Below are 288,358 nucleotides of genomic sequence, written 5' to 3' on the forward strand. Positions count from 1 at the left end.
TGTTAGGAACTGAATGGTCTGTTCACCTCTTTGGAGCTGAGGTGGTGGCCTAGGAGGCTGTCCTGGCCTAGTGCCAGGATAGATGTTTTTCCAGAGCAGCTGGTGAGATGGCCCCAAACAAAGACTTTCTTTCCCTCTAACAAATGCCATTGTGAGTGTAGCTTGGCTGGATGGGAGTGATTTGTGCTAGGTTGGAATAATATTCCTCAACAGTCTGATCTTTAGCTTTCCAGGCTGCCGCTTGCTGCTCTTTAGTTAAATGCTGTTCACGGACACAATATGCTGCTTCAAAGTTTCCCCTGGGAATCTTGTTGACAATCTTTACTCAAACGCTTCAACAGTGTTGCCTTCAAGCTTTCTTTAGCTCACTGAAAAATTCCTGCAAAACCTTGGGTTGAAGGTGACTGAATCCTGGAGACTTTTCAAAATGGGTATTGGCCTACTCTAATCATAGACTCTCAGAGTTGGAGTGAATGGTTAATGATTACTTGGTCTAACTGGCTTTATGTTTCAAGTGAGAAAACTCAAGTCCAGAGAGAAGTGTATTTGCCCAGACTCATATAATCTGTTAGGGATAAATCAGGTCCTCAAATTCTGGGATCCTGAATCCTTGACTGGTCTTGACACAGACAGTCTATGTAGAAAACCCTTGTCCTCTGCTACTTAACTGCATTCTTGTCAATTCCAGTACTTTGACTTCCTACCAGACAGAGCAAATGTGGAGATGTTTATGACCCATTTAAACTGACCACAAGACTCATTCTATTCATAGCAGGATATGTTTTCAGTTGGTTTTCTAGTTTCATTTCATGTTTATTGAAACAACTTGCTCATGTAACTCTATGGAAATTGTGGCCCCCATGCACCAATCCTAGAACCAGTTATAGAAGCAGAGTTTAAATAAGCTAGGAGAGGATGAAATGGAATTTGCTTTTTTCTCATCTTTCTTTTTTTTAAATATTTATTTATTTGTTCGACAGAGACAGTCAGAAATTGAGAGCGATGGGGGTGACAGAAAGGGAGATAGCCACCTGCAGCACTATTTCACCACTTGTGAAGCTTTCCTCCTGCAGGTCGGGACCGGGGGCTTGAACCTGGGTCCTTGCACACTATAACATGTGCACTAAACCAGATGCGCCACCACCTGGCCCCTTTTCTCATCCTTCTTAAAAGAAGGCTGTCATGTCTAACCCAATGGCAGTTAATGTGTATGTACATACATATATGTGTATAAGTCTAGTACATATACTCATACATACATACCATACAATTTACCCATTTGATGTGTAAAATTCAGAGACTTATAATATCATTACAGAATTGTATAACCATCAATCTCCACAATCCATTTTAGTACATTCTCACACCCAGTTATCTCACTACTCTTCTGCCACCCCAACACAGCCTCTACAACCACTTAATGCCTCTATAGATTCTGGACATTTCATGTGAATGGAAGCACATTCAATATATTTTATAATGCAGTCTGTCCTATTGTTCTCAGTCCTGCAGACATGTGTTGATAGCAATGTATACATTTAATCCTCTGTAAGGTAACTCATTTGAGATTTTTGTGTCTCATTTAAATTCAATTTCTCTGTTCACCTTTATTTGATCTAATGGAACTTCATCTGGACCTAGAAGAATGGGTGGGATTTTGGTCAGAAAAAGGGATGAGCAGGGCATTTTAAGAGAGGAGTGTTTGTTGATCAGCTGGCAGACCAGTGTGCTCAGAGGAAAAGATTGTACAAAGGAGTTGAAGGATAAGTGTAGAAAGGTGTTCTTGGTCTCAGGGTTTGTGGTCCAAATTGCCTATCCAAGTCAATCCAAGGTAAAATTCTTCAAAAATTAAGACATATATAGTCACTTTATATATTTTTATGTAATATTTTACTTGTTTTGGGAAACCTCAAGCCACTTTTTGATTTTACATAATGCAGGAAAATAGTGTAGTTCTTTGACTGGTTTTCAGGTTCTTTCCAGGTAATAATTTCTGAGATTTTTTTAATTTTCATGAGTAGATTAGAATTAAGGTCATATGGTCAATTTCAAAGTTGGTAGTTCAAAATTGATGGTCTCTTGTTACACAATTTAGATTGCTTCTAGGAATCCTACTGCTTAAAATCCTGATGCCATGCATTCTCTCTCACTTCTGCATTTTGTGTTTATCTCTGGTTTATCAAGTTGAGAAACTCTCCCCAGCTTTCAAGCTATAGACCAAGTTTCCTGGAAGAGAGAGTCCATGCCCAACTTGTCTCTACATATTTATCTCCTACTTAGCATAGGGATAAATGAATACGTGTGTGAGTGTAAGGATCCAAGTCTATGTAAGCACAGGTATATTGGCACCAAAATGAAGGATTCTGGGAAAGGAGGGAAATAGAAGGAATGTAGGGGTTCTGGGGCCCTGGTGCATAATGATAGAAAGTGACCTATATAGGGGGAGAAAGTGACTTGTAGACATTTATTGTGGGAGGAAATGAAGGCTTCTACCTCTGTGTTAACAGCTGTATTAACTATTAACTCCCTAATAAAGTTGAGGGGGGAAAAGGACGGGGCATAGTTTTTGTGCCAATAAGTGGTGCATTTGAATGCAAACATCAGATAAATGTTGTATGCTTTACATTGGGTTCTAGTTCTCCCCCGCCAAGAGAAATGGATCAGTCCAGTTAGTTTCGCAGGCCCACTTGGCCCCGCCCGAAGGAACCCCGCCAGAGTTCCAGAGTGACAGAGTTGGAGAGTTCCAAAGTTCCAGAGTAAGAGAGAGTTCCTGAGTTCCAAAGTAAGAGAGGGTTCCTGAGTTCCAGAGTAAGAGAGAGTGCTTGCACTGCCGCAAAGAGACAGCAGAGTTCTGTTTGGTGATTAGTTTGGTTTAGTTTATGAATCGTTGTTCCTGAATAAAGAAATACAGCTTCCCTGCCCAGCCGTACGTCTCTGGTCGTCTCTGTTACCCGTCCGTGAAGCTAGCCCGGCCAGCTGGAGCCATCCGAATTTAAACAACAAATGGCGCCCACGTGGACCTGACCTGCGCATCTCTCAGATAAGTAAAGACAATTTGGCTACCTATGCACTATGGCCTTCTCTTCTGCTTGTGAATAGATCTCCAAAGGCCTCTGCTCTTTCTTCACGAGACTGTTTTGCTGTTTCTGGAACATTTATCTCTGGACCACTCTGTGGTTTCCACTCGCTCGGGCGAACTCAGAACAGCCAGCGGGAATAGCCAGCGGACGGGAGGCAAGGCGCGGAGCTGCTGTTTCCACCTGGTTAAACAGCCAGCCAGCAGGCTGTGCCCAGACAACCCCGCGCACCGTGCCTGCAGCCCTGCAGCCCGCAGGAGGCCGACGCCAGCACACAAGAGCCCCAAGAGCCCGACGCCAGCACGCAGGAGGCTGACGCCAGCACACAGGAGCCCGATGCCAGCACACAGGAGCCTGATGCCAGCATGCTGGAACCCGATACCAACATGCTGGAGCCCTATACCAACATGCTGGAGCCCGATTCCACCACGCAGGAGCCCGATGCCAGCACACAGGCCATCCCACAGGAGCCAGCTCTCCACTGCATGGTGCAGGGCACTGGATGCGTGATCCCTCCATGCTGCTCGGCCACTGCAAGCAGGGCAGCAGACATGGCAGGGCCATGGGGCAGGGCCGCGGCGGCCTATCATGGCCGCCACCCCTGGGCACCTAGGCCCACGCCTTCTACAAAACTGGCCCTCCTGCCCTCTTGCTATGAATTCTGGAACGATCCCGGACCTCCCGGACCCCCGGGCTCCCTGCCAAAACTGGGCACACGAGATCTCCAGCCGCTGGTCCGGTCTAAAGGCAGACAAGTTGGAGTACACAGAGATTTGTGCAGAGATCGCAACCTGCAATTCCTAGAAGTGAAGCTGCGCGGGAAGCCACCTCCGGATGGTGAACCCCCCCTCCCCCAACAACTAAGACAGTACATATCTAAATTCGTGTTTAAAATGACATGTCTTCGTAACAAAGGTTTCTCTCCTTGTGTATTAATGACCATGTTTATGTGTATGTTTAAAGTTTGGTAAACAGTAACTTTAAGGCTAAATTCTTACTAGACAAAGTTAAATGAAAAAAGTTTTCAATGTAATTCTCATAAAGATAAAATTAACTTACATTTAAAGTCTGAGGTAAAAATTAGTTAACAATCAATATATTTTAACTAAGTTGGTTTAAACAAAAGGTTAAATAGACTTGTTGATATGTAAAACTCTCCATTACCTTCTCTATTAGAAATGGTAGATCGCACAATGGCTATGCTAATTATTCTCATGCCTGAGGTTTCCTTTCCTGTACAACTAGGGTGTGACTCCATTTGAATGGGTGTAACAAAAGGTTAAAAGACGTTGTTGCTATGTAAAAGTCTCAAATTCCTTCTCTATTAGAAATATGCTAATAACAAGTTTTGTTTCATAGTAAGTAAATTGCAGCCAGCTGCCTTTGGGACTCTAGGCCGTTCCCCGCCCCCATGCAAATGCCCGTCAAGGCAAGTACGCCCCCCAGAGGCAAGAAATTTTTTTTTAAACTGATAAAGTTTTGCCCACAGAGGCAAAAAATGGCCAGCCCCCTCAGGCCTTCCCTTGGCAGCACACTGGTTCTTGTTACTTGCTTACATGTTTCTCCATGTTTGTGCCAGTTTCTTTTTTAAAAATGCCTGTATGATATATGTTTCTGTTCACCCCACTCCCTTGATACTGTAGCCATTTAGTTAAAAGAAAAGGAGGAATTGTTGTATGCTTTACATTGGGTTCTAGTTCTCCCCCGCCAAGAGAAATGGATCAGTCCAGTTAGTTTCGTGGGCCCACTTGGCCCCGCCTGAAGGAACCCCGCCAGAGTTCCAGAGTGACAGAGTTGGAGAGTTCCAAAGTTCCAGAGTAAGAGAGAGTTCCTGAGTTCCAGACTAAGAGAGTGTTCCTGAGTTCCAGAGTAAGAGAGAGTGCTTGCACCGCCGCAAAGAGACAGCAGAGTTCTGTTTGGTGATTAGTTTGGTTTAGTTTATGAATCGTTGTTCCTGAATAAAGAAATACAGCTTCCCTGCCCAGCCGTACGTCTCTGGTCATTTCTGTTACCCGTCCGTGAAGCTAGCCCGGCCAGCTGGAGCCTCTGAAAATTTTAACAACAGTGGGAGGAAATGAAGGCTTCTACCTCTGTGTTAACAGCTGTATTAACTATTAACTCCCTAATAAAGTTGAGGGGGGAAAAGGACGGGGCATAGTTTTTGTGCCAATAAGTGGTGCATTTGAATGCAAACATCAGATAAATACGATGAACAGTGGGTTAAGCATGTATAGGTTTGCTTTCCTCACATATCAAAAGTTTGAAGACTTCCAGTTATAGCACTGGTTCAGGGGCCCAGTCTTCTTCTTCTTCTAGCATTTGCCCTTCTTCCGTAGCCAGTCAACAGCATCAGGTTGAGCCTGATGTAAAGTTTCGAGACCTCCTTTGAATCTGGAGAGGTGGCAGTCGTTGACTATGTGGGTCATAGTCTGTCTGTAGCCGCAGGGGCAGTTCGGGTCGTCTCTGGCTCCCCAGCGATGGAACATAGTGGCGCACCGGCCATGGCCTGTTCGATAGCGATTGAGGAGGGCCCAGTCATAATGTGCTAGGTCAAAGCCAGGTTGACGCTTGCAGGGGTCTGTGATGAGGTGTTTGTTCTTTACCTCAGCTGACTGCCAACTCTGTTTCCAAGAGACTGGAACAGAGAAGTTCAGTGTAGGAGTAGGAGACAAGATTGGATGACGAGACATCAAGTGTTGGACAGGGTGGGCGAAGATATCCGTGTATATTGGCAGGTCCGGTAGAGCGTAGACATGGGAAATGAACTTAGATGATGCCGCATCCTGACAAATATCTGGCGGGGCAATGTTGCTAAGAACTGGCAGCAATGGAACGGATGGTTCCAGAAATTATCCTCATGGAGGAGTATAATTTGGAATCGACCAAGTGGACATGGGAGCTACGGAACCATAGTGGGACACAGTATTCTGCAGTGGAATAGCATAATGCCAGAGATGATGATCGTAGTGTGGAAGCGCTCGCGCCCCATGAGGAGCTGGCCAGTCTTGCAATGATGTTATTCCTCACGCCCACCTTTGCTGCAGTTTTTATGAGATGTTCGTGAAATGACAGGGTGCGATCGAGAATAATGCCAAGATAGACTGGCTGGGCTTCATGCCGGATTCTTGTACCGCCAAGCTGCACATTAAGCTCACGTGAGGCCGAGGCATGGTGTAGATGGAAAACAGATGATACCGTTTTTGCAGTGCTAGGGATTAGTCACCATTTTTTACAGTAATCAGATATCAGAGACATGTCTTTCGTGAGTGTTTCCTCGAGGATGTCGAACTTGGATGCCTGAGTTGCACAGCAGATGTCATCGGCATAGATGAACTTCCTTGAAGAAGTTTCTGGAAGGTCATTGATGTAAATATTAAATAGTGTAGGAGCCAGAACAGAGCCCTGGGGGAGGCCACTTGAAACAAGTCTCCATCTGCTAGACTTGTCACCCAGATGCACCCGGAGTCTTCTGTTTTGGAGAAGAAACGATATAGTGTTGGCCACCCATGGAGGCAGGCATCTTGAGATCTTGACTAGAAGACCTTGGTGCCAGACCGTGTCATAGGCTGCTGTGAGATCAACAAAGACAGCACCCGTCTTTAAATTCTTCTGGAATCCATTTTCAATGTAAGTTGAGAGGGCCAGGGCTTGTTCGCAGGTAGATCTTCCTGGGCGGAAACCAGCTTGGGCGGGTGATAGGAATTTCTCTGTAAGAGGAGAAATACGTGACAGAAGCAGCCTCTCAAGGAGTTTGTAACACACGGAGAGGAGAGAAATTGGTCTATAGCTGGCGGCCAGTGTTGGGCCTTTCTTTGGTTTCAAAACTGCTATTATCTTGGCACGACGCCAAATTTTGGGCATAGATTCAGATTCCAAGATGTGGGACAGGAATGTAGTGAGCCACTTCTTTGCCACGGGGCCCAAGTTAAGAATGAGTTCTGGGGTGATGTTATCATAGCCAGCAGCCATTCCCGGTTTAACCCTCTTCAAAGCATCTTCCAGTTCAGACAGTGTAAAGGGAGAGAGTTTTGGAGATGGACAAGATAACCTGAAGTGGGATGACCACTCATGGGAAATTTCTCTTTTCCAGACTGGGTCGATCTTAGCACGTCCAACTTGAGTTAGGTGACTGGCCACTGAGTTTGGAGATACGGGAGGATGGGAGATGGGAGATGGTTGGCTACCGGCACCCAGACTATGAAGAAGCTTCCAGGCCTTCCTACTTGAGTGGGTGAAGTTCAGACTTTCCGTGAGTTGTTGCCAGCGGGCTTGGCGTGCTGCATCCAGGGAGGCAATGAGATGGTCGGCCACATCTGGGTCGCCCGACTCATCGTACTGCTTTAGTAGTTGTTCGCATTCAGCATCAAGACAAGGCGTATAGTTAGCACGTCTCCCACGAGGAATGGCTTGGGAAGCTGCTTTGAAGATGGCTTGGTGGAAGTGCCTGTAGGAATCTTCAGAGGGGATAGAGTTAATTGGAATTGCAGGAATAGATTTGTTGATAAGATCACTGAACAGACGCCAGTTTTCTTTCCGAAAGTTCCATCTTAGTTTCTCCGAGCACAGAATCAGTGGGAGCTGGAGACCAGTGTAGTCATCAAAGACTTCATCTTAACATTACCAGTACATACCAGGTAAGCTAAGTGGACAAAAGAGAGCAGTGCCAGCTATACAGTGGTCTTCTGAGGATATCTCATTGGCTCAGATGGGAAATGCCATTTCTCATTTGGGGTACGTTACTGCCTGAGCACGATTTTGTTTCTTTTGTCAAGGAAGAAAGATGGGATGGGTACTAGCTGGCAACCAAAGGCTGTCAAAAGATGAGGCAGTTAATAAAACTTTGATGGTTTGCTGTAAGTGAAGGTATTAAGAGTAAGGATCCTGGTTTGAGTCCCCAGCTCCCCACCTGCAGGGGAGTTGCTTCACAGTCGGTGAAGCAGGTCTGCAGTGTCTATATTTCTCTCCCTCTCTCTGTCTTCCCCATCTCTCTCCACTTCTCTCTGTCCTATCTAACAATGACGGCCTCAATAACAACAACAATAATAACTACAACAATAATAAAAAAAACAAGGGCAACAAAAGGGAAAATTAAAAAAAAAAGAAAAAAAAGTTGCTTACCTGTGCTTGAGGACCTGGGTTTGAGTCCCTGGTCCCCACCTGCAGAAGGGAAGCATCATGAGCATTGAAGTAGGCCTGCAGGTATCTTTCCCTCTCTCTTTCTACTACCCCCTCCCTTCTCAATTTCTCTCTGTCCTAAGCAATGTAAAAGAAAAGAAAGAATAAAAAAGAGTTACTTACTGATGTATACTTTTGTCATCACTTTCTTCAAAGCCAAAGACAATGTGCTTCGTCCTCTCTACAAGATACTCAACTTAAGGGGCTGGGTAGTGGCTCACTGGATTAAGCACACATAGTATGAAACACAAGGATCCCAGTTCCAGCCCCAAGCTCCTCATCTGCAGGGGGCTCACTTCACAAGAGGAGAAGCAGGTCTGCAGGTATATATCTTTCTCTCTCCCTCTCTATCTTCCCCTCCCCTCTCAATTTCTCTCTGTCCTATCCAATAAAATGGAAAAAATGATTGCCAGAGGCTGTGGATTCATAGTGCAGGCACTGAGCCCCAGTAATAAACCCGGAGGAAAAAACAAAGATACTCAACTTATAGCACGTTATGGGATATGCTCAGAAGTTTTCTTTTTTTTCTTTTTGGCCTGGGAGGTGGTTCAGTAGATAAGGTGTTAGATTCTCAAGCAGGAGGTCCTGAAGTTGATCCCTGATATCACCTGCGCCAAAGTGATGTTCTGGTTCCCTTTCCCTTTCATAAACAAATTTAATCTTTAAAAAGTTTTCTTTTTTCAGCTTTTGATCACCCTTCCATCCCAGGGGTGATGCTGTGGTTTAACGTTGAGATACTCCAGATGGGAGCTTTCAGGAATCAGTGGGAGGTAACTGACATCTCTCCCCCGGTTGTGCTCTGAGGTCATGAGAGTTATTTCCTGGAGCTATTGGTGGGAAGTGGCTGTGCATCAGGTGGTTTAGAAGAACAATTGCTTCTGTACCAGGAAGACATGGACTCTGTCTCACTACTGCCTATATCTTTCTGCTTGCCAGGGTCTTAGGGTCAACACTCTGAAAACATCTTGTGTGGTGCATTATTCGATATACCTTCCCTCACCCTGTGTGCTGGAGAAGATAAGGGAAAGAGTCCTTTGATGTCTTCAGAGAGGGTATCTTAGAATTGAATGAATATGTGAATCATTTGGGGTGATGTCAAAATGCATTCTGCTTCTACTGGTCTGGGCTGGGGGCAGAGATTTTGCATTCCTAGCAAACATCCTGGTGAGGCTGATGCCACTGATCCAGGGAGTACATTTCAGTAGCAAAAACTTAGAGCTGTCATCTAGTATGACGTCTGCTAGCCATGTGCAACTATTGCATGCATTGCCTTTTCTTTGGTTTCTATGGAATAATTCCATAGGTACATCAAAAACTCTCAGTTTCAAGTAATAGGAACTCAGCTCAGAAGACTTTTGTTTTAGAGTCATTTTTTTTTACTTGTGGTAAATAAATAGTGGTTTGCAAGACTGTAAGATCATAGGGTATAGTTCCACCTTGCACCCACCAGCAAAGTTCTGGGCCCTCTCAATAATAACCACCACAGTTCTCACAAAGTCTTAGAAATTGTTTGTTTACTTCTTTAAAAAAAATTTTTTTTTGTAGGTTCACGTGTTTCAGTTCTCTGATTCTACAAATAAATGAAACTTTCTGGTAGTTTTCTTTCACCTCTTTACTAATTTAGCTAAGAATAATCACCTCCAGTTCCGCCCATTTTGTCCCAAAGGATATGATATATATATTTGGTTGCAGAGTAGTATCTTTTTTTCAAAAAAGGTATTATTATTATTATTATGTCTCCAGGGTTATTGCTGGGGCTCGGTGCCTGCACTATGAATCCACTGCTCCTGGTGACGTTTTTCCCATTTTGTTGTCCTTGTTGTTATCCTTGTTGTTGTTATTATTGTTGTTGTCATTGCTTTTGTTGGATAGGGCAGAGAGAAATGGAGAGAGGAGGGGAGACAGAGAGGGGGAGAGAAAGATAGACACCTGAAGATCTGCTTCAATGCTTGTGAAACAACTCCCCTGTGGGCAGGGAGCCGGGGGCTTGATGCAAAGTAGTATTCTATGGAGTCTGTGTCCCATGACTTCTTTATCCAGCCATCTGCTGATGAGCATGTAGGCAGCTTCCACTCTTTGGTTATTGTGAATAATGCAGTTCTGAACAGAGTCAACTCAGATGGTTGTTAGCTTGAGTAAGATGGTGAAATATGTTGGCTTTCATAAATGTGTACAGGCACTGGCTTTGGAAATGACAGAATCCAGGGGGAAAAATGATGCTACTGTTGCTGTTGTCATTTTACCGAAATACTGCTGAACTTTGGCTTCTAGTGGTACTGGAGATTAAATTTGAGGCTTTTGGTGCCTCTAACCACTATGCTAACTCTCCAGTCTGATATCATCACTATTGTTGTGGACTTCACCACTTATGATCATCTTTTCCTCCTTTTCCTTTCAATTGCTCCTCTGCCTTTCCCCTCTTCATTTTATTGGATAAGACAGAGAAATTGAGAGAGGAGGGGGATAGAGAGGGGGAGAGACAGAGAGACACCTGAAGCCCTGCTTCACTGCTTGTGAAGTGATCCTCCTGCAGGTGGGGGTGTGAGGCCTCAAACTGGCATCTTTGCATAGGTCCTTGTGCTTTGTACTATGTGTGCTTAACCCAGTGTGCCATCACCTGAGTCCCTCTGCCTTTCTCTTTTCCTTTCCTTTCCTTTCCTTTCCTTTCCTTTCCTTTCCTTTCCTTTCCTTTCCTTTCCTTTCCTTTCCTTTCCTTTCTTTTTTTCTTTTCTTTCCCTTTCCCTTTCCTTTCCTTTCCTTTCCTTTCCTTTCCTTTCCTTTTCTTCTCTTCTCTTTTCTTTTCACCTCACTTCTTCTACCTACAGACTGGCTTCCTCTCTCTGGCAGGGGCGATGATTCCTGGAAGCTTTAAGTGAATTTTATCATACTTTCTCAGTGGGAAGGGAGCTCTTTGTCTCAGCATTTGGTTACTCAGTATTGTTTATTCTCAGTATTTGCACCATACTCTACCTGGCTCTGTGAAGAGAGGGCTGCAGTGTCATGGGACTTCCCTTAGAGGTAGGGAGATTCATGTATCAGATGAATGGAAGGAGAGATGAGTAAATCCTGCATGGAGAGATGATAGCGCATCTGTCTCTTTCCTTCTCTGTCTCTATCCAATAATAAAAATAAATAAATGAATAAGATATTTAAAAAAAAAAAAGAAAGAAAGATGACAGCACTAAGAGACACTGGGGAGACAAAACCCAGCTGTCTGGTATGTTACTACTTCCACTGCTCTGTCCTACTTCACTGCTCATCCAGTCCCCTTGAGGCCCTTTCTTCTAGTTTTATGCCACTCTCCAGTTGTTCCCAGTGGAAAAAAAAACAGCTTGAGATATTTCACTGGATGGTAAAGAGAACAATCACCTTCCTTTTGGGGCCTCATGCATGTGAGATTTCACAGCTCTGGGATGATTTTTCATTCAGTGAGAGAGAGAGTGAGAGATAGGGAGAGAGACATCACAACACTAGAGTTTCCTCCAGTGCCATACTGCCTTCTGCTTTCTGCACGGTACTGGTGCTTGAGCCTGGCAAGACACATGTTCTACCCCACAGGCACTGTTCCCAGCCTTCCCTTCAGATTTCCACTGCAATCAATTATCAGGACATTCTTTCTGGTGCAGAAAGTAAAACCCCAAGATTCACAGTTCTGGCTAGGTTGCCCTCCTTTTTTTTTTTTTTTTTTTTCAGGCGTTTAATATCCCTCACTGCCTAGCTTGAAGGCAATTGCCTGAGAGCAGCAAGTGAAACTGCAAAGGTGGTAACTAGTAGGAGGGGCAGGAACAGCCAGTCCAGGGAGGAGCTAAAGTGGGGGTTAGCTCTGGTGCTCATTAATGGGCTGGAAAGACTGGACATGACAGGACAGGACAGGACGGGGGTCTGGAAGGCCCAGTGCTGGGAGCTCAGACAAGAAAGGCAGTGTAGGCAAGGGCAGGAAATGAGTCAGTGGTAGCTTTGTTATGCATTTTTTTTTTTAAAAATAAGAAGAATAGGGAGCTGGCTGCTAGAGCAGGTCTGCAGGTTTCTCTTGCTCTATCTCTCCCCCCCCTTTTTTTTTGCCTCCAGGGTTATTGCTGGGGCTCGGTGCCTGCACTATGAAGCTACTGCTTCTGGAGGACTTTTTCCTCATTTTGTTGCCCTTTTTGGTCATTATTATTACTGTTGCCATTGCTATTGTTGTTATATAGGGCAGAGAGAAGTCGAGACAGTAAGGAAGACAGAGATGGGGAGAAAAAGATAGACACCTACAGACCTGCTTCACTGCTTATGAAGTGATGCCCCTGCAGGTGGGGAGCTGGGGGTTCAAACCCTTATCTTTACCCTGGTCCTTGTGCTTCCCGCCATGTGCGTTTAACCTGCTGCACTACTGACTGGCATCCCCCATTCTCAATTTTTGTCTAATTAAATAAAAATAGAAAGAAAGAAAAAAAATGAAAAAATTGTTACCAGGAGCAATAGGTTGGTAGTGCTGGCACTGAGCACCAGTGATAATCCTGGTTGCGTTAAAATAAAGAAAGAAAGAAAGGAAGGAAGGAAGAAAAAAGGAAAGGAAGGAAGGAAGGAAAGAAAGAAGGAAGGGAATAAGGAAGGAAAAGAAAAATATATGTAGGTATGAAGGTATGCAGCTCTCAGCTTTAGGGGAGGAACTAGGGCTCTAAAAATATTATCTAATACAATCGCTGAGGGAGCAGGATTTGAGATGGTACCAGCTTACAGAGACTTGTAAATGCAGGAGTAGCACTCACATTCCTTTGCCTCCATAAGCTTTGCACCCTTCAGGGCTTTGCTTATCTTCCTAAGTCCTTGGCCCACAAATGGGGAGTCTTGAAGGCAGGTGACATGAAACAGAGACCAACTGTTCCTGAGATGGTTAGGGTGGGTTGTGCTAGAGAAGAACTCATACAGCTCCAAAAAAGAAAAAGAATAGCACAATAAAAAAGTGGGCAGAAGATATGAATAGACAGTTCTCTAGAGAACATGTGGTCCACAGACATATGCAGAAATGCTCCATTTCACTCATCATTAGAGAAATGTAAATCTAGATTCCATCTCACACCTGTGAGAATGGGCTCCATCAATAAAACGAGAAAGTAAATGTTGGAGAGGATATGGAGAGAGAAACTCTACTACACTACTGTTGGGGAGTGTAGCCCATTGGAGAAGCCATTATGTAGAATAGTATGGAGAAACCTTAAACATATACAAATAGAAATACCTTATCATCCAGCAATTCTACTCCTTGGCATTTATGTCAAAGGTGTAATATCCCTAATTTGAAGGGATATATGTACCCACATGTTTATAGCGGCTTTATTCACAACAGCAAAAACTTGGAAACAGCCAAACTGTTCTTCAATAAATGACTGGGTAAAAAAGTTATAAGACGTACACTCAATAAAAGAGGGATGGTATTGTGTCCTTTGGGGTAAAGTGAGTGAAATTGGGGAAGATGATGTTTAGTGAAGCAAGTAAGGAGGTGAAAGACAACTACAGAATGCCTTCATTCATATGTGGAAGATAGAGAATTGAACATACAAAATGTGAAAAAAAAAGTCAGCCTACATCTAAGACTGTGGGAGAACTATAGTGGTTATCTATGGGGGTGAGGGTGGGGACACAGACTTTTGGTTATGGAAGTAGTGAAAAAAAAAAAGACTATACTGTAAACCATTACTCAATAAAGCTCTCATGCCTGAGGCTCTAAAGTCCCAGGTTCAACCCCCAGCACCACCATAAACCAGAGCTGAGCAGTGGGGGGTGGGGAGGGGAAAAAGGTACCACTGAGCAGAAGTGTCCTTGGGTCTGAATTCTGCTGCAAATTGGGAGCAGTGGAGGGGCCCATGGGCAGAGGATAAGAAAGAGTGAAGGAGGTTTGGGGGAAGAAAACGGGGCACGTAACTCCAAGGCAACTGGACACACTGGCTGTTGCAGTGCTGCAGGTTTTCTCTGCCAACAACCAGAATCCTCTTGAAACACAACTGTGTTTGACCTTAGTGTTAATGGGGAGGGGAAGGGAACTCAGCCTAATTTCTGTAATTTTAATTAGGGGCAATCTATCTATGCATTATGCAGCCAGGAATAATAATAGCAACTCTGGGAATTTGTTATGTGCTAGGTACTGTTTTACACTTCTCACACAAGACTTGTTATAGTAATAGCCACAATGTGGAGCTCCAGTGGTGCAATCGGTTAGCGCGCGGTGCTTATACAGTAATAGCCACAATGTAAGAGAGGCACAATTACTGCTTATTTTACAGACGAGTGACATGGGGCACAGGACCTGAGCAAGGTCACACTGCTAGGAAGAAACAGAGCTGGGATTTGACCAAAGGCAATGTGACTGCTGAGTTTGATTTTTTTTTAATCTCCAATAAAATGAAAAAAAAAAGTTTGGAGTAAATTTCTACATTTAAAAAAGGTTTTTTTTTTGGTTTGTTTTTTTTTTCCTCCAGAGTTATTGCTAGGGCTCAGTGCCAGCCCTATGAATCCACTGTTCCTGGTGGCCATATATTTTTTTCCACTAGTTAGGACAGAGAGAAATTGAAAGTGGAGGGGAAGATAGAGAAGGATAAAGACAGATAGCAGCAGACCTGCTTCACTGCTTGTGAAGTGACCCTCCCCCCCCCCCCCCGCAGGTGGGGAGCAGGGGGTTTGAACTGGGGTCCTTGCAATTTGTACTATGTGCAAACCTGGTGCACCAGTGCCTGAGCCCTGAAGTTTTAAAAAAAATTATTAATTATTTTATTTGATAGGATAGACAGTGAAAGGAAAGTAGGATAGGGAGACACCTGCAGCACTGCTTTCTTACTTGTGAAGCTGTCCACCTTCAGGTGGGGAACATGGCCTTGAACCCTGGTACTTGAGCATGGTAACACCTGTATCTAAACCAGGTATGCCACTGCCTGGCTCCAGTTTTATATAGGTTAATGAGAGAGATACACAGAGATGAGAAAGACAAAAGCACCTCTCAGCTCTGGCATATGGTGATGCTGGGGATTGAACCTGGGACCACAAGTCTCAGGCATGAAAGTTGCTTTGCATAACCATTATGCTGTCTCCTCAGGCCTTCTTATTTTATTTTATTTTATTTTATTTTATTTTATTTTATTTTTTGCCTCCAGTCACTGGGACACTATGAACCCACCACTTTCAATGGCCTTTTTTTTTCTTCCTCAATAGGACAGAGAGAAACTGAGAGCGGAGGGTAGATAGGGAGAGGGAGAGAAAAATTGTTACCTGTAGACATGCTTCACCATTTGGGAAGTGACCTCTCCTGCAGGTGGGGAGCAGAGGGCTCTAATCAGGACCCTTGAGCAGGTCCTTGTGCTTCGTACTATGTGTGCTTAACCCAGTGCACCACCACCCCACTCCCTATTTTTTTTTTTAACCAGAGCTTTGGTTTATGGTAGTGCTAGGGATTGAATGTGGGGACTCAGAGCCTCAGATTATGAAAGTCTGTTATATAAACCAGTGTGAGATCTTCCTAGTTCTGGAGGAAGTTCTAACTATAAGGACTCTTGGTTGAAAGTCCCAGAAAACTGACTCAAATCAGCTCATGTACCTGAGAAGGGTGGAGGTAGATTCAATTTGGGAATACCTGATTCTACTATCTGGCTGAATTTGTTCTGCTCTTGATGTCTACTCTCCTTTTTTGCCTTTGAGGTACAGTGACTCTTACAGCTGTGGCTTTTAGGAATTTGAAATGGGAGGCAGCTGATTTGGAACCCTTAAGCTGTGTCCTGCATGGGGGGGGGGGACAAGGGAGGGTCAGGCAGCAATGAAGAATGAAAACAGAGGAAAAGGTTATAAAAATGTTTAGTTTTTGCTTTATTGAGTTAAAACAAATGAGCAACAAGTTAGAAAAGTTTCATTTTCCAAACTTCCTAGCATTTTATGTATGCAGTGTACTCAAATGAGGGTAGTAAGGAGGGGGAAAAATTGCAAGCAGTTCATATCACAACATTTACACTAGATATGTCTCTTGTTTTTTGTTTGTTTGTTTTTGTTTTGTTTTCCTCCTTCTTCTTTAAAAGTTAGGACTAATTGGAAAAAAGTGCACTCAGAAATCTAAAATTGGCCCTAAACAAACACACAAAACCAAAAACCAAATAATTTCAATTCATGGTGAGGCCTCAAGCTGAAATTTTGTCAAATAACCACTCTTAGAAAAGGCAGGAACAGAAATCAAAAACACATCTGTTCAGTGTTTGGACCATCTAGATAGGAAGATCTCTTCTTGCTTCAATTTCACAAAATCCATGATAACACTAAGCAACACAGGGGCACTTTCTGCTGGGATCTTAAAAGGTGTGTAGAGGGGAGAGACAGCTGCTACCAGTCAGTCCTCTTGGCACTGGCTGGGTCCGAGGTCTGACAGAAAAGGCCAGGCAGTTGAGAGCCCAGACCTCCCTCTTTGGCAGCTCTCAAAAGCTGATGCCTGTCTAGATGAGGACCCCACAGGTGACTGAGAGAAGAACTACAAATGGATTTGATTTGGAAGGTTTGCTTTCTGTAAGCCCTTTTCTAGTTTAAACAGATGTCCCCATTTCAGCCCTTCCCAAGCAGAAATCTCTACCAAATGTCAAACTATCTTTTAAAATAAATTCTTCCTTACCTAGAATCCAGTAGATATAGTGGCACTAATACTAATATTCCCCCTGCCCTGCTCTAGCATAATTAAAAAAAACAAAAACAAAAACTCTGAATAAACAACAACCAAAAAAAAAAAAAAAGGAGAAAAAGAGAAAAGCATATGTGATCAGCCCTCCCTCTTGGAAAAAAACCTTACAATGGTAGTGCTGGAAAAGGAAGTTGCCATCCATTAAAAAGGTAACAAAATTCCTACATCAATACAAATCAGTTCCAGTATAGCAAGAGGCAGGGGCTAGGGCAGAGGAGCAAAGTATTTACAAGGACCCATTGAAAAATGCAGTAGTAGGACTTTGGCACTAGGAACAATTCCCACCCGGTCTTCTGGGTTCCTGAACCCTGCAGGCACACATGATCTGAGAAGTTCCACTTGGAGTCTCTGGCCAGGGTGGCCCGTAGCCGGGGAAGGAAGTTCTCTTCTTCAAGGTACAGCATCTTCTATATCAGCACAGCAGTTCTGACAACATCCCTAGAAGGACAATTTGAGAGATGAGAGGCAACAAACTTCTTTATTTTCATTAAAGATAGGAATTGAGAGATTGGCGTACAGTTCTGCCACTTGGTGGTACCACAGGTTGAATTTGGGACTTTTGGGGCCTCAGGCATGCAAGTTGGATGCACTACTATTGTACTATCTTTCCAACAACTAACCTATTTTTTTTTTTCCAAATGTGGTACTGACAAATGAATTTGGAGCATCTTGTAAATGCAATGATCACCACTGAGCAGTTTCCCCAACGTACTTCTTTTCTATTCTTTTTTTTTTGAGAAAGGAGAGATACCACAGTACCACACTACTATCCATGGAACTCTCTACAGCGCTGCTTATGGTGTTCCCATGTAGTGTGTGGGTTTGAACCCATGGCCTTGTGTTTGATAAGACACATAGTCTTCTGGGTGAGCTATCTCCTGATGCCAACAAGTAGTTTGTTCCTCTCTTCCTCCCTTTCTTCTTGCCTTTTTTTTTTTTTTGCTTTTCTTAATTTTTCTTTTGGATAATGGGTGTGTCAAAAAGATAAAGAAGAATAGAGACAGAGAGAGACAGAGAGAGAGAGAGAATAGAGAGAGAGAGAAAGAGAGAAAGAGAGATAGCTGCAACACTTCTACCCTTAGATATGATCCAAGGTCTTCAATCTGGTAAGAGTTTTCTTTCATTTTATCTGGGGGGGGGGTGTCAGTGGTTTACAGTACAGTTGTTGACACATGGGTACAGTTTTTCATCTGCCTATGATAGGTGTCTGCAGAACACTCACTCTGAATTTAAATCCCTTTCCATCTCTATACACCAGCACCCCCAAAGTCCTCTTCAGCCCCTCTTACCCTCCGTCCCCAGAGTCTTTTGCTTTGGTGCAGTACAACTCACCTAATCCAAGGAGATACATTCTTATGGAAATGAACACACAATTTTCCAATCATGTATATATTAGTAAAGGAAAAAAAAAGACACTGAATAGGACACTCAAAAAACCAAAATTCAGGACAAATAGGAAACAAATGAAAACAAACAAAAAATCCCAAATAAAAGAAAAGAAGACAAAAATCACACCCCCCTCCATTTTTGCAGAGACCTCAGATGTCTGTGGATGGCTCTGGGCCCTGGAAGCACCTTCAGAACCAGTGAGCTTCAATTCTGCTTTGACCTTTCCAGAGCGTGTAGCAGCGGGCAGGCCTCAGGTTGAGGTGGTTGGCAGCACTCTTTCTCTCTTCTACTTAGCTGTTTGGATTTCAATTTATCTGTTACCTTTCAGAAAAGTCTTCCTAACTTGAGTCATGCCAAATTCCTCTAGTCTATATTCTAGCACCCTGAACCTAGCACTGTGGTGACTCTTACTCTTTGTTGGACTAAAGCTTCACGCCCTTAGGCTGCAATCCATGAGGGCAAGAATGTGCTGGTGGCCACTGCTTTCCAGAGCCTGGCCTGCAGCTGCATTCCCAAATACTTGATGGATAAATAAGTCATGCCATTTATTCCTAATGTCTCTAGACTAATTACTTCCTATTCTTTCTTTTTTACATTTTTATTTATAAAATATTTCATATTCGGGAGTCGGGCTGTAGCACAGCGGGTTAAGCACAGGTGGCGCAAAGCACAAGGACCGGCATAAGGATCCCGGTTCGAACCCCGGCTCCCCACCTGTAGGGGAGTCGCTTCACAGGCGGTGAAGCAGGTCTGCAGGTGTCTATCTTTCTCTCCTCCTCTCTGTCTTCCCCTCCTCTCTCCATTTCTCTCTGTCCTATCCAACAACGACAACAACAATAATAACTACAACAATAAAACAACAAGAGCAACAAAAGGGAATAAATAAATAAATATTTAAAAAAATTTAAAAAAATTTCATATTCTTTTAAAAACATATTTTTTATTGCTGCCAGGGTTACCACTAGGGCTCTACACCTGCACAATGAATTCACTACTCTGAGCAGCCTTTTTTTTTTTTTTTTTTGCTTTTTCTTTTAAGTTTTGATAGGACAGAGAGAAATTGAGAAAGGAGGAAGAGATATCAAGGAAGAGAAGGAGAAACATGTGTAGCCTTGCTTAACTACTTGTGAGATCACACCCCGCCCCCGCAGGTCAGGATCATGAGGTCTGTAGGGTCCTTGACATGGAATATGTGCACCACTGCCTGTCCCCCTAATTACTTCATATTCTTGGGGCATGTGTCCTTCTTCTGAGAAACTGAGGGGGTTAGATTTTGTGGTTCCAAGTTGCTCCAAGCAGCTCAGAGCATAGTGAGAAGCTCCAGAATGAGGTAAAGGGAAGAGATAACAACAGATCCTGGACTTAAAATTCTCAAGTAGTTGTTGCTTTTTTTTTTTTTTTTTTTTTTTTTCCCCTAATACACTGTTGTTGACTCAGGCACTGGGGCTTCAGAAATTAATGGAATAGGGAGTCGGGTGGTAGTGCAAGCGGGTTAAGTGCAGGTGGCGCAAAGCGCAAGGACCAGCAGAAGGATCCTGGTTCGAGACCCCGGCTCCCCACCTGCAGGGGAGTCGGTTCACAAGCAGTGAAGCAGGTCTGCAGGTGTCTATCTTTCTCTCCCCCTCTCTGTCTTCCCCTCCTCTCTCCATTTCTCTCTGTCCTACCCAACAAAAACAATATCAATCATAACTACAACAGTAAAACAACAAGGGCAACAAAAGGGAATACATAATAAATAAATAAATAAATAAATAAATATAAAAAGAAATTAATGGAATATAATCCTCTTTTCCAAGGATTTGAATTAATTAATAATTGTAAGTTAAAAAATATATATATATTACCAGAGCACTGCTCAGCTTTGGTTTATTGTGGTTGAGGGATTGAACCCAAGACCTTGGATCCTCAGGCATGAGAGTCTGTTTACATAACCATTATGCTGTCTTCCCTACCTGAGAATACTTTTCTAACATTTCACAAAGCTTAATACTTGGCATCTTCATATTTAAATCCAGCAAACATAACTGACTCAGAAGAGCTTTTATCTGCTGTGAAAAGAAGTTAGCTCCCTCTCATGGTTTGATGACCTTGATTTCTGGTTATGTTAAATCTCTTTTGGTTCTTTAATTTCACTGTTTTATTTTTTCTTTCTAGTTTTTGGACCTTGACTATCTCTCCTACTAAAAGTATTCTTTTGTTTGAACACTTGGCTAACTCATCATGTCAATCACATGTCCCTTCCTCCAGGGAGCCATCACTGACCCCTCCACCCCAAACCTGGCTGACCCTGAAATGTGCTCTTCCATACAGACACGTCTCTATCATGACGGTCTGGTAATCCATGAGAATTATTTCATCTCTCTTTGTCCTTACTAAGCTCTGTGTGAAGGGAAGCTCTGCCATTTATTTCTTTCAACATGTTATCTTTGTGGTCCAGCCTAGGCATTGGTACACCATGGATGTTGCAAATGTATTTGTTGAGTAGAACTGAATCTTACTGTCTACTTGGGTGATAGGAGAAAAAGCAAGTACATAGTACATAAAAAAAAACAAAAACAAAACAAGTACATAGGAAAAGGCCAAGGACAGAAGCCAGGACAATTTGAGAGATTTCAGATAGATTCTGATTGGGGGTGGGGTGAGGCTGGGGGTGGGAAGGACGACAAAAACCTCAAACACTCCACTCCTCCTTCTCTACCCTCTCTTCCCTTCCCCCTTCCTCCTCCTCCTCCCTCCTCCTCCTCCTCCTCCCCCCCCCCCTCCTCCTCCTCCTCCTCCGGGTTATTGCTGGGACTCAGTGCCTGCATGACCAATCAATAACTCCCTGTGGCCATTCTTTCCTTTCTTCTTTTCTTTCTTTTTTTTATTTGATAGAACAGAGAGAAATTGAGAAGGGAGGAGAACACGGATAGGGGAAAGAGAGATACTTATAGCTTACAAAGCTTGTGAAGCTTCCTCCTTGTATGTGGGTTTGAACCTAGGTCCTTACACAGTGTGCTCAACTGGGTAAGCCACTGCCCAGCTTCTTAATTCACTGATTTTCTTTTCTTTCTTTTTTAAAAAATATATTTATTTATTTATTAATGAGAAAGACAGGAGGAGAGAGAGAAAGATCCAGCAGCCATCACTCTGGTACATGTGCTGCCAGGGATTGAACTTGGGACCTCCTGCTTGAGAGTCCAATGCTTTATCCACTGTGCCACCTCCTGGACCACCACTGCTTTCCTCTCCTCTCCTCTCCTCTCCTCTCCTCTCCTCTCCTCTCCTCTCCTCTCCTCTCCTCTCCTCCCCTCCCCTCCCCTCCCCTCCCCTCCCCTCCCCTCCCCTCCCCTCCCCTCCCCTCCCCTCTCCTTTCCTTTCCTCTGCTTTTCTCTTATTTTCTTTGTTGGGGGGATTAATGGTTTACAGTCAACAGTAAAATGCAGTAGTTTGTACTTGTATAACGTCTCTCAGTTTTCCACATAACAATTCAACCCCCTCTAGGTCTCCTCTGCCATCATGTTCCAGGACCAGACCCCCCAACCACCACACACACACATCCCAGAGTTTTTTACTTTGGTGCAAGATACCAAACCCAGTCCAAGTTATGCTTAGTATTTTCTCTTCTGTTCTTATTTTTCAAGTTCTGTCTACGAGTGCGACCATCCTCTTTCTGGCTTATCTCACTTAATATTGATTCCTTCAAGCTCCATCCAAGATGGGGTGAAGAAGCTATTCTTGGGACCAGGTGGTGGTGCACCTAGTTAAGTTCACACACAATAGTGTACAAGGACCTGGGCTCAAGCCCCTGGTTCCTACCAGGGAAAAAGCTTCACAAGTGGTGAAGCAGGGCTACAGGTGTCTCTCTGTCTCTATCCATCTCTATCTCCTCCTCCCCTCACTTCCTCTCTGTCTCTATCCAATAATAAATAAATAAATTAAAATAAATAAAAACATTAAAAAAGAAGCTATACTTAATAGCTGGGTAGTATTCCATTAATACACTGCATTTCTACAAAGGAGATATGGGCTGAATTGGTAGGGTCATATGAAAAGACAGGAAGTGATGAAGAGGAAGATGAAAATAAGGTAGTCAGATGGATGTAGGAGGTTAACTGGTGACCTCAGTCATTGATTCCTTCCAGGTATCTTCCCCCCTCCCCTCTAAGCTGCATGCCCACCCACAGCCCATTACCATTTCCATCTGAAGAGCACTGGATGGCAGCCTGTGATTGGCTGCTTATTAAACTGCTCTTCAAATAGCTGATGGAGATGGCTAAAACAAGGCTTATGGAGAACTTCTCCCTCCCCCCCCAGAGGAAGTTTATTTTTGAATAAACAGTAAGATAGACCAGGGAGAACAGGCAGAATTTATTTACTATTTTTAATTTGATACCAAGAAATTAAGAGGGAAGAGGACTTAGAGAGAGAGAGAAAGAGAGACACTGCAGCCCGGTTTCACAACTTGTGGAGCTTTCTACTTCTAGGTGGGGACCCGCGTCTTAAACCTGGGTCTTTGGACATGGTAACATGTATTGCCACCTGACCCCCACCCCAACAGAGAATTAAAATTGCCAGGTGTCTTAATTTATTCCAGAATAAATGAATTAGTGAATGATATGACCAGCAAAAGCTGTCCAAAGTCACTCAAAAAGAGATATGATAATTTTCAGGATTCTCTTTGGGATTCTATCAGTCATCCCAGGGTGGGGGTTCTTCTTTCTTTCTATTATATTTGATAGGACAAAGAGAAATTGAGAAGGAAGGGGAAATTAGAGGGGGAAAGACAGACAGACACATGTAGACTGTTTCACCACTCATGAAGCATCTTCCTCCTGTAAGTAGGGAGTAGGTCTCAAATCTGGATCCTTGAACATGGCAATGTATGTGTTCAAGTGGGTATGCCACACCACCCCTAAGGTTCTCTTAATATTTTATTTTTTTTTTTTTAATACTAGGGCACAGCTCATTTCTGGGTTATGGTGGTGCTAGAGATTAACCTTTGGTGCCTCAGGCATGAAAATCATTTTGCATAACGATTATGTGTCTTCTTATCTTCCATCCTGGAGGGTCTTACACTTATTTCATTATTATTTTGTTTTATATTTTGGTCATATTTATGTCTTTACCTCTCTGAATTGACTGTTTTGGATAGCAAAACATAGCGAAGGCAAAACCAAAAATTAAAAAAACAACAACAAAACAGCACTGAAACTTTCTCCAGTGCAGAGGCAACCTGACTAGAAGCTGGGTCTTGCACATGACAAAACACTATCCAAGTGAATTATTTTGCAAGCCCGATTTCATTAATTTAAAAGATGGCATGGTGTGGGGACCTGTGTGGCTTTCTTTGAAAGTAACCTCCAGAGAAGGCAAGCTAGAAAGACTGAACTTCCTCCCTCATCCAAGCTGCCCTGGGGGGCATTTCAGCTTTGGTCAAAAGACCCTCTCCTCTCCCTCCCTCTCTCTGTTGCCATTCCTCTTTTCTGAACTTACCAACAAACAAGCCACTGGGCTTCAGGCTCTGATGTGCACAGACCTCATGTGAAGCACAAGCACCCAGGGTTTGGGTGGTAAATTCCATTATGTGGCTGACAAGGCCATTTGTAACCATGGTAACCTCCTTTCCCAGGCTTTTGTGGTTCCACTGGCCTATTTTACAGGGGTTTGGGGACCCAACCAGCACAGACACCAGATGGGTTACTTTAGGAGACACAGGGGGCACCTTCCTTAGGCAACGACAAGGCAAATGCCAAGTACTTTCAAAACTTACTAGGTTCAAAGAAACAACTCCAAATCTCTACTCAAAAAACTTGAGTATATGGTGGCACAGCGGGTTAAGTGCACATGGTGCAAAGTGCAAGAACCGGTGTATGGATCCCGGTTTGAGCCCCCAGCTCTCCACACCCGCTGGGGATTTGCTTCACAGGCAGTGAATCAGGTCTGCAGGTATCTTATCTTTCTCTCCCCCTCTCTGTCTTCCCCTCCTCTCTCCATTTCTCTCTGTCCTATCCAATAACAATGAGAGCAATAACAACAACAAGGGCAACTAAAAGGAAAAAAACAATAAAAAAATGGGAAAAAACCCTTGAATATTTATTCTTAAAAAAAAAATCTAAAAAGGAAAGAAAAAGAGAGAAAAGGAAAAAGACACATTCTTTTCAAGTTTGTTTTTCTACCAGCTAACACAAAACAGGCAGAAGATGAACTGTGACAAATGCAAAAAACAAACAACAAAAAAAAGAACTGTAGAGTGGATGGTATCTAAAGGCTGGTGTTCAAACACACCACAGACAACGGCACTGTCACCATCAGCAGAGCCATGCAATTACAAGCACAGCTCATCTTATAAACTTCAGTTCTTATCATGCTGCACCAATATGGTGCCTATTACAAATGGAAGTTTTGTGGTGACCCTCATTGAGCAAGTCTATCTGCTTCACTATAACATATGTTCACTTGTGTCTCTGGGTTACATTTAATGAGGGCATACATACTGCTTTTTAGACATTAGATTATTTAATTTTTAAATGTAGTTAATTTATTTTAATGAGAGAGCTATAGATAGATAATGAGAGCTCTGTTCAGCTCTGGTTTATAATGGTTCTGGGGTATTAAACCTGGGACCTCAGAGCCTTAGGCATGAAAGTCTTTTTTTTTAAAAATATTTTCTTTTCTTTTCTTTATTTTGGATAGGACAGAGAGAAATCAAGAGGGGCAGGAGAGACAGAGAGAAGGAAAGAAAGACAACTATAGCACTGCTTCACAACTCATGAACTTTACTCTCTGTAGGTGGGGAGTAGGGACTTGAACCTTGGTCCTTGCAGATGGTAACATAAGCACTTAACCAGATACACTACTTCCTGGCTCCCCACATGGAAATCTTTTGTATAACCATTATGCTATACCACCAGCCCTTAGACATATGTCATTGTAAAATTAATAGGCTACATAGGCTACAGTCTACAGTACAGTGCAAACATAACTTTTACGCACCAGAAAATAAGAAAAAAAATGTGTGACTTGCTTTATTTAAATATTTGCTTTACTGCATAGTCTGGAACCAAACTGGAAAATCCAATCCCACATGTACCTATAAGGTCTAATTTAAAATCTGCCAGTCTCTATTTTTCTGCCAACACCCCCCCCCCAATTCATCTGTGTTAATATCTATATGCCCTACAACCCATCAAGTCTGGCAACTACAATAAAGAGAACCAACATTACCCCCCCCCCAACACACACACACATACACACACACACCCTCCTTCAGGGAATGGGGTGGCTGGAATTACCTGTCTAAGCTTGGCTAGTCTCAGCAGGGGCACTCTCGGAGTCTGAGTCGGCCAGTTCTGCTGAGCCTGCAACTGGGTTATGACTCCAGCTGTCTAAGAGAGCATCATCCTCTCCGACTGTTACCTCCACCCAATCCACAACACCAGATTCCTCGTTCTCGTCGCTCCCCTGGCCATCCTGGCTGTTGCTCTCTGACCTATCTGAGGCGGCCTCTGAGGACTTCACTGGTAAACAGTCTTGCACTTGCTCACTGCTTGCTTTCACCTTGGGTACCAGCTTCTCCAAGTCCTCTTCACAGAGCTTGTTGGGGTCCTTGAAATGCTGTGGACCTACCTCGCTCCCGTTCTTTGGGCTCTCAGTGATGACAACTTTTGTTGCTTTCCTTGCAATGGCATTGTAGCCATGGTCATTCACTATCAGCTTATGCTGGTACTGCTCCATCCACTTTAAGGTTCCAGTTTTTAGTAAACATCTGTTCTCTTTGAACCAGCGTACAATCTCAGTCCGGACCAGGCCGGTCTTGGTTGCTAACTGGTCATACTCTTGGGGAGTGGGCCATTGGGTTCTTGCAAATGTACTTCTCAGGAGATGAAGCTGTTCTTGACTTTTTGTAATTGCTGGTGAAGAGCTGGGCAGAGAACTGGCTAACTGGGCACTGGAGAGCTGGTCGAGTTGAGACAGAGCACCGTTGGGGGCCACCACTTCTTGACCTTTCTTGCCAGATCCCATGGAATCCAGGACTGCTTGTTCCATGCTGTCCCGCAATTTCCGCCTCTCTGAGAACCATGAGTCGATCTCTCTTCTGCTCAGCTTGGTCTCCATCCTTAGCTGATCTAGTTCTGCTTGGGTGGGGAAAGAACTTTTCAAAAAGCTGTCTTCCAGGATTTTAACCTGACCCTGTGTTTTCTCTTTGAACTTCTGTGGGGCAAAGTCTGGGTAGGCGTGGTACGTGCGGCTGTGTTGGGAGGTGGCCAGGGCTAGCTGGTCTTTGGCAAGGGATTCACTGGTGATGTGGACGATGCCTCTTTGACACCGATACCTGTGGTCACTGAACCACTTCTTGATGTCACCCCTGGCAAGGCCAGTCACCTCGATCAGTCGATAGACCTCAGCATCATCAGGGAATTGGCTCTGGAGAAAGCTTGCCTTGAGATGTGCTATTTGCTCTTTCGTCTTTTTGCGGTCGCTGGGAGATGGCAGTGGAGGGTTGACCATCTTAGACGTGGGCTCTGACACTTGAGCAACATGAGAGCGCTTGGGCTCTGGGGCAGCTTGGGGGGTCACTAATGGCCTCTTCTGGCCATGGTTGGTCACTCCAGCCATAGCAAGGGTGATGGGGGAGCAAGAGACAGTGGTTGATCCACTTGTCACTTGAGTCAGCACCAGGCTGGTCTGGCCAAGGATCTGGCAGGGTAGAGCTGTCTGGAGGATGGGCTGCGACATCTTTGTGGGTGTCAGTTGGGCAGGCAGCACAGTGATGGTTGGGGGTACTGACTGGATAGTGCCATTGAACATCTTTTTCCGGGCCTCCTCCACTTCCTCGGGGGACCAGCTGATGCCATGTTTTAGGCGCTGGGTGGCAAACCAGATTCTGATGTGCTCTTCTGGGTGTTTGGAGGCAGCGGTGAGCCAGGACAACTCAGCCTGGGTGGGATAAGGGAATTTGTTAAAGGAGTTGATCATGGTGGCGTTTGTGTCCAGTGCAGAGTTGTATTTGGTAGTATTTAGAGGGACGGGGACCTTGGGGACAAGGTTAATATTTGGTGGGAGCTGGACAGAAGGTGTGACGTGTCCTAATGTGTCCTGGAGGAGATCTACGCTTCCAAGTCTCGAGAGAATCTCAGCGGCATCTGTCACCAGGTGGGCAGTCCCATCCACCTGGCTCTCTGGGGTGGCCTCCTCAGGCTTTTTGGCCACCTTCTTGGCATCAGCTTTTGGCTTCCCTGGCTTCATGATGGGGGTTTTACTCACTGAGATGCCAGGATCACTGTCACCACCCCCAGGGCCACTGGTGGTGATGGTCACAATGTGGTTAGTGGCGTCGATGGACTGCTCTAAGACTGTTTGGTTATTGCGCTTGATTAACTTGAGCTTGAAGTTGGTCTCCCCGGGGTGGAACTTGGAGTTGTGGTCAGACAAGGAGTCATACTTTTTGGTTGTGAAGTTGCATTCAGCACACACATAGAGGGGGTTGAGGATGACATTGGGATGCTGCATGTCAACGTGCTCTGTGAACTCGTTTAGATTTTGTGTGGAGTAGGGGCAGTATTTGCATTCATAACCCCCTTGGAGTTTTTTGGATTGGTTTTCCCCAGTAGGTTTCACCTCTATCACTTCATTTTCTTTGGAAGAGTTTTCAGGTTCCGGTGCCCAACAGTCCTTGGCTGTGTTGGGCTGTGGCACACTGGTTCTTTTTTCTTTGGCCCTGTCTCCTTCCTCAGGTACATCTTGCTCTACTACTTGTGGTGTCCGAACCATGCACGGCGTTGTAGATTTTCTTTTGCTTGCCATGCTGCCTGTCAGTGTACAATGGCTTGTTGGGGGTGGGGGATGGGAGGTGGGCTGCAAAAGCGCTGTGAAACTTCTGGAACAAATACAATAAAAGGCTTTTGGCTTTCTCTCCCCTTCCAAATGGCTTTGGCTTCCCTTGAATGCTGAAGTCTAGTGTTGGAGTTTCCAGAGTGATTTCAGCACAGCAAACTACGACTGCTCAATGACTAAACACAAGAGGCAGCATCATATCTGTGGGGGAAGAACAAAGAGATAGGGTCAGTGATTCTTTGTAAAAAAAAAAACAAAAAACTAGTATTTCTTTATGATTTTCTCCCATAACCCATGCCAACTGATACCCAAAGCAAACACCTAAGTGATCACAGGCACAGGAGAGTGGGTATTTACAAAAGTGAATGAGCACATTCTTTTACAGGCTCTTCTGCTGGGAAGGAAACAGACCCCAATGAGAACACAGGTCACTCACTCACATTTAGAGACAAGCACATACAGCAAAGCAACCTAGGTAGCAAGCTCTTCTTCTCCTTCTCCTTCTCCTTCTCCTTCTCCTTCTCCTTCTCCTTCTCCTTCTCCTTCTTCTTCATCTTTTTTTATTTTTATAAAAAGGAAACACTGACAGAACCATAGGATAAGAGGGATACAACTCCACACAATTACTACCATCAAAACTCCGTATCCCATCTCCTCCCTTGATAGCTTTTCTGTTCTTTAACCCTCTGGGAGTATGGATCCAAGGTCCTTGTGGGATGCAGAAGGTTGAAAGTCTGGCTTCTGTAATTGCTTCCCTGTTGAACATGGGCATTGGCAGGTTGATCCATACTCCCAGCCTATCTCTCTCTGTCCCTAGAGGGGCAGGGCTCTGGGGAATCGGGGCTCAAGGACACATTGTTGGGGTTGTCTGCCAAGGGAAGTCCAGTTGGCATCATGCTAGTGTCTGGAACCTAGTGGCTAAAAGAAGATTTTAACATATAAAGCCTTCTTTAGTGGTGGGTGAGATGGTGGAGAGAGTGGTGATGATAAAATTCTGCTGGGAGTGAAAGCTATTTTTGTTGGTGAGACATCAGAAGCAAGCTGCTTATCTGGGGCTAGTAAGCAGAATTTGCATGGACATCAGACAATGGATAATTACAAAAGTAAACTCACCAAAGAAAACCCAGAGCATACAACAAGGTAGTAAGAGGGAAATGACCCAAGTATTCCAGCTCCCACACATCCTTCATTTCACTATACCAGTTCTCATTTTCATAAATGTCAAGCAATATGATGATTTAAAAAATGGCAGCATGGAGAAGAAGGATCAATGCCCATCAATGGATGACTAGATAAACGAGTTCAGGAATATACCCTCACGAAAATCCTATTCTGCAGTTAGAAGATGATGTTGTGCCCTCGGGGACAAAATAGATAGGCCTGGAGGTGATTATGCTTTGTAAAGTAAGTAAGGAGATGAACGATAGCCACTGGGTGGTTTCACTTACTTGTGGAATATAAATAACTGAAATATATGCAAAGACAAAGGAAGTAGCCAAAGTGTCTGAGACTCTTGTGAGAACTGTGGCTGTTATGGTGGGGTGAGGCACAGCACTTTGGTGGTAGATGCAGTGTGGGAGTATGCCCTGTAATCTTACAATCTCATAATCCATAGCTATATCACTAATAACGATTATATATGAAGTAAAAAAAAAAGTGGCAGCAAGCTAGGGCCATAGGACCAGTGGTAGCATAACAACCTGAAGGTCCTAGAAGTCCCAGGTTCCATCTTCAGCATCATCTTATATAAGCCAAAGCTCAGCAGTGGTATGGTTAAAAAAATGGCAGCATGATATTACATTGTAGGGATAAACCACACAGTGGTTATCTAGCTGTTTGACTTTTGTTGGACATTTAAATTGTTTCCAAGTTTTGGAAAGTCTTTATTAGCTGAGCTATTTCCCTTGCCTGTCTCCAAGTTTTGGCTTTTAACAACAAACATAGTAGATAACACTTCAAGTTTTAATTTCCTATATCTACTTTTGGATAACTGCTTAGAAACAGAAACACTGGGCCAAGAATATTAGCAATTAAATTTCTCTTGATGCAGATGGGGATGGACAAGTCTTTGCATTAATTGTCATTTTTCTCTGGTTGTAAATGAGATTATCTGCCTCCTTGCCTACCTATATTAAATACTATTCAAAAGCTTTGTCAACTAGATAGAAGGAAACATTTATAATATGCTTTTGTGCTTTTCTTGGTTAATAAAGTTGAGCTATTTTCAAAGCTTCACCCACCATTTATATTCTTACTCTGTGAGTTATCTATTTATGACATTTGTCCAGTAGTTTTATGATTAATATTCAATAATTCTTTCTTTTTTTTTTAATATTTATTTTATTTATTCCCTTTTGTTGCCCTTGTTGTTTTATTGTTGTAGTTATTATTGTTGTTGTCGTTGTTGGATAGGACAGAGAGAAATGGAGAGAGGAGGGGAAGACAGAGAGGGGGAGAGAAAGACAGACACCTGCAGACCTGCTTCACCGCCTGTGAAGCGACTCCCCTGCAGGTGGGGAGCCGGGGTTCGAACCGGGATCCTTATGCCGGTCCTTGTGCTTTGCGCCACCTGCGCTTAACCCGCTGCGCTACAGCCCGACTCCCTCAATAATTCTTTCTAAAGTAAGACTATTACTACTTTACTTGGCGCAAAGTTTTTCTAGTTTTATCATTTACCTTTTAGATTTGCACAAGGTGTTTTCATCTATCTATCTATCTATCTATCTATACACACATATATGATTTTATTTATTTATTTATTTATTAGTTTATTTTTTTAACAGAGCATTGCACAGCTCTGGCTTATGGAGACTCAGGGGACTGAACCTGGGACTTTGGAGCCTCAGGCATATATGTATTTTAATCTTTAGGTAGCAGACATCAATCTTTTTATTGTGGCTTTTTTCTATGACTATTCCATTTGGAAAAATTTCCTGTCTAGCTGAAACATGTTGTTCTATGTTTTCATAGAATATTTAGCTTTATAGTTTATATTTAGCTCATTTTGATTTGAATCACTCTTGGGTTAAGCTATAAGACACAACTCCAACAACTTTTCTTGAAAGTTATCAGTTATCTCAAGAGCTGATACTGTCTTTTCACTGTTCATTAATTTCTGAAACCACCTCTGTTGTGCACTAAATTTTTGTGTATTTGAGAGTTGTTTCTGGGCTATTTCCTGGTTCTTGCCTAGCTACTAAACTCAATTCCTTCCTTCCTTTTCTTGTAGATTAGCACATGCTTTAATATTTGGTAGAGTATATTCCTCCGTATCACTCTTCCTTTACATTTTTATTTTTATTTTATTATTATTTTTTAAGGTTTAATACCTTTATTTATTGGATAGATGCAGCCAGAAATCAAGGGGGTAGGGAGAAATAGGAGAAAGAGAGACACCTGTAGCACTGCTTCACCACTTGCAAAGCTTTCCCCCTGCAGATGGGGGCTGGGGGCTTGAACCCGGGTCCTTGTGCACTGTAACACATGTGCTCAACCAGGTGCACCACCACCCAGGCCCCCTTCTTTTACATTTTTAAAAGTTCTGGATTACTTTGATCACTTATTCATAAAAGTTAATTCTCAGAAATCAATGTTCTCTGCCAAATGAATTCTATTAGAATGTTTATTGAAATTGCATTAAAATATTAATTTGGGACTATGGGAACAATTTTTCTTATTAGGAGGTAGAATAAGATAAATAATTCCAAACGGAGAGGCTAATGAGCTAGTTCATTTAATCACCTGACATGTGGGCTGGCGGAGAAGTTGCTCTTTCACGGCTAATTGAGGAGGGAAAAATGTTTTGAAATAAGAATAGCTGATGTCAAAAAGAAAAAAAGAATATCTGATGTCAGAGAGAGAAGAATGAATGACATATTACCCCCTACTCTTCCCATTGCCCTGGGTTTGAATCCTGTAAAGAGTGGACTTTACAGCACAGAAATGAAGGAATTATCATCATAACCAACTCTATGGGGTGCTGGGCCCAGACCCATCTGTCCAGGAATCCAGGTGACAAACCTCAACAGCACAGGGAAAGAAGCATCATCTCCTTGTGAGCCCAGAAACTGGTCACTTGAAGGCTATCACACTGGCATTTTGTGCCAGGAAACATTTTCAGCAGTGAGTGGGGGGGGGGTCTTTCTGGGACACTGGTAGGGACAAGGATATGGGCAGAGAAGAGCAAGGAAGAACCATGTTCTGTGCTGACCATGCCAGGATTGATGTCTAAATCAACAATGAACAAACTTTTGATCTTGTTCCGCAAACATGCATCACACCCTCCAGAATACTGTTTCTTCATGGAAGTGTCCACTATTGCCCTCCAGAGCCCAAAGCAGCTTAGCATCACGTCACACAGTTAACCCATTAGCAACTCTGTGGACCCAGTTTTCAAAATAAGCCTACTACCAGCCCCTTTCTCACCACTTCCACCCTTCTCTTGTGTAAGCTACACAAATCTAAGGTACTTTTCCATAGGTCTACTCCTTCCTTCCTCTCAGAGGAGTATTTACAGATAGGAGCTAGTTCTTGCAACCTTTCTGCATGAGGCTTCCACTCTTTGCTTCTCGTCATGGTGAATACCAGGTCAGGTGATAGCTGGTAAGCCTTGGGATGTTCTGGCCCATGTTCTGGCTTTTCCCCTGCCCTTCACACCCTGGAAGCTGGAACAGGTGTATTGCCCCACTACTGGGCCTCTAACAGTCTCACCACCACATTCTAGTCTTTCCTAACTACCATCATAACTTAAAATAATGGCTCCCCCAGTCATTTTCTATTTCCTCCTCTCACTTTGCTTTCTTCAGAGTGCTTTTCAATAGATAGCATCATCCTTATGTATTTTTGTGATTAAAGGAGGGACAGGAGCCAGTAGACAGCTCACTGGGTAGGGCAGGGCACACAAATGATGATTTGCAAGGATCTGGGTTTAAGCCCCTGGTCCCCATGTGGGAGCACCTGCACAGAGGAAGCTTCACAAGCAATGGAGCTATATTATAGTGTTTCCCCTTCTCTGTTTATCTCTCTCTGTCCTTCACCTATTATTATCATTATTGTTTTAAATTTAATTTATTATTTTTTTATTGGGAAGTTAAAGGCTTACAGTAAAGTTGTGGGCACATTCATCTCACCATGGTAGATGTCTACAAAACACTCTCACTCCAAAATTAAGTCCATAATTATATACCAGGACCTGAAAGCATCTCCTCCTCCACCTTCTCCCTGTCCTCCTTCCCCAGAATCCTTTTAGTACAATGCATCAAACCAATTCAAGTTTTACTTTATGTCCCCCCTTCTGTTCTTCTTTTTAAAATTTCTTTCTTGGGGAATTAATGTTTTACATTCAACAGTAAATACAATAGTTTGTACATGCATAACATTTCTCAGTTTTCCACATAACAATACAATCCCCACTAGGTCCTCTGTCATCCTTTTTGGATCTGTACTCCCCCCCCCCACCCACCCCAGAGTCTTTTACTTTGGTGCAATACACCATTTAATGATTTCTTATTAGTGATTTAATATTGATTTACAAAACTGTAAGATAACAGGGATATAGTTCCATATGATTTCTACCACCAGAGTTCTGTGTCCCCATTCCCTCTATTGGAAACTGCAGTAGTTCTCTCAAAGTCACTAATATGGGCTGATTCTATATCAATCAATCTATCTATCTATCTGCCTATTTGAATTTTTATCTTCAAGACAAGCTTTACTGCGCACTATAGTTCTAAATGTCAACTCCACAGCAGCAGAAACTTTTCACTCTGGTTTTTGCAGAGTCTAGCATAGTACCTAACCCACCATAGGCTCCCTACAAATATTGGCCAGCACTAGTTTCCACAATTGGTAGAGGCCAGGCTTGAACCTGGACCAAATGCCTAGAAACACAGACACACTATCCAGGTGAGCTATCTTGCTAGCCCAAGAAAGACACCTTTAAAGAGTTCTCTCTAGTCTCCAACTTTGTCCTTTTAAGTAAATGTTGAAGAATCTTCACTTTCCATCTGGAACTCTCTCTCATTCACTTTGGATTTCCTTCTTAGTGACAGGTAACACTGATAGAAAATTTAGAATAGTCCAAGAGTCAAGCATTTTAATTATGTGGAATATAGATAATTGATTCACATGAACTTGCAAAGACACACACACACACACACACACACACACATACACACATACACACACATACACACATACACACACATACACACACGCATACACACACATACACACACACATACACACACACACACACAAACTCAAAGAAAGAACTATGGTAGGGAAGGGGGGTGGGACAGGGCAGAACTTTGGTGGTGGGTACAGTATGGAACTATACCCCTGTAATCTTACAAGTTTGTAAATTACTATTAAATCTCAATAAATAAATAAATAAATAAATAAATCCTATGAGGACTAGAGAGGTTCAGGAGCTTGGTCAAGGTCACATAGCCAAGAATGACAGAGTTGAGATACACACAGGATATCCCACATGGGGGCACATTGCTTGGGAATCTTGCTAAATCAGCAAGTCTGCATTTCTACCAAGTTCCAGATGAGGAAGTTGCTGCAAAAGTGGACCATGCATGGACCAACGTAGCACTATAAACCTCTCCCAACGTAGCACTATAAACCTCAGGTAAGCACTTGCCCACTGCTATCTCCTTATTCTCCCTCCTCCCACTCTCATCTCCAGAGACAGGGTGGTAGCGTTTCCTGACCTTCCCCTGCAAGTGGCCTGTGGTCCTCAGGGGAAAAAGAAAATAGGTCAAAACTTTAGACCAGTCTCTGGAAATTTTTCTCAAAGGGACTGACATTCTGTCAGATAGGAGAAATGTCTGAGCTCTTGACTTCCTTAGGGAAGGTTTGGGGGAGGTGAAATCATTCTGCAGAGGCCCCCTGTGTCTGGGGAATCTGGCTGAAGGCATTCAGTGAAGGCCAAGTCAAGAAGCCTAGACTGGATGTACAAATGTGCCTATCTCCCAAGGAATTATACCTTTAGGCTTTGGAGAGGACGCCACTTCTCATTTCAGAGCCTTTCACTGTGGCTGTTGGAGAAAATAACAGGATGTCTCGTGGAGTTTTCAAAGGAAGCATCTTGTCAAAACATCAAAGCCAAAAGGATGCTTTTAGCTTTGCCAGGTCTTTTGACAGAGCTCTTAACAGATTTTGCCTTAGTTCATCAAGGGGGAGAGAGAGAGAGAGAGAGAGAGAGAGAGAGATATCAACTATTCTTTTATGTTTAAAGTCACATTCTTATCACACCACTTCTCCTTGCTCACCCCTCAAAGGAATTCTGATGAGTCAGTATGTTGTGGCAGTGGTGGCTGGTGTGGGGAAGATAGGGAATAGGGTTCAGGGGTCCTGGGTTTTGCTCTAAGCTCAGTTACCCAGTTCTCTCATCTGTTTCTACCATCATATCCACCCCCCCATTCATTAAATAGGAATTGTTTTTTTCCAAGATCACTGGTGACTAAAAGTTAACTCCAAAGTTTTCTGATTTTTCCCCATTCTACCTTGAATCAGATATGAATTCTGAGGGTGTGTTTACAATGCGGCTTTCAAATCATCAGACACCATTTGGGGTGCTCTGCAAAAATATGCACTCCTGAGCCTTCATTCAGACTCATTAAACCCATGCCCATCTAGGGACAAGCAGCCACATGACAGAGGAGCAGCCATGTTTGGTGGCATGAAGACCTGACCTGGCCTCTACTAATTCAGGGGTGACTGGGCCAAGGTCACATCTACCATTAAGACAAGAAATATTCCCATCTGCTTTAATTTTTTTATTTTAATAAGGGAGACACAGAAAGATAGAGAAACCCCAGAATACTCTGTCTTATGGTGGTATGGGGAAATTGAAGCTGGGACTTAGGAGCCTTAGGCATGAAAGTCTCTTTGCATGACCATTATGCTATCTCCCTCATCTTCCTATGGTTTTATCAATATTTTCTATTTTATAAATAAATCAAATAAATAAATAAATAAAGCTGTGTCTGTATTTAATTTTGATTGTCCATTTGCTCAAATAGACCAGTTTTGCTGATCTAGGTAATTGGAGGCAGGGTGATGAAGCAGTAAGATGCCATGTACTTTTTTTTTTTTTAAGTTTCTTTAAATAAATTTTTATTATCTTTATTTATTGGATAGAGATAGCCAGAAACCAAGAGGGTAGGGAGAGATAGAGAGGGAGAGAGAAAGAGAGACACCTGTAGCCTTGCTTTACCACTTGCAAAGCTTTGCCCCTGTAGGTGGGGACCAGGGGCACCACCAGCAGCCCCCACACCCCCCACTCATGTATAGCTTATTAGTCCCACAATGCCAACATATGGTGATAGTCTTCACTTTATAGATGGGGAAACCTAAGCTGAGAGGATAAATTTATAGGGGGCTGGTGGTGGTGCACCTGGTTGAGTGCATATGTTACGATGCACTGGATATTCTTCCCATTTTGTTGCCTGTGTTACTTTTGTCATTATTATTATTGTCATTGCTGTTGTTGTTTCATAAGACAGAAATTGAGAGAGGAGGGGAGACAGGGGGAGAGAAAGATAGACACCTGCAGACCTGTTTTACCACTTGTGAAGTTACCCCCTTGCAGGTGGGGAGTAAGGGGCTGGAACTGGGATCCTTAGGCTGGTCCTTGCACTTCGCACCATGTGTGCTTAACCAGCTGTGCTACCACTTGACCTTAAGAACTGTACTTTTTAAAGGAATGTTCTTTTAAAAAATATTTATTTATTTGATTGGATAGTCAGAAATTAAGAGGAGAAGGGGAGAAAGGGAGGGAGGGAGAGATACTTGCAACACTGCTTCACCACTAACAAAGCTTCTCCCCTGCCCCCTGTAAGTGAGGATTGGTATTCTGAACATAGGTCCTTGGAGTAAGGTTTTAATCAAATTGTAATGTCTTTTCCACTTACTACTCTGAGAAAATTCCTTGTTAGGCATAAGAAAGCTGGTCTGGTCTCTAGCCAAAAATGTTGCAAGAGTTGTCAGAGGATAAAGTGAACTTTGTGGCTGTGGTTATTATTTTTAAGAGTACTTACTTATGGATTTATCTATTTTAGAGAGTCACAGAGAGGCAGAGGGAGACCATAGCACCAAAACTGATTCCAGTACTGTGGGGGTCGCGCTTCAGTATGGGTCATGCATGTGGCAAAGCAGTGCACTATACAAGCAACCTATTTTGTTGACTTCACCGTGGCTGCTTTATGTGGCCTATGACATTAGTGTTACCATGCAGTCAGGGACACAGGGCTATGAGATGAGGCTGGATGCCCTACTGACAGTGGGCATAAGTGGTGAGTTGAGACAGGAAGTTAGTATTTGGGGCAAACAATGCCAGCTATGGCTGAGAAGGCAGTTCTATCTTAGATCCAAATGAGCCCAGAATCTACTCACTTACTCAGAAACACTGAAGTACAAAGCTTGGAAACTTTAAGCTTTCAACAGGTGAAGACTTAAGACTTCACCTTTGGGAGTCAAACGGTAGCTCAGCACATGGCGCAAAAGCGTAAGGACTGGCGGAAGGATCCTGTTTCGAGCCCCCCGGCTCCTCACCTGCAAGGGAGTTGCTTCAGAGGCAGTGAAGCAGGTCTGCAGGTGTCTTTCTCTCCCCCTATCAGTCTTCCCCTCCTCTCTCCATTTCTCTCTGTCCTATCCAACAACAATATCAGTAACAACAATAAGAACTACAATAATAAAATAACAAGGGCAACAAAAGGGAATAAATAAATAAATATTAAAAAAAGAAAAAAAAAGACTTCACCTTTAGCTGATCAGCTTCTTCATCTGGTGTGTGTGTGTGTGTGTGTGTGTGTGTGTGTGTGTGTGTGTGCTATCACCTGGGCTTCCTTTTCAAAGAGAGAAAGACAGAGAAGGAAAAACACCACAGCACAGAAGTTTCTCCCAGTGCTGTGAAGGCAGGAGCTTGACCTTGTGTCATGTGTACAGTAACATAGGTGCCTTTCCAGGTGGGTTGTATTGCTGACCTCTCTGTCATTCTTACTATTAATGTCCAACTGTTTGGTGGAAGTGGGTGTAGGCTGAATCCTGCCACTGTTACTTACTAACAGAGGAATCCAACTTTATCTATAGCCAGGATGCCACCCCAGAGATCCCCAAATCACACGGACCCTGGAGATACCAAACTAATTCACCACTGCCAGCTTCAGTTCTTGTAACTATTAAATGGGTGAGTTGTCCCTTGTGTGACTGAACTGAATGAGAAACTTGAAACCTGGCAAGTTCTGATTCCCTACAATGTGGTTTATGTTAGGAGACTGATGAGGTGTGTTGAAAAGTTACATTCAGACTCATCCTTCTGCCCTTCCCCCTTCCCTGCCATTTCACCTCACAGCTGCCAACCCCCCAAACTTACTGTACTCACATATCTCACCTGAGTCATGCTCTTCTGAGGTTCCCTAACTCATCTTTTATTCATGCCCATAGAATTTTCTATGACAACTCTATGACATATTTTTAATTCCCTCAACTGTGTCTCCTTCTTTTAGCAGAAAGTTTGGCCTTATGTTCTCTGAGATCAAGGTCACCTTTCTTCCCCTCTCCATACTTATCACTTTTCTCCCTGATTTTAGTTCCCTCCTACAGACTCCAGCCCAGGATGCACAGATTCATTGAACTCCTCCCCTGGCTCACCTTCTGTCTGACTTGGTGGCACACACCACAGGCTGCCATTTCCTTGTAAAAATAAACAAAGCAAACATGAAAAGCAGCACCACTTTCCCCTAGACTTCTTGATTCCTCTGTCACCTATACGTTATCACGCAAACTCTTGCTTTTCATGGCAGAGATGAAGGGCTCTAGTGCCTAAGTGAGAGCAACCTGACATTCAGGTCCAGTTCTTTCATTCAACACTGTGTGAGATTTGACCTGTGACATCAATATTATGAAGCCTCGGCCTTTCTATTTGTTATATAAGGAGGAGAATGGGATCCATGTCAAAGGGTATCCAGTGAGCTAATCTGAATGCAGTGTTTGGCTCTGGGCCCTAAACATAACAGGCGCTGAGCTCACCACACAGGGTACCTGTTGTAAAAACTGTGTAACTATCTAATGTCTCAAAAGGAAGTCTGATATACCTGCTGTTCACCCCTTTCATTACTGTACTGCCTGTCCCTCACCTCTGTGTACCTGCTCTCTCTAATCTCATAGGCTCTATTCTCCCTGTTTGGTGATACACATGGCACTGATTTCATCTGACAATCTCCCTCAAATTGCCTCCTTTTGCCTTCTCTGGGTGGAGTTCCCAGTTGTTCTCCTGCAGTTCCACCTTTGCTTCCTTTCCCATTATTCTGCTTGTGCTGGTCTTGCCTCTCTCTCATCCTGCTGTCCCCCCCATCCACCTTGCTCATCTCACTCATCCTGAAGGCCTCGCTCATCCTTGTAGACAGGAATCTACCAAGACATTCTTTTTTTTAATTTAATTTTTTTATTGTCTCCAGGGTTATCACTGGAGTTTGGTGCCAGTACTGCAAATCCACTGCTCATGGAAGCCATGTTATCCATTTTTTATTGGGTAGGATAGAGAGAAATTGAGAGAGGAGGGGGAAGAGACAGAGAGACATCTGCTTCACCTCCTGTGAAGCTTTCCCCCTGTAGGTGGGGAGCAGGAGCTCAAACTGGATTCTTGCTCAGGTCCTTGCACTTTGTATTATGTCACTTAACCCCCCAACCCCCACCACCCCAAGACAGCTTTTTCAGCACCAATTGCTCTTTCTAGCACCAACTGCACACACATTCTGTTGTGGTGGGAAGTGAGGGTGGGAGGCTTGACCTGTAACTGGACAGAGGATGGAGTGGGTACTCTCCTCTAAAAGTACATTAAAAAAAAATATGAAGCTTAAGACTGGCCAGATTTCTTACCTGAGAAGGTGCCTGTTTTGCCATGTATGCAACCTGCATTTGAGCCAGTCCTCTACTGCACTGTACTGTGGTGTCTTTCCCTCTCTCCCTGCCTTTTTTGTCTTTTGCTTTCTACCTGTAAAAGTTGACCCAGGGGCAGGGGTAAACAGTATAATGGTTATGCAAAGAGAATCTCATGTCTGAGATTCCAATGTCCTAGGTTCAATCCCCTATACCACCATAAGCCGTAGCTGAGCAGGGATCTGGTAAAAAAAAAAAAAAAAAGTTAACCCAGATCAATGAAGCTCTGGCAGTGACAAAAATACTCCATTAAAACATCAAGCTGATTCATGAAAACTAAGGACAATAATATGTGAATAAAAATAAATGGATGATCCATTCTCACTTAGTTGGATGACAGATTCTATACAGATATTCCTACCTTGAAGTACAACTGAAGGTGAAATTTGGTAGAGGCTGAACTGGATGAGTTTAGATGCTTTTCTAAGTAAATATTCTGTGCATCTATGATTATTGCCATCAGGTTTATGCACACATCACCAGCCTCACAAACCTGATTATTCAATAAAGCTCCTCATCTCAAATAAAGTACCACTATCTACTCAGTTATTCAGGTGAGGATTCTCCACTCTTCCCCACACTATAGTTTATCATGCAGAGGACCTCTCATCTTTGCTTCTGTAATGCCTCCGAATTCTTCATTCCTCTGCTCTGAGTGCTCCTCATGGGTTCTTTTGACAGCTGCAATAACTCCTTCTATTTTAGCCTGGCCCCTGGGCTTCCCCTGTCTGTGGCAGGTCTGTTCACAGCCTTCCCCTTCTCTCCTGGGAGGTTACAACAGTCAGGTAATTCTAGACAACCCCTATTCATTGTTGGCCCACTACTTCTTTTAGCAAAAATGACGTGACTTTATCCTGACCACTCAGAGGCTCATGGGCTAGGAAGACAGCATAATGCTTATGCAAAAGGACGCTTACAGGTAAGGCTCTAAAGTTTAATCCTCAGCACCAACATAAACCCAGAGCTCTGGTCTCAGTCTCTCAGTCTCTCTCTCTGTATCTCTCCCATTAAAAAAAAAAAAGAATTGGAGCAGAACCCAAGTGGAGCAGTAAGATCCAGTGAGGTTCTACTCTGGGGCTTTTGCTGGATCCACAAAGACAAAAAAATGTCCACCATTTCTGGTGTAGTTGATGAAGGGCCTGGATGTATTCTCTGATGTTCTAGTTGACTATCTGATGCCTGGCTGCTGAGTTGAGAGATGCAGAGTGAGTTTTGATAACCCACTACTGAATGCTCTGTGCCTGAAGTCCAACCCAGTATGGATTCCTTCCTTATGTCATTTTTCTTAAGCTAGTTTGATGCCATTTTATGTCACCTGAAAACATCCTGGCCGACAGAGTTTCAGCCAACCTCTTCACTGCTCCCCTTTATTTCAAAAACAGCAATTCTCAGCTGTTTTCTCCTCACAATAGAAAAGCTAGATGACACAGCCATTGCAACATTCTCTCCAGGTGACCTGCATATATATATGTATTTGGGAGAACGCTGGTTATATGATTCTGTAACATTCCTTCTCTTAAAGAATCTCAGAATGCAAACAGAAGTGCCAATCTTATAGGAATAACTTTGAGTCCTTGTTGGGCAAGAAAAACAAGTCATTCACAAACTTCAATCCTTTTTATTTTTAGAAACAGACTTCTTGCTGCTACATGCCTCAGAGCTGATGCCATGGCAAACATCATGTTTCTAAACATGGATCTGACTGTATCATCCTTGTGTTTACAACCTCCCTTAGTGCTCTGGAGTTAGCTCTGAGAGGTGTTTCTCACCACTGACTTCCATCTCCATGCCCTGCTCTTATCCTCAAACATTCCAGGTATTTTATAAAGGAAACACAACAGAAAACCTCCTTCCTCTCTGTCTCTCTTTTATTTTTTATTTACTTATTTTAATTTATTGCTGGGTAGAGACAGGAAGAAATTGAAGGTAGGAGGAGATAGAGATGGAGAGAGACAGAGAGTCGCCTGTAGCCCTAGTTCACCAAATGTGAAACTTTTCCCTGCACCTGGGTCCTTGCGCACTGTAGTGTGAGTGCTTAACCAGGTGTGCCACTGCCCAGCCCCCTTCTCATTCTTTTATTTTCTACTTTCTCTCTTTTTGTTGTTGTTGTTGGAACTTCACCTTTCCGGGCTACCTTTTTTAGATAGAGAGAGGGAAAGACACCATAGCAGTGAATCTTCTCCCAGGTTAGGGGAAGGGGGTGACTATTTCAAACATGAATTGCATGTATGACAAAGCAGTCATTTTTTTCCAGGAGAGTTATTTTGCTATTCCCTAGAAGACCCATTTTTTAGATATAAAAATATGGAATTTGGACAAGAGAGTATACCTTATACATATGCTTGTCCATCCACCCAGCCATCTATCCTTAAGTGTCTGCTATGTCCATAGGTTTAGAGTTTCAGGAAATAACACATAAGGTGATTGCTTGAAAGGTGTCTATGATCTATTAGGGAGAAAGAGAAAATAAATATAAAACAAAGAATTTAGAGTGCTCTGCAGAGAATTTTAGGAAAATGATGTAATGGGGACTAAAGAACTACTTTCAAAGAAATAATCTGTAAATGTCCCATTTGAGGAAAGGGTGTCTAAATTGAGATCTACACAACAGAAAAGAGTAACATTTGTATAACAATGAATATCAAGGAAAGCAGAGGAGACTTGTGGATTATTTGTGCTAGTCTATGCTCACTGGCAAGCAATTTTCAAATCATATTTCCATGCTTAGGACAATCCAAGAACAGATGAACATGAACCAGCAAATGCTCAATGAAAAGTCATGATGTTTAAGATGAAGCAGTAGCAGCTCAACCATGACATATTAAAAAGCAGGAAGAGGGAGTCAGGCGGTAGCGCAGTGGGTTAAAAAGCAGAAAGAGTGTGGCAAAGGAGAGGCTAACTTGATCTGGTGATAGGCTTGAGGGAGCTCATGACTCTAGGTCTGTGCCAAGATTGCCAGGATACTGTCTTTTTGTGTGTTTACCTGGGTTTCAAATTACACATACATTGCATTGTAACTTCTCCACTTCCCCACCCCCTTTTAAAATTTTTTATTATCTTTGTTTATTTATTGGATAGAAATAACCATAAATTGAGGGGAAGAGGGAAACAGAGAGGGAGAGAGATAGAGAGACACCTGCAGCCCTGCTTCACCACTCATGAAGATTTCCTCCTGCAGATGGGGACTAGGGGCTTGAACACGGATCCTTATGCATTGTAACATGTGCACTCAACCAGGTGTGCCACCACCTGGCCCACAGCTCAACTAGGAGCAACACTACCTGGCTCATCTCCATTTTTTCTTTTTTATCTGAGTAACAGACATTTTTTTTTTTTTTAAAGCAAGTTGGTTAAGCTATATTTTGGCTCGAGCAGCTGCTGTGGAGCCACAGGAATGACTGCCCTGCCATGGCTGAAAGCGACAGGGACACAGTGATGGTGCTACACAAGAAGGGCCCCACAGCTGCTCGGGCCAAGTCCAAACAGGCCATCTTAGCAGCTCAGAGGCAAGGAGAAGAAGTGGAGACTTGTAAGAAATATGCCACTGCTTTGCAATATAACTAAAATAGCCCTACTATGTATAACATGGAGACCCCCAAATCTTCATCTGCACTATTCTAGCCTTTAGGTTCATGATTAGTCAACAATTTACTTGGCTTTATATGTTAATTCTCTTTTCAGCCACCAGGTTCCGATGCTACCATGATGCCAACTGGACTTCCCTGGACAGACAACTCCAACAATGTGTCCTAGAGCTCTGATTCCCCAGAGCTCTGCCCCACTAGGGAGAGAGAGCGACAGGCTGGGAGTATGGATAGACCTGCCAATGCCCATGTTCAGCAGGGAAGCAATTATAGAAGCCAGACCTTCCATCTTTTGCACCTCATAATGACCTTGGGCCCATACTCCCAGAGGGATAAAGAATAGGAAAGCTATCAGGAGATGGGATGTGATATGGAGTTCTGGTGGTGGGAATGGTGTGGAGTTGTACCCCTTTTATCCTATGGTTTTGTCAGTGTTTCCTTTTTATAAATAAAGATTAAAAACAAGAGAGAGAGAGAGAGAGAGAGAGAGAGAGGGAGGGAGAGAGAGAAAGAGAAGAGAGAGAGAGAAGAGAGAGAGAGAAAAAAAAAAAGAAATAGGCCACCAGTCAGAACAAACAGCATTTGATCACTAAGAACACAGCCATGCTGGACTGGGAGACTGAGAAACTGTGCCATGACTGGATGATCCTGGAGGTGGGCAAGGTGACCAGAAGGGCCAACAGAGCATGAGGCTGACACAGAAGGACTTGGTGACAAATATCAATGAAAAGCCACAGGTCATTGCAGACTATCAGAGTGGGTGGGCCATTCTCAATAACCAGGCTATCGGCAAAATCGAATGAGCTATTGGCCTCAAGCTCTGGGGGAAGGACATTGGGAAGCTGACTGAGAAGGGACCAAGGGCAAAATGAACACAAAGCCTCGAAATCAGTGTGTTCCAACTGGTGTTGTCTGACTGGTTGCCCTTGACCACCACCATAAGCATGGGTCTCTTCACCTGGCCAAGCCGAACATGGGGCATTAGCCCCACCTGGGGACCACTTCCCCACTTGTACTTGCTGTCAAACAAACAAAACTAAACCTTGAAGAAAATAAAAGGATGTATTACAAAGCAAAGTGGCTTCACTATTTTTATAGGTAAGTCCCGCTGTCATTATCTTCTCCAGGGCAAAGCATCGTTTTTCTGGGTAGAAAGAATAAAAGTGGCTATCATCAGGTATAGGCACATACACCCTGACCCCATAACCACAGAAAACCAGGGCTGGGATGAAGATGATGTATTTCTGGAAGTGGAATAAAATCTTGCAAAGACACAAAGAAAAAGAAATCAATCCTGGTTTTATACATCACATGCATAAAAAAATAAGGTGCTATCAAATGTTTAAGAATGGGTCTGCTCGGATTTACAATCCATCAAATTCTGCTATCAAAACATTCAGAGAGTGTGACATGCAGGCATTTATCATATTGACAATCCCCAGTGTAACCTTTTTATTTCTGCCCTTGTGGTGATTTGGGTATACTCCTCCCTGGAGTCAGGAGGGAAGAGAGATTTCTTTCTAGCCACAGGTGAGGGGGAAACAGGGCTTTCAGCAGTCACATAGATTCTGCTTGCCTGACTCACTCTTTTTTTTTTCTTTCTCATTTTTAATTAATTTATTTATAAAATGGAAACACTGGCAAGACCATAGCATAAGAGGGGTATAATTCCTACTATCAGAACTTCATATTCCATTCCCTCCCCTGACAGCTTCCCTATTCTTTAACCTTCTGGGAGTATGGACCCAGGATCATTATGGGATGCAGAAGGTGGAAGGTCTGGCTTCTCTAATTGCTTCCCCACTGAACATGGGCATTGACAGGTCTATCCATACTCCCAGTCTCTCTCTCTCTTTCCCGAGGGGATATTCTACCCTCAACTCTTCCTGCCAGCACTCCAGCCCATCCTTTGCATCTCTAAGATTATAGCCTTTTCCTTACATTTCTACCTTACAGAGACTTCCCTTGTAGCCAAAGTCTTGGGTAAAGGCTGAAGGTTTAGGTTTACTCTTGCTCTCTGACAGAATGTCCTCCACAAGACCGTTCACGCAAGCTAGTTAACTTCTAGATAAAACCACATAGATTTAAACCACAGTTGGGAATCCACTTACACATTTTATAAGCACATTCTTTTAACCAGAGCACTGCTCAGCTCTGGCTTATTATGGTGCCAGGTATAGGATCTGCGACCTCTGGTGTATCAAACATGAAAATCATTTGTGTGGGGGATTGGGAAGTGGTGCACTGGGTTAAGCACACATAGCATGAAGTGCAAGAACCAGCTAAGGATCCTAGTTTGAGCCCCCCAGCACCTATATACAGGGGGAGTTGTTTTTCAAGTGATGAATCAGGTCTGCAGGTGTCTATCTTCCTCTCCCTCTCTATCTTTCCCTCTTCTCTCAGTTTCTCTCTATCCTATCAAAGAAAAAACTGAAAAAATGACCACAGGAGCAGTGGAGTCATAGTGCAGGCATTGAACTCCAGTGATAACCCTGGAGGTAAAAAAAAAAAAAAAAAAAAGAAAAGAAAATGGGTTGTGTAAACTGCTATGCTATTTCCCCAGCCCAACTTCTGTATTTTCTTTTCTTTTTTTTTGCACGCAGTATAGTAAGGTGTACCCTCAAAGACATTCAGTTCAGAAACCATGGCTCCTGTAAACGTGTTGTTATATGGAAATTAGAACTTTAATGATAAGACTAATGTAAATATATTATCTAGCTGGACTCTGAGATGATTATAAGTGTATTTATTTTTATAGTGAAAGAAGAGAATTTGCTTACGGAGGAGGAGAAGGCCACACAATTATGGAAGCAAAGACTGGCATGATGTGTTCTGAAAATGGAAGAAGGAACCACAAGCCAAGGAATACAGGTGGCCATTGGAAGTAGAAAAATGGAAAGGAATGGATTCCCCAAAGCCTTCAGAAGAAACTGGCTCTGATAACACTCAGACTTTATTTAGTATTTAGCCCTGTGATTCTGACCTCTGGAACTTGTATGTCTGTGCTACTTTTTGTCACTGTGTTCTTAGGGATTTGTTAGAGCAACCTATAGGACACTAACACAGTGGGTGGGCCAAGCTGGGTTTTCAGCTCTCACTCCAAGCTACCTCTTAGTCAAGCTTCCCCTTCAGCTGGTCTTGGCAAAGTTGAGCTGTCCTCTCGGGAATGAGTAGTGAGTTGGAACCCCAGCCCTGCTGGGCTTTGATTCCTAACAAGATCTGCTGTCTTTGCTTTCCATAACATCTCTAGTTAGGATGTCCAGCTCTGCTCTACATGTTAAAATGGTAGGTTTTTAGAGAGATATGTCAACATACAAATCCACACACTAGCACAGCGTGCTCACTACCTACCCACTGCTGTGCTCTGTATCTGAATCATTATACTATCTAGGGGCTCCTACAATCACTTCCTGCCTGCTCCCTCAGTTTCCTGTTTGTGTCTCCCTCAGCCCTCAATTCACTAGTTCTCTAGGAAGATCTTCTTAAAATGTTTTAAAAAATATTTGTCTATTTATTTATTGGATAGAGGCAGAGAAAAATTAAGGAGGAAGGGAGAGAGAGAAGAGGGATACCAGCAGCACCACTTCACTGCTTGTGAAGCTTTCCCCCTACAGATGAGGACTAGGTGCTTGAACTTGGGTCCTTGTGCCTAAAAATATATTTTTAAAATTTTTAAAAAATTATCTTTATTTATTTATTGGATAGAGACAGCCAGAAATCAAGAGGGTGGGGAGAAATAGAAAGGGCCCTCCCTGTAATAGAGAGACACATGCAACCCTTCTTCACTACTCATGAAGCTTTCCCCCAGCAGGTGGGGACTGGGGGCTCGAATCTGGGTCCCTGCGCTTTGTAACATGTACACTCAACCAAGTGTGCCACCACTCCCTGCCTTAAAACATTTCTTAAAACTGAAGTAATAATGCATTCTGTAATTTTCAAATGTGCACTATTATACATCAACATCTGTATATACTACATATATAGCCACTGGAGGTCCAATATGCTCCTTCACCATATAGTTTATATTTTCCTCTTCATTCCTTACCCACTTCTATTCTGGCAACCACTGATTTGGCCTTGGATAAGTTCATTTTTGTTTTATTTAGCTCATTTGCTTTCTTTTTTTTTTTTTTTTTTTTTTTGCACAACTGCATATGAGTGAAATCATATGATGTTTACCTTTTTCTTACTGTCTTTACTTATTTCACTAAGTACAAGATCCTTTAGGTCCATTCAAGTTGTTGCAAATGGCAGGAACTCATCTTAATTTTTTTTAAAGCTGTTTTTTCTTTTCTTTTTTTTTTTTTTACCAGGAAGATCTTTTCAAGTTGAAAAGCCCATCTACTTAAATAACTTGATTGTCCAAACCATACCACACAGCAATTCCATCAAGATTTTGGGGGTAGGAGTGAGGCTTGAGGATGTGTGAAAGTTTCTCAGGTGAAAACAAGAGAACTGCATGGGGCACTCATGTCACAGTCAGTAAGGACTAGTTGCACCTCAAGTTTAAAGTTTGTACTTTGGGAAGAGAAAAGTCTTACCCTGAGCCTTTAGAGTAAACTGTCTTGAAGGTGGTCTATTACGTTTTACTTCTCCTCTGCCAGGGCGAGAGTGGCAGGGAGGATCAAATTAAAATGATGGTGCAAAACTACCTTCCTTCCTCCCTTCTCTTGCCTCTCCTTTTCCTCCCTCTGCCCCTTCCCTCCTTCCAGCTTTCAAAGATCCTGTAAGAGATGCATGTCCTGGGAGGGGCCTCTAAACAGTGACAGGTTTCTCTCTGGATCCAAGGTTAATGGAGCCAAAGTGTGAGCTTGAACCCCTCCAAAACAACTCGAGGTGCATGGCTGCCACATAGACAGCTCTGGACTCTGGGGCTGCAGGCATAGAGTTGCTTGCATGGGAATACCTGCAGCCAACTAGACAGCTTTGGTCAGGCAAGATGAAAGCTAATATTTCTGGACAGTTAAGGGCCACAGATTGCAAACCTGAATCTAGTTCTGTTCTGCCCAGCTTGCTTTACTATGGAGGAAGCTGAGGCTTAGAGAGGCTTCATGGCCCATGCAAAGACACACAGTTCAGGGGCTTTTGATAGGTGGTGCATGGCAATTCATTAGCAAGGCATGCTCTGCTCAGACTTGAAATAGCCCTCAGAGCTGAGTGGTCTCTTAGGATAATACTAAGGACCCAGTCTGGGCTAAAATGGCAAAGGTGATGGCTGTCCTTACTGATCTTGGTGGAAAGATGGGGGTCTGGGTTGCAGGAGTAATGGCCACCCACTTCTTTTCTCTCTCCTAGTGCATGGATCTGGCAGTCTCCCCACCCCCAGCACATACAGAATACAATGGGAAAGTGGGAGGGAAAGATTTTTTTCATTGTCTATGTACTTAGAAGTAAGCTGGCAATTGTCCATCAATTATTAGTTCTGTAGTTTGAGAAAAGAGCAGGGGTCAGGGCTATGTTAATCACTTAAGATATCTGAGTAGTAATTTGAGCAAGGGCTACATATACTTATAAAATAGATCACATATTTTCTTCTTATAATGCATTTAATTAATTTATTTTTTATTGTGTAGAGATAGAAATTGAGAGGGAATAAGGAGAGGGACACACACACACACACGATGGTGCAAAATTATTTACCTTCTTTCCTCCTTCTCCTGCTTCTCCTCTTCCTCCCTCTCTGGCCCTTCCCTCCTTCTAGCTTTTAAAGATCTTGTAAGAGATGCATGTCCTGGGAGAGACCACAAAATGGTGACAGGCTTCTCTCTGGATCCAAGGTTAATGGATAAAGGAATGGAGCAAGGAGTATATATATCTATAAAATGTATTATATATATTTTTAAACGTATTTTTTATTTTTTTGTTTAGAGATAGAGAGAAATTGAGAGGGAATAAGGAGAGGGACACACACACACACACACACACACACACACACACACACACACACCTACACCTGCAGCTCTGCTTCACTGATCATGAAGCTTTTCCCCTGCAGGAACCTGGGTTCTTGTACATTGCAACATGTGTACTCAACCAGGTGTGCCACTGCCCAGCTCCTTATTATCTATCTATCTATCTATCTATCTATCTATCTATCTATATATATATATATATATTTTTTTTTTTTACAGAAAACAAAATAATGCACAGTGGGTATTTTCTTCAGACATGAGGGCCAGGCCTTTCTGAATCTTTATCTTTTTCCAGAGTAATTTCCAGCTACAGTCATGACCCTGTGTATGGGAAAGCTCAGGCAAAATATAAAGAGACATATGGATATCAAGAAGCAAGTCCTCCAGGCTATGAAGAATGAGGTTACTTCCTCAAGGACTGAATTCATTCAGATTTCTGGCTTTCAGAACCAAGAGGACATAAAAATTTCTTCTTCTTCCTCACTAGAATTCTGGGTTGCCACGTAAGAAGTATGACTACCTTGAAGCTGCTTCTTTGTGACAAAGCCTAGCCTTCCTTTGTGGAGGGAGAGATACTTGGCCAGCTACCAGGCTATTCTTTTTAAATGGAATTATACCTTTATTATACTATAATTTTATAAATAAGTATCAACTCACTAATAAAAACCAAAAAATTAAATTAAAAATTAAGCCAATGAAAGTACATTGTATCAAAAGTATACAACACATACTAAGAGTTTAATGGTGTAAGTATTTGTTTATCTCAATGGTCACATTATACATTGCTTGCTGGGTGGAATTGGGCCTATTTATTTTCATAAAGCACATAGACCAATAATAATCATCTAGGTATGTGACACACGGAACTTCATACTTTTTTCAGTTTGATTGGTAAAATACATAAAGTATTATTATTATTTTATATTTTTAAATTTATTTAATAGGTGTATAGATTAACATAGTTCCCACCACCATATCATGAAGTAGAGCTGAGTCTCCTCACTGGTAGAAGAGAAAACACCAAGCAGAACCTGGACTGGAGTTGGTGTATTGCACCAAAGTAAAAGACTCTGGGGTGGGTTGGGGGGAAGAGTACAGGTCCTGAAAAAGGATGACAGAGGACCTAGTGGGTGCTGTATTGTTATGTGGAAAACTGAGAAATGTTATGCATGTATAAACTATTGTATTTACTGTTGAATGTAAAACACTAATCCCCCAGTAAAGGAAAAAATAAATTTAAAAAATTGAGAGGTACAACAGATTTCTGCTTGAAACTCCTGTTTTGTAAAGCTTGTTATGCAATAATAATTATAAGCAGATCAGAGAAGACCAGAGATGTTGATCAAGAGTGTGAGAAGTTATGCTACACTTGGACTTCAAGATCTATATGTGATGTTATGAGTGAATGATGCTGCAATGGGCCTGAGGCTGAGGTGGGAACTACACTCTTTGGAACCACCTGGCCTATTCTGTTGGTAGGATAAAAGAGCAGAGATAAGTGCCCCTTATGGGGTTGGTGGTAGACCACGAGGCAGACTGAAAATGTTGACAAGAAAGTGAAAGAATCTCTACTGTACAACATCTCTACGAATAGCTCCATGTTGGGCTCCATTTGGGCCCCATGCTAGGTATCCATTTGTTACAGCTAAAGTCCACAGACCATCAAAAGCAGATGCTGCACAAATACAGAAGCTGCAGCTCAGAGACACTGAAAAACATATTTAAGAACCACAATTCATCCAGGGCAGAGTTTAAATCCAGGCTTCAAGTCTTTAATGCTTACTTAAAAACACACAACGTGGGGATATGAACCCATGACCTTGAACATATGTGATGGCACTGAGCAACCCCAGCCTATTTTTTCTTCAGTTGTTTGGAGACAAAGAGGAGAGAGATACAACATTACTGTTCTACCACTTGTGCAGCTCCAATGCATTCCATGGTGCTCTCATGTAGGCCTTATGCACATGAAATTTTGTGCTCTACCAGGAGAGTTATCTGGGTCCAAATGTTGATTTTTTTTTTCTTTTTTAAAGGAACCCAATAGGGTCAAAGTTGGAATGAGTAACTGACGCAGGAAATGGGGTAGAGCAAACAAGAGGAAGATCTTTGAAAGAAATCAAGTAGAATTCCTGTTATCCAAAATTACTTATTGAACAGTCCACCATGCCATTTATTTGACCAACATGGAGGTTCCAGCCACCAATCTAGAAATTTTAAACAGTCCCTCCAAGTTTCCTAGGAGCAATAGCTAGGGAAATTCTCTGCCAAAAGTTATCTGCAGCACTGAGAGACCAACAATATGCAAGCCCTAACGTCTGCTGGCTTGGTATGTGGATATATTTGGTGGTAGAACAGTTTTTCTTCCAGTTTCATAACACTTAAAAAGAATTTTGCTTGTCCTATTTTTTTCGTTTTCTTTCTTCTCCCACTCTATCCCACAAACTTGCAAGTGATTTTGCCATTCTTTCCATAGCAACACACTAAGATACTGACTCTGCTTTGTTGGGGGAAGTCTAAGCAGGAGCTGGGAGGAAAGAGAGGAAAATGCAGGTTTGCTTTGGGAAGAAAGTGCTAAAGCTTCAACAACTCAAGTAAAGGCAAAAAAGGGGCAGGTTTGAGTGTTTTTGTTCACAGTGGGTCACGAGTCTGGCAGACTCCCAAGATGAGTTAATTTTTTCTTTTACATTTATTTATTTATTTTCCTTTTTGTTGCCCTGGTTGTTTAACATTGTTGTGGTTACTGATGTCGTTGTTGTTGGACAGGACAGAGAGAAATGGCGAGAGGAAGGGAAGACAGAGAGGGGGAAGAGAAAGATAGACACCTGCAGACCTGCTTCACCAGTTTGTGAAGTGACTTCCCTGAAGGTGGGGAGCTGGGGGCTTGAACCAGGATCCTTATGCTGGTCCTTGCACTTTGAGTCACATGAGCTTAACCCGCTTTGCTACCGCCTGACTCCCGATGAGTTAATTTTTAAAAAAATATTTATTTATTTGGTAGGACAGAGAAATTGAGAGAAAGGAGATATAAAGAGAAGGAAAGACACTTGTAGGTGGGACTGGGGGCTTGAAGTTGAGTCCTCTCACAATGGACTGTTTGCACTCAACTAGGTGCTCCACCACCCAGTTCCCAGATCAGTTTCTTAGGAGCTGCATGACCTTGGGCAGGCCATAAGCCCCAGAGTTCCATCTTTCCTTGGTAAAACGGGGTCAGCTTCACCCCTGAGGGTTGTCACCATTATTAAATGCATTAATATATGTAGATACATTTTGTAAGTTAGAAGATGCAGCTCGACTAGTGCTTACTACCATCCTTTCATCTTTGAGGATTATCTTCATTCTTAAATTCAATAGTTGAAGCCAACACATGATCTCAAAAAAAAAAGGAAAGCACATCAGCTATGTACTGAGTACTTCTTAAATACACTTGGAATGAAATAAATGTTATGCTTTCCTGCACATGTGGTAGAGAATAGGGAGAAGCACTGCCTAGCTCAGTGCAATCAAGACTATTGATTGCATGCTGCACACTAGCCATGAATCCAGCTTGTAGCTATATCAAATGAAAAATATGAAGAAATCTAGGATGTACACCTTGAGAAATTAATTGTCCAAGTAGGGCAAGATAAGCAGTAGATGTAAAAATGATAAGGGGACAGAGAACTTGGTGAAAGGGAGATGAGTATTTATCACTCAAATGGTGGTGGGAGAAAGTTTTTCCTGACTAAGTGGGAACACGGTGGAACCTCCAAGGACAAGATACAATAGATGACACAAAATGAGGAAGAGGGATGTCCCCAAAGGGACAGTAGTTTGAGTTAGGGATGGTGAACTATGGTCTGTCTCCTGCTCCTGTACAGCTCTACTGGGACATGCGCAATTGTGCCCAGCTGTGCTTTTACTCTCCAACAGCAGAGTTGGTAGCTATGACCAAGAACTTCTAGACAGCACAACCTACAACATTTATTCATTTCAACTTCATAGCCCTCCATAGGAAAGGGGGGCTGACCCCTGATATAGACCATAGAACAAGGCACAAACTTTGGTGTCTGAGAATTAGGTGAGAAAGGATTTTGGCTTAAGAGAGGAAGGGATGAGAGGCAAGGAGAAAAGCAGACAAGTATGCGAGTGCTGAGAACAGAAAATAGGTAGATTCTCCAGGTCCCTTAAGCCAGGACTGAAGTGTGTGTGTCTGTGTGTTTTGCTGCCAGTGCTTGCATTTCTCCATAGTCCCTGGCAGCCTCCTTTTACTTTCTTTTGCTATTTGCAGCACTGTTCCACTGCTTGTGAAAAGCTTCCTTTCTGCTGATGGGGGCTGGACACTTGAACCAGGCCCTTAAGCATGGTAAAGAGTATGCTCTGCTGGGGGAACCACCATCTGCTGCCAGCTAGCTGCCAGGATTGACCTTCTTATTGCCAAATAAGCACTGCTGAATCTGTTAGGGAGGCAGAGGTTCTGATAGGGCCTAATGTTTGCAGTCCTTCACCAGGAGAGCTGCCTTTATTGGCAACACAGCAGGCTGAAGGTGAAGGTTCCTCTTACTAGCATCCACCCATACCACAAGTGGCTTTGTCTCTTTCACAAAATGTGACCTGCAGCAGAGAAAGAGAGAGAGGGGAGGTGGTGTTGGGAGACAGGAAGGGGCTCCAAAAACAGTGAGTGCTGACAGAGGATAAAAGGTATTAGTCAAGGGGCCAGGTGGTAGTGCAGAGGGTAAAGCGCACATGGCACAAAGTGCAAGGACAAGCATAAGGATCCTGATTCAAGCCCCCGGCTCCCCACCTGCGGGGGGGGGGGGAGTTTGCTTCACAAGTGGTGAAGCAGGTCTGCAGGTGTCTTTCTCTCTCCCTCTCTGTCTTCCTCTCCTCTCTTGATTTCTCTCTGTCCTATCCAACAACAATGACAGTAATAATGACTACAACGATAAACAACAAGGGCAACAGAAGGGGAAAAAAGGCATTAAGACCTTAGCTTTCTTCTTTGCTCTCCCATTCATTTTAAAGTTCTTGAGTGAGCTTGATCCCTCATTCGCCAATTAAGGTCCTGTGTTCTTGAATTTAGGTCTCATCCCATGTTGAGTCCTCCTTCTGCCAGACATCTGCCTGGCATATATATGATTGCCTAACAAAAATGTTGTTTGAACAATCTGAAACGACAGTGGTGGGGACAGCCCAGCTTCTAACTTGGAAACTGCAATTTTCATATTTCTGACTATTAATCTATAAAGTGGCGATGGTAAAGGTACTCATTCCATGGGACTATGAGAATTAAATAAGCTTAAGCAGAGGTATTTACAACAGTGCCTAAGTGAAGGGAGAGCTTTAGTAGGTGTCAGCAATGAGTTTCATTATTACAGTCTAGATGAGTTCAGACTATATCCCAAGAGTCATCAGAGGTAAAGGACAGGTGGGAGAATTTCAGATGAAGAGATCCAGAGGGCCTTTAGAATAGTGATGTGGTTTGTGGCACTTTACATTGTGTTGAGAGGAATCTTAGTAGTCTCATCAGGCAGTGTACAGTGTCTAGTCTGGACAGGGAAAGAAGAGTGGTAGCATGCATGCCTTCTCCCCAACCTCAGTTTGTTTTTAAGGCTTCAGACACATTAGGGCACATGTGGAATTGTCAGGCCAGGCCTGTTTATACTTCCTTTGAATCTGAAGGTTTGTTTTCAAGGTAAATATCTTTCAGGAAGCCACATAGCCTGGCTCAGAAACACAGGCACAGTCACTTGAAGCAAATGCAGTTCTGAATGTGACTTGCTACATGATCCAGCAGGTCAGTCTTTGGCCCAAATCCCAAGGATCCATGCTGGATTCTGAGAGGAGAGTACAAGGAAACATTAACAAGATTCTCTCGTCATTGTAGTGGTATCACCTTTCTGTGCCAACTTGATCAGATAGAGAGAGGCAAAGACAGAAACATACTCATACACACACACACACACACACACACACAGAGAGAGAGAGAGAGAGAGAGAGAGAGAGAGAGAGACCACACAGCACCAAAGCTTCCCTGTGATGGGGCCAGGCTCAGATTTGAGTCCCAGGTAATGGCAAAGCAGGTGCTCTATATAGGTGAGTATTCTGCCAGTTCCGACAGGTATATCAACACAAATCTATGTGTGCAACAACATCCCTAGAACCCAACAGTGTAATATAACATGTGAGGTGGGACTGAAGGGGGATTCTTCAAATCACAGCAGGTCCTCTGTTTGGGTACAGTTGGGGTGGGGAGTTCTGTGGAGGCTTGAACACTCTAACTGACACTGTATGGTCTCCAGAGGGACAAACTATAGGAGGTCCAGGTATAGTAGGGGCAGGAGGTGGCTTAACAATGACTCCTAGAATAAAGGAAGTCCATATTTCCTGAAGACTTCACAAATAGTTTGGAGGCCCCATCACAGTGGGTGGGGAAAAAGCCTTCTGCATCATGGCCCAGATTTTAGCATGAGGCTAAAAGTCCAGAGAAACACAGGTCAGTCATAATGCTGTGAGGGTTAAGCATTCCCAGCACACAGAGCACCAGAAATGCATAGAGAGTGGAGGTGCAGGAAGGTTTTTATAAAAACAAGAGTTGAGCCAGCTAAAGTTGTGGACAGGAATATGGAAAAGGAAGAATGAGGGGAGATGCATAATCAAGGACATAGAGGTAGGACAAATAATGCTGGATGAGGGAAGGAAGGATGAAACTGTGGGGTGGACAGAGGTCAGGAGACAGTAGTGGCAGAGGAAGTTAGAAGGGGTGAGGAGTGGGGACAGTAGGTCTGATGGAACAAGGACTCTGCTTTATTTATTTATTTAGCCACTAGCGATATTACTGAGGCTCAGTACCTACATGACCTCACTGTTCCTGGTCACCATTTTTCCTTATAGATAGTGAGAGACAGAGATAGAGAGAGAAGAAGAGACAAATCAGCACTGCTCCATCCATTGGCAAAGCTTCTCCCACAGGCATTCCCATCTGGTGGCTCTGGGCTTGAACCAGGGTCCTCATGCATGGTAAAGTGTGGTCTACTGGCTGAACCATCTGTTGAGGACTGAATCCCCAGACCCTAAGCCAGCAGCCAGTACAGAGTGGGTGCTCCATTACAAATGCTTAATGATAGGATGGACAGATGTTGGGGGGGGGGTTTGAGAGGAATTGAACTTTAGCAGAGGGTGGAAGCTCCTCTTTCATTGAGACCAACATGGGAAGGAAACCCCATCTGGGCTCTGGAAGAAGAGGGGAACCTGAAAAGCAAGATCAGGAGCCAATTCAGCAACGAACGAAGGGTGTACACAGACACACAAAGCAAAAGGATTAGAGGTGTATTATGTTTTCAGTAGGGAGCCTTGAAAAAAGTACTACTAGGCTTAAAAGAAAAAAGAAAAGGCACTGATGCCCCTCTGCACTGGATTGAAGTGGAAGGCACAAAGCACAAAGGATGATTAGAGCATTCCCAGGATGCAATGCAACTTCCTCCAGGCACCAAGGGGGAAGCACCCCTCTTAACCTGCTCTTCTGTGCTTCCTTCCCAGCCTCCACTGCTCAAAGAGACATGGTTGGAAGACATGCAAGCTAGGTCACCCTGCCCAGTGGGGATACGGCCACGAATGAGCCTCCTCTCCTTGTTCTTGCCTTATCGTCTGTCTGTGGAGCCTTGCTGAGAAGGAGGAAAACAGGGCCAAAGCTGAGATGAAAGTGTCTGTAATCGCATAAAAGAGCCAGGCGTGTGCTCAGAAAGGCACAGAAGAGCCATCACCTGCCATTTGCACTTCAAGGCAGGTGATTTGAAACCCAGCAAGGTAAGAGGATGATCTGCTTTTTCCCTGAAAGTGCTGGGGGCTTGGGGAGTGCTGGTCCCAGGGATCATGGTCTGCTGGTCGTCAAATCATGGACTGCAGGAGGTCAAGTAGGGGGAAAAGGTGAACCACCAAAACCTTGGGCTGAAACCTGCATCTGGAAACACAACAGACTTAAAAATTTATTGCTCCCTCTCCTTGTCTGATATGGTATTTGCTCATCATTTTCTTTTAGATCACTGTGCAGTATAGAAAAGTACCCACTACTGCAAACAAGTCCCTGCCTTCACAGGATAAGACTCCATCGGGATTGGGAAAAGAACAAACTTGCTTTGCATGAGACCCTAATAGAGTTGAGCCTCTCCTTTTATTTGCTCTCCTGATAAATCTTTTGACTCTGTGAGAACCCATTGCCTACACTGAGTCCTATTAATCTCCCATAACTGGAAGTGGGGGGGGGAGCATTTTCTTGTAGTGTAAAACCAAGAAAGCAAAAGGGTTGGGGGGGGGGAAGATGGATTTTCAAGTAAAATCCTCAAGTGATCCATTCAGGACCTTTAACAAATTTTGTAGAACTGATGTTCAATTTTCCACAAATGAGGAAACTCTCAAATGTGAGGAATTCTCCAAGTGTGAGGAAAACAAATTGTGATCCAGGGAGATAGCATAGCAATAATGTAAAAGACTCTCATGTGTGGGGCTCTCAGGTCCCAGTTTCAATCCCCAGCATCACCAATAAGCCAGAAATAAGCAGTGGTCTGGTAAAAAATAAAAACAAAACAATAACAACAAAAAAAATACCTGTGTTTTGTGGGTGTGTAATACGGGGGGGACTGGGGGTTGGAAGGGACCCCTGAGAGCAAAGTCAAGGGGGAATTGCTACAAGAGTGGTTCAGGGATAGCACTTTGTTGGCTCTACTGGCCATGGCATAGGGTATTTGGCTCTCAGTCACTTGCTGTGATTCTGGAAAGGTGTCCATGTGGAGAGTGCCCTTGAAGGGGGTTGGGAGGTGTGAAAGCAATTCTTGCTTTGGTTACTAACAAGGGCTACTGCATTATCTGTGAAGCAGGTGGGATAGATGGAATGAGCTTTAACCTTCCAAGGCTCAGAGAGGACAAGTTTTCTAAAAACGTGAAGGATCAGTTCATTTGATAGAGTACACACTTTACCATCGGTGAGGACCCAGATTCAAGCCTTTGGCTACCATCTGGGAGCATAAAGTTAAAAGGAGCTTCACAAACAGTGCAGCAGTGCTGTGGTGTCTTCTCTCTTGCTCTTAGCCTGTCTGGATAAAAAACAATACACTGGGAATGGTGAGATCATACAGGTATGAAACCCCAGTGGGGAAAAAAAAAGAAGAGATTTGGGACACACACACACACACACACACACACACACACACACACACACACACACAATCCCCCGAAAGAGAGAGAGACAGAATATGCAAAAAGGATACTGACAATCAGCACCCCAAAGGTGCTCAGCTGTGGTTGTAAGGACCTGTAGGTGACAGACCCCAGCCTAGAGTTAGGTTTTGAGAAGACAAGAGAAGAAAAACAGATATTCTTCCTTGGGAGTAACACTGAACTCTTCATTGAGGTAGGAATGGTCTTAAAGACATAGATGTGCCACCCCAAAGTAGCTTCTTTGGGAATTATTGAATTATAGATACAGAATATGAGACAAATCCCAGGGTGGGAAAAGGAAAGGGGGTGAAGGAACTATGAGGGAAAAAGGAAGGACATTCAGAAGTAGTTGTCGGGCTAGCATTGTAAGAGGGAGAGATGACCCAGGAACTAAGCTCATGGTGGCAAAGCAATACAAATCTTTATTCATTTGAGCACCCTAGAGTTGGGTGCTAGCACACCTGGCTAAGCCACATGTTACAAACTGCAATGGCCGGTGTCAGCCTCTAGGTCTACACGCCCACCCTCCCCCAGGTCGGGACACTGAAAAGACAAAACAGAAATGGAAGTGGCTTGACAATACCATACATGGTTAGGAAAGGGGTGGAGAAAGGCAAAGGGGGCTGGGAATGGTATGGACCTCCGCAGCAACTGTTGCTAGGGGTTCAACTGGCAGGATACCCTGTGAGGAATTGGGAAGGAGACCTTTAGTCATTTGTAAGACAAAGCAGAAGATTGATATGTAGATGATAAATGGACGGGCCATAGTATCAAGGAATGTAGGGTGGAGCAGGCTTAATATCTTTTAAGGAATGCCAGGCTCCAGAGGGAAGATGCAGGATATTTTTGTTGGGGAGGGAAGACTTACATGGCTGCCAACCTTTTGAGGTTTATGTGTCCCCCTTTTTGCTCAACCCCTCTGAAGAGAGAGAGACTTACCAGGATGGACTCACCTCTCAGGTTAAGCCCTTCCAGGCTCCACCACATCCCACAACTTCCCTGCAAGTAGTAATAGGTATAGGTGTGAACTGGAATGGAAGAGAATATGGGACCATGGGGGAAAAATGGGCAAATATATATATAAATATAGACAGATAGCTAGAGAAATAATAGTCAGCCCACATCATCCAATGGAGGGAATGGAGATACAGAACTCTGGTGGTGGGAACAGTGCAGAATTATACCCTTGTTATCTTACAGTTCTGTAAATCAATATTAAGTCACTATTAAAATAAAATTAAATTAAATTTAAAAAAGAGATAATAAATAGTTAAACAAAAACCTGGTTTCTCACCTCTTCTTAGCTCCCACTAGACAAAGGACAAGACTCCTCTGTTGTGTCAGGACTGTTTCCAGGTGGTCTGCTATACCAGTAGGTGCTTTTATAATTGCTAGTGAAACAATCTGTGACCTTAAGCAAGTCCCTTAGGTTCCTTCTGCCTCAGTTTTTGCATCTAAAAAGTAGAGACAATAATGCTTTCTAAAAGGTAAAAGGTAAAAGGTCAGTGAGATAAGGCACTGGAGGTCCTCAGCAGTTTGGGGGTACACATTAAAGAGTACTTTCTGATTATGTAGTTTAGTGTTTCTTAGCAACCTTCCCATCTCCCATCACAAGTTCATTCTTTGAGTCCTGTGGCCACACTGTCATACACAGCAGCCTGCAGGATGCCTTGAGTCAAGCCATGAATGGTTCCTCTGAAGGAACATGCTCACGTGCTGTCCCAGGCTGACAGCCCAAGGAGCAGGGACTGGAGGACACATTGGGCTGTATCCTCTGCCAGTCTGTCACTGCTGGCTGGCCAGGGCTGGCACCTTTTCTGAGGCTGCGCTGCCTGCTAGCGCTGCACATGAAGAAACATATTTTTTGTTGTTGTTGCCAGGGAAGCACTGTCCTGACTTTTTCAAAGAAAGTGAGGGAGAGAAATGGAGAGGGAAAAATGGAGGTATAGCCACAGCATAGAAGTTTCCTCCAGTATGGTATGGTGGGGGCTGGACTTGAACCTGGATAGTTTGTATGGCAAACCAGGAACCTTTCCAGGTGAGCTAGTTTGCCAGGCTGAAAACAACATATACATATTTATACACATACACACATATACATAGACACATATATATGTACATACACATACATATACATCAACATATATATATACACATACACATATACATCTATATACTGCTGGGGCTTGGTGTTGGCATTACGAATCCACTGTTTTTCCTTTCCTTTTCTTTTTTTTTGAAAGGATAGAGAGAACTTGAGAGGGGAAGGTAAGGTAGAGAGAGAGAGAAACCTGCTTCATCGCTTGTGAAGATTCCCTCCTCCTCCTGCAGGTGAGGAGGGGGGTGCTCGAACCTGGGTTCTTGTGCATGGTAATGTGTTTGCTCAACCAGGTGCACCACCTAACATAATATGTATTTTTAAAAAACAGCTCCATAAAGGTCACATTTATGACCTTGCTTCACTCCATTCTTATGAACCCACTATGCAGCAATGTGAAAAGGAACATGCAGGTCAGAAGACACTTATAACTCTAAACCTCTTCCCTCTTCTCACCTAGACCCTCCAGAACCTCAGCTAGGAGTCCTGGTGGGCTGTTCCTAAGATCCATGTGTCCTTTCCACATCCCTGCTAAACTTTCTTTGGTCTTCAACCCAAAAGCTCCTCAGAAGCAGCTTACTTCCAGCCTCCAACCTGCCCTCAAACTCTACCTGTAAATTCCCTTTGCTTTCTAGGAATCATCAGAAACATATTTTTTTAAATAACAATTATTTTTTTCTTTATCTATTTGCACTTAAAAAATTCTTTGTTGGGGGATTAATGTTTTACATTTGACAGTGCCTTTCAGCCACCAAGTTTTAGGTGCTATTATGACTCCATTCTGACTTTCTTGGGCAAATGGCCTCACCAATGTGTCCCAGACCTCACCTCTCCAGAGCCTTGCCCCACTAGGGAAAGACAGAAACAGGCTGGGGGTATGGATCATCGGCCTATGTACAGTGGAGAAGCAATTACAGAGGCCAGAACTGCCACCTCCTGTACCTCCATAATAATTTTGATCTATATTCCCAGTGGGTGAGAAATGATAGGGGAAAGATGACCAGAGGAATTGGAACTCCAGCTCCAACAGGAACCAGAAAGAAAAGGATGTAATAATAGGTGTATGCATGACTTGGAAAGGAAGAGAAGATGGGGTATTAAAAATGGGCAAATATATACAAATATAGACAGATAGTTATAGAAATAACAGTTAATCCATATCTGCAACCTTGTAAGAACTGCTGTAGCTTCCAGTGGAGGGACTGGTGATCCAGAGCTCTGGTGGTGGGAACAGTGCGGAGTTGTACCCCTGTTATCTTGCAATTTTGTAAGTCAGTTTGATCTGGGGCACATGTTCAGCTTAGGAGCCTATGTAACCCCTGCATCCCTATAGGTCTGAGCTTGCATTCTATGGTCATGAGTAGGAATGTTCCAGCCTGCCCCATTGCAGGACACATCTTCGTAAGGTGGTAGATAGAGTATGTTGTCCAGTCTCCCTTTGCAGGATGGAACATTCTCTACCGTTGTTCATCCACATTGAGGGCAAGGTCCTATGGGGCCAACAAAGGGCTCTATTGTGTTGTTCCTGATGGAGATGACCAGTGATGATGGAGAGAGGGATCTATTTGAGGTCTAGGCCAGATCAAATCGATGGGGTTTACAGTCAATAATATTTTTACACCTTTCCCATTTTGGGAGGTACTCTCTACCCTGATCCAGCTTTCTAGACCTTTTCTAGCCATGACACCATCTCTCCAGACAATAACTTGGGTCCACCTGCATATCAGATGTCAGGCTCATGAAAAAACTAGTACAGTCATGGGCCCTATGGAATATAACTAAAATAGGCCTACTAGCAATCTCCAAAATGGAGATCCCAAATCTTCATCTGCAATACTCCAGCCTTTAGGTTCATGATTAGTCAACAATTTATTTGGCTTTATATGTTAACTTGTTTTTCAACCACCAGGTTCCAGATGCTACCATGCTACCATGATGCCAACCTGACTTTCCTGGACAGATGACCCCACCGATGTGTCCTGGAGGCCCACTTCCCCAGAGCTCTACCCCATTAGGGAAAGAGAGAGACAGGCTGGGAGTATGAATCTACCTGTCAGTGTCCATGTTCAGCAGGGGAGCAATTATGGAATTACTTTCTGCACCTCATAATGACCCTGGGTCCATACTTCTAGAGGGATAAAGAATAGGAAAGCTATCAGGGGAGGGAATGGGATATGGAGTTCTGGTGGTGGGAATTGTGTGGAGTTATATCCCTCTTATCCTATGGTTTTTGTCAGTGTTTCCTTTTTATAAATCAAAATAAAAAGCAACCAAGATCTCTTAAAAATTTTGTAAGTCAATATTAAATCACTGTTTAAGAAAAAAGGGAAAGTGTGGAATTATACCTGTTTCCTTATAGTTTTGTCATCAATATTAAATTGCTAATAATAATAATAAAAAGTCCCAAACCAACTAACCTACCAAACAAAACCCTTTCCTAACATGGCTACTACTAATAGGGCATGTGGCTAATACTGTAGACAGAGTCTGTGTTCAAAAATATGTCCTAAGGTTGGGGTTTAATGATCTGTAGTCATTGACTTGAAACTCTAGATAATTTTATCTGTGAATCTATGTTTTATAAGTCAATGATTGATATCAGGCCATCCTTGACTCACTCAGAGATGGAAACTGCATACTACCTCTTGTGATGGCCACAATGGTCTACCATTTCTACGGTCTTGTCAATCATATTAAATCAATAAACTTTATTTTAAAAAAAGAGTAAGTAGGGAGTGAGGTGATTTGTCCAAAATGACATAGCTTTGTAGAATTCAGTCTGTCAGGCAGTTTGCCTTTTGGTTCACTATGATAGTCTTCCTTCCTGCACAGTGGGTTTTTTAAACTGCCAGGCACAATTCATTACATAGTTGTGAAATCAATTTAGTGCGTAGAATTGACTACATAATTTGTGGAGCCAAGGGTAAAATGAAAATACAAGGTCCCTTAACTCAAAAACCAGAAAAAAGCTTTTGTCTTTCTACCACAGGTTCTCAGCTTATCTTGCTGTCTATGTACCAGGAATGCCCTTCTCTCTCAAGCAGATGGATACCTGTGGGAAGTTGTAGAGTGGTAGAATTCCACACAATTCCCACCACCAGAGTTCTATATCCCATCTCCTCCATTGAAAGCACTCTTAACTCTTTATACCCCTGGGAGAATGAACCCAGGCCCCATTCTTTGAAGGGAGGCTGGGTCAACATACTCTACCACTTTTGGAAGATGGGTCTTGAAATGAGTGCAACCTAGAATGTTCCTAAGCTATGACAATGGAATGTGAGCTCAGGCCTATAGGGATGCAGAGATTACACAGGCTCCTTTGGTCCCCAGATCAAATCCGTGGCGTTTATAAATGGTATTTGTACTTTTCCCATATTTGGAAGCTACTCTCTTCCCTGATCCAGTTTTCTAGTCCTATTTCCAACTCTGACACCATCTCCCCAGACAATATCTTTGACCCACCTGTATGTTAGCTGTCGGGCTGAGGCAAAAATTAGTAAAGTCATGGGCTTCTTGGAATATACCTAAAGTAGACCTTCTAGCTTTTTCCAAAATGAAGACCCCAGATGTCCTTTGCTATATTCTTGACTTTAGGTTCCTGATTATTAAACAGTTTGTTCTATATATCTTAATGCTTTTCAGCCACCAAGTTGCAGATGCTACCATGACGCCAGCCTGACTTCCCTGGGCAGACTACCTCACCAGTGTGTTCTGGAACCTCTCTCAAATTCTATGCTCTCATCTGCAAGCCCAGGGCACTGACAAGACTTAGCTTTAGAGTTGGGATGGGGGGTAAGGAAAGGCTATATTCCTAAGGGCAATGCCCTAAATTTATGGAAGCAGCAAGTATCGTCACTAGATCTTGCCAACTTTTATCTGGGTTCAGACTTTTTCCATTCTGATTTACTTCTATGAGGAGGGGATTTCTGAGCTGGGCCTTGAGGAATCAGCAGGAATTTACCAGGTGAAAGGGAAAGAGGAGAGAATGCCTGGGCAGGCAGATTGCAGAGCAGAGGCTCAGGGGAAATAGGAGCAGGTATGTTTTGAGAGTGTGCAGTTCTAAGGTAGGAGGGGAGCTGCTAGGAGAGGATGTTGAGGTTGGGGGCAGGGAGTGCACTGCACAGGGACTGTGGACCTGAGCAAGGCTAAGCAGACTTGAACTTGCCTGGTAGTCAGTGAAGGCACCAAGTGTTAAATGAAGGGGAGAAGGGTTAGACCTGTGCCTTCAGACCTTGGCTTTGCAAAGATGAATGGGGGAGGCTACAGACCAAAGGTTCTGGAAGAGAGCAAGTGGGAGGCATGAAGTCTTATTTGAGAGCGACAGTGGGAAGGAAAAGCTTTGGTGACAGATCAGTCTGGAGTATATCTGAGAGGCAGAGATGAGTGTTACGACCAGGTACCTGCCAGGCTTCTGCCCTTGTGAATGGAAGCGAGGAAGAACAAGCCAGGGGGAGGAAGGAGGCCTCAGTCCTGAAGGGAGGTGAATGAACAAAAATGGTGAGTGCTAATAGGGGTCGGGTGGTGGCGCACCTGGTTGAGTGCTTGTATTACAATGCAGAAGGACCTGGGTTCGAGCCCCTAGTCCCTACATGCAGGGGGAAAGCTTCATGAGTGGTGAAGTAGGGCTGCAGGTGTCTCTCTGTGTCTCTCCCTCTCATTAACCCCCTTCCTTCTTGATTTCTAGCTATCTCCATACAATAAATAAAGATAATAAAAAATAAAAAAAAGGTGAGTGCTGAGTCTAATTTCAGAAACCATCAGGCATGTGAAGTCTACAAATTCACCTAGAGAGCAACAAGTATTCACAAAGTTGTCTTTTTTTACCCTTCCGTTTTAATCAATTCAAACTTCTTTAGACTAATCAACCCCAAAGAGAGAAGCTTGAAGCTATAATGCCTGTGAGCTCTGACCTCTATTGGCCCAGAGCCACAGATTTCTGGAAACAGGTGGAAGAAATCTAGAATTACAGAACAAGTTGCAACTAAGAGACAACCCAAGAAGTGAGGAAATCACAGGGGAAGCCTGGAAAAGGTGATTTACCTATTAGCCTTGGATCAAGGAACATTTCCAGTGGTAGTGGCCTTTAGGCAGAGTGGGAGGTGTGTTAATATCAGACTAAAAGAGCAACATCTACTTTTGAAAACAGTGCTGGGAGTCACTGCTTTGGAAGTCTCATCCTCACTGGGTTCTCACAGGTCCTGGTCAAATTTTTCAGAGAGAGAGAGAGACAAGAGAGGAAGATACTATGGCACTGAAGCTTCTCCCAGTGCAGTGATGGCCAGGCTTGATCCTGAGTCAGATACATGGCAAAGCAGGTACACTATCCAGGTGAACTATCTTGCAAGTCTAGATTTCTCTGTTTTCCTAATTCCTAGCTATTAGCCTAGCCACCCACTGGCAAATGGTTTTAAGTCCTCTGGGAAATTAATTTGAAGCTAAAGTCTCTGGTTCTTGAAAGTTGAGTGGGCGTGGGAAACATATTTTTCTTATGGTAGGAGGTCAGATTAAAGGGAAGAGGTGAGGGTTTTCCTTAAAAATGGGGATTTATGGTTTACACCATGTTCCCATACTCATCCCCTTATGAGGCAGCTGTCATGAGCCACTTTTTTTTTTTAATTTTACCTTCAGTGTTATTGCTGAGGCTAGGTGCCTGCACTACGAACCCATTGTTCCTGTAGGCCATTTTCCCCATTTTGTTGCCCTTGTTGTTGCCATTGGCTAGGACAGAGAGAAATTGAGGAGAGGAAGACAGAGAGGGGGAGAGAAAGATAGACACCTGTAGACCTACTTCACTACTTGTCAAGTGGACTCCTCCTGCAGGTGGGGAACTGGGGGCTCAAAACCGGGATCCTTAAGCGGGTCCTTGTGCTTTGTGCCATGTGCACTTAACCTGCTGCACTACTGCCCCACTCCTGAGCCACTTTATAGAGGGAACCATCTTCTGATCTGAGTCAGTGGCTCTGGACAGCCAAAATAACTGAGGAAAACTGACTTCATGCTGGTGAGGGACTCACCAAATAGCTTTTCTTATTGCTGTGTTTTCCCACCACTGAGAGGTTTCCCATTTGTAGAAACATAGATACAGAGTTGATTGTGCTGGGACAGGATAAATGTCATACTCTGTGTCTCCTTTGAAATTATTATCTTCTATTTATTTTTTTTTAGATAAAGGCAGAGTAACAGGGGGTAGACACACACACACACACACACACACACACACACACACACACACACACATACACCACAGCAAGAAGCTTCCTTCAATGTGTTCTGGGCTGGGCTCAAGCTATTCTGTCCACCCCAAAACTATTTTTTTTCTATTTCACAAGTGAAGTAAGGTATTTATGAACATCTAACAGCTGAAAGTAAAAGGAACCTCTCCCCACCCCATACCTCTGCTTCTGTATCCATTCCCTAGAAGAAGCTGCTTTTAAGAGTTGGGTGTATATCTTTTCCCTATATACACAAATACGCCCACACGTGGAGACTATTTTTTACCAAAGGGATTGCACTGGATGCATTATTAGGCAACTCGCTTTACTCACTCAGCCATGCATGGCAGTTATTATTCCCCACCACATAAAGAGTAATCCTTATCCTCCTGGACTGATTTCATTGTCTGACTGGAACAGCAACCACTCCCCTGTTGATAGACTTCTGGTTGTCTTCTGTTTCTCATTAATTCTACACCAAACATAATTGTAAATGTAACAGATCCTTGCGATGTAAGGTCTCAGTAAACACTAACTAGTTTTTTTTTTTAGTCTGCTTATATAGCTTTATTTAACTGATGCCCTCCACTCAATGTCTAATGTAAGTGCTGATTTCAGAGTTGGGATTAATGAATTGATGTCTCAGGCTCCTGACCTTCATGAAAGTTGATTATTTTTATGGCCCAGGTGATTCTGTATTTGCCTAGTCCAACACTGAAGTTGGGTTTGGATAGATAAGATGTAAACTGATATAACTTTCCCAAATTTTATTTTTTGTTTTGTACTACGTGTGCTTAACCAGATGCACCACTGCCCAACCCCCTATTTTTTGTTTGGTAATGATAGCTCTGCTCTTGCAGGAAGCTATGTGGTGTTATGAAGTGATTAAAGTTCTGTTTCACCATTAATTATATAGAAGAAAACATTGGCAGGACACTTCCTGATCTATGCTTCAAAAATATTTTCAAAGACTGAAGTCTGACAGCAAAGAAAACAAACAGTAAATCAATGGGACTAGATCAAACCGAAAAGCCTCTGCAAAGCAAAGGGTATCATCACCTAAACAGAAAGACACCCTACAGAGTGGGGGAAGATCTTTATATAAGATACTTCAGATAAAGGACTATAACCAAAATCTATAAGGAACTCAGTAAACAGCACCAAAAAATGTCTAAAAAGAAAAACGATGCAATGAAATCAATTCTATACCAGAAGTATGTTCTAAGATATACAAAAATAATGTCTCATGTTCACTAACATAGTTTTATAGAAATAAAAAAAATAACTTTCTGTTTTTATATGTCTAAAAATGCTGTAGCATTCTAGTCTAACAAAAAAGAAGGAAGAAGTGGGTCAACCTAAACACTTCTGTTCTAGGTCATCATTTTATTTTGCTAATTCAAAGAGTGAGAAGGTGAACATCAGTTGCAGCCTCTATCTGCTCAACAGGTGCCCAGATCATTTCTTTGCTCTGTGCAGAAACCAAATCACCCCTCTTCCATCCTGCGGGATCCTTGAGATACAGATTATATTTTTCCAACACTCTCATACTCTGTTTTGTGGTCCTTTTCCTTTCTAGATGGACAATAAAGTAGAAAGCGATCTTGTGTATTCTTTTCTTTCTGATATTCCAAGATTCCTTTCATTATTGCTTTCTTTCTGTTTAGAGAGTTTCATTTAGCTATTCTTTAAAAAAAAAGTTTTATCTTTATTATGATAGTAATAGAGAGAAATGGGGAGTGAGATGGCAATGGAAAGGGAGAGAGAAAGAGACACCTGTAGCACTACTCCTCTGATCTTAGAGCTTCCCTGAACAGCTTCCCTGAACAGTAATAGAGCTTTCTCTCTATTACTATCATAATAAAGATAAAACTTTTTTTTCCCCTGAACAGGTTTCTTGAGCATGGTAAACTTTGTGCTGTACCAGTTGTGCACTGCAGGCCCTTCCTTTTCTATATTCTTTTAGGGTAACTCTGCTTGTAACATCTTGTTAGTTAGGGTTTCCTCCCGCCTTCTTTCCTTTTCTTTCTTCCTTCTCTCATTCCTTCCTTTCTTTTCTTTCTTTATTTCTTTCTTTCTTCCACTTTCCTTTCTTCTTTCCTCCCTTCCTTCCTTCTTTTCTTTCTTTCTTTCATTACCAGGGTTATTGTTGGGGCTCAGTGCCTACACAAGGACTCTACCCTTCCTGAATATCATGCTTCATTCCTCTCCCCTCCTCTTCTCTTTTTCCTTCTCCTCCTCCTCCTCACCTGTACTTGTCTCCCTCCTTTCTTTCTGACAAAGGGTGAGAGACAAAGAGAAAGGACTATACCTCAGTGTGGCTCCCCTTTTCATGCAGCTTCCCCCTTGCAGGGGCCCTTCCATGACCTAGAAGGGCAAAGTCTACTCACTACATTTGGCCTTTGCTGATGGGAGTTTTATGTCTACCTAGTCTGGGGACTCCAGAAAAAAGGCAGAATACAAATTCAAGATATATAGAGAGACTATGAGTGATTTCTTTTGTTGCTTATATCTTTCACATTTGGGGACCTCAGTTTCCAAGTAACTTAGTCTTTTCTGGTGGAAGGTTAGCAAGTCCCTTCTTAGCACTATCTTCTCAGTTAGTTATGACTGGAGCAATTCATCAAAGTAGAATAGAGTTATCAGTCTAGTGCAGGAGTTATCAATAGTGTATGACTTTGTTTCCCATTGGGGGAGGCATTTAGCACATCACTTGTGATTTAGCAATGTCCCATTCCCCACCCCCCCATCCCCAAAATTTCAGGTCATCCTAACAGTAGGGACATGGGGTGTGTTACAGCATCTAGTGGGTGGAGCCCAGGGATTCCACCACCCATCCTACAATGCATGGCTAATCCACTACAACAAAGAGCCTACCAGCCTGAAACATCAATAGTGCTGAGGGGGAGAAATCCTGATTAGCCAAGCAACCCCCAAATCTGCATGTACAAGTGATTTTAAAAAGACAGTCACACTAGGTTTTGTGAGATTCTGTTTCCAGAGAGCAGGCAGAGATGACTGGGGGAGAGAAAGGACACCGAACGTGCTGTGCCAAGGCAGAGCCATCCTTGTCTCTCACTCACTGTGAGGAGCTGCCCTGAGAAGTAAGGCCTGAGCACAGACCCACCCAGCCACCCTTTGAAGATGAAAGTTCCAGAGTGTCACCTCAGATCCACTCAGTCAGGCTCTCTTGGTGACACTTCAAGGTGTCCTGAACACATTGACATTTTTTAGATGCACACTGGCATTTTCCTTTGATTCTTCCAGAAGAAAGAAGGATAAGCTGGAAGCTGAGAAGGGAAATAGGTAGGCCGACCAAATATACAGCATTTAAAAGAAATTATTTAGATACACTCATGGCCTAGCAGGATTCTTCTAGGTTCAGTCATTCATTCCTTGCTGTCTTTACTCCTTCATCAAATACCACCTATAGACACCATTCTGTTAATGACTAGAAATTTGTTTTGCAATTCTAGCATCATCCTAAGTGATAACACCTATGTTTTGATCAGTCACATTATTTCCTTATATACCTGAAAATAAATACATAGCCATAAATCTAAAAATTATATTATTTTCAATAAAATTTTTAAAATACTTATTTTAATAATTATTTTTAGATAGGGACAGAGAAACAGAGAGACTGATAGTGAAAGAGACCACAGCACCAAAGTTTCCTTCAGTGCAGTGAAGGCAAGACTGAAACCTGGGCTGTGCATACGGCAAAGCAGCACACCATACAAATAAGCAGACCCTAAATTAATTTATTTTTATAAGAGAGAACAGAGAACTACTCAGTACTGGTATATGGTAGTGCCAGGGTTGAACCTGAGGCCTCCAGGGCCTCAGATATGCAAGTCCTTTGCTCCAAACACTGAGTCATCTATTAGGCTGATCACTTTAAAAAAGATTTAATTGTTTCATGAGAAGGAGTGAGAGATAGAGACCAGGGCACCAATCTGACATATGTAGCACAGGGCCTCAAATTGGGCCTCAGGCATGAAAACCCCAAAATAAAATAAAATAAAATAAAATAAAATAAAACAAACATTATTTACCCATGTTAATTGAAACTGGTATCAGGACATGTAGAAAACAGTGAGTGTGTTATGGAAAAGTGATTCTACCTGCAGAACACAGAATGCTAACAAGACCTGCATGCTTCATAAGGCAGACAGCAGGACTCTTCATCTCAAAGATTGCTGATAATCCCTGCTGATTCCTGGAGGAAGAAGAATAGATTAGGCAAGGCTCACATGCCTGACTATAACACTGTCATCTGAGAGTTGCCAACCCTACTTTATGAGCCTTCTTAAACTCAAAGCTAGGACAAAAAAGAAGGCCCATTTTTAATAACATTTTGTGACTGGGAAGACAGCATAATGGTTCTGCAAAAGACTTTCATGCCTGAGGCTCCAAAGCCTCAGGCTCAATTCCCAGTACCATCATAAGCCAGAGCTGAGCACTGCTCTGGTCTTGCTATCTCTCACTAAAATAAATAAGCAAACGTTAAACAAGTATATTTGAATGCCACTGAGCCTCAGAAACTAGAACTTAGAAACTACATTTTTTTTCCCCATTGGGGATGAACACAAGGAAGAGTATGAAACACTGAAGCTGCCATGTCTCTGCTAAAAATGCCAGGACAGCTAAAAACCAGAACTAACGTCTGCAGCTGATTTTTCCATTTAGATAGTTTCTCCCAAAAGACTTCATTTGACACAATTTTAGTTTTAACTGGGTTCTGAGCACACCTTGCTATGAAAGCAGCAACTGAAGCCTCAGTACCAAATTCTGAGTGTGTCTGCATTAGCTAACACCCCTTTATTTTTGTCTTTTCCTCAAATTTGCATTAGGCTGCCTGCATAATTCCCACCTCAGGTGAAACCTCTCCGTAATAGTTGCTTCCTCCAAGAGATATGTTGATTTTCCATGTAAGTCAGGAGATTGGTAAGTAGGGTGGGAGGTGTGACTGTGGAAGTAGGTTAAAAAGAGGGTAACACTTAGCATTTTCAACTGCAGGTCAGACAATCCCAGCAAAACCCTCCATGACAACATTTCTCTTTGGGTTAAAGATCTGGGACTGGGAAATGTTTCTGAGCAAGGCCATAAATGGACACTCACTTCCTACTGTCTTGGCCTGTTATTTAAGAAGATTCTTTCTTTGTGTAAATGTAAGCCACACCTGTTTGGCTCTAACTGCAATGGCAACAGTGAACTATAAGCTTCAACCATTAAAAAGCACTGGTTGAACATCTACTATGAGCCACACAGTTCCATGTACAGAGAATAACATTGTTTTCTTTCATTTTTAAATATCTTATTGGAGGTTAGGCGGTATCACAGCAAGTTAAGAGCACATGACACGAAGCACAAGGACCCTGGTTCGAGCCCCCCAACTCCCTACCTGGGAGTCACTTCACAAGCAGTGAAGCAGGTCTGCAGGTTTCTATCTTTCTCTCCCCCTCTCTGTCTTCCCCTCCCCTCTCAGTTTCTCTCTGTTCTATCCAACAACAACAATAACAGCAACAAAATGGAGAAAATGGCTTCTAGGAGCAGGGGATTTGTAATGCAGGTGCTAAGCCCCAGAGATATCCCTGAAAAAAAACTTATTTATTTATTTACTGATTATTATTTATTTATTTATTTACTTATTATTAGACAGAGAAATTGAGAGGGAAGGGGAGATAAAGAGATGAAAAGACAGGCACTTGCAGCTTGCTTCATCACTTGTGAAGCTTCCCCTACAGGTGGGCACCTTGGCCTTTGAACCTAGTAATGCATGCACTCCACTGGGTGTGCCACTGCCCAGCCCCTGAACATTCTTGCTTTTTTTTGGTATGAGGCATGGGGAAAAAAAGCAGTTAAAATAGATGTCAGGGAGAAGAACTACTCTTAGCATTGTGGAAAGGAGTGATAGACAATCTGTGTATGAGTTTCAGGGGACTCTAGCTCTGAGGAGAGAGATAAGATAAGATGCACTCTAGCCCTGTAGCAACTTGGGATTCCATGAGTATAGGGGTGAGAGCCTGCAGGTGTCCATGCTGTTGCTTTGGATCCAGCAGGGATTTCATGTAGATTTGCTGGACAGATGGATGCTCCACTGCTGTTGGCTGAACCCCTAGCCCTGGGCACCCAGGACTGAGAAATATTAATTAATTACTCAATTAATTTTTACCAGAGCACTGCTCAGCTTTAGTTTATGGTGGTTCGGGGATTGAACTTGGGACACTGGAGCCTCAGGCATGACAGTCTATTTGCATTACCATTATGCTATTTATCCCTGCTTTATTTATTTATTTATTCTTTTCCTTTTTTTTTTTTTTTTTTTTTTTTCTTTTTCTGCCTCCAGAGTTACTGCTGGGGCTTGGTGCCTGCACTATGAATCCTCTGTTCCTGGAGGCCATTTTCCCTATTTTTGCCATTGTGGTTATTGTTGCCAATGCTACTGTTGTTGTTGGATAGGACAAAGAGAAATCGAGAGAGAAGGGGAAGACAGAGAAGGGGAGAGAAAGATAGACACCTGCAGATCTGCTTCACCACTTGTGAAGTGACCTCTAAGCAGGTGGGTAGCCAGGGGCTCAAATCTGGATCCTTACTTCTTGTGCTTTGTGCCATGTGTGCTTAATCCCACCCACCTATTTATTTATTTTTTTAATTTTATTGTCACCAGGGTTATCACTGGGGCTTGGTGCCAGCACTATGAATCCTCTACTCCTGGCAGCCATTTTTTCCCCCCATTTTATTGGTGAGGAGAGAGAGAGAGAGAAATTGAGGGGGGGGGGAGAGGAAGAGAGAAAGACAGACACCTGCAGACCTGCTTCACTGCTTGTGAAGTATCCCCCCTGCAGGTGGGGAGCCGGTGCTCAAACCCTGGTCCTTGTGCATGGTAATCTGGGTGTACCACCACTCAATCTTTTCACCCCAGGGACTTTTATGAAATTGTGAGATCTGGTCAGCAAGCACTGGGTACGTTTGTGCAAAGCTACCAGCGCAAGCAAAACTAGATTGGGAGCAGGTTCTGCTGATCTGAGGTATGAGCCCACAGTTGAGCAGGGGGAAGCAGAGTGCTGGAGGTGGTGTGTCTTACCTGAGCACATGTACATGTTGGTGAGGCCACTCGCCAGTGCAGTGACCTGGGTAGGTGACTTAGCTTCTCTGTGTCTCAGTTTCCTTTCCTGTGATTATGTAATGAAATTTGTCTCACAGGATTCTTATTGAACTTTAAGAAGCTAATACTTATATCATCAAAATGAATATTCTCCCCAGAGCCATATACAAATTTAATGTGATACCCATCAAAGTTCCACCAAGCTAATAGAACAAAAACTACAGTCATTTATCTGGAACGAGAAAACACCTAGAATTGCCAAAACAATCTTGAGGAAAAGAAACAAAAATAGAAGCATCACACTCCCAGATCTCAGACTATATTATAAGGCCACCATCATCAAAACAGCATGGTACTAGAACAAAAATAGGCACACAGGCCAGTGGAACAGAATTGAAAGCCCACAACTAAACCCCCACACCTATGGACTTCTAATCTTTGATAAGGGGGCTTAAAGTATTAAATGGAAGAAGGAGGCTTTCTTCAATAAATGGTGCTGGGTAAACTGGGTTGAAACATGCAGAAGAATGAAATTGAACCACTTTATCTCACCAGAAACAAAAATCAACTCCAAATGGATCAAGGACATGGATGATAGACCAGAAACTATCAAATACTTAGAGGAAAACATTGGTGGAACACTTTCCCACCTAAACCTCAAGGACATCTTTGATGAAACAAACCCAACTGCAAAGGAAGACTAAAGCAGAAACAAACCAATGGGACTACATCAAATTGAAAAGCTTCTGCACAGCCAAAGAAACAATCACACAAACAAGGGGACCCCTCACAAAATGGGAGAAGATCTTCACATGTCATACATCAGACAAGAGACTAATCACTAAAATATACAAAGAGCTCAGCAAACTTAGCACCAAAAAAGTAGATGACCCTATCCAAAAATGGGCAAAGGATATGAACAAAATATTCACTTCAGAGGAGATCCAAAAGGCTAACAAACATATGAAAAACTGCTCCAGGTCGCTGATTGTCAGAGAAATGCAAATAAAGACAACATTGAGATACCACCTGACCCCTGTGAGAATGGCATACATCAAAAAGGACAACAGCAACAAATGCTGGAGAGGCTGTGGGGACAGAGAAACCCTTCTGCACTGCTGGTGGGAATGTAAATTGGTCCAGCCTCTCTGGAGAGCAGTCTGGAGAACTCACAAGGCTAAACATGCACCTTCCATATGCTCTAGTAATTCCTCTCCTGGGGATATACCCCAAGGACTCCACAACACCCAACCAAAAAGAAATGTGTACACCTATGTTCATAACAGTACAATTCATAATAGCTAAAACCTGGAAGCAACCCAGGTGCCCAACAACAGATGAGTGGCTGAGAAAACTGTGCTATATATACACAATGGAATACTATGCAGCTATCAAGGACAATGAACCCACCTTCTCTGATCCATCTTGGACAGAGCTAGAAGGAATTCTGTTAAGTGAACTAAGTCAGAAAGATAAAGATGAGTATGGGATGATCCACTCATCAACAGAAGTTGAGAAAGAACAGAAAGGGAAACTAAAAGCAGGATCTGACTAAATCTAGAGTAGGGCATCAAAGTAAAAACCCTGTGGTGAGTGGGATGGTGGACATTCGGCTTCCTGGGACAGCGGGGGGTGGAGGCGGGGGTGGGTGTGGGTGGGTGGGAGGTTGGTGGTGGGAATGGTGTCTATGTACACTTCTATTAAATTGTAGTAATATAGAACACTAATTAATATCAGAGGGGAAAAATTGTATGTCTCTAACTTGTTAAAACACAGACTGAGTTTTTAAATACATAGGCTGAGTCTTTGATATGTTGACTCTCTCAAAAGCCTAGACCAGGGAGAACAGAAGCAACTGATAAAACAGCTATATATAAGATGTTGGGTATGTATAGCAAATCCTAACAAAGGGACGTTTCAAAGTTAACCCAATTGCCAAATAATTTGATGATAACAATAACTATCCATTGTCTTCTTGAACCCTAAGACAGCAGGAACCTCACATTTCCACTATAGAGCATATATTTCCCTCAGTCCTGGAACCTTAGGGTGGGGGTGCACTTTCCTGCATGCTTCTCTCAATTCATATCAAATAATATTGCATCCGCCAATCACAACCTAATCAACGCAACAAGTGCCACTTCAGCATGCTTCACTTCAGACTGTGTCCAGAGACTTCAGGTGTGGAATGACAACCCTTCAGCTTCATTACTTGGGGGAGACCTTTCCTTTCATAGTATTCTATAATTCCATTCCAGGTGGTTCACTTCCTAACAAAGTCCCAAAACCTAGATATAGACCAGGCCCTGTGAGATAGAGCATATGTTCACACGTGTCCATAAACTAGGGCAAAAAAATATACCTGAAAGCAAAAGTACACAATAGTTTGCAGTGAGTACCCCCCCAACACTTCATCTGCACTATTCCAGCCTTTATGTCCATAATTGTTCAACAATTTGTTTGGCTTTGTATGTTAACTCTTCTTTCAGCCACCAGGTTCCAGATGCCAGCAGGATGCCGACCAGACTTCCCTGGACAGATGACCCCACCAATGTGTCCTGGAGCTCCACTTCCCCAGAGACCCACCCTACTAGGGAAAGAGAGAGGCAGGCTGGGAATATGGATCGACCAGTCAATGCCCATGTTCAGTGGGAAAGCAATTACAGAAGCCAGACCTTCCACCTTCTGCAAGCCACAATGACCTTGGGCCCATACTCCCAGAGGGATAAAGAATAGGAAAGCTATCAGGGGAGGGGACGGGATATAGAGATCTGGTGGTGGGAATTGTGTGGACTGCTATGCTACAGTTTTGTTAATGTCTCCTTTTAAAAATAAATAAATAAATAAATAAATAAATAAAAGAAAAAAATAAGCTAATACTTAATGTTTAAACATTAAATTAAATACGAATTACTTGGCAGACATACTAAAGAAGTATGGTCTGTGACTATTTTTCTTAATAGTATTATGTGAAGGATAGATTGGATCACTTAATGTGATGCCTGTGTTGATGTATGAGGCTAGGGAAAAAAAATTCAGAAGATATACCTAAAATAGACCTACGAGCTTTTCCCAAAATGGACACCCCAAATTTTCATCTTCAGTATTCTTGTCTTTAGGCTCATGATTAGTTAACAATTTTTTCTGCTTTACATCTTAACTCTTTTTCATTCTAGATGCTACCATGATGCCAACCAGACTTCCCTGGGCAGAAGACCCTATCAATGTGTCTTGGAGTCTCACCTCCCCATAGTCTCACCACACTAGGGAAAGAGAGAGGCAGACTGGGAGTATGGATCAACCTGCCAATGCCCATGTTCGGTAGAGAAGCAGTTACAGAAGCCAGACCTTACACCTTCTGAACCCCATAATGATCCTGGATCCATGCTCACAGAGGGATAAAGAATAGGGCAGTTTCTAATGGAGGGGATGGAATACAGAACTCTGGTGGTGGGAACTGTGTGGAGTTGTACCCCTCTTATCCTATGGTCTTGTCAATATTTCCATTTTATAAATAAAAATTTAAAAAAATTCAGAAGGAAATGGACTAGGTTTAATTCTGTCTTTGACACTGGGGATTCATGCCTGCTTCTCTCACTATTTTTTCAATTTTTTTTATCAGAGTTGAATACATACCTGCGATTCAGTTAAAGATTTTTTCCCTCGAAAAATGAACAGTTTCTAGCTTTATCATTATACTGAGGAATTGGAATCAGTTTCCACTGATAGTTAATACTACCGCTACAACTACCACCTTTCCTAAGAACATTAGAACAAAAAAGACCTGTCCAATAACTCATAGCTATGTAAGCTCAGGCAAATTTCATCCCTCAATTTTCATTTCCTCATTGAGAGTAAAGAAAAAAAAGTGTGTGTGTGTGTGTGTGTGTGTGTCTGTGTGTGCATTCTGCTGAAGACTAGTGATGAAGTATGTGGAGCATCTAGGAAAAGTTTGCCACAGAGAGATACTGAATAAATCATGGCTTATTTTCAGTTTATTTTTTCAGTGTGGACCAGTCAGTGTTACGATTTATGATTGATTATGATTTTAAAGTCCTGACATGTTTCACTCACTTGACGAGGTCTAATTGTGCTCCATCCTCAAAGATATGGTCCTCCAGCCTTAGCAAGACTATATGAGGCTTGGACTTGGCTGTTCACCAACTGGGTCACCACATCTGGCAAGAAGAACCTACCTATCCCAGAGAGGCCTTGTCCCTGAATCTGGGTTGCTCACTCTCTCTGCCTTCATGTCCAGCTGTTCAATTACACAGTGTTCACATGGGTTATGAGAAGCCACCTCACCTACAGCCAGTTTAAAAAAACAAACAAAACCAAAACAACAAAACCCCAATTCTGTTCATTGCAGAAAAACAAGAAAATCACTCCATAGGGGAGGCCATATTCTATGACCTGGGATTTGAACTCAGTCTTCACTTTCCCTTTACCAATTTCCTTCACTGAAGTGAAAATCAGATGGCTCCATTCAATTTCCAAACACTACATTAAGACAGCAAGACAGACAAAGCACAAACCTTCCAGGCTGAAGGAGATAAATCCAAAACCAAATAGTGGGATGCCGCTTCCCAGAAACAATTAAGACTTGATCTTCAGGCCAAGAAATGTAATAGTCAGTGATGTCTTAGAATCTCAATTCTAAGCAATTTAAGAAAGAACAAAGGGGCTGGGTGGTGGTGTAGCCTATAGAGTTGCCAAGCATAAAGTTTGGCTTTAACTCCCTGGTCTTCACCTGCAGGGGGAGACTTCATGAGTGAAGACTCTAATTCTCTAATTCTCTCTCAATTTCTCCTTGTCCTTATAATAAATAAAGAAAATAAACTAACTAACTAACTAACTAACTAACTAACTAACTAAAGCTATGGTGCTGGCAAATACTGAGATATAATGGTCACTGTTATTCCCCCAGACAAGATCACAGAATTGTCATAACGAATCTTTGAGGTAGGTACTATTGTCATTATTGTTTAATATGTGAAAAAAAAGAGGCACAAGAGGTTGGTAACTTGCTAGAGGTCACATCACTTGTTGCTGGGCTGCTGGAAATTTTAACCATGGTCACAAACACTAAGTTGTACAATGTCTCATGAACAGAAGAAACCCCAATGCCCAGGCCTAAGAGGAGCTCAGGCTCCTACTTGAACAGGTTTCCAAGACACCAAGGGGCTGTTAGGGTGCCAAAGGACAACACATCCTGGCTTACTCATCAATTTTAAATGTGCCTCTGTATGCTGGGCGAGAGGTGAAGGTGGGGTGCACCATAATCCTTAAAAACTATATTTATCTCCATTTCACAGTCATGGAGGCTGAGGCTCAGAAGGTTTAAACAAGTTCTCTAAGGTTTCTCCCATTATCTCTTAATTCCATGGCATAGTTTTGGATTCTGTGACATGCAATCATAGCTAAGCAAATGCATGTAACTGTTGAGAGGAAGTTTCAGAAACTGACAGAACTCTCTTGCTACTAGCACTGCACTCAGACCCAGAGAGACCATAAAGTAGTTGGCTTTGGAGCCAGATAGGTGGCTCTACGATCTAGGCCAAGTGGCTTACTGCTTTTGATCCTTGATATATTCTGGCCTATGAAATGATATTATTATTAATGGGTCAACTAGTCTGGTTACAGCTGGATTCCCAGAGTGTTGCTTACTATGTGGTATGTAGCAGATACTCAGTAAATGGTATGTAAAGAGTGAATAAATACACAAAGAAATCACTTTATAAGTTTTGATAATTTCAATGAGCTACTATATATATGGCATATGAAACAGAACCAGTGCATGTGGAAAGTTACTTCTATCACTGTGTGTAGTACAGATGCATATTCATGGTCTTTTACCCTCCCCAGAATTCCATATATTGGTCTAGCTATACCCATTTGATGCATGAGAAAGCTGGAGAAAAGGACAAGTGAAAATAGAATTCTTTGATGTCATCGCACTTCATAAAAAATAAAAATGTGCCTCTAACAAAAAAGTAATAGTAAAAAGCTGGAGGCAGTCCAGGAGGAAGACAAGGCTGTGGGGTTTGGGCTTTGAATCTAGCCTGGTGGGCATTTCGACTTCTCTCCTGAATCCTCAGTTTCCAAGAGGCACCCTAGGACCAGACAGGCTAGACTCCCCACCACTACCTTTGCCATCAGCCCCTCCTAGCTGCAGAGAGCTCCGGCCGAGACACTGAGTGCCCAGCTGTGCTCTTAGTGACAATAATAGTAATTGTAATGAATTACAGACTGATGAATCGCTGATTACAGGAGTAAAAGAAATTAAGAGTGAGCTGATTGGAAGTCTTAATAGAGCTTTTTCTTTGGGAGAGGGTCTGGCTTGCAGGGGGCAGGAGTAAGGGGAGAGGAAGAAGATTGAGGATTTCCTGGGATCAAACAGAAGAGCTTGAAAGGTGGTCCTGACGATCGAACTATAAAATATTCTTCTCCATGCTTGTCATGGCCAGAGATTTTTAAAAACAACTTTATACGATTATAAAACGTGCCCAGTTCCTGGACTGCTGGCTATTGAAACATAAGGATGGCACCTGCCTCACTCTCCTGTAGCACAATGCAGCACGTTGACTATGGCAGGTGTGATAAAATCCATTTGTGACATCAAGAATCTGTGTCCTAGGAAAAAAGAACAGGGAGAAAAAAAAATGCTGCTGGGTCAAAGTGCACAAACTTGTTTAGAAATTCCAATAGTGAAAGGGTTGATAGAAATTGCTAAAATTTGAGCCAGCAAAGTCAGTTAGACTGGGAGGAATCCCAGTGGCCTCATACTCTCTTCCTGTGTGAGGCGGCAACTCCAGAGGTGCCTCTAAGCCTCTACCCCTTGGTGTCCCTTCTTCAGAAAGTGCATTTCTCCACCTAATTTAATTGCATCTAATTTAATTGCAAATGCCTTAGCAGGGCTCACACCACTCCACGGATGTGATTGTTATTGGCTCTTCAATTTGCCACCATCGGGGCTCCCCCTCTACAGAAAGGGAGAGAGCAAGAAGGAGACAAATGCCAACATTAATTGCAATTTAATTCAGTTCATTGGTCACAACCCTGGGGAGAGGGGTGAGGCAAATCAATTCTGTTGATTGAAAAACAATATGGGAATTAAGGGGCCATACTGAGAGCTTCTGGAATGAATAGAAATCCCCCCCCCCTTGAATTTTCTTTCTGAGACCAGTCAAAACTGCTGCTCATTCCACAGTGTCATCCCAGTGTTTCCTGAGGGCGTGCTCTGTGGCAGGCATGAGACTATATGGAGAGGGACAAAGGTGACAGGGACAAAAATCTCATCCCCATGATGGCTTCTTTGTGAGGATGGGGGCAGATACTAAGAAGCTTAATAGAAAATGACAGAATTAGGAAGTGGCTGAAGAGAGGCAGGGACATATCCCTCCATGAATGCCAGCACCTTATAGAAGAGTGACACTGCACAGAGGGCAGCTGGATCTGGCATACATGGTTTGGCCCAGAGTGGCTTGATCAGAAGCCCTCAGGAAACTGGGTGACCTGGAATAATCCTTTCGGGACAAGTGACCATTTTTGTGTTTCTGAAGTATACGTGCAACAGGCACTATGTGCAGACATAGTTGGGTTTTGTCTCCATTGCAGGAATGGGATGGTCCTCAAATGTTCTGCTGAAAAGAGAAAGCTTCTGCAGAAGGGGCCGATGGGTGGGGCTCTTGCTTCTGGCTCTGAAGCTTTCACACAACCTTGGGAGGAGAGAAGCTGTCCAGGACCACCCAGGCTGGAAGGCTGACTTCAATGCAGCTTTGGGGCTGGCCAGGACCCAAGGAAAACACAGGTCAGCTTAGGTCACCACCACACACTCCCCCATCATGAGTCCTTGGTGGGCAAACAGGCAGAGAGTGGTGACACCCACAGGAAGATACTCAGACACAGGCTGGGGCAGGGGAGCAGGTAGGGCATGCTGGGAAAATTTTCCTTAGCACCAGGTAGCTCTAGGAGTACAGAACTCCTTGTCCTCTTCCTCTGTTCTCTTTTACCATTTTCTTTCCTTTGTTTTCTCTTTCTCCTCATCATATATCTATATATATGTATTCATTTTTTAAGGGCACAAAACAGTTATTTTCAGACTTTCTCTTTCCTTTGAACCAATCATCCATTCCTACTGCTTTCTCTCTTCTCTCACAGACATAGGCAGAGTCAGGTTCATGGCTCAGCAGGCAATTAAATCTGGTTCAAATTCTAGTTCTGATGCTCTGTGACCTTAAGCATGTGATTTAACCTCTCTGAATTTCCTTTTATCAGATGATGAAGAAGACAATAGGGCCTTCTTCACAGGGAAGTGGTAGGGACTAATTAATACACATGGCTCAGAGTTTCATCTGTTTGTGCTTGAATAAACACTTTAAGCGAAAGGTGTTCTTTCTTCCTGGTTCTTCTATTATATCTTAGTCCTACAATGATGACAGTGACAACATTTTATTCTGTGTTTTCCTCTTTGGAAGCACTCAGTAAGTGCTAGCCAGTGTTAACTAGCATGAGAATTAAAATGATTTTTGTCAATTCTGCTATATAATTTTGCTTAACTATTTTTAATTACCAGGGCAATTTTTTAGAGTAGTTTTAGTTATGAAAAGAAAAACAGGGAACATAGAGTTCAAATCATTCTTCTCTCTTTCCTTTCTGCCCCCCATATTACTAACATTTTACACACTTTGTTACACTCGATGAACCAATATTGATATGGCCAAAGAGATTATTCACTAAAGTCAGACAGTTTGCATTAGGGTTCACTCTTTGTGTTGCACATGTTACAGGTTTTGACAAATGTGCCAAGAAGCATGTCCACCACTATTACAGTGCCACACAGAGCTTCACTGTTGCAAAATTCCTTTCACTCTATATATTCCTCTCTGGCAACTGTTAATCTTTTTATAGTCTTCATAGTTTTGTTTTTACCATACTGTGATATAGCTGGAATCATACAAGATGCACCTGTTTCAAGTTGGCTTCTTTTACTTAGCAATATACATTTAAAGTTTCTCCATCTCTTTTCTTGGCTTGACAACTTATTTCTTTTTATGGCTGAATTCCATTCCATTGTGCGAATATACCATTTGCTTATCCATTAATCTACCAAAGGGCATCTTGGTTGTTTCTAACTTTTGGCACACATTGCTTAACATTTAATGCCATTTTTGTGGTGTTTAACTAAAAATATGTCTTTTGAATGGGAAGTCTTTCATAAATGTTGTTTTACAGTATGGTGAGTTCTTAAACAAATAAAAATAGAGTTACTTTATGATCCAGAAAACCACTCTTAGGCATTTATCCAAAGGACATGAAAACACTAATTCAAAGGGACATATGCTCATACAAGTTCATAGCTGCTTTATTCACAATAACTGAAAAGTGGAAGCAACCCAAATATTCATTGATAAGATATGTGACTGGATAAAGAAGCTATGTCATGGGACTACCTAGTTCCACTTTAGATGGCACATCACCTAACAAAGTTACAGATACTAGATATAGGCTAGGGCTTAGGGTACTGGGTACAGGTGAACATGTATCCATAAGCAAGGGACAATTATTTAACTCAAAGTAAAAGAGCTTAATAACCCTCTGTGTTAAGATTTAGACCTAATAAGCCTGGAATCCTAGTAGAAGTGCCTAAAGAAGGCATCACAAATTCTCTCATTGATCAAACTTAGACAAAATTAGCTTGGTAATCTAGCAGAAAGGCCCAGTGAAGGCAGATTCCAAAAACTTAATTCTGGTTGGGAACAACAAATGACACTCAACACTTAACAACTGGGAGGAAGTCTAAGACTGTCAAGTAAAGAGAGGACTACAAAAGTTGGGTAAAGGCAAGAGACTGGCTCACTTAATAATGGCTTTTTTGGTCAATATCACACCACCTCATTATCTGGGGCCCTAGTTAGGGAATCTTGGGTTCCTACACACATATGATGGCCATAGACCTCTACTGGATCCCTCTCTCCACCATCAGAGGTCACTTTGAAGAGGAACATTAACACAAGTTGTAGGCCTTCCCAGGCCCTCATCATAAAGCAGTAATGTTAGGGACTGCCCCAGTCTCCGAAGACTGGTCCTGAAACAAATGCAGCCTGCAATGTTCCCAGCTGTGGCTATGAACTGCGAGGTCAGAACAATAGGGACTCAGAGGTTACACTGGCTCTTGTACTAAATTATATATATATGTCCTGGTTCAGGTGGACGGGGTAAAAATTTAATTTTATTCATAGATTTTTTTCAAGACTGGGAGCTTTCTCCCCTAACCCAACTTTCTTTCTTCTTTTTAAAATGTTACTTATTTATTATTAGATACAGACAGAGAGAAATTGAGAGGGGTGGGGGATATAGAGAGTGAGAGAGACACCTGTAGCACTGCTTCACCATTTGTGAAGATTTCCCCTTGCAGGTGGGGATAGAGGCTTGAACCTAGGTCCTTGCACACTGTAATGTGTGTGCTTAACCAGATGGTGCCACCACCTGGTCCCTCCAATCCAATTTTCTAGCCCTTTGCTCTACTCTGACACCATCTTCTCAGATAATATTTTTGTCCAAATCTTCGTTAGCTATCAAACTCAAGCAAAAAACTAGTAGTGGCCCCTAGGAACATACCTAAAATGACTTTACAGCTTTTTTTTCCACCCTAAAATCCCTATTCTCATCTGTTATACTCCTAATTTTTGTTTCCTATTCATTAATCACTTTGTCCCATTTTTTATCTTGCTGCCTTTCAGCCACCAAGTTGCAGACACTATCATGATTCCATCCTGACTTCCCTGGGCAGGTGACCTCACTAATGTGTCCTGGAACCTCACCTCTCCAGAGCCCTGCCCTACTAGGGAAAGATAGAAAAAGGCTGGGGGTATGGATCAAACTGCCAATGTCCATGTCTAGCAGAGAAGCAATTACAGAGGCCAGAACTGCCCGCTCCTGCATACCCAAAATAATTGATTTATACTCCCAGTGGGTGAGAAATGATAAGGGAAAGATGACTAGAAGGCTCTGAACTGCATCAGAGAGAGGAAGAAAAAGGGATGTAGTGATGGGTGTATGTGTGACTTGGAAAAGAAGAGAAAATGAGGCCTTAAAAAAAGAGGGGCAAATATAGATAGACAGTTGTAGAAATAATAGTCAACTCATTTCTGTAATCTTGTAAGAACTGTTGCAGTTTACAGTGGAGGGATTGGGGATCCAGAGCTCTGGTGGTGGGAACGGTGGGGAGTTGTACCCCTGTTATCTTGTATAAATCAATGTTAAATAACCAAGAAAAAAGTTAAAACAAGCAAAAAGAAAAAACCCAAACAAACAACAACAATAACAAAAGAAGCGATGGGATGTACTCCATGGATTAGTAACTTGGCATTGAAAAAAAGATGGTACTGTGTGATTTGGGACAAAGTGAATGGACTGGAGGTGATTATTAAGGAAAGTTTCACTCATATGTGGAATCTAGAGAATTGAAAGCATGAACTTATAATAAAAAAGAAAACCTAGAAGAAATCAACAAATTGTGTCTAGGACTATGAGAACTATGATGGCTATTACTGAGAGGGTGGAGGGTACAGAACTTCGGTGGGGGTTATACCTCTATTATATAATCTTAGAGATCACTAATAAAAAATTTGGAAAAGAAATGCTGTTCCAAATTTCTGTGCACACAATTCTTCGTCAGTGCTTTCTAAATATAATAGGCCAAGGATCTCTTTTATGAGGTATAGACAGTAGATTCTACTAGGTCACATGACCAATGCTCCAGATCATAGGAGCTGACAACAGGCCCAAGTAGGATCAGCTTTTTTTTTTTTTTTTTTGCTAGCAGGTTTATTGTTGGGGTTTAGTGCCAGCACTATGAATCCACCACTCTGGGTAGACTTTTTTTCCCCTCCTATTTTTTTTTAATTATATGGAACAGATAGAAATTGAGAGGGGAGGGGAAGATAGAGAGGGAGATAGAAAGATAGACACATGCAAAACTGCTTCACAGCTTGTGAAGTACCCCCTGTAGGTGGGAGTGGGGGCTGGAAACTGAATCCTCATGCATGGTAATGTGTGCACCTAATTGGGTGTGTCACCACCTGGACCCAGCTATTTCCCCTTTAGTTTGATGCTCAGGACATTCTATGTCCAGGTTTCTCGACCTTGACACAATTACCATTTTGGGTTGGCTGATTTTTTGTTGGAGGGGCTGTCATGTGTATAATGAGGTGTTTAACAAACTAAAAATCGTCATTTGTGAGATGTCAGTAGCAACCTTGCCCCAACTTGTAATAACCAGTGACTGGAAAAATGGCTTAATATAGCTAGAGCACTGGGCTCAGATGCCTGAGATTTTCAGTTCAATCTCCAGAATTGCATGTACCGGAGTGTGGCTCTGGCTTCTTTCTCTGTCTCATGTGAAATTCTCTCTCTCATATGGAATCAACAAAAAACAAATCTTAAAAAAACTGTAATAACCAGCAATGTCCCCAAATGTTGCTCAATATACCCTATTATACTATACCCTCATCTCTGTCACAGCTGGGTAATATTCTAAGTATTTTTTTCTTGTTTCAATGCCAAAACTCCCCTTGCTGCCTCCATTCCCACCAGGGGACAAACTCCCATTTATTTGCTGTCAGAAGATTACCTGTCTCCCAGTGTCTGCGTTCTACCCTTATTGGAGGTGTGTACTTGGATCAGTCAAACATTGTTACGCTACAAACTGGCCTCAGGATGGTTCCTCTAGAGATGACAAGTTCAACATGTCAACAAATTTAAGCTTTCACTGACTTGTCAAATACCACAGGGCTAATGGGGGTCAGATCTGTCTCCTAATTGAAACCCAGTGACTTTTCTATGAGCCAGAAAGGTCTCACCAGTGAAGTCACAACAGGGAACAATTTGCTCCTTCACTCACCCCAATCCATCAGCAAACTGTGTTTCTCCCAAACATCCCCTGAATCTGACCACTTATTCTAGCCTCACGTTTCTAATTCTGGTCTAGTTCACCACTGCCTTTAACAAGAGCTTCCCAGTGAGGTTTCTATACTCTTTCTTTCTTTCTTTCTTTCTTTCTTTCTTTCTTTCTTTCTTTCTTTCTTTCTTTCTTTCCTTTTTTCCTTTCTTCCTCTTAATTTTTTTAAATTTATAAAATGGAAATATTGACAAGACCATAGGATAAGAGAGCTACAATTCCCACCACCAGAACTCCATATCCCATCCCCTCCCCAGACAACTTTTCTATTCTTTATCCCTCTGGGAGTATGGACCCAGGGTCATTATGAGGTGCAGACGGTAGAAGGTCTGGCTTCTGTAATTGCTTCCCCATTGAAAATGGCATTTGGCAGGTCGATCCATACTCCCAGGCTTTCTCTCTCTTTCCCTAGTGGGGCAGAGCTCTGTGGAAGCGGGGCTCCAGGACATATTGGTGGGGCTGTCTGCCCAGGGAAGTCAGGTTGGCATCACGGTGGCATCTGGATTTCTAAGTCAGATCACAGTCCCTCCTTCCAGTGGCTTCCCTTTTTGTTGGGGTCTGAGTTTTACTGTGTTGTTTTCACCTTAAGTCAAGTCATATTCTTCATCTCTGCCTAGAAATGGTGTGTCTGAGTGGAGCTCTAAAGAACCAGGTCTGGCTGTGTAAGGGTATGGACAGAAAGCTGGTGTGACCCCAATGTGTGTATTTCCCTAGATCTGCCTGGCCTGTCTGCATGTTGGTTTCTGCTGGTTCTCTTGGTCCTCTCTTCCTGAATATGAAAGCCAGGCTTTAGCATAACTTCCATCACGCCCTCCACACACAAACATAGGAGCTACTGCAACTTCTAACACTAGTCTTATCTGTCCTGTCCCAGACTCTTGCTTCTCCAAGGTCTGTCCAGATGGGGTCAGAGAGTACCCTGAGCATAGAGGAGAGTTGGGGTTTGTTGGGAGAACTCTGCCCTATAAGAGACAGGAGACAGAAAAGAGCTTTGCTACCCATGCCAGATTCATCTAAGAACAGTATCTCAGCATTGCAACGATGCTTGTTTTGAAAATGCAAATTTATTCCATGCCAGTAAGTTGAACATCCCACAGATTTTGCATTTGTTTTTGTCTGATTTCATCCATAAGGAACAGTGGGTGAATACAGACAAGTTTTATCCAGTTGGAGAGAGGAGCACAGAAAATACATACATACACATGCCTCAAAGTCTGTCTGGGTTTACTCTGTGTGCTATGATCCACAGCTGTCCACAGCTGGTGTTACAATTTTCCTCTCATCTCATCCATGTTCCTGTAGACCAAATCCCTCAAGCAAACAGGTCATTTCACAAAGTATCACAATTACTGCATTTTCTAAATGTGTAATGTAAAAAAAAAAAGCTTTTCTTAAAAGGTGATCTTTTTTTTTCTTTTTTTGCCTCCAGGGTGATTGTAGGTTTGGTGCCTACGCCATGAATCCACTGCTCCTGGAGGCCATCCCCCCCCCCCTTTTGTTGCCCTTGTTATTGAAGCCCTGTTGTGGTTATTATTGTTGTTGTTGATGTTGTTCATTGTTAGGACCGAGAGAAATGGAGAGAGGAGGCGAAGACAGAGAGGGGGAGAGAAAGACAGACACCTGCAGACCTGCTTCACTGCCTGTGAAGCTACTCGCTTGCAGGTGGGGAGCCGGGGGCTTGAACTGGGATTCTTCAGCCGGTCCTTGGTGTTTATGCCACGTGTACTTAACCCGCTGTGCTACCGCCCGACCCCCAAAAGGTGATATTTTTTATATGACATGGAATAAGTTAAATGAAAGACTTATGAGATGCTGGGAATCAAAGTGCAAGTATCTCTGTCTGAGTTACACAACAAAAAAGCTGAATGCCGAGTCCCTAACCTTGTCTGCTTCATAGGCCCATGATTCCTGGTGTGTGTTTTTGCACAGCAGAGTGGATTTTGGGAATGTAATGTTGTATTAGAGTACAGCTGAATGGATTTCATAGCACCATTCTGAAGACATCCCCTATATCAGAGTGATTGGTTTGAGTTTCTCATGAAGTGATGGGGCAGCTGAACAAGGCATTTGTAGTTTTGTTTTCTCTGTTTTGCTTCTTTCCCCTCACTCTTGCTGCTCAGAGTGCTAATTGGCTCCTGTCCTTTCCTGCTCTGTCCTCTTCTGTTAGGTGTTTGGATTATCATATATATATGTATAGTTTTTTTTTTTTTCAGGAATCCACCCTAAGACAGACCACTCCAGAGAGAGGAGCTGGTAAATGCAAAACTGAATGGTGGCCACGAACTTGGCGTATATGAGGAACAGTGAGAAAACCATCATGACTGAATCATGGGAAGCAGGGGAACATGGTGAGACAGGAGTTCAGAGAGGAAGAATAAGCTGAGGGTCTTTCAGAGTTTGGGCAGCTGGGAAAAGGAACTGGGACATCACCTCAAGGCTAATGAGAAACTATTAGATGGCTATAGCCCTTGGCTGTGCAGTTTGTATTTTGATAAACACATTTCTATTTATTTTGGATACAGAGAGAAATTGTGAAGGAAAATATTTATATTATATTAACTATATATAAGAGAGAGACTTATAGCACTGCTTCACCACTGCAGGTGGGGACCAGAGGCTTGAACCAGGGTCCTTGACCACTCTAACACTATTGCCTGGCTGCTACAGTTTGTATTTTAAAGGTGTAACTCTGGCTAAGATGTGAAGGATGGGTTGTGAACAGCAAGAATCTAAGTGAGGAATGCACTCAAGTCAGGTGAAAGATGCTGGCATCTGGACTGGGGCTACAGAAGGAGCGGGCAGCAGTGGCAGGTATCATTGTTGTCCTTGTGAACATGGGAGGCAAAAGAGACCATAAAGGGGACCCAAGGTTCAGTTTTGTGAACTTCAATATTTTACAACATGGAATAGGTCACTACTTTCCAAGAAAAGAATGTCTCAAAAATTCACAAAGATTTTCAAGGGTGGAGGCAATGGGCCATAGTTACATTGTTTGCAAAAGTGCAAAGCTCACTGGCTGGCTTTGGAATTAAAAATAAAAAAGAGGGGTGTGTGTTTGGGGAGGCTTCGATGTCTTAAGAATTGTGCTAGGGGTGGCTGTTGCTTTTATTCTTTCCTTTTAGGGAACAATAGCAACATGATAAACTACGGTGCAATGCTTTTCTATATCTGACAGGTGACCAAAGAAAGGAAAGAGTAATCACATGGGGAAGGTTGATACCATAAACAGATTAAGACAACAAGCTAGCAATTTTGAGTCTGATTAGAAACTGTTAAAATCAAGAGCTTTCAGTCAGGGCACACATTCTAAACAACCCTCTTTTTGGAGGGGAGCATGGGAGCAGAAGAGACTGATTTGGTTAATTAAACAGATTGCTTCATTAAGTGTGCACAGATACAAACTATCTCCTTCTTGGCATGTTAATGAAAACCTGGGTTCCCAGGTCCTTTAAATTTGCTGACTGGAAGTTTCAAGTTGGAGGCTTGTAGCAGAGTTAATGACTTAAGATGGGAGAGATGCCCCTTCTTAGCAGAGTCAGACAATCTGGACAAGCAGAGAGGTCTAACTTTTGTGGGTAAAAGTGGTCTTCCAGTCTCTAGGTGATTTTGGGGCAAGCCACCTGTCCCAAGGATTTCAAAATGTATTCATCTAAAATGCTCATTGTAGGGCCAGGCCCTTTATAGAATATATATACAAGAATCCAAGCTCATGCCTCTGGTTCCCACCTACAGGGAGAAGCTTCATAAGCAGCAATGCAGTATGAAGGTGTCTCTCTCTTTCTCTCTCCCTTTTCTCTCCATGTGCATCTGTCTTAATTTTTTTTTAAGTAGTCACTGGAAGCAGGGGATTCCTTGTGCTGGCACCAAACCCCAGTGATACTACTTCTGGTAAAACAAACAAGAAAACAATAATAAAACAAACAAAAAACCTTGAAATTCTACACTCACAAGATTTTTTTTTTTCTATTGTTGCATGGGGATGGTGGGAAGGAATGAATTCAGTGCCTCCCTCAACTAAGTGACTTGCCAGCTGGGATGCTATGCCAAGTAAAACTCATTTATAGGGATAGGGAGAAGAGCAGAGAGGGAGAGGCTCAGAGGGAGTAGGTCCACCTCAGCACCATCCCACCATTCCACCATCCATGGTTCCCCACTAGTATCATCCATGGTACTCCTAGTATCATTCAGGGGCTCAAACCCTGGGCCTCACAGAAGATAAGTCTCTACTCTTGTCAGCAACCACTCAGTTACACATAAGAAATTCACATTTAGCACAGGAACCTGTGTAACCTCTGAGTCCTTGTCAATATGAGCTCACAGCCCATGTGAGGCCACAGCTAGGAACATTCTAGGCTACACTAATTTTGGGACCAGTCTTCCTTAAGTGGCAGAGTAGGTTGACCCATCCTCCCTTCAGAGAGTGGGGCAGTCCCTACAATTGCTGCTCTACACTGAGAGTTTATGATGATATTCCTGATGAAAGTGACCATTGGTGGTGGAGAGGGAGACCTATTAGAGGTCTAGGACTGTCATATCTGTGTGGGAATCCAAAGTTCCCCTGAGTTGGGCCTCAGATTATGGGGTGGCTTGGTAGTGACCAAAAAGGCCAAATAAGCCAGTCACATGCCCTTTTCCAGCTTTTGTAGTCCTTTCTTTATCTGAGGAGCTTAGACTTTCTGCATTTACTTGTTTGATGATAAAGACTGTCATAAAGACAGTCATTGTCCATTAGTTAATATGTATTTGCCAGTATACCTCTTGGTCAATTGTACACAGTGTTTTATTCTAAAGATTATCAAGGGGTGACAATAATGCTGGTACTGTCAGAATAGATTAGGAGATATATCTTACTTTCTTTTGTGTAGTTGTGTAGTTAGTTTAGTAGATAGAGTGACTGAGGGAAGTGAAGTAGGGGGTTTGGAGAAAGGTGTCCAGGCCTAAGTAGTAAATATTGGATTAGACTATTTATGCTGCCCTGAGGCCTTTCTACTTGTTTTCCAAGATTATTAGGTCTAAGTCTAATCACAGCAGGTTATTAGCAATGTCAGGGAAAGAGGGCTCTGAACTCTAATTCTATCAAGACCCAAAGATTCAGAGAGAGAAGAAAAAAGGAAGGATATTGGGAAGTAGCAATAGGTACAGGTGTGAATTAAAATGGAAGTGAAGAAAAAAAGAAGGCCCATATCTGTGACCTTGGGAGAAGTACTGAAGTTTCCAATGGTGGGAATAATGTGGAGTTATACCCTATTGTCTCATAATTTCATAAATCAGTATTAAATCACTGATAAAAAATAAATGAAATGAAATAAAAAATAATGGGAATCAGATGGTGGTGTACCTGATTAAACACACATACTACTATGCACAAGGACCTGGGTTTCAGCCTTTGCTCTCCACCTGCAGTGGAGACACTTCACAAGTGGTGAAGTAAATCTGCAGGTGTCTCATTTTCCCCCTCTCTACATCCCCTCCCTTCTCAATTTTTCTCTGTCCTGTCAAATAAAAAACACAAAAGAAAACAGAAAAAAAAGGCCACTGAGTGTTGAATTCATAGTGCCAGCACTGAGCCCCAGCAATAACAAAAAAAAAAGAAGAATTTGGTTTACAAACTACATTCCTCCAACCCTCCTTGATTCCCATTCATTATTGCTCACAATGCACATAATCTTGGTGATAGATACTATCTACCATGTACTCCCTATTTTGGTGGTTTCAGATACTGCTTTGATCACAAGATGGAGTTGAACACTCTAAATCTCATAACAATTCCAAGAAATAAACACTACCACCCCTATTTTACAGAGGAGAAAACAGAGGCACAGACGAGTAGCTTTCTCAATGTCACACAGATAGTAAATAGTGGAACAAAACATAGAATTCAAGATTCATTGAATGAAAATAAATAGTTTGACATCATGACAGTCTCCTTCTCCTCTCCTTCTCCTTCTCCTTCTCCTTCTCCTTCTCCTTCTCCTTCTCCTTCTCCTTCTCCTTCTCCTTCTCCTTCTCCTTCTCCTTCTCCTTCTCCTTCTCCTTCTTCTTCTTCTTCTTCTTCTTCTTCTTCTTCTTCTTCTTCTTCTTCTCATTCTCCTCCTCCTCCTCCTCTTCCTCCTCCTCCTCCTCCTTCTTCTTTGCCTCCCCTAGGGGTTGGTAGTGAAAACTGAACTTTACTAGATGATGTTTTCCTATCTGTAAAACACAGGCATCCAGCCCTGGGCTAATCTCGCAGGAGTTACAAGGTTCTTAAGTCAAGATGCTCAGGAAATTTTAGAGATATATCACACTTTAGGATGAGACGGGAGATGTCAGAGTTAAACATCACCCTTTTGAATAGCACTTACAAGCCTAGCCAATAAGCTGGCAGTGATTACAATTCTGAATCAGAGGGATTTAGTCACATAGGTCATTTAGCATGAATCAAGTGGAAGGACTTAGATGATGTCATTGCCTCTCATTGGTTTAGGGAACTCAGACTCTGGAAGGGGCGGGCTACTTCTTGGAGCATGAACTCATAAGGTCTCTAATGTAATGTTCCCACTGTCTGACAGGGGCAGATGTGAGTATCATTTACCCTAGGTACACTTTGCAGTGGTGGCAGGGTTCACCTTTGCTCCTACTGTGGCATGCACTCCTCCTAAGTGCTTCTCCAACCTAAGGCCCCAAAGGGACAATGACAGGAAGGGTTTCTGGCCTCCTAGCTGATCCCTTATATAGGTAGCAGGAGCATGCAGGCTCTGGAGGAAGACAGTTAGTAATCACATCCCAGTTAGGCCACAGCGGAACACTGGAAAGTCACTTGGTGTCACTGAGCCTCAACCACCTTCTTGTAAAATGGGGGTAAAATGAAGTCCTTCTCTTGGGGTGGTGTTGAGGATTAAGTGAGAGTTCACAGAACACTTCCACCTGCAGAGCAGCACTCAAGCATCTTGCTTGTTCATTTTGCACTCAGTCCCCTCTCCTAACAACTCTGTTTAGGAGAGAAGAGTCTCTATAGAGGTTTGGAGAGGGCAAGTGACAGAGGGTAAGAGGCAGAATTAGAATTAGAATCTGAGCACAATCATGAAGAGCATACAGCAGAAAACTGAAGTGGCAATTGCTGGTGATGAAGACACAAGGATGGGCTACACTCCTGGTTTTGAGGAAACTCTACAAGCTCTTTGGGCCTCAGTTTCCTCACCTGTGACATGGGAGTGCTAATCTTCATTGTGTCATGTTACTAAATCCCTTTGATTCAGAAGTGGAATCTCTGTTAGCTTATTGGCTCATCGTGTTGGATGCATTATGTTCAAAACAAATTCAAGGTATTGAGCTACTATTAAAAAACCAACATGATGTGGAACTAAAGATAATTCCTTTTTTTTTTTTTTTTTTGCCTCCAGGGTTATTGCTGGGGCTTGGTGCCTGCACCATGAATCCACTGCTCCTGAAGACCATTTTCCCCCCTTTGTTGCCCTTGTTGTTTTATCATTGTTGTGGTTATTACTATTATTGTTGTTGTTGTCATTGGATAGGACAGAGAGAAATCGAGAGAGCAGGGGGACAGAGAGGGGGAGAGAAAGATAGACACATGCAGACCTGCATCACCACCTGTGAATCGACTCCCCTGCAGGTGGGGAACTGGGGGCTCGAACCGCATCCTTGCGCTTTGCGTCATGTGCGCTTAACCTGACTCCCTTAAAGATAATTCCTCAGGAGGGAGGTGGTTCTTTTAGTTGACCTCCATGTTTAGGCAGACTGCCTTTAGGAAAAACCTTGGACAGTGAATTCTGCAGGGAGGCTCATGGCTAACCGTGAGTTCTCAAGGTGCTATCTTAGCTCTGTGAGGAAATAGCTTAGGACAAAGATTACATCTAAATCTAGTGCTAGTATACTAGGTCCCCCTTCCTCTAGTGATAGGTTTTACTTACTAATGTGGATATCCTGAGTCAGAGATAGGGAGTGGTACTGAAGATATAGATGCTGACTCACTTTGAGATCAAGTTCATGGCTTGTGAACTAGAGAATATTATCTGGCACTTCCTTCCACTTCCTTCTTTTGCCACTAGGGCTATCTGTAGGGCCCAGTGCCTGCACTACTCCCCCATTTTGGACAGCCTTTTTTTTTTTTTTTTTTAAACTTTTCTCTAGATCATCTGGCCAATAAGCCATTTGCTCTGACTCTGCTAAGATAACTGCAGGTGGGATTCAAAATTCAATAAATGTAAGAGATCTTATTTGTTTATAGCAATATTAAGTGCTAGTTTTAAGCTGACAATTTTGTATGGCCCACAAATGATGTTGTAATTGTCCAAATGATCTTGGCAGAAAAAAGTTCCCCACCACTGCTCTAGAGGCTGAGTGATAGAAAGCGATGAGGGAGAGAGACACAGAGAGGAGAGATACTGCAGCCCTGTTCCAATGCTCTTGAAGATTCCCCCCTGTGGGGCTGCCATGTGACTAGGGGTTCAAAGCCATACTGTGTGCACTCCATCAGATGAGCCACCTTCTGGCTTCTTAAGCTCCCCTGTGAGGACTCTTTCTAGAAAGCTTGTTGGTTTTATCAGGCAGATGTTTGGGACCATCCTACTGGCTACAGCATTAGTTCTGAGGCTGTCCTCCTTCCTGTGTCCATGCTCTTTGATATGTAATGTCATAGCCTGTCCAGTGTAACTGACCCTGTGACTTGCTTTGGCCAAGTGGATGTTTGATAGCATTTGGGATACAAGTGAAGACTTGGAAAAGTATGAGCCACTTTCTGCTTGCACACTCATTTCTTGGTCTCTACTATGGGAACATGGCCTGGGTGAAACTGCTGGAGGATGAATGCTATGTGGAGCTTTGTTTAGTCATTTTTGTCATCTCACTTGATTTCATCTTAGCTCATCTGGTACCCAGTCACCTCTAAAGAACCGAGCCGAGCCAAGATCAGAAGAGCTGGTTTCTGACCTTAGTTGAGCTCAGGTTCATGAGCAAATCCAATTCAGACCAGATGAACCTTATAGGGTGTGAGCTAAATAAGAATTTCTTGTTCACCACTAAGGCTAGTGAACAAAGCACTGTTATGGCAATAGATATATGAATAACTGATATAATAAATATTTGAGAGTGTAGTATATCATGACTTTACTTATCATTTGCTACACAATCTAAAGTTTACCCTGTATGCATCTTGGTTTTTGGAGGTCCTGGAACAAAATTTTTAATTTTCCACACACAGCAACTTCTTGAGTAAAATCTTTTCTGTTCAACATCATTCAGGTATAATGTTGAGAAACAGAGAATCCTAGTCACTGAGTGGAAGAATGAGGCTTCATGTTTACATCATTGTGTTTACAGTCATAGTTTCTTTTACCCCTTCTTTTTTATAAGTATATATATTTATTTATTATTGGATAGAGACAGAGAGAAATTGAAAGGGGAACCTGGAGAGGGGAAGACATAGAGAGACACCTACAATTTGAGATCTGGGAGTGTGATGTCTCCAGTTCTGTTCTGTGTTCTCAAGATTGTTTTGGCAATTCTAGGTCTTTTCTGGTTCCAGATAAAAGTTTGTAGCATTTGTTCTATTCTCCTAAAAATGTGGTTGGGATCTTGATAGAGATAGCATTAAATTTGTACATGGCTCTGGGTAGTTTGATGATGTTAATTCTTCCAAGCCATGAACATGGAATGTCTTTCCACTTGTTTGTGTCTTTTTCAATATTCTTGAGTAGTGACTCATAATTTTCAGTATACAAGTCTTTCACTTCTTTGGTTAGGTTTATTCCTAAATATTTTATTATTTTTGTTGCTATAGTAAAAGGAATTGATTTCTGGATTTCATCTTCTTCTAACTTAGTGTTTTCATAGAGGAATGCCACTGACTTTTGAATGTTAATTTTGTAGCCTGACACCTTACTGTATTGCCTGATGATTTCCTTTTTTTTCCTTTTCAGCTTCTTGCTGAATTCCTTAGGTTTTTCTATGTATACTATCATGCCATCTGCAAATAGGGAGAGTTTGACTTCTTCTCTTCCAATCTGTATCCCTTTACTTTCTTGCTCCTGCCTGATTACTATGGCAAGAACTTCCAACACTGTGTTGAATAACAATGGTGATAGTGGGCAGCCCTGTCTAGTACCTGACCTGAGGGGAAATACTTGCAGTTTTTCACTATTGAGTATGATATTGGCTGTAGGTTTGCTATATACAGATTCCACTATGTTCAGGAATTTTCCATCTATTTTCATTTTTTGCAGTGTTTTGATCATAAAGGGATGTTATGTTTTGTCAAAGGCTTTCTCTGCACCTATTGATATAATCATGTGGTTTTTGGTCTTGCTTTTATTGATGTGGTGGATCATGTTGATTGATTTACATATATTAAACCAACCTTGCATCGCTGGGATAAACCTCACTTAGTCATGATGAACAATCTTTTTAATATACTGCTGTATCTGGCTCGCTAGAATTTTGTTCAATATTTTAGCATCTATGTTCATCAGAGATATTGGTCTGTAGTTTTCTTTTTTTGGTTGTGTCCCGGTCTGCTTTTGGTATCAGAGTGATGTTAGCTTCATAGAAGTTGGAAGTGAGTATTCCAGTGTCTTCAATCTTCTGGGAGACCTTTATTTTATTTCATTTCATTTCATTTCATTTCATTTCATTTCATTTCATTTCATTTCATTTCATTTCATTTCATTACCGGGGAATTAATGTTTTACATTCAAGAGTAAATACAGTATTTTGTATATGCATAACATTTCCCAGTTTTCCATATAACAATACAACCCCCACTAGGTCCTCTGTCATCCTTTTTAGACCTGTATTCTCCTCCCCACCCACCCGAGTCCTTTACTTTGGTGCAATATGCCAATTTCTTCTGGAAGACTTTTAAAAGTTCTTGGGAAATTGTGCAGATGTGGTCAAACATTGGCAGGGCCCACAAACCATTATATTTCCTTGCAAGTTTTAGTTACAGATATCCACCACCATATTACCCCCTCAGCGTATCACCTATTCCCGTTGGAGCTAAAACCCTAGCAACCACTGCTATGGAAGCTTTCTACCTTCCCAGAGTGCCTTGTTTTCTCCATCTCCTTTTCTAGCCAATTCTGTCCCGACTTGCCACTTCCAGAATTTCTCCCATAAAAGCCCCTCCTGCTTCTGATTTCGCTCTCTTGCTCCCTTTTTCTCTTCCGCTACCTGACCCAGAGAAGGGCTGCTAGGCATAGTGGGAGGCAGCCATTTTGCTAGCTCCACATGGCCCAAACCACTGTGCTGTCACCCAACTCTGGGACATCTGCATGAATAAAAATCTGTGTTTCTGAACCACCACAAATTCATGGTCTCTTCTCTCTTCCCCACGACGCAACCCGACAAAAAGTAGAGGTATTCCCAGATCCCCATCTGCAGGGGAGTCACTTCACAAGCGGTGAAGCAAGTCTGCAGGTGTCTATCTATTCTCTCCCCCTCTCTGTCTTCCCCTCCTCTCGATTTCTCTCTATCCTATCCAACAATGACATTAATAATAACTACAACAATAAAACAACAAGGGCAACAACAGGGAATAAATAAATAAATATTTGAAAAAAAGTAAAGGTATTAACTCTTCCTTGAAGGTTTTGTAAAATTCATTTGCAAAACCATCTGGTCTAGAACTTTTTTTCTTGGGAAGGTTTTTGGTAACTGTTTCAATTTCATTAGCTGTGATGGGGATGTTCATATTATCTGGTTCCTGTTTATTTAATTTTGGAAGTTTGTAGGTATCTAGAAAATCTTCCATTTCTCCCAGGTTCTCAAGCTTGGTGGCATATAGTTGTTCATAGAAGTCTCCCATGATATGTTGAATTTCTGCAGTGTCTATTGTGATATTTCCTCTTTCATTTATGATCCAATTTATTTGTCTCTTCTCCCTTTTTTGTTTTGTGAGTCTGGCTTAAAGGTATGTCAATTCTTTCACTCTTTTGAAGAACTGACATTTTCTTTTGTTGATCTTTTGTATGGTTTTCTTATTTTCAATGTTATTGATTTCTGCCCTAACTTTAGTTATTTCTGTCTTTCTGGTTGCTTTAGGGTTCCTTTGTTCTTCTTCTTCTAGGTCTTTAAAAATTGCAACCAGGCTGTTTTTATTTGTGCTTTTTCTTGTTTCCTAATGTGTGCTTCTATGGATATGAACTTCCTCTCAGTACTGCCTTAGCTGTGTCCCAAATATTTTGATAGCTTGTGTCTTCATTTTCATTGAACTCTTGAAACATCTTGATTTCTTCCTTAATTTCCTCTTTGACCCAGTAGTTGTGAAGTAGTATACTGTTGAGCTTCCACATTTTGGGACTATTACTAATCTTTTGTTTATTGTTAAGTGCTAGTTTAATTCCACTGTGGTCTGAGAAGATGCTTGGGATGATTTCAATGCTTTTGAATTTGCTTATGCTGCCTTTGTGGCCTAACATATAGTCTATCCTTTAGAATGACCCATGTGGAGTTGAGTAAAATGTGTATTCCAGTTTCTTAGGATTAATGGCTCTGAAAATATACAATAGTCCTAGTTTATCTATCTCTTCATTTAGCTCCCTCATGTCTTTATTGATTTTATGCCTGGATGATCTATCTAGTTGAGAGAGTGGTGTGTTGAAGTCCCCAACTATTACTGTGTTGCTGTTAATATATTGCTATAGCTCTTTTAGTATTTTTATTGTTGGTTTAACCACTCTATATAGTATGTTATGAGGTCCCTCTCTCAGTACTTTTCAAATTACTGATCACTCTTGCCTGGACTGACTTGTGTCTAAGTATAGTACTTAAAGAGTTTCACAGTTGTGGAACTTAACAGTTGTTTCAATATTATTTCAACTCCTGCGTTGGAGCACAGTGGCTGTTGAAGTCTCTTTTGTTCTTTTTCTTCCCTGTCGGCTATGGGAGCCTCAGGGCTCTTAAACTATAAGTTGGTTATTTAGCTTAATCACTCACTACTGACCAAGAGATAAAGCAGATGGGGGAGAGATATCACAGTGGTTATGCAGAGACACTCTCACACCCCAAGGATCCAAAGCTATGGGCTCAAGTCAGCTTCTCTGCCAAGCCAGGCAGCACTGCTGGGCCCTGTGAGTTTGTGAACAAGTCCTGTTTATAGTCTGTAGGTTCTGAGACAATTATTCACCATGTTCATCAGGAGAACGATGTGGAAAAACTCCCACTATACAGCCCCACTGCTAGGCCACCAAGGTACCGAGGTGTAGCTCTTCTCTTGAGTTTCCTGGTCAGTTCTTTGTTCCCAGATGTCAGCACAGGGCCTCCCCACTGCTGCTCCAGCCTCTGAGGGCAGTAGCAATGGAGACTCTCAGTTGTATTTGGTGAGTCTTAGGGGAGTCCTCTCCTTCCTTCAACAGTATTTTTATTGGTAAAACAGATTGGCAGAGTTGGCTCAATTGGTAAACTCCCAGACTGTTACCAGCTGCCAAATCTCTCCTTAGGCTCCTCTCTGTGCATGAGCCACACTTGTTTGCACTTACCAGTGATTCAATGGATTCTTGAAATCTTTCTATTCCTGCCTTGTTGTGGTCCCAGGTGATCTCCTTTGGTATTCCTAGTTGTCCCAACTTTCTCATTTATTTAAAATATAAGTTATGGGCATATTACTAACAATCAAGTCATTCTTAACCTCCCATTCAAAGCCAAGAACCTGCCTTTTGAGTATTCAACCAGACTGTGGTTCTCTTCCAACCATAATATTTCCATGCTCTGCAAGGCCCTCCACTTTCAAATCCCATTCTCTGTCCATGCAGACCCATAAGCTTTTAGGACATCTTATCAACGACTTCCCCTCAATAGCCTGCCCAGAGCCTGCCAGTGAGGTGCCTGTGCTCCCACAGCACCATCTGATCATGATACTGTACTTTGCATTTTTGTTTGTTTTCTTTACTGGGGATTATAGTTGACAGTAAAATACAGTAGTTTCTATATGTGTAACATTTTCCAGTTTTCCACATAGCAATTCAACCCCCACTAGGTCCTCCTCTGCCACCATGTTCCAGGACCTGAACCCACCCCAGTGTCTTTACTTTGGTGCAATTCACCAACTCCAGTCCAAGTTCTGTTTATTGTTTTCTCTTCTGTTCTTGCTTTTCAGCTTCTGCCTGTTAGTGAGATCATACCATGCTCATCTTTATCTTTCTGACTTATCTCACTTAACATGATTCCTTCAAGCTCCATCCATTGAAATTATTTTATTATATTTATTTATTTGACGGAGATAGTCAGAAATTGAGCAAGAAGGGGAAGAAAGAGAGGAAGACAGAAAGACACCTGCAGTCCTACTTCATCACTCGCAAAGTTTCCCCCTGTAGGTGGGGACTGGGGCTTGAACCTGGGTCCTTGTGCACTGTAACATGTGCGCTGAACTAGGTGTACCATCACCCCACCCCTGCATTTTGTTAGGTAGCACGTGCTACCTAACAACTCCAAGTCTGTACAATAGTACATTCAGCCCTTTTATTAGCTTCATGACTTCAGGCAAATCCAAACCCCTGAGCCCCAGGCTCCTCTTCAGCAATAATAAGGACAGATTCTCTCCTGCAGGATATCATACCTGCTAAAAATTCAGTGTAATGGTATTACCCCAACACTTAGCATCACACCTGGGGTAGAGTAAGCCCTTAATAGTTGTTAGCTATTCTTATAACTGTATGCTTGGTGCCATGGGAACCTGAAGTCCTAGCTAGCAGTGATTTAACACTTACCATGTGCCCACTGCTTTGAATATTTTAAGAAACCTTTTAGTGTTTTTTATATGATTTCCCCCCCATTTAAAAAAATTATGGTAGCTGGATGTCACAGAAGTGGTGTTATATCCAATTTTTGGATGACACGACAGAGACACAGAGAGAAAAGTTAAGTGACCTTATGCACAGGTACAAAGTCAATGTATCACCATGCCAGTACTCTCTTGCTTTATTATAGTTATTCACCCATCTTCTCCACTAGAGATCTGCAGTGTGTAGTTAAATTTGTGCCAGTACTCAGCATATAGTCAGAACATACAGATCTGTGTCACCTTGGTCATATCTCTCTTGGCATTGGCTTTCTCTAGGGCAGAGGAGTGGCATCACTGATGCCTGCACCTGCCTGTTAGTCAAATGAGCCAGTTGAACCAGGTGGAACTTTGAGAGGGAAGAAGTCCCTTCTTGCACTGATGCTCACATGTTCTGAGCTCCTCACATCCTGCCTCCCAATACAGCTTGAGTTAAGCACAGGAAAGAAACAAGTCTTTTAGCAGTCTCCGGTGAGCAGGGGTGAAATTAGTAGGTTGGGATACAAAGGTGTGTTTAATAATGCTATAACGCTGCCCCATCCTTGTGGAACCATTGTGACATTCTGCATTACAGAAGTGACAACCCTCAATTGCTGCTCAGAACAGAGGCCTGGCATCGTGTTGGCTCCCAGCTCCCAGAACCCTTGCATTTTCTGGTGACTGATGATGGCATGCAGGAATTGGAGAAAAGTGATGGCTTCATGAAAGAATGTCCTCAAGGACCCCTCTATGCCCTTTGTAGTGTGGTTGTGCTTCTGTTTGCCTGTTAGGAGAATAATTTTCATTAAATATTAAGGAGCTGTTTGTTAAAATCATGTTGTCATGGTAACTGGGTGGGGGTACTGGAAGAATCTGGGGCTGCCTGAATTACAGAATACTAATCAAGTGCTTGGCGCTGTCTAATGAGTTTCCTTGTGTAACAATGAATTTGCAGGAACTGCAGCTTGGGGTTTGTCCCAGATGTCACTGTCAAAGACAAGGCTCTCGTGAGTTCTTGGTATCATGCTACTTGTTGTTTAGTTGGATGAATGGATCAATTGTGGGACTAACATTTTGGATGTTGGAATCAGGCCTATCTCTGACAGCTCTTCAACTTTTCAGTTTCCTTTTTTATAATGGAAAGTGACTTGTCCAGAGAACTGGGAGGGAAAGTAATTGTCAGAATACATAGCCAACAATTTCTTTATTTGAGAGAAGAACAAAGGGCAATAACAGGGAAGCAAAGTAGAGAAGTAGATGCGTCTAGTTGTCTGGGTTCAGGTCATATTTTCATCTCCTCTCCACTTCTTTTTTTTAAAAAAAAAAAACTAGAGCACTGCTCAGATATGGCCTATGGTACTGTGGGGGACTGAACCTAGGACTTTGGTGCCTCAGATGAGAGTCTCTTTGCATAACCATTATATTATTTACCCCCACAAAGCTTCCATTCCTGCACATATCAGAAGTTTTCTAAAATGAATGGAATTGGAAGTGATTATGCTAAGTGCAATATGTAAAGAGGCGAAAGACTGCTGTTGGATGTTTTTGCTCATATGTGGAATATAGACAGCTAAAGCAAATGAATCTGCAAAATAGGAGGAGGAGGAGAAAGGTAACTTTACTATCTCTTGGGTTTTGTGGTTTTGGGGGGGGGTGGAGGGGAATAGGGACACAAGCCCTTAGTGGAATGTGTGGCATCCTACACACACCACTTGTGGTTGTGAAGTATACCTGAGATATTCTAATTGTGTAAAGCATTGTTAAATCACTAATAAACAACAGGAGAGGGAGAGAGTCGTCTCTAACTGTGGTTGCCACAGAGAACTACGGAAAGGATTTGAGGAGAGAGGTTTTTGCCACAGTGCCTGCCTAGAGCAAATGTTCCAGAAGTTCTGTCCACTACTGCTACCATGACTGTCAGGGGAGTCTGAAGGTCTAATCATGCAGGAGCCAAAAGCAGGTTAGGTGACCTCATCACCACTGTTCTTTCCAAGATTGGTAGAATTTTTCTGTAAAGGGGCAGACAATATATATTCCAGGTGTGGTAGTGGGCCACATGCAGACACTTTGTCCCCCACCTCCACCATAAACAGCCCTTTAATTTTATTAATTTTTTTTGCTCATTGGTGATTCCTGCCTATATGATTCTAATGCAGGCTCTTTTCTCTCTTAATATCAGGCAGGAATGGAGAGACAAAGAGAGAAGGAAGGGAGACACTACAGCACTTCTCCACCACTCACGAAACTTTCTCTTGTGCATGGTGCTACTATGTGGTTCTGGGGCTTAATCCAGGTCCTGGTTACATGGTAATTGATGTGCTCTACTGGATGAACTATCTCATAGCCTGAAAAGAGTCGCTTAAACTAAAGCAATGCTCAGTTCTGGCTTGCGGTGGCATGGGGTATTGAACCTGGGACCTTGGAGCTTCATCTTTGAGAGTCTTTTTTTTTTTTTTTGGAAGAACTATTATGTTGTTTCCCCTGCCCCATGCAGTCCTTTAAAAATATAAAACCATGAAATAGCTCATAAACAGCTTAGAAATAAGTATGGTCAGCTGTTTCTTCCCAGGCTGACATGCTCAGTGAGGCCCATTCAGATTTCTGACCTCCAGACATGTTAAGATAATATCTTTGTGTTACTTACGCCACTAACCTGTTATAGCAGCAACAGAAAACTATAAATGGTGGGGAGGCAACTCATCTGGAGGAACACACACTTTGCCATGTGCAGGGATGTTGGGCATTAAACCAGCTCCCCCTGCTCCATGCTGCATTGCTGATAGTATGGCCTATTTACATAATCATTGTTTTGCCCGATCTATCTTCTTTCTGCCTCGAGACCCACCCTGCCTGCAGGGTATATTAATCCCACCAGTTAAAACCATCACAACAGTTGCTAAGAACACTTCCACCTTCCCAGCATGCCTTTTGCCTCTCTCCACCCCCTTTCCTAGCCATCTCCGTTCCTGACTTGCCACTTCCAGTTTTATCCCATAAACCCACTTCTGTTCCTAGTTTCATTCTCTTTTCTCTCCTGCATCCCGACCTGGAGAAGGGCTGGTGTGCAGAGCGGGAGGCAGCCATTGCAGTTTGGTGCCACTTGGTTTAACCCGCTATGCTCACACCCAACTCTTGGGCGTTACCATATGAATAAAGAATTGTATTACCACTCTGCCATGATTTCCTGGATCCTCTCTCCCTCCCACAATGGTAGCCTGGCACAAGGACTTGGGCTTGAGCCCAAAACCAAGTACATGGGAGGACCATGCAAGAAAGAAGTTTCATGAACTGTGGAGCTGGTACTGTGGCTTCTCTGTTTCTTTTCCTCTATCAGAAACTAAAATGAAATAAAATAAAATAAGATATGCTGGGAGTGGTGGAAGCCTCAGTGAAAAATAAATAGATAAAACAAAAGAAAGAAAACTAATATATAGTTTTTCATGCAAGCTGAAGACCTCACCAGAGCTGAGAGCACCTGCCTGAAGCAGAAGCAGCCTCTGAAGACCGGAGAGTAAGGGGGGCTCTCTGCATGCTCACACTCCTATGCTGCTCGGCCTGCAATACTTAGCTTTGGGGTGGCCCTGTTACCTTACTTTAATTAATCAAATTCAGAGTGAAAAGGGAGATAGAGATGGAGAAAGGAATAGGAAGAAAGCCAACAGCATTGCTTCACCACTTGTAAAGCTTCCTCTTGCGGGTGGGACCAGGGGTTTGAACCTGGGTGTGCCACTGCCTGGTCTCCTTATTATTTAAAATTTTTTTTTTAGTATTTATTTATTCCCTTTTGTTGCCCTTGTAGTTTTATTGTTGTAGTTGTTGTTGTTGCTGATGTCGTCATTGTTGGATAGGACAGAGAGACGTAGAGAGAGGAGAATAAGATAAAGAGGGGGAGAGAAAGATAGACACCTGCAGACCTGCTTTACCTCCTGTGAAGCGACTCCCCAGCAGATGAGAAGTCGGGGGCTTGAACCAGGATCTTTACGCCAGTCCTTGCATTTTGCGTCACATGGTCTCCTTATTTTAATTTGCATTTGTGTGTGTGCATGTGTGTGTGTGTGTGTGATATCACTTGGGCTTCACTACTCCTGATCAACTTTTTTTCAGATAGAAAAAGAGAAAGAGACCAAAAAGGAAAGACACTACAGCACCAAATCTTCCTTCAGTGTGATGGGGCTCAGGCTTACACTCGGGCAAAGCAGATGCACTATCCCACCCCAGGAAGCTATTTTTGCTAGTGTCACATAAACTGTTCAAGTTCAGTGTGTTAGGTAGGGTGATCTTGGAGAAAAATCCTGTTTCTGTGGAGGTTACATAGAGGGTGTGCCATGTTGGCAGGGGAAATGTACCTGGGGTGAAGCCCACACAAAAGAAAGCCAGGGGCAGAGACACAGAAATGCCTGTTTTGTTGGGGTTGGGCTCAGAGCCAGACAAGCTCAGCCTTTTCAATTTCACAAACTGCTTTTTTTTTTTTTTTAAACTTATGTGAATTTGAATTAGATCTCAATATGGTAATAAAAAACCCAAGTAAGCTAATAAAACATCAGCTTAAGTATCACTCCCTATTAGCTCCAGGTGCTATTATTTTCTTGGTCACTACACTCTGGGTTATGAAATAACAAGGAGTGAGGTTTAGGGTATGGAACTCAGGACAGAGTTGCAGATAAACAGCAGCTGCAGGCTCAGGGTTGGCTGTGTTTTTCCCTTCCCCCTTCATTTCTCCTGTTTAGCTCAGGTTTTCTCTTTTCCTCTGTCCATGTAGTAGTGGAATAATCAGCAATCACTCTTTCTCCTAGATCAGGGGCCAAATGGACAAGGCAAAAGGTCTGTAGTCAGGCTGCTGATGTCTGCTCTAGCTCACAGGAGAGGACAACGGAGAAAAATGAGACTTCCCAGTTCAGCTCACCAGGCAAGGAGGGGTGTAAAGAAGATAGATAGAATGACTGGCATGTGCTTGTTTGGTGCACCCTCTCCCATATCCCCAAGAGCCTGTTCTCAGTCAATAACCTGAAGTCTAAAAAAGCTCCCCTTGGACTCCCCACTCTCAGTCATTCCAGTCTGGCTTATTGTGAGCAGAAGCTTGCTGCCCCAGTTCGATGGGCTCCTTTCCCACCTTCATACTGATCCCCCCTCCCCACCTTCAAGTGGAAACTTAATCTTTCTCTTGCAGATACTCAGGGACTAAAGGCTAAAACTGGAATTCTCTTTCAAACTTCTTAACCATTTTAAACTGATAAAGCCCACCCGGGGCTCACTCTCAATAAAACTCAATTGGCATCAGTTTGGTATCCACCTTTACTGTCAGGACTTTCCCTCTAATGGGTGAGAATGTAGGTGTTGATACTTGCTGAGTTGAAGGGGAGCTGTGGATAGATGTGGTTGGATAGTCATGTGCTTCACTCCACTCTAGAGAAATCTGCTATGAAGGCATTTATCCATATATGCCAGTACCCAAGGAGCACCAGCTACCCTACCCAGACTGTCAGGAGTAGGGAGACTCAAGCAGAAGGCTGAAGTGAACTTCTCCCATTGAAGAACCATCAAGAATGGAATGGAAGAGCTGCTGAAAAACAGGAGTCATTTGCTACTATTATTTATTAAATCTAGTATCATTTTGTTAAACATTGTAAGAAGAAAACTATACTTTTGGGACAGATATGGATGAGAGGTGGTATGAAGGGAGAAACATTACTATTTTTGACCATCTTTTGGGAGCAAGACTTAATTCAAGGTCTCTCCCACATTTTCCCTCCTGAATATCCCTCTGTGGTATGTTAGTTCCCTATTTTACTGATTAGGAAACTCAAGGGAAACATAGTCCTGGACTACATTGACTCATCTTCAGCAGACAATTCTGGAGAACAATTTACTCCCAGTCTGTGTAGCCAAACCTCTCTAATTCAAATCCCTTGGCCATTTGAAATAGCAGAAGGAAAGCTACTCACTGAGTAATTTTTCTACTTGGAAAAAAAAAAAGAGACAAAAAATACCCTGCCTTTGTTTGTGTTTTTTGGTGGTTTTTATTCTAAATACATAAATTAAATAAGTATCCCAGAAGTGAAAGACAGGTGCTCAGTTGTATTGCCCACTCTGCCTAGCACAGGTCAGTCCCAAGACCTCAGTGGGCTCAGATGATTCTGTGCAGTGACGCTCACCCACATGTGCAGACATCCCCTCTGATTCACTGCACTCACTCATGTTGGTCCTAAAATGGGCCTAAAACTTCCCCACCTGCAGGGGGAAAGCTTCACGAGTGGAGAAACAAGGCTGCAGGTGTCTCTCTGTGTTTCTCCTTCTCTATTGCCCTCTTCCCTCTTGATTTCTGACTGTCTCTATCCAATAAAGATAATTTAAAAAATGGGCCTAAATCTAATGAAGTCTTTCTGCACTTTGGTTCTCTGGTGTTAAATAAGGCTGCTATCACAAAATCACCAAAGTGCAAGAGCAGGAAGAGGCCATAGAGGATCAATTGTCTAGGATGCCAAATTGTCTAGTGTGTGTGTGTGTTTTATAATCCTCCTTGTTGACCCTTCAGCAGACATTACTAATCCACTGTTGTGTACACCTTCCTGGCTATCCCTCAGAACCCTTTCTAACACTGTGCTCTCAAAGTCATAACCAACTGATCAGAGTAGTTCAGGTGAAATCTGTTTGCCACTCCCAATCTAGCCCAGTCACCTCATTTGAATGGTGGTGGAAGACAACTGTAGTGAGGCTAACTGTGGGAACCAGGAATCAGAGTCTCTTTCCCTATTCACTTTGTCTTTGAAGCAGCCCCTTATTATGGTGAGGTCTTGCATGATACAGCAAATCTTAACAATGGGATTTTCAAAGTTAACCCAATTGCCAAACAATTGGTTATAGTAATAACTATCTATTGCCTTCTTAAACCCTTAAGACAGCAGGAACCTTCCCCACTTTCTATAAAGCCCATATTTCTTCCAGTCCTGGAACCTCTAGGGTGGGGCCCACTTTCCTGGATGCTTCTCCCAATTCATATCAATTGATAGTGCATCTGCTGATCCCAGCCTAATCAGTGCAACCAGTACCACCTTAGCATGTTTCACTTTGGACTGTGTCCAGAGATGTCAGACATGGAATGTCAACCCTCCAGCTTCATTACTCTGCCACTGGTTCCAATGCTGCCATAATGCCAACCTGACTTTCCTGGGCAGACAACTCCAACAATGTGTCCTGTATCTCTGCCTTCTCAGACCCCTGCTCCACTAGGGAAAGAGAGAAGACAGGCTGGGAGTATGGATCGACTGCCAATACCCATGTTCAGTGGGGAAGCAATTACAGAAGCCAGACCTTCCACCTTCTGCACCCCATAATGACCCTGGGTCCATACTCCCAGAGGGATAAAGAATAGGAAAGCTTTCAAGGGAGAGGATAGGATACAGAGTTCTGGTGGTAAGAATTGTGTGGAATTGTACCCCTCTTATTTATGGTTTTGTCAATATTTCCATTTTATAAATACAAATAAAAAAATAAATGCCCCTTATTGAAAGTTAAAAATCCCTTCTAATTAAAGGGTTCACTTGAAAAATTTTAGGTTGTGCAAAGGGAATGGGAAACTAGGATGGCTGATATGTAAGATTCCCCAAGACACAAGGGTTGAGCTTGTACCACAGAAGACTTTAATTTATACTGGACACCTACTATGCAGCCAGGATCAAGGCATTATGGGCAAGCAAGGCAAAAGGCAGGCTCCTGAGCAAGCTCATTCTACAGTCCTAGGTCAACCATTCACTCAAATAGTTATCCTGACAACTTTTCCAGCAAATGCATCTCTCCCCTCTACCTGCATTTTTTTGGTTGTTGCTCTTTTGTAGTTGTGTCTTTGTTTTAGTCATAGCTTTGGGATTTTTCAGACACAGACAGAGACAGAGAGAATGAAGCCACAGGACCAAAACTTACTCCAGTGCACTATGGGCTAGACTTAAACCTGGGATGTACATATGGCAATGCAGGCACTCCATCCATATGTGCTACCTTGCCTGCCTGCAAATGAATTTTTTCATTAGAACTATGCTACAAGACCCGGTCTGCTGAAAGCTGCCTCTTCCAAGTGCAGCACACACTGCTCTGAGAATCTGTTTTCTAGCTAAGGAGACAGTCAGGCTTCACTGGGGAAGGAATGGACACTGGAATTGGCCGTGAGCCCAGAGACAATGCTCCTTACAGAGATTGAAATGATTTTCCTGTCCATACCACCAACACAAGCTTTTTCTTACATTAGCACTTCTTTAGTTCTCAAGAACAGTTCCATGAAGGAAGTGGGGGAGGTATATACAGGTTTACTCTTCACTGGGGCACCGAGCAGGCAAACCGTTCTTTATGTGGCCACCCTGTGACTAATGAATGGCACAGAGACCCTGTCTGTGGGCCAATGTCAGAACCAGAATGAATCATCAGAGGGACCAAAGGGAAAAACAGAACTCCCACTGAGCACCTTCTGGAAGCATCTTTGTCTTAGTGAGTGAAATCTTGGGGATCATCTGCTCTTCTCCCCCCCCTCCCCTCCCAGCCCTCTTGTCTAGGATACTATTTCCTGTTCCAACATGCCACATCTAGAACAAAAAGATGAACTAATACTTATTGAGCACTAAGCATATGCTGGCAGAGAGCCAAATAGGTTTACATGAGTCAATGTGCTGAATTCTCACAGCTACCTTGTATAACTATGTTCACTTATTCCATTTTATATGAGGCTCAAGCACAGAGAACACAGCAACTTGCTTGAGGCCTCATATATAGAGAAAGAGTAGAAGAGACAGGTTTGTCTGTTGTTTGTTAGGAATTCACTCCTTCTGAACTGACTTTTCAGAGAGACAGAGAGAGGGATGCCAGTGGGACCCAGGCTTGAACCAGGTCCTATGCATGGCAACACAGGTACACTCAGCAGGTGAGCTATCTTGCTGGCCCAAGAGGCAAGATTTGAACCCAGGCAGTCTGACTGCAGGGGCTCTGTTCTTCATGGTTGACATGACTTCTTTGAGTTAGCTCCTCCTCACTTTCTGTTTTAGTCACTGACAATCACTGGTTGAGTACCTGCTATGAGCTGGGTCTTGTGAGTCAAGGATGCTGCCCTGTTCTCAAAGTCTAATGCCTGTTTGAACACTTGTCAAAGAAGTACCAAGTGAGGTTCAAATTCAGCAATTATTCCCTCCTCCCTTTTACTACCGATGCCATCCCCCCTAAGCTCAGAACACTGCTAAACATACAGCCTATGAACCACAACTGTCAAACTACATTCTCATCCAGGCCATCAGTTTCTTACAGAAAAATACCAGCTCAGGCCTCCCACAGTGCCCTGCCTCCAGGGGCCCTTAGTAAATACTGCTTGCTATAGCTGACCCAGTCACACAGCACAAAGGCAACCAGGGTGCTCACTGTTCAGCCCCTCCAGCTCACAATGGTGTCCCTCCTGAGCAACCTGCCCTCTTAGGGTCTGATGCAATTCTTCTCACATTCAGCAAGTGGCTCAGATTTTTGTCACTGTATTGCTGGCCCCGCCTGGCCAACAACCATTTTGGGGAAACTTTGCAACAGCCTTGTGTGTGTGTTTGGGTGGGGGAGGGTAGGGGAGTGTCACAGTGTTCCCATGTGTCTTCTACACTGTGTAGTCTTCTGGACCAAACCTCTCAATGTGATGTAAATAGCTGGTAAAATTTGGGGAGGGGTTCTGATATGGGAGAGAGATCCCTAGAGTCTCTGATCACAGCTGCTATCACACTTTGACAGCTGACCACCTCTTCACATGCACCAGGTATTTGAAGTCACACCTGTGATGTGTGCAGCTGTCTGGTATTAGTTAATTCAGGAATGGTGAGTCAATGCCTCACAGTTTAGGGCAGACTTGAGGATCACTTTATCCAGAAGCTTCTGAATTGTTCTATTGCAGAGTCCTGCCATGTCAAATAAACCATGCTGACACGGTGTGCAAGTGCTTCTCATTCACCCACCCTGAGCTCTTTCTTTCATCCTCCCATGCCTCTGTGAATTGGACATCTTCCCAGAGCAAAGTCAACAAGCAGTGCAACAGTGAAACCCTCTCCCCTTGTTGACATTTCTAGTCAAGGAATTCTTCTAGTGGCAGGGAACACACCACTCCAATGATGGCTTCCTTCATTTCTGCATAAGCCTCTATCAGAAACTTTTTCTTAGCTTGACTTCCTTACACCAGTGGTAGCCTTTGCTTGTCCCTGTATAGCTATGTCTCTCCAGGGCTAAGACTCACATATTGTGCGGAGGGCCAGCAAAACAGCTCAACTGGATAATATACCTGCTTTGCCATGAGCACGACTCAAGTTTGAGCCCAGGTCCCAGCACACTGGAGAAAGCTTTGGTGCTGCGGGTTCTTTCCCTCTCTTCCTGTTTCTGTTTCACTCCTATCTGAAGAAACAAAATAGCCTATAGAAGAGAAGCCCAGGTGATAATGACTAACAAACATTAAACACTGTGAGAGCCAGGTAAATTCCCTCTCTCCTGGGGCTCCATATCCTAGTTAGATATTCCCTGAAAATTCCAAGCATATGCCCTCTGGTGATTCTGAGCTTTTGTGGCCTGATGAGAGAAATATTAATAGGATGGTCCAACCTCTTGTAGGCAGTGTTCTCAAACACTGCCATTCCCAGGTGCCTTGGAAGGAAACACAATTTCAGAACTATAAAGTCCAAATGACACCCAAGCTAGGCTGTGGACCCAGATGCCCCTGCTCACACCCCCACATTTCACCTCCCTTCTCTTCTTGACCTCAGCCTCCACCAAGGAGCAACCGTTACTCACCAGTTCTGTGTTGCTTACATCCTGGGAATCTTCTTACACATCGACTCTGAGAGTGAGCAGTCAGTGAGTGCTTCACCACCTACAAAAAAGAGAAACTCGCTGTTAAAAGCAGTGCTGACACACTTGGGTGTCTGACTTTTTCTTCCCAGAAGACTGAGAGATTGGGATGGAGATGGAAAAAGAAATGGGAAGGACAGAGTTGCTTATTAAATTGACCTTAATGCCTCTGGGCTTTGTGGCAATTTTGGGGAAAAGGAAGAAGGAAAAAAAAAAAAGACCCTCACCTTGGGTGAATCAGCAGCTTTTTGTGAAACAGGCTTTTTAGAACAGTGAAACTGCAAGCAATTTCTGGTGGGGTGTGTTGGAAGGCCTCTCATGAACCTCAGTCCAACCCCCTGGAGTCTGAGGAGCTGTTTCTGGCAGCTGGGGCCTGGTGGTGCTTCCCTTTACAGGCCTCAACTCCGAAAGATACTGCAGTCCTCCAGACAAAAGCCTCCCCCCCCACCCTGTGTGTTTGTAGCTTGGGGGCTCCTGCCAAGGGAAGCCTGTGTGCTGTGAAAATTCCTCAGGATAGCTGTGTAGCTAGGCGTGTGTCTCGCTGAGGGTGCGTCCAGGCAGCAAGTCGAGGCCTGAGCTCCAGAGGCTGCTCCTTGCATCTGCAGCGCACGCACGTGTGCGGGAGCCCTGCCGCTTTCTCCACGCCCAGCCTGCCTTCAAAGCTGGACTTGTCTTCTCTTGTTTCTCTAAGAACTTAGGGGCGGAGGCCTTCCTCTACTCTTCTGTCCCCTGTGGTCAAAGAAGACCCCTTGGCTTGCAGGGAGATCACCTTTATCATCTTTAGTGGCCATAATTTCTCTTGACAGAATAGTCATCTGGGACCAGGCATCCCATACACGTGGTTTAGTCTTGTTCATCACAACTAAATGTGCATCACTTGGGAAGTGGGGGGAGGGGGGAGCAGTGTTGTAAGGACCCATTCTCAGGTCCCATGCAGATCCAATGGAATCAGAGGTGGTGTTTGCTTATTATTTATAAACATTTTATTTTTAATATTTTTATTTATTTATTAATGGATAGAGGCAGAAATAAATTGGGAGGGGAGAGGGAGAGAGAGAGAGAGACAGAGAGACACCTGCAGCTCTGTTTCACCACTTGTGACGTTTTCCCCCCTGCAATTAAGGACCAGGGACTGGAACCTGGGTCCTTGTGAACTGTAATGTGTGTGCTCAACCAGGTGTGCCACCGCCTGGCTTTTATTTTATTTTATTTTATATTGATTTATTTATTTTCCTTTTTGTTGCCCTTGTTTTTTATTGTTGTTGTAGTTATTATCGTTGTTGTTACTGATGTCATCATTGTTGCATATAACAGAAAGAGAGAGACAAGGGGAAAGACAGAGAGGGGGAGAGAGAGATAGACACCTGCAGACCTGCTTCACCACCTGTGAAGCGACTTCCCTGCAGGTGGGAAGCCGGTTACTCGAACCTGGATCCTTACGCCGGTCCTTGCGCTTCTCGCCCGCCACGTGCGCTTAACCCTCTGTGCGACTGCCCGACTCCCTATTTATTTATTTATTTATTTATTTATTTATTTATTTATTTATTTATAACTAGCTCCTCAAGCGGTTCCTAGGCACATTTAAGTTTGCACAGTACTCTTCTATATATACTCTTTTTCATGCAAGACGGAAGGAAATGATAAATCCATCAAAAACAAACATAAACATGGTGCCGCCCCCAAGTCTGGCCTAACTCCTAACACAGCTAAGAAGCAGTAGAGGGTCGGTCTGTCCTTGGGCACCTCAAACACAACCAGCATGTTCAAACAAGACCAGCTAGTCTACAGGTCTACCACTCTCCAACACAACCAAAAGTGCCTGTAAGCCCAAGAACAGGCAAGATCCAAAGGCAACCAACCAACTTGACCTGACAATTTTCCACCAATCAGAACTGCACAGTGAAAACATAATTTGCACAAAGCAATCTAATTGGGACTAATTCCCACTTCTGTGCCCTCCTCCCACTTTTGCCTGTATAAGTTGTTCTCACCACTGGGAACTCCACAATGCAACAGTTCAACGTGTTTCTCTTGGGTCTGTGTTTTCCAGCCAAATAAGTGTTTAGTTATATGTCAACTGAAGGGGGGGGGGCAGGGAAGAGAAAGCAGGAAGAAGGAAAGGAGGAAGAAACAGGCCCAAGATGCCAACTTGGCTGCTATAATTTTATCTTATTTTTTGCCACAAGGGTTAGTGCATACCTTTCTCCTTGTAAACTAGCTAGCTAGCTTACAAAGGTTTGTCAGTCCTTTGTCTACATCATATACGTAATTTGTTCTACTGAACATTCTTCAGTGAGGCAGGCTAGCACATATAAAGCTACTCGGGAAATGATGTCAATAATGTGGAAATCTTACTGGGGCCTGGGCTTAGCTTCCCAGCAAACTATTGAATTGCACAGCATCAAGTGACAGTAGCTGGATGTAAAGCACCAGACACAGCTGCGGTTAGCAAATCATAGAAGGTTAATTGTCATCCAGATAGTTCTTGCTTCTCCTCTCAGCCAGGCATGACTACGTGCTTTATTTAGTTACTCATTTCCCTTGATCTTTGTGGAAAAAAAAAAAAAGAAAGAAAGGAAAAACCACCACTACCACTACCACCACCACCACCACCACCACCAACAACAACAACAACAAAACCAACCTGTGGCTAGTCCTTCTATCTCTGCCACATTTTGGCACAGCCTGCAGCTGTTCTCACATTGGGAACTTCCAATAAAGATCCTGCCCCTTTCTGTCTGTATAACTCAGTTGCCTACCCCTTCTGTAATCAAGCCCCTTTCCACCAAGCCCTCGTCCTCCATAAGAAAAAAAACAACAACCTATAATTACCCAGGTTCTAAAAATTTAAAATTCTAAGCTCACAGGCCCCTTGAACTGTGCTAGTACCATCACTCAGAGTGTGCTTCAGTACAGAGCTGCATGGATTGTGAATGCCCCACTGTAGCCCAGTTGCCTCCAAAGCACTCAGAATGCAAGGTTTTGTAAGAAGACATCATCTAATCACAGCAATGTGTGCATACTGGGAGCTACAGTATATATTATCAAAAGTATAATATGATAGAAGACATTAATATTAAATACTGGACATAGTAAATATTCAATTATATTCAATTAATAATTGTTTATTCAATACCTGTGTGCCTCTGATTCTTTATTAAGTACCAGACATACTAAGACCCAACCCATACCTGTAAAAAACTCAAGAGTATAAAATAGAGAAAGTCAGACATTAAATTGAGTATGAGAAAAGACAACATACAGAGATTTGGTGCAAGGTGAGAACAACCATCAGAGATCTCATTTATCTTATGATAGAGGCCACACACCTAGTCCTGGGGCCTCCTGGGCTCTGCAAAGCTGCTCTCTGTTCATCTCCTCTCCTCACCTGACTGTGTTCTAGGCTTACCCACCTCTCAGCTTGAACCCATTGTACCTGTGCAGCCACACGAGGCTAGCATCTTTTTAAAAAAAAATCTTATTTTTAAGTAATTTAATTTTTTAATGACACACACACACACACACACACACACACACACACACACACCAGAGTACCACTCAGCTCTGGCTTATGGTGGTATATGGGATTGAACATGGGACTTCAGAATCTCAGGCATGAAAGTCTTTTGCTTCATTATTTTGCTGTCTCCCCCACTCAACCTACAGGGTCTCAGCCAGCCTTCAATGCTCTCTTCTTTTTCTCCTTCTCCTTCTCCTCCATCTCCTCCTCCTCCCCCACCCCCCATCCTTCTTCTTTTCCCCTCTAATTAATTTCTACTTACTCTATTCAGCTGAGGTGGGTAACACCTACCAAGTATTTTGAATTGTGTGAGCAGATTTGTTAGTATCACAACTGATGATGCTCATTCTCCTCAGCTGACAAGGTGCTGTTTCTTGAACGCAGAGAAGTTGAGTGAGATGGCTGGAGTTGTATTATTCTCAGTGCTGAGGCATCTCATGGAATTGGACTGTTGTCCTAGCTGATCCTTGAGCTATCAGCACTGTAACATCACCTAATGAACACTGGCCCCCAACTGGCATGGGGTGGGGAGGGTACTGCTCTTGAGAACAAGAGACCTGTGTCTGGCTCTTTCACACCCTTGTTGTGTGCCCTCATGCCCATCATATTCCTTCTCAGGACCTTGGTTTTCTCATCAGTGGGGCTCAAAACTGCCTCCCTAGGGTGCATGGTGGTTAACACAACCCTTGACATTACAGCTCTCACTTTAAACTCTCACTACACATGAACTGGAGGACTTTTCAGTGTCCTCTAAGCTTTAATTGTGAACACATTTCCAGTCTCCTGGCTTAAGTTTTCCCTTTACAAGAAAATAAAACATTGGTTAAAGGGGACAAAATACCAATTAGAAAAAAAAATTATGCAAAGAGATTCTCATGCCTGAGACTCCAAGGTCCCAGGTTTAATCAGAGATGAGTAGTGCTCTGGTAAACAAACAAACAAACAACTACCTGTAGGATTTTTCCTACAGGTCTCCTCATATCCACCTTTGAGCTCCTATAATCCTATCAGATTGCCAGACCCTTGAGGCTGGAAGTTAGCTGAAAGGACTTGATATTTTTGCAGAAGGAAAACACCCACCCTTAGGGTTACTCCCTCTAGTGTAGTTTGTTCCAAGCCCCCCTTCCCCCCCCCCCACTCAATAAACATTTAGCAGATGAGTAACAAACTCTGGTTCAGTAAACAGGCTGTTATGTCCTGAGTGTTATGTCCAATCATGCCAAGGGGAAGTAAGTGAGTACAGAGGAAGAAGTGGCAGGTTCCCAGAGTCAGTCCAGACTAGACAAGACATCAGGAGGGCAAAGTCAAGTACATAAAAGGTGGAGTGACTGAGGGAAGTGAATTAGGAAGTAGGTGAGGAGGGTATCTAGGTCAAAGTAGAAAATAATTGATTAAGTACTTTATGGTGTCTTTTTTTTTTAGGTCTTTCTACTTTCTAGCTGCACTTATTGAGTCACTGTAGACTATTGGGAACTTTTACTTTAAGGTATATATTCACCCTAACTTAGGACATGTGTACTTGTGCCCTATCTCATGGGCCCTGGTCTATATCTAGGTTCTATAACTCTGCCAGGAGGTAACCAAAATGGAAGTTAGGGGTCCTATGAGCTAGGAAAGTTCTCAACCAAGTATTAGAGCTGGAGGATTGACATCTTAGGTATGGGGTCTCTGGACATAGTCCAAAGTGAAATATGTCAAGGTGGCACTAGTTTTATTGATTTGGTTGAGACCAACAGATATAGTATCAAATGGTACTTATATACTTTTCCTATATCTGTGAGCTACTCTCTGCCCTGATCCACCTTTGTAGTCCTATTTCCAACTCTGGCACCATCTTCCCAGACAATACTTTCAGCCTATCTGCATGTTAGCTATTGGGCTCAGGCAAAAAGTAAAATCATGGGCCCCTTGGAATATATCTAAAATAGACTCCCTAGCATCTTCCAACATGAAGACCCTCAAATCTCACCTCCTATGTTCTTAGGTTCCTGCTTACTAAACAGTTTGTTCTGCTTTATATATTAATGCTTTTCAGCCACCAACTAGCAGATGCTACCATGACTCCAGCCTGACTTCCCTGGGCAGACGACCTCACCAACATACCCTGGAACCCCACCTCTCCAGAGCCCTGCCCCACTAGGGAAAGATAGAAACAGGCTGGGAGAATGGATCGACCTGTCAATGCCCATGTCCAGAGGAGAAGCAATTATAGAAGCCAGACCTCCCACTTTCTGTACCCCATAAAGATCTTTGGTCCATATTCCCAGAGTGATAAAGAATAGGGAAGCTTCCAAAGGAGGGGAGGGATATGGAATTTGGTGGTGGGAATTTTATACCCTCTTATCCCATAATCTTGTTAATCATTACTAAATCACTAAAAAAAAAAAAAAAAAAAGGGGAACTCATCTGTGAAGCTAGCTTTCTTCAAGCCAGAAGTGCAGTTTTGAGTTATTTGTGTTTGCTCCAGAAAATGTTTCACTTTGGTCACCTGGAAATGACCTTTATTATTATTATTACATATGTATTTTTTTATTGCCACCAGGGTTATTGCTAGGGCTTGATGCCTGCATGATAAATCCACTGCTACCAAGGATTATTATTTTTTTCCTTTTATTTGTTAGAGACAGAGATAAATTGAGAGGGGGAGGCGGATGGAGAGGGTAAGAATGAGAGACACAATACAGATTGGAAGGGAAGAAGTCAAGCTCTCACTATTTGCAGATGATATGATAGTATACATAGAAAGACCTAAAGAATCCAGTAGAAAATTACTGGAAGTTATTAGGCAATATAGCAAGGTATCAGGCTACAAAATCAATGTACAAAAATCAGTGGCATTTCTTTATGCAAACACTAAATCTGAAGAAGAAGATATCCAGAAATCACTCCCATTTACTGTTTCAGCAAAATCAATCAAATACCTAGGAATAAAGTTGACCAAAGAAGTGAAAGACTTGTATGCTGAAAACTATGAGTCGCTACTCAAGGAAATAGAAACTGATACCAAGAAATGGAAAGATATCCCATGCTCATGGATTGGAAGAATAAATATCATCAAAATGAATATTCTCCCCAGATCCATATACAAATTTAATGCAATACCCATCAAAGTTCCACCAAGCTTCTTTAAGAGAATAGAACAAACACTACAATCATTTATCTGGAACCTGAAAACACCTAGAATTGCCAAAACCATCTTAAGGAAAAGAAACAGAAATGGAGGCATCACACTCCCAGACCTTAAACAATATTATAAAGCCATCATCATCAAAACAGCATGGTACTGGAAAAAAAATAGGCACACAGACCAGTGGAACAGAATTGAAAGCCCAGAAGTAAATCCCAACACCTATGGGCATCTAATCTTTGATAAGGGGGCCCAAAGGATTAAATGAAAAAAGGAGGCTCTCTTCACTAAATGGTGCTGGGAAAACTGGGTTGAAACATGCAGAAGAATGAAATTGAACCACTTTATCTCACCAGAAACAAAACTTCCCCCAGTCCTGGAACCCTTGGATAGGGCCCACTTTCCCATATGCATCTCCCAATCCAAACCAAATAATATTGCATCCGCCGATCACAACCTAACCAACGCAATGATTGCCACCTCAACATGCTTCACCTCAGACTGTGTCCAGAGACTTCACGTGTGGAATGACAACCCTTCAGCTTCATTACTTGGGTGAGACCTTTCCTTTTATAGTACACTCTAATTTCATCTCAGGTAGTTCACTTTCTAACAAATCCCATAACCTAGATATACACCAGTTTCTGTGAGAGAGAGCTTATGTGCACACATATCCATAAACTAATGCAAAATATATACCCGAAAGCAGAAGTACACTAGAGTTTGCAGTGAGTACCTCCCTAACACTTCCTCTCCACTATTCCAAGCTTGGGATCCATGATTGCTCAACAAATTGTTTGGCTTCGTATGTTAACTCTCTTTTCAGTCACCAGGTTCCAGATGCCACCAGGATGCTGGCCAGGCTTCCCTGGATTGAAGACCCCACCAATGTGTCCTGGAGCTCAGCTTCCCCAGAGACACACCTTACTAGGGAAAGAGAGAGGCAGACTGGGAGTATGGACCGACCAGTCAACGCCCATGTTCAGCGGGGAAGCAATTACAGAAGCCAGACCTTCTACCTTCTGCAACCCTCAACGACCCTGGGTCCATGCTCCCAGAGGGCTAGAGAATGGGAAAGCTATCATGGGAGGGGGTGGGTTATGGAGATTGGGTGGTGGGAATTGGGTGGAGTTGTACCCCTCCTACCTTATGTTTTTGTTCATTAATCCTTTCTTAAATAAAAAATTTAAAAAAAAAGAATGAGAGACACCTGCAATACAACTTTAACACTCATGAAGCTGTCCCATACATGTGGGTTCCCAGGTTTGAACTTTAGTCTTTCCACATGGTAATGTATGCATTCTACCAGGTACATCACCACCCAGTGCCCAGCAATGACCTGCAATTCAAAAGAGTTTCCCATTTAGGCTGGCATAGAGCACCCTTTCCTGAGCACTTAATTTGTACCAGGCACTGTGTAGGGCTACCTCATCTCACCTGTGTCACCCATAGCAACTCTTCCTAAGGAGAAGCTAGCTATTTATATGAACACATTTTACAGGTGATAAACCTGAATCATAGAGTGACCAAATACATTGTCCAGATCACAAGACTGTAACTTGTAATTGAGGGTGAGTTTACAACTCCCCCAGAATGTGGGGGTCCTCCTGTGTATCTTGGACCCTAAGTGTATCAAGAACACTCAACTCAATTCTAGATTGCTCTACATTTATTTCTCCATATCCCCCCACTCCCAAGATTGTCAAGTTCAGTTCACACTCCATGTGCCTAGCATCCGGCAGGTCTGCTCTGCTCACTGCTGAGTCTTCTTACAGGCCAGGGGATGGACGATAAGGTGAGCTGTGTTCTTACATTTGATTGGAGTCCAGATGTCTCTGCTGTCATGCTAACCACATGCAAAGGCAGTGGCAAAGTCACTTAGAGACTTGTGGGCATAAAGCAGGAAGAGCTGAGAAACTCAAAGAAGGGTGTGTGCAGGGCCTTGGTGGGAAGGGCCAGGTAGACACAAGTCAGCAGGAGTGACCACAAATAGACCAGAGGACCAGATCTTCCAGGGACTTGTAGGGCTTTCAAGAGAGATCTTGAATCACAAAGGATGGGAAATCAATAAAGAACTGGAGAGTTTCATTGTTTACAAGTCCTGACAAAGTAGCCGACAAATGTTTTTTATTTTTATTTTATTTTATTGCCTTTGTTTTGTTGGTGTCATTCTGTTAAAATCCCATATCTTTAGGTCCACTAGCAATCTGAGAAGCATTGAGACTATGCCACCTTTCTAAAGGACAACCACAGGGCAATCTGATTCATGTGGGGAACAGTTTTCCTAGGCATTTGGCCTAAGCTTCCTTCTGTCAGGCCTGGCTCCAGTGTGGCTGTTGGCAGATGTGAGGGGGTGAATAAACCTTTGATAACAGCTCAAGTTTCTCAGGTAGAGACACAGCTCCCTGGAGATTGGGAATCTATGAAAATGAGCCCTTGCAAAAGAGACACAAGTGAACTGGAAACACAAGTCCTCTGGGCAGGTCATGGTTTCACTCTTGAAAATAAACTGCAAAGAGAGGCCCAACTTTGAAGCTGGTTGTTCTTAATCCCTGACATAATCTGGACAAGATTCAAGATGAGTAAAGAGTGGATGAAGAGGATTGATGAGTGGCATACACACCTAGTACTAAGTACAAGGACCTGCACAAGGATCTGGGTTTGAGTCCTGGCTCCCAACCTGTAGGGGGGATGCTTTACAAGTAGTGAAGCAGGTCTGCAGGTGTCTATCTTTCTCTCTCCCTCTCTATCTTCCCCTCTCCTCTCAATTTTTCTGTCCTATCCAATAAAATGGAAAAAGGCCGCCAGGAGTAGTGGATTCATAGTGCAGACACTAAACTCTAGCAATAACCCCTGGAGGGGAAGAAAGAAAGAAAGAAAGAAAGAAAGAAAGAAAGAAAGAAAGAAAGAAAGAAAGAAAGAAAGAAAGAAAGAAAGAAAGAAAGAAAGAAAGAAAGAAAGAAAGAAAGAAAGAAAGAAAGAAAGAGAAAGAAGGTGGATGAAGAGGTGGGTCTGGAGAAATTTGTACCTTTCGATATACTTGTGTTATGTCCAAGTGTCTATCTCGCTCCTTCATAGAAAAGTTTAGTTCCTATGTAGAATTTAGTGACCCTTCATTATTGGTCTAATCCTAATTTACTGAGTAAAAGGAAACTAACACACCCATTTTAGAATATGACATTCTGTGTGTCAGAAGCAAAATATTTGATCTTCTTTGAAACTTAATTTTGTCACCTGTAAAATGGAATATGGGGAGCCGGGTGGTAGTACACCTGGTTCAGCACATATTACAATGCACAAGGACCCAGGTTTGAGCCCTCTAGTCCCCACCTGCAGGGGGAAAGCATTGCAACTGGTGAAGCAGGGCTGCAGATGTCTCCCCCATCTCCCCCTACCGCCTCCCCCAACTTTCTTGATTTCTGTTTTTCTTGATCCAATAAATAAAGATGTTAAAATATAAAAAAAAAATAAATAAAATGGGGTTGTTGGGTGTAGTGCAGTGAGTTAAGCGCACAGGGTGCGAAGCACAAGGACCGTCATAAGGATCCCGGTTTGAGCCCCCAGCTCCCTACCTGCAGGTGAGTAGCTTCACAGGCTGTGTAGCAGGTCTGCAGGTGTCTATCTTTCTCTCCCCCTCTCTGTCTTCCCCTCCTCCCTCCATTTCCCTCTGTCCTATCTAACAACAACGACATCAATAACAACACTAACTTACAAAAGCAATAAAAAAAACAAGGGCAACAAAAGGGAAAATAAATAAATATAAAAAAATTAAAAAAAAAAAAAAGGGATGTGGTGGGACTAGATAATGTTACAAAAATAGGGTACCAGGCAGAGGTAAATAGCATAATGGTTATGTAAAGAGACTGTTATGCCTGAGGCTCCAAAGTCCCAGGTTCAATCCTCTGCACCACTATAAGCTAGAGCTGAGTAGTGCTGTGGTTAAAAAAAAAGGTAGGGTACCAGGTGGGGTTCAAACCCAAGCATGGTTGAGTAGAATTGTTCCATTTTGCTTCACATGGCCTCTGGATTTGGAAAGTGATCCTCCACCCTGTCTCCATAACTTTTCGACACATAATAGGTGCTTAATCAAATGTTCCTTCTGTTTCTTTCACACATCTGATATTTCCTTGTCTAGTTGAACACATATCTGGGTATCCAGGAGGTGCTTAATAAATGCGTGTAAATCAGATTCTCCTATGTGAAAACAGACACTGAGAATACAGAAGGAAACAGCAGTGTTTGCTCCCCACTACATCCTAGTTAAATTCCTTTATTAAATGGCTTTCAGTATTACGTGCCTTCAGGGTCAGAGCAAAATTTCCAGAGATTTCCACTTTGTACTTACAAACAATTCTTGCTAAACTTTTAAAAAAGATTATGAGAGAGAGAGAGAAAGGGAGAGAGAGGAGGGAGGGAGAGGGAGGGAGAGGGAGGGAGAGAGAGAGAGAGAGAGAGAGAACAAATGTACTGACTCATAGCTAGAAAAACTCTCTCCTAACACATTCCAAATTTGTGGAGTCACATGAATTGAGTAAGAGTGCTTAATGTGGCTGCTAAGCCAGTGACTCCATCTTCATCTCTCCCTTCCCCACAGCAGAGGCTCTGGACCAGTTGGCGAATAGCTGGTGTGAGGTCAGTGAATGCAAGGATTTGCAGGAGACCTGGCAACTGCTTAAAGTCAAATTTGAATTCTGCAAGGTTTTGTGACATCAAAAAAAAATCGAATAAAAATATGTAGAATCATCAAGACTGGACAGTTTCAGTTATTGACTCAAATCTATGCTGGGAAGGGTGCCAAGCATTTATAGGGATGCCTCATTTCATCTTTGCAGCGACCCTGTTAGGCAAGGTGGTTATGATGATTCTCACCTCACAAGTGAGGAAACTGACATAAGAAGGGTTCAGTAGCTGGTCTAAGGTCCCACTGTACACAGATGAAAGTCTTAAAGATTCAACCTGGTATAAATCTGAAATAAATGCTCTTGTACACATGACCATTCTGAAAAAAATACTTCTACAAAGAACAAAGAAAAATTCATCTGTTCCATAAGTCTCTAGCCTATTTTAGATTATGAACATTGCACCAGAAGTTGAAGGTGAGGTTGGCAATAGGCATGCAAAAACTTGGTAAAGGAGCTCTGATAAATATACACAAATCAGTAAAAGTGAAAATGCTAATGGCTCATTATACAGTGGCATGGGTTAGGGCTTGGTAAGGCAATGATTTTGGTTTGGGTGGTGTGAGAGGGCTTCTAGTAGAGGTGTCATTTCATTTGATTGAGGGATGTATAGGGTTTGAGAGGAGGTGGCGAGAGGAGGTCCTGCCTACTAAATATCAGTGATGACACACAGGTGGCTGAGGACCCCAGAAATGGTTCTCCACCTTGGTTCTGAGTTGGGACCCAGTAGCCCTTGGTTGGGAACATCACCCTTGAGGCTGGGGTGTGGGGGGTGGGTAGGGATGGGAGGGGCTGAAACTGTCTGACAGGGAAGGAGCCCAATCAGAAAGGAAGGAAGAAAAGAAGGGTCCAGAGACTAGAAGATGAGGCAAAAGAGGCTGAGTGGGAGAGTGCAGAACTGATCAGAACAGGAATTCCTGTCCCACCTCCTATTAATTAGACTCTAATTAAGCACTAAGCTCATGGGCCTTGGTTTCCCCATTATAAAAGGAAGATGAAGGAAATACCCAAATATTTCAGTTTGGTAGAAGTTTGGAAAGCTCCCAGTCTGTCTCATCATTTTGTGCTCAAGAAAACCAAAGGCCAGAGAAGCTCCCTTACTGGAAGCACCTTGATTTTATTCAAGTTTGTGAATTGAGGACTAAGAAGTTCTGTCTCCCAGTCTAGCTGCTTTCCCCACAACCACGCATCACGGAACATGCTGACTTCTTCCAGAAGATCAGATAGTTTCAGGGACACTGTGGAAGGGGAGAGAGAGAGGACCCTACACATACAGGAATCCATCCCTGACTTCCCTCAGGGCCCAGGAAGGCTCAGCCACAGACACCTCAATGTGTCAAGGCCTTTGCCAGCCTTGCCACCACCTTCTTCTAACTTAGTGGTAGCTGGGACCTCCCCTTACCTGAACTCAGAGCCTCCCTGGGCCCTTGGCTCAGGAGGTTTCCAGGAAACCAGTTTCTCCTCAGCTATGGTTTTGATTCACACATCTGGATTTCTGCCCAGGGCCTTACATCTTATGAGGGGAGTGCATTCCTGGCACTGAAAACCCATCCAGCCTACCATGACAGTGGAAGCTGCTGCTGTCCTTAGCTCATTCTGAGGTCAAAGTAGAGCTGCAGGCCTCCTGGCTTGGCTTTTCTCTCAGAACTGGCTCTGGCCTGGGCAGTCTCCATGGGTCCCTCAGAAACCAGCCTCTTCAATCAAAACTGCTTCTCCTGGGATGTTTCTCTCTCCCTCTCCCCCTTTCCTCCATCTCCCTCTCCCTCTCTCTCTCCTCCAGACAGCCTCCTCCTTCCTCATCCAATTCCAACAGACCTTCCTTACCATTCCTGTCTTCACTGAGCTGCTCTTCTTTGAAAGCCTACTTCAAGGGAATGCTCCACCTTTATGACAGAGCTCTTCTGTGTCCCAAAAAGTGTGGGGCAACCTGCAATAACTATCACAATCACAGTGAATATTAACTGCCCGTGTGCCCACTGAAGCCTGTGTTCCTGCTGCTTCCCTGCCCTGGGATGTTTTGCTCAGTCTTTGTATGCTTGTCAGCTTCTTGGCAAAGTCACTTCCCCAGTGGGGCTGATACTTCCCTGATACCCTGCCTCTGACTCCCTTTCTTACTTCCTTAGACCCATGTGCCAGTCTAATTACTGGTTTGCTAGTTATCTGATTAGATATCAACTCATTTATTGCCTGACTTTTCTCATAGGCATGAGAATGAGGAATCTGTTGGGGTTTGCTCACCACTGATGGCCAGCACCTGGCAGAGTGCCCAGTACAGAGTACATGCTCAACAAACATCCTTGGGGTGCAGCCAATCTCAGTCATTGGGCTGTACACTCACTGTGGACTTCACCCTCACACATGCCCCATGTGGTTAGCACCCCCTTCCCATTTCTCAACGAAGAACATGAGGTTCAGAGTAGGGTGACTAAGGTCACTTGGTAAATAAGTGTCAGGCTTTTTTTTTTTTAAATGGACATTTCTTTACTTTTATCATGCAGAACAGTCCTCTTGTTTTTCCTTTATGCATTTGGTATCTTTATATTTATTTATCTATTTATTGAATAGAGACAGTCAGAAATTGAGAGGGGGGAATAGAGAGGGAGAAAGACAGAGAGACACCTGCAGTCCTGCTTGACCACTTGTGAAGCTTTCCCCCTACAGGTGGGGACTAGGGGCTTGAACCTGGGTCCTTGTGCATTATAAATGTGCACTCAACCAGGTGTGCCACCACCCTGCCCCGAACTTTATGCATTTGAATTAGAGTTTTTTCCCCCCTCATTTTGTTGTTAAAAATGAAAGAGCTGGTTTACATGGAATTATTAAATTTTGTGAAATAAAATGACAAAAAGTATTTCATTATCAAATATCTATAAAATACATTAAAATTTAGCATGAAAATACTTCTGGATTGCTTTATCTAATATGTGAGAATTTCATGTAAGCTTTTGTCACTAAAAATATTACCTAGATTTATACAGCCCATTTTACTTAAAAATCCTTAAAATATCCAAACTCATGGGATAATGTAAATGTTAAAGCTTACTACAAAAACCAGAAAATACACCACATTTTAAATTTGTCTGATATCTAAGTCCATACTTTTGATCACTGAACTCTGTGACTTTCCATTAATGTTTTCAGAATTCCACTGATAAAGTGTACAAGTGAGGGCTTGGGGAATGTGATCTCAGGTACCTTATTTTTTCTTTTTATAAATAAACATTTATTATAGTTTTTTTAAATTTTTAACTGAAAGGGAAGGGGCAGATGGAGAGGGAGAGAAATAGTGAGACATCTGCAGCCCTTCTTTAACCACTTGTGAAGCTTCCCCCCTGGCAATTGGGGACTGGAGATTTGAACTTAGGTCCTTGCACATGGTAACATGTGCATTCTACAGAGTCTGCCACAGCCTGGCCCTTCAAGCACTTTATTTATAAGATGGGTATAACAACACTATTTATCTCAAAGGGATAATTTGAAGACTGGAGGAAAAGGGGGATGAGACAAGTCTCTAGCATGACTCCTGGGATCCAGAAAATACTAAATGATGGTGTCATTATGATAAGTAGTGAATACATACCTATCAGCAGCAACAGTGAAAAATGTCTGGGAGCAATCATAGACTGTGTTTGCAAAGATAATTGTGGTGAAGTAAGAAAAACCCTGAAGCAGGTCCCCGGAAATCATTTATAAAAGGCAGAAAGACGTCAATGTGACTTTCGGTCTTTCTCAAGCTTTCTGTCTCTTCAGCTGTGAAATGGGGCTTTCCTTGCCTGTTCACATGGAGCTTGTGTGTGAATTAAGGCAGAAAAGGGATGTGAGGGTATTTGATAGTAAGAAACAGAATTCAACAATCATGTTTCACTTCCTTTTCCCATACAGAGGGGAAAGATGTCCAGGAAAAGCCAAGCACCTTGGGCACTTACTTCTTCATATTGGTGAGGCAAGGAAAGCAACAATGATGAGATGGCAAGATACAAGGAGACTCTGATGGAAAGGAACTCTGCATCTGCACACATTCCTTGTGAAGTCCTTGGCTTAGTGCAGCTTTTTATTATTATTATTATTAATTATTATTTAAGAAAGGAGACATTAACAAAATCATAGGATGGGGGGGGTACAACTCCACACAATTCCCGCCACCCAATCTCTATATCCCATCCCCTCCCCACTAGCTTTCCCATTCTCTATCCCTCTGGGAGCATGGATCCAGGGTCGTTGTGGGTTGCAGAAGGTGGAAGGTCTGGCTTCTGTAATTGCTTCCCCGCTGAACATGGGCGTTGACTGGCCGATCCATACTCCCAGTCTGCCTCTCTCTTTCCCTAGCAGGGTGGAGCTCTGGGGAAGCGAAGTGCCAGGACTCATTGGTGGGGTCGGCTTAGCGCAGCTTTATCCCAGTTGTCTTCTGGCCACCTACTCCTTTTGCATTTGCACCAAATGACTCAAAAAACTACTACTAGGTTCTCAGTCTCCAAAGCACAGGCTTTTCAGGGTGTGGAACATGACTGAATGAGTTCCTTATAATGAACAGATGAAGTTGAGAGTCTCGAAAGAGAACTGCATTACAACTTGGTTGCATCCTGACTCTACTGACTATGAGCTAAGCAACTTTGACCAAGTAATCTAACACCTCTGGCATTATGGCTAGGATTAACTGGGCTTTCTCCCAGAGTAGAAATGGGGAATCAATAGGACTCAGATATATAGAGCATTTGAAATGTGACTAACACCTGGTAAGACTCATGGAGTGAGAATTACTGTTAATGATATAAGGCATCAGTATATTTTAGAGATAGAGTTGGGAATGTGTCTTTGACTAAGTCAAAGGGAGCTTGCACAGCCCCATGTTCTATTCCATGTTTACTAAAGGGAGAAAATGGATTGACCTATTTTAGGTACAAAGAACACATTCATGCTGCCTGTATACCCCATTTCTGGAATGTCCCAGGCCACCAGAGTCTGACAGTAACTGAGCAGTGATGACACTTCACAGACACCTTTCTTACCACCTCACATCACATCATCCAGGGATAAAGCAAATAAATCGTCAAAGTTAAAAAAAAAGTCAACAGAAAGGAGTACCATGTCAATTTGAAGAAATCAATCCATGCACGACAGGTATGGCTGCCATTGTTCAGGTATTGATACTTTGACTCTCAAATAACTCATTCTCTGAGCCTTTCATTTCTGCCTCTTGACAGGTGAATGGGGTCTAAAGGAAGACTAAAAGTTCAGACCCCATCACTATTGATGGATGAGTAATGGGTGTGCTGATTGGCTCTTTTTGAGCCCCTGACAAATGGAGATATACAGAGATGATTTTGATGGTTGGTGGGAGGTATGCTGTAACACGTACAAAACTAGAGCCTGGTCTGTCATCATTAGAAAATGCTAATCATGTGTCTAATATGAGCCAGGTGATGGCAAGTCAGCAGGGACAAAAAAAAAGTCCTTCCATTCAAGGAGCTTGTGTGTCGTGGACAAAAGCAGACAACTGAACAGATTAATATTTGATGACAGGCAGCAATGTGTGTGCTCTGAAAGAAAAGTAAGATAAGGGGTGGGGATATAGGAGTGCTTGCTTAGCTGTGGCTCTACGGTAGTCAGGCAAGGTCGATTTGATGGTGTGTCTTTTCTACTAGTAAGAACTTTTAATTAAAAGTGATATATAAACTATCTCTTGAACTTGGTAAGAAACTGTGGTAGTTATTATGTGTGTGGGAACAGACTTTAGTGGAGGGTGTGGTGTCACACACACACCATGAGTGGGTGTGAAATCATATCCCTGAAAACTATTAATTTTGTGATACATTGTTAAATTACTAATAAAAAATCAAAGATAACTTTTTATTAAAAGACATCAATCATCAAAAAGAAAAAGAGAAGAGGAAAAGACATTTGTAATACATGATGCAAACATAAAGGCTTCCTTCAAGAATATATACCTATGTGAATATAGTTAACATTTTTTACCAGTTTAAGCCATCAAAAGCTTTATTAGATGGTACAGTAGTACAGGATGTTATATTTTAAGTATGGCAAAATAAGCACTTATCGGCAGGGGTAAAAATAAGCTAGTCTCATAAGTCCATGAATTAGTTACCAAAAGTTCAGTCCCATGAAATAAACTGAATATGGGCCCCAGATCAGATCAAATTGATGGGGTTTATAGTCAATAATATTTTTACACCTTTCCCATATTAGGGAGCTACTCTCTTCCCTGATCAGCTTTCTAGCCCTTTTTCCAGCCATGACATCATCTCCCCAGACAATAACTTGGATCCACCTGCATATCAGATGTGAGGCTCAGGAAAAAAAAAAAAGCAACAAAAAACTAGTATAGTCATGGGCCCTTTGGAATATAACTAAAATAGGCCTACTAGCTGTCTACAAAACGGAGACCCCCCAAATCTTCATCTGTACTATTCTAGCCTTTAGGTTCATGATTAGTCAACAATCTGTTTGGCTTTATATGTTAACTCTTTTTTCAGCCACCAGGTTCCAGATGCTATCATTTTGCCAACCGGACTTCCCTGGGCAGATGACCCCACCAATGTGTCCTGAAGCCCCACTTCCCCAGAGCTCTGCCCCACTAGGGAAAGAGAGAGACAGGCTGGGAGTATGGATCGACCTACCAATACTCATGTTCAGTGGGGAAGCAGTAACAGAAGACAGACCATCCATCTTCTGCATCCCATAATGACCTTGGCTTCACACTCCCAGAGGGATAAATAGGAAAACTTTTAATGGAGAGGATGGGATATGGAGTTCTGGTGGTGGGAATTGTGCGGAGTTGTACCCCTCTCATCCTATAGTTTTTGTCAGTGTTTTATTTTTATAAATAAAAATAATAAAAAAAAGAAAGTTAGCCATGCCAAAACAATCTTGAGAAAAAAGAACAGAACCGGAGGCATCACACTGCCAGATCTCAAACTGTATTATAGGGCCATTGTCATCAAAACTGCTTGGTACTGGAACATGAACAGACACACTGACCAGTGGAATAGAACTGAGAGCCCAGAAATGAGGCCCCACACGTATGGACATCTAATCTTTGACAAAGGGGCCCAGACTATTATATGGGGGAAGCAGAGTCTCTTCAACAAATGGTGTTGGAAACAATGGGTTGAAACATGCAGAAGAATGAAACTGAATCATTGTATTTCACCAAATACAAAAGTAAATTCCAAGTGGATCAAGGACTTGGATGTTAGACCAGAAACTATCAGATACTTAGAGGAAACTATTGGCAGAACTTTTTTCCGCATAAATTTTAAAGACATTTTCAATGAAACGAATCCAATTACAAGGAAGACTAAGGCAAGTATAAACCTATGGGACTACATCAAATTAAAAAGCTTCTTCACAGCAAAAGAAACCACTATCCAAATCAAGAGACCCCTCACAGAATGGGAGAAGATCTTTACATGCCATACATCAGATAAGAGTTTAATAACCAACATATATAAAGAGCTTGCCAGACTCAACAACAAGACAACAAATAACCCCATCCAAAAATGGGGGGAGGACTTGGACAGAATATTCACCACAGAAGAGATCCAAAAGGCCGAGAAACACATGAAAAAATGCTCCAAGTCTCTGATTGTCAGAGAAATGCAAATCAAGACAACAATGAGATATCACTTCTCTCCTGTGAGAATGTCACACATCAGAAAAGGTAACAGCAGCAAATGCTGGATAGGGTGTGGGGTCAAAGGAACCCTCCTGCACTGCTGGTGGGAATGTCAATTGGTCCAACCTCTGTGGAGAACAGTCTGGAGAACTCTCAGAAGGCTAGAAATGGACCTACCCTATGACCCTGCAATTCCCCTCCTGGGGATATATCCTAAGGAACCCAACACATCCATCCAAAAAGATCTGTGTACACATATGTTCTTGGCAGCACAATTTGTAATAGCCAAAACCTGGAAGCAACCCAGGTGTCCAACAACAGATGAGTGGCTGAGCAAGTTGTGGTATATATACACAATGGAATACTACTCAGCTGTAAAAAATGGTGACTTCACCGTTTTCAGCCGATCTTGGATGGACCTTGAAAAAATCATGTTGAGTGAAATAAGTCAGAAACAGAAGGATGAATACGGGATGATCTCACTCTCAGGTCGAAGTTGAAAAACAAGATTAGAAAAGAAAACACAAGTCGAACCTGAAATGGAATTGGAGTATTACACCAAAGTAAAAGACTCTGGGGTGGGTGGGTGGGTGGGGAGAATACAGGTCCATGAAAAATGATGAATGAAATAGTGGGGGTTTTATTGCTAAATGGGAATCTGGGGAATGTAAAAAAAAAAAAAAGAAGAAGTAGAAACGCAAAGCAGAAATTGACTGAGTTTGGAGTATGGCACCAAAGTAAGAAAGCAGAAGTACACTAGAGTTTGCAGTGAGTACCTCCCTAATACTTCCTCTCCACTTTTCCAAGCTTTGGGTCCATGATTGCTCAAAAATTTGTTTGGCTTTGTATGTTAACTCTCTTTTCAGTCACCAGGTTCCAGGTGTCATCAGGATGCCAGCCAGACTTCCCTGGATTGAAGACCCCACCAATGTGTCCTGGAGCTCAGCTTCCCCAGAGACCCACCCTACTAGGGAAAGAGAGAGGCAGACTGGGAGTATGGACCGACCAGTCAACGCCCATGTTCAGCAGGGAAGCAATTACAGAAGCCAGACCTTCTACCTTCTGCAACCCACAATGACCCTGGGTCCATGCTCCCAGAGGGATAGAGAATGGGAAAGCTATCGGGGGAGGGGGTGGGATATGGAGATTGGGTGGTGGGAATTGTGTGGAGTTGTACCCCTCCTACCCTATGGTTTTGTTAATTAATCCTTTCTTAAATAAAAAATAAAAAAAAAAAGTGGAAAAAAAAAAAAGTTAGCCATGATGATGATGATAATGATGACTGTAGGAATGATTATGAAACAGTGACTCGGGGCTTGTTGCATCACCAGGTAAAATAGACATTATCATGTATGAGGACCTGGGTTCAAGGCCCCAGTCCTCACCTGCTGGAGGTGGGGGGAAGAAGCTTCAATAACAGTAGAGCACTGCTGCAGATATCTCTTTTCTCTCTCTATTTCTCTTGCCCACTGTTTCTCTTCCTCTATCAAATAGAAAGAAAAAGAAAAAAGTGGTCACTAGTAACTGTGGAGATTCACAGGTACTGAGTCCCAGTGATCATCCTGGACACACACACACTGTGAAATAATGGCTCAGTAAAGATTATTTCAAGAAGGGGACCACACATGGCATGAAACAAGGACCGGCTTAAGGATCCTGGCTCGAGCCTCCAGCTCCCTACCTGCGGGGGGGGGGGGTCACTTCTCAAGTGGTGAAGCAGGTCTGCAGGTGTCTATCTTTCTCTTTCCCTCTGTCTTCCCCACCTCTTGAATTTCTATCCAACCAATAACAACAACAACAAGGGTCCTATATCCAATGGCAAGTGTCCTCATAAGGGAAATTTAGAGGAGAAACACATAGAAAAGAAGGTGATATGAAGACAGAGGCAGAGACTGGAGTGATTTATAGCCCTTAGAAACTGGAAGAGGAAGGGCCAGGTGGTGGCACACCTGATTGAGCACATGTTACAATGTGCAAGAACCTGGGTTCAAGGTCCTAGTCCCTACCTGCAGGGGGATAGCTTTGTGAGTGGTGTAGCAGGGCTGCAGGTATCTTTCTGTCTCTCTTCCTCTCCATCTCTCCTTTTCACTCCATTTCTGGCTGTCTCTATCCAATAAAGAAAGGTAATAAAAATTAAAAAAAAAAAAAAGAAATAGGAAGAGACAAAGTCTCTGGCTAGAGCATAGCCTGGCTGACACTTGACTTCATATTTCTGGCCTCTAGAACTGTGAACGAATGAATTTCTGTTGTTTTTTAAAAGCTTTTTTAAAAAAATTTATTTCTTTATTTATTCCCTTTTGTTGCCCTTGTTTTATTGTTGTAGTTATTGATGTCCTCATTGTTGGATAGGACAGAGAGAAATGGAGAGAGGAGGGGAAGACAGAGGGGGAGAGAAAGCCTGCAGACCTGCTTTACCGCTTGTAAGGTGACTCCCATGCAGGTGGGGAGCCAGGGGCTCGAACCGGGATGCTTCTGCTGGTCCTTGCGCTTTGTGCCACCTGCACTTTACCTGCTGCGCTGCCGCCTGACTCCCGAATTTCTGTTGTTTTTAGCCACAGTGTTTGTAGTCATAGGTTACAGAAGTCAGAAGAAATTAACACAAGGAAAACTGGGCACAGAGAGATGAAATCACTTGCCCAACGTCACACAGCAAGCAAGTGACATAGCTGGGACTGTCACGCTCCAGAGTTACTCATTAATCAGGTAGGTGTTGCCTAACCTTTATGTCCCCACTGAGGACACCTAGCAGAGCCACATGACAGCACCAAGGGACAGAACTGAGCAATGGCAGTACCCATCTCCCTGGGGCTCCATCAGGAAGGCCAGGTGGCTTACTCTTTTTAACCCACATTTTTCCTTTGAAAAGCCCAGAAAGGTCTTTGTCCTGCCACACTAGTGTTTCCTGGCAATCATCAGATGATCCAGGGCTTTTCTAGGAATTCTGTACATTCTGGTGATTTCAGTCTGTGGTACCGGGACCATATATAAGAAGCCATGGGGAGACAGGAGTAGGGCAGTGGCCTCAGTGACCCCATTTTTTCCCCAGTGGCACCCCAGAATTCATAATAATCACTCAGGAAATGCATGTGATTTGGATTTTAAAACTGCCTCTTGCTTCTATGATACCTATACTGAAAGCCTCACTTTCTGAGGAGGGGCCACGGTGGTGGCATGGGGGTGATAAATCTTGGTTATTCCTGAACTTCTCCATACGTAGGCTAAAACTGGTCACTAAAGAAGCACTGACCATTTTCTCTCATTCTGAGAGCCAGGACTAGATTTTGCTGGAGAAAAGACAAGTGTTGGGAAATGTCCCCGTCCCCGACCTGCCCTTCTCCAGCATGTCAAATCTTCGTTATTTTAAATAGGACTTGACAGTGGCAAATAGGAACACCTAGAGCAGCAAACAAAGACAGTGCCTCTTCCCACACAGGCCTGTGGGAAGTGCTCAGAACATTTAATGAGGAAAGGCCAGATAATTCTGGGGTAGGGGTGGCAACTGGGGGAATTGGGGAGGTGTTCCATTTATGAAGAAATAATTAAGTTTAGGTCAGTGGAGGGAATCATTGGGCTGAAACAAATTTGGGGGCCAGTGAGGGATGGCAAGACACAAAGGAGTGGCATCATGGCTGCTTCAGACAGGGACTGTCCCCAGATCAGCTGACCTCAGCAAAGCACATACTGTCTCTCAGAAACACAGTTTGAGGTAGTGAAGTTTTACTCATGGGGTCACCTGTTTATTCCTCAAAAATATTTTTATGGCAATTTTAAACGTACATAGCTGACTCAGCCAAAAGAAAACAATTGCTTTGTTAACATCCCTGAGGCAAATGTTCTTCATTTTCCTTTCCTTTCCTTTCCTTTCCTTTCCTTTCCTTTCCTTTCCTTTCCTTTCCTTTCCTTTCCTTTCCTTTCCTTTCCTTCCCTTCCCTTCCCTTCCCTTCCCTTCCCTTTCCTCTTCCTTCTCTTCTCTTCTCTTCTCTTCTCTTCTCTTCTCTTCTCTTCTCTTCTCTTCTCTTCTCTTCTCTTCTCTTCTCTTCTCTTCCCTCCCCTCCCCTCTTCTCCCTGCCCCTTCCCTTTCCTTCCCTCCCCTCCCCTCTTCTCCCTTCCCCTTCCCTTCCCTTCCCTTCCCTTCCCTTCCCTTCCCTTCCCTTCCCTTCCCTTCCCTCCCCTCTTCTCCCTTCCCCTTCCCTTCCCTTCCCTTCCCTTCCTTTCCCTTCCCTTCCCTTCCCTTCCCTTCCCTTCCCTTCCCTTCCCTTCCCTTCCCTTCCCTTCCCTTCCCTTCCCTTCCCTTCCCTTCCCTCCCCTCCCCTCTTCTCCCTTCCCCTTCCCTTCCCTTTCTTTCCCTTCCCTTCCCCTTCCCTTCCCTCCCCTCTCCTCCCTTCCCCTTCCCTTCCCTTCCCTCCCCTCCCCTCTCTCCCCTCCCCTCCCCTCCTCTTCCCTTCCCTTCCCTTCCCTTCATTTCCTTTCTCCCTTTCTTTTTTTTCTTTTCAAAGACAGACTGCCACCTGTAGTACCTCATTTGGATGTGTCTGGAGTCTTGGGAGCTTACATCCTACCTTCTCCTAAAAATGGGCCTGGGGAGCTTTCCTGGAGGTTCTAGCAGGGAAGCGCAACTACTCCTAAACCCTCAACCAAAGAAAGACCAGACAGTCTCTACTCGGGGACTTCTCCAACAGAGTATGCAGCTTCAGGAGGGACTCACATAGAGCTTTGACGGAGGAAGGGGACACTTAGCCAGCCAGATCAGCTGAATCAACCCTGGAGATCAACGGGGTGGTAGATCACAGAGAGATTGCCCTCACATTTGAAACTGTCTTCAGAGTCAGGTCTGAGGCAAAAATAAAACTTGGGCACATTATAGTTTTACTGCCCCACGGTCTTACCACCCCTACCCTACAGCTATATTTCTTAGGGAATCCATGTTTTCCATTCCACATATGACTAGCAGAACTATCTTTAAAGGAGAGAGACATTTGCCAACACTAAGGATAAGAATATGACTTGTTGTTTGAGAACCTGTGTTCAAGCTTCCAGTCCTCTGCACCCACCACCAACCCTAGCACCTGCTGAAGGAAACTTTCCTGACTGGTGGAGCAGTGCAACAGATATTTTTCTTTCTTTTCATCTCTCTCCCACTCATCTATGTCTGTCTCTCAGATTCTAGTTAAAAGAAAGAAAAAGAAAAAAATGTTTGCTGGAAAAGTGTGGTGTTTTGGTGCAGGTACTGAGCCCCAGGGATAACCCTGGAGATAAGTAGATAGATTGGTGATAGATAGATAGATAGATAGATAGATAGATAGATAGATAAGGATGTGTATGTGTGTGTGTGTTTGGGGGTTTTTCTTTTTTTAATATTTTATTTTTTTCCCTTTTGTTGCCCCTTTTTTATTAATTGTTGCTGTTGTTATTTTTGTTGTTATTGATGTCATTATTGTTGGATAGGACAGAGAGAAATGGAGAGAGAACCGGAAGACAGAGAGGGGGAGAGAAAGATAAACACCTATAGACCTGCTTCACCACCTGTGAAGCGACTAGCCTGCAGGTGGGGAGTCAGGCGCTCGAACAGGGATCCTTATGCCAGTCCTTGTACTTTGCACCACCTGCACTTAGGTACTGCACAACTGCCTGACCCCTGGGGATTGTGCTTAGGTACTCTTGAACCTTTGGATGTTCTGAGTCCAGGGAAGGAACTGGATGAGCACACCACCCATACACATAGGGGTAACCATTTTATTACTTTTTAGAAGGCAGTATATAGTGGCATGGCACCCACTCTGGGCTTGGCACTGGCTCAGTCACATGGGGTTAGAAAGTTATTGCCAAGTACTATGATTATAGCAATAACTATCTATTGCCTTCTTAAACCCTAAGACAGCAGGAACCCCCTGCTTCCTCTATAGAGTCTGTATTTCCCCCAATCCTGGAACCTCTGGGGTGGGGCTCACTTTCCTGCATGCTTCTCTCAATTCATACCAAATGATATTGCATCCACCAATCCCAAACTAATCAGCACAACCAGTACCACCTTAGCATGCTTCACATCAGATTGTGTCCAGAGACTTCAGGTGTAGAATGTCAACCATTCATCCTCATTACTCGGGTAAGACCTTTCCTTTCATAGGATTCTCTAATTCCATTCCAGGAGGTTCACTTCCTAACAAAGTCCCAAATCCTAGATATAGGCCAGGTCCCGTAAGATAGAGCATATGTTCACATGTATCCATAAATTAGGGCAAAATATATACCTGAAGGCAAATGTACACAGTACTCTGTAGTGAGTCAGTATAAAGTTCATAATGAAATAGTGTCTACTTAGACTTAGATACCCTCCTCACCTACTTCCTATTACAGTTCTCTCAATCACTCCAAAGCTAACCTTATCAAAGTAAGGACTGCAAAAGCCGAATAAGGGCAAGAGACTGGCATACTTTAACGATGACTCTCTAGTGACCATCAGGCCACCCTATCAGCTGGGGCCCTAGTCAGGGAGTCCTGAGATTACCAAACAGACATGATGGGCCTAGACCTCAAATAAATCCCTCTCCCCAATGTTACCAGTCATCTCTATCAGGAACAACACAATAGGTCCCTTTGTGGGACCCCTCAGGACCTTGCCCTCAACTTGGACCAACAACAGTAGAGAATGTTCCATCTTCCAAATGGAGGATGGACAACATACTCTATGTTCCACCTGAGGAAGATGAGTCCTGAAATTGGGGCAGCTTGGAATGTTCCTACTCGTGACCACAGAATCTGAGCTCAGATCTACAGGTATGCAGAGATCACATAGGCTCCTAAGCTGAATATGGGCCCCAGATCAGATCAAATTGATGGGGTTTACAGTCAACAATATTTTTACACCTTTCCCATGTTTGGGAGCTACTCTCTTCCCTGATCCAGCTTTCTGGTCCTTTTTCCAGCCATGACATCATCTTCCCAGACAATAACTTCGATCCACCTGCATACCAGATTTCAGGCTCAGGGAACAAACAAACAAACAAAACAAAACAAAAAAAAAACTGGGCCCTTTGGAATATAATTAAAATAGGCCTACTAGCTAGCTACAAAATAGACACCCCCCCCAACTCTTCATCTGAACTATTCCAGCCTTTAGATTCATTATTAGCCAACAATCTGGCTTTATCTTAACTCTCCTTTAAGCCACCAGGTTCCAGATGTTACCATGATGCCAACCAGACTTCCCTGGACAGACAACCCCACCAATGCGTCCTGGAGCCCCGCTTCTTCAGAGCCCCACCTCACTAGGGAAAGAGAGAGACAAGCTGGGAGTATGGATCGACCTGCCAATGCCCATGTTCAGCGGGGAAGCAATTATAGAAGGGGGCTCAACTTTTTGCACCCCACAATGACCTTGGGTCCATACTCCCAGAGGGTTAAAGAATAGGAAAGCTATCAAGGGAGGGGATGGGATATGGAGTTCTGATGGTAGGAACTGTGTGTAGTTGTACCCCTCTTATCAGTGTTATTTTGTCAGTGTTTCATATATATGATGAGGTACAAGAACAAAGCTCTACTCTCTATCTTCCCAGTAGGGCTGCCAAAAATTTAATGGAAGGATGAGGTCTAGTGCTCACATGTAGGGACAGGGTGTCTCTACTGTAGTAACCCATTGGAGAAGGGTCCCATGAGGGTAAGTGTCAAGAGAAAGCAGAGGACGAATCTGAACACTACTTTCGAGCATGGGAGCAGTGGACAAATATGAAGGTATCTGGGGCAGGTGAGAGAGGTAAGAGAGGACATGAACAGAGCTATTCTGGGTGGTGTGCTCAACTCAGCTCAGGTGAAGGGGAGACTTGGAAGTGGGAATCTTGGAGATTGCTGACAAGGCCTGGGGTTGCTCACATAGGTGAATGGACAATTTCACAGGGATGAGACTTGGCAGAAGCCTTCTTTTCTAATCAAAGATCACTTTGGAACATAGACTCCTTTAGCCAGTGACATCCTGAAAAAGTGAAAAGTGTAAATATCTTAGAGCTGATTCCACTATATGTTCATTACAACCTCCTTGTGCCTTAGTTTTTCTATAATAATAGTAATAACAATATGTTATTTGCAAGATAGTAAGAAAACAGGGGTAACATTCCACATTAATCCCACTATCAAAGGTCTGTGCCACATGAGAAAAAACTACTATAGTTCTCTCAAAGTCATAGATATGGGTTGAATATATCTATATATGTCTACATATGTATCTATATGTCTGTATCTACATATATATCTACATTTCTGAGATCAGACGAGATCGGGTGTGTTCAGGGTGGTATGGCCGTAGATGATATCTACATTTCTGTCTATACACCTATATCTATCTATCCATCTATATACTATCTAGCTATCTAATCTTATTTTTTATTATCTTTATTTATTGGATAGAGACAGTCATAAATTGAGAGGGTAGGGGAAGATAGAGAGGGAGAGAGAAAGAGAGATACCTGCAGCCCTGCTTCACCACTTGCAAAGCTTTACCCCTACAGGTGGGGACCTGGGGCTCAACCCTGGGTCCTTGTGCATTGTAATATGTGCTCAACCAGGTGCTCCAACACCCGGCCCCCTGTATGTAGGTTTTCTTTTTGCCATTTTCATTCACTTCTGTGGGTGCTGCCTTCATTTCTAAGCCACACTTGTTACAACTTCTGGGTGTCCTTCCTTTTTCCTCTTTCCTCTCAGGTAAAAGAAGCAGTGCCTGATTTCCTCAGGTGTTTTCCAGATTCTCTTCCCTTTTAGTGATGGTATAAAAACAAAGGTTCCTGGTTACAAATGTTCTGGCTCACAAGCCCTTTGGAATATAACTAAAATAGCCAACTAGCTATCTACAAAATGGAGACCCCCCCCCCAACTCTTCATCTGCACTATGCTAGCCCTTAGGTCCATGATTGGTCAACAATTTGTTTGGCTTTGTATGTTAACTCTCTTTTCAATCTCCAAGTTCCAGATGCTAGCATGATGCTAACCAGACTTCCCTGGACAGACAACCCCACCAATGTGTCCTGGAACTCTGCTTCCCCAGAGCCCCATCCTACTAGGGAAAGAGAGGGGCAGGCTGGGAATATGGATAGACCAGTCAACACCCAAGTTCAATGGGGAAGCAATTACAGAAGCCAGACCTTGCACCTTCTGCATCCCACAATGACCTTGGGTCCATAGTCCCAGAGGGTTAAAGAATATGAAAGCTATCAGGAGAGGGCATGGGATACGGAGATCTGGTGGTGGGAACTGTGTGGAGTTGCACCCCTCTTATCCTATGGTTTTGTCATTGTTTCCTTTTTATAAATAAAAAATTTTTTAAAAAAGCAAATGTTCTGGCTCCCAGTGGAATTGGGGTTCAGAGATCTGTGGTGATTTTCCCCTTCTGGGAGTATGAAGAAAACTTCTGTATGGAGTGCAGAAGGAAGGAGTTTTGGATTTTGTAATTGCTTCTTTGCTGGACATGGACATTGGTCAGTTGATCCATATGCCCAGCTTTCTCTATATTTTCCTGGTAAGATGTATGTCTCAGTTTTTCTAACTAGAAACTAATCCTAAGATTAGGAGGTGGCACAGAGACAAAGCATTTGCCTTCTAAGCATGAGACCCTGTATCTGATTCCTGACATTAAAAATGAGAGAAACTAATAAACAATATAAACTAATAAAACTAACATAATAAATAAACTAATAAAACAACACCAGCTAATTTATATATTTATTTTTACCAGAGATCTTCACAACTCTGTCTGGGGATTGAATCTGTGATGTTTGGTGCCTTAATCATAGAAGTTTTTCTTTTGGGAGTCGGGCGGTAGCACAGCGAGTTAAATGCAAGTGGCGCAAAGTCCAAGGACCGGCGTAAAGATCCCAGTTTGAGCCCCCAGCTCCCCACCTGCAGGGGAGTTGCTTCACAGGTGATGAAGCAGGTCTGCAGGTGTCTCTCTTTCTCTCCTCCTCTCTGTCTTCCCCTCCTCTCTCCATTTCTCTCTGTCCCATCCAACAAAAATGACATCAATAATAACTACAACAATAATACAACAAGGGCAACAAAAGGGAATAAATAAATATGAAAAAAATTAACAAAAAAGAAGTCTTTCTTTTAACTATTATGCTTTCTCTGCAGCCCAGTATCAGTAATTTATAGTAGCCAAGACTTGGAAACAACTCAGGTGTCCAACAATAGTCAAGTGGATAAAACAAATGGGGTATATCTCTACAATGGAATACTACTCATTAGTAAGAAAAGACAAAACCTTCTCTTTTGCTACAATATGGATGGAGCTGGAGGTAATTGTGGTAAGTGAAATTAATCAGAAGGAGAAGGACGAACCCTGAATGATCTCATTCAGAGGTGGGTCTTAAGAATTACAACATCATAACAAAGCCCTAAAACCTAAATATAGATCAGGTCCCATGAGATAGAGCTTATGTTCAGATGTATCCATAAATTAGGGCAAAATATATACCTTAAAGCAAATGTGCACAGTAGTTTTCAGTGAGTCAATAAATGTAGCAAGCAAACAGAAAGACCTAAAAAGACACTATAAAGTACCTAATGAAATAGTTTCTACTTAGACCTAGATACCCTCCTCAACTACTTCCTATTATATGTCCCTCACTCACTCCAAAGCTAACTTTATCAAAGTAAGGACTACAAAAGCTGAATGAGGGCAAGAGACTGGCACACTTTAATGATGACTCTTTAGTCACCATCAGGCCACTCCATCAGCTGGGGCCCTAGTCAAGGAGTTCTGGGATTCCCACACAGAAATGATGGGCCTAAACCTCGAATAGATCCTTTTTCCATTGTTACCAGTCATCTCCATCAGGAACAACATAATGGACCCCTTTGGGGGCCCCCATAAGCTCTTGCCCTCAATGTGGATCAACAATGGTAGAGAATGTTCCATTGTCCGAAGGGAGGTTGGATAACATACTCTATCTACCACCTGAAGAAGATGGGTCCTGAAATTAGGGCAGCTTGGAACGTTCCTGCTCATGACCATAGAATGTGAGCTTGGACCTACAGGGATGCAGAGGTTACATAGGCTCATATGCTGAATATAGGCCCCAGATCAAATTGATGGGGTTTACAGTCAACAATATTTATATACTTTTTCCATATTTGGGAGCTACTCTCTTCCCTGACCCAACTTTCTGGTCCTTTTTTCAGCCATGACATCATCTCCCCAGATAATAACTTGGGTCACCTGCATATTAGATGTCAGGCTCAGGCAAAAACTAGTAAAGTCATGGGCCCCTTGGAATATACTTAAAATAGACCTACTAGCTTTTTCCAAAATGGACACCCCAAATCTTCATCTACAATATTCTTGCCTTTAGGTTCATGATTAGTCAACAATCTGTTTGGCTTTATATGTTAACCCTTTACTTCAGCCACCAGTTTCCAGATACTATGATACCAACCGGACTTTCCTGGGAAGACAACCCCACCAATGTATCCTAGAGCTCTTCTTCCCCAGAACTCTGCCCCACTAGGCAAAGAGAAAGAGACAGGCTAGGAATATGGATCAGCCTGTCAACACCTATCCCATGTTCAACTGGGGAGCAATTACAGAAGCCAGACCTTCCACCTTCTGCACCCCATAATGACCCTGACTCCATACTCCCAGAGGGATAAAGAATAGGAAAGCTACCAGGGGATGGGATGGGATACAGTGCTCTGATAGTGGGAATTGTTTGGAATTGTACCCCTTTTATGCTATGGTTTTTCCAGTGTTTCCATTTTATAAGTAAAAATTAAAAAAAAGAATTATAACAAAAGAAAATACAGAGTGACTCATCAACAACAAAAGAGTGATTTATTTCAGTAGATCTAGGACTCAACAATAGGAGATAGGAGAAGAGACTGAAAGGAGGTTGGAGACTCAGAGACCTGTGTCAGAGAAAAATGACAATTTGGTGGTGGGTATGGTGTGCTGACACATATATAATGAAGAGTGTGAAACTGTACCTCCATGACAACAACAGTCTCATAAGCCATAGTTTCCTCAATAAACAATAGCAGCTAGTGGGGCGGCGGTGGTGCACCTGGTCAAGAGCACATATCATCATGTGCAAGGATCTGCGTTCAACCCCCACTCCCCATCTGCAGGGAGGATGATTCATGAATGGTGAAGCAGGTCTGCAGGTGTCTATCTTTCTCTGTTCCTCTCTATCTCCCCCTCCTCTCTCTCCTTTCTCCCTATCCTGCCAAGTAAAAATAACATAGAAAGAAAAAAAAAAGTGGTCCAGGAGGTAGTGTAGTGGATAAAATATTGGACTCCCAAGTATGAGGTTCCAAGTTCAGTCCCTGGCAGGATATGTACTAGAGTAATGTCTGGTTCTTTCTCTCTCTCTCCTTCTATATTTCTCATTAATAAATAAATAAGTTAAATTAAATAAAAAAGAGGATAAAAATAAAAAATGGCTGACAGGAGCTGTGAATTCATAGTGCTAGCACTGACATCCCTGGAGGCAAGAAAGCAACAACAAACAACAGGTATATTCATGTACTCAACTCTGTTCTCAATACCTGTACTCTGTTAATGATGCTATTATTATTGTGATTTCACATGCTCTTGGCTATTATATTCCATAGCCTCTCCAGGAGGGCCCAATAGGCCACTTGCTGTACCACTGAGGTTTCCTTCAGGCTCAATCAAATAATGTATATAAAGGGGTCTTGTAATTAAATGAGGCTGTAGGAAAGCTTATGGTAGGTGTTTATCTTCCTGTAATTTTACTAGGCTTCATCTATTCAGACTCACCAGAGGATGAAGGTTATTTAAGGCCTGAGCATAACACTGGAAAAAAAAAAAGACTCAATTTTCAAACATGAACAGAAGAAAGATAATGTGGAGTCTGGCAAGAGAATAAGTTACCCAGAGCCTGAAACATTAGAAAGGAAGGCATCAGGGGCTTTTGTTTGTTTCTTGTCCCAAGTCCAATGCTCTGAGAAGGGGTCATTAAAGGTTCCCTGGCAGCAGAAGGGATCCAGGCCAGCAACTGCATTCTTTATAGACCAGTTGCCTGGGGACAAGTCTGAGTTCATTCCCACCCCTGTCACATTCAAAGCCCAGGACCTAGTAAATGTGATATGCTTTTTGCTATCTGAAAGAAAGACTGAATGTCTGGGGAGGGGCCAAGGGGATATAGCATCTTTCCAAAAATAAATGCTAAATGAATCTCCCAATTTCCCTCTCCCTCTTCCTGCAAAGTCTGTTCTTGCCAAGAATTCATCACCCAGTCAACTACCCACAAGCCCACAAGGAAGTTGGGAGTTGTCCTCGGTTCTTTTCTCTCTATCAACATCTCCAGCCAATTCATCAGTAGGCTTTCCTTGTAACTGTTGGGATTCCCAAGCCACCTGCTTCTCTTGCCTAAACTTTTTTGGCCACCTTCCATTTGACCTCCCTGATTCTATTTTTGCTTTTCCTCCTCAACAAAAATGATCTAAAAATGCAGATAAAGTAATCTCACAATACTCCTGCTAGAACCATCAAAGGCTTTCCAAGGAATCTGGAAGTGTTCCAAGTTCCTTCACCAAGTTCCTTTGGGCTTTTGACATCCACAGTTTTCTCACTCAGTGTTGGTCACCCTCTTCCTGAAGTCCTTGCTCTGCGACCTGGCTAGGACATGCCTTGTTTGCTTGTGAGATGGGCAGGACAAAAATCTACCTTCCAGGCTGGCTGTGAAGCCATCAGAGGGGTGGGGATTTAAATGTGCTTTGTAAACTAGAATAATGTAACCTCTTTCTCATTGGCATTGGGCTTTTGGGCTTTTGTTCTTGTTTTTCATGGTTATCAGTTTTGTTGTTATCAGTATCTTTTATTGTCTGCCATTTTGTAGTCTTTCTCAGATAGAAGGATATTTATACACACAAGGTGTTATTGAAAATACTGTGATAGCTTCTCAATATTTCAAAAACAACAGCTAGGCACTGGTGTGCTTAAAACTCAGACAATATTTCCTTTTCCCTGGGTAGAAAAATCAGAATTTTAACTATTCAGCCAGATTGCTAGAGGCCTAGTGAGACCCCATTTACTAGACAAACCAGTTAATTCCCTTATGAAAATGATACCACTATCATGTGATCCTCAAGGTCTTTTCAGAATTTTTAATAGTGACAGATAACATTTCTTAAGTTTCTACTTAGTCTCTGTACTAAGCACTTTCTTTTTTTATTCTTCACTTTTAATTTTTATTTTACTGGAGAGAGACAGAAAGAAAATGAGAGAGAAAGGGGATATGGAAAAGGAGAGAAAAAGAGAGACATTTGGGAGTCGGGCGGTAGTGGAGCGGGTTAAGTGCAGGTGGCGCAAAGTGCAAGGACCGGCATAAGGATCCCGGTTCAACCCCCCAGCTCCTCACCTGCCGGGGAGTCGCTTCACAGGCGGTGAAGCAGGTCTGCAGGTGTCTGTCTTTCTCTCCCCTTCTCTGTCTTCCCCTCCTCTCTCCATTTCTCTCTGTCCTATCCAACAACAATGACATCATCAACAAAAACAATAATAACTACAACAAAAACAACAACAACAAAAAGAGTAACAAAAGGGAAAATAAATCAATATAAAATTTTTTTTTAAAAAGAGACACATTTGCAGCACTACTTGACTGTTCATGAAGCTTCCCCTGCTGCTGGTGGGGACCTAGAGCTTGCATCTAAGTCCTTCTACATGGTAATGTGTGCATTGCGCTAAGCATTTTCTATGATTAGTTTTTGTTAATCCTCACAGCGTGAAGGTGAACTATAATGCCCACATGAGGAAGCTGAAGCTCAGAGAGGTTAAGTAAGTTATCCAAGGTCACACAGTGCTAGCGAGAAAGAGAATTTCAATTCTCTGTCTCAACTGTCCATGTTCTCTGGTCCTATCCTTTGTGTATATGGGGGCAAGTGGCTCAGGAAACTAGATATTTGTGGGAGGGGAATGGGGATAACTGGAAATGACAAGAATATTCCCTTAGAGTTCAAGCAAGCCTCCACTGCCAATCTCCAGAATACAGGAGACTGTCCTTAACTTTAAGTTTCACTCCTTCATGTTTTCTATCCTAACTTGCAAAATTGGAGACTTTCCAGTATGTTTATCTATAGTCAATGACCTATCTGGCAAGGAGCAGTCATTCCTTTTTTGCTATTTAAAGTGAGGTGAGAGAGGGAAGGAGGAAAGAGGAGAAAGAGAGAGAGAGAGAGAGAGAGAGAGAGAAATAGTCACTCATGAAGTATTCCATTGTGATGATCAAAGTATACTAGCTAAAGAGATTCTCTGAGACATTTTTCCTTCTGCTTCCCTAGTCATTTCACTCCCCATCTGCAAAGCTGCAAAGCAATCACCCAGAAGGACATAACAACCATGACAATACCCTACCTCTTCCAGTTCTGCTCTTCTTCCTGGAACTTGCTGGCAATCTCCTCTCTCTGGGCCTTGGTTTTCTCATTTGTAAATTAAAATGTCTCACTTCCTAGAACCTCTTTCAGCTGGAGGGAGGTTTTCTATCCATGATCTCCCTTTCTTTCATAACTCTCCTGAGGAGATGAACAGGCCAGACTGGTTACAGATGATAACATGGTTCACTGGTAGATCCTGGACTACAACTGCTCCCTTTCATCAGCTCTAGAGTTGATTCCACGAGGTGCCTTCAGGGTGTGGACAGCTTGCCTAGCACTTATCCAGGGTACTCTGCAGTCACTCTGAGGAGATCTCTGGCCACCCCAATGGGTCAATGCCTGAGACTAATTCCTTCTTTCCCTCTTTCCACCCACCATATATTTCCTTCTTTAAAAGAGAGAGCACAGGTAAGGGGTGTGGGAAAAACTGTAAGAAAGGCATGAGTAGCTTGGATAACTTCCTAAGGTCCTCACCAGATATAAAAATAATGAACTAGCCCCCTGGCTTCCCAGCATAATTTTGTATGTGTTAGTGGATTAAAAAAAAAGAGTTAAGCATGGGAAAAACATCCCCCAACCACCCAGACACCCATATTTTTTTCCACAGATCAAAGAGTTTCCCACTAAATAATAGACAGATCTTCACAAGTTAGGAAGAAGTTCTCCACTAAGACCAACCAGCTGGAAGAGTTTAAGTCATGAAACAAGGGTTTCCAGTGCTAACACTTCTTTTCCAGGACCTCATGGTGAAGAAAACATCAGTTAGGCCAGATCACAGGCAGGAACTTGGTAGTCTATTTCAAGAAATTTTAGCTGACCTTTCCTTTTTATTTCTGGGGCTTGGTGGGTACCATATTTTTCCCTTTCTTTCGTTTGACAGGACAGAGAAAAAATTGAGAAGGGAGGGAAGACAGAGGAAGAGAGAAAAAGAGATACCTGCAGCATTGCTTCACTACTTCCCTCTGCAGGTGGGGTTGGGGGCTTGAACCCCATCCTTGCATATGGTAGTGAGTGTACTCAATAGGTGCCTGACCCTCAAATTGTTGTCTCCCCCCCAAAAAAACTCTACCTTCTGTAGATGTAACAATTCTTATTTTACATGAATAGGAAGAAGTATTATTCTTCCTATGTGGCCAAGGGCCACTGCCAGCAGGGTGCAATTTGTGGAGAACTAATAAAAGGCTCCTACAGCCAAAAACACCACCCCTTAACCTGTTTGGTGACCCCTTTCTGAACCTGACTTGAAAGTCTCATGATAGAATCACTGATAGAATCATGGCTGAGACAGCAAAGTGTGGCCTTGTGGGAGAAAAGAAACAGCCAGAATTCTGTTATGTTCCACCTTACTTATCATCAGAAAAATGCAAATCAAAACTATGCTCAGATTCCACCTCACACCTGTGATATGCTATGTTCCAGTCAGGCTGTGGAGAAAGGAGAACTTACACTAGTGATGGGCATGCAAACTGGTATAGCCCCTTTGGAAGACTATAGGGAGAGTCCTTAAATAATAAAGGGTGGGGGCAGATAGGATAATAGTTATGCAAAGAAACTCTCACACCCAAGGCTCCAAAGTCCCAGGTTCAATCCCAATATACCACCACAAATCAGAGCTGAGCAGTGGTCTTGTAAAAAAAAAAAATCCAAAAAAGGAATTACATTATGATCCAACAATATCACTCTTACGTATTTACCCAAAGGACATGCAAACACTTAACCAAAAGGACATATGCCCCCCTATATTCTTAGCTACATTATCCACCACATCTAAAGACTGGAAGAAGCCTAAGTGTCCATCAACAGATTACTGGTTAACAAAGTTAACCATATTACTCTGCAGTAAAAAGTCAATGAAGTGTCCTTTGGCACAAAATGGATGAACTAAAGTTGATTATGCTTAGTTAAATAAGTAAAGAGATGAAAAAACCACTACTAGATGGTTTTCCTAATGTATGAATGTGATGAGCTAGAATACATACCCCTTCCACCAAAAAAAAAAAAAAGAAAAAAGCAGAAACAAGCTGTCTCTAAGACTTTGTGAGAACTATGGCGGTTACCATTGGGAGGGTGAAGACAGATTTTTGGTGGTGGATGTAGTGTAACTTACTATTAATCACAAATAATAAATATAAAAAATAGAGTCCTGATAGTCTCAGATGATCTATTAATCTCACTACTGTCTCCACTGTTGAATCTGCAAACACTAAAAAATAAAAAGGGACATTGATTATAGATCAGCACAGAGCTTGGCATGTATCATGTGTCAGAGTAAATAGATGCTGTTAGAATCAGCTTAAGTCATTTTAAGGGTCTCTGTCAAAAATCACGATGACAGGACCCCTCCACCCCACCCACTGCCTGTGGGGAAAGATTTACTTGCTGGTTGCTCTTAGGGAATCAGACAGGGGGTCTTAGTATGATCCCTGAATCATCTGGAAAATTTTCTGACATGCAAACTTTGGGCACCAGCTCTGAACTGCTGAGTCAGAAATTCTGCAAGTGGGGCCTGAAAATTTTACAAATCCCTCCCCCCAAGTGATTCTGATGTTTGCTATATTTCAAAAATACTGAGTTTAGGCAGTGATCTTCAGGCATTTAGAGGGAAAATGCAAGCTTTTGGGTCCCATCTCATAGGGACTCAGAATCATCAGGCTCTGGTACAGAACCTGGTAGTCAGTATTTTAGAAGGTACCTCCTATGTGATTCCATTGTTTGGTTGGCTATGGAGAATAATGCATGGCGCTGAAGAAGACCCAGGTACGAGGTAGTTGGGTAGGGAACTGGGAATGTTGAAAGATAAGAATATACTGAAGTCCATGCTCTCATACTAATTCTATAGACATATGAGTAGGACTCTCTTATCTGAATTCCAAGGAATGGTGACCATCCTAAATCCATGAAACTCATGCTCAGTAGAGCTGGAACATGAGCCAGAGAGATCTTGCTCTTTAAACTGTGTGAGATGCTGAGAGATGGAATACTTGCTGAGTTCACATATTACCAAGTGCAAAGATCAAGGTTCAAGCCTCTGGCCCCTGCCTGCAGTGCTGTCCTATCAAATAAAAAGAAAGGAAAAATGGGGAAAGTTCATTACAGCAATAACCCTGATGGGAAAATCAAGCAAGCAAGCAAACAAACAAAAAATGGCAGGCTCTTTCTCCTGAGCTTGTGCTCAAGTGTTCATTCCCTCTCTGCGTTTTCAAGAATTGGCTCTGCAAAAGAAGATAACCAAAGACCACAACAAGACAAAACTAGGATTACTTTGGCAACCACAAAGTCATGGGTGAGTACAAACACATGTGGCTTCTTCTGGACAGAGAGGGGCCTAAGGGTAGATTCCTGGGGCTCACAAGGGATATGGCCTAGGGTGGAGCTGGACCCAGACTTCTTCAGATCTGAGTGCAAGTTTAGGCTCAGTCCCAGAGAGGTTGCACCACCATGTCCCCCTCTCAAGGCCTCGTTATTTTCATCCGTAAAATGGTTACACAGTCTGAGAGCACAAAGCTGCTTAGCGGGTCCAACAGCTTTCCAAGGCTGCAAACACCCCCACAAATTAATGCAGGGACTAGAAAAGAAAGAGAAATAGAGAATATTTCATTATTATCTCCTGCCTAGAAGTATACACTCTAACTGGGGGAGAAGGAACACACTCAAAATATCTACAGAACAGTTCATCTCCAAGCTAAGCACAAAGGTTCCCTCTTGGTGCCTTGCTCTGGCCACCCTTTATTGGAATCCTGCCCTCAGTGCTTTCTATGTTCAAGAATTCCCCTGTGACCCGCTTCAGTCTGTACTGGACTTTCCTCCCACCTTGAACTCCTTGAAGACAGGGAATGGGCTTCTTTAGTTTCCTAGCCCCAGAAGGGGTTGTCTGAAAGGCATCTGTTTGTTATTATTTGATAGGACATAGAAAATTGAGAAGGTAGATGTTCCACTTCACTGGGTTGGGGGCACACAGACCTTTGATGGTAGGAATGGTGTTAATATCCACTTCTATTAACTTAAAGTCTCACAAATAACTGTTTAATTAATATGAGAGGGGAAAAATGGCTCAAACTTTTTGATGCATAGATCATAGGCTGAGTATATGTTCCTTCAGTTGAAGCACTTAAGAATTCAAATTAGGGGAGTCAGGCGGTAGCACAGCGGGTTAAGCGCAGGTGGCACAAAGCGCAAGGACTGGAGTAAGGATCCTGGTTTGAGCCCCCTGGCTCCCCACCTGCAGGGGGGTCACTTCACAGTTTGTGAAGCAGGTCTACAGGTGTCTATCTTTCTCTCCCCCTCTCTGTCTTCTCCTCCTTTCTCCATTTCTCTTTGTCCTACCCAACAATGATGACATCAGTAACTACAACAATAAAACAAGGGCAACAAAAGGGAATACATAAATAAATATTAAAAATTTTAAAAAGAATTCAAATTGGTGATCAGATTGAATTTTAACAGTGGGATCAAATTGTTAGTACATTTCTAATATTGAATTGTTCTTTGAAATATTAAATCTCCTACAAGCTTAGACCAGGGAGAACATAAGCAACTGTTGACATTACCTTACAAGATACAGATAAATATAAATAGCATGAAAGGACATAAATTATGGTGAGGTCTTGTATGATAGAGCAAATCCTAACAATGGGATTTTCGAAGTTAACTCAGTTGCCAAATAATTTGGTTATAGCAGTAACTATCTATTGCCTTCTTAAACCCTAAGACAGCAGGAACCTCTCCCTTTCTCTATAAAGTCCATACACCTCCCAGTCCTGGAACCTCTAGGGCAGGACTCACTTTCCTGCATGCTTCTCTCAAGTCATAACAGATGATACTGCAAATGCTTATCAACTTAATCAATGCAACCAGTACCACCTCGGAATGCTTCACTTCAGACTGCATCCAAAGACATCAGGCGTGGAATATCAACCCTTCAGTTTCATTACTTGGGTGAGACCTTTCCTAGGTCATAGGGCTCCATAATTCCATTTCGGGTGGCACACTTGTTAACAAAACCTCAAAATCTTGATATAGACCATGGTCCATGAGATATGACATATGTACATGTATCCATAAGTTAGGGGAAAATATATACCTTAAAGCAAAAGTGCACAATAATTGCAGTGAGTCAATAAATGAAGCAAGCAATTAGGAAGACCTAAAACGACACCTAAAAGTATCTAACCAAATATTTTCTACTTAGACCTAGATACCTTCCTCACCTATCTCCTACTATACATCCCTCAATCATGCCAAAGCTAACATTGTCAGACAAAGTAAGGACCACAAAAACTGAATAAGGGCATGACACTGGCATACTTTAATGATGATTCTTTAGTTACTACCAGGCCAGCCCATCACCTGGGCCCTAGTCAGGGAGTCCTGCGATTCCCACACAGACATGATGGGTCTAGACCTCTAACAGATCCTCTTGCCACTGTCACTGTTCATCTCCATCAGGAAAAACATAATGGACCCCTTTGGGGGCCTTATAGAACATTTTTTTCAATGTGGATCAACAATGGTAGGGAATGTTCCATTCTCCAAAGGGAGGTTGGACAATACACTATCTACTACCCAAGGAAGATGGATCCTGAAATTAGTGCAGCCTGGAACATTCCTACTCATGACCATAGAATGTGAGCTCAGACCTACAGGGATACAGAGGTTACAAAGGCTTCTGTGCTGGATATGGGCCCCAGATCAAATTGATGGGTTTTTACAGTCAACAGTATTTATACACTTTTCCCGTATTTGGGAGCTACCTCTTCCCTGATCCAGCTTTCTAGTTCTTTTTATAACTATGACACCATCTTCCCAGAAAATAACCTGGGTCCACCTGAATATCAGATATCAGGTTCACGCAAAAAGTAGTAAAGTCATGGGCCCCTTGGAATATACCTAAAGTAGACCTACTAGCTTTTTCCAAAACAGAGACCTCAAATCTTCATCTGCAATATTCTTGCCTTTAGGTTCATGATTAGTCAACAAGTTGTTCTGCTTTACATCTTAACTCAGCCACCAGGTTCCAGATGATACCATGATGCTAACCAGACTTCCTTGGGAAGAGGACCTCACCATGTGTCTTGGAGTCCCACCTCCCCAGATCCCTGCTTTACTAGGGGAAGAAAGAGACAGGCTGGGAGTATGGATTGACCTACCAATGCCCATGTTCAGTGGAGAAGCAATAACAGAAGCCAGACCTTCCGCCTTCTGCACCCCACAATGATCCTGGGTCCATACTCCCTGAGGGATAAAGAATAGGGAAACTGTCAAGGGAGGGGATTGGATATGGAGCTCTGCAGGTGAGCACTGTGTGGAAATGTACCCCTCTTATCCTATAGTCATGTCAATATTTCCATTTTATAAATAAGAATTTAAAAAAAAAGAAAGTTAAGAAAAGAGTAAGAGAGAAAGAGAGACACCTACAGAACTACTTCACAGCTTGTGAAATTTCTCCCCCTGCAAGTGGGGAGTGGGTTCTTGAAACTCAGGTCCTTGAGTATGGTGATGTGTATGCTCTACAAGGTGTACCACCACCCAGCCCCAAATAAAAAAGAAAACAAACAAACAAACAAATAAACAAAAGGCTGGGATTGTGAGGGCCAGCAAAATAGATCACTTAGACAGTATGGCTCAGGTTCTAGCCTGATCCCCACTGCATTGAAGGAAGTTTCTGCGCTGTGACCTCTCTCTCTTCTACTTTTTTGGATAGGCCAGAGAGAAAGTGAAAGAGGAGTGGGAAATAGATAATATATCTAGAGGTATATCTATTTCTCTCTTTCTCTGTCTCTCTCTCCATATAATAGAGGGAGAGAAAGAGAGACCTCTGTAGACCTGCTTCACCATTCATGAAGCACCCCTGCCCACCTGCAAGTGGGGAGTAGGGGTTGAACCCAGGTCCTTGTGCATAGTTATATGTGTGCTTAATTGGTTGCACCACAGCCTGGCCTCATCTCTTTCACTCTCTCTCTGAATAAACAAACCAAACCAAAACAAAATAAAACAAAACAAAATGTCTGGAATCATGGACTGGCCAGTGGGAATTTGATTCATGGCTGTGAGATTCTAAAACCCACCTTCTTTCCCACTGCTACTGAACCTGGAAGTGTTTTTGTAGTTAGGAATGATGAAACAACTTAGAAAAGTGATTGTTAAAAAAAGAACCATTATTTTTTTTAAAAATTTAAAAAATTTAAAAATATTTATTTTCCCTTTTGTTGCCCTTGTTTTTTGTTGTAGTAATTATTGGTATTATTGATGTTGTTGTTGTTGGATAGGACAGAGAGAAATGGAGATAGGAGGGGAAGACAGAGAAGGGGAGAGAAAGATAGACACCTACAGACCTGCTTCACAGCTTGTGAAGCGACTCCCCTGCAGGTGGGGAGCCGGAGGCTCTAACTGGGATCCTTCTGCTGGTCCTTGTGCTTTGTGCCACATACGCTTAACCTGCTGCGCTACCGCCCGACTCTCAAAAAGAACCTGACTCCCCAAAACAACCATTATTTTATATTGGATTCAGTCTGGGAAGAATGTGTAAGGAAGGGTATGAGGTATATTCAAATGGACCCTGCGCAAATTTGAGGTTTACTAAATTATTCCTGTATAGAAACACGAAAGAAAGACTGGGTGCCCTGGTGACAGTCCAGGCCTTAGTTTTGGGCAGCCTGGATTCCAGTCCACTGCCCCAGGCACTGGCCTCCTCACATAGATGCTTTAGAGCTGATTTCCCTTTCCTTCAGGGGTGTTGGAATAGCCATAGGTCTGGTTCAGAATAATAGACTCACCTCCACACTCCATGCCTATAAAGATTTGGCCTTTTTTTACATTAATTAGTTTCTCCATTGACCATAATAATAAAAAAGAAGCATTTGCATAACTGCTGGAACTTCTCTTTTTAAATTTTATTTTACTACTGGAGTTCCTAATCAAAACAAGGTAATCATTGTTATCCAGCTCCAACCCAGAGCAAAACCAAAACACTCCCCCTTCTCACAGCCCCATGATATTTTTAGACACCCAGTGCCACCATATCCATCACTCCCAACGGCTTCTGGAAATACTGACTTCCAGTCTGCACTTTTAAGAAAACACTGGCACAAACAATTTCTGAGGACCCCTCCAACACCAAGTGTAACCATTCTACCAGGTCAGTTCTGCCTGTGAGTGTGCTTTGCTAATTGTGAATGTGTAATCACTGTTCTCACTTTGCTTGCTCAGTGCTAGAACTATGAAAATGGGGAGGACCCCTGAGGAGGCTGAAGGAGGTCATCTGAGGATAACCATTGGGCAAGTCTTTGCCACTTCACACTGATGGTGGAAAACACATGGAACTCGTTGGGCCTGAGAGGCTATATCAGCTAAAAATATAAACAAGTTCAAGAAGGGTTTAGATGAACTCATGGAGGAGTGAGCGTCGACAAGTAAGGGGGTTAGAAATGTTCAGTTTTTGTCCTGGGTTTTCTGGGGTTCTGGCGAGCAATAGAATGCTTGGCAAGGTGGAACCTGGATGACTCCAACTACAGTGAATAGACCACTTCCCTGCAAGGAGATTAAAAAGGAAGAAAGACATACAGTAGGGCTGTATGATAGCTGCCTGCTCTGATACATAACTTCTATAATTGGGGAAAAAAAAACGTATCAATTGTAGGAGATTTAGAAGTAAAAGATGAATGATTTCACATCTAAAGATTAACTGGGTCAGTAGTTTTGCTACATGTTTTCTCTTTAATAATAAAAACTACATATACAACCGGGTGCCTGCCTTTCTCATCAAATGTTTCACTTTTTAAAGTCACATTACCTCCATGGGCTGATGACCCCACCGTGTCCTAGAGCCCTGCTTCCTCAGAGCCCTTCCCCAGTAGGTAAAGAGAGACAGGCTGGGAGTATGGATCGACCTGTCAATATTCAGTGGGGAAGCAATTACAGAAGCCAGACCTTCCATCTTCTATACCCCATAATGATCCTGGGTCCATACTCCCAAAGAGATAAAGAATAGGAAAGCTATCAGGGGATGGGATGGGATATGGAGTACTGGTGGTGGGAATTGTATGGAGTTGTATCCCTTTTATCTTATGGTTTTGTCAGTGTTTCCTCTTTATAAGTAAAAATAAAATAAAAAATAAATTAAGAAATTAAAAAAAGAAAAAACACATTATTAAATAAACTTAATGTATGACTTCAGGGTTTCTACTACTTTATGTGATGATTATTTCATGTAGTTGTTGTTGAATTACTTTACTATTCATCTACACACCTCTTCCCCCCCCCCCCCGAGTTTTCTGCCTTATAAGTGATACTGCTAACAGCGTGCCTGGTTATGGTTTTGGAAGGGTGTAATAGTCTAGTAAGTTTCTCTTACATAAACAAAGGGTATTTGAAAGATGGGCACCACAGAAATAGCCACCAGGGTGCTCTGCAGCTTGCTTAAAACAAACACTGTTTTAAATCCTTTGCTTCCACTAGGAAGCACCCCAGTCCCCCATTATCTTGGGGTCCCCACTTCCCGGCAGCCTGCAGCTATTTATTTATGCTGAATACTCTTCCCTTGCAGACAGCACTTGGAGAGCTAAAGAAACAAGCAGCCACTGGGCTGTGCACACCAGGACATGACCCTTATTAGAAATGCAAATCAGTCAGCTGACAAATCCCCAACACAGAGCTGTCAGCTCTCCTCCTGCCTTCCTGTTCCCCCCCACCCCAGTTCAGTGGTTTCTGTCTTCCATTTTACCTGAATGAGCTGAAAAGAGTTGACTGAACTGTGGGTCAGTAATTTGAGAAGAAAAGGATCTGTCTGAAATGGAATTGTCTCCCTCGTGTTTCTATTTTCCCCAATAAAAGGAATCGGCTCCTCTCCCTCCAACCTTAACTCTACTAAGAGCCATTTAGCAGTGCCAGAGACAGGAGAGATGTATCTGTTGGCAAGTGTGAATGCTGCATTCTGTACCTCCAGCGGGGATGGAAATTAAGTTGTTTACTTGGTGGCCACCCCAAGGGACTAAAATAAGCTCTAACTTGAAGGTCTTCCTGAAGTGCATTTTCAGATTTCCTACTTCTCACACTCTGTTCTCCACCTGTAAACCCACTTGGAATTCCCAAAATTAATTTAAGTGATTTACACTCTGACCAGCTCTGACCACCAAATACAAATAACTAATAGGTGACCACACTAAAGGCAGGAAGGGGAGTGGATGTCTTAAGGCTGTAGTGGGACTAACTTATTAAGTAACTTCCAGGGTGAGTTAAAGATCAAAGAGGGGTCTGACGCCAGTTGTACAGTGAGTTTCTTTTTCATGTTCAGTATGACTGAACAACCAAAAGAAGCAATACCTCTAAGTTCTTGAGCCAATCCTTTATATTTCTCTAGGCTGAATGTCTGTATCTCTCCATCCCTCAAATTCATATGTGAAACTCTCACACTCAATCTGATGCTCTTAAGAATTTTGGAGGTTGATTAACCATGAGGGGTGGGGCCCTCATAAGTGGGATTAGTGATGCCCCAGAAAAGTCCCTTAGACCTTCCACCAAAGAAGACAAAGAAGACACTCTGAAGCAGGAAGTAGTGCTCATTAGAAAGCAGTACATTGACCTTGGACTCTCCAGTCCACAGAACTATGAGAAATAAATGGCTGTAGCTTATAAGCCACCCCATCTGTGTATTTTTTGTTGAAAAGTCCCTGATAGTGTTCAAGTAGAGACAGTTTCTTCCCAAGCTCCTTCAATGAGGTGGGAACATTTTCACTTTGTTCTTATTATTTTTCTTTTCAGTTTACTTGGAGGTATATGTGTGCAACTTCCTAAAGGGAATGTAATTATAATACATACACTTTGAAAAGTAAAGAAAAACAACTTTTGGAGCCCATCATCCAACTCTTAACTTCTAGTTCACTGACAAGTGTTAAAAGTTTGAAGCTATATAGTGAAATTAAAAGGTCACAGGCCTGTAATTTATTTGACTTGAAAAAAATTGCATGTAAACAGGCCTGTGACCTTTTAATTTCACTGTATAGCTTCATACTTTTAACACTGTGTGGTGCTCTGATGTCTGATCCACTAAGCCTATAAGAGAGCAGGAGAGGCATCAGAGAGGAAGTGAATCGCTCACCCCTTCATGGGTGGACCCTTCCTCTATGCTGCCTTGCTCTCAGCCCACTGCCAGCCACCAGGCTGCCTCAGCCCATCCTTGCAGCCTGTGCCCTGTCCATTATCTCACCATAGTGAGGAGGTGAGCGGTTGGTCTGCCGGAAAACAAGGTGTGGCACTGGATGGCATCTGCCAAGGGTCACTTAACAAGATTTTGGTGGGGACACTCACAGGCCATGGCTTTCTCTGCCTTTCTGGGTTTTAGTTTCTCTCTTCTTTTTTTTTTTTATTAATTTTTTTATTTTTATTTTTGAGAGAGATGCAGAGAGGGACACACACAGAAACACCAGAGCACTGCTCAGCTCTGGCTTATGGTGGTGTGGGGGATTGAACCTGGGACTGAGGAGCCTCAGGCATGAGAGTCTGTTTGCATAACCATTATGCTGTCACCCCCACCCTAGTTTCTCTTCTGATCAGGCCTCTCACACGTAATGGTCCAGACTTTGAGTCCAGCAGATGACTTGCAGCAGATAGAGTATCTGACCTATGAGCTTGGAGTCCTGCATTCAGTCCCTGGCATTGCTCTAGTACTCACTCACTCATAGATTTATCAATGGCTCAGATGGAGCTTGTCTGAAGATAGTTTCTCTTTTATAAGACCTTCCTAAAAAGATGTGTGTGTGTGCGTGCATGTCTATTATCTTCCCCCTTCCTGAAAGAAACAGGAGTATTCATTCATTTATTTATTTTTAATTTGATAGGTCAGAGACTTTAATCAGTTTGACTCCTGGGTTTCAGTGGCTCAATTTAGGACAGCAAAAGGAAAATATTTTTTCTTTTTTATTTGATAGGACGGTGAAGAATTATGAGTAGAAAAGGGGCAGGAAAGAGAAACACCTGTAGCACAGCTTCACCACTTATGAAGCTTCCCCTCTGCAGGTGGAAACTAGAATATTGAAGCAGGGTCCTTATGCGTGGTAATGTTCACTTCACTGTGTGTGCCACTGCCCAGCCCTCAGAAACAGGAATCTTGGGTTTCATTCCTTTCCTGTTCTTCTCCCTGTCAGTCAAAGCAGTTCTTCTCAATTAATCAGTGTCGAGTCCACCTTTTGTTTCTCAACAATGGTCCGACCTCTGCTCTCTTTACTGGAAAGCTCTAGGTGCTCCCAGTGTTCTCCTGTGTCCCAGTTCTCCTCTCCCGAATCTTGCCTCTGTTCTAAAAACTTCTCTAGGGATGTTGCCTGCATACTATTATTTCTCTAAAAAAATTTTTTTATCATCTGATTTTGGATGTTCTTCTTTTGTTTTCAAGATTCTGATTTTGCAGCCAGATTTTGGTAACCTTGGGCCAGTCACCTAATCTCATGAACCTGTTTTCTCATCTGTAATATATTTGTTGTATACATGATGTGCATACATACTTGATAATTAACTTGCTTCAAAGTTTTCTAAGAATTAAGTGAGACAATACTTGCATACTGCATAGCACAGTGCTTGGCATAAAGCACACAAATGTTAGAAATTATCACCATTATCCTTACCCTTATTAATGATAGTAGTTAATAGCAGTACTTTATTATTCTAAAAAGCCTAAGATTTACTCAGAGCTTGTTATTTTCTAAAGCTCTCCATCTCAGATTCCCTAATCTCTTCCAAGGAACTATATCCAACCCCAGACCATCACCTCCTATTTTTCCCTTTTCTTTAAAGGACTTGTAAAAATTGTATTAGGGACCAGGCAGTAGTACACAGGATTAATCGTACATAGTACGAAGCACAAGGACTGCTCAATGATCTCAGTTTTAGCCCCTGGCTCCCCACCTACAGGGAGGTTGCTTCACAAGCAGTTAAGCAGCCAAATTTCTCTCTGTCCTACCCAGTAATTATAATAAAAAAAATGGAACAAATGGCCTCCAGGAGCAGTGGATTCGTAGTGCAGACAACTGAGCCCCAGCAATAACCTTTGAAGCAAAAAAAATTGTATTATTAATAATTATTATTAATATTTTTTTTAAAGCAGAGTGTCAGGAGGATCTGCAGTCTATTCTCAAGGGTGAGTAGAACTGTGAACCTGGGCAATTAATCATCTTTTGGGGGTCTCCTCCTTCTTCCCCTGAATAAATGCAGAGGTTGATCCAAGACAGCATTTTCCCCCAGTGGGTTAGGAATACTTCCATCACACCTGCCTCATACATGGTTTAGAGCCCTATGGACCCAGTATGATACCTGTTTGTCTCCACACACCACTTCTGTTATTTTGGTGTCAAGATTGGAATCCTGTTTACACTGCCTGGCACCTTTCCTAACTGCTACGGCTAACCCAGGCCCTCTCATAAAAAGAGGTTTTGAATTGGTCTAAGTCTCAGCTCTGCTAAGGAAGGAAAATGAACTGCCGGCTTGGCCAAAAAACTAGGCCAAGGTTCTCTTTAACAAGTCTCCAGGCACTGCTGAGGCAATCACTGGGTATCACCAGCCTTAAAATACATCCCTGACTGCTACCATGTCTCCTGATTAAGCTGGCTGCTAGGCCCAGGGTATTTCAGGCAGGAATGGTGAATTTCAAAAACCACACAATTACTAGTAGTTTGGAAAAACCCTTTTGAAACATCATGCCAATCACTTAATTCATTTTCCAAGTCCTTTTTTAATGCAAAATATGCTAATATGTTGCTGGAGTTTCCAGTAGAGAAACCTGCTAGAAACTGGGGCCTCTGTCACTTGGAGGTTAGGCAGAGGGTTGGTGGGAAGGGGGTACTGGGAGAATAATGGCCCATTTTCCCTCCAGCGAAGAAAAGTGGGCCGGTGCCACGGGACTCAAGTGCTTCTTTGTACTTCTATCAGCTGCAGAAGGTGTGATCACCCTCACAGGCACAGATTTGGGCATAATGGATTTCCTTGCTGCACAGAGTTCAGATTTTTGCCCCTGCTAAATTATATGTGTCCTTGATTTGTCACTGGTCCTCCTGGTGAGTAGGAGATACTGACAAAGGAGGGGGCAGGGAGAGGGTGACAAAGAAAGGGTAAGGGCCTGGGAGGTAGCTCTGAGTTTGTATGCTGGAGGCCCCAGAGGTCCCAGGTTCAACCCCTAGTGCCACCATAAACCTGAACTGTGTGGTGCTCTGATGTTTCTCTAATAAAAATAGATAAACTTTTATTTATTTATTTTTTATATTTTTAAATTACAGAATAACAGGTCAACAGGGGTTTGAATCACACCATTCCCACCACCAGAGTTCTGAATCTTCACTCTCCCCACTGCAATCCACCACAGTTCCCCTAAAGTTGTAAACATGGGTTGACCATCTTCTCTACAACTATTTGTCCACATTTATACAAAGTTATCCACCCCTTCTTTTCCTGATTCAATCCTTTCTTTCCTTCCAAGCCACTCATGACATCAAAGCTACCTCCATATGTCACTCTCCCTTTCCTTCTCTCTCTCTGGGTGCTGATGGAGCTGGAGTGCAGAGCCCTCTAGTCTTCATCCTATCACTCCTCCCCCACTGGGAGTATGGATCAAGGTTGTTTATGGGGAGCAGAAGCAGATAATCTTTAACTAGAGAGCAAGAGAGAAACTGAAGGAGGAATAGATTAGCTTAAGTCCACTTGGCCTTGGACAAAGAACAAAATCCAGTAACACCCATTTCTGTACCTGTACCCAGGAGGACACATTGCAGAAAAGTCTTTCTTGGGGGTTTCAGGTGGGTTAGTCTCTCTACCAAATAGTATGTCTGCTTTGCCAAAACCCACAAGTTAACTGATTTTACATTATAGTTAAAAATTGCAGTTCAGGGGCCAGGCAGGGGTACACTGGGTTAAGCACACATATCACCATGTGCAAGGATCCAGGTTTGAGTCCCTGCTCCCCATCTGCGGGGGGAAGACTTCATGAGTGGTAAAGCAGGTCTGCAGATATCTATCTCTCTCTCCCTATCTATCTTTCCTCTCCTCTCAGTTTCTCTCAATCCTGTCAAAGAAAACTAAAATAGAAAGAAGTGCAGTTCTAGGTCAGAAAAATAGCTTACTTGGATGGTGCACTGTTTTGCCATGTATGTGACCCAGATCTGAGCCTGGCCCTCATTGTGCATAGAAAGAAGCCTTGGCGCTGTGTTTTCTTTCCCTTTATCTCTAAAATAATATTGTGGAGCTGGGGAGACAACATAATGATTATGCAAAAAACTTTGAGGCTTGTGGCTCTAAGGTCCCAGGTTCTACCCCTAGCAGCACCATAAACCAGAGTTGAACAGTGCTGTGGTATCTCTGTATCTTTCACTTTGCATCTCTCTCATTAAAATAAAAAAAATAAGTTGAAGTTCCTGTCATTTGAGGGAGGGTGTAAGCACATAACTCTGAGTACTGCTTTTTACATCTAGTGCTATCCTGGTCCTAGGAATGATGGGGTGCACAGGGGTACAGTGATCATTAATTAATTGATCATTAATTAATTGAGCACCTGCTCTCTCCCAGGGACAGTATATGCTTTGGCAGCAACAGGGGAAATACATGTCCAGGCAGAGAGGAAATGAGGCACACAACTTACACCTGCCAGACTAAGTCAGATTGCAATCTATGGAGTGTGTCCCAAGATTTGTAAGCAGGTGGTAGAACCTAGGTATGGCCTCAGATTTTTCTTTTCCTTTTGGCCCATTCCCTTTACCTGCCTGGCTTCTGTATGCATTTAGATCTGTCTAACTTAGGACTGGTCCCTTCCTTTAAAAAGGAGGAATCTGAGGCTCAGAGTAGCTAAAAGACAGGCAAGTCCTGACATCAACCCAGGCCTTTTCTGGATAACAGTCTGAGCCTTTTTACCATTTCACACTGTCTAGCATCAAAAGCAGTGTGGAGACATTCAGTAGAACCATCCTTACCACCTGAAGGGTGGGGAAGCAAATGAATGGAACAGATAGATCGAGTCATGGGTAGTATACAGTGTGGAGGGGCCAGGTCTGTGGAAGAGTAGAAGGAAAGTTTGCAAAGAGGGTGGATTAAGAACAGGCCAGAAAGAGCTTGGGAAAGAAGTGAAGGGTTCTTAGCTGAATGAAGACCTAGAACTCCATTTAGTCAGCTTTGTTCATACATGACTATTAAAATGCATTTGAAAATGAAATTTATAAGAAAAAATGGATTTTTACTATAAAATAGAACACAGATACAGAAAGGTATAGAACACATAAGTGTACAGATTATCCCCAGCTGTTCATGATCTTTTGAGGGATCTGGTTTTCTTTTCCAAAGCAATCAAATATGCTTCAAAGTCAGGACATCCAGTGCTTTTTCAATTTGCATGCACTGTAGAGCAGAGAATCAATCTACCTTTTCCTGTTTGGTAATGTAGCAGAAATACATGGGGAAGGACAAGAGGAAATAGCTCAATATAGTAGGGCACCATATTAGTATGCCTGAGGCTCCATGCTCTAAGGTTCAATCCCTGGCACTACCATGGCCAGAGCTAAGCAGTGCTCTGGTGTGTGTGTGTGTGTGTGTGTGTGTGTGTGTGTGTGTGTGTACATGTCCCATTAAAATAAAGGAAAGCTATCAGGGGAGGGAATGGAATAAGGAATTCTGGTGGGAATTGTGTGGAGTTATACCCCTCTTACCCTATGGTTTTTGTCAGTGTTTCCTTTTTATAAATAAAAATTTAAAAAAAGATAAAAAGGGAAAAATAAATAAATATAAAAGAGAAGGAAAGAGAAGCAGGGAAGACAGAGAAAGAGAGGAAGAGGGAGAGAAAAAGGGACAGGGAGAGAGAGAGAGGCAGAAAAAGAGGGAGAGGGAAAGGGAGAGAGACACTAGGTGGAAGTAGATGGGAGGCCTGGGGGTAATCTAGACCAAGGAGGAAGGCAGTTTAGTTTCTCTCTACCTCAAGTGGGTAAGTTGTTCTAGATTTCTCTGAGTTGCCAGTATCTCAGCACCCAGAATGCTGTGAGGTTGGAAATGGCAGGGAGAACAGAAGGCATCAGCTAAGATATACTTGAAAGGAAAGCCATTGGTGTAAACACTTACTGGCTCAAGACAGAAGTCAAAGAACCATCTCAGCTGCATTAGAACTAGGAGGCAGGTATCAGAATCTTACACAGATGCCATCACATAATAGGATGCTGGAATTTTGGAAGCTTAGCAGTCATGGACTCTTTCTTAAGGAATAGTTCTGAGTATACCACTGTTAGGTTGTCTAATAAGTATGTGACACATTTTTTTCTATCTATGCAAAATTGTGTCATGACTTTTATGACAACCAATAAATTCAGAGGCTTTTCATTCAGTCTTTACTCTTTGCATGGCCACTTGCAGGGGCCAGAGGTCTAGAACTGAGTCTGAAAACTTCTTGGACCAGACTTCTTGTTTAGGAATGAACATTAAATCAAACTTTTGAGACAGTCCCTGCAGTCTGTGACTGCCTGTGATGATCTGAATTTGGGACTTAAGCATATGTAGAACACTCAGAATGGATATACTTACAATGTGAACTTTATGATAACATGGTGTATAGCAGGGTCCTATTGCACAGTTCTTTGGATGTCAAAAGACTTTACTCACTGATTTACATATTTCATGGATTCACAATTTCTGTAATCAGTGTTAATATGCCAGAAGACTGTGAACCTGGATGAGGTCTCTGATGACAGCTTCACGGTCTGATCCCACATAGAGTCAAGCACCAGGACCTGTGCAGAGACCTCTTTAGTTCACTGAATAAAAGTGGGGGGCAGGTGTCAATAAAATGGAAATAGAACATTTTATCAAAGTCAAGGAAGCCAGTCCTTCCTTCTTTCCTTCCCTCTCTCCCTCCCTTCCTCTCTTCCCTTCTTCTTTTTTTTCAGATAAAGACAGAGAAGCAGAAATAGATAGATAGATAGATAGATAGATAGATAGATAGATAGATAGATAGATAGATAGATAGACAGACAACAGCACTGAATATTCCTTCAGTGAGGTTGGTTTCAGGCTCAAACCTAGGTTATGCACACAGAAAAGCAGCACAGTAACCAAGTGAGCTATTCTGTCACTCAGAAACTTACATTTTCTGTGTTCTTACTAAGTGTCAGGGGATTGTGCTACATTCAGACACAGAGATGATCAGGTCCAGCCTGTGAGGCATTTAAAACCTAGCCAGGTATCCAGACACTGAATGTTCTATAAAGAGAAGTGATGAGTACTGTGGCTGAGAGGCTCAGAAAGTGCTGAGGTACTTGAAGAGAGAATATACACTTGCCTGAAGGTGTCCCCAAAGGCAGATGGTGTGATTCCAGGTGTGACTGGCAGACTACATCCCCCTGCAAAGATACTCATGCAGCACCCTCAGCTCCCATGAATGTCACCTTACATGGCAAAAAAGGAACTCTGGAGATGCAAATATGTTAAGAATATTGAAATGGGGAGATTCTTATGGACAATCTGGATAGCTCCAACATTAAGGACCAAATGGTCCTCGAAATGAAAGAGAGTCTGAGTGACTAGCTTGGGTGGAGGAGATAGCATAATAGTTATGCAAAAACACTCTTATGCCTGAGGCTTCACAGTCCCATGTTCAATCCCCAGCACCATTAGAAACCAGAGTTGAGCAGTGTTCTGATAAAAAAAAAAAAAAAAAGAATGAGAATGACCAGCTTGTGAAAAATTCAACTGGCCACTGTTAGGTTTGAAGATGGTGTAAGAAGGTCATAAATCAAGCTATTTGGGCATCTTCTAGAAGCCAGTAAAGAAAAAGAAACAAGATTCTCCTCTAGAGTCTCCAGAAGGAACCCTTTCTACCGACACCTTGATTTTAGCTCACTGACACTCATCACAGATTGCAGACCTCTAGACTTGCCAGGTAGCAAAATTTGCGGTGTTTTAAGTCACCAGGCCTATGGTGGTTTGCTATAACAGCAACAGGAAATGAATACTTGGCTAACACAAGTAAGAGACAGGAGCAGTGGGGAACCAGTCCCTGTTTGGTACCGACTGCCTTTTCCATGCCTCTGTTGCTCCATTTGGAAGATAGGAGCAGTGGGCTGCAGCAGGGTGTCTGGTCATCTTTATGGAAGAGGGGAGCAACCACTGTATTATAGTGGCTGAAAACTGGTTTTGAGAGTTGATAAAAACCAACATACCCTCAAATGTTTGGTGAGGTTTGAGCTGTTGTGAGGGTTAATCAGATAAGAGGTACATGGTACAGCAAGTCTTTATGGGCGTTTCCCAGGCAGAGTGTGTATGTGTTGGGGGAGGGCATCACAACAGTAGGGTAGATAAGGTTCTTATTGAATTCAGATCCAGGGAGACACCAGAACCTAGTGGACTAGTAAAAAAACCCAATTCCCACTAGCTAGTAAGGAAATGAGACCTGAGGGTAGGAGAGAGTGAAACAAGAAGAATGGCTACTCTTGGCAGGGTGTCAGGGCTGGCCTAGCAAGGTCAAATTTGGCCTGAGTTGGCCAGATTAGATGATAGAGGCATCCAAAGAAAAGAGGAGGGGCCAGGCAGTCATGAGTCTGGTAAGGTGCATGCATTACGATGCAGGAAGACTCAGGTTCTAGTTCCCAGTCCTAACCTGCAATGGGGAACCTGTGTGAGCAGGTGCATGGTGCTGAAGGTTTGTCTCTCTTTCTTTCCCCCCACTCTACCTGACTATCAGAAAAGACTGAAAAATAAAGGAGAAAAACTATAGCCACTAGAATAGTGAAGGATTGCAGGCAGCTAGCAAACCCCAGCAATAACCCTATTGGCAAAACAAACAAACACCAGTGAAATAAATATGAAAACTACTGAGTTAAACAAAGTTAAAAAAAATTATACATGGAGGAGTTCTGAATATATTGGATTATGTTTTCATTTGACACATTATATTGACCAGACAATGTTCTTAGCACAAGATCGACAGACTGGGGTCCCTAGTGAGTAGGACACTATTGTATGGGGGAGAAAGTTGATCCTCAAGTCAACATATAGCAGTCTAGGTGGTACCACATCTGGTAGAGTACACATCTTACCATGACCAAGAACCCTGGCTAAAGCCCCTGGTCTCCACTTGCAGGGGGAAAGTTTCATGAATAGTGAAACAATGCTGTGGGTCTCCTCCCACCCCGCCCCCCACTTTCTCTCCAAAGATTTCTGACTCCATCCAAAGTAAATGAATCAAATAAAGTAAGATACTAAAGTCATCTTATACATATAAAATTGTGATGTGAAAGTTCTCTGGAGAATAGAGCTGGCAAGGGGATGGCAGGTGGTAAACATGGTCTAGGAAGGCCTCTCAGAAGTGTTGCCATCTGAACCAAGACTTGGCATGCAAAATAAAATGGTGTTCTGCATTTCCCAAAGGATAACCGCGAGAAGATGCTTACACCATAGAGCATCTCATGGGACACCTGTCTCTCAGAAAACACTTTGAGAAATGTTGAAGTGTTCAGCTGGCACCTGCACATGTAATGGGACCCAGGTTGGCACATTGGAATGGAGACTACAAGCCTCATGACTCATAAAGAAGGTTATTTCACATTGGAGTTTCCTTTTTAAAAGCTTATCAGTAAGAGGGAGGGACTGAGGCAAGTCTGCCTGACTCTGGGATTAGTAAGACTGTGCATGCTCCTGGGCTGTTTCAAATTCACCCTGGCTCTGCTGGACCCTTGAGGCTGCAGAAGAGGTGGAGCTCACAACCAGATGCATCAGCCTCCACAGGCTGAGTGGATGCTACTTTTTTACATGAGAGCAGAGTACAAGAAATAAGATCCATCTCTTGAGATGTTATGCTGTAAAGAGCATACATTTATTTTTAAAGCGTGTTTGGGTGACAACACAACCAGTGCCCAAACTTCTGGGGATCTCTACTCATATCCTCCTTTGATCTTGCAGAATGAACGGTGTAATCCTGAGCTAGAGAGGAAACCAGGACACACCCTACACCATGGAAAGTACCATAAGCAAGAGACTAGTTTCTTTTATTTATTTTGTCACCAGGATCATCGCTGGGGTTCAGTGGCTACACAATGACTCTGCTGCTCCTGGTGATACTTTTTATTTTCATCCCCCCTTTCTTTTTCTCTGGCACAAGAGAAAGAGAAATAAGGAAAGAGGGGAAGAGGAGGAGAAAAGAGAGACACCTATAGCATTATTTCATTGCCTGTGAAGCTTCAGCTCTTCAGGTGAAGACTGGGGGTTTGAACCCAGGGCCTTGAAAATGGTAACATGTGCTTAGCTTTAACATGTACACTGCTGCCTGTGTCCCCTGGGACTAATTTTTTTTTCTGCCTCTAGGGTTATTGCTGGGGCTTGGTGCCCACAGTAGGAATCCACTGTGCCTAAAGGCTCTTTTTCCCCTTTTGTTGCCCTTGTTGTTTATCGTTGTTGTTATTGCTATCGTTGTTGGACAGGACAGAGAGAAATGGAGGGAGGAGGGGAAGACAGAGAGGGGGAGAGAAGGACAGATGTACCTGCAGACCTACTTCACCGCTTGTGAAGCAAACCCCCTGCAGGTGGGGAGCCGGGATGCTGACACCAGTCCTTGTGCTTTGCACCATATGCGGTTAACCTGCTGTGCCATAGCCGGAGTCCCAGGACTAATTTTTTTCTAAGGAACCACAGGAGCTTTCACTGAGAATAAGCCCTGCTGTCCCTGCAATGTCCTTTTCTGTCTAGCAGAGCCTGTCTGGACTTCCTCATAGCTCAAATCAGACAGGCTATTAAGTATTCCAGTCTTGCAGCAGCAAGCTTTCCTGCATGCCATCCTGCCCAGCTCTAGCAGAAATGCCTTTCTCAGGAGCAGGCTCTGTTCATGGTAAGCTGAGCTCTGGGTCAACCAGATGGCCTCCTCAGGACTCAGCAGAATGGAGGCCTTACTTGCTTGGGGGGGGGGTGATTCTACACACCTTCCACATTCCCTGGGTATAAACCTGACATGGAGACAGGTAGGAAGTCTCTCCCCACAAGAGCTGCCACTGCCCAGGAGAGGTGAGATGACCACTGGACCAAGCATATGTGGGTTCCTCTGCTTGGATGCTCTCCCTTTCCAAGGCCACCTTGACAACATTTTTCCTTTTTTCAGTTCAGCTCTGTGTCACTTCCTTTGAGAAAATGTCTTGACTAAAACCCACCATTCTGGGTTCTTATATCATGCCACGCCTTTTATTAGCACTCAAGAAGTCCTAGGCTTGCCACTCACTGTTCCCTATACAGATCTCATCACTGTTCTGGGCTTGGGTTACCATAGGAAGAGAGCTGATAAAATCCTCTTTGGAGGGAGTTGGGCAGTAGCTCAGCTGGTTAAGTGCATGTGGAGAAAAGCGCAAGGACCGGCACAAGGATCCCAGTTCGAGCCCCCAGCTCCCCACATGCATGGGAGTCACTTCACAGGCGGTGAAGCAGGTATGCAGGAGTCTATCTTTCTCTCCCCCTCTCTATCTTCCCCTCCTCTCTCCATTTCTCTCTGTCCTATCTAACAATGACAGCATCAATAACAACAACAATAATAACTACAACAATAAAAAAGGGCAACAAAAAGGGAATAAATATTTTTTAAAAAGGGAATAAATAATAAATATTAAAAAAATCCTCTTTGGTGCCTTCTATTCCCAATGCTCTGAGACTTCCTTCTCAAACAAGATGTATAATCATAGCAAGTGTTTTTTTTTCACTCATCAAGCAAAAACCTTGGAATATGGCCTTGACACAATCCCCTTGCCTCTTTCTTTCTTTCTTTCTTTCTTTCTTTCTTTCTTTCTTTCTTTCTTTCTTCTTCCTTCCTTCCTTCCTTCCTTCCTTCTTTCTTTCTTTCTTTCTTTCTTTCTTTCTTTCTTTCTTTCTTTTGCTTTCTTTCTTTCTCTCTCTTTCTTTCAGGATTTTATTTATTAGTGAAAAAGATAGGAGGAGAGAGAGGAAGCAGACATCACTCTGGTACATGTGCTGCCGGGGATTGAACTCAAGAGCTCATGCATGAGAATCCAATGCTTTATCCACTATGCTACCTCCCGGACCACAGTCCCCTTGTCTTTCCAGGCCTTTGGGTACTTAGTACTAAAATGATGGTGAGCTACAGTATGAGGTTTCCTTTTTTTTCTGAAGTGACCACAACACTAAAGCTTTCTTCAAAGTGATGGGCTAGCCTGGAGTGTGTTTCAAACATGATGAAACACCACACTATCCAAGAAAGCTATTTTACCAGCTTAGTTTTCAAACAATTAAGGCAAAGACAACCTATTTATAAAAATTTTTTAAATGTAGCTAATGGGATGGGAGATAGATTACCTGGTAGAACATGCACCTTCCTAAGTATGAGGACATGGGTTCAAATCTTATACCTCATGGGGACAGTTCCCTGAATGGCAGTGCTCATTTTTGCCTATTTCTCCCTCTCACTGTCTAAAATTTAAAAACAAAAATGGGAAAGAGCTGTAGTACTTCTCATGCTTGAGATCCAAGTATAGCATTAAAAATGCAATAGAAAACCCAAAACAGCTAGGAACGAAATGACTTTGTTTGAAATAGAAATGAGGGTCTGGAGATTTCTTCTGTTTTGGTTACCAAGGTGTCTCCCCCAACAGGGCTCTGTGAAACACAGTTTTGAAGCCACTCCCTTAGATGGTTATTCCAAATCTAACACTAAGTCAAGCAAGTTTCTGTGTCCACCCCTCAAGTCTCCCATCTGCATTCTTTTTGAGGTCCAGTCAGCTTTAAAATTTTTTTTAATTTATCAACTTTATTTATTTATTGGATAGAGACAGCCAGAAATCGAGAGGGAAGGGGGGTGGTAGAGATGGGAGACAGAGAGACACCTGCAACACCTGCTTCACCACTTGCAAAGCAGCGGGAGAAGAGGAGAGACCAGAGACCCATTTCCAAAACATTACTATGGACACAAACGTTCCAAGTGCTGAAGCAAAGGACATAAATGGCTTGGGTCAGCTGTGCCCACTCACAGAGGAGCCACTGGTGGCCACAGAGGGTGTGTGGGCTCTCACCATGCTCCTGGGAACCTTTGTCCCAGCACAGTGCCCAGTAGAATTCCACATTCTAACTAGAGAGCTTCCACCAGGGAGGACCCAGCAGTGAGTTAAGTTGGTCCCCAGATACATCTATCAAAGCCAAAGGCACAGAAATGGAGTCCAGGTCTCTGTAGGACCAGCCCACCTGGAGTTCAGTGGAACATTTCTCAGCTCTCACTATTACCCATGTATGAATGGCTGGGTAGTTTTTTATAACCAGGACTTCACACACATGTATGTTTTAATACTATTTTTGAACATATTCTAAATCCATCACCCTCTATTTGTGAGCAAGACAGACAAAGGTTTATAGAGAAGGAGAGAGTACCCTGCTTCCCTGTGTCAGAGAGACATGGCATACACAGAGAGGACCCCAGGGGGCAAACTCCAGGGGTGACTGGTCTTGGCGTGTGCTAGGTTTTGATGTGGAAGTCAGAACAGCTGGTCTTTCAGAACTGGAGGAACCCGTCTTGATTCCAAAGCAGCTGACTTTTATGATTACTTTTTAAAGAATAAAGCTGCTCTAAACCTGTCTCCTGGAGTTAGAGGTCCTTTTAGTGCCCCACCCCCAGCCCTGGCTCATTCTGCTTATAAAAGTCCATTAAACTGTGGCCATTATACTCCGAACATGTCCCACTCTCAGCCCCTTGGGCTGGTGAAGATTCTCTTTATCAATCCCAAGACAGCTGCTGAACCTACAGCACAATCAGCATTTACTCCTCCTCCTCACTCCTTTTGTCCTGTCTGGCCTCTGAATTTAAACTGTCAGCTCTCCAGTGACAGACACAACATGGCGGAAGGAGACGGAGGCTGTGCTATTTATAATCCTGTGGAGTTGACCCTCAGAACACCGCCATTTTTTTCTAGGCCCACTACCAGAACCCACATTCTTCATCTATTATATATAGGTGGCTCTCCCCAGAGACCCAAGAGGTCTGAATCTTGCCTCTGAGGGGCCCAAGGCCACCTGCAAGTCAGACAGGGAAGACCGGATCTACTCCTCCTGGGCCTGCGAGCAGGCCAAAGGCCTGAAGCCTGGCCTCCTTCTGTGGGATGCCCCTGCTCCCACATTGGACAAAAGAGTAAGGCACCTGGAGGTACTGGGTCTACCCAGCTTGGTGTGCAGCCTGGTCTCCCTTAGGGCTTGAATAAACATTCAAAGGGGAAAAAATGTATTCTTTCTAAAAAACATTAGGTCACCCCCCTTGTTTTTTCTTGCCAAGTGGTTTTCAATTGTTTCCATCAAGATGTGATGTGGGCCCATAGTGGCTTTGCCAGGCCCTGAAGGCTCCCAGAGCTGGATTTATAGATGCCCTTGGACAGACAGCTGGGAAGGGAGGCAGAGGCAGGCTGGCAAGCCAGGGCAAGGAGAAGGGCTATGCCAAGCAGTGCTTTGCTTCAGGCTCTCAGTTTTGATGAGCACATATTAAGGAAAGGGAGAGAGAATGGTGTCTGGCCTCTCCTAGACATTCAAGAGTCCCTCCCAACCATACACATATGCCTTTCTCTCAGCCAAATACAGAGACAAAACAAAAGGCCTGAGCAGCTGAAGTGTCACTCCAGACTCTTCCTAATCCTGTCTTTTCTAGGCAGGAGACCTGGAAACCCTTCTCCGATTCTGTAAGGATAATTTTACATTAGTTTCTTGGATAGAATTGCTTAAACCTCCTCAAAAATGATCTGCGGTAGACACAGCTGTGTTAAATCAAGTTCACTGTCTTCCTTTACGTGGTTGCCATGGCCCTCTGGCTAACTCTTCTTCAGAATGGAGACCATCTGGTAGCATTATGAATGATTTTTATGAATAGGCACAGTCTGATTTTACTGAGTGCTTACTCTGTGCCACCCATTCGACCCAGAGAATCTCCTAACATCCTCCTGGCACTGCCAAGAGATGGGCGCCAATTCGTAGGTGAAGAAACAGCAGTGATTTAGATGGTTATAAGCATAGGGAGACTGGGTAGTGGTGCATTTGGTTGAGCACATGTGTTACCATGTGCAAAGAACCAGGTTCAAATCCTTGATCCCTACTTGCAGTGAAATTAAGAAAAGGAAAAGAGGGGGTCAGGCATTGGTGCACCAGGTTACTACACACAGTATAAAGTGCAAGGACTCATGTAAGGATCCTGGTTTGAGCCCTTGCCTCCCCACCTACAGGGGAGTCACTTCACAAGTGGTGAAGCAGGTCTGCTTGTGCTTCCCTGTCTCTCCCCTCTTTGTCTTCCCCCTCTTAATTTCTCTCTGTCCTATCCAAAAAAAATTGGGAAAAAAAAAAAAGGCCACAGGAGCAGTGGATTGGTGGTGTAGGCTCTGAGACTCAGTGATAACTCTCAAGGCAAAAAAAAAAAAAAAAAGGAAAAAATGCCACTCGGAGTGGTGAATTTGTTATGTGCACTGAGCCTCAGTGACAATGGTAATAAAATAAAAATTAAAGGGGGGCAGATGGTGACTTAACTGGTTGAGGCACACATATTATATATAATGCGTAAGGTCCTGGGCTAAAGCCCTCAGTCCCCACCTGCAGGGAGCTTTGCAAGTGATGAAGCAGGGCTGCAGGTATTTCCCCCTCTATTTCCCCCTTCCTTCTCAATTTCTGGCTGTTTATACCCAGTAAATAAAAATAATATATTTATTTAAAATAATAAAAAATTAATAAAGAGCTTGATCATGCTTAAGTGGGCATAAATAGTAGGCTTTCAGTCTGAGCAGCTCCTCACTTCCAGCCTTTCTGCTGTGGATCCTGATCCCTAATAGTCAAGCCTGGCACCATTAATCAAGTCTTGCAGGTAGAGGACACATCTTATGATGTTTGGCTTCTTCTTCTCCCCTGAGCACCCAAAACAAGCCAGCCCCACAGAGACCCTTCAGTCATGCTGAGGGTCTTTTTTTGGTCAAGCACATCTGGGAGCTTTCTTTAGCCCTAGATGGATTCCTGATTCTCTTAGGTCCCTGTGGCCTTGAGAAACCTGCCTGAGGGCACACAACTAGTACCAGTGGGACTCCCAGAGGTCCCAGTCATTCCCACTGCCTTTCCTTTGCCAGTGACAAAGATGGGGGCTGGTGCCTCCATGGAGAAGAGCAGCAGCAGGAGTTGATCAATTCCTAAGCAACGGAAGATCCTGTTTTCATGCAAATGTCCTCTGTGTTAAAACAAAAACAAATTCCTCCCAGGGCTCATCCTGGATGCCAAGTTGCCTCACAAGACAAGACATATTTTTTAATCAAGGGTCTGCGCTTGTGTGAGAGACAAAAGGGGAGGAGGAGCTCTGTGTGCCAAGTACATCTCAATATGCTGCCATTTAAACCTTACAGTCACCCCCACTAGCTAGCCACAGCCAACCTGAGCTGACAGATAGGAAGTGGGCAGAGGGATGAGGGAATATGGCCAGTGTCAACCAACAGGCAACTGGCAGCCAGGGGATAGGAGTAGGTCTGATTGGGGAAGTGTGGTTTCTGATACAGACACAAATATTAACTGTGGCAGTATCTGTTTCACAGAGGTTAGGGACATGACCATGAACATTTCAGATAATAAAACCTTTTTTTTTTCCTTCCTTTCTTTTCCTTAGAGTGCTTTTCTCATCATTAAATAAACAGAAAGAAGGCTGGAACCTGGTTGAGATTTCTCTGTCTTTAGATAGAGACAGAGAACAAGAGAGAGAGAGAGAGAGAGCATAGCACTGAAGCTCTCTTAAATATGGTGGGGACTGGGCTTGAACCTGGGTTGCACACATGGCAAAGCAGCACACAATGAGATTCATCACCAGGCCACAGATTCCATCTTTAAGACAAGCCAGTTCTGGTTGTGAGTCTCACTGAAATGTTAGGATGTTGGTTAACATGTGACACAAAGTGTTGGTTAACATGTGACACAGAGTTCAGAAGTAAGAGTATCTGCCTACCCACTTGGCCATATTCATGCTCCCAGCTTCCTTCCCCTAGAGGCCAATAGTAGATAAAAGGGGGGGGGGAGACGGTGGTCAGGGGTTGGGTGGTAGAACAGTGGGTTAAGTGCACATAGCACAAAGCACAAGGACTGGCATAAGGATCCCGGTTCGAGCCCCTGGCTCCCCACATGCAGGGGGATCGCTTCACAAGTGGTAAAGCAGGTTTGCAGGTGTCTATCTTTTTCTCCCCCCCTCTGTCTTCCCCTCTTTCTCTCCATTTCTCTCTGTCCTATACAACAACGACATCAATAACAACAATAATAACTACAGCGATAAAAAAAAACTAGGGAAACAAAGTGGGGGGGATAGTCTCCAGGAGCAGTGGATTCGTGGTGCCTTGGAGGCACAAAAAAAAATAAAAAGAGGGTGGTCATCAGAGGTGGTAAAGGGAAAAGTATCCTGAGTTCTGAAGTGATGGGGATGACTGAAAGCTTCTTGAAGGAGGAGATATTCCCATTCAGGGATCTCATGACAGATTTGGGCCTTATCCTAGAGGAACTGGATGGCCACTGGCAGCACCACCACTGGGTCTGCCCAGGGGTTACAAAAAGCACCCACTGGGCATATAGAGTTTTGCTCTTTCGTACTGTGGGTATCCAAAGCAATGTGGTTGGATGGGCTCTGAATAGGTCATTCACATGGTCCATTATTGGCAAATAACCAGGACTGCCACCTTTTTATGCTGGAGGTTCATCTACTACTGCCCCCTGACTGCTGCTGCCCTGAGCGGGGCTTCTGGTCCCAACTAGGACTCTGGCTCAGATCTCTCTTCTCTTTCTCTCTAAAACTGCTTGGCAAACCCCTTTTTCTCATAATGAGAATGGAGTCACTGATTTCCCTTTGTTCCCAGAAACATTTGGTGAACCCAGGGCTGGAAGGCAGAGCAAGTACACACCTTCTTACACTTTCATGAGAGCTCTACCAGGGCAGGGAGTGCCTCCTCAGGGCAACTCTCCTCCTAGTACTTAGCACAGCACTTGGAATGCAGCAGGCAACCATATGGTGCTGGGAATCAGGTCTTAGCTGAGTAGGCAGAGAGGCAGGAGAAAAGGACACTAGGAAGGGGACTTTGTAGGAGTGAAGAGTGACAAGAGTCAGGGCCTGACTGTGGTGCATCTGATGAAGCCTACACATTGCAGTGAGCAAAGTTGCAGGTTTAAGCCCCTGGTTCCCACCTGCAGGGATAAAACTTCAAGAGCAGTGTAGCATGTCTGTAGGTATCTCTCTGTCTCTCTCCCTCTCTATCTCCCCCTCCCCCTCTCAATTCCTTTCTGTCTCTATACAATAATAAACAAATACTATTTAGAAAACGTTTTTTAAAAGTTAAAAAAAAAAGAGTGACAAGAATCAGCTAAATCAAGTGGAGAGAGAGCAATAACCTTTGGTTATAAAAAGGCAGGCATCCAATACTGCCACTGGGTCAGGGACTAAAAGAGCACTCCACTAAGTTCCATTGTATGGTCCACACAAGCAGCTAGACTACATTTTGAAGACACGCATGCTGTTTGGGGTTGTCATGTGACAGCATTCTAGAGAATGGAATTTGAGAAGTCCCTGCTCCCATATGGTGGTTTAATTTTATTATTTATTGGACAGAGATAGCCAGAAATCAAGAGGAAGGGGGAGATAGAGAGGGAGAGACAGAGAGACACCTGTTGTCCCATTTCACCACTAGCAAAGCTTGCCCCCTGTAGGTGGGGACTGGGGGCTCGAACCCAGGTCCTTGTGCACTGTAACATGCGCTCAACTGGGTGCTCCACCACCTGGCCCCTAGTTCCTTCTCCACATAGGGAAAGAAGAGTCCCACAAAGGGAGGAAGACATTGTCCCAAGGGGAAGAAGCCTAGATCCCCAAATTACTGTGTGGAAGGCCCCCTGCAAAACACACACAGACTAAACTATTGTAACTTTTTAGTTGTTGAATTAATAAAATTGGTGAGTTGGTATTATTAACCTACTGTGACCAATATAGCCTCTTTTGGCTATATGGTTTTGGGTAAATTTCTTGACTTGTTCAAACTTCAGTTTCTTTAGCTATGAAATGCTGAGGATGGGACCATTGATATATTAAGTTGCTATAGCCAAGACTTAGAGTCACCTAGGTGACTCTAAGGCACTTTTGCCCCATGTGTGATCATTCTTGAATTTAAAAAAGGATCCAAAAAAACAAACATGGTTCCTTCAACAGATTAAGCAAGCAAACAACAAGAAATTAGGTCTTAATGTCACATTGGCATAAAGATGAATATGATCTAGGCTGGATCCATCATCATGTTTATTATCTGATTTTATATCCATAGTTATTATAATCATGTTTTCTTTTGTGACTTGAAGGGAAGTGAAAATCAAGCATGTCTTGGAATCCTAAAAGTCCTGGACCTAAGGCACTCTATGTATTGTAACAATTGGAGGATTGAGGGCAGGTGTGACTACATAATGGTTATGCAAAAAGATTTGCATGCCTGAGGGTGTGATGTCCCAGGTTCAGTCCTCCACACTACCATAAGCTAGAACTGAACCGTACTCTGGTGAAAAATAAGAATTAAATGAATAAGTCAAAAAGGATTAACACCACAGTCTTATTTTTGTGGTGTGATAGTGTTTGCTTTCTGTAGAATTAGGCAGTAGGCTTGCATTCAGCTTTGCTAAAATATTTTTTAAAAAAAAGAAAGAAAGGAAGGAAGAAAGAAAGAAAAACTGGAGGAGCTGGTTCTGTTTATACTGTGCATGGCCCATCATGCATACCAATCAATGGTATTAGTTTGGATATCTAAAAAGTTGTAATAAGCAGAAGCATGAAATAACACCTGAGTACATAGCCCCTTTCCTCTATCTCATTTTTTCAGCTCTCAAGTGCATTGCAGGAAATGATTGTCATCCATATTTTCCATGAAAAAGAAAGTATGGTTCCAACAGATTAAGTGTCATGTTCCAGAAGAGCAGAGACATCTACCATTCATGTGGGACCTTATGTCAGGCTCAATGCAAGGTATCACTCTTACTTTACCACTTTAAATTTTCACAAGCCTCTGATGAGAGAGGGATTCATTTTCATCCTCATTTTTCTAACTGGAAAAAAAAAAGAAAGAAATTGATGCTAAGGACAAGTGGCTGTGTTGAGGACTGAAATCACTTCTGGTGCCAGATTTACTGTTTGGTCCACCACCTTGCTTTTCCATTGAGCAATAGCTGTGTCAGGAGAACTGATAAATGGCAGTGTCTGTCGAGGGTGTCAGGCTCCCCAACACCTCCATTCACAAAGCAGAGAAGAACCTGCTCAGGGCTGAAATCCAGACACAGCATGCCAAATTAAAGTTGGGCTTTCTCATTCTCCACCCAAGTGCGCTCCTTAGAAGGTCTAATTATAGTGACTTCTATTTTCTTGTAAATAATCACATCTATCATAACTGATTTAACTGATCCAAAGCTCCAACTTGGCAGTCGTAGCGGCCTGAGCCAATGTGTCAATTATGCTGTAGGAAGGCTGTAAGCAAAATCTGTGTGAAGTGAAGGAGAGAGAAAAAAAAAATTAGTCATAGGCATATAGATGGTGGGGACCAATATGTGCATTTTCACAACAGTAATGTCAATACAAACTCTTCAGTGTGGCCAGTGGGTGTCAATCCCTCGAAAACCCAACTTAGTGATGAAACACATAGCCTGCCAGGTCCCAGGAGTGAAAGCAGTCTGTTTAAAGGAGATCCAGTCCTAGAAACTGGCTTCCTTAGTATCTCTTGAGTCTAAGTAGATACACCCAGGATTTTTTCATGGCTCTTTATGCTGTTGTCAGAAAGGAAGATGGGATAAAGGACCCCCTTACATAAAAACATAATCTTGCTGGCTATATATTCTTGAAGATGGCTATTGAGTCAGCAATCACTGAAAGTTAGAATACAGAATATGGACCTGGGTACAAATCACCCTCCACTTAACTTATCAGTGGTCTAAGAGAACATTTAGCCTTCCTGAAGTCAAATAGTGATGACCTAGGATCTTGAATGGTATAATGACTGGGACAACATGTTGGAAAGTTAAGTGCTATACAAATGCTATTCATCTTCTTCTTTTTTTTTAAGTTTCTTTTTAAGATTGTCTTTTTAAAGATTTTATTTATTTATGAGAAAGATAGGAGGATAAAGAGAAGAACCAGACATCAGACTGACTGGTACACGTGCTGCTGGGGATTGAACTCGGGACCTCATGCTTTATCCACTGTGCCGCCTCCCAGACCACCTACCCATCTTCTTTAGCACATCCACATACACTGACTCCTATTTTCCATCCTTGGGGAGGCTTCTTTCCTCAAATAAGTATTTCAACCAAAGCAGGTCTGAGAGATGGGACTTTTTTTTCCACAGGGAAAAACTTAAAAGTCCTCTTGCCAATCAACTATGTGTTTTAAGGGTAGCTATGAAGAAAGAGCATTGCCTAAGGCAAGAACACGAGAAAGTGAAAGGTGTTTTTCATCACTCCCCAGAGAGCCACAGGAAATGGACATGGGCTTTTGGTGAGTCAAATCCTGCATGTGGTGTAACCTTTTTGGGGGGGCTGGCCAATCTCTATGAGCAGAGAGCTTAAGAACACAGAATGTGAAGCCAGACCACCTGGCCTTTGAGTCCAGTTCAGCTCTTCCGTTATGATATGACCTTGGATCTCATCTTTCTGTGTTTCACTCTCTTCATTTGAAAACTGAAGGTAAAAAAGCACTTATCCTGTAGGGTGATAGTGGAGATGAAGTATAAATGAACAACACATGTCAATGTTTGCAATGGGACCAGGCATACAGGAAGCAGCCCTATGAACACTGCCCTGGTCATATCACAAAATAACGCACTGCCTTCCCTCACTCAGTGTTTTATTAATGTCTCTTTTCCTTTCTCTCCCTCTCTCTTCCTGACAGAGAGATGTTGGGGGGGTATAGAAAGGGAGAAAGAGAGACAGTTGCAATATTACTTCATTGCTCCTAAAGCTTCCCTGAAGCAGATGGGGACTGGTGGCTTGAACCAACATTTTTATGCAGGGTAATATGTGTGGCCTACTGGGTGTGTCACTGCCTGGACCCTAATGTGCATATTAAACATGTTAGCTACCTACAAATTTTCTATCACAGACCCCTTTAATAGGAATGAAATTCTGTCATCCACACAGAAGGTCTAGTGGCAAAGCAGTGATAAGATTTTTCATGCTCTGTGAATCTTCAAGAGAGACCCATGTTCAGCTTCTTCAAAGGGAATTGATTTCTAGGGTAGAGAATTGGGAGAAAAATCTCTGAGATGAGAATCAGAGGACTCAATTCCTAATCTATGCTTCTTCTCCCACTCTAAGGTTTGGGAATGCCACCCCTGCCACCCCATATCATTTTTCTCAGTTATAAAACAAAGTAAGATTTTGACTCTGAATCTCAGTACTTTCACTTGTAAAAGGGCAAAATGCTCACAAGTACTATCACCAAGCTGCTATGAGATATGAGCCAAACAACACATCACATTCTGAAATAGGTCAAGTTCCTGATCATGGCCCCAGAATGTGTCCTCCCCCCGCCCATGTGTCCTCTCCCCACCCCCAACACACACACCCTTTTCTTTGATCATCTGTTTTACCTGCTCTGATGCAAAATAAAACTAAACAAACAAACAAAACAAAAACTGTCTTAACGTCCCCTAATTTTATGGCACTGACTGGAATTCTCTTTGCTCAAATAGCTCCATGGCTCACCTTCTATTTCCTTCATGCCTTGGATGATTAGCTTTTTTTTCCATAGCAGTGATCATTTGCTAGCATAGGGTATAATTTCCTTGTTATGATTATTGTTAATTGACTGTCTCTCTCCAGACAAAGAACAGAAGACAGGGACAGGAATCCTTTCTGCCTTGTTCCCCAGAGAGTCCAGAAGGCCAACAGGTCAGATGATCAGTAGGAATCTAGTGATTTACTGAATGAGAGGAAGAAGGAATGAATGAAGAGCATTTTGCACATCAAGAAGGTGCTTAATGAAGGTTTAACAGCCCTTCTAAGTGTGAAGGAGTCAGGGAGTATCTCTCAATTACAGTCTTGCCATAGGAAGGATCCCTGTCTAGATTCCTTAGATCTGCTTCCAACCCTCTTATCACTTTACTTCTCTTCTCCCTAGAAGTGGAGTAAAGACCTGATTGGCAGGTAATAGTCACTGGTCTATTTCTCAACCCAGTGAAGTTAACCTGAAACATAACAACTCTATTCTTTCTTTTTGTTTTGTCTCCCCAGTTAGAAAGCAGCAATGGTCCTGAGGAAGGTATCATCTTTGTAGACACTAAGTTTCCTTGTTGTGCCCTTATAATGTGAAGGGCAAGGCAGGATGTTCTAGAAAGTCTTTCCAGCCAGTGAGGATAAGTCATGCTCTCTAGTCTGATTCTACCAGGGCAAAGCACATACTATTTCTACTCTTGTGTCTGTTTCAACTGGATTTGAGCCTGACCAGGTAACAAGGTTTTGCCACTTGTTAATCCCAAAAACTCCAACACCCAATTTTATTAAATGAAGTCCTCCCTAGGTTTCCTGGTTACTAGACTGTGTGCAATCTTGATCATTCTCTTTTTGTGTGTGAGTTTGTGATTTGTCTTGTTCTGTATATGACATTCCAAATGAAACACAGTTCTGCAGTGAGGATTGGGGTGGTGGTAGCCCTGGGCTCAGTCCTGGAAATGGCATAACAAGTAGGAAAACAAAAGCAAACAAAGTATCATAAATGGCTAAGTGGTGCTTTGGTCTCTAGCTCTTTCATAAAAAGAACAACAAATTAAGATGTGTGTGTGTGTGTGGGGGGGGTGAGAGCCCAGACTCACCACCTGAACCAGTTTCAGGCCAGACAGTTTCACTCACATCTGTCAGCATCTGGGTATGGCAATTTAATCTGCAGACCTATGCAAGAGTAGTGACCAACATATCTCTATCATGTTCTTAAGGGCCTTCTGAGAGACTTTCTCAGACAAAGGCATGAAAACCAGAGGTGCCTGACTTGTGCCTTTTTTCTTCATCTACTAGCTCAAAAACCACTTTAAAAAATAAAGTTCTGGAGCAACCTGATTTTGGTGAGACTCTGCTGTAGTCTAATGACAATTTCTATACCCTAGCAAAACAAACTTAGAAAAAGTCCAGAACTAAGAGGGCAGCCACAACTGATCTTCACTGAATTCTGGTACCAAGGTTAGACTGAAGAAGGCAAACTCAGAAAGTTGATGGCATAGAAGGTAAAGATATAGTAGGCTAGACAGTAAGCAAAATAATTTATTTGGCAGGAAAGGCCTGTCTCCTACCTACCTGGCCCCCTTCTCCATCATTAAGATATACTCCCTTGAAATCTGATTCCTTCCTCAAGCATCCAGAAAGTGGTGTCAGCAAGCTTTCTGCATATACAGAAATAAACAGCCTGTACTTATTAAACTCTTGAAATCATCATGAAATCTAATGCTATAGAATTTTATAGTGAGAACCACTAGCTTATAATAGTAACTAGTTTTACCTCTTCAACATGCTTTGCAGAGACAACTAAAAGACTGACAGAGTCATTACCCCATCTTTCCATTGAATAAGATTATGGCATCCATGGTCAGTGAAGTAGATAACTTGCATAGTGCTGCTTTGCCATGTGTGTGATCCAGATTCAAGCCTAGCCCTCACCATATTGAAGGGAGCGTCTATGCTGGGGTCTTTTTCATTCTGTTTCTTTGTCTCTATTAAAAAAATAAGAAGGAGAAGGAAAAGAAGAAGAGGAAGAAGGGGGAAGAGGAAGAACGGGAAGGAGGAGGAGGAGGAGGAAGAGAATGGAAATCATGGCCTCCTATAACTCAGGTCACATAGCTGGAAAGGGCAGAGCCAGGGTTCTGAACTCAAGTCTTAACTCTTCAGGACTCTGGCTCGCACATCTGGAACTGTGCAAAAAGTGTGGCAAGGGCACATCAGGGACATAGTCCACAGGGCTCTAGAGGTCAGCTGTAGCCTAAAATCATGCATGGGGAGGGGCATGACTAAAGGATAGCTTGCTTCATTTTCAACATTTTCTTGCCATTCTCTTCTGGCCTGTCCTCTTCTTGCCACTTTGAACCTAACTGCCCTTTCTATTGCCACAGTTGGCAACAGCACTTCAGAGGCTCAAGTTTCTGGGGTCCTTGAATTCTTTCCCTGTACCTCAAAGTCTCCTGTGTCTTGTCCTGGAAGCTCATTTAATGCCAGCTGCATTAGAATGTTGCAAAACAAACAAAAGCAAAGAAAACCCCAAGCCAGTCCCTTCCACATTCAGGTTTTATAGTGGAAGTGTTTCCCTTTCTTTGTAGCTCTCCTTTGAGGAAATGCATGTGTAGTGTGAAATGGAACAACACTGATGGCATTTGTTAATCATGCAGTTACTGGTCAGGAGCACCATACCAGGCTAGCCAGACTCAGAATCTTAGTCGCTTGGGTAACCTGGTAAATTACTCCCCTCTCTGGAACTGGTTTCTCAATTGTAAGCCTGGAAGGAGTGTGGTTTCAACCATGGCTTGTAAATCATGGATTACCTGTGTTAGCAGAAGTGCTTTGACTCTCAGAGCCAGTGTTAGTGCCCTCTCCCTATTATTGCCTTTTATCGGTGCTGCAGCTGTTGTCTGCACTCTGCCATCTACTGAGGCATCCATAGACACTATGCACTTTTATCTAGCAGGAGACTGAAATGGCACATAGTCTTTTAAAGGTATTTTAAAATATTATTATTAGTGCTGTTTTACAGATGAGTAGGTAAATTGAAGAAAAGCTAAGTGAGCCACAAACAGAATGGCTTAAAGTTAGAATTTGGTGCTCCGAACCATTTGAGAACCAGGGAGGCAACTCAGCAGTAGAAGGCTTGCCTTGCAAGTGTGAAATGTTGGGTTCAGTTCTCTACACTGCAAATGGTGGAGTTCTCTCCCCCCCCTTTTAATAAAATCAAATAAAAATTAAAAGGCTAGAGCCAAGGAGTTAACACAGCGCTAATGGACAGGACTTGCATATGAAATGTCCTGACACTACCAGTAGCTAGGGCTGAGCAGTGACCTAGTGAAATAAATAAAATAATATAATTAAAAAAATATTTGAAGGAGACTTTTTGGATAGGCAAAAGTGGGACTTATCCTCCACACAGGTCAGGGCACCAAGCAGCCACCTGTGCACCAGTGAATCCCAGGTTGTTGTGTGTTAGGCATAGCTTTGGACTCAGCATCACATGCAGGAAAGAATGTGGACTTTTCAAAAATTCAGGCTGACTGCACACAGACAAGGGAACCCTTAGGGAAAGTATTGTACTGCAGTCTGCTCAACTGAGAAATGGGAACAGTTCCTACTACAAGCTTGTGACCATGTTATTAGTGTGAAAGTGTAAGTAACCCCCTGAAAAGAAAAAAAAAAAACTTGCAATGTTTTTCTTTCCAGAACCACTTATTCTGTGCTCCAACTGTGTTCTACTTAATTCTAGTCTACCAATTATCACACATGGACAAACTTGTGTATTTGCATATTTGCTTTCTCAGAGACGGGATGAGGAGGAGTGTCTATAAGACGGCTTTGAGCGAGTGGGGCAAGATGTGTGGAAGTGGGCTAGCAAAGCTTTATACAGCTTGTCATTCTACCTGCAGTGAAGCCCACAACTGGCATATAAGTAGGAGTTAATGAATATTTGTTGAATGAATGATAAAAATGATAAAAGAAAGAAAGAAAGGAAGGAAGGAAGGGAGGAAGAAAGAAAGAAAGGAAGAAAGAAAGAAAGAAAGAAAGAAAGAAAGAAAGAAAGAAAGAAAGAAGCCCTTACCAAAAACATCTACCAGTGAGCCAGTGAGGATGATCTCTCTGGAGTATTTGCTTAACTGAGTCCTACTATGTGTTGGGTTCCATTCTTTGAACTGACAACAGAGTGTAACTAAGTCTACACCAGGACTCCTTCATGGGGGTCAGCTTGTGGCCAAGTTTTAAGTGTGAAATGTAGGTAAAACCCTCACTTAAGAGAAACTAGTTTCTTTTCTAGTGTCTTTTCAAAAATGATGTCATCTGTTTTCCAACTCTTTTCTCTCCTACTCTCTAGGAGTAAAGATCCTTATCCCAGGCTGCCCTATAGAATACCTGGGTCTCTTTACAAAGAGTAGCTGGGCTTTTGAAATTAGAATTTAATTATCTGGGGTGGGGCTTGAGTTTGAGACTTATTATTTTTTTAATTGATGATGGAAAGAGAAAGAGTGAGAGAGAAAGAGAGAGAAGAGAAGAGAAGAGAAGAGAAGAGGAGAGGAGAGGAGAGGAGAGGAGAGGAGAGGAGAGGAGAGGAGAGGAGAGGAGAGAGCCAGAGCATCTGGGGTTCAAATTCAGTACCTTATGTCCACAGGTCAGATGTTTCACCCATTGTTCTACCTCCTGAGATGCAAACTATGATTCATAATTTATTTATTTTTTCCTTTCTGTGTTGGTTATTTATCTTACTAGAGCATTGCTTAGTTATAACTTATGTTGGTTGTGATGGGGATTGAACCTGGGACTGTCAACAGACTTGTAAGTCTGTTGTATAAAACACTGTGCAAGCTCCTTGGCCTTTGGGCTGTTTTTAAAAGCTTCTCAGGTAGCTATAATGTGCTGCTACACATTAAGTGGGCTCAAAAGAAACAAAGCAAGCTCACCATTTCAGAGAGTAAAAACAGCTCTGGAGGAGATAAAAGGGTATGATTCAGCCTGCATTTCTCAGGGGTGGGGCAGGAACAGTTTGCCCCTGCTCTCTTCCCTCCCACCCACCCCCACCCCCACCCCAAATACTTGGTAACATATGGAGACATTTTTGGTTGTCACAACTGGTACTACTGGTATCAGAGGATAGGCGTAGGAGCCCTGCCACACATAGTACAAGGCACAGACAGCCTCCAAACACAAACAAAATCACCCAAACCCAGATTCAGCAGTGCAGAAATAGTATTCTGGTATGGAGGGACTAGAAGCAGAGACCAACTGCAGGGGAGGCCCAACCTACCAAGGAGGTGACAGCAGAGCTTAGAGTTGGGTTCCAAAACAAGTCTCTGAAGGAAGTGACGCAGACACACTGAATGGGAAGTAGGCCCTGAGCCACCACCACAACTTTCAACAGAAATATGCCAGGTGGCTAAACCACAAGACTGGCTCACACCCCCTACTCACCTAGAAGTGATGACATCTCTGTTCCAGGGTTATCTGGGGGGGGTGGGAGGGTGGGGGGGTAGAGGCTGCAGAGGGAAATCCTGTGGTGGCTTCAGGCTGGTTGCTTTCACTTTTAAGTTCCCACACCCCAGAGTCCCCACCCTCTTCCCATGCTTGGAACTGGAAGAGGGGAAGGGAGGGAAGGGTGTCTGGATCAAGGCTAATTTCTCAGTCTCTAATCCCACCTGTGGACTTATTGCCTCCTGTTCTCCTGAAGAGCCCACCTGTTGCTCCCTGAGAAACCTAACAGGGAGGGAAAGGGAGATTTCTTTGGAGATGTCCTGCCAGCTTCTTCCAGCTCTGGAAGAAGTGATTTCCCAAGAGACACAGGGAATCACAGAGCCATAAATAAACAGGGCATTCCAGAGGAGGGGGTGCAGGATGAGAGGCTTGGCCAGCCTTCCCCCTCTCAGTGCATGGATGGTCCATTAACTTTTCCGGTCACACTCTGGACCTACAAACCTACAAGTCCTCTCCCCACCCCAGCCCCTCAGCCTCTTGGCCCCCAGCAGGCCCTCCTTTCTTTTGTAAATGTTTCCTTGTAAATCAGTTGCAGATCCATACTGCCTCTGGGTCTCCTCAGCCGGATAAGCAGGAAGGAGTCGTACAGAGTTGCTTGCTTGCTCAACACCATGAAGGCTTTCCCAGCAGATGCTGGTGTCACCACAGTTTTGTGGGCATTTTCAGTGGAGTCTTTTTCTACAAGGCTTTTAGAAAGGTCTGTGTCCACAGGCTGCTCCAACAGATTACCCCTAGCTGCTGAAGTCATGCTGGGGCTGAATTCACTCTGTTCTCTCAGCCTGCTGACAGGAGAATTGAGTTAGAGGCTGAAAATTACCTTCACTTTACAAGTGAGGAAACTGAGGCAGGAGAGGGGACTAAGGATGCTTTCAAAGTCAGGAGGCAGTGGGTGGCTCCGTTGAGAGATGCCAGGCCCTCTGACTCTGACTGTGTATAGAATCCTCTCAGGACATAACCTCATTCCAGAAAGCTCCATGTCAGTTTCTCTATATAGTTCAGAACTGGCAGCGATTATCCTCCAGGCATGCATCTGGAGAGCGATTATTACATGTCTATGCTTGTTTCCTAGAGTCCTCCAGTATAAACCCCGTGTCAGAATCCTATTTATGAGGAAAATAGTCAAGTCCCAACTTATGAAACTTTCACTAAGGAAAAAAAAAGGCATTGTGGGAAAATTTCAGGATAATGTTAAAAGTCATTATTTTATTTATTTTAAATAATTTCTTATAAAATATATTATTTATTTATTGGGTAGAGACAGAAAGAGAGAAAGACACCTGCAACACTGCTCCACCACTCATGAAGCTTCCCCCTGTAGGTGGGGACCAGGGCTTGACCCTGGATCCTTTAGCATAACGTATACCCTTAACTGGGTGCACCACTCCCAGACCTGTCTTCAGAAATTTTATTAAAGCAATAATTTGCTCATTATGCCCTGACCTTTTTGTTATAGTTACCCACAGCGAAGTATGTAATTAGAAAGACAGTCTCTGCATACCTACAATCAGGAATTTTCTTCATGGGTTGTTATTTTAAACAAACACTATAGAAATGCAAAGCTTCTTCATTCATTGAAAAGCCTGGATTTACAGAGTTGAATATACCTACAGCTTGGAATTTAGAAACAAGTCATTAACCTCGATGTATATTTTTAAATTGTAGCCAAATGCCTAATTCAGTCAAACAAATGACTTAAATAAAAGTGATTAAACTTTTCAGCTGTCTGGCATGTGTGTGTGTGTGTGTGTGTGTGTGTGCGTGTGTGTGTGTGTGTGTGTGTGTGTGTGTGTGTGTGTGTGTGTGAATGCACCTGTCTACACATGATATGATTTCCAGTTGTAGGTTTTTGTTTTGTTTTTATAACTCAGGCAAGACTCCCACATGGTTGGTTTTAAAAGTGGGGGAAAGCACGTTCTTTGTTCTTTGGCTCCTGTTCTTCCCTTTCTCTCCAGCACTCCCTCCCTATAGCTCTTAACTGGCCAGTCACTAGCGATTCTCACAATCACTTGCTGCTAACCTGCATTTTTAGGGTTACTGATAGCACATGGTGCAAAGTTGCCTCATCAGTTGCCAGGACAAGAGATCAAATGTGCCAAATCTGCAACTGCTTGCATCTCAGATGAGGGTCAGTGTGAGTGCACTGCCGCTGCCTGCCTCAGAAAGTCCACAATTATTCACTGAGCATCTGCTCCACACCTAGAGGGATCACTACAGCTTGGGAATTCAATCCATATCCAGGACACAGATAGTAACTCTCCAATTTTTTTTCGGAAGCCAGTGACCACAGGCACAACATCAGCTTCTTTTTGGATGTACCTAACTGAGCTGAAAAGCTAGGGGCCACAAGTACTCTGGCTTCAAGTATTATGTACACTTGAGACAGAGGAAGAGGGCAGAATGGAATGAGGCTGGGATGAAAAGGATAAAATAGAGGCTGGCTGGGGATCTGGTTGAGCACACACAGTATAGTGCACAAGGACCTGGGTTTGAGCCTCTGGTCCCCACCTTCAGGGGGAAAGCTTCACCAGTGGTAAAGTGGGGCTGCAGGTATCTCTCTCTGTATCTCTCCCTCTCTATCTTTCCCCTCTCAATTTCTATCTGTCTCTATCCAATAATAAATAAATAAAATATTACAAAAAGGAAGAAAGGGATAAAACAGTGAGCCAGTCCTGATCCAGCTTTCTAGTACTCTTCCCAACTCTGACACCATTTCCCCAGACAAAACCTTTAGCTCATATGCATGTTAGCTATTGGGCTCAGGCAAAAATTAATAAAGTCATGGGCCCCTTGGAATATACCTAAAATAGCTTTCTCCAACATGAAGACTCCAAATCTCATCTATTAAATTCTTACCTTTGGGTTCCTGATTATTAAATAATTTGTTCTGCTTTGCATCTTAATGCTTTTTAGCCACCAAGTTGCAGATGCTATTAGGATGCCAACCTGACTTCCCTAGGCAGACGACCTCACCCAAGTGTCCTGGAACCCCACCCATGTGTCCTGGAACCTCACCTCTCTAGAGCCCTGCCCCACTAGGGAAAGACAGAAACAGGCTGTATGGATCCACCTGCTAACACCCATGTCTAGCCAGACCTCACACATTCTGTACCACATACTCCCAGAGGGATAGAGAATAGGAACTGGTCCATACTCCCAGAGGGATAAAGAATAAACTTTCAACGAGGGGATGGGATACAGAGCTCTGGTGGTGGGAATCGTACCCCTCTTATCCCACAATCTTGTTAATCATTATTAAATCACTAAAAAAAAATAGTGATAGGCGTCATATGAGATCAAGATAGTTTGAACAACAGGAAAGGCTGACTCCAGCTGTAACAGGTGAGCTAGGAAAAGTCAAAACCCATTCTGTTTCCTCAAAAATAAATTCAAATTCCTGCAAAGTAAAGGCAGAGGTTTGGGGAAGAGGAGTGACTAGGACTATTCTAGAACCTTAGAAAGAAAGTTGTCTACACTTCACCAACTCACCCAGGATGAGAGCTTTCCAAAGCCTGGAACACTGAACATGGGCAGGCTTCCTCATCAAAACACCAGGTTTACTATAAAAATATAAAATACTTCTACTCTAAGGAGATAATCCAGTCACCATCATTTACATCACCAGTGAAAATAAATGTGAAGTTCACCAGGACAATGTTTAATATATGCTTTCAGATTCTTGCTTTCCCTACTTCCATCTTTACAAAAATCTGAAATAATTGGCTTTGTCAGAGAATTTGGCAAGGAATCCTAATACCTAGAAAGCAAGCAAGAAACATAACCAACTGGTGAAGAACAAGTTTGCTTCAGTCCCCTGCACTGGGCTCTAGAGTGTGGTGAACAGACATCTTGTCAAAAGTGTTAAGGGCCAGGAACTGTCATGCTGGACACCAATATTCCCGAATGTGTGTGTGGATGAGGGAGGAGTGCTTTTTCTTTTTAATCATGGGTACAGTTTGTTGTTCCTGAGTGAGGAACATTGAAACTTTAAAAAATATATATATTTATTTATTATTTTCCTTTTTGTTGCCCTTGTTTTTTATTGTTGTAGTTATTATTGCTGTTGTTGTTGTGTTGTTGGATATGACAGAGAGAATTGGAGAGAGGAGGGGAAGACAGAGAGGGGGAGAGAAAGATAGACACCTGCAGACCTGCTTCACTACTTGTGAAGCAATGCAGGTGGGGAGCCAGGGACTCGAACCAGAATCCTTACACCTTACACCGGTCCTTGCGCTTCACACCATGTGTGCTTAACCCACTGCGCTACTGCCTAACTCCCATGTTAAAACCTTTTAAAGAAGCCAGTAACACCAAGTGTCTCATTGTCTAGAGACTCTGCCTATCCTCTCCTCAGAGATTGGACTTGGTGCTCTCAAACACTGGCTTTTAATACTGGTTGCATGACTATTCCAGAAGGAAACTGCAAAGTTGCTAATAACCAGTGTTTCCCAGGATCTGTTGGCTGAGGTTGAGGGTCTGTTTTTCTAGCAGAGTTCAGGTGCCACATGCAACGTTTTGAGAGCCAGGGTTCAAACACACGGCCATTCCTGGGTAGGATGCTAGGATCAAGATACTTAAGTTATCCTTCTAGGGAAATTTTTTAAAATATGAAAACTTCAGGGACAGGCAGTGGCACACCTGGTTAAGTGCACACATAACAGTGCACAAGGACCCAGGTTCAAGCCCCTGATCCTCACCTGCAAAGGGAAACTTCACAAATGGTGAAGCAGGGCTGCAGGTGTCATTCTGTCTCTCTCCTCTCTCTCCCCCTCCTCTCCCAATATCTGTCTATATCTATCCAATAATAAATAAAAAATAAATAAATTTTAAAAATATGGAAACTTCCACAAGGAAATAAAAGGGTCTAGACTGAAAACAACATTCCATTCATCATTGTAGTGCCGAAGTGTACAGCACAATGCCTAACATACAGTAGGAGCTGGATTATCTCCTAGAGAAATCAATAAAGCATCTAGCATCCATAGCACGTCTAACACACCCAGGAATCTGTAAGTCTAATCAAGTACAAAGAGGTGTCAACTGGTGGCCTGAATAGTACTGGCATTTAATCTGTAGCCTTTTCTGTATCCCCAACCTTAAAAAAAAATGGAGTTGTGGGCCTAGAATCATCTAGACTCACTTATAAAGCTGCACTCTGTCCCCTCCTGGATGTTAGTTACAACTCCTGAACCTTAGTTTCTCCACCTGCTACATAGAAATAATCAGAGTTCTTTCAGGAGGAGATTAACAAGAAGAATTTTCTGGAGGAGAGGGTGGAGTATATCAATTAATCCATGGTTAGTGTGAATCTGCTGCTACAGTACACTCTAGGTAAAGGTTGGCTGTTAGAGATACTATTGTGCTCGGCATCATTAGGGCTTGGCCGTAATTAAGGACTCATTAAATGTTAATTTTCTTTATACCAGACTGAATACTCAGTGCAATTCAAAGTGTAATGGTATTCTACAAAAACATTGGAGAGGCAAATATGCTACATTTTTTTCTTTTATGTTTTATGTCAGGACTTACTGAGAGGGTGGCTCAACAGTGGAGTCCATGCCTTCCTTGCATGTGTGAGGCCCTGGGTTCAATCCCTGGTGTTGCATGAAAACATTACAAAAAATGTGGAGCAATATTTTGGTCTCTTCCTCTTCTTGGTCTCTTTTGCTCATAAAAAACAAAACAAAACACTGTTCTATGCCTTTCAGATCATCAGGATTCCTTCTTCACATATTATGGAGTGGGACAAGTAAACACTCAAGAGAGAGCCAAAAATGACACTGTGTCAGAAAGTTTCTGTTCAGATCTGAGTTTTGCCACAGCTGTTCCTAACTCTCTCTGCTACTCAGCACAGCCTGACTAACAGGGTTTATTTGTCATTGCACCACAGCTGAGCCTAACACGAGTATTCAGGTGTCATATGCAGTGGGCATGCCTCAGAATGTCCAGTTATTTTCTATTAACTGATCTCTAACCTTCTTAAAATCTCAGACTTTTTTTTTTTTTTTTTCCTATCACACATGATGACCTTGTGAAATTAAGATTTAGTCAACCTGGTCATCTCCCTTATGATAGATGTTTATTTCTCACCTCTCCAGAAAATAAATGACAAAACTTCAGGAGGACAAGTATCTTGAGAATGAATAGCTATATTAGGGCCAAGAAATATCTAACTGAAAGGAGCAGTGAGCTGTTGAAGCAGCAGACAGCCCAGGATGTTGATGAGCACAGAGAGGCACTACTTGTCCAACAGTCACAAGTCTGTCCATATTTTCCAGGCTCCTTGCAGTGACAGAGTTTTGTAATACTGTTAAAGAGTGTGTAGTTAGGGAGCCAGGCAGTGACACACCGGGTGAGTCCACAGAGTACTATACACAAAGACCTCACAAGGACCTGGGCTTGACCCCCCCCCTCCCCACCTGCAGGGGTGACACTTCATGAATGGTGAAGCAGATCTGAAGGTGTTTTATCTTTCACTCTCTATCTCTCCCCTCGCCTCTCAATTTCTCTCTGTCCTATCGAATACATTAAGGAAAAAAAAAAAAAAGAAATAATTGGCCGCTAGGAGCAATAGATTTATAATGTAGCACTGAGCCCCATGGTGATAACCCTGGTAGTAGGAAAAAAGAAAGGAAGGAAGGAAGAAAGAAAGAAATAGCTTGTATTTGTCCCTTTGATTTTCTTTTCTTCTGCTTCAGAAGCCTGAAATCCAGTTATTGAAGTGGTATGGCTACAAAAATTGGCAATCTGGAGGAGAGGGGTGCTCAGCAGGGAGACTGCATTCCTAGCAAGTCTGAGTTCCCAGGTTTGCTTCCTGGAACTCTATATGATGGAGTGCTTCTCTGGTCTCCTTCTCTTTCATAAAATAAACAAATAATAATAAAAAAAACACCTTGAGATTACTCAATGGTAGGATGCCTGCCTTTTGTGAGCTTCTGTGTTTGTTCCCCAGCACCACCTGGGAACACCAAAGTGAGAAACAAAAGAACTCCGTGGATGGTGGACTAGTGCTTTTGTGTCTCTCCCTTTTTCTCCTCTTTTCTTTCTCTCCCTTTCTCATTAAGTTATGAAATAAAAATTGGGCCAGAGAGGTGGCTTGATGTAGGACTCTGGGTTAGTCCCCAGTGCTGCATTTCTTTCTTTTTTCTTTCTCTCTCCCTTCCTTCCTTCCTTCCTTCCTTCCTTCCTTCCTTCCTTCCTTCCTTCCTTCCTTCCTTCTTGTCTGTCTTTTCCTCCAGGGTTACTGCTGGGGCTCAGTGCCTGCACTATGAATCCACTGCTCCTGGAGGCCCCTTTCCCCCCATTTTGTTGCCCTTGTTGTTACCCTTGTTATTATTATTGTTGTCATGGCTGTTGTTTTAGATAGGATAGAGAGAAATGAAGGAGGGGAGACAGAGAGGGGGAGAGAAAGACACCTGCAGACCTGTTTCACTACCTGTGAAGTGACCCCCTTGCAGGTGGGGAGCTGGGAGCTCTAACCAGGATCCTTATGCTGGTCCTTGCACTTCATGCCATTTGCGCGCTTAACCCGCTGGGCTACTGCCTGACCCCCTGCATTAGTTTATTTTTAGGCAGCTTGAACCCTTTAGTTACAGCTGGAAAGAAAGTTCTCTTAGAAGAGTTGCTATTCTTTAGTTCATCATGAGAGTAAGAAATAAATTTTGCTTTGTTAAGTCACTAGGTATCAGAGTTTTTTATTTGTTACTGCATCATATCTCAGCCTAAGTATACTACTCATATGTCATATTCAGGGGGATATTCTAGAAGGCTTATGCACACTTGCAACAAAATGTCCAGATATTACCTCTTAATATCTCTCTCTCTAATTGAATCTCAACAAGCCTAATTTTCCTATCACACATGATGACTCAGAAAAATTAAGATTTATTCAGTTTGAAGGATTACAAAACTACGAGTGGAGAAATACTTTGAGAATGAGAAACTAAAGTAGTGCCAAGAAGTATCTCTTTAGTGATAGGAAAAGGATGTTCAAGCTACTAATTGTCTTCATGTGGCCTTTCAGAGGCAAAATCATAAATGCTAGAAGTAAATATAGGACTAGTATCTCTGTGCAAATGTCTCACATGTTAAGGAACTTGACACAGAATCTCCATATCCTTTACTTAACACACTCTCACTGGTAAAACCTGGGTTCTGTTATCCATCCCCCTGGCTTTGAACCCCAGTGATGTCATTTACTATGAAGCTCAAACAGGCTGATTTATTGAAGCCTCAGTTTTCTCACATGTAAAATTGGTACAAGAATTTATAAAACATAGTAGAGCAAACAGCATGCTAGTTTCAGTTGTTGGCACTTAGCAGGTTGCCCATTCATTTCCTTCCTCCCCACCACCTTTAGAGTTTGGTTTCAAGTTCAGATTTTAGAAAGAAAAAAAGAGTGTACTATATGGAGAACATGTACCAACTACTGACTTAATTTTTTTTTAATTATCTTTATTTATTGGATAGAGTCAGCCAGAAATTGAGAGGGTAAGGGGAGATAAGAGACAGAGAGACACCTACAGCCCTGCTTCACCACTCATGAAACTTTTCCCCTGCAGGTGGGAGCTGAAGGCTTAAACCTGGGTCCTTGTGCACTGTAACATGTGCTCAACCAGGTGTACCACCACCCAGCCCCTAAATTTTTTTTTACTGATTTAGTTATGATCAGCAAGTCCGTTGGATAAGAGGGGTACAATTCCACACAATTTCCACCACCAGAGTCCCCCAGTTACTGGATTTTTATTTATTTTTAATTTTTTTTATTATTTATTTATAAAAAGGAAACACTGAAAAAAAACCATAGGATAAGAAGGGTACAACTCCACACAATTCCCACCACCAGAACTATGTATCCCATCCCCTCCCCTGAAAGCTTTCCTATTCTTTAACTCTCTGGGAGTATGGACCCACAGTCATTGTGGGATGCAGAAGGTGGAAGGTCTGGCTTCTGTAATTGCTTCCCCTCTGAACATGGACATTGATAGGTCTATCCACATTCTCAGCCTGCCTCTCTCTTTCCCTAGTAGGGCGGGGCTCTGGGGTAGCGGAGCTCCAGGACATATTGGTGGGCTTATCTGTCCAGGGAAGTCTCTAGGGCATCATGCTAGCATCTGGATCCTGGTGTGCTCTACCAGGTAAGCCACCACCCAGAATCCCCCAACTACTGTATTTCTGTTTTTTTTGCCTCCAGGGTTATTGCTGGGGCTCAGTGCTTGCTTTCTCTACAAATCTACTGCTCTTGGAGGCCAGTTCTCACCCCCCCTTTTTGTTGCCTTTATTGTTGTTATTGCTATTGTTGTGGGATAGGACAAAGAGAAATTGAGAGGGGAGGGGAAGACTTAGAGGGGGAGAGAAAGACAGATACCTTTAGACCTGCTTCACCTTTTGTCAAGAGACCTTTCTGCAGGTAGGGAGCTGGGGGCTCAAACCAGGATTCTTGTGATGGTCTTTGCACTTGGTGCCATGTGTGCTTACCCCTCTGCACTGCTGTGCTAGTACCCCCAAAAAAACTGCTGTATTTTACTGTAGACTATAACCCATTAATTGCCTCAGTAGGAAAAAAAAGATAAGTATACTATGAGGGGGTGTAGAAAAACTTGCAATAAGATATTGATAAGTGATAAGATATTGCCCAGTATCTTATTAAGAACCACAATATTAGGAAACACACAGGTAGGTTGAAATGGTGCTCCCAAGAAGAAACAAAGAGTGAAGCCAAGTGAAAAGGGCTAACTAGACTTTGCATATAAGCCAGATGTCCAGATGAAGCAGTAGGGCTGCATCTTGGAGGTAAGTAACTAGTAGAGGTTGACCAAGACCCTTAGCCTGAGATAAAGTCAGCCTGGAGAGGAAGTTTCCTGCTGTGAAATGGTCCAGTGACTGTTCTTACTGGCAGTGGAAAAGATCTGTTACCAGGGGCAGCAGTGGGCAGCAACTATTCTTTTGCTGCTTTGCCCCAGATCACAAACTCCCAAACAGGCCCTTTGAAATAGTAATTTATTTATTCATGAAGCCATCTAAAGTCACTTGAGGCCTTTTTATTTTAATTGCCACCAGGACTATCGCTGGGGTTCAGTCTGGCACTACTAATCTACTACTCCCAGTGGCCATTTTTTTTCCTTTTTTTTCTTTCTTTTATTAGGACAGAGAGAAATTGAGAGAGAATGGGGAGATAGAGAGAGGGAGAGAAAGACAGACACCTGCAGACCTGTGTCACTGCTCACTCTGCAGGTGGGGAGTAGGTGCTTGAACTCAGGTCTTTGCGCTTGGTAATATGTGCACTAACCCAGGTGTGTCATTGTCAGTCCCCGAGGCATTTGTTTTGAACCTACTCAGTGTGACACTCCTGTGCAAGTGCTGAGAACACAGAGATAGATAGGAAATTCTCCTTTGGGTGGTTCATAGCTCTTTGGGGGGAGTGTGTTTGGGGAAGGCAGGAAGACAGGTGCCCAAATGGATCAAAATTCACATGATAAAACTACTTAGTGGCTACTTCCATGAAATAATAACTTCTTAGAAGAGAGAACTACAGTTCCATAGTTCTAGTGAACTGATTTTGCTGAACTTGGGTGAGTCTTTCCTAGGAGAAAGACCTATGCAGGGAAAGTAATGAAAGGGGAGAGAGGATTTGGGGCCCAGAGTCAGTCTTACATATTCAAAGTGTGGGGTAAATGGCAGAGTGTGGAGTCCTTATAACAACATATATTTGATAGATAGAGGTCAGCACTCAAAAGGCCACTATGCCAAGATCAGGAATTTGGACTTAATCCCATGAGTTAGAAATTACTAAACTACAGTCCTTAGAATGGACAGGAGTGCCTCTTAATTTTTTTTTTGAAATTTTAACTAAACTATCCCTTTTACTTTATTTATTTTAATACATTTTTATTATCTTTATTTATTTATTGGATAGTGACAGCCAGAAATCCAGAGGGTCCCTATGCTTCATACTATGTGTGCGTAACCCAGTGCACCACTGTTAGGGCACTGCTTAGATGCAGGGCACTATGCTAATAGCTTCACAGCTAATTATCTATCTCCTGCCATTCATACAGCCACCCTATGCAGAGGGATTCCAGGTCTGGGTGTCCAACCAGGCTAACCATGTGGGGCTGCAAACTCTCCAGCCATGTAGGAAGCATACCAGGGAAGGGGCAGTATCTTTGCATCCTGGACTCTCCCAGCTCTGAGCACAGAGCAATGGTAGGGCTCTGTGCATGTGGCAGGGCCAGAGCAGAGTGAGGTAAGTGCAAACTAAGCACCCAAGCTACAAGACTGAAGGAGGGTCTCCATCTGAGGCACAGACCTTGCACTTGAATGAGGTTGGGAGCCACTTAAATTTTGCACCCAAGGGTAGGGAGACTCCTTTACTTCATCTAGTAGGGATCTCTTCTTCCACCTTCTAGTCAGGCCATTTGATTGACTTTCCCCTTCTCCAGTAAAGTGAAGCTTATTGAGAGCTGGCAAAATAGCTCATCTGGGGGTGGGGGGCTCCCCTGCTATGCTCACTGCTTGGGTTTAAGTCTGACTCTCACCACACTAGGGGAAAGACAATTTGGTGTTGTGTTATCTGTTCCCCTCCTCGTTTTCTATCTTTGTTGCTTTCTTGCTATCTGCCCAGAGCAGTGAAGCCCCAATGATGAAAGAGAAAGGTGTGTATGTGTGTGCAAACTTTCAATCTTGTAACACGTTTTAAGAACAAATAAAAAAAAATTAAAAAGAAAAGGTGTGTGGGGATGGAGCTTTTGAAAATGCCAAAAATTGGTGATAATCTGGAGAACTCTGTGTGCACTGCTAGTGGGGAGGTTAAATGGTGTCACACTTTGGAAAACAGTTTGGTAGTTTCTCCAAGTGATCACAGAGAGTCACCATGTGACCCAGCAATTCCACCCCTAGGTAGAAGACAAGAGAAAAGACAACATATGTCCATACAAAGATTTGTATATAAAAGTTCATGGTGTAGCAGCAACAAATGCTGGAGGGATTGTGGGGACAAAGAAACCTTCCTGCATTGCTGGTGAGAATGTAAACCGGCCCAACCTCTGTGGAGAACAGTCTGAGAACTCTCAGAAGGCTAGAAGTGGACCTACTCTACGACCCTGCAGTTCCTCTTCTGGGAATATATCCTAAGGAACCCAACACACCCATCAAAAATTTTTTGTGTATACCTACGTTCATAGTAGCATAATTTGTGATAACCAAAACCAGGTGCCCAACAACAGATGAGTGGCTAAGTAAATTGTGGTCTATGTACACAATGGAATACTATTCAGCTATTAAAAATGGTGAATTCAGTTTCTTCACACCATCTTCGATGGAGTTTAAAGAAATAATGTTACGTGAGTTACATCAGAAGCAAAAGGATGAATATGAGATGATCTCACTCATAGAAGTTGAAAAACAAGATTAGAAGGGAAAACACTAAGCAGAACTTGGACTGAAGTTGGTGTATTGCACCAGAGTAAAAGATTCTGGGGTGGGGGGGTGTTTTTTATGTGGAAATGTTGTGCATGTACAAACTATTGTATTTTACTCTCAACTGTAAATAATTAATCCTTCAATAAAGAAAAAAAAGTTCATGGTGGTATTATTACAAAGGCCAAAAATATGGAAACAACCCAACTGCGGGTGAATGGCTACACAGAATGTGATGTTCTGAGTTGAATTCAGACATGCAATCCCTTACCTCAGGAAGGGACTGTATTTGGAGACAAAACCTTTGAAGAAGTGATTCAGTTAAAATGAAGCTGATAAGGTGGGCCTTAATCCAATCTGTGTCTTATAATCTGGTGTCTTTATAAGAGGTAATTTGGACACACAGAGACTGTGGGATTTCAGTGCGCAGAGGAAAGGTTGTGTAAGGACACAGGAAGACATCTGCCAGCCATCGAGAAAGACTTTAGACAGAGGCAAGCTGCTGATACCTTGATCTTAGACTTCCACCCTCCAGAGCTATAAGAAAATAAAAGGAGAAGTAGTAGCAGCAGCAGGAGCGGCAGCTAAACTTGCAGAAAAGATGATATAGAAGATGCATATAGACTCATAGAGAAGAGGAAAAGGAATATATTACTGTTTGATCACATAACCTTTATTTCTTTCTTTTTTGCTGCCCTTGCTTTGTTGTTGTAATTATTATTGTTGTTGATGTTGTTGTTGTTGGACAGGACAGAGAAAAGTGGAGAGAGGAGGGGAAGATAGAGAGGGGGAGAGAAAGATAGACACCTGCAGACCTGCTTCACCACCTGAAGGGCGACTCCCCTGCCGGTGCAGAGCCAGGGCTCGAACTGGGATACTTCTTCCAGTCCTTGCGCTTTGCGCCACGTGCGCTTAACTGCTGCGCTACCGCCTGACTCCCGATCATATAACCTTTTAAGGAACATTTCCTTACCTTTCTGGGTCTCAGTTCCCCCAGGTAACCCCCACAGTTTATTCCAGAGAGAGCATTTCCTAGCCCTAGGAATGTACCATGTTGCTATTAGATTGACACCCCCTCTAGAGCTCTCAGAAGACCTTAGACTTTGTACTAGAAGATCCAAAGTCCCATTTCCACATGCACTGCACTCAAGCTGCATCCATCTCCACAGTGTGGAATCCAGCCCTCAGTGTCTGGAATGCCTACCATGCACCCATGGAGGGATCCAAAGCATTTCCACACAGTGGCTTTGTGTGTCCATCAGCCCTTGCTCTTGAGGAACAAATATGAAGTCTTCTAGCTCCCCTGAACAGCACAGCTGCAGCCGAAGTTGGAAGCATGCTCAGAATCAATTCTGTGACACAAAATTCCCTGGAAGAAAGCAACAGGCTAGTAGTGAAAACTTAGTGCCTCTTTGTTAGGGGAGGGGAGGTGAGGTGAGATGTGAACCCAAAGTTCCTGGCACAGAGCAGTCTTCTTGTCTAGCTTCTAACTGCCTGCACACATCTCTCTATTTTCTTTCTGCTCCCAGGGGGTGGAGTGGTACCACCACCATAAATAAATGGCCTTAACATCCAGCTCTGACATCTAGTTCTGACCAGTTTGTGTGCAAATACCTTAAAGAAGCTGTTTACAAAAAGGCAAGAGTGCCTGGTGTGTAGAAATAATTTCTAAGCATCCTCCTCCACAGGTTGTGGAACTTGCACGGGGATTCTGGGTACACCCAGGGGCTGCTGGAGCCCGAAGTGGCTTTTGTCCTTATAGCAATTCAGCCCAGTCTCATATTTTAAGAACAGCGGGAAAGTAATATCAGCTGAAAGGCGTTTTCTGTGCGCTATTTAACTAAATGGCTCTGCAGCTGAGGAGAGCCATAGGTAGATGTGTTATGATTCAAGGGCTCCCAATTACAATGATCCTCTTTTATTACATAAAAACAGCAATACAGCTATTCTCCAACCGCCCCCCCCCCCCCATGCCTGTTCCCCTGTCCCCCTTCCTGCTTTGGCTGGCAAGGCTGTTCTGCAGCAAGAGAGTAGCTTGGACCCTCCTCAATCTCCAACATTGTAGCTTTCAGCCCATTGAGATGCTTCGATCCAGAGGCCAAGGAAGAAAGGAGGGAAAGATACAGTGCCCCCCCCCCGCCAAATTTTTATACACTAATAGAGGCTTTAGAATTGTTTTGGGGGGGCTGTGATAATAGGCATGCACCCTCATTCTCCTTCAGCAGGAAAGTGAGTAGACTATTCAGAAGAATCTCCCCAAACTGTGCCTAGCCCCCACACTTCCTCCCAAGCTGGGGCAGGACTAGCTTCCTCAAGTCTTCACAAAAATCTGGAGATAGGGGCTGCCCCACTCACTGAAGGGAGGCTGGGTCAGCATACTCTGCCACTTGAGGAAGACTGGTCCTGAAATGAGTGCAGCCTAAAATGTTCCCAGATGTGACCATGGACTATGAGCTCAGACTGACAGGGATGTAGAGTTATACAGGCTCCTGTGATAAATATGAATAGATATGGGCCCTGGGTCAGATCGATAGGGTTAACAGTATTTATATACTTTCTTTATATTTGGGAGCTACTCTCTGCCCTGATCCAGCTTTCTAGTCCTAGTTTCAACTCTGATACCATCTTCCTAGATAATACTTTTAGTCCACCTGCATGTTAGCTATCAGGCTCAGGCAAAAATTACTGAAGTATGGGCCTCTTGGAACATACCTAAAATAGACTTCTTAGTTTCTTCCAACATGAACACTCCTAATTCCATCTACTCTGTTCCTACCATTGGGTTCCTGTTTATTAAACAATTTGTCCTGCTTTATCTCTTACCACCTTTTAGCCACCAAGTCACAGATGCTACTGTGATTCCATCCTGACTTCCCTGGGCAGATGACTTTACCAATGTGTTCCAGAACCTCATCTTCCCAGGGTCCTACCCTACCACAGAAAGACAGAAACAGGCTGGGAGTATGGATCGACCTGCCAATGTCCATGTCCAGTGGAAAAAGCAATTACAAAAACCAAACCTTCCACCTTCTGCACCCCATTAAGAATTTTGGTCCATATTCTCAGAGGGATAAAGAATAAGGAAGTTTCCAGTGGAGGGGATGGGAACTCTAATGGTGGGATTGTACTCCAGTTATTTTACAGACTTGTTAATCATTATTAAACCACTAATTAAAAAATGATTATGGGGCTGGGGAGTAGTATAGCCATAACATAGGATTTGTATACTAGAGGTCCCAGCTTTGATTCCCAGCACCTTCAATAGCCAGAGATGAAGGCACCCTAGAAAAAAAATGACTAAAAGCACCAGTGTTGAAATTAGACTGCTCTGAATTTGAATCTTGACTCCACTATCTCCTCTTGGTGATCATTAGCAAGTATTATGTCTCTAAGTTTGGGTTTCCTGTCTTTAAAATGGGGCTGTTGAGGGGGCAAGGCACTAGTGCACCTGACAGAACACACAAGTTACCATGCTCAAAGACTAAAATTCAAGACTCTGGTCCCCATCTGCAAGGGGGAAGCTTCATGACTGGTGGAGCAGTGCTGCAGGTGTCTCTCTCTTTCTTCCTCTCTCTCCTCTATGCTATCTCTCTCTATGAGAAAAAAAGATTGAAAGGAGAGAGAAAGGGAGAGACACAGGGGGCAGGCAGTGGTGCACCTGGTTAAACACTCACATTACAGTGCACAAGCACCTAGATTCAAGCCCGTCATCCCCACCTGCAAGGGGGAAGAAGTTTCACGGGTGGTGAAGCAGGGCTGCAAGTGTCTCTGTCTCTCTGTATCTCCCCTCCCTTCTTAATTTCTCTCTGTCTCTATCCAATAATGAATAAATAAATTTAATATTTTTAAAAAGAGAAAGAGACACTGACTGCCTGCCAGGAGAGGTGGGGATGTCATGCTGGCAAATGATAACCATGGTGGCAAAACAAAACAAAAATGGAATCATCATACTTCTCTTGTGCACTCCTCATAGTCAGATTGAATGACACAGGAAAGGGAAAGTATTTAGTTGGCAAACACTATGTGTTTGTGGTGTGCTTGAGCATATGGAGACCTTTATATTGGCCTGATCTTGCCAGCCAGAGTGGACAAGGCTGTGGGCAGGGGCAGTATGGCGGTGGGGGAGGCCATGAATGTCAACCCCACTGACAAATGTTTTACTCCAGCCTTTCTGCAACAGTGATTTAAACTGTTATGTCTGTGTGACTGTAACAAGCATGTTGCCTCTTCCTTAATTTAGACTTCTAGTTTGTCCTTGGTTTTCTGTGGATGTTTTGGAGCCTAGAAGCTGCAGCTGTGGCCAAGGAGAATCTGTAGTTTATTGACTCCTCCAACCTTCTCCACAGCAGGCTTATTCTCTCTCTCACAGTCTGACCTGAACCCCCAACTAGGAGAAAGGCCTCTTGAAGAAGGAGTTAACTCAATTAAGCTATTTTCTGAAGCCCCAGGGGCACTTGCCTCCATTCTCGACATGCTGATCTTGACATATAATGGTTGCCAAGATTTTGCCAATTTCCCCCTGCAAGGTGAACCCAGTAAGGACTTCCAACTTCTCCACCCAAACAACCCAGTGCACCCACCCCCATCCCCAACATAACACAAACCTCTCACAGCGCAGTGCGTGCCTGGGTTGCATGCCTTGATATTGATCCCCCATCAATCAATAGCACAAGCATTTCATTTAGTGCAGGCTCTCTATGTTAAATGCTGTTGTAGTGAAATACTGTGATAACACTTAATCTCCATTGAGTGTACTAGTGGTGGGTATTTGGAGAGGGTCAGAAAGAAGAAAAAAGTGTGGCCTTTAGCAGGCAAGTTGTCCACCGGGGTGTAAAGAGAGGCATCAGCAAGAAAACTGTTCTGGCCTTCTCTGTTCAATTTTAAAATTTGGATGGAAACTGATGTGCTGTTGTCAGGACTGTTTTTCTCATTCGAGTCACTCCCCCACCCCATCCCACCACCCTTCTCTCTCTCTCTCTCTCTCTCTCTCTCTCTCTCTCTCTCACACACACACACACACACACACCATTGCCAGTCAGCCCCTCTCAATGCATAACTACAAGTGTAAGAACAGGAAACAGATTGTGGGTGGATGTTCTCACAATCACAACCTGCTAGAAGCAAGGTTGGTGAGGGGGGTGTGAGAAGGGGAAGAATTTGGAGGGATGCTTTTTCAACTAAAACTGAGGTTATCTAGTGAATATTAAGAAACATGGTCTATGTTAGTTGTTGGACTCAGTCAAAAATAAGTAAAGTCACAGGCCCCTTGAGATATAATTAAAATAGACTCCAAATCTCACCGGCACTATTCTTACTTTTGGGTTCCTAATTATCAAACAATTTGTTATGTTTTATATCTTAATGCTTTTCAGCCACCAAGTTGCAGATGCTATCATAATACCAACGTAACATCCTGGGTAGACAACCTCACCAGTGTGTCCTGGAACCTCACCTCCTCAGAGCCCTGCCCCACTAGGGAAAGATAGAAACAGTCTGGGGGAATGGATCCACCTGTCAACACCCATGTCCAGTGAAGAAGAACTTATAGAAGCCAGACTCCCCACCTTCTGCACCCCATAAAGATCCTGGGTCCATACTGCCAGAGGGATAAAGAGTAGGGAAACTTCCAATTGAGGGGACAGAATATGGAACTGGTGGTGGGAATTATATGGAATTGTACACCTCTTATCCCACAACCTTGTCAATCATTATTAAATTACTAATCAAACAAAAAATGTAAAAAAAAAAAAAAAGAAACAGTGGTTTACTGTCTAGCACAGAGGCATATGCCAAGCATCCTTTCAAAACTTTGGATTTGGCCATGGCACAGGTCATTACAGAAACACTGGACCAGGGTTTCCCTGCAATATTGCGGGAGAATTTTTCAACTTAGTAGTGGCTCAGAACTGTCACAAATGGGTATATATGTGTTTGAGGGGGAGGGTAGAGGTGGGAGGTGGATGGCAATGAGATGGGGACACTTTGGGTCTCTGAATCAATGATAAAAATCTATGCAGGTTAGTTATTTGACACCCTAATGATACAATAAAGTCACATTCTATCAATGGTGGTAACATCTACTAAGCACAATACCTGCTAGACATTTTGCTAAGTCCTTTTATAAACTTCCAGAGCTCCATGACAATCCATAAGGCAGTCATTAGAATGAACTCCATTTTAGAGGTGAGGAATCTGAGGTTTGGAGAGGTAGAGTAACAGTCCCAGGTCAGAAGGTTAATAAATTAATTAAAGAGAACTGAGGGTGTCTGGTCTTGTTCTGCTGATGAGTGATGGAATTCTTGCCAGTATGACCCAGGTGCTTGAGCGATAGGAGGAGGTAGGCAAGTGTAGTGTCTGGCAAGCAAATGACAGCCCCTTTCTAGTATTAGCAGTTCTAGTAAGTTATTGCAAAGGAGATCTAGTTACTTCCTGTGAATAGCTGAGCAAAACTGAGTTTATTTTGAATTCTAATCAGTGGTATATAAAATAAAATCTCCCATTTCCCTACTGTATGCTGTCTTCTTTTTGTCCTCAGGCACAACTGATCCCTCGACCTGAAAAGATCCTAAATGTGATTTATTTCAAATAAGAACCAAACTGGTTTGTCTCTATAAGGCATGCTGCTGTCAACTTCAACTTACAAACACATGACATCCCCTCCTCAGAAACCATAGCTCCCTAGCACCTGAAGATTAAAAGCTAATCTCACCCAAGTCTGGTGTCATCTCTTCTCATAATCTTCTCTGCATACAATCTATACCAGCTCCCATCAAGACACGGTTTTTATCTTCATCAGGAATATCCTTACTCCTCTTCCCTTTAAAGCCTCATACACCTCCTCTGCCTAGTCAACAACTGTTCCTCTGCTCATCCTTTCTGATTACAAGTTGAACTCCAGTTTATTCATGGCAGAAGGACATCTAACATTTTTAAAAAACAGGAGATTGATCCTTCCTGATAGGTTTAAGTGTCCATGAGGCATAGTTTTGGTCACCAAACTTAGGACAGAAGTCCTTGAGAGGGAGGTCCTTTCTTTAACAGAACAATCAAATCAGACCACATAAGTGCAGATAAATCTTTGTGCTTCACTCATCCTGTTTCTCTTTCCTGGAATGCAGCTACCTTTCTAAACTTGAGATGACAGACCTGAGGCCATTAGCTTCCTGGATGGCAGGGTGGAAAGATGGGGCCAGGATCCCAGTAGTACAGCTGAGGTATCCTCCCACCCAGTCTGCTTATTTAACATATATAAGACCTCATTTGACTAAGCCACTAGTATCAGGCCTTCTCTTGCTGGCATCTGAGTGCACAAATATCTGACACACCTCTTTGTGTTGTTCCTCCTCATGCATGGGGCAGCTCAGACGCTATCCTCCTAGAAGGTTCATCATGATTCCCGCAGAAACCTACAGTCACATCCTTCCTTGTGCTTCCACAAAAATAAATGTTCTCACATTATTTTTAAGTTCTGTATTTTAAAATATTTATTTATTTGATAGGACAGAGAGAAATTGAGAAGGGGGAAGGGGGAGAAAGAGAGGGAAAGACACCTTCTGCACTGCTTCATCAACCACAAAGCACCTTCTCACCTCTGTAGGTGGGTACCAATGGCTTGAACCCAAGTCCTTCCTTGCACATGGTAAACTGTGCTCAACCATGTGTGCCCCCCACCTGGCCCTGGCTTTCTCACATATTGAGCCTTGTTGAGCTTGGCTCAATGAGTTCAATGAGTGTTTGCCTGCCAGTCTACTCCAATTTCTAGGAAGCAAAGAGGACACAAGCCCACTAACATTTCCATAGTGTGTAAAGCAGAGCTTTGCACTGAGGGTGAAATGGAATGGAGGTTGGTGGTGGGAGATCTGTGATGGCTGGAGTACAACTGTACTGATAAGTTCTTGGAAAGTGTGAATTTAAACAAAGTGGTATGTAATGACAGCAGGTCTCCCAATAAAATCACTGTGTTCAATATGGGCCAGGTTTTTTTTTTTTCCCCTCATCAATATTATAAGGAAATGACACTCAACAAGAGACTGTTACCCAAGTACTTACCTACTACAGTGCACTGAAGAGTAGGATATGTGATTTGAATTCTGACACACTGCATACCAGCTGTTTGGCCTAGGGTAAGTTAGAGAACCTCTCTGTGTCATTGCTTCCTCATTTATACACACACACAAAAACAGAGAACATATCTAGCAAGGTTTTCATCAAGACAAAATAGTCTGATCAATTGTCATTAGAATGTATGACAGTACATAAAAGTACTTAATAATTGTAGGCTGAATGAACAAGTAAGTCAACACAGTTGCAAAACAAACAAACAAACAAACGAGTAAAGGAATAAAACCCAGGAAAATTTCAATGAGCTTACTCCCCTCCCTCTTCTCTGTTTGCTCTTGACCCTTTACTTTTCCTTTTGACTACAACATCCCACATCTGGGAAGCTGCTATTGTGTTCTAAGCTCTAAAGAAAGGCCTGTCTTTGGCCACTCACTTCACTTTTACCAGTGCCAGTTTGAACAAAATTATTTACTTCACGGTGGCTTAGTTTCCTTAACTGAAAACTGGGGATAACACTAGTACTTATCTCATAAGGTCATGAGATAAGTAAATAAGTAAAAAGTAAATAATAACACATATAGAATACAAAACACTGTGCTGAAACTGTTATCAGACATTGGTATTATTCATTTTGCTGAATGCATGGCATCCCACCAAATCATCTGAGCTTCCTGTGAATGACACACTTGGGCAGGGGTCACCTTTCCACATGCCAAGAGACGCTGCATTCTTATCAGGAGAATACCTTTCTACACTGCCAACAAACAGCTGTGTCATTTTTCACTTTCCCCCTTTATAGTAGGATTAATTTATTTGATTGACTTTAAAAAAAACCTCTGAATTTCCCCTCTAGGGGCTATTACCTTCAAGTGGGCCTTTAAATGATTGAAAATCTGACCAGAAGATAAATTTGTACTTGAAATTAAAGAACAGAGTATTTGAAAATAAGATGAAACAAAACAATGGCCTAACACACACACACACACACACACACCCCATCACAGGTGGGTGACATGTTTCTATCTTGCATGCAAATCCTCCCTTAAAAGATCTTAATATATATGTGTATGTATGTATATTTCCCTTTAAACGTAATCAAACCTTTGTTAGTCCCATTCAAACCCTGGATGGCTTCACTAATCTACTTTTCCTACTACACATACCATTTTACAAGATATTTATTCCACTTAATTGTCATCCAAATGGTTTTTGACATTATTGCCCTGGGATTGAACTGTTTAAACCTAGTGCCCTCATAAACAGAAAATCACCTTTTTACTGAAATCTTGAAGAGCTATCAGAACATCACCCCCTTCACTCCTACAGCCATTAATTTCTGCTCCACATAAAGTAGTGGAGTGTGTGTGTGTGTGTGTGTGTGTGTGGTGTGGATAATTGTGGGGTTTTTGAAAGACCTATGAAATAAAGGGAAGGAGAGAATTCTGTCTCTTATATCCTGCTTAAGAGCACCTGCCTCAACTGTGACTTTTCACTTAGGGAGAAAAGGTGATCAGGCAGGGCCTGAAAAACTGTTGGGGCCCAAGCCCCTCAAAGGGAAAGTCAAGATTCTCCTGCATTCCACCTCCCCACCTCCTGGACAAAAAGAAAAGCCCATCCTAAAACAACTAAAGACTGAGAACTCAGTAAGCTTCGAAGTCCACCAGTCAGGTGGAGGCCTGGGTAAATTAGGACTTGGCTTCCCCATCAAGTTTGCTCCTCAGCCTAAGCCACCCCTCTCTGCTCCTTCCCTTCTGCCTCCTGGGCTCCTCACACAGCTCTGGGGGCCGAGAGGGCTGTCCTGTGATGCTCGCTGCTTTCCAACTTTCCGCTCCTCCTCCTCTCTGTCTCAGCAGCCTTCTGCAAAAGCCGCTGCTGGAGTGGGGGGTTGGGGGCGGGAGGGCGAAGGACAAGTTTTGCAAAGGCGCGGAGAGCAAGTCCTGGGGAAGCCACAAAGGAGCTGCAACTGCAACCAAGATGATCCCTCGTGGGGGCAACCCCCAAACATCCCAGCTGCCCCTCTGGAGCTAGGAGGGCAGTGCGCGCGGGTGGCGGCGGGGGGGGGGGGGGGAAGCAGGTCTGGGTTGGGGAAGGGGGAGGGCGGGGGACCGCCAAGGCCCACCCCTCCCGGCCCCTCCCCTCCCCGCCTCAGAGAGTGGGTTCCCGGCACCTGAGCGGGGCGTGGGGGCGGCGGGGTGTGTGTGGGGTGCTGCAGCCGCCAAGGCGGGCGCGGCGCGAGCACAAGCGGCCTCTCCCCGCCGCGTCAGGCTTCCTGCCACCACCGTGCAGCGAGTCGTCACCGAGAGGGGAGGGAAGGACAGGGGAGGAGAGGCGGGCAGCTCACCCTCCCACAGCCCCCCTGCAAGCCCCAGACTCGGGGGAGACGGGGGCCATGTCCCGGAGGAATCCCCGCGGGACCTGCCACGTTTGCACAAAGCACCGCAGTTTGATCAAGAAGGGAGGGAACCGAGCATGAAATAAATAAATAAAAATACAGTCGGTCTACGTAACGCCCTGTCGAAAGCGGACGCCATATTTTTTTGTGGCTTATGTCGACATAGGGAAACGTAGACATGTTTTTTCCCCCCCTCCTGCTTTTCTCGGTCTGCCTTCCATTTATCCAAACTTGGGATGAAAACTCTTTTATTTTTTAAAAAATTATCTGCCCCCTCTCTAGCTGTTTCTGTCCTCCCGTTTGCAAAAAAAAAAAAAATCTCGCACCCCCCCCTTCTCTGAACCCCTCCCTTCCACCCCACTTCCAATACCGAACCCGTTCAAGTTGCGTGAACTAGACATTTTCGCTAGCCGCGGCTGCCGTGGGAAAGTTGCGTGGGAGTGGCGGGCGCCCAGCGTGCGGGGCTGGGGCTGGCCGCGCGAGGCGGGGGTGCTCCGCTGCGAGGCGAAGTTTCTTACCTGCGCGAGGCCGGGAGCGCGGGGACCCGGAGCCGGGAGCGCGGAGACGCGGCGCGGAGGCTCCAAAATGGAACTCTGCTGGCTCCCCCACCCACTCCCCACTCCACCGGGCACCAGCTAGGGCTCCGTGGGAAAGAGGGGTGGGGGGGTAGGTGTGGGGGGGAAAGCCAGCCTGCCAGACAGACAGACAAAAAAAGCCCCCGGACGGAGAACAGTGACCAAAAAAAAAAAAAATTTTTTTTTTAAGAAAAAAAAAGGAAAAAAAAAGGGGGAAAATGTCTCGATCAGTGGGGAATCTACGCCAAAACCCACATGATCTGTAACGTCAGCATGCGTATTTGCATACGATACCACCACCAGAGCTGCCACCCGGGCTCGGGTTCCACACAAAGTTACAAAGTGAAATCCAGATCCCTCCGGAGGCGCAGGCCGAATGTCATTTTTTCTGGCGGGAGCTGGGGTTCAGGGGTGCGTGGCACGTCCTAAAGGTGCTGGTTAGTAGCCAAGGTTGCGCGCGGGGGGGGGGGGTGCATTAAATTAACTTAAAAGTCCAGGATCGGACTCGGTGGAATTTCTACCCCGCTAGGCGGAGGGAGACGCGAACGGCATCGCTGAATATTCAATGAGACCCGGCGCTGCGCGTCCGGCCAAGGCTTCCCGGTGCAATAACCATTTTCTTTATGAAAAGTTCAAGGTGTCACTGAGGAGTTCAACAAACTGTTGCTCCTGACCACGTGGTGCAGCGAACTCAAGAGAGTGTGGTGTTGGCTGCTCCCCTAAGCGGTGACAGCCGGGACCCTGGGGCCCACCCGTGCGCGAGCGCAGCGTGCGGGTGGGGTGGTCACTCTTCTGGGGCGCTGCCACCCACGCTTTTCCCGCCTTGAGGCTCAGAAATAATGTCAACCACATACAAGAAAGAATGAAAGAAAAAAAGAAAGAAAAGAGCAAGACCTATTTCCTTTTAGTTTACCAATGCTATAGGAGCTGGTGTGTGTGTGTGTGTGTGTGTGTGTGTGTGTGTGTGTGTGTGTGCGCGCGCGGGGTTGGGGTCCGGGAGAGCAAGAAAGTCCCCCCCCACACACGCTTGCTTATATAATGACTTGAAATTGGATGACTTTTGCTGCGGAGATTCAGAGACTTCCGGTTGCGCCAGGTCTGAGGTTGATTTAAGAGCCTCAAACTTTTGTTTTGTTTTTTTCCGTTTAAAAGTCCATTAAGCAAAGAGGCGCCCGAGAAGCCGACTGTAATGCGGGTCTGCCCGCATTGGCGGGGATTCCCACTCTGGCTGACACTGCGCATCGCCGCGCTCCGTGAAGACCCTCGGGAGGGGGCGGGTCACTGTAGAAACTGGAGCGGGCAGTCCCCTCTGGGAGGGGGGAGGAGGGAGGGCGTCCTTCCCGCCCCGCTCGGCCTGGGGAGCGCGAGAGGGAGGGCTGGTGGTGGTGGTGGTGGGGGACCCGGGTCTGGCAGCCCAGCCCACTCTCTGGCTGAGGTACCCTGCGGGGCCCCAGAGCCCGTGGTTGCTGCGAATCCCAGCCGGCAATGTGCGGGCGCGGCGCACACCTGCCCGGCGGGGCTCGATTGCGCTGCACCCGCATCTCTATGCATCTACCTCTCTGCTGTGCGCTGCAGTGGAGTGCGCGGGGGCCGGCTCCCGGGGATGCTGCCTGGGAGTCTCTACTTCTGATACTTATGATAGCCCCGAGTGCAGAGAGAAAACCGGTTGTGGGGGTGGGGGTTGGGAGACTTTGAGGGGAGGACTGGGAGCCCTGGGCTTTCCAGTTTCCCGGCTTCCCGGCTTCCCAGGCCGGCCTCGGCTCCCGGGAATTTAGAAGGAACTCTAGCGGCGCTTTGCGTCTAGACTCTAGGCTCCAGGGCAGCAACAGGTGGCGATGCGGCGCGGTGATCTGCGTGGGGACGCGGGCTGCGGACATCACGCGCTGTGCGAGATGACTGCATGGTCAACTCACTGGGTGACCGTGAGACTTCTGTAATTCCGAGACTGGGGAGAAAAAAAAAAGTGCTAAGAGATTATCCCTCCTCAGGGTCTTGGGTTCCGCAATTCCTCTAATAATTTCTTGAGGTCCCAGACATTTCTATAATAAATACAGCTAATATGCAAAGGAAGTTTTTTTTAATTGACCTATTCCTGTGTGGTTATTGTTGAAAAAGATGGATTTATTTATTTATTTATTTATTTATTTATTTATTTATTTATTTATTATGTATTGCCAGAGCACTGCTCAGCTTTGGCTTCTGATGGTATTAAAGATTGAACCTGGTATCTTGGGACCTCAGACATGAAAGCTGTTTGCATGACCATTATGTTGTCTCCTTTTGTTTGCTTTTAACAAGGTCCTGGTCTGGTTGGGGTCTCCTTCAGGATGCTGGCCCACCTGTGGGAGAACTGTCCTATTGTCAAGAATTTCCTTGATAACTATAATCCAGATCCTTTGGTATCTTTCTTAAATTCATCTAATATTTACTAACATTCTCATCTTGACACCAGACTGTAGGGCTGGCTGGTTTGTTTTTCTTCTTTTGAGGGGTGTTAGAAGAATAAAAGAACCACCACCAACTTCAATATGCTGCCATTGCTCACTCTGGACTCTTCCAGTACTTACTTTTGCTTGCTTTTAAAAAAAAAAAGAATTAGATAAGTCTGGTGTAAAATATTGTGCAAAAGTAAGGGTACTATGTGTGACAAGATGCATCTAATCATTGTAACAAGATTGCATTTGTAGCAATACTATGACTTCATACACTCCTAGTAAAATTATACATTATATTGTATTAAGTCACTGTTACTTATTTGCTAATTGTGACAAGTTTGTATCCTTAATCACCAACAATCTCATTGACTCATTGCTACATCTTTCCATGCTCTAGGAATCACCTTCTTGTATCTGTTTGTTTACTGTCATCACTGGGGCTTCACCACTCTGTGATTTTTTTCAGATAGACAGAGACAAAGGGACAGAGAAAGAAAGTGAAAGAGAAGATAAGCAAAAAAGCTTCCTTCAGTGTGGTGGGGCTGGGTTCAAACCTGGTACTTGGTAAATCAGGAGTTACACTTTTTTTCTTTCAGGTTTGACTTTAAAATTAATTTATTTTAAGAAGAGAGAAAGGATATTCTCTCGGTGTGGTTCCCTGATTCTCTCACTTCTCTCACCAACAAGTGCAGTGCCAGGAATGGGATTTGAGATCTCACCCAGGGTTACTTGGGCACAGGTCTGACATTTTAGATTATACATGGAAATGATAACATATAGTTCTTGTCTTTGTCTGACTTCACTTGCAAAGTGTGCCCAAGGTCCATCTGTGTTGTTAAAAATGACAATTTATTTTCCTACTGGAAAATATGGATATTCCATTGCATGTTATACTGGAATTAAAAAAATATATATTGCCACCAGGGTTATCATTGGGGTTCTGAGCCTGCAGGCTGAATCTACAGCCCCTGGCAGCTATTTTTCCTTTTCCTCCCTCCCTCCCTCTCCTTTCTTTCTTATTAAGGTACAGAGAAATTGAGAGGGAAGAGGGAGATAGATAAGGAGAGAGGAAGAGAGAAATCTACAGACATGTTTTACCACTCATGAATTCTCCTTCCTGCATGTGGGGAGCAGAGGTTCGAACCTTGTGCTCATACAAGGTAACTTGTAGGATTATGTCTGAAGACATTTTTAAGTTGATAGATATGTGTGGTCCGAGAATGATATTGTAAATATCCAAATTGCCCTTGGCAGGAGAAAAAAAAAAGGCTCCCCCACCCCTGCCCTCACACAACAGGAGCATGCAGAATGTCTGTGAAATTCAAACGCTCTAAAAGCATGAGAACCACTAGGCAGTTTGGAGTGTTTAGCCTTCTTGGCTGAACTCAGATCCTCCCCGCCTGTGAATCCCTGATTCTGCTGGAGCATGTGGTGATGACTTAGGGTAGAGGAATTTTGCTTTGTGGGAATCCCAGAATTCCCTGTTTAGGGCCCTGGAAGATGGGGTGGCCTGGTAGTGATGAAAAGAGCCATCATTAAAGTATGCCGGTCTCATGCTTTTATCCACCTTTTTTTTTCTCCTGCCAAGGGCAATTTGGATATTTACAATATCATTCTCAGACCACACATATCTATCAACTTAAAAATTAGCACTTGATATTGCTATGAAGAAAGCTTCTACATTTATTGAATTTTGAGTCCTACTTTCAACTGACTTGATATGGCCTGATTAAATGATTGAGATAGTCTATGGTCCCCAACCCCATGTTTGATTTTTCTAATGTTCGCAAGTCAGCATACACTGACTGGAATTTCAGCATATAAACAAAGAGCAGAGCAATCCATTGCTCCTGGCAGCCTTTTTTTTTTTTTTTTTTTTTCCATTTTGGTGTTAGTGTTGTTGTTGGATAGGACAGAGAGAAATTGAGAGGGAGGGGAAAATAGAGAGGGAGAGGGAAGGATAGACACCTGCACACCTGCTCCACCACTTGTGAAGCAAACCTGCAGGTGAGGAACTGGAGGCTTGAACTGGGATCCTTGCACCAGTCCTTGTGCTTTGTACCATGTGCGCTTAACCGCCAGTCCCCCCACTTCTCCCACTTTTTTTTTTTTTTTTTTACTAGAGCACTGCTCAGCTCTGGCTTATGGTGGTTCTGGGGATTGAACCTGAAATTTTGGAGCCTCAGCCCTGAGAGTCTCTTTGAATAACTATTATGCTGTCTACTCCTGCTCAAGGGTGACTCTTACATTAAGTTCTGATTCCAATTATCTTATTATGTGGAGTAGACAGATCTTTATCTGATCTGGTTCAGGAACATGCAACTATACTTATGTGGATATGTACTGTATTAGAAATTAAGTGGGTAAAAATCAATGCACATGAACTTGCAAACACACTTTCCTTTAACAAGCAAAGCAATAATATCTTTACTCCACTATTATGTTCCACAGTGCTTACAAAAACTCTATGTATGAAATTGTGAGGGTAAAAAAGGCATATGGTTTGTTTATTTATTTATTTGTCATCACCAGAACTTCATCAACCCATGCTGACTTTTTTAGATAGAAAAAGAAGACAGAGAAACCCAAAGAGGGAGAGAGGGGAGGAAAGAGGAGAGAGAGAAAGAGAGAGAGAGAGAAGACACCAAAGACACCATAGCACTGTGTGTGTGTGTGTGTGTGTGTGTGTGTGTGTGTGTGTAGGGGTCAGGCTCAGACCTGGGTCATATGCAAGACAAAGCCATCATCTTCTTAGGTGAGCTGCCTTGCTGGCAGGGGTGAGTCACTATTAAAATACATTAAAATAAAATATATTTAGGTGTGAGTCACTATTAAAATACATTAAAATAAAATATATTTAATAATGAAAAAAATGTCTTGACCTTAAGGACTGCTTGAAAGGATTTGGGGATTTTTTCAGAATCCCTGGATCACATTTTGAGGAACAGTGGTAAGTTAGCTGTATTATTATGTCCACTTTTCTGAAGACGAATCCAAATGTCAGAGAACTGTAACTACCTACTCAAGGCAAGCCAGGGAATTGAAGATTTTACCCAAGGTTATTGAAGTTGGGAGCTAGAGTTCTTTAATAATTGCAAAATTCTACCTTTCTGTTAGCAACTTGAACTGGACCTGTGGGCTAGAATAGCCTCTACTGCTTCCCCAAAAGACCAGTTTTATCATCAGCACTTATTTTTTGGGGTATTACTACATTCCAGGTATGGGGTCAGCACCTTATGTGCATCCAATCAAGTCCTTCCACCACCTACCCCATAGATATTGCTTCTTTTCTTTTATAGGAAATAAGATAGCATTATGAGGCTAAAAGAGGTTAAAAAGTTTTATCAAAGTCACTCAGCCAATAAGTAGTAGAACCCAAATTCCTATCTTCGTCTAGTTGTACCAAAACCATGGAAGGATAAGAGTCCTTCAAGGCATTTTAGAGAGAAGTTGGGGGTGGGGTGGGAGAAAGCCACTTCTTATAATTTGGTGAGAATTAAACCTGGGTGGGAAAGTTAGACTTTTTAAGTAGTAGAACAAATTAAAAAAAATAACATAATGGGGGCCAGGCAGTGGTGTACCTGGTTAAGCACACATTACAGTGAATAAGGATCTGGGTTCAAGCCCCTTGTCCCCACCTGCAAGGGGATACCTTCACGAGTGGTGAAGCAGGACTACAGGTATCTCTCTGTCTCTTTCCTTTTTTTTTTTTAATATTTATTTTATTTATTTATTCCCTTTTGTTGCCCTTGTTGTTTTATTGTTGTAGTTATTATTGTTGTTGTCGTTGTTGGATAGGACAGAGAGAAATGGAGAGAGGAGGGGAAGACAGAGAGGAGGAGAGAAAGATAGACACCTGCAGACCTGCTTCACCGCCTGTGAAGCGACTCCCCTGCAGGTGGGGAGCCGGGGTTCGAACCAGGATCCTTATACCTGTCCTTGTGCTTTGCGCCACCTGCGCTTAACCCGCTGCGCTACAGCCCGACTCCCCTCTTTCCCTTTTTATCTTTCCCTCCCATCTCAATTTCTATCTGTCTCTATCCAATAATAAATAAAATAAAGATAAAAAAAAGAGTAGGGGGTCGGGCGGTAACGCTGAGAGTTAAGCGTACATGGCACGTACATGGCGCAAAGCACAAGGACCGGCAGAAGGATCCTGGTTCAAGCCCCCGGCTCCCCACCTGCAGGGTGGTGAAGCAGATCTGCAGGTGTCTATCTTTCTCTCCACCTCTCCATTTCTCTTTGTCCTATCCAACAACAACGACATCAATAACACCAATAATAATAACCACAACAACGATAGAAAAAACAACAAGGATAGCAAAAGGGAAAAATTAGCCTCCAAGAGCAGTGGATTTGTGGTGCAGGTACCAAGCCCTAGCAATAACCCTGAAGGCAAAAAAGAAAAAAAAGAGTAAAGAAACCTTTAAAAAATAACATAATGGAGCAGGTACTAAAAATTAATAACAGAAGAGAAAGGAAGATATTTCTATAATGGATGAAGTTTATATATATTTTTTCCTTCTGTGCAACACTATTTTATGGGGAGTGTTAGTGGTTACAGTGTAGGGGGCTTGTAGGTAGCGCACTAGGTTAATCACACCTGGTGCAAAGCACAAGGACGGGCGTAAGGATCTGGGTTCCAGCCCCCGGCTCTCCACCTGCCTGGGTGGGGAGTGTCGCTTAACAGGCGGTGAAGCAGGTCTGCAGGTGTCTTTCTCTTCCCCTTGCTGTCTTCCTCTCCTCAATTTCTCTCTGTCCTATCCAATGGCTACCACAAGGGCAACAAAATGGGAAAAATGGCTTCCAGGAGCAGTGGATTCATAGTGCAGGCACCTAGCCTCAGCAATAACCCTGGAGGGAAAAAAAAAAACAAATAAACCGGTTACAGTGTAGTTGTTGAAACACAGGTACAACCTCTCATCTCCCGGTGATAGGAGTCTCTCCTCCAGCCTATGTCTTTTTCTACTGTCATACACTAGGATCCCAGAACCCCTCCATCCCATTCATTTCCCTGCTTCCCCCGAACCCTTCTATTTGGTGCAAGATACCATACCCAGCCTGTTTCACCTTGTTTTCACTTATTATTCATGGTCCTTGCTTCTTAGGTTCTACCTGTGAGTGAGATCATCCAGTATTCATCCATCTCTTTCTGGCTCATCTCACTCAACATCCTCTCACTCCTTTGCTGTTTTGAAGAATGACAGAGCACTGCTTTTCATGGTGAAATAGATGGAACCTGCAGTGAGTATATTAAACTAAATATAATAGTAAGCTAAAGATAGTTACCGAAGAAAGAAAGAAAAAGAAAAAAATAAAGACAGTTACTGGATGTTTTTTTATGCATGTGTGGACTGTAGTTAACCAAGTAAGCAAACTGGCAAAACACAACAAAAATGCCTTGGACACAATGCTGGCAACTTGCAGGAAAGGGACTGAAGGTAAAGCCTTGAGTCAAGAGGGGTCATTTGGCAGTGAGAGAGCATTTTCATTTTGTTAGTTGGCACCATGAGACTCATATATACATCAAGAGGTGATGCTTCACTCCCAAAATCTTACAGAATTTTTAACCAATGGTAAATGAAATAATAATAATAGGGAGTCCGGCAGTAGTGCAGAGGGTTAAGTGCACGTCGCTCAAAGTGCAATTTCCGGCTAAGGATCCCAGTTGGAGCCCCCGACTCCCCACCTGCAGGGGAGTCACTTCACAGGCGGTGAAGCAGGTCTGCAGGTGTCTCTCTCTCCCCCCCCCCACTTTCTCTCTGTCCTATCCAACAATGATGACAATAATAACTACAACAGGGAGTCGGGCTGTAGTGCATAGGGTTAAGCGCAGGTGGCACAAAACACAAGGACTGGCCTAAGGATCCCATTTAGAGCCCCAGCTCCCCACCTGCAGGGGAGTCACTTCACAGGCGGTGAAGCAGGTTTGCAGGTGTCTTTCTCGCCCCCTCTCTGTCTTCCCTTCCTCTCTCCATTTCTCTCTGTCTTATCTAACAATGATGACATCAACAACAACAATAATAACTATAACAATAAAAACAAGGGCAACAAAAGGGAATAAATAAATAAATATTACAAAAAATTTACCCCACCAAATAATAATAACAAAAATAATAAAAAGGGCAATAAAAGGGAAAAATAAATATTTCAAAAACATAAAAGAAAAACAACAACAACAATAATAAAACCTGTAGCGCTACCTTTAATCGAATGACAACAAATCAGCACTGCCTTATAAACTCAAAGGAAACCTGGAAGGAGTAGCACAGATTTAGAACTGAGATGTGAATTGCAAGGCTGCACTTTCCAGATCTTATCATATAGATGCTATATAAATATTCTTTAAGTGAAAGAGAGAAAGCAAGAAAAGTAAACATGAAATACAGAGAAACAAGCAAGAGACAGAAAAGACAGTCCAACAATGTACTGGTTATAATTTTGGTATCTGTCTTTCCACATGTCACATTTATTTAATTTTCTATCATAAGACTCTTAAGAACAATGAAAACTATTAAATGTCCATTTACCATCTGTGTCATGGAATGGTCACTACCTTCATATGACTCATAATAAAGTGAGACAGAGTGTGTCCTTTTGGGACATTCAAGCTGCTGTACCTAATACCTCCAAGTGGGAGGTAAGAGGGAAACAGATGTTCTTGTCTTCCTCTTCTTTATCTTTTCACCTCAAAGTCTGATACAAAAAATTTCGTGCCTTGAGATGAAATTCCATGCTATGGTGGAATCAGTGTTTAAACTTAGTGCTTTCAAGTTGACTTGGCAGTAACTCAAGTTTCTTTGGAGTGCAGAAATTAATGTTTACAAAACTCAGAGGTTATTATTTATTTGATTTAATGATCTCACTCGATTCTTGCATCATTCATGTGAAGTAAGAAGAGTTTGTACTATTAACCTCATATTACAGAGGAGGTCGATGAAGTCTGTGGTGATGATTGTAGGTAGTTCATGTTCACAGACTGAATCCAGGACCATAATTTTTTAAAGATATATATATATTTATTTATTACTTGATTTTTATTATCTTTATTTATGGGATAGCGACAGGCAGAAATCAAGAGGGAAGAGGAGATGGAGAGGGAGAGAGACAGAGAGACACCTGCATCCCTGCTTCACCACTCACAAAGATTTCCCCTGCAGGAGGGGACCAGGGTCTCAAACCTGGGTCCTTGCACGTTGTAATATGTGCACTCAACCAGGTGGACCACCACCTGGCCTTCTCATTTATTTTTATGAGAAAGCGATAAGGAGAGCAGAACACCTCTCAGCTCAGGCATATAATGTGCTGGGGAAATAAGTTATAACAATATCATTCATTGCAAGGTTGAATAAGAATCATGGCATTATTTAAGTCAGGATAGATTGCAGTATGTTGTAGTAACAAACTCCCAGGATTCTACAACTTAAAAGCCACTGCATTTATACTCCTTGACAGATGTTCATGAAGGGGCAGAAAGGAGATTCTAATTGTCAGTGTCATTCAGGGACTCAGACTGACAGAACTGTTATACATTCATAAGATTTTATAAATTATTGTGCAAGAGGAAAAATATTTTGCACAAATAATTACATGTTCATCCAATGAGAAATACATGTCAATTTCACTTACAGGTCACTGGTAAGGGCTTTCACTAAGTCACCCACACAAAGAGCCATAGAATGGGGTAAACTAGCAATATTCCTGCTAATGTGGTTTCAGTAGTGACTACTGTGAATAATCCTAGTAGCTCACTATTATTGATCATTTGCTGCAACTTTCCTTATGTAATCTCATTGACTAATAAGAAAACAACCAATGTTCTATTTTCACTGTGTATTCATGGAAAATAAGATTAAAGACTTGAAATGAGTTGTTCAGTGTCACCCAGCTGTTACTTTGTGGATTGGGGATTTAAACTTAATTCTGTATGTTTCCAGGGAATAGACTCTCAAAATATTGCTTTCAAACACCGCTGAATTTAATTGATTTTTTAATAGTTGAATTTTAGGTAGTTTCCATTTTTTCCCCAAGTGGAAAACCTTGCATCAAAAACTTTTATATCATCTAGGATTACTTCCTAGATACATTCCTGGTTAAAAATCTGTCCAGTCAGAGCATACACACAGTTACACAGTGAAAATTATTTGCAAAATGTTGGAATATTGTACAGATGTGGTTGAGTTAGGCAGGACCCACAAACTACCATATTTCTATGCAAGTATTATTATTTGCATATCAATCTTTTGCCTTGTTTTAAAGTGACTCCTTCACCACCACGGTATCCCCTCAGGGTATTGCTACAGTTGCTAGGATGCTTCCACCTTCCCAGCATGCCTTTTGCCTCTCTCTACTCCTTTCTCTGCTAATCCCTTCCGACTTGCCACTTCCGGAATTTCTCCCATAAAAGCCATCCTGCTTCCACCTTTCTCTCTTGCCTTTTTCCCCTCTTCAGAGACTGAGAGAAGGGCTGCTGCACATAGAGGGAGGCGGCCATTTTGCTAGCTCCATGTGGCCTGAACTGTTGTGCTCTCACCCAACTCTGAGGAACCCACGTGAATAAAGATTTGTGTTCCCAAACCGCCACAAATTCCTGGTCTCTTCTCTCTCTCCCATGACATAATCCGACATAAAAAGTGGAAGTATTAGGGGGGTATGATACAAGATCTCCCAAGATGGTTGCTGTCAATCATATTCTTCCCTATATGAAAAATGCTTCATCATTAAAAGGTAGAGTTTATTTTCCTTCATCCTTGAATCTTGCCTAGTTATGTTACTGCCCTGATGCAATGGAAGTAATATCCTGAGACATCTAAAATAGGGTTTTTTAAAAAATATATATTTACTTACAAAATAAGAAATAGAAAATGCCAACAAAATCATAGGCTAAGAAGGGTACAATTCCACACATTTCCTACCACCAGAGTTCCATATCCCATCCCCTCCATTGGAAGCTTTCCTATTCTTTACCTCTCTGGGAGTATGGACCCAGGATCATTATGGGGTACAGGTGGAAGGTCTGACTTCTTGTAATTCCTTCTTTGCTGGACTTAGGTGTTGGCAGGTGGGTCCATACTCTAGGCCTGTTTCTATCTTTTCCTAGTGGGATAGGGCTGTGGAGAGGCAGAGCTCCAGGACACATTGGTGAGGTCAGGTTGGCATCCTGGTAGCATCTGCAACTTGGTGTTTTTAACATTCAGTGCAGGAGTCTGTGTAACCTCTACATCCCTATAAGTCTGAGCTCGCATTGTATTAAGAGACTATCAGTTTCTGCTGCTTCTGAGTTGGAATTCTGCTGCCATATAAAAAAAATCTAAGTTTCATTGAAGAACCACAGGAAAGGACCCCAAAGTAATAGAGACAACAGCTCCAGTGATTTCTGAATGACAAGCAGACAGACTTTAGCTCTTTGAGTGAACCAGCATTTGGTTCTCCATACTATTTGATACCTACACACTTGCCACCACACTCCCAGGTCACTACATCCCTAGATGATGCCACATAGAGCAGAAGAACCACTCAATTCACAAGATCAAGAGAGATAACAATAAAATAGTAGCTGATTAACAGTAGGGTTTGAGGTGTTTTGCTAAACATTGATAGGCATCCAAAAAAGGTTGAGAGTTTCCTTGTGCTTTTTTCTTCTTCTGCCACCAAGGTTATCATTGATGTTCAGTACCTGTGGGTCATTTTTTTCCTTTTCCTTCCCCCTCCTTTTTTTTTATAGAGTGTGTGGGGGGGGAGAAAACAAATAGAAGGAAGAAAGGAGAAACACCTGTAGTACAGCTTCACTGCTCATGATGCTTCCTCTCTTACAGGTGAGAACTAGAGGCTTATACTCAGGTTCTTGAACATGGTAATGTGTGCTCTCCACCTAGTGTGCCACTACCAGGCCACTCTCCTCTGTCTTCTTTGCACATAGACCTGAATATTCCAGATGAACTTTTCACAGACCTTTGTAAGATGTAGATTTCTGAGACCATAAAGAAGGTCAGAACAAGGGCATGAGGACCTCATACGTGATACGTAACCGGCATCTCATGCTTCCCATTATCAGTTGTTGCCGGGATAGCCTGAGGGTGCTTCTTCCCGAGCAAGTGCTCTCTGGGTTGGAGAGAACTCAACTGGAGCCGATCTAGGCTGCTGCATGGGAGAGGGATCAGGAACTCGTGCTGAGCTAACTTCGCAGGAGATACACTCTGGAACTTTTGGAGCCGGAAAGCAATTCCAAGTGTTTTTACTCAGAAAAGCAGCTTGTATATATACTAACCAAGTAGGGTATAAACAGGGTGTGACGTAGAGAGGGTGGAGCAAAAAAAGAAATTGGTGAAAATCAGGGTGTGACAAGGAGAGGGGGCAGAGCAAAAAGACATCGTGAACCAGTGGGGATTAAACCAATGCCCTGGAGGGAGGGTGGTGCTTAGTTAACAGTGGTTTATGTAAATAGACTACAGCTTTGAGTGGGATAAAACCAGTGCCCTGCAGGCATGCTGGTACTTAGTTAAGCAGGATTAGAGACAGAAGCTTTAAGCTGGGGGAGCTGGCATACTACCCAACAAGTTGTTTCTCACCATTTTAGCTTAAGACACACCCCCATCTCTTTTGCACAGACACATCACAGATCCTAAGCAGATACATCCACTTAGGTAATATTTATTCACCATAGATATGCTAGAATAAAGTTCTTGCCATAATTATGGTTTCCATTCGTTACAAAACATTCAGCATGACAAGAACTCCAGAAGCAAACTATGCCCAGAGAAACATATTGGAAGATATCTCATTACACTTTGTTTCATTTAATCACCACAGTCTTCCTGTGGATCTATCAACTCCTTGATTTGTAGGTGAAACAGGCTCACAGTCTTATGAATTGTCTGTGGACTAAGGTAGAAGTGAGACTTGAACCCAAGTCTGACTGACTATATATTTGGTCTAGTTTCCATTTCCCTGTGTGTCACAAATTAATTTATTTGGAAACAATCATCACAAATTTTACATCAGTGGCATAGGTACTACCTGTTGTATTAATTCTAGCATTTTTACTCACATTGATTCTTATTAAGAACTTGTTGAGCTTGAACGGGCTATGAGGGCTTCAACTAACAGTGAGGTAGATGTGATTCTATTTTTTGTGGGGGAGAGGGGTTTGTGGTTAATGGTTTACGGTACAGTAGGCGACACATAGGTATAAATCCTCATCTCCCTATGATAGGTGTCTGGGAGATACTTGCTCACCCAAGCTAGGGGACCTTCCCTCATCATACACAAGGATCTTGATAACTCTTCATTCCATCCCTTCCCCCACTTTTCCCAGAGTCCTTTGCTTTAGTGCAACATGAGGCAGATATCATGATTTCTAAGTGATTTGTGAGCCTGAGTCACAAAAGACAATTTATTTTCTACCTTCTCCACTGGGACACTTGAGTTTGGAGGATTGAGTCACTGTGTAGAAGTGGGATTCTCCTGAGGCTGCTGAAGTATGAAGTTGTCCATCCACACAAGTCCCAAGTGACTGCTCTTAACAAGCCCCCACTAAGGTTCCAGGTATGACTAAAAGTTGTGTGAGTTACTATACCTCCAAGTGATTCCAGTTTCCAGCTATTGATCTGCTTCCACCTATGTCTCAGACGTCATAGAGAAGATAAATCAGGCCCATTGTGTTCTTCCTGAACTCCTGAGTTTCAGAATCATTGGTTACTAAAGAGTGGTAACTTTATACTGCTAACCTTGGGAAAGAAGTTGTGACATACCAATAGTAACCACTGTGGCAGGTGACCCTGGGATGTTACTGAATGACAAGGGTCTAAGATAGGCTAAATAGTGTCCTGTGGGCCTCTCTAGGACCTTTTCCTTAATGTAAAGCAGCAATGGTAGGCACTGCCCCACTCTCTGAAGAGAGGCTGTGTCAGCCTAGTCTGCCACTCGAGGAAGACTGGTCCTGAAATAAGTGCAGCCTAAAATGTTCCCAGATGCGACCATGATTGTGAGCTCAGACTGACAGGGCCTCAAGCAGTTACATAGGCTTCTGTGCTAAATATGAATAGATATGGCCCCTGGGTTAGATCAGTGGGGTTAACACTTAATGGTATTTATATGCTTTTCTCATATTTGGAGGCTACCCTCTGCCCTAATTCAGCTTTTTAGCCCTATTCTCAACTCTGACACTATCTTCCCAGACAATAGTTTCAGTCCACCTACATGTTAGCTATCAGGTTCAGGCAAAAATTACTAAGACATGGTAACCTTAAAACATACCTAAAATAGACTTCCTAGCTTCTTCCTACTTGAAGACCCCTAATTTCATATGCTCTATTCCTACCATTGGGTTTCTATTTATTAAACAATTTATTTTGCTTTTTATCTTACCACCTTTCAGCCACCAAGTCTCAGACACTACTATGATTCCATCCTGACTTCCCTGGGGCAGACAGCCTCACCAGTGTGTCCTGGAACTTCATCTTTCCAGAGTCCTGCCCCGCTATGGAAAGACAGAGATAGGCTGAGGGGTATGGGTCCACCTGCCAAGGCCCATGTCTCTCTCTCTGTCTCTCTCTCTCTCTCCATTGTCAGATTTTGGTGTAGTGGTAATACTAACTTCATAAAATGAATTGTGATGTTTCCTCCTCTTCTGTTTTTTTTATTTTTTTTTAAATATTTATTTTATTTATTTATTCCCTTTTGTTGCCCTTGTTGTTTTATTGTTGTAGTTATTATTGTTGTTGTTGTTGGATAGGACAGAGAGAAATGGAGAGAGGAGGGGAAGACAGAGAGGAGGAGAGAAAGATAGACACCTGCAGACCTGCTTCACCGCCTGTGAAGGGACTCCCCTGCAGGTGGGGAGCCGGGTTCGAACCGGGATCCTTATGCTGGTCCTTGTGCTTTGCGCCACCTGCGCTTAACCCGCTGTGCTACAGCCCGACTCCCTCTCTTCTGTTTTTGAGGAAAGATTGTACAGGGTGAAATCTGACTAGTTATGGTATATTGTACCAAAGGAAAGATCTTGGGGAAGGGTTAGGGTGAGGGGAGGAGGTGAAGAAGGTATTGGAGTCCCTGTGCATGATGGAGGGAAAGAAGGACCCAAATTGGTAGTGAGAGTGTTTTGCAGAGACTTGTCATGCATGATGAGAAATTGTCATGATACGTATGTCAATAACTATACTGTAAGCTGTCATCCCCTGGTAAAAATTAAAAGATGTAAAAACCTTCCCTTGCTGCCAACTATTTTAAAGTAGACATATGGCCTCCCCTTTGCTACTCAGTTACCTCATGGGGCAAGGTTGCTTGCCAGCATTGTTACTTTTTAAATGAGAGAGAACCTGCAGGGCTAGTGTCTAGTCCGCCTCCCCCTGCACCCCTGCCCTCCTCTAGGTCAGGAGGAAGAAGAGAGAGAAACCAGAAACAGAAGTGGCTTTTATAGGATAAAACCGAAAGTGGCAAGTCAGAAACAGAAATGGCTAGGAAAGGGGGTGGAGAAAGGCAAAAGCCATGCTGGGAAGGTGGAAGCTTCCTTAGCAACTGTTGCAATGGTTTTAGCCAGTGGGATTAATGTTACCATGCAGGCAGGGCGGGTCTCGAGATAGAAAGAAGATAGATCAATGGGGATCTATCAGGCAAAACAATGATTATGTAAATAGGCCATAATATCATCAATGCAGGATGGAGCAGGGGGGCTGGCTTAATGCCCCCCCCCCACTGGCTTAATGAGATTCTCTTGTGGAGCACTGGTGAGAATTTCATGACTCATTTCGTGACCACTGGATAACCCCAGAGGATTCAGCACCACTGGGGGTTAGCTGCACAGCGGTATAAGTCAGCCAGCCCTGGCCTAGTCCCCTCCTAGGATAAGTAGTACCTGCATGATGACCCACCTTGTAAGTGTAAGTTCTACACTTCCTGTGAGAGTTGCAAGGCATATCTCAGGTGGGGCTGAGTGTAGGACTCTGGTTTCTCCTTTTCACTTACCTATGGCTTAGCTAATCTTGTTTCAGACATTATGAAGGCACCCTCTCTGTCTGGTGTACTCACAGCTGCATCCTTAAATATTTAGCATTGTGGGCTGGGGAAACAGCATCATGGGTTATGCAAAACACTTTCATGTCTGAGGTTTTGGCGTCCCAACTTCAATTCTCAGTGCCACCATAAGTAAGAGCCGAACAGTGCTCTGGTAAAATAAATAAATAAATAAAATACTTAAAAAAATTCATCATTCTAATTTGTCCAAAGCTCTGGTGCACACAAGGGGTGGCTATGGGTGTAGTCTGCTTTGAATTCAGAGAGTTAAGGAAGCATATTATCTGCAGAGAATTAGAACATAGTAATAACACTAACTGAACACCAGGTAATCTTACTATTATTATTTTTCTGGTTCTTGTCTGTAGCCTTTCAGTAAATATTTGTTGGATGCACATTTTGTGATTGTCTTGGCTAAATTTTAAATTCTACTAGCCAGGGACCATTTCTAACTTCTATTTTGATTTTCAAGAGTTAACACAGTAGTATCAATTTTTTCCATAAGCATCTGTTGGGCAGAGATTTTAGCTTTAAATTTTATTAGTGATTTAATGTTGATTTACAAACTTACAAGATAACAGGGGCTCCACAACATTCCCATCAGAGTTTTGTATCCCCAATCCCTCCATTTTAAGCTACAGTAGTTCTCTTAATGTTGCAGATATGGGTTAACTATTATTTCTACGACTATTTGTCTATATTTGTCTATATTTGCCCTTTTTGTTCTTCCTGTTGTCCCACATTCTCTTCCTTTCCACGTCATACCTACACCTACTACTACATCCAAATGTCCTTCCCCTTTTCCTCTTCTCTCTCCAGGTCCTGATGGAGTTGGAGTTCAAAGCCCTCTGGCCATCTTCTCCCTATCATTTCTCCATTGGGAGTATGGATCAAAATTCTTTATGGGTGCAGAAAGCAATTGCTTCTCTGATGAATATGGTTGTTGTCAGGCTGATCCATATCCAAGCCTGTTTCTATCTTTCCGTAGTGGGGTAGGACTCTGGAGAGGCAATGTTAGAGGACAGATTGGTGAGGTCATCTGCCCAGGGAAGTCAAAACAGAAATATAGTAGTGTCTGCAACTTGGTGGCTGAAAGGTGGCAAGATATAAAGCAGGACAAAATGATTAATGAATAGGAGCCAAAAAATAGGAACAGAGAAGGAAAGAGTAGGTATGTTAGGGTGGAAAGAAGCTAGAAAGTTTATTTTCAGCATGTTCCTAGGGGCCCAAAACGATTGTAGTTTTTGCTTGAGTTTGATAACTAACATGGAGTTGGACAAAAACACTGGATGAAAACATGGTGTTAGAGTAGAGAAAAGGGTTACAAAGTTGGATTAGGGCCTAGAGTAGCTTCCATTCTTGAAAGAAAAATCTATAAATAAAATTAACTTCTCACCCCATCCATCTGACCCAGGGCTCATATATATATTTATATTCAGCACAGGAGTATGTCGGTCTGAGAGCTGGGAACATTCCAGGCTGCATTCATTTCAGGACCAGTCTTCCTCAAGTGGCAGAGTTAGGTGACCCAGCCTCCCTTCAGAGAGTGGGACAATTCCTGCCATTGCTGCTTTATAAGGAGGACAAGTTCCTGGAGAGGCCCATAAAAGTGTTTGTGATGATTTTCCTTATGGAAGTGACCAGTAATGGTGGAGAGAGGGATCTATTAGAGGTCTAGACCCATCATATTTTTATGAGAATCCAAGGATTTCCTGACTAAGGTCCCAGATGATGGGGTTGACCAGAGATATTTCTAGAACATTCCTTATAAATTCCTAAGAAGAGTTGCCAAGGTCTCACAGGTAGGAGTAGTATCTAAAGTCAGGAACTTCTGAGTATGAGTACTTACCAGGGCATATTCTTTCTGAGGACCTTGAAGGAAAAACTAACATCTTTCTTCTGTTTCTCTTGTGAGAGAAGAATAGCAAGCAAGTGACTTCAACCATAGGTTGTGGAGAGGATTAAACTGAAAGCTGCTTCCATTGACATTATGTGTGATTCCTGTTTCTTTCATTCATTTATTTTATTTTTATTTATAAAAAGGAAACACTGACAAAACCATAGGATAAGAGGGAGCTCCAGGACACATTGGTGGGGTTGTCTGTCTAGGGAAGTCTGGTCAGCATCATGCTAGCATCTGGAACCTGGTGGCTGAAAAGAGTTAACATATAAAGCCAAACAAGTTGTTGACTAATCAGGATTTTTGTTTCTTATGTAAATAGTGCCCATACCACTCAGTTTGTCCTGGAGCCTCACTTCCCCAGAGCCCTGACCCACCAGGAAAGAGAGAGATAGGCTGGGAGTGTGGATCGACCTGTTCATGCCCATGTTCAGTGGGGAAGCAATTACAGAACCAGACCTTCCACCTTCTGCACCCCACAATGACCGTGGGTCCATACTCCCAGAGGGATAAAGAATAGGAAAGCTATCAGGGGAGGGGAGGGGATACAGAGTTCTGGTGGTGGGAATTGTGTGGAGTTGTACCCCTCTTATCCTATGGTTTTTGTCAGTGTTACCTTTTTATAAATAAAACACATAAAAATTAAAAAATATATTTTATTTATTTATTTATTGGATAGAGACATCCAAAAATCAAGAGGGAAGAGGGGGGTAGAGAAGCAAAGAGACAGAGAGACACCTACAGCCCTGCTTTACCACTCTCAAAGCTTTCCCCCTGCAGGTAGGGACTCAAACTCAGGCCCTTGAGCATTGTAACATGTGTGCTCAACCAGGTACACACTCCAGGTGCATCACTCACCTGCCCCTCCCCCACACCCAGTTAAGTTTTAAGTGGAAAACGTTACATGGTGATATGTCAGTGAGAGCCTAGATCCAAGTTGTACATCTAGGATGTGGCCCCTTGTTGAAGGTATATAATACCTTGAGAGTTACCTGCAGGTTGTAAAGAAAACCCAGTGGAAACCCTAATTTGTCGTTGCTAATACTATAGCATTTGTGTGTTGGGGATAGGAGTTGGCATTCTGTGCTGATGCGTAAGGACTGGTAGCCACACATGACTTTAATATAACTATGATTTAACATTACATATTCAATGTTGTTTTCCAGACAAAATATTTCTGTCTCTGGAGTTGTGAAAGGAGATAACAAAAAGAGGCCTAACTGTTGTTCCTAAATTATTTCCTTTTTACTTACATTTGAGAGCTGGAGTGAAGAGATGGTGTTGCATAGTTGTTAAGTATGAGAGTCCTTGGCCTAGATCTTGGGACTGGAATCTTGCCTTGGGTCAGTTAGCCTTCTGTATCTTTGTCCTAATGTTTAAAATGGAAAGAAGGTAGTAGCTACCATACAATATTGATTGAGACGGTTAAATGAAACAATTCATATAAAGGGTGCATAGCATTTAATAAAGACTGTTACATATTTACACACAGCATCCAGTGAATGTCCAGTACATGTTATCTACCAACAATAGATAATCCACAGTTATAAATTACTTTGACTATTTCACTGATATCATTTTCCAGTCAGCTCTGACTCGAACTCTATATTTTTCAGACTCAACCTGATTGTGGGGCAGAGACTTGGACTCAACACTTTCTTTACTGCTATGACGGTTTCAGGGAAGATGACTTCAGTTCCAGGAATACTTCCTGATGACTGCTAACTTCTATTTATACCTTCTATTTATTCCCTGGTCTTGCCCAGAGAATGCCAGTGCTACCTGTCTGAAATATCATCAGCTTGTTAGTCATCAAGGGTCTGAAATCATCCTCTGCTATTACCATGAAAAGTCCCAGAATTCACAATGTTTGGAACTTATGTCAAAACCAAAAAAAAGCTTCTCATATATTATGGAGAAACGTTATAACCAAGCACAATGTAGGAAATACTGGCATGACTCTCCCTAAATTATAAAACTACTTTGTTACTGTCTCTTTCCCAGTTGTTTCCCCTTTTCAACATTAGCTCTTGCAAAGACTCTTTTAGAGCTTCCTAATTAGTCTCTTTTTGCATCTTATTATTTTCCAAACTATTCTCTAGAACTTTCCTGCAAAGACCCAGATGGCAAATAGTTTAGGCTTTGAAGATCCTGAGTCTCTGCTGATTTAACTACTGATTTATATTGTAACATGAACAGTCATAAATGATACATACATGGGTGAGGGTGACTGTCTCAATGAAACTTTATTGATGGGTGCCAAATGTTATAAAATCTTCCTGTGCTGTGAACTATACTTTTATTTGACTTGGGCTGGTGGTTGGAGCGGTGTGCAGACACCAAAGACATTGTTCGCATGTGTTTCAGCTGACCTGCAAATCAGTATTTCCCCAGTAAAATCAAGAGAGAGAGAGATAACAAATAAAAAAAGAAAAGCTTTAATACTCTTTAAAAATGTGTGAAATAATATAGGATGATTTCACTCACAGGTGGAAATTAACAAACAAGGATAGAAAGGGAAAATGCAAAATGAAACTTGGGCTGGGTTTGGTGTATTACACCAAAGTGAAGGAGGAGGATCTAACCTGTTTTGGAAAGGAAAAAAAAAAACATATAAATCATTGTCAATAATAGGCAAAAAGAAAGAAAGGAAGGAAAGAAGAAAGAAAGGAGGAAGGAATAAAGGAAGGAAGAAAAAAAGAAGAAAGAGAAAGAAAGAAAAATAGATAGATAGATAGATAGATAGATAGATAGAATGAATGAATGAATGAAAGGAAGGAAGGGGGAGTCGGGCGGGCACAGCGGATTAAGGTTATGTGGCACAAAGTGCAAGGACTGGTGTAAGTATCCTGGTTCGAGACCCCGGCTCCCCACCTGCAGGGAAGTCGCTTCACAAGCGGTGAAGCAGGTCTGCAGGTATCTATCTTTCTCTCCCCCTCTCTGTCTTCCCCTCCTCTCTCCATTTTTCTCTGTCTTATCTAACAATGAGGACATCAATAGCAACAACAGTAATAACTACAGCAACAATAAAAACAAGGGCAACAAAAGGGAAAATAAATAAATATAAAAAAATCTAAAAAAAGAAAGGAAGGAAGGAGGGAGGAAGAAAGGAAGGAGGAAGGAATGAAAGACGGAAGGAAGGGAGGAAGGAAGGAAGGAAGGAAGGAAGGAAGGAAGGAAGAAAGGGTCAGGCTAGATTTGGTCCAGATTCTATGGTCTGGCCACTCTGATCTACAGTGTTTTTTTTTTTCTTCTAGAAATACACTTCAGTTCCTATTATGGTGGCAGCAGCTGCTGCTTTTGCAAAGCTGAAGTCATCTGCTGAGTATGGCAGGTACCAAACTGAGAGCTCTTCCTGGGATGCACTTAACCCTCACACACAGTGATAGAGGCACTATCTGCTTCCTTATTCAGAAGCACAAAGCTGTCCCAGGGTGTCATGCCAGGAAGTGGGAGAGCCAGGATTTAAGGCTGGTTATCTGAAGTACTCTCATACCTGTTATGCTACATTGCCTTTGCCTCCAGTAGATGATCCACTTTCCACTGAACCTGGAAGGTGCCGCAAGGTCCTTTCCATGGTCTCTGGAGTATACTTGTACACACACACACACACACACACACACACACACACACACACACACACACACACACACACACCTACCTTCTCAGCCCTAGTTTTTTCCTCAGCAGACAGCCCCTCTGCCATTTTGATTGTCTTTTATTTCCTTACACATTAACCAAGCTTATTTTTGGCTCAGAACTTTCACATGCAATGTCTCTCCCTCCTTGCTTGACCTACTAAATACCTGTGTGAGCTTATGGTCTGCTGACTCTAAAAGGTTTTTTGTAGTCTCTGCACTTTGGCTCTCTCCTGCTGCAGTATTCATGATGGCAGGCGACTGCACAGCTATCTATTGATTTTGTGTCCATTCTCCCCACTGACCTGCAATCCCAAGATGCATGACGGTGGAGCATGTCTGCTGGACAAACACAGGCACACCTTTTTAATACAGAGTATTAAGTTCATGGCTTGGTTCAAAATAAGAGCTTGGCAAATATCTGGAGAATGAATAATCAAATACACATTGCCTCTTAATTTTAACTCCTGGAAAGTAATTATCACGACCCATCCCTTAAATGGATAAGTGAAGAAATCTGGATGCAAAACCATCAGGAAGCTTTTCCAAGGTGTCAGAAACAAGAATCAAATTTGGAATCTTTGATGTCATGTCTAGTGACTTTATTAATTGACTGCAAACATTTCCTTATGGCTACTTCTGTGTGCTGGATATTTAGATTGTGTGTGCACATATTAAGTTTTTATAGATGCCCTGATACAGAAATTACATAGTGGCACATAATGAACAGTCCTTGTTCTCCTCCTGTTTCACTTTGGTTTCCCAGTCAGCTATCTTTTATTTATTTATTTATTTATTTATTTATTTATATCTATAATTTTATTGGGGGTGTGTAATAGTTTGCATTATAGCTGTTGCCACATGGGTAAATTTCTCATCTCCTTATGATAGGTGTCTGCAACACACTCTCATATCCAACTGAAGTATTTTTTCTAATTATTATTATTTTTTTGGACAGACACAGCTAGAAATCAAGAGGGAGGGGGATGATAGAGAAAGAGAGATAGACACTTGCTGCCCTGCTTCACTGCTGGTGAAGCTTCCCCACTGTAGGTGGGGACAGGATAATTGAACCTAAGTCCTTGCATTTTGTAATGTGCACTCAACCAGGTACACCACTACTCAGCCCCCAACTGGGGTCTTTTTCTACCATCATGTACCAGGACCCTAAAGCCCTCCCCATAGGTCCCCTCCTATCTCTTTTTCTTTTAAATTTTTTAATTAATTAATTGGATAGAGACATCCAGTAATCAAGATGAAGGGGGAGAAAGAGAGGGAAAGAGACAGAGAGACACCTGCAGCACTGCTTTACCACTCACAAACCTTTCCCCCTGCAGGTTGGGGCTATCTCTTCTTCTAAAGTGATCAATAGGATCAGCTTTTAAAAAAATATTTATTTATTTATTCCCTTTTGTTGCCTTTGTTGTTTTATTGTTGTTGATATTGATGTCATTGTTGTTGGATAGGACAGAGAGAAATGGAGAGAGGAGGGGAAGACAGAGAGGGGGAGAGAAAGAGAGACACCTGTAGACATGCTTCACCGCCTGTGAAGCGACTCCCCTGCAGGTGGGGAGCTGGGGGCTCGAACTGTGATCCATACGCAGGTTGTTGCTCTTCATACTGCAAGCGCTTAACCCGCTGTGCTTCCGCCCATCTCCCTGGATCAGCTTTTTATGCTTCCTTTCAAAAATCATCATGTGTGTATACAAGACAATGCATGTACATATTCTCCCCCCTCTCTCTACTTGATGAAAGAGGCAGCATCATGTAGGTGTTCTTTTTAAACTAGTTGATCTGCTTCAGAAAAGCATATCCTATTTGTACATTTATGCAGGTAAAGTTTCCTTTCAATGCTTTTTATTTTTATGACTGCAGAGTATTTCATCACATGCTTATTACATAATTTATCTAACAATTCTTCAATGATAAGCAACTGGATTGTGTCCAATTTTTTGCCATTACAAACAATGAATAACTGTAAACATGTCAGTTCAAAATACATGCAAGTGTTATCAGAAGTGGACTGTTTGTGATAGAGTATGCAGCATCATTTAAAAATGGTTGTTTCCCCAGGAAATATAACTTAGGAAGTATGACATTTCCTTCCTTCCTTCCTTCCTTCCTTCCTTCCTTCCTTCCTTCCTTCCTTCCTTCCCTCCCTCCCTCCCTCCCTCCCTCCCTCCCTCCCTCCTTCCTTCCTTCCTTCCTTCCTTCCTTCCTTCCTTCCTTCCTTCCTTCCTTCCTTCCTTCCTTTTTTCCTTTCTTCTTGCCACCAAGTTATAGCTGAGGTTTGGTGCCCGCAGGATGAATCTACTATTCCTAGGGGACACTCCCTTGCTTTTTCTTTTATGTGATAGGAGAGAGAGATATTGAGAGGGGGAAGGGGAGATAGAGAGGGAAAGAGAAAGACACCTGCAGCCTGGCTTCACCACTTGTGAAGCTTCCCCACTGCACTGCAGGAGGGGACTGGATAATTGAACCTGGCTCCTTGTGCATGGCAATGTATGCTCAAACAGGTGCGCTATTGTCTGGCCTGGACACATCATTTCTGAGACTGACCATGACAGGTGTACTGTGACAATGCACACCAGTATCTTGAGAGAAGCTAGAGGTGAAGTTTCCTTTTAGGGGTATCTGAGAAAAAGCCAAGTGTTTACTTGAACAGCTTTCTTAACATCCTGGATCTCAATACTCTGAATTCTGTGGGCTAGGTTTGTTAAAGGAAAGTAGGACGATGTGGTAGAATCAGCCTTGCCTCCAAGAACAAGTATACTTCAGATGCCTGATTTTCATCTTTGCTGGATATGAGCAGTATGACCGAAGAAACAGTACTTAGCCTTTCTGAGCCTCAGTGCCTGCTCTATAAAATGGGGCTAATAATGGCTCCCAACTCACAAGGTGGTTATGAGAATTAAATAAGTCAATCATAGTAAGCAAAATATGCATAAAAATTATTATTGCTATTGCTACTATTATTTTTTATAATTTTAAATTTATTATCTCTATTTATTGGATAGAGACAGCCAGAAATCAAGAGGGAGGAAGGTGATAGAGAAGGAGAGAGACAGAGAGATACCTGCAGCCCTGCTTCACTACTCATAAAGCTTTCCCCCTGCAGGTGGGGACCAGGGGGCTCAAACCTGGTTCCTTGCACATTGTAATACATGTGCTCAACCAGGTGCACCACCACCCGGCCCCTTACTGCTACTATTATTAACTTTGAGGTCATTGAACCTCCTCTAGTGAATGTTCACTGGACACAGAAAGGTAAAATCAATGGTTTGGGAGTATGATGGGAATCTGGGAAGGGAAAGGTGGTAGGGCAGGGTAATGGAACTCCTAGACAACAAGGAGTCAGCTCAAGGCCACGAAGAGCCAGGGCCTAACGTAAGAAGGTAATGCAATAACTCCAGAGATAACCTTTGTGTGTTTCCCAGTTTCACTAGGTCCAACTTGGTTAATGGTTAAGTGAGTGGTGCCTGCAATGTGGAGAGTGTAAGTGGCTTCCTGTGTACTTGGGTCTAAATGTAGCCAGATAAAAACATCTTCTTGAAATGAAGCCTCAGAAAGGTTGTTTCTTCACAGAGTTGTGTAGTCTGATCAGGACCCAATTCACTTTCCACTGTTGAGTAGCTCTTCAATAATTGCTGTGTGTGATATTTGGGGTCTTCATGTTGTAAGAGCCTAGGAAGTTCATTTTAGATATATTCCAAGAGGCTCATGATATACCGCTAACTGTAAACCTCATCCATCTGACCTAGAACCCATGTCTATTGATACTTAGCACATGAGCCTGTACAACCTCTGTATCCTGTAGGTCTGAACTTGAATTCCGTGGTCATAACTAGGTTCCTGATTACTAAACAATTTGTTCTGCTTTATATCTTTTTAAAAAATTTCTTTATTGGGGGATTAATGGTTTACAGTAAAATACAATAGTTTGTACATGTATAACATTTCTACATCACAATACAACCCCCACTAGGTCCTCCTCTGCCATCATACTCCAGGACCTCCACCCCAGAATCTTTTACGTTGGTGCAATAAACCAATTCCAATCCAAGTTCTGCTTAGAGTATTCTCTTCTGATCTTTTTTTTTTTTTCCAACTTCTATGAGTGAGATCATCCCATATTCATCCTTCTGTTTCTGACTTATCTCACTTAACATGGTATCTTTAAGGTCCACCCAAGATGGGGTAAAAAGGGTAAACTCATCATGAACCTGAGACCTTGGAGCCTCAGGAATAACTCTCTTTGCATAACCATTTTGCCATCTACCCCCGTTCACACTTCTCAGTTTTCCACATAACAATTCAGTGCCCCTCTAGGTCCTCCAAAGCCATCATGTTCCAGGATCTGAACACCCTCCTCCCACTCCACTCCCAGAGTCTTTTACCTTGGTGAAATATACCAGCTCCAGTTCCAAGTTCTGCTTAGTGATTTCCCTTCTGATCTTGCTTTTCAGCTTCTGTCTATGAGTGAGATCATCCCATATTCATCTTTTTGCTTCTGACTTATCTCACTTAACATTATTTCTTCAAGCTTCATCCAAAATGGGATGAAGAAGGTGAATTCACCATTTTTAATAGCTGAATAGTATTTCATTGTGTATATATACCACAATTTACTTAACTACTTATCTGATGTTGGACACCTGGGTTGCTTCTAGGTTTGGACTATTACAAATCGTGCTACTATGAACATAAGTATACACAAGTCTATTTGAATGGGTGCGTTCGGTTCCATAGGACATATCTCCAGGAGAGGAATTGCAGGTTCATAAGGTAGGTCCATGTCTAGCCTCCTGAGAGTTCTCCAGACTGCTCTCCATGGGGGTTTATCAAATGGCATATTCTAAGCTTCCAATGAATCTTTGTTTATTACTAGACATATCTACAATGAGGACGATTTTTACCTCAATATTACCCAGGTCATACACCCTGCAAAGAAATAGAAGGAGCAAGAAGAGAGGGGGAGAGAGAAGGAAAGATACCTGCAGCACTGCTCCACTTCTTGTGAAGCTTTTCCCCTTAAGATAGGGACCAGGGACTTGAACTAGGTCCTTGCTCATGGTAATGTGTGCACTCTATGAGGTATGCCACCACCCAGCCCCAGAGTTTCATTTTTAAAATGGGACCTGAGGTTTAGCTTTCAGTACTTAGAACAAGTACACTTGATCTAAGTCTAGGCCATGTAGAATTTAACATTCAACTGAAATGACCAAAAGGGCCATTATTAAGTGGTCCAGTCGATTGCCCTTATCCAACTTTTGTGGTCTTCTCTTTATCTGATGACCTTAGACTTTCTTCTAGTTATTTCAGCATTGAGTGTCATTTGGTGAATCCAACCAGAATTAGGTTTTGGGGGTCTGTCTTTTTTGGGCCTTTCTGTTAAGCTGCCCAGATAATTTTATCTAAGTCCAAACAATTAGAAAATTTATGATGCATTCTTTAGGCATTTCGACTATTAGTAAGTACTTTAATCTTGAGTTATATAATTTCCCCTTGCTTATGGATACATGTACACCTGTACCTAATACCATAATCTCTACTCTATATCTGTTACTTAGTTAAATGATGTGAATATAGGTAGTTCCATGTGTTAAGAAAGATCTCACCAGATTTGAAGAGTTGAGAGGTTGACTTCTTAGGGTTGGTATCTCTGGTTACAGTCCACAGTAAGAATTCAGTAGCAGCATGATGAGGGGTGGCGGCATCAGTAATGATTTGGTTGAAGTCGACAGAGGTGGTATGGTAGTAACGAATCATACAGAAGAAATATCAAGAAGTATGGGAGGTACCAAGACTAGGAGAAATGAGGGTCTTAAAGAGAATGCAAGGGGTTTCTTGTAGTCTTAGAAAGAGTTTAGAATATCAGTAATTAATTATTATTTTTATTTTTAATTAATTAATTTATTTATTGGATAGAGACAGAAATATCAAGAGGGGTCAAGACAGAGAGACAAAGAGACACCTGTAGCACCCCTTCACCACTTGCAAAGCTTTCCCCCTGCAGCTGGGGACTGGAGTTTGAACCAGGGTCCTTGCACACTGTAATATGTGCACTTAACCAGGTATGCTACTACCTGGCACCTCAAGAACATATTTTAGTCATACACTTAACATAAAGCACGAGTCATCTACAATTCTGTGCCAAGACGGGTGCCTTTAAGATGGGAGTGAATCTGTGTGCCTTATTATTCTGTAGCTGTTTATGAATGTGCTAAAGAATGAAACTGACACAACTGTTTATGTAGGATTTCCAGGGTGGGTTTAAGTCTAGAGGAAACTGACAAGTCTTACCAGCGTGGCTGCACATTTTTCACTTCTTTCAGGAACACATACGTGGGTTCCATCATCTACACATCTTCCCTAACACTTGAGGTTGTCTGTTTTACTCCCACTGGAGAGGCATTTTTAAAAAATCATATTGTTAATTAATTATTATTATTATAACCAGGTTAGTCAGGGTTTTTTTTTCCTGTGATAATCCAGTGGTTAGTATCTATATTAATATACTTTACTTCACTATGCTATGTACTCTTTTAGTGGTATTTGAACCTCTTTGTATTTTAGATACTTACAGGGCCAAATGGTCTTGATCTGTCTGGTCAAAGTTGTAGTTGATGCTTAAAGAGTTATATTTGCAGATACATTTTTAGAGCTCCTTGAACAATTTAATCTTATTATCAAAGTTTGACCATCTTGCAGATCTAATATATTAATTGTTTAAGCTAAAGCAAATATTTGTGCCATGTGCGCTTAACCCACTGTGCTCCCACCCGGCCCCCAAAGCAAATATTTGTGCTAAGGGCTATGGTCTAGGCAGTTAGAGAGCTTAGGATACTAAATCTATCCCCCCCACATGTTATATTAATAGTTATTTATGAGAATATAAATCAGTAGTATCAAAATTTCATATCTTTCCTGCCATCTTTCTCATCGGTGCTCTCCCCCTCCCCCCAGGTAACCATCATAGTTTTCCAATGTATATATGGGTTATATTGTGTCTTGTGTATTTTAAGCATGTGTGTTCAGTTGTATACATTCCACATATGAGTGAAACCATCCTATGGCTTTCATTTACCTCTCTGCTTATTTCATTAAGCATAATGTTCCATCTGTTTTATCCCAAAGGATGTAAAATCATTTTTTTTATTGCTGAGTAGTATTCCACTGAGTATACGTCCCATAATTTTTTTTTTATCCAGTCATCTGTCAAAGGGCATTTTGATTGCTTCCAAATTTTTGCTACTGTGGATAATGCAGCTATAAACATGGGCGTACATATATCTCTTCAAATTTGTGTTACTATCTCTTTTGGATGAATGCCTAGGAGTGGAATTGCTTGATCATAAGGTATTTCCCTCTGTATTTGCTTAAGGATTTCCCATACTGTTCTCCATAGTGATTGTACCAATTTGCATTCCCACCAGCAGTGTATTAGAGTTTCTTTTTCTCCACATCCTTTCCAACATTTGTTCTCCTCTGTTGATGAAGGCCATTCTCACAGCTGTGAGGTGGTATCTCAATGTGGTTTTAATTTGCATTTCTCTGGTGGTAATGAGTGAATTAGAGCATTTCCTCATATGTCTGTGGGCCATGAGTATCTCTTCTTTGGAGAACTGTCTATGCATGTCCTTTGCCCACTTTTTTTTATTGGGTTGTTCTTTTTCTTTTTGCTGAGCTGAATGAGTTCTTTATAGATGTTTGATATCAAGTGCTTGTCTGAAGTATGATGTGCGAATATGTTCTCCCATTTGCTAGGTTTCTTTTTATCTTTATGGAGTTTTCTTTTGATATATGGAAGCTTTTTTAATTTGAAATAGTTCCACTTGTTCAATCTTGCTTTTGTTTCCCTTGCCCATGGGGTGAAGTCTCCAAATATATCTTTAGTGTTAATGTCATGAAATGTTTCACTGATATGTTCTTCTGTGTATTTTATACTTTCAGGTCTGATGTTCAGATCTTTGATCCATTTGGAGTTAATTTTGGTGTATGCTGTTAATTGGTGGTCTAGTTTCATTTTTCTACATGTGTCTATCCAATTCTGCCAACACCATTTGTTAAAGAGACTTTCCCCCCCTTGGGCATATTTGGCCCCTTTGTCATTTATGAAGTGCCTGTACATGTGTGGATTGAGCTCTAGACTTTCTATCCTGTTCCACTGGTCCACATGACTATTTCTGTTCTAATACCACACTGTTTTAACTACTACTGCTTTGTAGTATAACCTAACATTGGGTATTGTGATGTCTCTCTTTTTATTATTTTTCCTTAGGAGTGCTTTTGGTATTTGTGGTCTTTTAATGTATCACACAAAATTTTAAATAATCTGCTCAGTTTCCTTGAAATATGTCATTGGAATTTTAATAGGGATTTTATTGAATTTATAGATTACTTTTGGCAGGATCGCCATTTTAACAATGTTTGTTCTTCCTACTAATGAACAGGGGATGTTCTTCCATCTTTTTGTGTCATCCTCTATTTCTTTTAACAATCTCTTACAGTTTTCTTGAAAAGGTCCTTTATATCATTTGTTAGAGTTATTCCTAGGGTTTTTTTTTTTTGGATTCAGTTGAAAATAGGAAAGTTTCATTTCCTCTGATCCATCTTCTGCATAGAGAAATGCCACAGACTTATGGGTATTAATTTTGTAGCCTGATACTTTACTGAATTTACTGATGATTTCCAGTACTTTCTTAGCAGAGTTTCAGGGATCCTCAGGTATACCAACATACCATCTGCAAATAATGAGAGCTTAGCTTCACCCTTTCTGCTTTGGATACCTTCGATAACTTTTTCTTGTCTGATTGTGATGGCAAGACTTCTAGGGCTATGTTAAATGAACGTGATGAGAGTGGGTATCCTTACCTAGTTGTTGATTTTAGGGGGAAAGCTTTCAATTTTTCCCTATTGACTCTGATGTTAGCCATCAGTTTATCATATATGGTCTTTATTACGTCAAGGAATTTTTCTTCCACCCCAAGTTTCTCAAGGGCCTTTATTATAAAATGAGTGTTGTACTGCAAAATATATACCTGAAAGCAGAAGTACACTAGAGTTTGCAGTGAGTACCTCCCTAACACTTCCTCTCCACTATTCCAAGCTTTGGGTCCATGATTGCTCAACAATTTGTTTGACTTCATATGTTAACTCTCTTTTCAATCACCAGGTTCCAGATGCCACCAGGATGCTGGCCAGGCTTCCCTGGATTGAAGACCCCACCAATGTGTCCTGGAGCTCAGCTTCCCCAGAGACCCACCCTACTAGGGAAAGAGAGAGGCAGACTGGGAGTATGGACCGACCAGTCAACGCCCATGTTCAGCGGGGAAGCAATTACAGAAGCCAGACCTTCTACCTTCTGCAACCCTCAATGACCCTGGGTCCATGCTCCCAGAGGGATAGAGAATGGGAAAGCTATCAGGGGAGGGGGTGGGATATGGAGATTGGGTGGTGGGAATTGTGTGGAGTTGTACCCCTCCTACCCTATGGTTTTGTTAATTAATCCTTTCTTAAATTAAAAAAGAAAAATGAGTGTTGAACCTTGTCAAATGTTTTTTCTGCATCAATTGGTAAAATTATGTTAATTTTTTCTTTCCTTTTGTTGATACAGTATATTGCATTGATTAACTTGTATATGTTGTACTATCCCTATTTCCCAGGGATAAATCCCACTTAATTTTGGTGGATTGTTCTCTTTATATGTTAAGGATTCAATTAGCCAAAATTTTGTTGAGGATATTTGCATCAATGTTCATCAGGGATATAGGTCTATAGTTTTCTTTTTTGGTGTGGTCCTTTGGTGCTTTGGGGATCAGTGTGATGTTAGCCTCATAGAATATGTTTGGAAGTATTCCTTCTTCTATTTTCTGGAAGAGTTTGAGGAGGATGGCTCTTAGTTCTTTGAATGTTTTACAAAATTCATTAGTATAGCCATCTGGGCTTGGGCTTTTGTTTTGGGTAGGTTTTTGATTACTATTTCAATTTATTTTTTATAAAAAGGAAACACTGACAAAACCATAGGGTAAGAGGGGTACAATTCCACAGAATTCTCCAGAACTCTCTATTCCACCTCCCCCCTGATAGCTTTCCTATTCTTTAACCCTCTGGAAGTATGGACCCAGGGTCATTATCAGGTATAGAAGGTGGAAGGTGTAATTGCTTCCCCATTGAACATGGTGTTGGCAGGTTGATCCATACTCCCAGCCTGTCTCTCTCTTTCCCTAGTCAAGTAGAGCTCTGGGAAAGAGGGGCTCCAGGACACATTGATGGAGTCATCTTTCCAGGGAAGTCCAGTTGGCATTATGTTAGCAACTGGAACCAGGGGGTTGAAAAAAGAGTTAACATATAAAACTGAACAAATTGTTGACTAATCATGAACCTAAAGGCTGGAATATTGCAGATGAAGATTTGAGGTCTCTGTTTTGGAGATAGCTAGTAGGCCTATTTTAGTTATATTCCAAAGGGCCCATGACTATACTCATTTTTCCCTGAGCTGGACATCTAATATGCAGGTGGACCCAAGTTATTGTCTGGGGAGATGATGTCATGGCTGGAAAAAGGGCTAGAAAGCTGGATCAGGGAAGAGAGTATCTTCCAAATATGGGAAAGGTGTATAAATATTGTTGACTGTAAACCCCATCAATTTGATCTGCGGCCCATATTCAGATTGGAAGACTATGTAGCCTCTGCATTGCTATAGGTCTGAGCCAGAATTTGAGAGGGAAGGGGGCGATGGAGAGAGAGATAAAGAGACACCTGCAGCACTGCTTCACCACTCACAAAACTTTCCTCCTGCAGGTAGGGACCAGAGGCTGGAACCTGGGTCCTTGCGCATTGTAACATGTGTGCTCAACCAAGTGTGTCACCACCCTCCTCCAAGCTCAATTCTGTTGGGCTGCGACGTGGAGACTAAACAGGGACTGGCACAATTCTCTCTGCCTTCCTCCTTGGTGTGCCTGCCTCCACCCTCACACTAATCTGTGTGGGAAACAGAACAAGAAAAGTTAGAACTGTGCTTTCAGGAGTTGGCTTTCCTAGGTTCGAATCTTACTTGTCATGTTAATTTTAAGCGGAACATTAAATAAAGTATTTGAGAGGCTGGCACACCTGGTTGAGCACATGTGTGACCATGAACAAGGACCTGGGTTCAAGCCCCTGACCCTCACCGCAGAGGAGGAAACTTTACAAGTGGTGAAGCAGTGCCACAGGCAACTTTCTTCCTCTCCCTTTCTACCTTCTCATTTTCTCTCAAATTCTCTCTATTCTATCAACCAAAAAAATGGGGGGGGGGCAGGGAAATGACTCTGGGTGTGGTGGATTCATCATGAGCACACAACTCATTGAGCACACACCTTATCTAATGCAAAAGGACCCATGTTCAAGCTCCCAGTCTCCACCTGCAGGGGAGAAACTTCATGAGCAGTGAAGCAGTGTTGTAGGTATCTTTCCATCTCTATTTCCCCTTTGCCCTCAATTTCTTTGTCTTGTTAAATGAAATAAATAAATACTTGTCTGTGGATAAAACAAAGTGATGGGGAAAAAGAATAAAACCTTTCATATGGTAACTGCTTAGAGAAGGCATGTAAATGCTCTGTGAGCTTAGTCCTGTTATCTCTCCTTGCTCATAATCTTTCATCTTGTTATCTGTAAAGTGAGGTGGTGTACAGAATGGGATATGGCAAGCTTTAAGATTCCTTCCAACTCAAGCATACTTAGAAAGAAATAGTTATCTTCTTCATTAGCTCTGCCACTTTTACAACTGTCACCTGGAATCAGTCCATGTTTCTTCTAGCTTAACCCCAGAGAGTTGGGAAGCAGCCTCCTACAGTGCTAGTAGTCTCTTCAACTTTAATATCATGTTACTATGTCAAACATAAAGTCATTCTCCTCCACACAAGCAAACAAACAGAACAGATTGGGAGGAAATCACAGTCACATAAACACACACACACACACACACACACCTACTTTGTCAAAAGGAAAGATCTGGCTTACTCAGGGAGAGATGATGGCTAAGGAAATAAGAGAAGAAACAAACACAGCAGTAGATGTATATATTTACTGCCAGCTTTGGAGCTTACACTCTTTTCAAATTCCAGATTTAATCATATATTGTTCCTTCCTTATTCCCTTTAGCTGTTTGTACACCTTGGCTATTGTTTACAATGTAAACATAATTGTATTGTTCAGGTGCAGAGTATTTTCTATTCCAGTTTGTGTGGACAAAATTTGGTCGATAATGGGATATGGAGTTCTGGTGGTGGGTATTGTATGGAGTTGTACCCTTCTACGGTCTTATCTGAGTTTCCATTTTACAAATAAATAAATTTAAAGAAATAAAGAAAGTAATATAAAAAAATTAATAAATTGATGTTTATGCTGCAAAAATCATTTGCATATTATTTCTTAAAATATGGAAAAGAACGGCATGTCATATCTCCAACAACATCCCACAGTCTTTCTAAAATAAAGCTTTTCTCTTAATTATTCCTGAATGGACACCTCAATCTGTTTCACATGAATGTAAAAATGTTGATACTAATTAAGGAAAAAAGAAAATCACAAGTAATTAGTAACGACATTAAAATTCTTCCTTACATTCACATAGGGCCTTATAGTGGAAGGAAATATGCCTTTCCAGGTTTTATTTTATTTTTTTAACTACAACAACATGTTGGAGGAAGTGAATAAAGTATTAGATTTTTATTTTATAGATGAGAACACAGAGGCTTCGTTCTGATCTCTCAGATGCGAAAAAAATAGCAACTCAGGGCAATTCAGCATAAAGTTATGCAACTGGAAGACAATGCCATTTATTTAATATCTTGATTTCTTCACTCTGAATCCAAGGCTCTGTACTGTAGGGGTATTAGTACTTGCTGATATTGACAAAAATTTACATGATCAAAACTGAGATGTGTCTATGTTTGTGCTTTGCTGGCAGACTTAACTGATTTAATTTGCTTGATGGAGAACTTTTGTTTTTATCATCTCATGTGTCAGTGCTAATTTTAGATGGACAATTCCTGAAAAATCTGTCATCTGAGGACAACAACCCAAAGTATTTAAACAGGATGGCTGGTGAAAAACTGTGCTTCTGGTTTTACTTTGTTAGTTCAACAATAGAACAAGAACTAACACACTCAAGAAATCTAATCAAAAAGTAAAATGCAATAAAACTGGACATCTTAGAGCATAACAGAGATAGTAAAAGAAAGTTGTGTTTTGCATAATTTCCTCTGATGATGACACTTGCCTGCCCCCTCCTACTCCACACCAGTGTGTGAATCACAGTGTCTGCTACAGAGTCAGACTAAGTTAGTGATAACTGCATTCCAGACCTACAGAATGTCTATTGGCCTGGAGATGAACCATCTGGAAAAGGCAGCATTTCCATAGGCATTCCATTGGAAAAAGATTTTGGAGAAAGTCCACACACCACACCTGCTCACCCTCACTGGCCAGAACAGGTCTTGTGGCTCCCTTTCATTGCAGAACTGAGAAGAGAATTTGCTGTGTGTTACTCCTATCTACTCCACACTATTTTGTCACTTAATCCCCAGACATTATCTGTGTGCACCCCCACACCTCAGAAAATTCTTTGTGAATACTGTCCTTTCTTGAAGTGTCTCTGTCCTTAGGGATTAGACAAGACTTAGGAGAGTCTTCTTCTCCATTCTCCTCCCTGTCATGCATGAAAAATGAAAGCAAAATCCTAGCATCTGTTACAGTCATGAAATCTTTGTTGCCCTCTGGAGAAGAGTGACAGGATTGTAGAGCACCAGGAGAGCCCAGCTGGGGCTGGATGGCAGGGCTTGATTTCCTAACATGATTTATGATTTGATGCAGGCAGGTGGCTCAGAGATGAAGATGGCAAGACAACAGTTCCCAAGGTTGATGATGAGCAGAACAGAACTGTGAACAAGGCACAGATTGTAAGGTGTTTGGGAGGATATTATTAAATTCTTTAGTCTTAGGGATTCAGATAACAGAAGGGAGGGAGACTAGGACAAGCTTGAAGGACTGGGGTCCATTGACTGTTACACTTTAATAGGCAGGTGCACATTGACTCTCTCCAGTGACTTGTGATATGGGAATATTATTATCTTTAATTAAAAGCTGAAGAATCTGCAGCTCAGAGAGGTCTTATGATTTGTTCCAGCTCATAAAGCTTGTACAAAGTAGCATCAGGACCAGGATCCAGGTTTGTCTGACTCTATGAAGAATGCCCTTTTCACAGAGAGGGAAAGTGAAGTCCTGGAAAGAGGCATGTATGGGGGTAGGGGGGTGAAGCACCCTGTTGAGTGCAGGTTTACTGCATGCAAAGATCTTTTTTTTCTTTCTTTTTTCATTTTTTAAAGTAAATTTCTTTATTGGGGAATTAATGTTTTACATTCAACAGTAAATACAATAGTTTGGCATGCAAAGATCTTGGTGTAAGCCCTCAGTCCCCGACTATAAGGGGGAACGTTTCATAAGCAGTAAAGCAATGCCACAGGTGTATCTCTTTCCCTCTCTGTTCACTTGTCCTCTCCCAATTTCTTTTTGTCCTATCAAATAAAAGCAAGGGGGCGGGGATGGCCAAAGGGAGTGGTGGATACATTGCATAGGCACCAAGACCCAGTGATAAACTTGGTGAAGAACCAAAAGAGTCATTTAATCTGAGGAGTCCACATTTCATTTAAATGACTACAGGAAACTTCCACCTTTCTTGGCCCACCCTAGAAGACTCATGTGACCTGTCCAGAAGCTTTGCAGCATACGTTCTTGCATTTGGATCTGGAAAAGGAAGCCTTTGTGTAGGCATTCTATTGGAAGAAGATTTTGGAGAAACTCCACACACCACACCTGCTCACACTCACTGGCCAGAACAGGTCTTGCGGCTCCCTTTTATTGCAGAACTGAGAAGAGAATCTGCTGTGTGTTACTCTTATTCTGAGTAGTATTCCATTGTGTATGCATACCACAACTCGCTCAGCCACTCCTCTATTGTTGGACACCTGGGTTGCTTCCAGATTTTGGCTATTACAAATTGTGCTGCTAAGAATATATGTATACACAGATATTTTTGGATGAGTGTGTTGGGTTCCTTAGGATATATCCCCAGGAGAGGAATTGCAGGATCATATGGTAGGTCCATTTCTAGCCTTTTGAGAGTTCTCCAGACTGTTATCCACAGAGGCTGGACCAACTGACACTCCCACCAACAGTGTAGGAGGGTTCCTTTGACCACCACAACCTCTCCAGCATTTGCTGCTGCTACCTTTTCTGATGTATGACATTCTCACAGGAGTGAAGTGATATCTCATTGTTGTCTTTATTTGCATTTCTCTGACAGTCAAAGACTTGGAGCATTTTTTCATGTGTTTCTCAGCCTTTTGAATCTCTTCTGTGGTGAATATTCTGTCCATGTCCTCTCCCCATTTTTGGATGGGGTTATTTGTTTTCTTGTGGTTGAGTTTGGCAAGCTCTTTATTTATTCTGGTTATTAGCCTCTTGTCTGATGTATGGCTTGTAAAGATCTTCTCCTATTCTGTGAGGGGTCTTTTTGTTTGGATAGTGGTTTCTTTTGCTGTGCAGAAGCTTTTTAATCTGGTGTAGTCCCATAGGTTTATACTTGCCTTAGTCTTCTTTGTAATTTTATTTGTTTCATTGAAGATATCTTTAAAATTTATGCGGAAAATAGTTCTGCCAATATTTTCCTTTAAGTATCTGATCGTTTCTGGTCTAACATCCAAGTCCTTGATCCACTTGGAATTTACTTTTGTTTTTGGTGAAATATAGTGGTTCAGTTTCATTCTCCTGCATGTTTCAACCCATTTTTTTCAACACCATTTGTTGAAGAGACTCCTCTTTCTCCATTTAATTGTCTGGGTTAGATGTCCATAGGTGTGGGGGCTTACTTCTTGTCAGTGTAACTATTCATGTTCCACTACCAAGCAATTTTGATGACAATGGCCCTATAATTCAATTTGAGATCTGGGAATGTGATGCCTCCAGTTCTGTTCTTCTCAAGATTGTTTTGGCAATTCTAGGTGTTTTCTGGTTCCAGATAAACGTTTGTAGCATTTGTTCTATTCTCCTAAAAATGTGGTTGGGATCTTGATGGGGATAGCATTAAATTTGTAGATGGCTCTGGGTAGTCTATTCATTTTGATTATGTTAATTCTTCCAACATGAACATGGGATGTCTTTCCACTTCTTTGTGTCTTTTTCAATTTTCTTGAATAGTGAGTGATTCATAATTTTCAGTATGCAAGTCTTTCCCTTCTTTGGTTAGGTTTATTCCTAGATATTTTTTTGTTGTTGTTGTTGCTACAGTAGAAGGAATTGATTTCTGGATTTCAATTTCTTCTAACTTAGTGTTTGCATAGAGGAATGCCACTGACTTTTGTATGTTAATTTTGTAGCCTGACCCCTTACTATATTGCCTGATGATATCCAAAAGATTCTTGCTGGATTCCTTAGGTTTTTCTATGTATACTATCATATCATCTGCAAATAGGGAGAGTTTGACTTCTTCTCTTCCAATCTGTATGACTTTAATTCCTTGCTCCTGCCTGATTGCTATGTCAAGAACTTCCAACACTATGTTGAATAGCAATGGTGATAGTGGGCAACCCTGTCTAGTACCTGATCTGAGGGGAAATACTTCCAGTTTCTCACCATTGAGTATGATGTTGGCTGTAGGTTTGCTACATATAGACTCCACTATCTTGAGGAATTCCCATTTTTGTAGTGTTTTGATCATAAAGGGATGTTGTATTTTGTCAAAGGATTTCTCTGCATCTATTAATATAACCATGTGGTTTTTGGTCTTGCTTTCATTGATGTAGTGGATCATGTTGATTGATTTACGTATATTAAACCAACCTTGCATCCCTGGGATAAATCCCACTTGGTCATGATCAACAATCTTTTTAATATACTGCTGTATCTGGTTGGCTAGAATTTTGTTCAATACTTTAGCATCTACGTTCATCAGAGATATTGGTCTGTAGTTTTCTTCTTTGGTTGTGTCCCTTTCTGCTTTTGGTATCAGGGTGAGGTTGGCTTAATAGAAGCTGGAAGGTATGGTAACATGTGCACTCAACTGAGTGTACCACCCTATGCCAGGATTTCTAATGTCTGATCTTTAGATTGTTTTTTAGACTATTTTACACAATGAATATTCTTTGAGGTTCAGTTCTGGATGGGTAAGGGAAAGAAGATTCTAGGGATAATAATTATATTCACTCCATGGATGGCAAAAATATGCTATGGTATCTCTCCTCTCTGTGTGCCTATCTCTCCCTCTCTAAAAAATAGTTAAGAACACAACAATGGGCAGGAATGTTACTGAGAGGTATCAAAAATTTACAAGGTCCTGGATTTGTTTTTCAGTGTCACATTTTAAAGATTATTTTTTCCTGATGTTTAGGGGAGGAGTGTCTTCAGCCTTTCTCTGGGGTTTCTCTCACAATGCAGTTAGAGGAAATTTCATCTCTATATAGTTTGTGTAGTTATACAGTTTTGTGTAGTTTTTATAGTTTTGTTTTATATAGTTTTCATCTCTAATAGTTTGTGTCACTTCCAGTGCCTCAGTGCACTTCGTCTACTCACAGCTTCTACCTCCACTCCTGTGGAGTCGAAAAACTCTACTCTTGTTCTTGTTCCACATCAGAGTTTAGTGCAATCCTTGAACTTCTTGACTAGAAAGTTGGACAACCATTCCATAAACACAGTCCACTTCCCAATTCCTCTGACATAGGGCAGGGCCTGCTGGGCACACTTTGTACTTTGTGTCAATTTTTAGTCATTCCTGGTTATACAATGGTAGAGGAAGTGAACTGAGATGGCATTGAAGGTTCAGTCATTCTAGAGGGAGGGAAAGGGAGACATGAATCCTTTCTGTTTTCTCACCCAAACTGAGCCTTCTTTTATTCAGCTTTCATCAAGTTGGGCCTTCGCTTGCAAATCTTTAAACAGGCTTGTACTTTCTTTCTAGGTGTTTGGTTATTGTTGCTTATATATTACTTGGCCCGTTGCTTAGTGGAGATGAGTGGGGAGATTTAGTACAATCCTAGAAAACTAAATCTGAATATATAACATGTGTCAGATGATGAGAACCCAATAAAGACGTCACCCTTGCTTTTGAAGAATTCGAAACTAGAGGAAGGGGAAAGGCTAATGTGTGAGCAAATATGTGTAATAACAAATGCAATACGAGGGCTCTGGATTCTAAGTAAAGAGGAAGTGAATAACATGAACATGTCCATCACAGGTAACGAAATTGAAAGTTATCAAAAACCTTCTTAAGAATAAAAGTCCTGGACTAGATGGTTTTACAAATGAATTCTACAAAACATTCAAAGAGGAAATAATACCTCTACTTTTAAGTCTTCCAGAAGATTGAAGACACTGGTATACTCATTGAATACTCTGGAATACAGTTCTTTGTCTTTTTAAATGATGTAATTTAATATCTAGTACTTTAAAAAATATTTTACATTTTAATGAGAGATATACAGAGAGAAAGCTACACATACACTGAGATATAAATATCTCATATATATATATATATGAGATATATCTATTCATCTATCTATATCTATCTATCTATCTATCTATCTATCTATCTATCTATCTATCGAGAGAAAACAGAGCACTGCACAGCTCTGGTTTATGGTGGGGCTGGGCATTGAACCTGGAACCTTGCATGCCTCAGGCATGAAAGTCTTTTTGCATAACCATTGTGCTCTCTCCCCAGCCCTCTCTAGTACATTTATTTATTTATGGATAGAGACAGAAAGAAGTTGAGAGGGGAGAGGGAGAGGTAGAGAGGAAGAGAGACAGAGAGACACCTGCAACCATGCTTCACCACTCATAAAGCTTTCCCTCAGGGGCTTGAATCTGGATCCTTATGCACTAAATTGTGTGCGCTTAACCAGGTGCATCACCACCTGGGCTCCGTACTTTTTAAGCTTTCCTCATCATTGCTTTTCTGTTTGTTTTTCTCATCCTTCTTATCATACTTAATACCTTGAGATTCTTTAATTTGGTGTTTATTCCTGTAACCATTCTGTCCTTATTTCATATTCATTTATTCATTTACAGAGTTCTGCCAGTACCAATTCTTCTCTAATCCTCCCTTTTGACTAACTACCATCTCTAGATATCTGCCTATCTCTTCCTTTAGCATGCATATTTTATGTGAGTTAGAATTCATTTGGCAGCATTGTGTACTATGTTTCATCTGCTTTATGACATCTTTATTTCTAGTTTGTTTTCTTTACAAATTGCAGACTTGCTAATTTTCTTATAATATGTAGTGTCTTGAGAGTGTTATGTATTCAACTTTTGTATCACTTACTGCTGTAAGACATGGTTTTTCTCAAACTATTTTAAAAATTACCTAGAAGGAAAGGGGTGGGAGACAGCTTAGTCAGTAGAGCATTTGCTTTGCTGTGTGTAAAGGTCTTGAGTTTGAGTCCATTGGCTTTACAAGGGGCCAATGTAGACGGCATCAAGGGAACTCCATGGATGCTGCATCAGCTCTGGTAACTCTGCTTTCCTCCCCCCTCACTTAATTTAAAAAAGTAGGGGGGTTGGGTGGCAGTGCCCCGGGTTAAGTGCACATAGTACAAAGCTCAAGGATACTGGTTCTAGCTCCCAGGCCCCCACCTGCAAGGGGAGAGCTTCCCAAGTGGTGAGCAGGTCTATAGGTTTCTCTCTGTCTCTCTCCTTTTCTTTCTCCTCCTCCTCTTTCAATTTCTCTCTGTCCTATGCAATAAAAATGAAAAAAATGGCCTCCAGGATGAGTGGTTTCTTAGTGCCTGCTCTAAGCCACAACAATAACCCTGGAGAGGAAACAAACAAACAAATAAACAACAACTAAACCAAGAAAAAAGTGGGTCATTGATACAGTTCAATAGTACTCTGTATTCAAGAGGCCTTGAGTTTACCCTCTATTTTTTCTTTCTTTTTCTTTTCTTTTTCTTTATAAAAAGGAAACATTGACAAAACCATAGGATAAGAGGGAAACAACTCCACACAATTCCCACCACCAGAACTCTGTATCCCATCCCCTCCCATTATAACTTTTCTATTCTTTAACCCTCTGGGAGTATGGACCCAAAGCTATTGTGAGATGCAGAAGGTGGAAGATATGGCTTCTGTAATTGCTTCCCTCCTCCTGAACATGGGTGTTTATAGGTCAATCCATACTCCCAGCCAGCCTCTGTCTTTCCCTAATAGTGTAGGGCTCTGGGGAAGCAGAGCTCCAGAACATACTGGTGGGGTTGTCTGTCCAGGGAAGTCTGGTTAGCATCATGCTAGCATCTGGAACCTGGTGGTTGACAAGAGAGTTAACATATAAAGCCAAACAAATTGTTGAACAATCATGGACCTAAAGGCTGGAATAGTGCAGATGAAGAGTTGGGGGAGGGTGTCTCCATTTTGAACATAGCTAGTAGGCATATTTTAGTTATATTCCAAATGGTCTGTGGCAATACTAGGTTTTTTTTTTTCTTCCCCTGAGCCTGAAATCTGATATGCAAGTGGATCCAAGTTACTGTCTGGGGATATGATGTGATGGCTGGAAAAGGAACAGAAAGCTGGATCAGGGAAGAGAGTAGCTCCCAAATATGGGAAAGGTGTGTAAATATTGTTGACTGTAAACCCTATTTATTTGATGTGATCTGGGGCCTAGATTCAGCTTAGGAGCCTATGTGACCTCTGTATTCCTATAGATCTGAGCTCACATTCTGTGGTTATGAGTAGGAGCGTTCCAAGCTGCCCCAGTTTCAGGACCCATCTTCCTCAGGTGTAGAATAGAGTATGTTGTCCAGCCTCCCTTTGGAGGATGGAACATTCTCTACCATTGTTGATCCAAGCTGAGGGCAAGTTCCTATGGGTCTTGCGCAAGGGGGTCTATTGTACTGTTCCTGATAAAAATGACCTGTAACAATGGAGAGAGGGATTTATTTGAGGTCTAGGCCCATCATGTCTGTTTGGTAATCTCAGGACTCTCTGACTAGGGCCCCAGCTGATGGGGTGGCCTGATGGTGACTAAAGTGTTATCATTAAAGTGCGCCAGTCTCGTTCCCTTATTCAACTTTTGCAGTCCTTGCTCTCTGGCGGGAGAGTCAGGAACCATGGAAATATATACTATAGGGGCGGGGAGAAGAAAGAAGCTTGAACAGCGATGACTAAACCAAATGTCCCAGAGGTGGGGGGGGGGGGGAACCAAACCAATATCCTGGAGGCAGGAAGAGTGAAGTTTAAACCAATGTAACAGAATGACCATGTAAATAGACCACAACGTTAAGCAATGTAAGAGAAGGGGTTTTAGAAGCAGAATTTAGAAGCATACTAACACTTTGGTGCCCTACTCCAAATTCAGTCAAATCCTGCTTTTAGTTTTCCTTTCTGTTATTCTTTCTCAACTTCTGTTTATGAGTGGGATCATCCCATATTCATCTTTATCTTTTGACTTAGCGCACTTAACATAATTCCTCCTAGCTCCATCCAAGTTGGGTCAGAGAAGGTGGGTTCATTGTTCTTAATAGCTGCATAGTATTCCATTGTGTATATATACCACAACTTTCTCATCTGTTGTTGGGCACCTGGGCTGCTTCCAGTTTTTAGCTATTACGAATTGTGCTGCTATGAACATAGGTGTACACATTTCTTTTTGTTTGGGTGTTATGGAGTCCTTGGGGTATATCTCTAGGAGGAATTACTGGGTCATATGGAAGGTCTATGTCTAGCCTCATGAGAGTTCTCCAGCCTGCTATCCGCAGAGGCTGGACCAGTTTACATTCTCAGCAGCAGTGCAGAAGGGTTCCTCTGTCCCCACAGCCTCTCCAGTATTTGTTGCATTGTCCTTTTTGATGTATGCCATCCTCACAGGGGTCAGGTGGTATCTCAATGTTGTCTTTATTTGCATTTCTCTGACAATCAGTGACCTGGAGCAATTTTTCATGTGTGTGTTAGCCTTTTGGATCTCTTCTGTAGTGAATGTTCTGTTCATATCCTCTGCACATTTTTGGATGGGTTCATTTGCTTTTTGGTGCTAAGTTTGCTGAGCTCTTTGTATATTTTGGTTACTAGTCTCTTGTGTGATGTATGGCATGTGAAGATCTTCTCCCATTCTGTGAGGGGTCTCTTTGTTTGTGTGATGGTTTCTTTGGTTGTGCAGAAGCTTTTCAATTTGATGTAGTCCCACTGGTTTGTTTCTGCTTTAGTCTTCCTTGGGTTTGTATCATCAAAGATATCCTTGAGGTGTAGGTGGGAAAGTGTTCCATCAATGTTTTCCTCTAAGTATTTGATAGTTTCTGGTCTAACATCCATGTCCTTGGTCCATTTGGAGTTGATTTTTGTTTCTGGTAGGATAAAGTGGTTCAGTTTCATTCTTCTGCATGTTTTGACCCAGTTTTCCCAGCACCATTTAATGAAGAGAGCTCCTTCCTCCATTTAATACTTTGGCCCCCCTTTTCAAATTAGATGTTCATAGGTGTAGGGGTCTAGTTCTGGACTTTCAGTTTTGTTCCACTGGTCTGTGTGCCTGTTTTTATTCCCATACCAGTTTTTTTTTAATTTTTTTAAATATTTTATTTTATTTATTTATTCCCTTTTGTTGCCCTTGTTGTTTTATTGTTGTAGTTATTATTGTTGTTGTTGTCGTTGTTGGATAGGACAGAGAGAAACGGAGAGAGGAGGGGAAGACAGAGAGGGGGAGAGAAAGATAGACACCTGTAGACCTGCTTCACCGCCTGTGAAGCGACTCCCCTACAGGTGGGGAGCCGGGGTTTGAACCGGGATCCTTATGCTGGTCCTTGTGATTTGCGCCACCTGCGCTTAACCCGCTGCGCTACAGCCCGACTCCCTTTTTTTTTTTTTTTTTTTTTATGGTGATGGCCTTATAGTACAGTTTGAGATCTGGAAGTGTGATTCCTCCATTTCTGTTTCTTTTCCTCAAGATTGTTTTGGCAGTTCTAAGTGTTTTCTGGTTCCAGATAAATGATTGTAATTTTTGTTCTATTTCCTATTTTTCTTTCTTAATTTTGTTTTTTGCAACACTACTTCTAAACACTGGTGGAAATAATTTTTGTGTGTTTATGTATGATTATTCATCTGGTGTAAACTATCTGAAGTGTGATTGTTAAAGTCTTTTTTTTTTTTTTAATTTATAAAATGGAAACATTGACAAGACTATAGGATAAGAGGGGTACATTTTCACACTTTGCCACCCCCAGAGCTCCATATTCAATCCCCTCCCTTAATACCTTCCCTATTCTTTGTCCCTCTGGGAGTAATCACCCAGGATCATTGTGGGGTGCAGAAGGTAGAAGGTCTGGCTTCTATAATTGCTTCTCCACTGAACATGGGCATTGGCAGTTGGGTCCATACTTCCAGCCTCTCTCTCTCTTTCCCTAGTGGGGCAGGGATCTGGGGAGGTGGGCCTCCAAGACGCATGTTGGGGTCTTCTGCCCAAGGAAGTCAGGTTGATATCATGGCATCATCTGGAAACCGGTGGTTCCAAAAGAGTTAAGATATATTGCAGAATAAATTGTTGATTAATCATGAAAATAAAGGCATGAATATTGTAGATGAAGATTGTGGTCTCTGTTTTGGAAAAGCTACTAGGTCTGTTTTAGGTATATTCCAGAGGACCCATGACTTTACTAGTTTTTGCCTGAGCCTGGGGTTTTCTTGACAGATATATGACATTAGATTTTACAGACACCATTTAGTAGTTGTCTAATTCCTCTGAAATATAGCTCTTCCTTGACTTACAACAGGGTCATGGCCTGTAGACCCATTGAAAATTGTAAATGGAATAAGATGAAACTACATTTGTTACACCTGCCTTGCCAAATATTAGAGCTTTGCCTCCTATATCTTAAATGTGCTCAGAATACTCACATTACCAAGAGTTAACAACATCAACTAATGAAAGGCCTATTTCATAATAGTGTTAAATGTCTCACAGAATTTACTGACCGCTGTACTGAAAGTAACACAGTTTGCAGAGGACTTATCAGGTGATGGCCACTGCCTCAGGCCAGCATTGTGAAGCTGTGAGAGAACATTCAACTTCATGGCACAAACTCAAAAGAAAAAGGATCACAATTCAAAGTGAAGGTGCTACAGAATGTGTATGGTTTCCATACCATTATAAAGTTTAAAAAGATAAGGTGAAACCATCACAAATGGGGAACTGCATGTACCCATGATACCATATGGACATTATTCAGTCTTCTGCATATCACAGTCTAATTGACAGATGAGGTACTTTCTCAAGGGCTCCCTGAGGGGGACAGAGCTATGAATTTCTGTGCAGCTTCCCACAAAGGTATGCTTTTATGAATATAACCCAGACAGACCTCTCTGTTTCACTTCTTTTTTTAATTTAAATTTTAAATTTTTATTTATAAAAAGGAAACACTGGCAAAAAACATAGGATAAGAGGGGTAATCTCTACACAGTTACCACCACCAGAACTCCGTATCCCATCCTCTCCACTGATAGCTTTCCTATTCTTTATCCCTCTGGTAGTATGGAACCAGGGTTGTTATGGGGTGCAGAAGGTGGAGGGTCTGGCTTCTGTAATTGCTTCTCCACTGAACATGGGCATTGACAGGTTGATCCATACTCCCAGCCTGTCTCTCTCTTTCCCTAGTTGGGCTGGATTCTGGGGAAACGGGGCTTCAGGACACATTGGTGGGGTTGTCTCTCCAGGGAAATCCAATTGGCATCATGATAGCATCTGGAACCTGGTGGCTGAAAAAAGACCTAACATATAGAGGCAAACAAATTGTTGACTAATCATGAACCTAAAGGCTAGAATAGTTGAGATGAAGAGGTGGGGGGGTGTCTCCATTTTATAGATAGTTAATAGTGCTATTTAGTTATATTCCAAAGAGCCCATGACTATACTGGTTTTTTTTTTTTTTTTTTTTCTTTTTCTGAGCCTCACATCTGATATGCAGGTGGATCCAAGATATTGTCTGGGGAGATGATGTCATGGCTGGAAAAAGGATCAGAAAGCTGGATCAGGGAAAAGAGTAGCTTCCAAATATGGGAAAATTGTATAGATATTGTTGACTGCAAACCCCATTGATTTGGTCTAATCTGGGGCCCATATTCATCTTAGAAGCCTATGTAACCTCTGCATCCCTGTAGATCTGAGCTCACGTTCTATGGTCATGAGTAGGAACATTCCAAGCTGCCCCAATTTCAGGACCCATCTTCCTCAGGTGTAGCATAGAGTATGTTGTCCAGCTTCCCTTTGAAGGATGGAACATTCTCTACCATTGTTGATCCAAGTTGAGGGCAAGGTCCTATGGGGGCCCACAAAGGGGTCCATTTTGTTGTTCCTGATAGAGATGACCAGTAACAATGGATAGAGGGATCTATTTGAGGTCTAGGCCCATAATGTCTGCTTGGGAATCTGAGGGCTCCCAGACTAGGGCCCCTGCTGATGGGGTGGCCTGATAGTAACTAAAGAGTCATCATTAAAGTGTGCCAGTCTCTTGTCCTTATTCAGCTTTTGCAGTTCTTAATTTGATAATGTTAGCTTTGGAGTGACTGTGGGAAGTGTAATAGGAAGTAAGTGAGGAAGTTATCTAAGTCTAAGTAGTCATTATTTCATTAGGAACTTTATGGTGTCTTTTTAGGTCTTTCTACATGCTTGCTGCATATATTGACTCACTGCAGACTATTGTGCATTTTTGCTTTCAGCTTTATATTTTGCTCTAATTTAGGGATACATGTGAACATATGCCTTATCTCATGGGACCTGGTCTATATCTCGGTCTAGGGACTTTGTTAGGGAGTGAATCACCTGGAATGGAATTACAGAATCCTATGAAAGAAAAGGTCTCACCTGAGTAATGAGGCTAAAGGGTTGAAATTCCACATCTGATGTCTCTGGACACAGTCTGAAGTGAATCATGCTCATTGGGTTGATTAGGTTGGGATCAGCAGATGCAATATCATTTGGTATGAATTGAGAGAAGCATGCAGGAATGTGAGCCCTACCCCAGAGGTTCCAGACTGGGAGAAATATAGGCTCTATATAGGAAGCAGAAGGTATCTGATGTCTTAGGGTTTAAGAAGGCAATAGATAGATATTGCTATAATCTAATTATTTGGCAATTGGATTAACTTTGAACATTTCAAAGACTCAGCCTATGGTCTGTGCATAAAAAGTCCGAGACAGTCAATCAATTTTATCCTCTCATAATAATTGGTGGTTTATATGACTACAAGTTAATAGGAGTATACATAAACACCAATCCCACCACCAGATCCCATCCCCCACTCCCTGTAGTGATGCTGTACATCCATCCTCACCCTTCATCCAGAGATTTTTACTTTGGTCCCCCGCCACCCAAAATCAGTCAGATCCTGCTTTGATTTCGGTTAGAGCCCCAGGCTCCCCACCTGCAGGGGCATTGCTTCACAGGCTGTGAAGCAGGTCTGCAGGTGTCTGTCTTTCTCTCCTGCTCTCTGTCTCCCCTCCTGTCTCCTTTTCTCTCTGTCCTATCTAACAACGATGACATCAGTAACAACAACAATAATAACCATAACAACAATAAAAAGGAGGGCAACAAAAGGGAAAATAAGACATATAAAAAACAATTAAAAAAAAGGAAACACTGACAAAACCATAGGATAAGAGGGGTACAACTCCACACAATTTTTTAAGGTTTATATTTAATTTTTATCTTATTTATTTTTATTTATAAAAAGGGAACATTGATGAAACCATAGGATAAGAGTTCCCACAACTCCACACAATTCCCACCATCAGAACTCTGTATCCGATTCCCTCCCCTGATAGCTTTCCTATTCTTTATCCCTCTGGGAGTATGGACCCCAGGTCACAGTGGGATGCAGAAGGTGGAAGGTCTGGCTTCTGTAATTGCTTCCCCGCTGACCATGGGCACTGGCAGGTCGATCCATACCCCCAGCCTGCTTCTCTCTTTCCCTAGAGGGGCATGGCTCTGGGGAAGCAGGGCTCCAGGACACATTGTTGGGGTTGCCTGTCCGGGGAAGTCTGGTTGACATCATGCTAGCATCTGGAACCTGGTGGCTGAAAAGAGAGTTAGCATACAAAATTAAACAAATTGTTGACTAATCATGGACCTAAAGGCTGGAATAGTTCAGATGAAGAGGGGTCTCTGTTTTGTAGATAGCTAGTAGGCCTATTATAGTTATATTCCAAAGGGCCTGTGACTAGTTTTTTTTTTTTTTTTTTGCAAGGACTGAAAAAGCTGAATAAGGGCAAGAGACTGGCATACTTTAACAATAACTCCTTAGTCACTATCAGGCCATCCCATCAGGTGGGGCGTCCTGAGTTGGGGTGTCCTGAGATTCTCAAACAGACATGATGGGCCTAGACCTCGAATAAATCCCTCTCCCCAATGTTACCAGTCATTTCTATCAGGAACAACGCAATAGACCCCTTTGTGGGCCCCCATAGCACCTTGCCTTCAACATGGATCTACAAAGGTAGAGAATATTCCATCCTCCAAAGGGAGGCTGGACAAAATAATCTATGCTACACCTGAGGGAGATGGGTCCTGAAATTGGGGTAGCTTGGAATGTTTCTGCTCATGACCACAGAACATGAGCTCAGATCTACAGGAATGCAGTCACATAGGCTCCTAAGCTGGATATGGACCCCAGATCACATAAAATCAGTGGGGTTTTCAGTCAAAAATATTTATACCCCTTTCCCATATTTGGGAACTACTCTCTTCCCTGATCCAACTTTCCAGTCCTTTTTCCAGCCATGACATCATCTCCCTAGACAATAACTTGGATCGACCTGCATATTAGATTTCAGGCTCAGGGAAAAGAAAAAAAGTAGATAAGATTTTTAATTTGACTTTCGGTATGAAACTCTGGTGACCTCGTCTCTGGAAGATGGTTCTTCCCCTCAGAAAATGAATATTATAATGAAATATCTCAACAAATGTTATCCAAGTACAGCTGGGATTTCTGGTAAGGCAAAAAAAAAAAATCACTGTGTGAAGCCTGATGATTGGTCATAGACAGCAACAGTAGGAGGGAAGGGAGATAAAGATTAATAGAAGCACAACACTGTGCTACAGGTGGGTGCCATATCTGCACTTGTTTCACTTTTCTGCAGTGAATTCGAAGAGTATGTATGGTACTGCTCAGCATTAAGAGGGCTGCTACTCGTCCAATTTGGAATTCATCCAGCAGTGTAAGGTTTGAAGATTCTGTCTGAATGGAAAATTAAGTCCTCTTCAAGCTGAGTCTAGAGTTCTAGGCAGAGTTTGAGATAAAGGGGGATACTCTGATCCCCCTTTATGAAAATGTCAGGACATACTTCATAGGTGAGGAAATAGAGGCTTAAGAGGGACGAAGGACCCATGAGTAATTTCTGAGTCAGGACTTGGATCTAGATGCCACCCCGAGCCCCAGCCAGGCCAGGCCAGGCTTGACTTTATTTTATATTCTCTGACTGTAACTGTCTTTCAGTCTTGCTCTGCAGAGACTCTCCTTTACACACTGTGGTCCTGTTTTAAAAAAAAATCATTAGTGATTTATGTTACAGAGTCACAAGATTTTAGGAGGATATTTTCATACCTCTTTGTGCTTATTTGACACTCTCTCATGGAAAACTGAAATCTTTTTTTTTTTTATTTTTATTTAAGAAAGGAGACATTAACAAAACTGTAGGATAGGAGGGATACAACTCCACACAATTCCCACCACTTGGTCTCCATATCCCATCCCCTCCCCTGAGAGCTTTCCCATTCTCTATCCTTCTGGGAGTATGGACCCAGGGTCCTTGTGGGTTGCAGAAAGTGGAAGGTCTGGCTTCTGTAATTGCTTCCCCGATGAACATGGGCGTTGACTGGTAGATCCATACTCCCAGTCTGCCTCTCTCTTTCCCTAGTAGGGTGGGTCTCTGGGGAACACATTGGTGGGGTCTTCTGTCTAGAGAAGCCTGGTCGGCATCCTGCTGGCCTCTGGAACCTGGTGGCTGAAAAGAGAGTTAACATTCAAAGCCAAACAAATTGTTGAACAATCATGGACCTAAAGGCTGGAATAGTGCGGATGAAGTGTTGGGGGGGGGGGGTACTCACTGCAGACTCTTGTGTACTTCTGCTTTCAGGTATATATTTTTCCCTGGTTTATGGACACGTGTTAACATATGCTTTATCTCAGGGGACCTGGTCTATATCTAGGTTTGGGGACTTTATTGGGGAGTGGAACACCTGGAATGGAATTAGAGAATACTATGAAAGGAAAGGTCTCACCTGAGTGATGAAGCTGAAGGGTTGTCATTCCACACCTGAAGTCTCTGGACACAGTCTGAAGTGAAGCATGCTGGGGTGGCACTTGTTGCATTGATTAGGTTGTGATTGGCGGATGCAATATTATTTGATATGGATTGACAGAAACATGCAGGAAAGTGGGCCCCATCCTAAGGTTCCAGGACTGGGGGAAACATAGGCTCTATAGTGGAAAACTGAAATCTTACCAGTCCTCAGATATTTGAGGCATCCTTAAATTTATTTATTTATTTATTTATTTATTTATTTTCTTGTTTTTGCTGGAGCTTTATCATTCTCAGGCTTAATTTTTCTGCTAGAGAGAGACCGAGACCAAGACAGACACACACACACACACACACACACACACACACACACACACACACACACTCACACACACACACACACACACACACACACACACACACACACTCACACACACACACAGAGAGAGAAACCACAGCACTGAAGATTCCTCCGTTGCAGTGGCATTTAGGAATGAACTTGGACCACTTGAATGGCAATCGAGATACTCTTCCCTGAATGATATCTCTCAGGCCCTAATACATACTTTTTCTGTTGCCAGGCCATTTAAAAATATTAGATTAATATATATATATATATATATATATTTATTTGGATAGAGACAGCCAGAAATTGAGAGGGGAGAGGGTGATAGAGAGGCAGAGAGGCAGAGACAGAGAGACACCTGTGGCCCTGCTTCACCACTTGTGAAATTTTCCCCCTGCAAGTGGGGGCCAGGATCTCAAACATAGATCCTTGCACACTGTAACATGTGCATTCAACCAGCTGTACCACCACCCAGCCCTGCCAGGCCATTCTTTATTCCCCCCCATGGGGGTCTTGTTTCTTCATTGAGAAACATACTTGTTCTAAATTCTGCTCAGTGCTGAAACCTGTTTTGAGGGTGCCCCAACTTCCTCCTGACTAAAGTAATGGGATGTGTGTGTGTGTGTTTGCGTGCATGTGTGTAAGGCTTTCCTAATCCCCATTGAAACCCCAAACCCACTTTTGGCCATTTCTGGATATTAGCAAAGACATATATATTAAGCCAGAAATTCTCTATATGGGGTTTTTAAAAATTTGGCATCATAGATGGGAAGTGCTTGGTAGCCTTTGACGTTCATGAGGGAAAAGTCATGACTTTCTCTCTCTCTTTTCACCAAATATGGAAGATTCTCTCTGCATTTTTTATCATTAAATAATGGTTGATTTTAATTTCTTTGAGCATCTTTATTGTTGTCCTGGGTGGGCAGAGAATGTTTCTGCTGATCTTTTGCTGTGTTGCTTACTAAACTCCTCCAAGTAGGATTCACAATTCTATTTAGAGCAAACAGTACTACAGAAAGGGTCAGGATAATTAACCCAAGGGTGTGCTGCAGAAGAAAACATCCTGGCTCTAAAGGCAGAGGGCCAAGTCTTTTCCAAGGACATGTGCCTAATCTGCATCCCTGAACACCTCTCTCCCACTTTTAATAGGAGTTACATATATGAGCACTTAAAATATACTTGACTGACAAATTGTTGTATGTCCCTGGATTTGTGTCTGTGTAGCCAACTGCATGTGGATCTGAGAAAGTGAGGGTGTCAGGAGGCTGAGTATTTGGGATATTTTAATATTCAGTATTTCCAGACTCAGCAGGCAGCAGGCTAAATCTGTCCACTGATGGGCAGGCATGAATTATGAAACCACTCCTGTAGGTTGACAAATTGCCCAATGTGGGGAAGTGCCAACACCAGAGTCTCCTCAAGCTGCTTGGGGGGAGGGCTTGTGTCCAGGTCAGGAGGGAAGGTTGGGTGTGAGGGGTGAGTGGTCACAGGGGAATGTGGTTCTCACACTATAGGGTCAGCAGGGGTGTTGGTGGGAGGGGTGGGATAAGGGGTCTTCTCAAATCTGGAATCTGCAGGAAGGCAGGCAGAAGGATTAGTGAAAGGAAAAAGGGGTGGATGAAGGGAAAAAGGGGCGGCGAAATGGCTCAGTTGGATAGTGCACAGCTTTGCCATATGTGCGACTCAGATTTGAGCCAACCAGCCAATGCACTGGAGAAGCTTTGGTGCTGTGGTCTCTGTGTGTGTCTCTTTGTTTCAGTCTTAAAGGGGAGGGGGTGGTAGGGAAAGAGAACCTACTTGCAACGCTCACTGTAGGAATGGCTGGAGGGCAAGACTGCCCCCTAGAGGTGAGGCTGATATACAGGTGACATTCATGTCTTGGATTCTGTTGTCTCCTGCTCCTAGGGGGTGTTGTGCAGACTGGAAATGCCCCAGTGTGAGACTGGAGTCTGGCAGCCAAGGCCTAGTCATCAAGATGAAGATAAAGGATGACAGTGGTGAATGGTGTTCAAGGACCAGGGACTTGAATGAAAAACTCAGTCATCTGTAATAGTATTTAGCAACTCATCAAGAATAAGAATTCTTTCTCCTTTTTTAAAAAGAATTTTTACTTTAATTTTCATAGAGAGAGAGAGATAGAGAAACAGAGAGAGAGAGAGAAAGAGAAAGAGAGACTAGAGCATACTGCTCAGCTCTGGCTTATGGTGTTGCTGGGGATTGAACCTGGGGCCTTGGAGTCTCAAGCATCAGTCATTTTGCATAACAATTATGCTATCTCTCCAGCCCTTATTGATGTTTTCCATCTTATGTAATGCTGAGCACTTTATACAACTTTTCTCAACTCCTCACAGAAATCCTCTCCATTGGGTATCATTATTTCCTCATTTACAGTTGAGAGAAAAAGAACTCAGTACTATCCTTACCATGCCTGTGGTAGTTAACAATAATATAATGTCCTTGGCTCCCACCTGAAAGGGAAGAAGCTTCACAAGCAGTAAAGCAGTGCCACAGTTGTTTCTCTTTCTCTCTCCCTATCTTCCTCCTTTCTCCTCTCAGTTTAGGTGTCTCTCTTTCTCTCTTCCTATCTCCCTCTTTTCTCCTCTCAGTTTCTCTCTGTCTTATCAAATATAAGAAGGGGGGGGGGGAGAAATGGCTTCTGGGAGCAGTGGGTTTATCATGCAGAGACTGAGCCCCAGAAATAAACTTGGTGGCAATTTAAAAAAAGACAAAAAGAAGTGGGGGGAGGAGAAGGTGGAGGAGGAGGAGTGTGGGGATAAGAAGTGGGAAGAGGAAGAGGAGGAGGAGGAGGGGAAAGAACACAGAAAGGAGGGGTATGATGCAGGACAGGTGTCATGTATGCTGAAGCTACTTTCCTTAGATTAGTAGAGATTCCTTTGCAGCCCTACTTCCCCCTAAATTGGGGATGCTTATTTCTTTTATCAAAAGTGTTTTTTAAAAATTAAATTTTACTTATCAACTAAATACACACACACACACACACACATACACACACACACACACACAGAGAGAGAGAGAGAGAGAGAGAGAGAGAGACAGCACAATGATTATGCAAAAGATTCATGCCCAAGGCTTTGGGTCCCCAGGCTCAATCCCTAGCTTCATCATAAACTAGAGCTGAGCAGTGTTCTTTCCTTCTCTCTCTCTCTCTCCATGTATATCTTTCTTCTTCTCTTTTAAAGATTTATTTATTTATGAGAAAGAGAGAAGGAGAGAGGAAAAGAACCAGACATCACTCTGGTACATGTGCTGCCAAGGATAGAACTCAGGACCTCACATTTGAGATCTCACACTTTATCCACTGTGCCACATCTTGGACCACCTCTCTGTACCTCTTTCATTAAAGTTAAGTAAATAAAAATTTAAAAAAAGAATAATACTATATATAGTGGGAAGAAAAAGAACAGTGATATTACCTTTGCACTCCTACCCTCCAGGCATCCCTTTCCCCACAGACAGTTGATAGGTCTTGAGAAAACACTGAAAGACATTTTGTGCAGATGTCAGCAAATACTTGTAAGTATATTCTCTCCCCACCACCCACCTTCACCTTGTTATTTCAGTCAATAACAGCTCAGGGATCTTATTCCATATTAGCTCATGGAGGACATCATCATATATATTTGAACAGCTTGTCATTCCATTGCATAAAATGTAGAGCAGTTTTTAAAACCAATTCTCTATTGACATACATCTGTGATATTACCAACAAAAATGCATACTATTTCTCATGTTTGCAAGAACATCTAGGATGAATGTTTATTGTTTTGCCTAGAGGTTGGAAGGAACTAGTCTTTCTAAATCTGTGACCCTGCCAAAATTGCTTTGTTTTTAAGCAACAGAAAATAGATTCAGTTTAGTTCAAGTTCAAAAAGAAATAATATTTCTCAGTATGGTGCTTAGATGACTTACAGAAACATGAAAGGCAAGAACAGAACAGGCCCCTGTGACCTCAGAGATAGGAGGCTGTGGGCTCCCTTTCTACTTTCTGCCATTCTTGTGACATAGTTCTAAAGCTTTCCCTTCACTATGTCTTTGTGTTTTAAGTCCTGTCTTCCCATGGGAGAGAATCTGGCACAACTTGGTTCGCATGTTTCTGCAATGAACAAGTTGAATCTGGGAGGGGGGGTTAGGGAAAGGAGCACATCCAAGGGCACTGGGGGAAATTGCTATGAAGTCATTCTACTTCTACTGCTTGGTGAGATTAATTCTCTTACACCCAGGTGGACAATTCCAAGGATGTAGCTCCCAAGGAAAGGATAGCTTTTCCTCTCCCAGGGATTCTGTCACTCCAGAGACAGCAAGCAAAAATCACATGTAGTAACTTTCCTGCAGATATGAATACTTAGCAAGAACATTTGACTTGGCCTTCTTATTAGTTGTGTTTATTTACTAATCGCATTTTTAGAGTCCAGCAAATTGTTTTGATTACATTATAACAATATGAGGCAGATGATCTCTTTAAGCTCAAACATTTTGCCAAGAAAAAAAGATTATATTTAAAGGATTATGCTTTTCATCCAGACTTCCTAAGGGATCAAATTATGCAGTGTTCATAACTAGTACAAAGGAATTGACTGCTTCTGCGAGTCTGACATCTTTTCTTGGATAGATAAGGAAAGTATGTGTTTGGTAGACCACATCACATTGCATAATGCTTGAAGGCATTATCAAGGGCTGAAGTTGGGTGCTGGAAACTGTCAGCTAATTTTTTTGAGCTTCATGTTTGAGCTTCCCAGATGAAAAGATCACTCAGATTGATTAAATGAAATCCATGGCTTTCAAAACTAAATATGATTGGGCCAGGTGATGGTTCACCTAGTAGAATGCATAGGATATTATGTGCAAGGACACAGGCTCAAGTCCCCTGTCTCCACCTGTGTGTGTGTGGGTCTTTCACAAGTAGTGAGATAATGCTGTAGGTGTCTCTCCTTTTCCTTCTGTATCTTACTCTCTATGTCTTTTTCTCTCTTACATATATACACACACACACACACACACACACACACACACACACACACACACACACACACACATATATATATATATATATATATATATATATATATATATATTTGTCTTTCACTTTCTATCAAAAAAGAAAAGAAAACGGTTGTTGGGAATGGTGTAGCTGTGCAAACACTGAGCCCACAGTGGTAACCCTAGTGGAAATAATATATATGTATATGTACATGTATATGTATATTTTTCCATATGGGAGTATTTTATACATGGAAAGAGCTGGCTTCCATGTAAATACTTTATAATGTTGAGAATTCTCATTCTCCATATAAGTAGAATTTTTGTGGGAATGCAGCCTGCTAGGAGAGTATTTGAATTGGGGATCTAAGATTCAGATACTCAATATAACTGTGTTTGCCACTGATAAATCCCCAGTATAGCCTTGGACAAGCACCCCATCATCTCTGTGCTTCACATCAACTCACAAAGCCATACTTGGCAAATATCAGTTATGACTGTGCTTAGCTACAAATAATGGAAAACCCAACAAGGGTCTATTTTTCTGAGATGCCAAGTCATGGAGCAGGAATTCTAGGCACTGTATTAAAGCCAAAGATGGTTATAGGATGCAGAGCTCTTCTTTATTTCTGTGACCATAAGTGATTTTTTTCTTGATGGCGGTAAGGTGGGTCTTGCACTTTGAGAAGAAAGAAGCAAAAGGAGCATGGGTCAGAAGAAAATTATAATTGAGCCCCTGATCCCTCCCCAGCCCATTTTTAGGGGAGCAGCAGGTATCCCAGAAGCCCCACTAAGTGAACTTCTTACATCTATCTCATTTGTCAGTACTGAAATGTGGCTGTCTTTCCCCACATCTGGACAAGTTGCAGTCAATTATCTGACTATGTGACTTGCAAATTCCTTCAGTACACTACATCTTAGTCTCCTCATCTGTAAAATGAATGATAACAATAGCACCTATGTCATAAAATTGTTAGAAGAATTTACATGCACTAAACCCTGAGAAAAATAAGCCCTAGTGCACAGCTAACATTTGTGAATGCTTGGGATCCTTGGGAATGAATACCTTCTCTATAAGACATCTTTCTGGTTAACCTGCTATTATATTGATAGATTCATTCACTTAAATCTCAAATGCCAAGACTCCTGGGGTTGTTCTTAAGTTTTTGTTTTTTAATGAGTCCTGTAGTTATCAATTAATGTTTCTCTACCTGCTGTTCATACAGAGCAAGGATAAAAAAAAAACAGCTAATGTTTTAGCTTGTGCTCTTAGCCTTTTAAAACATTATGATGTGAATAGTGGCCCTGGAGTTAAGCAAGATGGTGGGTCCTGGATTAGTCAACTTGGGAGAGATGGTTTGGTAAACAGAGAGCACTTTGTTGTTTTTGTTTTTTTTTTCTCAGTAGGTGCTAATCCTGGATCTTTGAAACCAACTCAATTTTCTGTACGCACATTCCAATCATGTGGAGTTATGCTTTCATGTTCTGGAGTGCATTTTAAAATTTATTTTTATTTTTTATTTATAAAAAGGAAACATTGACTAGACCATAGGATGAGAGGGGTACAACTTCACATAATTCCCACCACCAGAACTCTGTATCCCATCCCCTCCCCTGATAGCTTTCCTATTCTTTAACCCTCTGGGAGTATGGACCCAAGGTCATTGTGGGATGCAGAAGGTGGAAGGTCTGACTTCTGAAATTGCTTCCCCATTGAACATAGGCATTGACAGGTCAATCCATACCCCCAGCCTCTCTCTCTCTTTCCCTAGTGGGGAAAGGCTCTGGGGGAGCAGAGCTCCAGGACATATTGGTGGGGTTGTCTGTCCAGGGAAGTCGGGTGGCATCATGCTAGCATAAGGAACCTGGTGGTTGAAAGAGAGTTAACATACAAAGCCAAGGTTGCATCTATTCCCAGATTCCTTGGCAGCTTCTCTGTGGGAGAACATCACCTGCCTTCTCCAGCACTCCAGAGCCCTATAAGTCCTAGTCATGCGTGAGTGCATCTCCATCCATGTTGGCCAGGCTGGTGTCCAGATCGGCAATGCCTGCAGAGCTCTACTGCCTGGAACACAGCATCCAGCCTTGCCGGGCTGAGCTTCACTGACGGGAGACAGACGACCCGGGACTCATGGCTGGGTTGTACGCAGTATCTCTTTATTCATGCAGAACGCAGCACAGTCTAAGCCGAGCTAAACTAAACTAAAAACTAAACTAAAATGAACAATGTTGCCTTTATATATACTTTCCAAGTAGGGTGTGAACAGGATGTGACATAGAGAGGGTGGAGAGAAAAGTGACTGGTGGAAGATCAGGGTGTGACAAGGAGAGGGGGTGGAGCAGGTGAGAATTCTACCACTGAACCATCAATGGTGGGAAGGTTGTGCTTTATGTAAATGTAAAAGTGATTTATATAAATAGACCGCAGCTTTGAATGGGATCAAACTAATCTCATACAGACATACTGGTGTTTAAGCCGGGGGGAGCTGGCATACTATCCAACACAGCCTGATGGCCAGATGCCCAGTGACAGGTCCACTGGGGATGGAGATGACTCCTTCAGCACCTTCTTTAGTGAAACTGGCACTGGCAAGCGTGTGCCTAGGGCAGTGTTTGTAGACTTGGAGCCCACAGTCACTGATGAAATTTGCAATGACCCCTATTGCCAGCTCTTCCACCCTGATCAGCTCATCACAGGCAAGGAAGACGCTGCTAATAACTATGCCCATGGACACTACACCTTGGGCAGGGATATTATAGACCCTGTCTCAAATCGAATTCGGAAACCGACAAGTGCAAAAGTCTTCAGGGATTCCTGGTTTCCCACAGCTTTGGTGGGGGAACTGGTTCTGGTTTCACCTCTCTATTGATGGAGCATCTCTCTGAAAGCTCCAGTTCTCCATCTACCCAGTCCCCCAGGTCTCCACAGTTGTAGTGGAGCCCTACAACTCTATCCTAACCACTCACAGCACCCTGGAGCATTGTGACTGTGACTTCATGGTAGACAATGAAGCCTCCTATGACATCTGTTTTAGAAATCTGGATATTGAACGACCAACCTACATCAACCTCAATCACCTATTAGTGAGATAGCGTCCTCCATCACTGCTTCCCTCAGGTTTGATGGAGCCCTGGCAGAATTCCAGACCAACTTGGTACCCTATCCCCGCATCCACTTCCCTTTAGCCACCTATGCCCCTGTCATCTGCTGAGAAAGCATACCACGAACAGCTTTCTGTTCCAGAGATCACCAATGCCTGCTTTGAACCAGCCAACCAGATGGTGAAATGTGACCCTCACCGTGGTAAATACATGGCCTGCTGCCTGTTTTGGTGACTTGGTCGCCAAAGATGTCAATGCTGTCATTGCCAGCATCAAGAACAAGCGTAGCATCCATTTTCTGGACTGGTGCCCCACTGGCTTCAAAGTTGGCATTAATTACCAGTGTGGTCCCTGGTGGAGACCTGGCCAAGGTCCAGTGGGCTGTGTGTTTGCTGAGCAACACCACAGCCACTGCTGAAGCCTGGGCCCGGCTGAACCACAAGTTTGACCTGATGTTTGCCAAGCATGCCTTTGTTCATTGGTATGTCGGTGAGGGCATGGAGGAGGCAGAGTTTTTTGAGGCCCGAGAGGACATGGCTGCCTTAGAGAAGGATTATGAGGAGGTTGGAGCAGTGCTGATGGAAATGATGAGGGTGAAGAATATTAACTTGACATTTTTTACTCCTGTCTGTCTTGAAATCGTCTTATTTGTGTTTCCTGAAGTAGTCTATTGTGGCATTAACCTGTCAATAAATTATTTGCATTAAAAAAACATACAAAGCCAAAAAAATTGTTGACCAATCATGGACCTAAAGGCTGGAATAGTGCAGATGAAGAGTTGGGGGGGGGGGTACTGCATTTTGTAGATAGCTAGTAGGTATATTTTAGTTATATTTCAAAGGGCCTGTGGCTATACTTTTTTTTTTTCTTTTTCTTTTTTCCCCTGAGCCTGAAATCTGATATGCAGGTAGATCTAAGTTATGGTCTGGGGAGATGATGTCATGACTGGAAAAAAGACCAGAAAGCTGGATCAGGGAAAGGAGTATCTCCCTAATATGGGAAAGGTGTATAAATGTTGCTGACTGTAAACCCCATCGATTTGATCTCATCTGGGGTTCATATTCAGCTTAGGAGCCTATGTGACCTCTGCATCCCTGTAGATCTGAGCTCACATTCTGTGGTCATGAGTAGGAACATTCCAAGCTGCCACAATATCAACCCATCTTCCTCAGGTGTATCATAGAGTATGTTGTCCATCCTTTCTTTGGAAGATGGAAACATTCTCTACCATTGTTGATCCAAGTTGAGGGCAGGGTCCTGTGGGGACCCCCCAAAGGGAGTCTGCTGTGTTGTTCCTGATAGGAATGACCAGTAACAATGGAGAGACAGATTTATTCAAGGTCTAGGCCCATCATGTCTGTTTAGGAATCTCTGGACTCTGAGAATAGGGCCTCAGCTGATGGGGTGGCCTGACATTGGACTAGTCATCGTTAAAGTATGCCAGTCTCTTGCCCTTATTCAGCTTTTGCAGTCCTTGCTTTGATAGAGTTAGCTTTGGAATGAGTAAGGGAACTATAATAGGAAGTAGGTGAGGAGGGTATCTAAGTGTAAGTGGACACTATTTCATTATGACCTTGATACTGACTCACTGCAGAGTATTGTGTACTTTTGCTTTCAGGTATATATTTTGCCCTAATTTATGGATACATGTGAACATATGCTCTATCTCATGGGACCTGGTCTATATCTAGGTTTTATGACTTTGTTAGGAAGTGAACCTCCTGGAACGGTATTAGAGAATACTATGAAAGGAGAGGTCTCACCCGAGTAATGAGGGTGAAGGGTTGACATTCCATGCCTGACGTCTTTGGACAGTCTGAAGTGAAGTATGCTGAGGTGGTACTCATTGCATTGATTAGGTTGGGATTGGCGGATGCAATATCTTTTGGTATGAATTGGGAGAAGCATGCAGGAAAGTGAGCCCCACCCTCGAGGTTCCAGGACTGGGGGAAATATAGGCTCTATAGAGGAAGTGGGAGGTTCCTGCTGTCTTAAGGTTTAAGAAGACAATAGATAGTTATTGCTATAATCACATTATTTGGCAATTGGGTTAACTTTGAAATATTTGTTAGGATTTTCTGTATCATACACATTACCACAGTGTATGTCCTTTGACATTAGTTGTATATAGCTGTGCCACTAGTTGCTTCTGTACTCCCTGGTCTAAGCTTTTAAGAGAGTCAGCATATCAAAGACTCAGCCTATGTATTAAAAAGACTCAGACTGTGCTCTAAAAATTTGAGTCATTCAATCAATTGTTCCCCTCTTATATTAATTAGTGATTTATATGACTACACATTAATAGGAGTGTCCATAAACACCATTCCCACCACCAAAAGACTATGTTCCATCCCATTCCCTCCTTCCCTCCCCTGCCCAATGAAGCCGAACATCAACCCTCAACCTCAACCTAGGGTTTTTACTTTGGTGCCCTACTCCAAATTCAGTCAAATCCTGCTTTTAGTTTTCCTTTCTGTTATTCTTTCTCAACTTCTGTTTATGAGTGGGATCATTCCATACTCATCTTTATCTTTTGACATAGCTCACTTAACATAATTCCTTCTAGCTCCATCCAAGTTGGGTCAGAGAAGGTGGGTTCATTGTTCTTAATAGCTGAATAGTATTCCATTGTGTATATATACCACAGCTTTCTCAGCCATTCATCTGTTTTGGGTACCTGGGTTGCTTTCAGGTTTTAGCTATTACAAATTGTGCTGTTATGAACATAGGTGTACACATTTCTTTTTGTTTGGGTGTTATGGAGTCCTTGGGGTATATCTCTAGGAGAGGAATTACTGGGTCATATGTAAGTTTCATATCTAGCCTTGTGAGAGTTCTCCAGACTGCTCCCCACAGAGGCTGTACCAATTTACATTCCCACCAGTTGTGCAGAAAGTTTCCTCTGTCCCCACAGCCTCTCTAGCATTTGTTGCTGCTTTTTTTTTTTTTTTTTTTTTTTTTGATATATGCCATTCTCACAGGTGGTATCTCAACGTTGTCTTTATTTGTATTTTTTATTTCTATTTCTCTGACAATTAGCGACCTGGAGTAATTTTTCATGTGTTTGTTAGCCTTTTGGATCTCCTCTGTTCATATCCTCTGTCCATTTTTGGATGGGGTCATTTGTTTTTTCTTGTTGCTAACTTTGCTGAGTTCTTTGTCTATTTTCGTTATTAGTCTCTTGTCTGATATATGGTATGTGAAGATCTTTTCCTATTCTGTGAGGGGTCTCTTTGTGTGATAGTTTCTTTGGCTGTGCAGTAGCTTTTCAATTTGATGTAGTCCCACTGATTTGTTTCTGCTTTAGTCTTCCTTGCAACTGGGTTTGTATCATCAAAGATGTCCTTGAGGTTTAGGTGGGAAAGTGTTCCACCAATGTTTTCCTCTAAGTATTTGATTGTTTCTGGTCTAACATCCAGGTCTTTGATCCATTTGGAGTTGATTTTTGTTTCTGGTGAGATAAAGTGGTTCAGTTTCATTCTTCTGCATATTTTGACCCAGTTTTCCTAGCACCATATATTGAAGAGAGCTCCTTCCTCCATTTAATACTTTGGGGCCCCCTTATCAAAGATTAGATGTCCATAGGTGTGGGGCTCTGCAGTGCATTTCTCAGCACTGACCATGGTGGGCCCAAGAGGGGTCAATTGCAGCACTTTTCTTTTCTGTCTTTCCTCAGACACAATCATTGCCTAGTCAAATGCTCTCTGTGGATAAGAGATTTCAGCTACCTCAGGTCATGATCTTGGGCAACACTCTTTTCCCTTTTAGCCTTCAGTTTCCCCTTCAAAGAGATGATGTCCAGGACCCCTTTCTGGCTTCCTGAGTTTTAAAATATTCACTGAAAGATGTTATTGGACTTTGGGAATAGCCTGCTTATAAGATTTTGGTTTTGAAGTTCTTCTTTGGAATTTTGCCTTCATTTATTTGGTGTCTTTTTCCTGCAAAATACTTCTAGGAAACCAATGGTCCAACCTACTTTTCTTCCCCCAAATATGATGCTTAAATAAAGTTCAGTTTCATGGAGCAGGCACAGAGGGGCTATAAATGGAGAGGTAAGGTTTAGCCCATTTTTTAACAGTCCCAGAGGGGGCTGTAAACAGCAAGCCACCCTTCAACCAGATGGGTCACTGAGTATGGAGAGACAAATAGTCTCTACTATTCACAGAGAATAATAATAATAATAATAAAAATAAATAATAATAATAATAATATAATAATTCAACTCGAGTAATAGCAAAAGCTGGTTGCTGTGATGCCAGTTCATCCTCACAGATGAATAGAGTCAGTCTGGAGGCCTGGGAGTGTAGGGCTTTGCATAAGCCAAAGTTGGGCTTGCTGGGGACCATTTAAGGAGTGGACCCCAGGAAGGAACCTGCCTATGAGGTCCCAGTCCCCTATCAGTCTCTCTCACCTACATAAAGACCCATCTCCTCCTTCTTGGCTAGCTTCTGGGTTTTGCTTCCTCATTCTCTGAGCTAGCTTGACCCAACAGTTATTGGAAAGATCCTGTTCCCCTCTCTCCTGACCATATATGGTATAAACAAGTAACTGTCTCTGAAGAACCCCCCCCAGCAGCCCCCTCCTCCCTTAACATTCCTGACCATATAAGGCTAAGCCATAGCTGCTCTGTTCCTCCCCCTACCCCAACCTATAAAAACCCTTGCATGCCATACAATAAACACGCTATTCATAGGCAAATTGAGTCCTGGGGTGATCCTTGGCTTCCTCTCTTGCCCAGCTCCTACTCACTTCTGCTGCCCTTGATTTGACCTTTTCAGCCCCCTCCTCTGGTGCACGACAGAGTGGGGTCAGATGACTCAGTCAAATTGAGAAGCAGGGTCCTCGTCAGGACCCAGACATGGAGAAGACAAAGAAGGTCAACCATGCTGAGATGATCTCAAAAATGAGTTGGTGGGTTGTGATGTTCCAAGTTACATTCAGGATCTGGTGGGAAAATGACTCATTGAACTTAATTTGGATATAAGACAACAGCAGGTCTAGTCTCAGTGAATATTGGGAGCAGGCAGGGCTAGCTGGTAAGATGGTATGTCTTCCCTTGTAGGTGACATTGCCTTGTTTTCCCTAGCAACAAACAGTTGCAGATATCCTGGGTCTCTTTCACATCAACCCTTTTTTAAGCTAATCTTGATTTAACCATTGACACTGTTTTCATTTTCTTAAGATCTGTTCTCTTGGTCTCATCATCGAATTTATTAAAAATTTATCTGGGGAGTCAGGCGGTAGTGCAGCAGTTTAAGCGCATGTGGCGCAAAGCTCAAGGACTGGCTTAAGGATCCCGGTTTGAGCCCAGGCTCCCCACCTGCAGGGGAATTGCTTCACAGGCAGTAAAGCAAGTCTGCAGGTCTTTCTCACCCCCTTCTCTGTCTTTCCATCCTCTCCTTTTCTCACTATTCTAGCTAACAACAACAATAATAACTACAAAAACAATGAAAAACAATAAGGACAACAAAAGGGAAAAAAATCATCTGCAAGATAGTGTGTTGAAGTATACAGAGACAGCTTGGTCTTGAGTGGCAATCCTCATCATTTTGCTCACGACAATGGAAACTTGGACAAGTTACTTAATTTCCTTAAGTCTCATTTTTGTCACCTTGAGATGGGTAAGAAATAACACATTACACAGAGAGTTGTTAAAATAATTATGAAATAGACAAGTTGGCACACTTTCCAAGCAATAGAAATTAGGGAATTAAAAAAATGCCAGTACATAGAGTTCACTCCTTCCCACACAGAGGATTTAGTCTTTTATTACTTTTTAAAATCACTTTATTGGAATAAAAATGTTTTCTAAGACAGCTATTGTCATAAGTGTACAGTTTCTTATCTCCCCATGATCAACGCAAGTACATCACACCCTTTACCAATTTAAAGTCTTTCTTTCTCCCATAGCACAATAGGATCTCAAGCTCCTTAGGTACTCTGATTTCTCTTTAGATGCTTCTTTCATCTTTTAAAAGTTCCTCAGATGACTATATATAGCCTGGGATATGACCCCACTGCCCTCAGGTAGTTGCTGATTAAGAATTTGCTACTCAGTGCTCAACTCGTCTTCTATTCTCCCATTGACCCAGCTCCAAAAATCAATCTCTCTTCTGGGTTTCATTCTGGCAAAGAGCAGGTTATTAATCAAGGTTGGTATTCTGGATCCCTTCCCTGTGTCTTGGATGTTTGTTTTGACTGGCATCTTTCCTGCTGTACTAAGGGAAGAGAAGAGAGGATGGACAAAGATTTATCTGTTTCTTGTGGCAGAGATCCTTGTCCAAGGAGATATTTATTGAGACAATGGCTAAGGAAAAGAGGGCCTAGGTTGGGCAGATTTCCTGTTTCCCTGAAGCAACGTACAAACAAGAAATCTAGTAGTAAGGACAAAATTGGTAAATTTAGATATTAGAGAATCGAGAGATTCCAAGGTATTTTCTGGCATTCCAAGGTGAATCTGACAGTGCTGTGTGGCCTGAGGAGAGAAACACATTTTTGTGCTGAAACCGACTTCCTGGTTAGTCTTCTTTCCAAGTTACATATTGTGAATGACTTGCAATCCATGCATGCTTATCCCACCAGGAAGTTATTTGCACACAACTCCTGAAAATTCCAGCCAATAGTTTGTATTGAATCTTAAGCTTATTGCTTCCTGCAGTTCTCTTCCTGGGGGTGATCTTTGACCCTGGGAACTTGACTTCTTTATTTTTTATGATAATATACATGGTTTTCTTACTGATTTAATATTGATTTACAAAATTGTAAGATAACAGGGGTATAATTACACACCTTCCCCACCATCAGAGTTCTGTGTCCTTATTCCTTCCATTGGAAACTGTAGTAGTTCTCCCAAGATCCAGGTATGGGTTAACTATTATTTAATTTTTAAAAAAATTATATATTTATTTATTTTTGGATAGAGAAAGAGAGAAATTGAGATGGTGGGGGGAGGTAGAGAGAGAATGAAAAAGAAAGAGGGGAATAGACAAAGAGACACTGCAGCCCCAATTCACCACTTGTGAAGATCCTTGTATATTGTAATGTATGTGCTTAACCAGGTGTCTAACTGCCTGGCTCCTTAATTATTGTTTCTATATCTATCTATCATCTATCTATCTATCTATCTATCTATCATCTATCTAATCTATTTGCCCATTTTTTCCCCCTATGGCTCTGCCTTCTCTTCCTTTCTGAATCACTGAATTACTTTTGGGTATCCTTCCTACATTGTATTTCTCCCTCTCTATTTTTATTTTTCAGCTTCTGTCTATGACTGGGCTCATCCCATGTTCATCCTTATTTTTCTAGCTTATCTTAACACGATTTTTTTAAGGGGAACTTGACTTCTACTTGTTGTCAGGCAAGAAACATTTGGAAGTTAATGGAATTGGTGCAGCTGTCAAATGGTGGAATACCAGTTGGTGGATGGGCTTCTTAGTTTCCCTGCGTTTTTGGGGACAGATCTGAGACATGTTCTGCACAACTGCTTAAAGAGACTATCCGGCATTAAACCAGCTCCCCCTGCTCCATGCTGCATTGCCGATAGTAAGGTCTATTTATATAATCATTGTTTTGCCTGATCTATCTTCTTTCTACCTTGAGACCCACCCTGCCTACAGGGTACTAGTTAATCCCACTGGTTAAACTACCTTCCTCTTTCCATTTCTCCACCCCCTTTCCTAGCCATTTCCTTTTCTGATTTGCAACTAAGATATAAAAGCATTGTCTCTTATCAATAAAGACACATTGTATTACATTCCCGCTCAGCCAAGAGTTTCTGGTCTTTCTCCCGCAACTCTAGCCCCACAGAGACCTTTTGTGTTTTTGAGCCCTGGATACTTACAGTCACAAATACTCTACCAGAGAGACAGGTTGGGAGTATGGATCGGCCTCTCAACACCCATATTCAGCCAGGAAGCAATTACAGAAGCCAGACCTCCCACCTTCTGCATCCCATAATGACCCTGGGTATGGACTCACAGAGGAATAAAGAATAGGAAAGCTATCAGAGGAGTGGATGAGATGCGGAACTCTGACGGTGGGAATTGTGTGGAGTTGTACCCCTCTTATCCTATGGTTTTGTCAATGTTTCCTTTTTAGAAATAAATTAAAAAATTTATTTTTTAATTTATTAAAAATTTATTAATTAAATGCCTAAGGGGTAAAAAATAAAGGAAAAAAAAACACTTTACAGAGTGGACAAAAGATTTGGATGTATCACCTAAGTGGACATGTAGACATCAAAGAACTGTAATATGCTCAGATTTCATCTGACTTAAATTTCCATATCACTTATCAGGAACAAGATTGTTGGGTCATGTGGTGAGTGAATGTTTTATCTTTATATAAAACTATCAAATTATCTTCTCACAGGGTTGAACCATTTTTCATTCCTGCCAATAATATGTGAAAGTCTCAGTTGCTCTGCATCTTTATGAGCACTTGATAATGCCACACATTTTTAAACCATGCAGACAGTACATAGTTATATCTCTTTATGGTTTTGATTTGATTTTTTTTTACCTTACTGAGTAGTCACACAAAACCTGAGCACCTATTAATTGTAGCTGTAGTTTTAATCATCCCAAAGTGGAAAAAACTTGAAGCCCTTCATCAGTGAATAGATAAACAAAATGTGGTACCTCCATCAATGTAATAAAATCCAAACAGAAAAGGGGATGGATAATTGATGTGTGCAACAAACTTGAAAGTGTCCCAAAGGTACTATGCTGAGTGAAAGAAGTCAGTTTCAAAAAACTGCATGCATGATTCTGTTGCATAGGAATTTAGGAGAAGGGCTAGAGTTTAGCTGTAAACATAGCAGAAGGAAATTATTTGCTCTGTGTTCTCACTATGATGGTGGTTATGTGAGTCTGCACATGTGTTAAATTCCATAAAACTGTAAATTTCATAAAGCCTCAATTGTCCTGTTTGATTATTTAAAAATCATTTAACCACACAGAACAAAACTTCATTCATTTAGTTATTTTAATATCCTATAGATAAGCTGTCTCCAGTACAGTACCCACATATGCCTAGGATACCCTAAATTTATATGTAGAGTAAGTAGTAAGTACATTTACTAGATTTTGACCACTCAGTACAAAGACAAGAATTGTCGCTTCGCTGCTGTGGGATGTGAAGGAGAGAGAGTCCAAGCACAGAGAGAAAACAAATCTTTATTGTTGGGTCAGACGGGTGGTTCAGGCTATGTGGAGCCAGCCAAAAATGGCCGTCCCCTGCTCCGTCACCACTGGGCAAGAGAGAGCGAGAGCTCGGAAGTGGGAGGGCTTTATAGGGCAACAACCAGGAGTGACATGTCTGGACAGGATTGGTTGAAAAAGACACTGCGAGAATATCGTGGGAAGTGGCAAAACCTGAGGGTAAAGACTGCATCTGCGTAATTCCCCAACAAAGAATGTAAAATATTTTCTGTAAATTTTATGTTGAAAGTGTGATATTTGCATACATTGGATAAAATAAAACGTGATTAAAACTTATTTCACCTCTTTTGAAAATGTGGTTATTTTGACTCCAGGGTTACCACTGGGGCTCAGAGCTGGCACTAAGTATCCACTACTTGGGAGGGCATTTCTTCCTTTTTCTTTTAATAGGACAGATAGAAATTGAGGGAGGGGTGAGAAAGAGAGGGAGAAAGGGGGGAGAAAGAGAGGGAGAAAGAAAGACCTTCTTTGCTGCTTGTGAAGAGATCTCCCTGCAGGTGGGGAGCAAGGGTTTCAAACCGGGATCCTTAGGCAGGTCCTTGTGCTTTGTACTATGTGTGCTTAACCCGGTGGACTGCGACCCGAACCCCATCATTTTTTATGGAAATAAAAGTTGATAGAGAGACAAGAAGTGATAGAGAAGGAGAGGGAGAGAGGAGTGATACCTGCAGCACTGAAGGACGCCTCCTGCTGGTAGAGCCTATAGCTTGCACCTGGTTCCTTGGTAATGTGTGTGGTCTACTGGCTGTGCCACCACTTGACTTGGGCATATGCTCTATTTTTATTGGGCAGTGCTTCCGTGACACACTCAGGGAGGAATGGAGAGGGGGATGTTCTGCATTATTTTCTCTCTATGTGGATAAGAAGGTATAGGATACTCCTGCTCAAAGCTGAGCAAGGCCCATCAGGCTCCTCACTGAGTGGCTTTCACTCCCTCTTAGTCAATCAGTTAGTGAATGTCCCTCTCAACATCTACATTTTCTGTCTAATTTATTTATTTATTTATTTATTTATTTATTTATTTATTCATTCATTCATTCATTCATTCATTCATTCATTCATTCATTCATTTATTGATTTTTTTGCCTCCAGGGTTTTTGCTGGGGTGCGGTGCCTGCATTATGGATTCACTGCTCCTGTGGCCTTTTTTGGAGAGGACAGAGAGAAATTGAGAGGAGAGGGGAATATAGAGAAGGGGAGAGAAAGATAGACACCTGAAGACCTTCCTCACGGCTTGTGAAGTGCCCCCCCCCCCACAGGTGGGGAGTTGGGGGTTCAAACCTAAATCCTCATGTTGGTCCTTGCGCTTCGTATTATGTGCGCTTAACCCGCTGTGCCACCACCAGCCTGTTTTTTTTTTTTTAATTTTTATTTATAAAATGGAAACACTGCCAAGACCATAGGATAAGTGGGGTACAACCCCACACAATTCCCACCACCAGAACTCCTTATCCCCTCCCCTCCCTTGATATCTTTCCTATTCTTTAACCCTCTGGGAGTGTGGACATTGTGGATCATTGTAGGATGCAGAAGGTGGGAGTTGTGGCTTCTGTAATTGCTTCCCCGCTGAACATGGGCATTGATAGGTCAATCCATACAACCAGCCTACCTTTTTCCCTAGTGGGGAAGGGTTCTGGGAAATTGGAGCTTCAGGACACATTAATGGTGTTGCCTGCCCAGGAAAGTCTGGTGGCTAAAAAAAAAGTTAACATATAAAGCCAAACAAATTGTTGACTAATCATGAACCTAAAGCCTGAAATATTGCAGATGAAGATTTAGGGTCTCCTTTTTGGAAATCATTAGTAGGCCTATTAGTAGTTATATTCCAAAGGATCCATGACTATACTGGTTTTTTCCCTGAGCCTGACATCTGATATGCCAGTGGATCCAAGTTATTGTCTGGGAAGATGATGCCATGTTTGGAAAAAGGGCTAGAAACCTGGATCAGGGAAGAGAGTAGCTCCCAAATATGGGAAAAATACATAAATATTATTGACTATAAACTCCATTGATTTGATCTGGGGCCCATATTCAGCATAGGAGCCTATGTAACCTCTGCATCCCTGTAGGTCTGAGCTCACAGTCTTTGGTCATGAGTAGGAACGTTCCAAGTTGCACCAATTTCAGAACCCATCTTCCTCAGGTGGTAGAGTATGTTATCCAACCCCCCTTTGGAGGTAAGGGCAAGGTGAGACAATGTTTACCAGAGGTGTGGCAAGGTGATGGACTAGGGATAGAATTACGCCAGACCTTTGTTGAACTTGTGTTTGAATTTCAATTTAGCCACTTAGTTAACTGTGCCATAGTTGGTCTCCCCTTCCTTCTTCATTTTCCTAGTGTTTTTATGTGAGAAAAGGAAAGAGAGGTTAGAGCAAGCACTTCTTCACCATTAGTGATTTCCCATTTTATTTTTGCCTTTCTTGTTTGTATGTAGTACAGGAGATTAAACATAGGGCCTTGTGATGCAGCACATGTACTTTGTCTTCTGTTTTTTATTTATTTCTTTATTGGGGGGACTAATGATTTACAGCTGATGGTGAAATACAGTAGTTTGTACATGCATAACATTTTCATGTAATAATACAACCACCTCTAGGTCCTCCTCTGCCATCATGTTCCATGTACTTTGTCTTCTAGTCATGGTAGCAGCACACACTTGATTGTCTTCAACCCCAGTTTTCTCATGTGTGAGGGAAAATAGTTAGTTTGGGGCAGGGATAGATAGCATAATGGTTATGCAAACAGATTCTCATGCCTAAGGCTCCTAAGTCTCAGGTTAATTCCCATGCACCACCATAAGCCAGAGCTGAGCAGTGCTCTGGTAAGTAAATAAATAAGTATATAAATAAATAATTTAAAAACAATAAATAAAGATAATAAAAGCACATTAAAAAAAGAAAATAGCAAGTTCTATGGGGTCTCTTTACCACATAGGGCTATGGTGAGGAAAAAAAAAAGGAGCCACGGGGTACACCAAGATGGCGGTCTGAGAAGCTGCTAACAGCGAGTGCTCTGATCGCATCGTTGGCAACGGTAGGATTTTCTGCCTTTAGCAGGCCAGTCAATAAAAGGTGACACCAAAGAGGTGATTATAATTTAATTTGGGTTAAGAATTAGAGTAAAGGTGACACGGACTAGCGGGGCTCCAGACTTCCCAGGCGCCGGGCAAGGCGAGTGCGCCGGGCATTGTCCTCCGCCCGGGAAGGTGGCTCCTCCGCTGGTTGCAGAGCGCGGCGGGCAGAGGACCCGGAGAGAGCACTTTAGCTCGGGGGCTTTCTCTTGGGATCTCCAGGGTCCACCGCGACCCTGAGGGCGGATCCAAAGACTTCTTGAGTATAGCTCTCATTGGATCAAAGGACTTGGAACTAGTTTCCATTTTCGAGAAATCCTTTAAAAAAGTCTGGGGTGGGGGGTTTCCCGGAAGCTGCTAGCCTCTGAGCTCCGAACGCACTCCCCTGGAGACAATAAGATTTTCTGCCTTTAGCAGGCCAGCCAATAAGGTGTCCTTAGACACCAAGGAGGCTACTATAACTTAATTTGGGTTAAGAATTAGAGTAGGGAAAAAAAATCTTTTTTCTTCCTTTTAATTTTCAAGCATACATCCTTCCCGCCGCCCCTCCCCCCCATAAGCAGTCCCTGGGACCAGCTACTAGCAGGATACCCCATACCACCAAACAGGGTTTTTTTTTTTTTTTTTCTTAACTCACTGATACGCATTCGGGAAGTTCCTTACACTGCTCTTTAATTACAACTCTTCTTCTTATCTTCTCCCTTTTCTCTCTCTTATCTCTCTCTCTCTCTCTTTTTTAATCTTGTCATACACTTCTTTCTTCTCTGCCTTTCTGAATTTGTGAATTACTTTGGGGAAGAAATATGACTCAGAGTGGACTCTCTATGTGTGTATCTCTGCTCTAGTTCCCTTTCCCCTCTTGTTACACCTAGAATATAAACTGGATAGTAGATTTGCATAACTGTCTATTCTTGCTATCCTCTCTTTCTTTTCTCTTTCTTCACTGGGATTTGGTTACTATTTTTTCACGGGCTGGAGAAATTGTTTGGCTAACTGGTAACGATTAAACTACTTCAATACTTCAGTTGCTACTGTAATTCCGGAGGTTGGTGAGTGCAATTGTCATAAAGGTATTTAGTACAGTGTTACTTGTACTCAAGACAAAACAACTGAGGAACAACAGAGCATAAAAAAAGAGAAACACATAAATAAAAAAAAATGGGTAGATTAAAAACAAATAAAACTGCTACTCCAATGAATGAAGACAAGAGCCCAGAAGAAACCACAAATCAGTCAGAAGTAACCATAGATAAGAAAAGTATGCAAGCAATAATAAACTTATTAATCACAGAAATGAAAACAACACTGGAGGAAAGGAATGGCAGTATTAGGGAAACAACAGTTGAGACCCCCAAGGAAAATACTGATTATCTTGAGGCAATTAGAGAACTGAAAGCTGAAATAGCTGTAATGAAGAAAGAAGCTGAGGCAAGGGAAAGCAGACTAACAGAAGCAGAAAACAGAATTAGTCAGACAGAGGATGAGTTAGAGAAAACTAAGAAAGAGGTGAAAGAGCTTAAAAAGAGATTGAGAGACACTGAAAACAACAACAGAGACATATGGGATGATCTCAAAAGAAGTAACATTCGTATAATTGGCCTGCCAGAGGAAGAAAGAGAGGAAGGGGAAGCAAACATTCTAGAGGAAATAATACAAGAAAACTTCGCAGACCTGAATAACAGAAAGGATATCAAGGTTCAAGAGGCCCAGAGAGTACCAAACAGAATCAACCCAGACCTGAAGACACCGAGACACATCATAGTCACAATGAGAAGAAGTAAGGATAAAGAAAGGATCCTAAAGGCTGCAAGAGAGAAACAAAAAGTCACATACAGGGGAAAACCCATAAGACTATCTGCAGATTTCTCCACTCAAACTCTAAAAGCCAGAAGGAAGTGGCAAGATATCTATCGAACCCTGAATGAAAAAGGGTTTCAACCAAGGATAATATATCCTGCTAGACTTTCATTCAAGCTAGATGGAGGGATCAAAACCTTCTTAGACAAACAACAGTTAAAGGAGGCAACCATCACCAAGCCGGCCCTGAAAGAGGTACTAAAAGACCTCTTATAAACAAGAACATCACTAAAATACTTGCAATATATCAGAGCAAACAAACTGTTTTTTAGAACAATGGCACTACAATACATTAAATCCATAATATCAATAAATGTCAATGGCTTAAACTCACCCATCAAAAGGCACAGGGTGGGGGGATGGATCAGAAAACATAACCCAACCATATGCTGCTTGCAAGAATCCCATCTGTCACAACAAGATAAACACAGACTTAAAGTGAAAGGATGGAAAACTATCATACAGGCTAACGGTCCACAAAAAAGGGCAGGAACAGCCATTCTCATCTCAGACACGATAGATTTTAAATTAAATAAAGTAATAAAAGATAGGCAAGGACATTACATAATGATTAGAGGATCAATCAGCCAAGAAGACTTAACAATTATTAACATCTATGCACCCAACAAGGGACCATCTAAATACATTAAGCATCTACTGAAAGAATTTCAAAAATACATCAATAGTAATACAATAATAGTGGGAGACTTCAATACCCCACTCTCACACTTAGACAGATCTACAAAGCAGAGAACCAATAAAGATACAAGAGAATTGAATGAAGAGATTGACAGACTAGACCTCTTGGACATTTTCAGACTCCTCCACCTCAAAAAACTGGAATACACCTTCTTTTCAAACCCACATAACACATACTCAAGGATAGACCACATGTTAGGCCACAAAGACAGCATCAATAAATTCAAGAGCATTGAAATCATCCCAAGTATCTTCTCAGACCACAGTGGAGTAAAAATAACATTTAACAACAAACGGAAAATTATTAAAAGACATAGAATTTGGAAACTAAACAACATGCTCCTTAAGAACCACTGGGTCAGAGACTCACTCAAACAGGAAATTCAAATGTTCCTGGAAACTAATGAAAATGAAGACACAACCTATCAAAACATTTGGGACACAGCTAAAGCAGTACTGAGAGGGAAAATTATAGCCATACAATCACATATTAAACACCAAGAAGAAGCCCAAATGAACGACCTTACTGCACACCTCAAGGACTTAGAGGAAGAGGAACAAAGGAACCCTAAAGCAACCAGAAGGACAGAAATCACTAAAGTTAGAGCAGAAATAAACAACATCGAAAATAAAAGAACCATACAAAAGATCAATGAAGTCAAATGTTGATTCTTTGAAAGATTAAACAAAATTGACAAACCCATAGCCAGACTCACCAAAAAAAAAAAGAGAGAAGACTCAAATTAATAGAATTGTAAACGATGCAGGAGATATCACAACTGACACCACAGAAATCCAGAGAATCCTGCAAAACTTCTATAAAGAACTATATGCCACCAAGCTAGAGAATCTGGAAGAAATGGAATAATTCCTAGAAACCTATGCACTTCCAAAACTGAACCAAGAAGAACTACAAAATCTAAATGCACCAATCACAGACAAAGTAATTGAAACCGTTATTAAGAATCTCCCCAACAAGAAAAGTCCTGGACCAGATGGCTTCACAAACGAATTCTACAAAACTTTCAGGAAACAGTTAATACCCATACTTCTTAAGCTATTCCATAAGATTGAAGAAACAGGAATACTCCCTTCCACCTTTTATGAAGCCAACATCACCCTGATACCAAAAGCTGATAGGGACAGAACAAAAAAGGAAAACTACAGACCAATATCGCTGATGAACATAGATGCCAAAATATTAAACAAGATCTTGACCAACCGGATACAGCAACACATCAAAAAGATTGTTCATCATGACCAAGTGGGATTCATCCCAGGAATGCAAGGCTGGTTCAACATCCGTAAGTCAATCAATGTCATTCACCACATCAATAAAAGCAAAGCCAAAAACCACATGATTATCTCAATAGATGCAGAGAAAGCCTTTGACAAAATCCAACACCCATTCATGCTCAAAACTCTACAAAAAATGAGAATAGATGGGAAATTCCTCAAGATAGTGGAGTCTATATATAGCAAACCTACAGCCAACATCGTACTCAATGGACAGAAGCTGAAAGCATTCCCCCTCAGATCGGGGACTAGACAGGGCTGTCCACTGTCACCGTTACTCTTCAACATAGTATTGGAAGTTCTTGCCATAGCAATCAGGCAAGAGAAAGAAATCAAAGGGATACAGATTGGAAGGGAAGAAGTCAAGCTCTCACTATTTGCAGATGATATGATAGTATACATAGAAAGACCTAAAGAATCCAGTAGAAAATTACTGGAAGTTATTAGGCAATATAGCAAGGTATCAGGCTACAAAATCAATGTACAAAAATCAGTGGCATTTCTTTATGCAAACACTAAATCTGAAGAAGAAGACATCCAGAAATCACTCTCATTTACTGTTTCAGCAGAATCAATCAAATACCTAGGAATAAAATTGACCAAAGAAGTGAAAGACTTGTATACTGAAAACTATGAGTCGCTACTCAAGGAAATAGAAACTGATACCAAGAAATGGAAAGATATCCCATGCTCATGGATTGGAAGAATAAATATGATCAAAATGAATATTCTCCCCAGATCCATATACAAATTTAATGCAATACCCATCAAAGTTCCACCAAGCTTCTTTAAGAGAATAGAACAAACACTACAATCATTTATCTGGAACCTGAAAACACCTAGAATTGCCAAAACCATCTTAAGGAAAAGAAACAGAAATGGAGGCATCACACTCCCAGACCTTAAACTATATTATAAAGCCATCATCATCAAAACAGCATGGTACTGGAACAAAAATAGGCATACAGACCAGTGGAACAGAATTGAAAGCCCAGAAGTAAATCCCAACACCTATGGGCATCTAATCTTTGATAAGGGGGCACAAAGGATTAAATGGAAAAAGGAGGCTCTCTTCACTAAATGGTCCTGGGAAAACTGGGTTGAAACATGCAGAAGAATGAAATTGAACCACTTTATCTCACCAGAAACAAAAATCAACTCCAAATGGATCAAAGACCTAGATGTCAGACCAGAAACAATCAAATACTTAGAAGAAAACATTGGTAAAACACTTTCCCACATACACCTCAAGGACATCTTTGATGAATCAAACCCAATTGCAAGGAAGACTAAAGCAGAAACAAACCAATGGGACTACATCAAATTAAAAAGCTTCTGCACATCCAAAGAAACTATTAAACAAACAGAGCGACCCCTCACAGAATGGGAGAAGATCTTCACATGCCAGACATCAGACAAGAAACTAATCACCAAAATATATAAAGAGCTCAGCAAACTTAGCCGCAAAAAAGCAAATGACCCCATCCAAAAATGGGCAGAGGAAATGAACAAAACATTCACCACAGAGGAGATCCAAAAGGCTAACAAACATATGAAAAACTGCTCTAGGTCACTGATTATCAGAGAAATGCAAATCAAGACAACACTAAGATACCACCTCACTCCTGTAAGAATGGCATACATCAAAAAGGACAGCAGCAACAAATGCTGGAGAGGATGTGGGGACAGAGGAACCCTTTTGCATTGCTGGTGGGAATGTAAATTGGTACAGCCTCTGTGGAGAGCAGTCTGGAAAACTCTCAGAAGACTAGACATGGACCTTCCATATGACCCAGTAATTCCTCTCCTGGGGTTATACCCCAAGGACTCCATAACACCCAACCAAAAAGAGGTGTGTACTCCTATGTTCATAGCAGCACAATTCATAATAGCTAAAACCTCGAAGCAACCCAGGTTCCCAACAACAGATGAGTGGCTGAGAAAGCTATGGTATATATACACAATGGAATACTATGCAGCTATCAAGAACAATGAACCCACCTTCTCTGACCCATCTCGGACAGAGCTAGAAGGAATTATGTTAAGTGAACTAAGTCAGAAAGATAAAGATGAGTATGGGATGATCCCACTCATCAACAGAAGCTGACTAAGAAGATCTGAAAGGGAAACTAAAAGCAGAACCTGATCAAATTGTAAGTAGGGCACCAAAGTAAAAACCCAGTGGTGAGTGGTAGACATGTAGCTTCCTGGGCCAGTGGGTCGTGGGAGTGGGCGGGAGGGATGGGTCACAGCCCTTTGGTGGTGGGAATGGTGTTTATGTACACTCCTAGCAAAATGTAGACATATAAATCAGTAGCTAATTAATATGAGAGGGGGAAATCAATTGTATGTCTCAAAGTTTCTCAAAAGACAAACTGAATCTTTTTAATATATAGGCTGTGTATTTGATATGCGGACTCTCTCAAAAGCCTAGACCAAGTAGATTAGAAGCATCCAATAGCATAGCTATGTACAAGATACTGGGTACTGTACAGCAAACCATAACAAAGGGACTTTTCAAAGTTAACCCAGTTAACAAATAAAGTGATGATAATATCAACTATCGATTGTCTTTTTGAACCTTAAGACAGCAGGAACCTCACATCTTTACTATAGAGCCCCTACTTCCTCCAGTCCTGGAACCCTTGGATAGGGCCCACTTTCCCGTATGCATCTCCCAATCCAAACCAAATAATATTGCATCCGCCGATCACAACCTAACCAAAGCAACGATTGCCACCTCAATATGCTTCACCTCAG

The 288,358-nt window shown here is 42.6% G+C and overlaps 1 protein-coding gene and 2 pseudogenes across 3 annotated transcripts; 2 read left to right on the forward strand and 1 right to left on the reverse strand.

The window, feature by feature from the left end:
• Positions 1–16,058: 16,058 nt before the first annotated feature.
• ZHX2 (zinc fingers and homeoboxes 2) lies at positions 16,059–210,539 on the reverse strand. Of its 3 annotated transcripts, XM_060195636.1 has the most exons (5): positions 209,656–210,539; positions 199,889–200,053; positions 112,694–112,772; positions 25,599–28,341; positions 16,059–17,373 (listed from the first exon to the last, which is right to left on the reverse strand). In XM_060195636.1, the coding sequence occupies exon 4, from the start codon at positions 28,108–28,110 to the stop codon at positions 25,603–25,605; it is 2,508 nt and encodes an 835-aa protein (XP_060051619.1). In that variant the 5' UTR covers positions 28,111–28,341; positions 112,694–112,772; positions 199,889–200,053; positions 209,656–210,539; the 3' UTR covers positions 16,059–17,373; positions 25,599–25,602. The 3 variants fall into 3 exon arrangements, with proteins under 3 accessions (XP_060051619.1, XP_007520869.1, XP_060051626.1); XM_007520807.3 differs by lacking the exon at positions 199,889–200,053; XM_060195643.1 differs by lacking the exons at positions 199,889–200,053; positions 209,656–210,539 and adding an exon at positions 147,065–147,193.
• On the forward strand, positions 43,071–44,750 carry LOC103111519 (endothelial differentiation-related factor 1-like; annotated as a pseudogene).
• A 57,775-nt stretch (positions 210,540–268,314) lies between the features above and the next one.
• Positions 268,315–270,059, forward strand: LOC103111520 (tubulin alpha-4A chain-like; annotated as a pseudogene).
• The last annotated feature ends 18,299 nt before the right edge of the window (positions 270,060–288,358 follow it).

The sequence above is a fragment of the Erinaceus europaeus genome, chromosome 1, assembly GCF_950295315.1.
Source record: "Erinaceus europaeus chromosome 1, mEriEur2.1, whole genome shotgun sequence".
Taxonomy (NCBI): domain Eukaryota; kingdom Metazoa; phylum Chordata; class Mammalia; order Eulipotyphla; family Erinaceidae; genus Erinaceus; species Erinaceus europaeus.

Bases quoted from the DNA above. Each gene is read 5' to 3' on its own strand.
- ZHX2 (XM_007520807.3), bottom strand. From the start codon at position 28,110: ATGGCAAGCAAAAGAAAATCTACAACGCCGTGCATGGTTCGGACACCA.